At 47.3% G+C, this 214,211-nt stretch overlaps 3 protein-coding genes, 1 long non-coding RNA gene, 2 other non-coding genes and 2 pseudogenes across 13 annotated transcripts; 5 read left to right on the top strand and 3 right to left on the bottom strand.

The window, feature by feature from the left end:
* Nucleotides 1–16,198: 16,198 nt before the first annotated feature.
* Nucleotides 16,199–17,246, top strand: LOC121821249 (thioredoxin domain-containing protein 17 pseudogene; annotated as a pseudogene).
* An 8,040-nt stretch (nt 17,247–25,286) lies between these two features.
* On the bottom strand, nt 25,287–33,291 carry Ppp1r15b (protein phosphatase 1 regulatory subunit 15B). The gene is made up of 2 exons (XM_006993230.4): nt 31,126–33,291; nt 25,287–28,593 (listed from the first exon to the last, which is right to left on the bottom strand). Exons 1-2 carry the CDS (start codon nt 33,019–33,021, stop codon nt 28,312–28,314), a joined length of 2,178 nt encoding a protein of 725 aa, XP_006993292.1. The 5' UTR covers nt 33,022–33,291; the 3' UTR covers nt 25,287–28,311.
* Nucleotides 33,292–34,297: 1,006 nt separating this feature from the next.
* Nucleotides 34,298–39,539, top strand: LOC121821251 (uncharacterized). The gene is made up of 2 exons (XR_006061958.2): nt 34,298–35,347; nt 37,906–39,539. It is a non-coding gene; the product is annotated as an uncharacterized LOC121821251 (long non-coding RNA).
* A 5,395-nt stretch (nt 39,540–44,934) lies between these two features.
* LOC102925751 (ferritin light chain 1-like) lies at nt 44,935–59,312 on the top strand (annotated as a pseudogene).
* Nucleotides 57,948–125,835, bottom strand: Pik3c2b (phosphatidylinositol-4-phosphate 3-kinase catalytic subunit type 2 beta). 4 transcript variants are annotated; one of them, XM_015986747.3, is made up of 33 exons: nt 125,696–125,835; nt 103,285–104,301; nt 99,905–100,005; nt 98,766–98,920; nt 98,329–98,449; nt 95,096–95,207; nt 94,861–94,940; nt 94,219–94,282; nt 92,489–92,635; nt 91,615–91,648; nt 89,806–90,001; nt 88,590–88,712; nt 84,221–84,388; nt 83,447–83,558; nt 82,111–82,253; nt 80,705–80,893; nt 79,223–79,316; nt 78,994–79,088; nt 78,400–78,580; nt 77,540–77,647; nt 76,897–76,989; nt 75,471–75,600; nt 74,344–74,480; nt 68,729–68,898; nt 68,181–68,337; nt 67,785–67,894; nt 66,370–66,571; nt 65,838–65,962; nt 64,676–64,793; nt 63,820–63,901; nt 63,361–63,467; nt 61,143–61,271; nt 57,948–60,497 (listed from the first exon to the last, which is right to left on the bottom strand). In XM_015986747.3, the coding sequence occupies exons 2-33, from the start codon at nt 104,212–104,214 to the stop codon at nt 60,309–60,311; spliced, it is 4,902 nt and encodes a 1,633-aa protein (XP_015842233.1). In that variant the 5' UTR covers nt 104,215–104,301; nt 125,696–125,835; the 3' UTR covers nt 57,948–60,308. The 4 variants fall into 4 exon arrangements, with proteins under 4 accessions (XP_015842233.1, XP_006993293.1, XP_015842234.1 ...); XM_006993231.4 differs by lacking the exon at nt 125,696–125,835 and adding an exon at nt 125,208–125,621; XM_015986748.3 differs by lacking the exon at nt 125,696–125,835 and adding an exon at nt 123,798–123,932.
* Nucleotides 125,836–132,623: 6,788 nt separating this feature from the next.
* On the top strand, nt 132,624–132,696 carry Trnak-uuu (transfer RNA lysine (anticodon UUU)). The gene has a single exon. It is a non-coding gene; the product is annotated as a tRNA-Lys (tRNA).
* A 407-nt stretch (nt 132,697–133,103) lies between these two features.
* On the bottom strand, nt 133,104–133,176 carry Trnak-uuu (transfer RNA lysine (anticodon UUU)). Its single transcript has one exon. It is a non-coding gene; the product is annotated as a tRNA-Lys (tRNA).
* Nucleotides 133,177–142,355: 9,179 nt separating this feature from the next.
* Nucleotides 142,356–184,250, top strand: Mdm4 (MDM4 regulator of p53). Of its 5 annotated transcripts, none has more exons than XM_006993234.4 (11): nt 142,356–142,500; nt 150,022–150,129; nt 153,428–153,505; nt 154,932–155,065; nt 156,704–156,759; nt 161,244–161,311; nt 162,051–162,150; nt 165,326–165,486; nt 170,735–170,881; nt 172,428–172,508; nt 177,343–184,250. In XM_006993234.4, exons 2-11 carry the CDS (start codon nt 150,052–150,054, stop codon nt 177,910–177,912), a joined length of 1,473 nt encoding a protein of 490 aa, XP_006993296.1. In that variant the 5' UTR covers nt 142,356–142,500; nt 150,022–150,051; the 3' UTR covers nt 177,913–184,250. The 5 variants fall into 5 exon arrangements, 4 of the variants coding, with proteins under 4 accessions (XP_006993296.1, XP_006993297.1, XP_015842204.1 ...); XM_006993235.4 differs by having other exon boundaries at nt 142,368–142,500; nt 153,431–153,505; XM_015986718.3 differs by having other exon boundaries at nt 142,374–142,500; nt 150,022–150,120; nt 153,431–153,505.
* The last annotated feature ends 29,961 nt before the right edge of the window (nt 184,251–214,211 follow it).

Here is a 214,211-nt window from a genome sequence, read left to right as displayed (position 1 = left end):
GATAACAACACACACTTCGGTGGGTGGGAGTTGAGCGCAGGAACAAAGGTCGAACGCGGGAAGGGTGGCGCGGCCGGCCGGCCGAGTGCAGCCCGGGATCGAGGAGGCCCTTCCAGCTAAGGTGTCTAACCTAACTAGTCCAGCTAGTCCACACCTTTCCTGCCTGACACCGTCTCCAAGAAGCCTGCCGTGACTGCAGAGGTTTCTCAGACTCCGACCGCCTCGAGGTCCCTCCAATTCATTTTCCCCACCCTGCACCAGAAAGAAAAAGAAAAAGGAGACAATGAAAGCAAAGGGATATATATGCATGTGTGAACTGAATGCGGGTTTCCAACATTCCAAACTGGCGAATAAAATATAATGTGGGAGCCCATAGTTCTTCTGCCTCCGAGGGCAATACCAAAGGCCATCCAGCTTTCCAGCCTTCTCAAAACCTGCTCCAGGGACTCCAATTTAGTGCCCACAGTTCCAATCACATGCCAGACCCCAAGGGATTTACTAGGTAGGCGCTAGGAGAAATGTTTGCCTTTAAGGGAGAAGATGTGTGGAATGACAGGGGCCAGGGATCTGTTGAGCAGACACTGTGATCTAAGAGATTTGTCCCCATTCCACTCAGGTAAGGGATCCACTCATCCCTTCAGCGACACTTCCTCCTGGAGAGCACAGAGGACTCCACCCCAGGTTTATACGGCCACTCTCTGTACCTTATAAACAGGCTATAGTAGTATTCATCACAGTGCAGTGAAATGACTGATTTACTCATCCGCCGTGCACAGCCCAAGGGGAGGCCTCCATCTTACTTAACTTGAAAGCCACAGCACTTGTCTGGGGCTAGCGGCTTGGCTAATGCTTGAACACTGCCTGGGACCGTCGTGGTTAGGGACAGCTCTTAATTCCAGCCATAATCCTGTACTTTTGAATGGAATTTGCACAGTAAATAACACTAAGCAACAGTAAGGCGCGTCAAGTGGGGATCTTTTTGGAAAACAAACCAACCAGGGACCCTTCCAGTATCCGAGCTGCCGAACCCAGAAGAACCAGCTAACAGATGGTGAGCTTCCAAAATGCCTCTGGGGCCATCTGGGCTAATCCTCCTGTCTTAAATTTAGGAAACTGAGGCAGAGAGAGAGAAAGGGCTGGTCACGAGGTGGTGGCTAAGAAGGGCCTGCCCATTAGTGTGCCCGACCTGAGCTCTTTCCATTACATCATTCTGCCTGGAAGGGAACTCTGCCAGTGTTCAGAGGCTGGCTCTGACCGTCAGATCTATGCAAGTCCGTTTTCCAGGTAAATAAAGAAGCAGAAACCAGCAGTATACAGCTTATTTGCCTCCTTCCATCCTGTATACATCTAGCAGGAAAAGCTACATTTGGTGGTCAATTGGCCCCCGTCTAATAAGCAAATAGAATGAGTCCCTTAGTCCCTGAATTGGGGAAGGCAGGGGCCAGGGAACAAACTTCTTCCTGGGCCTTGTGAAACACCTGTAAGACTCATCCTGTTGATAAAGCACAGCCACCTGCCCAGCCAGTGATATCCAAGGATCTAAACTGCCAGGAATCCTGCCAAGATGCTTTAAGGGAAAATACCAGCAACCAGTACACTCCCTGTTCAACCTGAGCGACCAGTAGGGGCGGCTGCCTGGGCTGCATGTGGGTGGAAATGGAAATGGGGACAAAATGAGACCTATCTGAAACACGTGGAGCCCCACTGTCTCCTCTGAGGAGAGGGGCTGGCCTCCTCCTGAGATGGTTTCGTGTGTGTGTGTGTGTGTGTGTGTGTGTGTGTGTGTGTGTGTGTGTGTGCAAAGTGATCCTGTGCAGAGGCCAGAAGAGGAACTTAGGTGTTCTGTTTTAACATCACTTCTGCCTTATTCCCTTGGGACAGGATCTTTCACTGAACAGGTTCTCACTGAACCTGGGGGCTGGGCTGATGGCCCGGTAATCCAGTCTCCGCCTCCTATCACAGTGCTGGGGTACAGGTGTGAGCCCAGCCACACCAGGCTTTTTTGTGGGTGCTAGGAGTCTGGGCCCAGGTCCTTACATACAGCATAGGGGCTCCCTCACCTGCTGAGCCATTTCCCTGTCCCCAGATAGTGTCTTGTTCCGTCTCTAATCTAGCCTGCAGTTCCGAGGACACTCGGTGAGATAAGAAAAAGCCAATGGTTGCTCTTTCAGTTTTTTTTTTTTTTTTTTTTTACTTGTCTGAAATGAAGATCGGGTCTGAAAGTCTTTCTCTAACTGTAGTGTACTGTCAGTGATGTTGTTTATTTTTCAGTGCTGGGGAAGGGAACCCGGGTCCTTGAACATTCTGTACGTGTTCTGCCTCTGAGCCACACCTCAGCCTACATTCTAGTTATTTATCAATTATGGTTAATATCGAAATATCAGAAAAAGAATAGAAAGCCCAACCAAAGTATCTCTTGGTTCAACAATTGCCTGGAAGAGAGAGAGAAGGTTGATATGTTAAGAAGAAAACCATACATGCTTTGTTAATGGAGTCAGAGATTTAACTGTATGTTTCCCCAGCACATTTTATCTCTCTAGAAGGTAATAAACCCTGTCTCAAAAAACAAAATAAATAAATAAATAAATTTCTAAAGGTAATAAAATGGTTAAACCAAGCAGTGGTATTGCACATCTTTAATCCCAGCACTCGGGAGGCAGAGGTAGGTGGGTCACTGAATTCAAGGCCAGCCTGGTTTACGGGGTGAGTTCCAGGACAGCCAGGGCTACACAGAGAAACCCTGTCTTGAAAAACCAATAAATAAATAAACAAAATAAAAGGCAATAAAGTAGCTGGGCATGGCACTACACGACTTTAAGCCCTGCATTTAGGGGGCAGAGATAGATAGATCTCTGAGTTTGAGGCCAGCCTGATCTATATAGTAAATTTCAGGCCAGCCAGGGCTACATAGTGAGACCTTGCCTCAAAACAAGGCTCAGGAGTAAAGGCATTTGCTGCTAAGCATGGCAACCTGAGACCAGTCTCCAGGATCCATACAGTAGAAGAAGACCACCTCAAAAGCTGTCCTCTGGCCTCCACATGGATGCTGTGGTCGACACACATTGATAGACACACACACACTCCCCCTCCACCCCATCCCACCCCCACCCCGGAGCTGAGGACCGAACCCAGGGCCTTGTGCTTGCTAGGCAAGCGCTCTACCACTGAGCTAAATTCCCAACCCCCAACACACATACACACACACACACACACACACACACACACACACACTTAAAGTAAAGCACTCCGTGAGTTTCCTGGTGGCCCCTCTGCCATGTTCATCCCCGTGTGTTGGTCAGGCTGTCCACCCACCTCCCCTCGCGGAGGGAGGGGCTGTGCCCGGACCTGGCCGACCTGCCTCCCCATTCTCCAGCATAAAAACTAGCGCAGGAAAGGATGTGTGAGTCATACCAGAGCAATGAGACGCTGTATGTTAGGATCCCAGAATCCCCAGGAAGAAGCTGGCAGGGGCCCTCTGGGTGCTTCCGGGACTGTCAAGGGACAGCCAGCCGGAAAGCGAACCAACACAGGAGAAACCGTGCTGTAGGTGAAGGAAGCCTGGGCTTCCTGGACCCCATTCCCAGATCCCAACTGACCAGAAGACACTCTACCATGGAATTTCCAGAGGGCTGCCGTTCCCCACGCTGTCTTGTTTCAGCTGGTTTTAGTTTTTTTTTTTTTTGTCCCTAACAACTGAAAAATTCACAGACAATACAAAGGTCAAAAAAGAAAAAAAAAAAATCTGTTTCTTCTGTATGCTGAGAAAGCACGTTTTCCGTGACTTGTGGATGGATCCTTTCAAAAAGGCTACAATGTTAGCTTAAGAGTCTGAGTGAACCAGGCAGTGGTGGTGGCACTCGCCTTTAACCCCAGCACTTGGGAGGCAGAGGCAGGTGGATCTCTGTGAGTTCGAGGCCAGCCTGGTCTACAGAGCGAGTTCCAGGGCAGGCAGAGCTGTTACACAGAGAAACATTGTCTCAAAAAAACAAAAACAACAACAAAAAAAAAAAGAGTCTGACTGATGATCTGTCTAAAGTCCATGTTGTCCCCATGGAGGACACTGGAGAGCCCAGGGGAAGCACCCCAGAGCTGTGACAGTCCCATCAGAGTTGGAACCTCAGCTCTACCATCTAATCATGTGTGGCCAGACTCCCCTAGTTACAGGAAGATCGTAAGGCATTGCCCAACTCTGCATAAAAGAATGGCCACCTCAATGACTTTTCCTGAGTGCTGGCGTTTATAAGTCATGGTCACCTCAGGCAAGGTGGCCTGCTCCTCGTCTTACAGGAAGTAGGAAGCCAAGAAAAGGAAAGTTACTTCTGCTGGCCAGAGATACAGTTGTATAAATATGCAGAGCCCCAGGCAGACCGGTTGCTTAAATAAAATTGTGCTTCCTTAAGAGCTTGAAAGAGAGTTTGTGGGGCTGACTTACTTAAGAGTGCTTGCTGCTCAATCATGAGGACCAAAGTTCAGACCTCAGGACTCCTGTAATAACATTTATGCACATTTATGTTATATATATATATATATATATATATATCTCCCCGGTATCACATCCAGAAGGTGTAGGATTCTGAAGTTTCCCCACAGCCTGGCTTGTTTCACAGACATCTACTGAGTCCTTCTGCAGGTCCTATTCTCCATCATCAGGAGACTCGGGAATAAAACGGAATGTTTCTACTCTCGTCATGCTCCTGTTCGGTGAGTATTTGGTCTCAGAGGATGACGAGCCTACGGAGGAAAGAGGGAAGACAGACAGCAGGAGAGAGGGCCACTGTGGCTGTCTCCGTCGTCGTCGTCCTCGTCGTCTGTGTTTTATCTAGGCTTCTCAGGGAAGGGCATACCAAGAACGACCCTGGAGAAAGGCTGGGAGGGGGAGGGCAGGCCTGGGGAAGGGGCTCTAGGCAGAGGAGACAGTGAGCACAGAGAGCATCCTGGCCGTGGCTGATGAGCAGCAGGAGGCCAGTGTGGCTGGCGGAAGGTAAGTGAGCGGAAAGGTAGGAGATAAGGAAGAACCGAGGGGCACTAGGAGATCTGACCGGGCCACTGTTCTGCACTTGGTGTTTACACCAAATCGAAGCCAGTGTGGGCTGGCACGAGAATCATGACGGTCTTCTTAAGGCTCCTTCCAGCCGCTGTTTGGAATAGGCTAGACGCCGATTATATATAGTCAGCTGCTGCAGCAACACAAGCATTGTATGGGGACGGCTTGGTCCGGGTAGCAGGGGTACAGGTGGGAAGATATGGCAGATCTTGGGTATCTTTTGAAGGTAGACATGACAGGATTCACTGATAGGCCATAATTAGGTGTGAGCAAGAGACGAGATAGCTTAACTTGGAGGTTCTCAGCCTGAGTCACTAGGAGGAGTTACCACTGACTGAGAGGGAGGTGGGCTGTAAGGGCAGTAGGTATGTCTGGGAGAAGGAGAAGAGAACCTCAAAATTGATCATGCACAGTGATGTCTTCAAGGTATCCAAGTAGAGAGGCAGTGGATACGGGAGACTCTTGGGAACAGAGATGCACCCTGGACTTGCCATGATTTGGAAGGCTTGGCAGCCACAAGGCTGTCTGCAATCCCAAAGGGGATGACCATGTGATTGCTAGTGCCCACAGAGAAGGCAGAACCCAGTGCTGAACCAGAAGGAACCCATAAGGGAGACTGAGTACCAGTCAGTGAAGTAGGGCAGGAAAGCAGGACACAGGGGGTGTGCCTTTTGAATATTCACATCACTCAGGAGCAACAGAGAGGCAGGCAGACACAGGCCGAGAGAAAGGAAGAAAAAAAAGCACCAGTGTGTAAATCTGGGTCTGGTGATGCATGTAATGCTAGCCCTGGGGAGGCTGAGTCAGGGGGATTACTGAGAGTTCAAGGCTAGCCTGGCATACATAGGGAGACCCTCATCTCAAAAAGAAAAAAAAAAAAGGTGGAGTATGGCAGCACATGCCTAAGCACTCGGAGGCAGAGGCAGGAGGATCTCTGTGAGTGTGAGTAGTAACCTGGCCTGTATAGCAAGTTCCAGGACTATATAGAGAGCCCTTGTCTTAAATAAATAAATACATACATACATATATACATACATATAAACACACACACACACACACACACACACACACACACACACACATATATTAAATAAATAAAAGCCAGAGTCGGGGGAAGAAGGGCAAAGAAAATGTCTCGGCAGGTAAATGCACACGCAGTCGAGCCTGACGGAGCCTGGTCCCTAAGACCCACAGAGTGGAAGGAGAGAATTGACTTCCATCCATTGCTCTCTGATCTCCACACTCACGCATGCCTCGCAGCAAGCAAGTAAACACATTTCAAGCCCACGCAATACAGAGGTAAGGAAATAAATGATTAGGGTGTGGGTTTTACTTTTTTAAAGTTGTGTGCATGGCACCTACATTCTACAAGGACTGAGGTGAGGGTGGGTTCTGCCTGAGCAGGAAGCAACTTGCACCCCTGGGCTGGGGAGAGGGTGGAGAGGCCGCTCAGGTTGTTGTTAAGTGGGTCTGAGAATGAGCCGGGAAGATGATGGTGTTGGCTAATGATCCCTTGCTCACCGGAGAGTAGCGAGCCCAGAATGCTTCCTTCAGCTCCCTTCTGAAGCCTCAGCACTGGCTCCTCCTGGGAATGATGCCAGCCCAAGAGACAGGGCTGATTTTTTCCCTGCCAGTACACTGTCCTGAGGCAGAAAGCTGTCACCAGTGGCTCCAGAAGAGAAAGCAAGGGCTGACGTGGTGGGACAAGAGCGGAAAGCTGGGTGGTACTCCACGGGCCCACAGTCACCCTGCTGGTCCTCCGGGTCTCTCCTTGACTCTTGGCTTTCGGTTCTTTCCCGGCCAGTTTTAATGTCTGTCCTGATTTTTTTTTTTCCTCTGGAAAATAGCAGCTGGTGTTGATGGTGGCATTTTCCTTGAACTAACACTGCACTGTGGTTCAGTTTAGTTTAGTTTAATCAGCTCAGAAGGCACCTGGCTATGTGAAAAACAGTTTCTGCTTTTAGCCAGCCACCTTCTTCCCCTCACTGCCTCTGTCTCTAGCACCCTTTGGTCACTCCATCGAATCTGGCCAGGCCTTGGCTCTGGGCTCAGCTCCTTCCTCTCCTTTCTCCTGTCAGCGATTTCAGAACCGATCTGAAAACATTCTCCACCACTCACCTCATCCACCCTTTGACACACATCTCCTCTCTAGCCAGCCACCTGCACCGAAGGCCTAGTACCTGGGACTTTCTTACCCGTCAGCTCCCAGGACATCCTCTTTCTGATCCCAGCATGGCTCCACCCTCACTCACTCACTCTTTTCCTGCTTCTTGCCTTCCTATGGAGCCTTTAGTCTCTTGAGTTTGCTCCTAATCTGTCAACCAAAGCCTGTCTTATGCCCTGCGCCATTCCGCAACAATGCCCAGCTGGTCATTGCACGGCCTCAAAGACCAATATCCACATCCTCAGCTGTATCCACCCTTCAGTGCTCTCCTCTGGATGCATCTGCCTACTTTTCTGCTCCTGTGCCCAGAAAAATATCAGGCCAAGCGACTGTCAGAATTAAACAAATTGATGCCCATATAAATTTGCACTGGAGTCTTCCACATGCTTCCTGCTGTGTCTCCAGCCACTCTCAGCAGCTGGCCAAATTTTTCCCAGAAAAAAAAAGAGAGGCAATCAGGAAGGAGTCTGGCCAGCACTGCCTAGCCCCAGCCCCACCCCCAGCCCTGAGTCAGTCTTACCCATCCCTGCCCACCTGTCTCGTCCCTCCCAACCACAACTAAATGTTGTATGTGTTCCCATCTGACAAGAGATGTTCTCTGGCCAGCTCCTCTGAAGGAAATCCTACTCCATCATTAATTTCCACTCCTCCATATTCCCACTCCCTCTCCCGCTTCACGTACGTCCTTTCTTCAAGCCTGTAACTAAACTCAAGATTTCTACCATTAAAAAAAAGCAATACAGCAGAACCTAAGCCCAGCCCACCCTACAGCCGCCATTTCATTAGCCTTTGTCTTTTCGCTTCCATTTTCTTCAAGAGGTGATGGAAGAGGGCACTTGGGGTGTCTTGCTCTTTGTCCCCCAGCTACTCATAATCTAGGTTACTCCATGTTGCTCTTCTGTTCTCATCTGAGGGGACATCTCTGATGTAGGCGATTAACTCTGCTCTCTGGCCTCCATTTGCGCCCCAGCCATCTTGCCGCCTGCTGTACCTGGCCAGCCTGTGTGAAGTGGCTTCCGGCGCCTGGAGAGGCCACCTCCATTTATCTCCCATCCCTTAGTCTCCTCCCAAATGTAACCCAGGAGGGCGGCCTCTCTGCCGGCCTCCTGTTTGCCGTGGCTACAGCCCACGCGACTGCCTGTCTTCACTATCCTGAACCGAACTCCTTAGGAGTTCCCCAAGGTGGCTGCAAACTCAGGATCCTCCTGCCTCAGCTGCCAAAGTTCTGGGATTACAGGCGTGTGCTGCCATGCCCAGATCAACTATTCCTTTTTAATCCTTTGGGTCGCTGATTCAGGGCATCCATCTCAGGCCCTTCTCTGTGCTCTGCTGGTATGGTCTTCCTAGACACGTATGGTTGTAAATTCCATAAAGACTTTCCGCTTCACATTTCTATCTGATCCAATCTCTCCTTTGGGCTTTGCACACACATAGTCCATCTCCATGGGACACTTAATAGCATCTCAAACTTTATGTGACCAAAATAAGCACTGTATTTTCACCTTCAATTGTGTCTGTGTAAGGCACTCCCCATTGCCAGACCCCAAAACCTAGCAGCAGAGTAGCCAAGTGCCCCAGTTTACCTGGGATAGTGCTGGGTTTAGCCTTGAAAACCTGCACCAGGCAACTTCTCCATCTGAGAAGGTCAACCAATAGTTGGTCCTCTGCACAGGAGTCATGCCAGATTCCTTTCGGCTTGTTTGGGTTTCGTTTCAGGAAGGATCTCTAGCCTCAGATTATTTTAGAATTCCTTCTGTCACTGGAGATGACAATTATTGAGTGTGCAGCACACTTGGAGGTCAAGGGACAACCTGCAGGAGTCAGTTCTCTCTTTCTACCAAGTGGGTCCCAGGGATCAAACTCAGGTTGACACTTGCTAAGCCATTTTCCTAAACCCAGTCTTAAACGTCTGATCCTCCTGCCTCTAGCTCCTGGGTGCTGGGATTATTATAGGCATGCATTACCATAACCAGTTTCTGCAGTGCTGGGGATCTAGGCTAGGCAAACACTCTAAGTGAGCTACACCCACCGCATGCACCCGGTTCCTTTCTGTTCCTCGAATTCACTTCCCATCAAGTTGGCTGTCCTTCCAGTCGGCCATCCTTCCACCTCCACAGCTACCTAGTCCTGACCCTCCCAAGTCACACCTACACCATCTCAACTATCTCTTCTTGTCTCCTGCACCTTATGTAATAGCCAGAGGAGCTGTTCAGAAAGACAACGTAACACTCCATGCCCCGATCGCGGAAGCTCATCACTTGCACTTAAAATAAATGTGGCTCATTTGACTACCACTGTTTGTTCATCTTCCAGACCTTCAACCTCTCCTGCTCATCTTGTGACCCCCTCCCTCCCTCCCTCCCTCCCTCCTGGAGGCCTCACCAAGCTATGGCACCTGAAGTCATGCCCCAAGTGTCCCCCTACCACATCCTTCACCCACTGTTCTCACAGCATGCCCCACCGCCCGAACGCTCTTGTTAATTCTTTTTTATTTTTTTTTAAACTCTCTACCACTTACGATATAAGCTCTTTGAGAGCAGAAACCTTGCCAGTCTTGTTCAAATCTGTGTTTCTTGCACTTGGCCCAGAGCCGCACACACTGTAAGTGCTCAGTAAATATTTGTTGAGTAAATGAATATGCAGCATATGGAACAGAACCTGTCCCTGTACTCCTGAACGATAGTGGACAAATCAATGAGAGTCAACCAAGCTCAGTGATAGGCACTGGGTTCACCGTGGTAACTAAGATGGTCAAGTTTGTTTGTTGTTTGTTTTGGAGTTCATGATCTAGTAAGATACATAAATCAACTTTTTTTTTTTTTTTTTTTTTTTTTTTTTAAAGAAAGGGCTCCCTAAGTAGACCAGACTGGCCTTGTACTCACAGAAATCCGCCTGCCTCTGTCTCCCAAGCGCTGGGACTCAAGGTGTGTGCCACCATGACCAGTCTATCAATCAACCTTTTTAACTAAATCTGGGTTGTAGTTACAGATGTGCTGGGTGTGAAATGTCACGTTCATTTTCTTAATTAAATATGACCTGCTCGGAGTCTCTATCCCAGCAAGCAGCAGACTCTGGGTCAATTATGATCCTCTCACCAACTCCTGGAGCCATACAGAGGTCCACACAGACTCCTTTAGTCTCATATTCCACTTGCTCCTGGCTCTCACCCTGGAAAAGGTGGGGTGCTTCTCAGCCAAGCTTGGACTTGGGGGATCGATAAGAGAGGTTGGTGGGAGATTTGGGGGAACAGGGTGATGCAGGGTCTCATGGGACCTTCTCAATCTCCCATACCACTCATAGCTCAAGAGAGAGCTCCCGCTCCGGTCTGTGAATTCTACCTTTCCTCCTTCTGGCCCTTCCCCTCTTTCTTCCCCGAGACTAACCTACAAAACCTCCCTCAGGTAGCCCAGGTCACTTCTTCGAAAAATGCTCAGTTGACTATATAAACCAGAGCTCTTCCATCCGCTGCTGCTAACCTACTCCTTTGTCCAAATCCCTTCTCAATAACATCATCCATGTCCCCCCCTTGTCACCAAGCACAAGAAATCACTATCACTCCTCCTCTCTCTGGTAGGCCTCTGAATCCTGCCGACAATTGTATCTGACTCATGCTTTTGTCTGTCCGTCTCATCATCTAAGCTCATTAGCTCATTCCTACGTGCATACTAGAACATTCCATCTTTTTCTTCTAATTGCTCCTCAGTTCAGCCCTCTGTCAGATGACTGAAGCATTCCAAAAGAACTATTCTGCCCACGTCACTTCTCTGGTGACTTGTCACTTTACGTACGTGGACACAGACCCAATTTGTTAGCTCAACATTCAAAATACCGTACCACACAGAGCCCATGTAGCAAAACTTACCCTCGCCGATATTTTCATTTTTTCTGTTTGAAACGTCCTTCGTCTCTCCATTTTTAAATGCCCCATCGCCCCCAATACTCAACTGGTCAGCAGCTCTTACTTTCCAGAGACCAAATTTCATTTCATCTAACTCAAAAAGAAGAAATAAACATCAACAACAACAACAACAAGCATGAGAACCGAAGACATGGGCTCTGGACCCAAACTGGATCGAAACCCTAGTGCTCTGCCATTCTCTAGCTGTGTGACATGAGCAGGTGGAATAGGTTACCAGCCTTCACAGTCCTCATCGCTACGCTGGGAGATACATCTGTATAACACACAATAAGCATGGTATCGCAGTGTTTGATATTATATACCAAAAATAGTAGTAAAAGCTTTTCATATACTAACATAATCTTTCCAATTACTCTGGGAGATATTATTCAGATTTTATAGATGGCCTCATAAGACTAAAGTAGCTTACTCAGAGCATACAGCTGGTGGCCATGGGAAGCTGCGGCTCAAGCCTATTTTTTCCTGAATCAATATCAAGTTCTCTTTGACATTCAAAGAGCCATAGGAAGGAAACCAGAGAGAATCATCTTCCCAACTGGCTCTTGGGTTAAGTTCCAGTGAAGCCTGGAGAGAATACAGAATCCCGAAACGGTGATCTTAAGGTATCCAGCTTGGTGGTGCACCCCAGGAATTCTAACCCTTTGGAAGTGATGTGGTGGTATTGTGTTCCCAGAAATATTATGCACCCTAATAAACTTATCTGGGGTCAGAGACAGAACAGCCACAATATCAAACATAGAGGATAGGCAGTGGTAGCACACGCCTTTAATCCTAGCATTTCAGAGGCAGAAATCTAAGGATACAGCCAAGCATGGTGACTCAGGCCTTTAATCCCAGGGAGTGGTGGTAGAAAGCAGAAAGGTATATAAGGCGTGAGGACCAGAAACTAGAAGCATTTGACTGGTTAAGCATTCAGGCTTTTGAGCAGCAGTTCAGCTGAGACCCATTCTAGATGAGGACTCAGAGGCCTCCAGTCTGAGGAAACAACCAGCTGAGGATCCGGCAAGGTGAGGTAACTGTGGCTTGTTCTGGCTCTTTGATCTTCCAGTGTTCACCCCAATAACTGGCCTCAGGTTTGATTTTATTAATAAGAACTTTTAAGATTCATGCTACAAAGTGAGGCGGAAGGACCTCTCTGTTTTCCTTCCTATGGCTGCTTCACACTCCTGGGCTATTCTTCCCCATGCCTGTCCTCACCGACCAGCCCCCCCATGACGAACTGTGCCCTCAAACTCAAGTAAACCGAAATAAACTTGTCCTTCCTCAAAGGAAAAAAACTCAGTCTACAGAATATACTAGAAATAGTAGCTATGTGATAAAGAAGATTGTTTTCTGGTTTTGTTTTTTTAAGATTTAGAAACAAAAGCCAGGTGGTGGTGGTGGCACATCTTTAATCTCAGAACTTGGGAGGCAGAGGCAGGTGAATCTCTGTGAGTTCGAGACAAGCCTAGTCTACAGAGAGAGTTCCAGGACAGCTAGGACTGTTACACAGAGAAACACTGTCTCAAAAAACAAAAACAAAACAAAACAAAAAAGATTTAAAATAAAGAAGCAGGCTGGGGAGAGAGCCCCGCAGTTGAGAGCACTAGCAAAGACAGGCAATTCTTTCTTGTTTGTTCAACTGCTTGGTTTTGGTTTGCAAAGGCTGCGAATAACTTTATTAATATTCTCATGTATGAAACACATAGAGCTAGATTTTATGGAATACTGCATGCAATTTAGCCCAGTATCTGCAATTGTAACTAAAATTTTGTCTGATTATACAAGATAAAGAAAAGTCACTTTTGGAAGTAAATCCAGCATCACTGTATTGGAAGCTCATAATTTTTGTGTGTAGATATAAGACACTGAGTCACATGGCATAATATTACTTAATGGCTTACTGTGACTGACGCAACAACCAAATATGTCTTCATTTTCCTAAACATCCCTTGGGGACAATATCTGGAAGATAACTCCAGGTGGTGGCAACAAATGCCTTTAATCCCAGCACTCAGGAGGCAAAGGCAGGCAGATCTCTGAGTTTGAGGCCACCCTGGTCTACAGAGTGATTTCCAGGACAGCCAGGGCTACACAGAAAGACCCTCTCTCAAAAAACAAAACAAAACAATCTAGAAGATAAACAAATAAGAGTCCCCAAAACAAACAAACAAAAAAGTTTGAGTATGTGTATATATGAATCATTCAGTTCAACAATAATAATAGCTATTGGGATATTTCTCTTTCAACTACCATTTTTGTTGAGACATGCTCTCACACAGTCCAGCATATCCTCAAACTCACTGTGTAGTCAAGGACAACCTGGAGGTTGCCTCTGCCTCCTGATGCTGTGCTCAGGGGCCTGAACCACCACATCTGCATTCTGCAGCCCTGAACTCAGGGCTCTGTGCACTCTAGCCAAGCACTCTACCAATTTAGCTACATTCCCCCACTCCAACTATTGATATAACACGAACACAGAAAGTTGATAGGTACATGGAGCAACACCATCAACCAATTTGACCAATGAGAACCCATCACCTAGCAACAATGGAATGTATACTATTGTCAAGTATATTTGGGATATACTGTTGTGCAATATTTTGATCGCACTTTTGCTGTGGAACAATCCTTTTCTACACTATCAATATGTATTACTTAGCCAGAAACTGGAAACAACCTAGATGCCCATCAACAGAAGAATGGATTAAGAAAATGTACATATACACAATGGAGTACTACTCAGCGGGGGGAAAAACAATGACAGCATGAAATTTGCAGGCAAATGGATGGAACTAGAAAATACCATCCTGAGTAAGGTAACCCAGACCCAGAAAGACAAACATGGTATGTACACACTCATAAGTGGATACTAGGTATAAAGCAAAGAACAATCAGACTGCCACCCACAGAACCAGGGAGGCTACATAGCAGGGGGGACCCTAGGATGACTGTGGCTTATAATAAGTTTTGGTTTTTCTCAATCACTGGGCAAGCCTCAGTGAAACATTTCACTATTAGGATAAGAATTCGTACTGTATCAAGCTGATAATAGAAAAACAAATAAATAAATAATGAAAAGAAGAAGAAGAACCTCCATGTGGAGTTTGCTTTTACTGTGGCAAAGTTAGCCACTGGGTGAGAAACTTCCCTTGCCTTGACTGCTGACAGTGCACTGTCCAAACTGGACAAGCAGGACACACAAAAAAAGCAACTACTGAACTTTGCCAAGACAAGGTAGAATAGTCCTTCAAAATTCCTGCTTCACAGATAAGTCAGTCTGTCAGATATTATAGGCCTTTAGGTTGAAGATGGATGTCCTAATGTTGCAGAAGAACCTTGGGTGACTGTCCAGGCAGCCAAATGTCTCTGTCATTTCTATAGTTTTGGAAGTTGTTTGCTCTGCACTTCCTGTTTACCAAGGTAATACTAGATCCTTCTTTGGTCTCTGATGGGGTTGAAGACTAGACAGTTACAGTTACAGTTTTCCTTGTTACAGAATTCAGAAAAGAAACTCACAAAAGAAGTGTAAAGTGAATAAGGGTGAGAGACATAAAAGCTTAAATCCTTTAGCTAAGAAAATGTTTTGATAAAAACATTTGATAAAAAAGATAGTTTTGCAGCTTAGATGCAAGATTGTAAAACATCGGTAGTGAACTTCTGCCCTCCGGGGTTCTCCCATTGTACTGTAAGCCTGTATTTAAGACCTCCTCCCTCCTTCAATAAACGGCATTCAGCATTAAATTACAATATATCTATATAAAATATTCAAAGCCATATTATTATATTTTTATACAAATTATATATGTGTGTGTATATATATACTATAAAAAAACAGGAAACTGTTTTCTATGTGGGTCAGAGCAGAGTAATTGAGTTAGGAGTTATTTTAAAGACAGCATCTCTTTATCTTCTGGCATAAGGAAATGTCCAGGTTCTATTCTTTGTTTGAATCTCAGAATTGAAGTTTTTATTCTCAAGACTTATTGAGAGAGAGGAAAAAAAAACTTTAATATTTCTGTCTAATTTGCAGGGTCAGGAAGTGAAATACATGTTGAAAAATTTCATGTCTTACAGGAAAGTGGGTCAGCTAGGTCTGTAGGTCTCATTCTGAAATAAATGCATTTATTGTTGAAAAAAAAAGATAGTTTGGGGTTGGTAATACAAGTTAGGATAGAAAATGAATTAGGTACAAAACTTTGGACTCACCAAGATGGGATAGATAATGGAGTGTTTTCTCTGAATTTGCCAAATGCAAATGGACTGGACATTGTGATTATAATTCTTACCTGATGATTGTTCTTATCGTATATAGTTTTACTGTGTTGGAGTTAAAAACCTTCCCTTTTTATTTAGACAGAAAGGAGGAAATGCTGTAGGATATTTTGATCACACTCTGACATTCCCGAGACTGACAATAAAGTTTATTTGGAATTAGAGGGCAGAGGTAGCTACTAGCTGACCCAAATTAGCCACACAGGTTTTGGAGGACTGAGGACATATAGAGCGACACAGGAAGTAGTAGGAAGGGTTTAGAAAGATTCTCGGCTCTTTTGGATCAAGGAAGGAAAGAGAGAGATCTTGGGTTGCTCCTCCACCACTTCTCTGATAATTCAGGTTCTTACCCCTATATCTGACTCCTGGAATTTTATTGATAAAGAATAATTAGATAAATGCTTCAATATTCCATAGGATAAATATATGCTACAACATAAAATGGGTCTCAATAAACTTAAAATGATGAAAACAAAACAGAATGTTCACTACCCACAACAATATTGTTAGAAGTCATCGAGGAACTGGGGATATTGCTCGGTCATAGATTAGATGCCTGGTAAAAGCAATGCCCCAGGTTCAATCCCCAGCACCACTAAAAGAGAAAAGAAAAGGGAAGAAAGCTGGTTCTAAAAATGAAGTTATGCTTAGTGTAATCATGACTTTGAAGGCAGCCAAGCCTACATACTGAGTTCAAGGTCAGCGTAAGTTACATAGTGAAGCCTGGCCTGAAAAAATAAGATTAAATAAATAATTAAGCAGTTAATTTTGAATAGAGTTGGACATATATATAAAGTCAAATTATGTACATTGTGTAGGTTTGTGCCCGTAAGTGAAGGTGTTCTTGGAGGCCAGAGGTATGGAATCCCCCTGCAGCTGGAGTTGCTGTTGTGACCCACCTATGTGGTGTGCTAAGAACCAGACACAGGTCCTCTGTGCTCTTAACTGCTGAGCCATCTCTGAAACCCATAGAACGCATTTTTAAAAACTGCATCTAAACCTGGTGTGGTGACACAAGCCTGTAATCGCTGTACTTGTCCAGTGGGAGCACAAGGGTCAAGTTCAAGGTCATCTTCAACCTCATAGTAAATCTAAGACTAAGCTGGGCTACATGAAAATCTGCCTCAAAATTTTAAAAAAGTTAGGGGCTGAAGAGACGGCTCAGCATTTAAGCACACTGGCTCCTTTTCCAGAGGACCCAGGTTCAATTCTCAGTACCCACAGGGCAACTCAGAACCATCTGTAACTCCAGTCCCAGGTGACCCAATTCCCCCTCCTGGTCTCTTTGGGCACCGCACACACGGTGCACAACCATGCAGACAGACAGCCACACACATAAAATAAATAAATGTAGACTGCCCATGGCTACCTTTGAGGTGGTGAGTGTGTCCAGCTTCAAGGGGTTTGACCACGATGTGAAGGAGCACCATGCCAACACCATTCCCACCTAATTCACTGGGTCCAAGGATGCAGAATGGAGGAGCTGGTGTCCAGACTGGACGGAGCTGAGCCAGTCCTGGAGAGGGGCTGCAGCATGGGACTGAGTCTGTTCACCTACTGCCAAGTGAGAGACAGATCTTATTGGAAAGACCCAAATAACGACTCCAGACAAAGATGAAATTAACTGCAGCGCCCACACTAAATACGGACAACCTCAAAAACTTGTGGAATCTGAGTCCTTCCAGGCCAGCCTCCGGGAGATGATATTCTTTGAAGATTAAGGTTTGATGATGCAATTTGTGTCTTGATTTCCTGGTTGGCTCTGGTATAAAAGTAGCCACATGCTTCCTTTAACAATTAGTAAATGATGATGTTAAAAAATCAGGCCTGGCAGTGGTGGTGCACGCCTTTAATCCCAGCACTCGGGAGGCAGAGGCAGGCGGATCTCTGTGAGTTCGAGGCCAGCCTGGTCTACCAAGTGAGTTCCAGGAAAGGCGTAAAGCTACACAGAGAAACCCTGTCTCAGGAAAAAAAAAAAAATCAGTGTATGTCTAAACACTACGGAATTAGAAGTGAATCAATCAATGAATGAATAATAATTGTTTTTTTAAGTAATAAAACTAAAGCAGATAATAACTGCCAAACACTGGAGGTTGGAGACAGGTTGGATATGAAAGAGGAAGAGGAGAATTTGGAGTGTTGTAGTGTTTACAGAGCTACTGTTACAACTTGACTTGACATGAGGGGTGTATAGGATGCTATGATAAATCTACTTATGGGAGAATGCCACGCCCCCAAAAAAAAAGTGGCAATCAGAAGTGCAAAAGAAAGAAAATGACCTTCCTATGCAAATTTCCAGACAAAGGAGAGTGCCCGTCCTGTTTCTGAAGTCAAATAAAGCAGAACAAGGGAGGAAACGCGGGGTAATACTGCAGGAAGTTGCGTGGGTCATTGCAGGCACAGGGAAATCATATGCAAACACATCCTGGAGTGACTGGGGGACACAGAATGCAAGGACGCAGGACAGCATGCCATCAGATCTGACGCTGGCTCCTTTGGAGCCAATACTAAGGCACCAAAGGACAGCCCCAAGTCTGCTTGGCCTTAGCTGTGCATTGCCACAAAGGGGGAAAAAAAACAATCAAATGGCTCGTGAGAGTTTTTCCTCCTCGTAAGCCAGTCATGTGTACAACTTCCTTATCAGACTTACAGATTGTCCATGTGAGCACAGGGCGTCCTCCCCTGTCTCCCTTTGGAACCACGGCCCCGTAGATGGAATGCGTTCAGGAGGTAAGCTGGGAAAACTCCGGACACAAGCTCCACAGATAGACCTCACACCAGGGTCCCGGCCCCCTTACTCGTTTACTGTGTGTATCAGGAAGAAAGGGCTCGTTTGTTTGTGTCTCAATATAGTTTCGGGTCTCTGATAAGCACCAGCCTCACTTCCGGGTAGTCACCACAAGAACGTGGAGTCAGGCTTGAATGGGCGGGTGTGTCCGAGCAAGGCAGGGTTTGTACACCCGGGGAACCAGACCTTCCAAGGGAGCAACCGTCAGGTACGCGGGCCTGGTGATTCAGCGCCATCTGGTGGGTTCACGGAGCATTGCTGGGAATCCAACGCTATTAGACTCCCATGTGATACTGCAGTATTCTTCATACATTCATTGTATTAATTCCAGACAAGAAAAGCCCCCACTGATTTGCTCATATTTAAATTCATAAATTAACAGGAATCATATTAGTGACACTCAAATTAATTGATGTGGTGTCCCCAGCCACGCTGAATTTTATAATTACACTCTACAAATTAGTTAGACTTTACACAGCTTTTCCCTAAGGACCTGTAAGTTCTATTCCCACCCACAGTTGTGGCCTGTTTGTTTCCGATCAGACATTGCTGCATTGATCAAACCGCAGCAAGGGCTGTATGAGAGGTGACTTTGAGACACTGACACATTCAACACATAATTATTGACCAGAAGGTCCCAGGCACAGTTCTGGACTCCAGCTCACATGATCACTACTCTCAAGAAGATTGCCGAGGGGTAGGAGAGTAGCCAAGAAATGACTAAAAAGGTTAACAAGGTGAGGTCAGAGAAAGCTGTAATTTTAATTGGTAACGTGAGAAGGCCAGGAAGGAATGGGGGGATAAATAAGGTCATCAGGTGTCTCTTAAGGTGGTATTTGAGAGTCAAAGAGGGGGCAGTTTTCTCCTGATAAAATCGTGTGTTGATGATGCTGTTGTTTTGATTTTTTTGAGACAGGTCACTCTGAGTTCAGACTGACTTCCACCTTGCAGTAATCTCCCTGCCACTCCCTGCCACAGCCTCCCAGTGCTGATTAGAGGCACGGGCCACCAGGCCTGGCTACTGAAATTTGTTTAAAACAAAAATAAAACTGGCTAGACATGGTAGTGCACACCTTTAATTCCAGCACTTGGGAGGCAGAAGCAGGTAGCTCTCTTTGCATTTGAGACCAGGCTGATCTACATAGTGAGTTCCAAGCCACTACACAGTGAGAAAACTGTCTCAAAAACAAAAAAACAACAAGACTTGATTTTAATTAACTAATTTTTGCCAGTCAAAAAAAAAAAAAAAAAAAAAGACTGGAGAGATGGTTCATGGGTTAAGAGAAATGGGTTCTTCCAGAGGGCCTGGGTTCAACTGCCAGCTCCCACAAGGCAAGTTCACAACCATCTGTAACTCCAGTTCTGGGATATCTGGCGCCCTCTTCTGGCCTCCTCAGGCATTGCACACATGTGCACAGACACACATACAGGCAAAACACCCATAAACATAAAAATAAATACATTAAAAAATAAATCTAAAACAAAACCCCAAACCATCACAGGAGCCAGCCTGGCTGAGCATAGTAGTATACACTTTTAATCCCTGCACTCGGGAGCTAAAGGCAGGTAGATCTCTTAATTTGAGGCCAGCCTGGTCTACATAGTTCCAGGTCAATCTGGATTACATAGTGAGATTTTTGTCTTTTTTGTTTGTTTGTTTGCTTTTTGAGACAGGGTTTCTCTGTATAGCCTTGGCTGTCCTGGAACTTTGTAGACCAGCCTGCCTCTGCCTGAGTGTTGGAATTAAAGGTTAGATTTTTGTCTTTAAAAAGAAAAAAAAAGGCAGCCTAAACCAGCTTGAGGGTCTACATAGCAAGTTACAAACTTTGTCTTCAAACAATGTTTTTGTCTTTTTTTGTAAAATTGATTGTATATTTTGCCTGCACCTGTGTACCGCAAGCATGCAGTGCCTGCAGAGGCCACAAGAGGGCACAAGATCCCCTGGAACTGGAGTTACAGATAGTCATGAGCTGCTGTAAAAGGTACTGGGAATCAAACCTGAAGTCAACATTTTTTTCCTTTTTTCTTTTTCGGTTTTTGTTGTTGTTAGTTTGGTTTTGTTTTTTATACAGGGTTTCTCTGTGTAACTTTGGTGCCTGTCCTGGATCTCACTCTGTAGACCAGGCTGGCCTCGAACTCACAGAGATTTGCCTGGCTCTGCCTCCCGAGTGCTGGGATTAGAGGCGTGTGTCACCATTCCCAGACAAAGCCAGCACTCTTAACCTCTGAGTCTTTAAAACATCCCCCTGAGCTTTTAAAAACTCTTCTGGGTCTCCTTCGGTTTTTGCCTTCAGACCCGACGCAGGCTGGAGCTCCGTTTGGAAATCAGCAGCATTCCCTGGGTCTACCGTCACATTAGTCCTGAACATCTCTGCGATGTGGCCGAAGGCTCATCAGGACTCAGAGTGCCAAAACCGTGACAATATCACCAGGGCGGTGGCTCCGTGTCCTGGTTAGTTGTGTTTGTTTGTTTTGTTTTGTTTGTTTTGTTTGTCAACTTGACACAAGCTAGAGTCATCAGGAAAAGAATCTAAAGTGAGAAAATGTCCCCACCAGATGGCTTGGAGGCAGGTCTGTGGGATATTTTCATGATTGGTTACTGATGTATTTATTTATACTTTAACTGTATTTTAATTCTTAAGTCCTGGGAAGGTGGACTGGGTAGTATAAGAAACACACCGAGCAAGCCATGGAGACCAAGCCAGTAATGGGTGTTCTCAGTGGTCTGCTTCAGGGCCTGCCTCCAGGCTCTGGCCTTGCGTTCCTGCCCTGACATCCCTCAGGGATGTGAAAGGTAAGCCAAATACACCCTTTCTCCCCGAGTGGCTTTTAGTCGTGGTGTTAGAAACAAAGACAGTCAGCATTGTGATCCCAACACCTGGGAGGTAGGATGGGGAGTTCCGCGATGTCCTTAGCCACACAGGCAGTTGGAGGCCAGGCTGGACTGGCTACAGGAGACGAGTCTTTAAAAATCAAGGATAAAGGCAATCGAGGGGAAACTGTAAAGAAAAGTACTGAGAGGAAAGGAAAGCAAGTGATCAAAAGAACAAAACCTGAAAATCTGCTCCCAAGTTTCCTCCCATACAGCGCAGGTTCGAAAACCCATGGCAATGAGACCCCCGTCCCATTACCTTTTATCCTTTCTTCCCTACAGAGCAAGCAACAGCTTCCCACACACCATTTCCATCTCTTCCTGGTGATATTAAGGGGTATAGCATAGCCAGGTGTGGTGGCAGACATCTACAATGCCAGCTCGTGGGAGGTGGAGGAAAAGGATGCAGGACCTCATGGTCGTTACACGCGACCATCTCAAAATAAAAAAGCAAGGGGCTGAAGAGATAGTTCAGCATTTAGGAGCACTGTGGCTCTTGCAGAGGACCTGAGTTTGATTCCCAGCACCCATATGATCGCTCACAACCATCTGTGACCCGTTCCAGATCTGACATGTGCAAGTGGTGCACTTACACACACACACACACACACACACACACACACACACACACACACACACAGGCAAAACATTCACCCACACTGTATTAGTCAGGGTTCTCTAGAGAAGCAGAGCTGATAGAACAGAGATTAGAGAAGGAAATCAATGTTACATAGTTCATTTAACAAAGAGCACTTGCTGCTCTTTCAGAGAGCCTCGGCTCAGTTTCCAGCACCCATTATCCTATGGTGGTGAAGAACGGTCCTTAACTCCAGTTCCGGGGGATTCAAGGCTCTCTTCTGACCCCCTCGGGCACCAGGCATGCACTGTGGTACACATAGATACATGCAGGCAAAACCTCATATAAACTTTAAAACAATTTTCAAAAATGCTCTGGTAGAGGACCCAAATTTGGTTCCCAGCACCCATGTTGGGCAGCTCAGTTACAGGTGTGTTAACCTCAGCTCCTGAGACTCTGACACATTCCCCTGGAGTCTGGGGACACCTGTGTTCACATGTGCGTGTGTACCACACACACACAAAAAAAAATTATAAAAAGTTTAAGAATTAACAGTGCATGCCTTTAATCCCAGCACACGGGAGGCAGAGGCAAGCGGATCTCTAAGTTCAAGGCCAGCCTGGTCTACAGAGCGAGTTCCAGGACAGCCAGGGCTATGTAGAGAGACCCTGTCTTGAAAACAAAACAAAACAAAAACCATAAAAACACTGTCTCTGGTGAGAAGCCTGCCAGCAGAACCTGTCAGCTGGAAGCAGCATGGGCCTGATGAGTCCTCCAAGTGAACAGGGCAGGGGGTGGGGGTGGGGGGTCCCCTCTGGTTTTTGTTCTGCTGCCTTTGTGTTGCCCTTGACTGACATCATCTTACGTCTCACTGAGCAAATCCAGGAAAATTGTAGTCTAGTTTCAAAAGATCGTACAGCTCAACAAAGCTCATACACCAAGGATCCTGACGGCTGCTGTAAAATATTTCAGATGGATAATGATCACATTACAGTTGGCCCAATGACCACTAAAAGCTTTCATATGTGTAAGCGGATGGGCAGCTCTTATTTTTTTAAATGTATTAAGAGGAGTAGGGAGATGGTTCGAGCTGTTGCCTGTGTGAGGACCGGAGTCTGGGTCCCTGAGGGCGTGGCGGCTTACCTGGTTCTAGCCTCAGAAGGTGGAGACAGGCTCCCCAGAACGAGCTGGCTAAACTCAGGTACCGCATGGCTAACCTCTGGGTTTGATTAAAGCACCCTGCTTCAGTGAATGATATGATCAAGGATGATTCCCCTATCAACCTCTGACCTCTACAGGCACACAGCACTCCCACCTCCATGCACACACACATGCAGGAACATGTGTATATGCACATACATGTGCAAATGGAAAAGAAAAAAATACCTAGCAAGAATGTGTATGTATAGCTCTACATTACTTTCATAATACATTTTTGTGAGAAAAAAGGTCTGTTTCTTTTTTTTTTTTTTTTTTTTTGGTTTTTCGAGACAGGGTTTCTCGGTATAGCTTTGCAACTTTCCTGGAACTCGCTTTGGAGACCAGGCTGGCCTTGAACTCAGAGATCCGCCTGCCTCTGCCTCCCAGTGCTGGGATTAAAGGTGAGCGCCACCAGCACCCGGCTCTACTTTAAATCTTTAAAAATAATTTTATATATATTTCGTCTTCATGTATGTCTGTGCATCAGAATCAAGCCCAGTGCCTGGAGAGGCCAGAGAGGCTGCACTAGGTCTCCTGGAACTGGAGTTAACAGTCATACACATAAATCACCACAGAGGTTCTGGGAATCGAACCCAGGTCCTCTAGAGTGCTCCTAACTGCTGAGCCATCTCGCCAGCCCCTTGTTTCTACTGATAAAGTACTTAAGAGGGCTGGAGAGAGGGCTGTGAGGTGGTGTGAGTTCAGATCCACAGCACCCATCTAGAAACCAGGGATGGGATGCTGGGGTAGACATGCGGATTCACTGAGGTTTAAGGGCTCAACAGCATCACCAGCTGAGTGTGGTGACCAAGGCGACATGAGACCCATTCTCAATACACAGTGGCGTGTGGGGGCGCGTGGGGGTGGGGGGTGGTGGTCGTGGTGTAATGCCAGCACCTGAAAAGCAAAGGCAGGGGGTCCATGCATCAAAACGATATCTCAAAAAAGGAAGATGAAGGGCCAGTTCGATGGCTTGGGGTTGCCATCTAGGCCTGACCACCTGAGTTTTACCTCTAGAACTACGTAAGGTGGGAGCAGAGAAGTAACTCCAAAGAGTCCGGCAGACCACGATAGCCCCAAACCCATTTAATGATCCGAACTGGTGAGATCAGTATTAAATAGCTGCTTGAAATTATCTGCTAAAGTAGCTGGAGAGATTGCTCAACAGTTAAGGTACCTGCTGCGCCTGCAGAGCCCTGGAGTTTATTCGTTCCTGGCACCCAAGGCGGCTTATAACATCCTGTTAACTCCAGCTCTGGGGATCCACTGGGCAAACACACACACAAAGAAGCTTCCTTCACAAAAACACAAAGCTTGTTTATATTGTTGCTGTTCTTAAAGTTAAAAAAAAAAAAAAAAAAAAGGCTGAGGTTGTAGCTTAGTGGTAGGATACTTGTCTAACCTAGAAAAGGTCCTGGGGGTGCTGCAGAGATGGCTCAGCAGTTAAGAACACTGGCTGCTCTTCTAGGGGTCCTGAGTTCAATTCCTAGTACCCACATGGCAGCTCACAACCATCTAGAACTATATTCTCATGGAAGCAGATGACTTCTGGTTTGCAGATAGACATACACGCAAACAAAACATCCATATACACAAAAAAAAAAATCTTTAAAAAGAAAGGTGCTGGTTCTGGGGCTGCATAAACTGGAGTTCAATTGCTAGGACCCACATGGCAGCTCACAACTACCCCTCACTCCTGTTCCGCAGCCTTCCTACCTTCCTGGGCTACCAAGAACTTGAAAAGACCCCCAACACTGGACAAATGGAAGAAAGGAGAAGGGAAGAGGGGAAGGGGGTGTGGCAGCTGCTAGAGCTGGTCCTGATTTCACAATGAAATCTCACTTCTTAGAAGGGATTGGCAGTGGTGCGCTCTGCACTCTGCTCTCAGGAGGCTGAAGCAGGATTGGCATACTTAGCAAAAGCTGTCAAAACCACCCCCAAAAGTTCATACCTTTTTTTGGTTTTTCAAGATAGGGTTTTTCTGTGTAGCTTTGGAGCCCGCCCTCGAACTCAGAGCTCAGCCTGCCTCTGCCTCCCAGTGCTGGGACTAAACGAGTTCCCAATTGGCAGAATTCATACTCTTTAAGAGCCACTTAGCAGCCGGGCGGTGGTGGTGCACGCCTTTAATCCCAGCACTCGGGAGGCAGAGGCAGGGGGATCTCTGTGAGTTTGAGGCCAGCCTGGTCTACAGAGATAGATCCAGGACAGACACCAAAACTACACAGAGAAACCGTCTCAAAAGAACAAAAAAAAAAAAAAAATCTGACTTATCCTATCACTAAGACAGTACCTTTCAATTACATTTATGCTCCCCACGTCTTCCCCTCAACTAGCTGAGAAGCCATTTATCTGACCCAGATGTCTGTCCAGATGGCCTAAAGCACTTCTACAAAACTGATTTATTTAACTCTGAAAACCTTGTCCCATAATACCAAAACCAATGTAAAATACATAAAAATATCACAGCATTTAATAATTGCAAATATATTTATTACAATTTACAGATTAGTTAATTATATACAAATATAATCTGAGCTATAAAATCTCTACTAGTTACATTTAAAATCATTGATCTGAAGAAGCCCATTCAAATCTTGTTCCCAAACTTCACCTTCCTTAAATTATAAAAAATAAAATCTGATAGTTCTGATTTCAAGTTACAGATGAAGGGCTTCCACACTTCAGAACTCAGAAATGGGGACCCCCATCTGTACAGAGCTTCTCACACGCTACCCAGATCTTTAAAGCACCATTGCAAGACTTGAATGTTTAAAATATTCTGCTAAAACCTCCAGGCCCTGCCTTGCCTTGGAGGTTCTTTCCTTGGGAGGGAGAGGCCTTAACATCTGGGCCTGGGATGACAAGGACAGTAACCTGGATCTTCTCTTTCAGTCAATCTGTTAGCATCCTTTGGTCCTTGCCACCATGTGACCCCGTCTGTCGGCAGGGAGTGTACCAGAGGATTTCCTCATTAGATAGTGAAGGTGGAATCTGGAACAATTCTGGAACAATTTCAAACACCCAATAAATGTACAGATGTCCCATTCCTGGGTTTCAGGAACACAAAACACCTAAATGTCTGAATCAAATGCTAAGCTGCAGTCTGGTTTTAAAAGAATGCTGTCACAGTTTTCCTAAGTCAACACGCCTGCTTCCCAAAGGACACCGATCCTAACTAGCCTGTTCCCACAGCACTATTCCAGACTGAACACACTCTGGGGTTCACTAAATGCAGGTGCACAAAATGAGGGTTCTGCATTCTTAGTGTGTGTGAATGAACATCGTCACCACTGGAGGCAGACTTAGAGCACACCAAACGGAATAACCAGGGAGATCATAAGCTGAGGTAGTTATGCTGCGAGCTCTTCTGGGAAAATTCATCCCCATGACCAATTTAGTGGCCCTCTCTTTTGTCTGTGTTCCCACTACCCATGACAGGAGGCACACAGTTAAAAGGTGGTTAAACATACCTCAACCTAGCATACACACAGCAGATAAAGCTAACTGAATAAGCCAGGCATCCTAATCGATGCAGGCATCCTGATCGATTAATCGATGCAGGCATCCTAATCAAAAGCAAGCTTTGGGAAAGACACTAAGACTTTCGGGCTGTTCTAGCTATACTCTATGCTTTCCTCAAAGAACAGACCTCACACCACTGCTCCTCTATAAAATAGAACACAATAAACCTGGACACTGAAGTCTGTGTTTAACAATTCAGAACTGCCCAATCCAAGTTTACAGTGTCACCATGACAGGTTTTAAAAGTGACAGTGCCGAGGCAGGGAATGAGTAACACTGGCTTTCTGTTAGAGTACATAAAACAAAACTGCATTTCAGAGATGTCTGCATACTCCTAGGAAAACTCGAGGCTTTGAAGTTTAAAAACTGAATACCTATAATGCAATGACTACGTCCTAGTGCTTTACATTCCCACCCACTGAAAGCTGAATGAAGAGCCACATTCAACTGGAATACAACACAGAAACCTTCCAGATGGATAGCATGCAAAGAAATCAAATACGCTACATGTCAAAGTTTGGCAGACCAGCTGGGCATCACAGTGTCTGTCTTTAAAAAGCACACCAACACAGCTTTCCCAGTCAAGAGAGTACTGCACCTGGGGTGCGTGGAGGTCCTTAGAAGTGTATTAAATAGACCTGGACAGAGAAGACCATCTGGATGTGTGGCACACATGTGTGCAATCCTAGCAAGAGAACAAGAGGATCTTTCAAAGTCATTCTTAGCTAAGTAGTGAGTTCAAGGCTAGCCTAGAACACACAAGACCAATTCTTCAAAAAAAGAAAAGAAAAATTAAAAAGGGGGGGGGGGGGCAGGAGAATCCACCATATTTTCAAGTGATATAACAATGTCTTTTAAGTTGGTAACATGTACAATAGGTTTTAGCCTTAAGTCAAATCTATGAAAGTGGGAAAAAAATATATATACATATATGTGTGTACATATATACACCTATGTACATATATATTTATGTATATACACACATATATACATATATATGTAAGCAAGCAAAGCTCAGCACTCCAGAACCCAAAGCTTTTAGATAATTTAAATTAGAACTGAATAATTTAAATTAGAACTGAATATGAGGCTTAAACCTTAATAGTTTTCCAGGAAAATGTTTGTCCTTTTGCAGTAGTGGGAACTGAACCAAAGCCTTGCACACGTAGGCAAGTGCCCTTTGCTACTCAACTGTACTCCTAGCCTCCTTTTCCATTTTAAGATAAGGTACTGCTAAACTACCCACGCTGGCCCTGAATTCACTATGTGGCCCAGGCAGACCTTCAATCTTCTATCCTCCTGCCTCAGTCTCCAAAGTAACTGGAATTACAGGCCTGGTAAGAAACTTTTGTGCCAGGCATGGTGACACACGCCTTTAATCCCAGTATTCAGGATGGGAGGCAGAGGCAGGCGGATCTCTAGGAGTTCAAGGCCAGCCTGGTCTACAGCAAGTTCTAGGACAGCCAGGACTACACAGAGAAACCCTGTCTTGAAAAACCAAAACCAAAACCCCTTTCTTATTTTTGTCCTTTAAGACCTGGTCTCAGCTTGTGCCCCAACTGGCCCAGAGGCCACTATGTGGCCTGGCTGCCCCCTGCCTCCGTAAGTTTTGAAAGTGCAAAGTAATGACTCAGAGGGTCCCTTTTCACCTCAATGAAGCGAAGGATATTTAAAATCACTTCCAGCTGGGCACAGTGGCACAGGATAGAGGCAAGATGATACCACTTTCAAGGCCGGCCTGGTCTACACACAGACCTAGGCCAACCAGAATTATGTAGTAAGACCCTGTCTCAAAAACACAAAAACCACATCCAACTAAACAGGAAAAGAGAAGATTAAAGATTACAGATCCTTCATTATCGGAGTTGGTGTTTCTAAAGAGATACATTACCCAAAAACAATTCAACCACATCACCAGATACAAGTTGTTTCTTTAGAAACATGTCCAAGGACAGCTGCCAATATCTGTTTTTAAGAGAAACCTCTCAAGCAGGAGAAAGTGTGGGCCAGGGCCACAGGCTGTTCACTCATCCTAACATTGTTGAACACTAGGAAGTCTTCAGAAACATGCTCCTGGAGTCTACTGAACATTCTTTCTCTGTGCTCAAATGTCAAGCAGTAGCCAATGGCATCTTCTGTTTCTTGAATCCGTTTCTGGAACCTGCAGCCATCCCTTGCAAATTCTTCCCATGGTCCTTTGCGATCCTCATCTCCACTTATGTAATACTCGGTAACTTCTTCGAGGAAGGTTACCTAGAAAGACAAACCCAGTGTTAATTACTCTAGATCTTAGAACTAGCTGACACCAAAAAGGATCTTTGTGCCCCCGAAACACGAAGGTAATGAAACAGCTAACAATGCTGCAAAAATCAGTGTGTATTTCTTTATTCATCTACAGACTGGGTCTCTTCAAGTCCAATTCTTGTTTTGTGGTGTTGAAAAACGAACCAGATGGGAACTCTGGATTTCCCTATTATTAATCCCTGCTATCCTTTCATTCTTAAAGAAATAAGGAAATTCGGCTTTTTTAGTATTCTTTCCCCCAAATGAAAGAGTACACAGGAAGTAACCACTACAACCCGGAAAAGGTCACGACACTCCATGACCACAGCACTAGAAGCCGAGGATGGCTGGGGCACGAAGCCAGAATGTGTTACATGGGATCCTCCATCCCCCCCACCCTCCAAAAAAAAGGTGTTTTAAAGCATGTTTAATAGTTACATCAGCTAATCCCACTGAGGCCTATAGCTTTCCTTCCCTTTACATCAGGCCCAGGAATGCCCCTGAGGACAATTAGTAGGCATGTAACACCTTACTAGATATTGCAATCTAGTGGTTACCAAGTCCTTGTCACTAAGATAAATAAAATAAGCACTTTTATACTGTTTGCCAAATGACAAACTTTTTTCACAGAAGTTTACAAATGTTCTCATTTGATCCTCAGGCCAACCCAGTGAGATATGAACCAGCGCCATCACCACTGTACAGACAAGGAATCGATGTCAGTGACCAGCCAAGTCCCGGGGCACGAGGATGAGAGTCTACACTCTGCTGTTCTGCCAGTACACCAAGTATTCTACACTCCATGGTCTCCAGGCCTCATTCGAACAACTGGCACCGCTGTTCACTATTCCCATCAAGTAAAGAAGGGCAGGTAGCCAGGGGCTGTTAAATAACTGTCATACTTAGGCACAACCTCTTCTAGTATTTCAGTCAACAGTCTTTAAACTGAGACACGAGGTTGGCCTTCGCCATTCAAAGGCATGGAAATGAATCAGGAGTTTCCTTTACTCCTTTACCTTCCGCTAACTTGGGCTGGAGGTGTAACCAGCTCAGTAGTGACGTGCATGGTTAACAGGATTCAACCCCCAACCTCACAAGACAGAGCAGCAGGACTTGCAACACTTCTACACCAGATCTTAGGATTCCCGTTGGATAAGTAGGGGGGACCAGGGCCTGGGAGTGCAGTAACGAGACCGCATGCAGAGGCCGAACACTCCTGCCCTGGCTCCACTCTGCTCTTGCCTGTTCCCTCTCAAGAGCATTCTGCCTGTCCTGAAGAGAATAAAATGAGACCTGGAGATGTGGCTCAGGGGGAGACCCCTTGCTCAGGATGATCAAGGGGCTAGCCTCCTTCTGCAGCAAAATAAGTAAACAAACGAACAAACAGCTCTCTCATTATATATCATTCTGAAACATGAACTAAAATTTAATTTTTAGCATAACTTCTTATACCTCTAGATAGGCAAGACATAAGATCACCACCCTTTAGATATTTCCTGTCCCGAGAATAGTCTTGAAACTGGCCCTCTGGAGCCAGGCTCACAACACTGTCCATCTGACAGGCACTGATGCAAGTGTGAGAAACTAAAGAAACTCCCTCAACAGCAAAAGACATCTTTGTGCTTGGGGGTGGCATGTATTCTCAGTTAATAACTCCAACTGAAAAAGCAGTAAGAGAAATAAAGCAATTCAAATATCCTGAACATAAAGTAAATTGAATAATAATATAATCAAAGAGCAAACTGTCCCATGAAGTTATACAATTGCCCGGAGGCTCATAAATACTCCTGCACTTCGGAGGCTGGGGTACCAGGCTCAACACGACTTTGAGGCCAGCTTGAATTCCAGTGCTAAAACTTCTGGCCAGCTTGGGAGACAGGAGATGCAGGAAAGCCAGGAGTATTGTTTTGGTTTTTTTTGTTTTTTTGAGAGAAGATCCTACCCATGTATCCCTGGCAAGTCTGGAACTCACTATGTAGACCAAGCTAGACTCCAAAACTCACAAAATAATCCACCTGCCTCTAACTCCCAAGCGCTGGGATTACAGGCATACACCACCACAGTCACTTCCCTTCTGGGCACACAACTAGATAACCCTAACTTGCTATGTGGGTTATTATTAGTGACATATCATTATATAATATAATATAATAATTACTAGTATTCATCTGGGTTCTAATGGACAGGAATAGACATTGTTGTCATGAAAATAAAATATTAAGTATTCACAAACAAATACATGTGAACCATTTTTAAACTTCAGGATCCACCAATCTAAATGACAGCCCTGCTAACATCTATATACTGGCATCCTTTCAGATAGGAATATTTCTCTATATTGGGAAGAAGGGTCATTTGAGTATTTCTCAATCCAAGCACATGAGCTCAGAGGCCTTCTCAAAAATATGTGTAAAACTAGGCCTCGCAGGAAAAGTCATGCTGCTATAGTAACCATATCAAAATACAGCAAATCACTAGTCCTGTAAAAGGGAAGAAACAAACCTTTTTTCTTTTGATATGGGTGTATTTTTCTCCAGAAAGAGCCTCACCCAGCCCATAGTCTGGACAATTATCTTCTTGGCTTTCTAACAGTTGTACCTTACAAGAAAGTAAGTTATGACACCCAGAAAAGGCCTCCGTGGCCTGAGGAGATGCTTTTGAGTCCTGACAGCCTTGACAGTTTTTCCCTGATGTTTGAAAAGGAGCCTTAAAATTTAGAAGGTTGTAGGGGTCCTCAGAATTGCAGAAAGAGTTCCACAACCTAAGATTCTCCGCCTCATCTGCACTGGATTCCCAGTCCTCTTCCTCCCCAGAACTATGCTCGGGGGTCTCAGGAAGGTGCCCGGCCCAGGCACTTCCTCCATCCGAGTTGCCCGACAAGGACTTCCCAGAACCACAGGGCTCTGCAGGCACAGGTCTGGTAGCAGTCTCAACGGTGGCGGTAAAGTTCTGGGGGTTGTAAGGGTCTCCACTGCAGAAGGAGTTCCAAAGGTGAAGCCCGTCAGAGTCCTGTCCCTCCTCCGAGTCGGACAGAGAGCCATCACTATCAAAACCATCATCCTCGGGTTCCTCGTCCCAATCCTCACTTTCCGAGTCGGAGCTGCTTTCCAAGTCACTGGAGGCACCTCCCAAAATATAATCGATCAGTTTGTTGCTACAAACTGGTCTGGCAGACACAGGCAGGCCATCCTCTATGTCTGAGCAGCCGACTACACTAGTGTGGTCCCCTTCCCCTTCTTTTTCCACAGGCAACTCGCAAGTCGGACTGCTTCTCTGGGGGCTTTGTGAAACTTCTTGCATCAACAAGTCTATCTTTTTCTCAGTGGGCTCCGGGCTGGCTTCGGGAGTGGACACCGCGTGTGCTGGGTTATCTGTACAGTGTGGTGGGTCCATCCGGAGAAGGTTATGCTCCTCCTCCAGGCTGTGGTAGCCATTATCTTGGTCAGGGGTGGGTAACTCTGACCCCTTGTGGTTAGCCTGAAGGAATTCCAGCCGCTTCGTACGGAGGTGGTGGATTTCCGGCAGGCCTTCTGTAGAAAGAGGGGGGCACCTCTGCCACGCGGTGGCCGAGATCTCGGCACGCAGCGGCTGGGGGTGACAAGCATCTTCAAAGAGGCAACAGCTCTCTGGGGGTAGTGTTCGGAGATCCACGAGCTGGCCGGCGCCCACGCCGCCCTGCGGGCGCAGCTCTAGCTGGGACAGGCAGTCCAGAAAGGAAGGGTTCAGGAGATAGGACACCACCTTGAAACCACCACCTACGCTCTGAGCGTGGCGGGGCCCGGAGGGCGCAGAGCCAAGTTCTCGGTGGGAGACCAGGCCGGCTGGAAGACCCCGGTGCAGCAACTCCACTCCCCACAGCGGCTGCTCCAGGAGAAAAGCGTGCGCTGCGGAGTCCACAGCTCTCTCCGGGGCTTTAAATTTCACCTCCAGGTCCGAGGACGAGTACTGCCATTGGAGTCCCTCCTCTAGCCAATCAAGGGGGCTGACGACCAAGTCTTCCGCAGAGTCCAGCCGCAGTGAACTCAAAGATTTCTGCACCGCGGGAGTGGCGGGCTCCTCCCGTCCTCGCCAGGCTCTCAGGGCGCTGTAACCTGCTACGAAATCTAGCCATCGGGTGGGGATCATGCCCCCGAAGAGCTGGCTCCAAATAAACAGCTTCTGGAGCAAGCAAGGCAGCAGGGCAAAGAGCTGGGAAAGCAATCTGGTCCAGTACCTGGTGCGAGGCTCGGGCCGGGCGGAGGCCGGCGGCGCGGGGTCCCCGGAGCTCTCCCGAGAGGGAGGCGTCGGGAACTCGGAAGGGCGGACGTGCCCTCGCCGAAGGAGGAAGGGCAGCCGGAACCAGGAGCCCAGCCGGGGGGCCGGCCGCTTCCGAGGCCCGCGCGGCGTCCCCAGCTCCATCTCCTCTCCTCGGCAGGTTTCTCGGGCCACAAGCGCGGAGCTCGGCGGCGTCAGGGCGGGCGGGACCCGAGGCCTACACAGCCTCGGCCTTGCCCAGCCACCGAGTCGGTACCGCGGGCCGATCCCCGCGCCGGCAGAGGGGGCCCCGGGGGCGGCGGCTTCCGCCGCGGGCGCCGCACCGCACGGCTTGGCGGCCCACGCTGGCTGTGGCGGCCGCAGTCCCGTCCATCCCGGCGGGGAAGGAGGCGTCCGTCCTAGGCCGTGCGGCACCGCTCCACCATAGACCGGGTCCCTCCCGCGGCGGCAGCGGCGGCGGCGGCGGCGTTTCCGGAGGCCGCGGCCCGCACCCAGGCGCGAAACGCGGGAGCGGAAGGGCTGAGTGGGTGGCGAGCGGGCGGGCGCGCGAGGAAGCGAAGCCCAAAATGGCCGCAGCCGAGCACCCGGAAGCCGCCGGACCAGACTGAGGGCCCAGGGCGTCTACGTCGACCGCCCGGCGGCGCCCAACGTCATTTGCAGGGCCCCATCCCCCGGTCCCCCACCCCCCGAGGGGCGGACTTGCGTCACCCGCGTGCGTGGCCGCTGATTGGCTGCGCCCGCGGTCCCTCTCGGCCTCCTTACTCGGGGGTAGAGCGGGCTGGCACGCGGAAAGTTGCATCAGCCGGGCCCAGGCTGCGCGCAGGCGCGGTCAGTTAGCTCTGGTCTCCTAGGAGACCGCGCGCGCTCCACCCTCTGGGCTAAAGGGAAGGGCTCAGGGGGAGGTAGAAGTGGGTTCCTGCAGAACCTGGGGATTAATTCTCCTGAGCCCTGTCGGGTGGATCCGGTACATCAGGCCAAGTGTCAGTTATCTGATGCGTATATCGGCCATTCTCGTATTGCTAAGTGTCTAAGTAGACGCGAGTTAAGAGCTGGGTAGTGCCGGATAACCAGCATGTCCGGGGTTAAGACACAGAGCATCCGAAGAGAAAAGTAATAGTGAAAAACTCAAGTGAACGCTGGAATCATTCACGCATTCCTGTTCCCGCTGCTCTAGGATTTCCGAGTCCCTAGCGTTTCCTGCGGTCTAATCCGGACATCTTTCAGCGTCCAATAGACAAAACATATACCCAGCCCTCAGAAGGAAATCGTGGTGTCCTGGGCCAGCTGAAGTCTCCACGATTGTTTCTCATGCTTCTCAGCAACAGCGAATTCAATTCAATTCGTTCAGTAACAAAAACCATGCGGTATAACGCTCAATGAAGGGCACATCGGTGTCTTTTGTCCCGGGGGGGGGGGGGGGCAGGGGCTTGGCTGATAATTTTAATTGCCGTAATGGGGGAAGGGTTTTATTTTTTGAAACAGATTTTACTCTGTAGCCCAGGCTGGCCTCAAACTAACCGCAATCTTGCTGCCTCGCCTCCCAAGTGCTGATTCTCTCTCTGTGTGAGTTCTGTCTTAGTTCACTTTCTTTTTCTTTTCTTTTCTCCCTCTCCTCCCTCCCCCTCCCCCTTCCTGTCCTGGAATTGGCAGTCCAGCCCAGGTTGGCCTTGAAAACAGAGGTCCGCCTGCCTTTGCCTCCCCAGGGCGGGATCAAAGGTGTGCGCCACCACACCCGGCCTTTAGTTCACCTTCTTATTTCTTATCATTTTAATCAATAATGCAATGACAAAGTCAAGTAGCTCTCACAGAGGCAAGGGAGTAGTTAGAACTAAGACAGAAGATTGTTGGTCTGCGAAGGGAAGCCAGCAGATCCTCACGCTTTGTGGGGCCTGTTGAAGGAACAAGTTATTTCTTTCCCTTAAACCAAGAGTTTCTACTGTTTAGTCCCCAGCAATATCTTATTACTTATGTCTGGGAATATCTGGTTTCTTAATCCTAAAAACTTTAGGGAAATGTATTAGTACTATGATTCAGTTTTCATAGTAGAAAAGATATGCAAATTAATTCCTGGAAGCTTCAGTTCCTTTTGTGGAGAAGCTAAAACTGTCGTTTCTCTTTTAACCAGTGGGTGGGGGAGCTATGTTCGTAATACAGTGCCTGGCCAGATGGGGTAGGAACACAAACATTAGCTAATATTCTGCTGTTGTTCTCTTGACAATCCTCAATTGTTTCCCACTGCCTACAGAATAAAGGTTCTATTCAGCCCGAGCTCCGTCTCTTCTCCTGCATTGGGCTTCTCCTTCCTCCCCGTGTTTCATGGCCAGAGAAACCCTCACCTTTTCTTGTCCCATCCCTACTCACACTCCCAGTTTCAACTTGGAGGTCAATGTCTGAGAGCCGGGCATGGTGGCACACATCTTTAATTCCAGCAGAGGACGTCTGTGAGTTCGAGGCCAGCCTGGTCCACAAAGTAAGTTCTAGGACAGCTAGGGCTATACAAAGAAATAGAGGCCGATGTCTGCTCAAGGCCCGCACAGATCTTCCCGCTCAGAATCCACTGGTTCTTTTCATCGCTGGTATCATACCTCTTAACAGAAATTAACAGATTGCACCATCCCTTCCTGTAAATGTTCACTCCACTCCAAGCTATAACGAACTGTACCAACTTCTTCAACTTCCCAGTGACAAGAGGAACTGTTTTCTACAGAAAGTTCCCTTGAAGCCAGGCGGTGGTGGCGCACACCTTTAATCCCAGCACCCAGTACATAGCAAGTTATAGAAGACCCGTCTCTCAAAATAAGTATCTTTAAAAAGAAGAAGAGAAAAACAAATAAAAAATAAAATAATAAGACAAAATAGCTGCTGGAGGCTGGAGACAGCTCAATGCTTGAGAGCACTAGCTCTTATAGAGGCCCTGGATGACTTCCAGCATCTACAAGGTGGTTCCCAAGCGTCCCTAACTCCAGTTGCAGGGCATCCAGGCACACATGTAGTGGCATATACATGCTTGCAGGCAAAACACTCAGGTACATAAAACAAAATCTAAAAAACAACTTTTTAAAAATAAATAACAGAACACAGGACTGCAACTTGAGGCCAGAGCCCACAGCACGCATTAGGAAATGCCCCTGCACCTCTCTCTGGGACCAGAGTGAAGAAGCTGCCTTGCTGGGGGATGTCTTTCCCTACGCTGTGAATATATGTTGCTCCCATTGGCCAATAAATAAAGTTGTTTTGGCCTATGGCAAGGCAGCTTAGAGGCAGGTGGGAAATCCAAGCAGAGATACAGAGAAAAGAAGGGCGGAGTCAGGGAGATAAGAGCTGGCCGCCCGAGGAGCAACAAGATGCCAGCAGACTGGTAATGCCACGGCAAAACACAGATGAATAGAAATGGGTTAGTTAAAGATGAAAGAGCTAGCTAGCAAGAAGCCTGACATAGGCCATAGAATTGGTAATTAGTATAAGCCTCTGAGTGATTATTTTATAAGCAGCTGCGGAACCTCAGGACCGGGTAGGACACAGGGAAACTTCCAGTTACACTGTCTTTCCTGTAACCGAAACCGCTGATTTGGCTGCCACTGTGCTCTTTCAAGTACCTATTGTGCCCTATTGTGGGGTCTCTGCAAACGACTCAGCCAACAGAGTAATGATCCATGTGAGGCAAGAAGGAAATCCAGCTCAACACGACTAAATAGCCTGTGTTGTTGGCTCAAAGTTGTAGAGTCTTGACACTGGACACTTTATTTAGGCATATGTAAGTACAGCACAGTTTGGAAAAAAGTTTCCTGGTATAACACAATACCATGTGCACTAGGAGGCATAATTACAATGAAACTCTTCTCAAAATACATGCCACTTCTTTCATGAAGATGGGTTCTAGAGACAGGCTACATGTGTTATCTTAATGGTCTGGGGGAGGATCAGGTGTGGTCTCGGTCATGGTCATACAGATAGCACAAGGACCCCAGAGACTATTAGCCATCTTCATTTGGGGAAGAAAATAGGTTACACATCTCTTGCGTTGAAGTGGCAACCCTCTATGTTTAGCATTCCTGGTCTCCTTAGTGCTGTTTGTGGACACTAGGACCTTTGTGCTCCCAACAACCATATGCTGAACTAAATCACGTGACTGAAACTTCCCATCACCCCTAAAAGATTATTAAAAGCCAGACCGAGCCGGGCGGTGGTGGCGCACGCCTTTAGTCCCAGCACTCGGGAGGCAGAGCCAGGCGGATCTCTGTGAGTTCGAGGCCAGCCTGGGCTACCAAGTGAGCTCCAGGAAAGGCGCAAAGCTACACAGAGAAACCCTGTCTCGAAAAACCAAAAAAAAAAAAAAAAAAAAAAAAGCCAGACCAGAGAGACTCCTCGAGGGGATTTGCTGGGGGGTGTGCTCCAAAGGCTGCTCTCTGAAGTTTCCTCAGCCTCCTCCGCCATCCTTCTCAATATAACTTTCCCTTTTCTTTCCTCCTCCTTTTGAAGATTTACTTCTTTTTTGGTTTTTCGAGACAGGGTTTCTCTGTGTAGCTTTGCGCCTTTCCTGGATCTCGCTCTGTAGTCCAGGCTGGCCTCGAATTCACTGAGATCCGCCTGCCTCTGCCTCCCGAGTGCTGGGATTCAAGGCGTGCGCCGCCACCGCCCAACCTTCTTTTTGTTTTATGTGAACCAGGGCTTGGCCTGCCTGCCTGTGCACCTCTTTCACACCTGGTGCCTGGGGAGGCCAAAAGAGGGCTTAGGATCTGTAAAACTAGAGATACAGATGATGGTTAGCTGCGATGTGGAAGCTGGGACTTGAACCGGGGTTTCCCTGAAGAGCACCAGTGCTCTTAACCAATGAGTCATCTCTCCAGCTCTCTCTCTCTCTCTCTCTCTCTCTCTCTCTCTCTCTCTCTCTCTCTCTCTCTCTCTCTCTCTCTCTCTCTCTCAATAAAGCTACTGTCCAAGTTAAAGGAAAGCCTCTCCTTCCCTTTAAGGCCCCATGATGTTTAGACCCTCCAGTTTTATGTCCTTTCTGATGCTCTTCCCTCCCAGTGACGGCCTGGAGGCACTTCATTCTCCTGCACCTCACAGAGAGGAGCTGCGGCAACTTCCTTCCCAGACTGCTGCTCCCGAAGCTCCTTTTATTACCATAGCCTAACACATGACCAAACCTCATACTCCAGCTGTAGCTTTTTCATTTAAATAAACCACATGCTCCTGAAATCAATTGTTTTAATTTTTTTTTAAAGTGAGGCTTGAAGATGTAGCTCAGTGGTAGAGCACTGGCCTAGGGCTTGACCCCCAGCATTGCAAAAGGAAATAATTAAAAACAAACACAACTTCCTTGAGTGGGCTTCCTAGTCCTTGTGCAGGGTTTTTTGTGTATTTTTTGTTCTGTTTTTTTTTTGGGGGGGGGCCACAGAAGGGGGGAATGAAGGGAGTTTTGAGATAGGGTTTCTCTGTATAACAGCCCTGGCTGTCCTTGTTTTGTAGACAAGATTGGCCTTGAATTTACAGAGAGATCTGACTGCCTCTGCCTCCCTAGCACTGGGATTAAAGGCGTGCACCACCATGCCCAGCTCCTTGTGCAGTTTTAATTGTGATTTTTTTATTATTCTTATCTTCGAAGTTGTTATCTGAGAACATGCAACCAGGGAACATTTAAAGCTATGAGACTCTGTGGTTTTTGCCTTGCATCTCAACTGTAAGAGAACAGTGAGTCAACCTTTCAGCCAGAGGGCAGAGGGCGGCTCTGTACACAGAGATAAGAAGTCACCTTGGCAGCCTGCTAGCTGCTGAAGACAAGAAGTCCTTGGACTGGCAGGCTGACTGGCATTTTGGCAGACGACAACAAAACCCTAGTTCATTATATTTACCTTTAAAGATGTTGCCAGGCCTCAGCTCAAAAGGTACACAGCTTTTGATTGTTTTTCCACTTCTTTCTTATTCCTCACACCCCCCACTGTTCTGGCTTCACACCCTGCCTTCCCAACTCACCTGTCCCTGATTTAGCTCTTTCAGTTTTGTTGCTGTTTGTTTGTTTGTTTGTTTGTTTGTTTGTTTTGAGAGAGTCTTGCTGTGTAGCCTAGGCAAGCTTTGGACTCATCAGTCTCCCTGCCTCAGCCTCCCGAGTGCTGGGATTCCCGATGTCAGGTGCTCTTCGCCTGCTTACCCTCTCAGAGACGGCAGCCACTGTCATCATCCCTTATTTGACTCTACGGTGACCCATCACCCCCAGTCATGAAGCCACCTTCCTCTAGTCAGACACGGCGCTCAGACCTGCAATCCCAGCACTTGAAAGGCTAAACCTGGAGGATTGCCCTGAGTCTGAGGCCATCCTAGGCTACATAGAGAGTTTCAGGTTTCCCCAGAGTAAAAGAAACTCGGTCTCAACCAAGCAGAACAACAACATCCTTCCCTTCCCTCGCCTCTCTCTCGCACCAGCATCCTCCTCTGGCAAACCCCAACCTCATTACACCCAACCACCCGCTCATCCTGTGCCTGCCATCTGCAGTGCAGCCTAGCCCGGGAAGTCAGTCCAGCATGCTGACTGCTTCCATTCACACCTGGCCACTAATCTCATCGAGGCTGGGTGCCCTACCCTCATCCCCTAGTCGTTCAGTTTTCCCCAGGCCTTGAGACAATTTCACAATGCTCCCCCTTCAAGTTCCCAGCCTTCCCGTAAATTAAGCCCACTCTTAGCTTAAAATCCCACCTCATGCTGTGAGAGCCAAAGTTACATTTTAAGTTTTAGTTACTATGCCTAAGATTCATGAAACAAAAGCCGCCTCTGATCTGCAAGCCCCTTGCCCAAGGACACATGGTTCCTGAAATGCTGGAGGCTGTTGTCTATAGGAGATAACAAGCCACATGTTTTCACTCCCCCAAACAAGTTTGTTTGACCCCATGTGCACCGGATGTGATTGATCACATGTAGGGTTCACAGGCAGGAAATACGTCAGGATGTGTGCTTGCCCCTGATTGGACCTGAGGGGAAATACTTAAGTCACTGCAAACAGCACACACAACCACTTGGAGCCATTTTCTAGAAACACATCGATGGGCCTGGCTGGAGTCCATCCACCTGGACAGTATTTAATTAAACCTCGCTTCAAAGTTGGCTTTGAATTGTGCTAGTGGTCTTATTTTCTAGCAGTGGGCTTAACCATACTTCACTGAGAAAACAAAAACTCACTTCATTTTGTCCCCTGCCCAATCCACCTGTAGCCGGACTCTCGTTCAGAACCTTTAATCTCATTGCACAGCCAAGAAGCCTCCAAGACCCTAGCCCTCGGCTTCTCTTCAGGACCCTGGGCCGTGTTTTCATTTCTCTGTAACACACACACACGGTTGTCTCTCAGTAATAAATTATTTAACCTAGCGTACTTTAATGTAAACTATGTTTTAAAACCCTCCTAGATAGATTCTCCTCCAACTTTATTCATTTTATTTTAGGAGTATGAATGTTTTACCTGCTTGTATACACTGTGTACCACATGCATGGAATGCCTGAGGGGGCCAGAAGGGGGAGCCACATCCCCTGGTAATGAAGTTACAAATGGTAATGAGCTGTCAGGGAAGCTTAGGTGCTGGGATTGGAACCACGGTACCCTGGAAGAATAGTGAGTGCTCTTAACCACTGAGCCTTTTCTCCCCTTCCCTCCAAGTTTTTACCAACGCTAGATATCCCAAGAGTTGCTTATGTTCATTATCTCTATCCTCTCTCTCCTTCTCTCCTCTCCTCTCCTTCTCCTCTCTCTCCCTCTCTCTCTCTCTCTCTCTCTCTCTCTCTCTCTCTCTCTCTCTCTCTCTCTCTCTCTCTTCGAGACAGGGTTTCTCTGTGTAGTTTTGGTGCCTGTCCTGGATCTCGCTCTGTAGACCAGGCTGGCCTCGAACTCACTGAGATTCACCTGGCTCTGCCTTCCAAGTGCTGGGATTAAAGGCGTGTGTCATAGCTGCCCAGCTCTCATGCTCTCTTAAAGCTACTCCAAGATGGCCTTCACCCTGCCCCATCTACACTCAGCCTCCAATCTAGTCTCTGAACTCTTAGGGGTTGAATTATGCCCTCTATAAATAAGATGCTGAACCTCTAACACCCAATTCTTACGAGTTGATATTATTGGAAATTCCTTCTTTGCAGATGATCATGTTAAAAATGAAGTCATTAGGATGAGCCCTAATCTAATTAATAGAATACTTATAAAAAGTGGAAATTGGACAGAGACGTGTGTGTGTGTGTGTGTGTGTGTGTGTGTGTGTGTGTGCGCGTGTGCGCGTGCATGCGCACGCGCACGCAGAGAAAGTGCTGTGAGAACATGAAGTCAGAGGTTAGAGAAATGTATCTCACAGTAAATAACCGGACACTGGACGAGAAGTCTAAAACAGATTGCTCCCCACCTTCCTCAGAGGAAATAGATCCGCAGAGCCCTTGACTCTGGACCTGTAGCCGCCTCCTCTGAAGCAGATGGATGACAGTCCTGCCCCCAGGCTGGCACTCCACGGCTTCTCTTTGTTTCCCACGCCAGCTTTCACTTGGCTTTCCTAGAATTTCATTGCTGTTTCTTCTTCTTCCTCCTCCTCTTCCCCTCCCTCCCCCTTCTTCTCTTCCTCCTCCTCCTCCTCCTCCTCCTCCTCTTCCCCTTCCTCCCCCTTCTTCTCTTCCTCCTCCTCTTCCTCTTCCTCCTCCTCCTCTTCTTCCCCCTCTTCTTCCCCCTCTTTTTCCTCCTCCTCTTCTTCCCCCTTCTCTTCCCCCTCTTTTTCCTCCTCCTCTTCTTCTCCCTCCTCCTCCTCTTCTTCCTCCTCTTCCTTCTGTTACTCTTTGTCCTCCAATACTGGTTTTTCTAGATTCTGTAACCCAGGTGATTTCATCCAGTTCCAAGAATTTAAATGCCATCCAAATGCTGCAGACCTGGGCCTACTCCAGACTGACTGCCCCTTTGAGCTGCAGATGTCAGTCCTCTGTTCCACTTGGGCATCCATCAGACATGTCAAACAGTGTGTCTTCATCTGGTTCATACCTACAAACCATAAGCATACACTCTACCTGACTGAGCTAGACCCGAGCCCCAGGGGTCATCCTTGACACCTCTTTCTCCTTGGGGGGACTGAACCTGGGAGGCAAGCACTCTTCCTCTACACTCATCTCCCCTGTCCCTGTCATTCTGGTGCTGGGTATTGGACTAGGTCGTCACACACGCTAGGTAAGTGCTGTAGCCCTGAGCTGCATTCCCAGCCCAGGATGACATTTTAAAGTCGGAGCACAGCGGAAGGCACAAACCTGTAATCCCAGTGTAAGCCCAGGGAGGCTGTGACAGGGTGATAAGAAGTTCAAGGAGATTCTGGATACATAGCAAGTTAAAGGTTAACCTGAGCTACATAGTGAGACCTTGTCTTGAGCTGGGGGATGGGGACACAAAGAAAGGAAAGGAAAAAGAGAGGGAGGAGGGAATGAAGGTCAGGGGCGCTGGCTCACTTAAGGTGTCTCCTGTGAAGTCCCCTCTCCCCGTTCTCCCCCGTCCTGTCTTGTCCATGCCACACTCTGGTGTTTAGTAACCACTGGGTTTGGTGGGTATCGGTTCCTGTAACCCCTGAAGACATTAAAATCCATGAATGTTCAAGTGACTTAGATAAAATGGCATCCCGGAGCTACACGGAACTTGACTAAATACCATTGCCCTCTTCAAGCCAACTGGGGAGAAAGTTGTTCGGTTTTTCTTACCAGAAGAAATTCCTAAAAATCCAGGCCCCTCTCACCACACACATGGAGCAACATTCCCTGGATCCAGGCAAAGAGATCTCAGTTGAACCTGCAAGCCCTTGGATCGCAAGCCTCATTACAGGCAGAAATATAACACACCTGTGGAGGTTTACGTGAGCGACGTCCCCATTGGCTCAGGTAAGTCAACACTGGATCCCAGTTGGCGGTGCTGTTTGGGGAGGTAACAGAACCTTCAGGATGTCTGGCCTTACTGGAGGAAGTGCGTCACTGGGGGTGGGCTTTGAGAGTGAATAGCCTTGTCCTACTTCCTGTTCTCTCTCTGCTGTGTTTGCTGTTGAAGGTGTGATCTCTCAGTTCCCTGCTCGGGCCATCTGCTGCCATGCCTCCACCGTTGTCATGGACTCTCGTTCTGGAGATGGAAGCCCAGACAACCTCCTTCTTCCTTAAGTTGTCTGTGGCGATGGTGTTTTGTCACAGCAGCAGAAGAGTAACTCATACATCACCCCAAGTGTGTGCTGCTGCTTTGGCATTGCCGAGGACTCGGCAGCAATGCTTGCTTTTACATTTTCTTTCTGATTTTGGTTTTTTCCAGACAGGGTTTCTCTGTGTAGCCCTGGCTGTTCTGGAACTTGCTCTCACTGATATCTGCCTGCCTCAATCTCTTGAGTGCTAGGATTAAAGGCACATGCCACTAAGCCTGCCCTACATTTTTGTCTGTTTGTTTGTTTTGGTTTTTTGAGACAGGATTTCTCTGTATCTCTGGCTGTCCTGGATCTCGCTCTGTAGACCAGACTGGCCTCACACTCACAGAGGTCCACCTGGCCCTGCCTCCCAACTGCTGGGATTAAAGGCGGGCACCACCACCACCACCACCACCCACTACTGACCGGCTTCTGGCATATATATGTGTGTGTGTGTGTGTGTGTGTGTGTGTGTGTGTGTGTGTGTGTACATATATATGTATATATGTGTGTGTGTATATATATGTATATATATATGTATATATATATATTTTAAATATTTATTTATTTATTATGTATACAGCATGTATGAGTGCAGGCCAGATGATGGCACCAGATCTCATTACAAATGTTTGTGAACCACCATGTGGTTGCTGGGAATTGAACTCAGGACCTCTGGAAAAGCAGTCTGTGCTCTTAACCTCTGAGCCATCTCTCCAGCCCCTCCAGCCTATATTTTTAAGTACATACCCAACCTTCAACAATTGGGTTGGTGTTAAGTGTTAATAAATTTTTGTCTCAGAACTTTATAGATCCCGGAATTTCCCTTAAATCAATTTGTATCAAATTTGTAGAGCTAAAGAGGGATTGTCTTTCTTTTGTCTTTTTCTTTTTCTTTTTTCTATTTATTTATTTATTTATTTATTTATTTATTTATTTATTTATGTTTGGTTTTTCGAGACAGGGTTTCTCTGTGTAGCTTTGCGCCTTTCCTGGGACTCACTTGGTAGCCCAGGCTGGCCTCAAACTCACAGAGATCCGCCTGGCTCTGCCTCCTGAGTGCTGGGATTAAAGGCATGCGCCACCACTGCCCAGCCAGGATTGTCTTTCTAAGGGCTCTGTCTTAGTTAAAGTCTATATTGCCTTGAAGAGACACCATGACCACAGCAACTCTTTTTTTTTTAAAACTACTTTTATTTTATGTGCATTGGTGTTTTGCCTGCATGTATGTCTGTGTGAAGGTGTCAGATGCTCTGGAACTGGAGTCACAGACAGTTGTGTATGGTGATATATTGTGTACCCTAATAAAATTTGCCTGAAGATCAGAGAACAGAACGGGCCACTAGATTAAATTTAGATGCGAGGCAGTGGTGGAACACACCTTTAATCTTAGCACCGGAGAGGCAAAGATCTTTCTGGATCTCTGTGGATCTACATGAGATTGATTCAGTCTAGGCAGAAGTAGAGTCAGGCAGTGGTGGCACACACCTTTAATCCCAGTACTTGGGAGTCACATGCCTTTAATCTCAGCACTTGAGATCTCACACCTTTAATCCCAGTATTTGGGAAGTGCACGCGCACGCGCGGGCGCGCACGCGCACACACACACACACACACACACACACACACACACACACACACACACACACACACCATTAATCCCAGGACTAGGAAGGAAATGATGGCTGGGTGGAGAAAGGTATATAAGGTGTGAGGAGACAGGCTTTTCGGCTGAGGAGGCTTTTCAGACTGAGGAGTCCTAGAGGTAGGACATGGCAGTGGCTTGTTCCTTTGTCTCTCTGGTCTTTCGATATTTACCCAAGTATCTAGTACAATTTTTTTTTTTTTTTTATTATAAGACTTTTAGGAAATCGAACAACAGAGCAGCGCCCCGGAGATCCCATGTCTGTCTTGCTTCAACAGTGTTTGGACGGAGCAGACCCCGGGAATCCCTTTGTTAGCTTCCAGCACCTTTCACTATCTCCAGTCGCAGCCTCTGGGACCATTTCCTTGCAGCCTTCGGCTCCTAGGACCAGCCAGCACCGCCTCTTCGCGGGTTAGCTCCATACTGCGTATCAGCCATGAGCTCCTAGAATTATTCCACCAAAGTGGAGGCTGCAGTGAACGGCCTGGTCAGCTTGCACCTGCGGGCCTCCAACACCTACCTCACTTTGGGCTGCTATTTTGACCGGGATGACGTGGCCCTGGAGGGTGTAGGCCACTTCTTCTGCGAATTGGCCGAGGAAAAGCGCGAGGGCGCTCAGCGGCTGCTCAAGATGCAGGACAATTGAGGGGGCCGAGCACTGTTCCAGGATGTGCAGAAGCCATCTCAAGATGAGTGGGGTAAATCCCAGGAGGCCATGGAAGCTGCCTTGGCCCTGGAGAAGAGCCTGAACCAGGCCCTCTTGGATCTTCATGCCCTGGCTTCTGCTGGCACAGATCCTCATCTCTGTTGACTTCCTGGAAAATCCTGGATGAGGAGGTGAAGCTCATCAATAAGATGGGCAACCACCTGACGAACCTCCACAGGGTGGCTGGGCCACAGCCAGCACAGACTGGTGTGCCCCCCCCCCCCCGCCATCCCTGGGCGAGTACCTCTTCACCTCCTCATCCAGGATTTTCCAGGAAGTCACAGAGATGAGACTCACTCTCAAGCATGACTAGGAGGCGACACCTTCCAAGGCGCTCCCTCCTCTGCTCTGCACCAGCCAGCCTCAGGACCTTCACCTGAACCTCTAGGCAGCTTTGTAACCGCTCTGGAGCCCCTCCCAAGTCTTGGGACCAAGGGAAAATAAAGCATTTTGAAATAACAAAAAAAAAAAAAAAAAAAAAAATTGAACAACAGCCAGGCGGTGGTGGCACATGCCTTTGATCCCAGTGTAGCTGGAGTTTTCCTGTGTCCACCTGGCTCCTATAACCACTCAGACTCAAGTAAACACACAGAGACTTATATTACTTATAAGCTGCGCGGCCGTGGCAGGCTTCTTGCTATCTAGTTCTATCTAGTTCTTATATCTTAAATTAACCCATTTGGATTAATCTATAAGTTGCCATGTGGCTTGTGGCATACCAGTACTTTTACATGTTGCTTTCTCGGTGTCTGGCTGGTGACCCTGACTCAGCCTTCCTCTTCCCAGAATTCTCTTCTCTGCTTGTCCCGCCTATACTTCCTGCCTGGCTACTGGCCAATCAGTGTTTTATTTATCAACCAAATCAGAGCAACACATTCACATCATACAGAGCGATATCCACAGCATGCCAGCACTTAGGAGGCAGATCCAGGCAGATCTCTGTGAGTCTGAGGCCAGCCTGGTCTACAGAGTGAGATCCAGGACAGGCAGCAAAAAACTACACACAGAAACCCTGTCTGGAAAAACCAAAAAAGAAAATTGAACAACAGTTGTGAGATACCATGTGGATGCTTGGAATTGAACCAGGTCCTCTGGAAGAGCAGCCAGTGCTCCCAACTGCTGAGCCATCTCTCCAGCCCCAAACCACAGCATCTCTTATAAAGGAAAACATTTGCTGGGCAGTGGTGGTGCACGCCTTTAATCCCAGCACTCCGGAGGCAGAGCCAGTCAGATCTCTGTGAGTTCAAGGCCAGCCTGGGCCACCAAGTGAGTTCCAGGAAAGGCACAAAGCTACACAGAAAAACCCTGTCTCGACAAACCAAAATAAATAAATAAAGGAAAACATTTAATTGGGACTTGCTTACAGTTTCAGAGGTTTAGTCTGTTGTTGTCCCATGGGAAACATGGTAGCATACAGGCAGACATGGTGCTGGAGAAGGAGCTGAGAGTTCTACATCTTGATCCGCAGGCAGCAGCAGGAGACTGTGTGCCACAATGGGTGTAGCTTGAGCATGTAAGACCTCAAAGCCCACCACCACAAGGACACCCCTCCTAATGGTGCTGTTCCCTAGGGACCAAGCATTCAAACACACGAGTCTATGGGGACCATACCTATTCAAACCACCACAGGCTCAATAGCTGAGTTCCTGGAAAAGCCACTGGATGGATGATCCCTACTGACACAGGTAGAGTGTCTGCTGCCAAGCCTGATAACTTGAGTTCAGTTCCCAGGATCCACATGGAGGAAGGGGAGAACCAACTCCTGAGAGTTGTCCTTTCATGCATACAGGCAAACACACACACACACACACACACACACACACACACACACACACTGAAAATAATTTTTAAAAAATTGAAGTTGGGCATAGGGGTGTATACTTTTATAATCCCAGCACCCAGGGACAGAGGCAGGTAGATCTCTGTGAGTTCAAGGCCAGCCTGAACTACCTAGTGAGTTCCTGGCCCACTAGGGTTACATAGTAAAATCCTATCTCAGCCAAAAAGAACTGACAACCAAATGTCTTCCTTCTTAAGGCCTGGGCTCAGATATCCTTGTTCTCCTGCTCCCTGCTTCCCATTACCCAGAGCATCCACATCCAAATGCTAATGGCAGACTCTTCATGGGGACTCTTTCCCCAGAGAAACCTGTACAACCTCTGAGGAATCATAGCAGAATAAGGTCAGGAAAAGCAGATCTCACCTGAAAATGTTTTTAAGAAAGCAATGGTGTGGGTCAGTTTTCTCTCTCTCTCTCTCTCTCTCTCTCTCTCTCTCTCTCTCTCTCTCTCTCTCTCTCTCACACACACACACACACACACACACACACACACACATGCATAGGAGTGCTTGGTCTGTCCGTCTGTCTGTATGTATACCACATGTGTACCTGGTGCTCACAGAGTTAAAGGAGGGCATCAGATCTCCTGGAACAGGAGTTCCAGACAGTTGTGAACCATCTTGTGGGTGCTGGTGTGACAGGGCAAGGCAGTGCAGAGGCTCCTCCATCTTGTATTCTTGCGGAGGCCCTTCCAGTTTTAACTAGAACTTGATCTCCTTGATGGAGAATCCTGTGGAAAATTACCCGGTTGTATTCTAGAAACCCAAGACCAAGATGCTCCAGTGAACTCAGCTTCTGTTAAACTGCCCGCTTCTGCAAAGATCACTTCAGCTGCCGATCAGGATGTGGTTTGTATTTCAAAAATCCTGTATCCCTGGGCCCCCAAATGCATGAGTATAGTCCTAGTCGGCTGGAATAAAGATTTTCAATTGACTATAAACTGTGTCTGAGCGGCCATCTCTGGTACTCCCCATAACACTGGGAACCAAATCTGGGTCCTCTGCAAAGCAACAACCGCTCTTAACTACTGAACCATTCTATAGCTCCTTGGTTTAAGGAAAAAAAATTTTTTAGAGCTGAGAGACAGCTTAGGAGTTAAGAGCACTTACTGCTCTGAAATGACTAAGGTAAGGCCATCCTGTTCTGACTCCATTTTTTTGTTTGCTTAGACAGTTCTCAGACCTCTACCCCCTTCCCCCAGCAATCATGTCTGCCTTGGCAACACATTCGAGAGATTTCCATGACCTTTGCAAAGGAACACAAAGGTCCTAGGGTTCAAAGAAGCACTAGGGAAATCAGAAATGTTTTCTGAGATAACACAGGCTTGTCTCTCAACAGAAGAGATGTAGAACCTGTTTTTGCTCCAGAAGGCTGGGAATGGAGCTTAGTTGATCCTTGTTCTATCTGTAGGGCCAGGCCATAGCTAGCTCCTCCAAGCTCCCCCCAAGCAGGAACAAAAATAACTAATGGTCTGGATGACCTTTGTGCTATCTGTATGACTGAGACCACACCAGATCCTCCCCCTAGACTGTTAAGATAACACATGTAGCCGGTCTCTAGAACCCATCTCAAGGGAAGAAGGGGCATGTACCTTGAGAAGAGTTTTGATGTAAGTATGCCCCCTTGCGCACAGGGGATTGTGTTACACCAGGAAACTTTTTTCCAAGTCGTACTGTGCTTAACTATGCCAACAATATACTGCCGGGGGTCAGACTCTAGAAGTTTGAACCAACACCGGCTACTGAATCGTGTTGAACTGGATTTCCTTCTTGCCTCACATGGATCATTACTCTGTTGGTTGTGGCATTTGCAGAGACACCACCACCCCTGCCCAATCATGGTATTGACCATTGTCCAGATATATTAACCAAAACAATCATCAAGTTATGTATGGAATAACCACTGTGCTCTGCCAAGAATGAACATTTCAAGGTTACTCTGACCTTCATCTAACTTTGATGTTTCTTTATGGGTTTTGCCTATAAAAACTGTATCCTGAGTTTGGGCACCAAGAGGGTTTCCAGGGGCACAAGCCCACTTCTTGGTCTGGCCATCAATAAAAAGGACTTCGAATTTTTAATTGGTTTAATCAGTGTGGTAGCTGTCGATAACTATTCTTCAAGGATCATTACATTCTCCCAGAGGGCCAGGTTTGGTTCTCAGGATTCACAAGGCAGCTCACAAACATCCCTAGTTCCAGGGGATCCACTGCCACCTTCTGGCCTGCTCAGGTACCAGGCGTGCAGTGCACTTACACACGTGCAGGTTAAAAAAAAAAGTGCACTTACACACATGCACCAAAAATAAAAATAAGTTTAAACAATTTTTTTTTTGAGAGAGAGAGAGAATGTTTCTCTGCGTAACAGTCCTGACTGTCCTGGAACTCACTCTGTAGCCCAGGCTGGCCTCAAACTCACAGAGATCCACCTGGCTCTGCCTCCCGAGTGCTGGGATTAAAGGCGTGCGCCACCACTGCCCGGTAGCATTGCAAGTTTTAAATGGGTTTTAGAGCTCTAATGTAGATAAACTCCATACGAGACACAACGTAAACATTGAGTTTCATATACATTGTTGGAGGAGGTGAAGCAGGATGATCAGAAGTTCAGTGTCATCCTCAGCCATATGGAAAGTTCTGAAGCCAGCCTGGGCTCCTAGAGAGCCTGTCTCAAAAATAAAATAAGGCACTTTTGCATACATCTGTACACAATCGCATATATATGTTTGTGGGTTTGGGTTTTTTCTGTAATTTATTTATATTTATTTGTTTGTTTGTTTTGAGACTGGGTTTTGCCATGTAGCTTACAAACTATCGAGTCTCCTGTGTATTGGTTAGTTTTGTGTGTTAACTTGACACAAGCTAGAGTCATCGGAGAGGAAGGAGCCTCAGCTGAGGAAATGCCTTGAGATCCAGCTGTAAGGCATTTTCTCAATCAATAGGGGAGAACCCAGCCCATGGTGGGTGGGGCCATTTCTGGGCTGTTAGTCCTGGGTTCTATAAGAAAGCAGGCTGAGCAAGCCATGGGAAGCAAGCCAGTAAGCAGCTCTCCTTCATGGTCTCTGCTTCAGCTCCTGCCTCCAGCCTCCAGCCCAGCTTGAGTTCCTGTCCCGACTTCCTCCAATGATGGACTATGATGTGGAAGCGGAAGCCAAATAAACCCTTTCCTCTCCAACTTGTTTTTTGTTCCTGGTGTTTCATCACAGCAGTAGAAACCCTCACTAAGACATTCTGCCTCAGCCTCCTGAATGCTAGGATTACAAGTTTGAATCACCGTGCCTGTCTCTCCTACATATTTAAAATCATCTCTGGATTACATCTAATGACTGATACAATGAGTCTGTGTAAACAGCTGTCCCGAGGTACTGTTTAGGAAGTGAATGATTATAAGAAAAAGTTTGTCATTCTGTAGAGGGGGCTGGTTTTATATCCTATGACACAAATCATACTAAATGGTAATCTGGAGTCTCTCGGTCGTGCATTTGTGTCTGGAATATTTTCAGTTATTTCTGGTCTCATGTTTCTAGTAGAACTGTATCCTAAAAAAAAAAAATGACTCCTCTGTCCTTGCCCTGTCAGAACTGTCTCTGGTCATGGCAGTCTGTTTTCCTAACAATTGTGATAATATGCTGTGAAAGATTGAAATTTTGAATATGTACTGTATGTGGCATAAAATTGTGAGTCAGTGGAATTAAGGATTGTGAGCATTTGATTGTTATGTGAGGTCTTAGGGAAAACTTGCCAAGTTTAGGATGGAACATCACTGGAATAAGTTCAAAGAGAAACAACACATGACTCTTTTGGGTACGTGAACACCAATGTATGACTCTTAGAGTTTGGGTCCATGTTTTAAGAATTGAAACGTCTGTGTACTCAACCAATAAAGTCTCAGTTGTGAAAGAGTAAAAAAAAAGAAAGAAAGAAAGAAAAGAAAAGAAAAAGTTTGTATATGTTCAGTACAAATACTTTTTTTTTTTTTCTTCGAGACAGGGTTTCTCTGTGTAGCTTTGCGCCTTTCCTGGAACTCACTCTGTAGACCAGAGATCCACCTGCCTCTGCCTTCCAAGTGCTGGGATTAAAGGCGTGCGCCACCACTGCCTGGCCCACAAATACATTTTTTTTTTTTTTTTTTTTTTTGGTTTTTCGAGACAGGGTTTCTCTGTGTAGCTTTGCGCCTTTCCTGGAACTCACTTGGTAGCCCAGGCTGGCCTCGAACTCACAGAGATCCGCCTGCCTCTGCCTCCCAAGTGCTGGGATTAAAGGCGTGCGCCACCACCGCCCGGCCAAATACATTTTTTTTAAACAAGTATTTTCCATCTGGCTGGCTAAGTTCCAGAAGACAGAGTCTGGCAGATTCAGGGACAGCTCTGTTTGTTTCCATGGCTGCCTCCCTTGCAATACTGTGACCTCTTCAATGTCATCTACACATTGGTGCTTTGAGTAGCCACAATGTCTGATACCTCACCTGACCCTGAGAAGGTCACCAGTGTTTGCTGAAGAGATCAACCCCAGAGGAGTCCCAGCTAACAGGATTTCCTCACAGCTTAGAATACTATCCAGATTTTCACTCCTTCCTTCCTTCCTTCCTACCTTCCTTCCTCCCTCCCTCCCTTCCTCCCTCCCTCCATCCCTCCCTCCCTCCCTTCTTCCTTCCTTCCTTCTATCCTTCCTTTCTCTCTCTCTCTCTCTCTCTCTCTCTCTCTCTCTCTCTCTCTCTCTCTCTCTCTCTCTCTCTCTCTCTCTGAGACAGGGTTTCTCTGTGTAGCCCTGGTTGTCCTGGAACCAAACTGTAGACCAGGCTGGCCTCGAACTCACGGAGATCCGCCAGATTAAAGGTGTTAATCCAGTAATCCGCTGGGATTAAAGGTGTTTGCCACCACTGTCGCCTGGCTACATTTCTACATTTTCACTTTTCAAATCCACACTAATCTTTGCCCCACAAACCTCACGTTGGGTAACTTCATTGTTATTGCCTCTTTCAACTTCAAACCCAGCCCTGTGGGCTTCTTGTGTTTCTCTTCTCTCTGGTGACCTCTCTTTCCCGTCCCAGCTCTCTCATTCTCACTCCCTCAGGGGGTTCAGATTTCTACCCTACTTGGCTAAGAAACATCCTTAACTAAGGCTCACCAGATTCAAGTTCAAACTTTTAAAAGCTCCACAGGGACATGTCCACAATGGCCACAATGCTGCAAAAGCACTTAGAAACACAGAGAGTAACACTTTTTACTGTTTACTGAAGACAGTTCCCTTGAGAGCTCCACAGAATCCCCTTGTAAGAAATCGGAATACCCACTGGCATGATTTAAAGACTTCTGGGTAAAGTCCTTGAAAGGAGCCACAATACCTCCATCCTCCATCTGGGGCTTACTTCTGGGCCACAATTCTGCTCTAAGAGCTGAGAGCTGTCACATACCTCAGGAAGCTCCATCTCCGGTATTACAAATTGGAACAGTAAGCTTTCTAAATGCAAAGAATTGTCTTGATCTATTTTTGTAAACCCACAGTCAGGTGCCTGATATAGGATCCAGGGCACATTTCCAGAAGCATCCTTTAAACTGTATTCTTTGCCAGTGATGGCAAGCCACTAGGGAGCATCAATATATCAGTATGTGCTGGCTGACAGAATTAATGAGGCATATCCACTTTCCAGGGTTGACATCAAGTATATTAAGACACTCTGAAGCTATTACCCATCACACTAAAGAGACTGTTGCATGTTGCTTAGGAGAGCTAGCCCGAGACCAAGGGATAAACAAAGCTGTTGGAGTTGTGGTCAGAGCCTGGACCCTGACAACCCTAACAAACTAGACTTGACCACCCATCCTCAATAGGCCAGCTGAACAGACAAAGCAGTAGCAAAAACCAGGCAAAGGGCATTTATTCAATGTGAACATATTAGGAAGAGAAACAAAGAGGTCCAGTGACCCCATCTTTAGGGTCTTGACACAAAATTTGGGTGATTTTATTATTATTTTTAATGTGTTTGGGTATTTTGCCTGCATGTATATCTGTGCACCACAGGTGTCCGGATGCCCACAGAAGCCAGAAAGGGTGTCTGATCCCCTGGAACTGGAGTTCTAGATGGTAATTAAACTTGGGTCCTGGGGCTGGAGAGAAGGCTCAGGCGTTCAGAGCACTGGCTGCTCTTCCAGAGGTCCCGAGTTCAATTCCCAGCAACCACATGGTGGCTCACAACCATCTGTAATGAGATCTGGTTCCCTCTTCTGGCATATAGGCATACATGCAGAGCACCCATACATAAAATATAAATAAATAAAAATTTTAAAATAAAAAAAATAAACCTGGGTCCTTTGAAAGAGGAGCAAGTGCTCTTAACCACTGAGCCATCTCTCCAGCCCCTAGGTTTTGGTTTAAATAGAAAGAAAAAGTAGGGCTGGAGAGATGGCTCAGTAAATAAAAGCGTGCACTGGGGCTGGAGATGGCTCAGCGGTTAAGAACACCGACTGCTCTTCCAGAGGACCCAGGTTCAATTCCCAGCACCCACATGGCAGCTGACAACTGTCTGTCACTCCAGGATTTGACACCCTCACACAGACAAACATACAGGCAAAAACAGCAATGCACATAAAAAAAAAAGCGTGCAGCACTGTGTGTGTGTGTGTGTGTGTGTGTGTGTGTGTGTGTGAGAGAGAGAGAGAGAGAGAGAGAGAGAGAGAGAGAGAGAGAGAGAGAGAGAAAGGATCTCCTTGTGTGGCTCTGGATAGCCTGGAGCTCTCTATGTAGACTGAGCTGGGCTTGAACACATAGAGATCCACCCTTCTCTTTGTGGGGACCCAAATTATTCAAGGTCAGAGAATCTGAGCTTGCTTTACCCAGCAGGGCTGCATATTAGATGCTTTGGCCACAGGCATGTTTCCCAGGTATTTGGGAGGGTCTACATTTGGCTTTACGTTGTACTTTGATCTTGAGATGGGGAGGTCTTTTGCTTTGCCCTTTGGCATTCTATAAAAAGCCCTTTGGCATAAACCTCACCTCAAGGCGACTGGGTATTGACCCAGGGCCCTCCGGTAGTGATCCTGAGTCTGTCTTTCTTATCATCTCTGTCTACCTAATATTTCCTCATTCCCCTGCCCCCAAGAACCCTTCGGCAGGTGGGAGCTGGATTCTGACAGCCTCCCACACCTCTTCCTCCCTAGTGCTGGGATCTAAAATGTGTGCCACCATACCTGGCTGTACTGCTCTTGTAGAGAACTGGATTTAGTTCCCAGCACCCACTGGGTGGCTCACAACTGTAACTCCAGCTCCAGAGGATCTGGCAGCTTCTATGGTTACCTGCACATATCTACACACAGATATTTAGGCACACAAATAACTTTTGTTGTTGTTGTTTTTTGGTTTTTTGGTTTTTTTTTTTTATAATAATAAATATGTAGTCCAGGCTGGCCTCGAACTCAAGATCCTCCTGCCTCTGCCTCCTTCAGCAAATCCTACCAGTGCGCGCCACCACAACCGGCTGTTTTTTGTTTTTTTGAGACAGGATTTCTCTGTGTTGTTTTTAGTTTGGTGCCTGTCCTGGATCTCGCTCTGTAGCCCAGGCTGGCCTCAAACTTACAGAGATCCACCTGGCTCTGCCTCCTGAGTACTGGGATTAAAGGCATGCGCCAACACCGCTTGGCACCTAGTTCTGAATCTTTCCTTTAAAAGAATTTTAAATAAAATTATTTTAATAAAAAAAATTCTTATATAAAAAAGCCTTTAAAATAACTTTTAAAAATAAGTAGATCTTTAAAAAGAAAGGTATGTATTAGTTCCTGTCATTTTGATGATTTTCTAGTGTTTTATTAGTTCTCATCACTTAGCAACCGTCTAATGCTGTTTATTTTGTTTCCTATAGCTTTTGGAAGGGGTTTATTCTTCCTTTCAGTCTGTAGTATTCCTTTTAGCATCCTCTGTAGGACTCGCTGAATGCCCACAAATTCTTTTAGCCTGTTTTTCTCATTAAAAGCTTTTATTTTTTTCCTTCCCTTCACTCATGCCTGATAGTTTTGCTGGGTATACCTGTTTGGGTTGGCACCTGTGGACTTCAGAACTTGAAGTACATCCCCTTATTGTTTTATTTTTCTTATACATAATCTATTTTTATTTCATGTTCATTGGTGTTTTGCCTGCATGTATATCTGTGTGAGGGGGTCAGAAGCCTCTGAAAGAGCAGCCAGTGCTATTAACTACTAAGCCAGCCCCCCAGCCCCATTTAGTTTTTTGTTTGTTTGTTTGTTTGTTTGTTTGGATTTTTTGAGATAGAGTTTCTCTGCGTAACAGCCCTGGCTGTCAATCAGGCTCTCAAACTCACAGAGATCCACCTGCCTCTGCCTCCTGAGTGCTGGGACTAAAGGCATTTGCCACGCAAGCTGACATATTCTTAATTGTGCATAAGAAGAACTTCTGAAGCTGGGTGGCAGTAGTGCACACCTTTAATCCCAGCATTCAGGAGGCAGAGCCAGGCAGATCTCTGTGAGTTCCAGGCCATCCTGGTCTACAGATCGAGATCCAGGACAGGCACCAAAACTACACAGAGAAACCCTGTCTTGAAAAAAACAAAATAAAAAAAGAACTTCTGAAAAGCCTTCACCTAGTCCAGGATGGAGACCACCACAGACCCCCACTGACAAGCATGGAGACCCACAGATCCCGCAGACAAGGAGCTAAATATGAGATTACCAAGGAGAGCTGTAGCTACATCTTGGTAGCTGTGCTAAGGGTTAGCTACCTGGAGGAAGTGAAGCTGTAGGTTCCTGGTAAACTAGAAGCTGGTCATATAACTGGAAACAAAGAAGGCATGGTGTAAGTCATTACCAGCAGGATCTATCCAGAGATGAGTAACACGTCAACGTTTGGTGATTGGAAGTGTCAGCCAAGATTAATGGTGGCCAGCAGAACAAGCCATGGTCATCAGCTAGCAAATCAAAGATGGACTCGGGGAAGGAGTGGGCTGGGTATAATGTCTCAGCAGGGAAAGGTGCTTGGTGCCAAGTCAGTTGATCTGAGTTCGATTCCTAGGATCTACACAGCAGAAGGAGAGAAGCAATACCCAACAGTCGTCCTCTGACCTCTACCCAACACACTCTGGTGTGTATACATATGTACACACATGCGTGCTCACTCATGTGGTCTGCATGGATGCCTGGAAGAGATCTGGATTTCTTCCTTAGTTACTTTTCTATTGCGGTGAAGAGACATCATGACCAAGAAAACTCTTGGGAGAAAGAGTCTGAGGCTCACAGCATCAGAGGGCTAGAGTCCATGACCATCATGGTTGTGGAATATTATCTTAACTAGGCAAAGATGTGTAACATTTGTGTATGCTGTGGAGTGTCACCTTAAGGATGTGGAGATGTATTACGTTTGCTTGTGCTGCACTCATTAACTATGTAAAGATGTGTTGCATTTGTGTTAATTAAATAAAATTAACCTGAGCTCAGAGAGGCAGGGTTAGCAACTAGTTGTGTTATGCCCAGATCTCGGGGACCCCCAAAAGACCACCATGGAGACCGAATCCCATAGGTAAAAGCAAAGAGCCTTTATTTTCAAGCTCTTGAGTTTGGTCTGTCTGTCTGTCTGTCTGACACAGGGTGAGAGCAGAGAGCACTGAGCTCAGGTGGGGCAGAGTTTTTATCATAGCAGAGGTTGGGGTGAAGGGATTTCCTGGGTTCAGGACCCTGATTAGCTGACAATTGTCTAGGGGTATCTGTAGAACAAAAATAGGTGTGTGCTAGACTCAGAGACATCTGGCTACCTTATCTAACCTTCTCTAATGGTTGGAATGTTTGGGGTGTCAGGTACTTCCCCTTAGATGCAGGCCTTTCCTGGGTGGGGTCAGCTTATGGCTTTTCCTGGGTCTGGGTGTTGCCTGCCGGTAAACCTGTCACAGAAGCTTTGTCTGGGCCTCGAAGCCTGTCATGGCAGCTGTGTGGTCAAGCTGTTTTGGGCCTCCCACATTTGACAGGAAGTAGCAGGGAGGAGTTTAGTGTGGATTTTTTTAGTTGGGGCATTGTGGAAGGGCATGGCTTTCGGAGACCCCAGCAAAGAGAGAAAGTAAGCCAGTTGCTATTCTAATTCTCTGAACTCCCAGGTTTTCACCCTAGCCTTTGAATCTTGAGTTTTGTTAGAAGGATAGAGATTTAGTTAGAACTACTTTTAATGGTAGCAACAGAGCCATTGTCTGGGTACCACCAGCTGGGGACTGAGTATTTAAACACAGGAGCCTACGGGGGTCCATTCTCCTTCAGACCACCGTAGCATCTGTGCACACACAATGCCTTCCCTAGGCAAGACCCCACTATGTTTTTATCCATGGACCCTGGGTGTGGGGCTTCACATAGACAGCTGAGGTAACCACTTAGCTAAGGACAAAGGCTAGTCACCATGCAATAGCCACACCAGAGGACAGCAGGGTCATTCCCAACTCAACTTGAAGGACTATCACTACCACCAGTCACATCCCAGTGCTCATAGCAGACAGGTGGATAACAACAAAGTGAACTGACAGGAAGAATGTCTGGGGTAGTGCCTGCAAGGTGGAATGCTCACAAGACAGAACAGTGGCTGAGCCTAACCTGTGAGGCCTCCTGAAGCAGGGCTTCTGCCCTCAAACTCTGATTGCAAGCAGCTGACAATTGTAGAGCTGTCCATGTCGTGCACTAGGGCAGATAAACACGCATCTGATGCTTATCCAACACTCACACATCAACCGATCTTTAATAATGGTAGCTTTGTTTTCTCAAATGTCGTTTATTAGAAAATACAATTCCAGAGAAAGTAGAAGATAGAAGGGAGGTGGGAAGTGGGTACAGTACATAGGCCTCTTTAAGTCAGGGGCACAAAGGGTCGAAATAAAATGAGCTACAGTAGCTCATCTATGGTCCAAACATCCGGAAGGTTCCATGGCTTTCCCTCTCCAGTCTCTGGCCTTTAGCAGTCCGCTTTATCCTTGGCATTTTTAAATTATATTTGTGTGTGTGTGTGTGCACATACGATGTGTAATGTATGTGGAAGCCAAAGAACAACGTGTGGAAGTTGGTTTGCTCCGGCCCTCTTGAAGGTCTCAGTGATCAGACTCGAGCTGACAGGGCAAGTGCCCCTACCCACTCAGCCATCTCACTGGCCTGGCGTTTTTAATAAAGAAAAAAAAAAAATGAATGGCTGTGGCGGCTCATGCCTGTAATCTTAGCACCTGGGAGGTTGAAGGCAGGTAGATCAAGGTTATCCTCATCTACATAGGAGTATGAGGCCAACCTGGGCTATATGATATCCTCACCCATAAACAAAAACACAAGCAAAACAAAACCTTCCTTGCTTCCATTTGGCTTCAATGAACGGAGCTTTTTCTCTCCAGTAGTGGGGTCACAGAGAAACTGTTTATGGTGTCCTTGCTAACCCTTTTCCCTCATCAGCTAACTCCTGCTTTAAAAAGTTAATTGCCTGCCGGGCGGTGGTGGCGCACGCCTTTAATCCCAGCACTCGGGAGGCAGAGGCAGGCGGATCTCTGTGAGTTCTAGGCCAGCCTGGTCTACAGAGCCAGTTCCAGAATAGGTTCCAAAGCTACACAAAGCAACCCTGCCTCGAAAAAACCAAAAGTTAATTGCCTTTAATTCCAGCCCTACAGAGGCAGAGGTAGGCAGATCTCTATGAGTTCGAGGCCAGCCTAGTCTACATAGCGAGACCCTGTCTCAAGAAACAAAAAAGTTAAATTGAGTCCCTATCCCTCACTTTTTAAACAAGACAACTCTTTGGAGAGAAACTCGAGTGGATTTTAAATTCATCTGGTGAGGAACAGGAAGTATGCGGTGGGCTGGGGGTGCAGCGTGGTGGTAGAGCGCTTGCCTGGCACTCAAAGGACCCTGGGTTGACCCCTAGCACCACAGAAGAAAGACATGTGCTGAAAGAATCTTTTGTTTGTTTTCTAAAGAGTATGTGCTCCAGTGCAGCCTCCTCCTGGCCAGGAAGATAACCGGAAGAAACAATCGCCTTGACCGATCTTCACTCTCCAGCCTCCTTGGCTATGGCCCGGGCACCCTCTGTCTACACACTGAACGGCTTTGTGGCCCTGCAGAATGAAACTCCTTTGGAAGTGTGACAGAGGCAGGGTTTGGGAGAGGAAGTAGAAGAGGGTGTCAGGGAACGTATTCCAGAAACTGTGCAGCAGGTGGCCCAGAGCTAAGGGTTGGCAGCATTTTGTCCCATCAAACAAGATGGGACATAGAAGCACCCCAGTGTATTCACCAGGACCCACAGAGGGCTGAGAGATCAGAGCGGGGAGGGAGAGAAGAAAGCGTTAAGAGTCAAATCCGACCAGCAGGGGGAGAAGAGAGGAAAAACTTTGCCCTAAAAGAGCGTGGGTCCCTGAATATAGGTCCTTGGCGGACCCCTGACATGGAAGGCCCTTCCTTACACACATAGGTATCACGTTGCTCTCCTTTGGAGGCAGAATCGGACAGCCCGAAGAGGGCCTCAGGCCAGCAGCCAGTGAGTCCTCCCCACCCTTCCCCAGTGCGCCTGAGAGGGGGAGGGCTTCACTGAGGACCTACCAGGGGGGCCCCTCCCCAACATTTCCTATAGCTAGAAAACAAAACCCAAAAATCCTGGGGAAAAGTCCAATAAGAACTTTCATCATACAAAAAAAACCCCAAATAGTCCTCATTTGCCTTCTGAGGCACGGTATGCCCCTCTCACAAAGCTTCCTGTCCCAGTTAGGACAACATTACTATTTCATTTTTTAAAAATAAAAATAAAAATGTCTGCCCACCCTCCCCCAAGTGCTACTTCATACGGCCTGCACTCCACACCCCCCAAAGCAGGCATTGTTCCCTTGACACAAGGTAGACTTAAAACTCTGCTGCAACCCCACAGCCTCCAGGGGGGCTGTCCCCCACAAACAACCCAAGTGCAGTCTGCTGAGGAAGGGGCAGCGGAGAGCGCTGGACTCCTCCAGCCCCTCCCCGAGGTCAGATCCACCTGGACCGTGGGAAAGGCCGCCGTGGGCTCCGCCTCTTCCTAGCAAAGGAGTCAGGGCAGGGGAGAGTCCTCTCCTCCAGCTCTGGGCAGCAGCTGCAGGTCTGGGCCGTGACTGGGCTCATGAGGTCCCGTGCCCTCGAGATCCCAGTGCAAACCAGCCGGTCTTCTCCTGGGCCAGGTCCAGCTCCCGAAGGCGGATGTGCACCTCCCCAAGGAGCACGTTCTCCCAAAATCCTTGTTCACTTAGCACACTCAGCTGGAGCTCCCGCTGCTGCAGGTCTCCCTTGGGGATCCCGTCATACACCAGCTGCAAACGTGGGCATTGGGAAGAGAGAGGAGCCGTGAGACAGGGCAGGGCCAAGTCCACCGGGAATTCAGAAGAGACGACCAAGTCCCTGGGGTGGTTTCTTTAAGACAGGGTGGCATGTCACCCAGGCTGGCCTGGTGCTCACAGCAATCCTGCCTCTGCCTCCCGAAGGCTGGGATTATGTTATTGGAGCCTCTGGTCATCCTCCACACAGGGCCAGCAGGCTCCTCTCCTAGAGGTGGCCCAAGTCCCATCTTGAGAATCACAGCCCTCAGGGTTTGAAAGCTTTCACTGCAGGGGGCAGGGGGCACACTGTGTTAGGCTTTAATGAGTAGGTGGGGGCTCAAAAGACAGCTCACTGGTTGAGGGTGCTTGCTGTCAGGCTGGAGAGAGAGACGGCTCAGCGGTTAAGAGCAGTGGTTGTTGCCCCACATGGTGGCGCGCACCTTTAATCCCAGCCCTCGGGAGGTAGAGGCAGGCGGATCTCTGTGAGTTCAAGGCCAGCCTGGTCTACAGAGCGAGATCCAGGACAGGCACCAAAACTACACAGAGAAACCCTGTCTCAGAAAAACAAACAAAAACAAGCAAGAAGCGGCTTGCCAACCCCTGCGCTGCCCGCACCCCTCTCCCCCAGTTTCCACACACCATCTCATTGTAGGTAGGGTTGCAGGTTTTCCGGGCCACTTTGGTTTTCCTCTTTGTGGTCTTCTGAGGGTCAGGAAGGAGGTAAATCTTTACATAGGGGTCAGGGTCGTTCCCATCCTGGAGCGGCTGCTATAGTGGAATGAAACAGAAGATGAAGATCCCACAGTCTCTTCCACTTCCCAGTCATCCCTGAAGCCACATTCTGATCTAGATTCTCTTTCATTCGCCCGCTGGCTTTTTGTAGTGCATACTTAATCTTTTCATCTGCTTTCCAGCTCATTACACGCTGATAAAAAGATCTGCCCACGATTGCGTTAAAAATAAATACATATATGCATACATACATACATATGCTGATAAAAAGATCTACCATGATTATGTTAAAAAAATATATACATGAGCTGGGCAGTAGTGGAGCACGCCTTTAATCCCAGCACCCGGGAAGCAGAGGCAGGTGGATCTTTGTGAGTTCGAGGCCAGCCTGGTCCACAGAGGGAGAGCCAGAAGAGACTGCAAAGCTACACAGAGAAACCCTGTATTGAAAAACCAAAAAAAAAAAAAAAAAATACATATCACACACACACACACACACACACACACACACATACACGTAATGTGTGTAATTTTTCAGTTTTAGTTTTCTGAGACAGGGTCTCTCTACATAGCCCTGGCTGTCCTAGAGTTCACTATAGAGACCAGTCTGAACTCACAGAGATCCAGCTACCTGTCCCTGCCTCCTGAGTGCTGAGATCAAAGGAATGCATCACTATTTCCTGGCTTACAATAGAGTATAAGTGAACTCTCCCTGGGTATCAAGTCTCCCCAGGCATCTCCTCTCCATGCTATTTTGTCATTTGGTCCCTTTTAAGTCCTAACAGGTAGAGGGATGTATGAGTCAGAGAGAAGAGCTTGCTTGCTCAAGGTCCTTGGACTACTGATTCACTCAAGTTGACTGTTCTAGTTTTTGTTTGTTTTTAGTACCTGGGTCCAACCCACGGTCTCCAAACTCATCCTTAAGTCAAAGCTGAGAGTAGCATTTCATGACTGAAACCCTAGTACTTGGAAGGCCGAGTCAGGAGGACTGCCTTGTGGTCAAGGCCAGATGGGCTACATGGAGTTTCAGTTCCAGGCTAGTCTGGACTAGATTGAAAGCCTGTCTCACAAAAATAAATAAGTAAATTAAAAAACTTGACACTTAAGTCAGAATACAGCACATTTACCCAAAGACCTCTAAGAATTTCCATCAGGACTGAAGCCAGAGCCTTACTATACGCCCATTGGTTTCTTCACCCTTCACCCTGGGCTGTAGCCAATGGGAACTAGAACACACACACACAGGCTTTCTCCTGGAGTCTGGGCTTTTAGACCTAACTGAGGCCTCCTCTTTCCCACAGGACTCCTGGTCTGCTTTATTTCTTGTACAGTTCTCAACCCACTGACACACCATTTATTCTCCCTGTCTATTCTATAGTCTGCCCTTTCTAAGTGGACTGTAAGCACCCTGGGGCACAGCGGTGGTCTGACTTCTCCTGCATCAAGGGCTAATGTATTAGTAGGCACCAGATAACATTTGTTGAAGGAATGAGTGAGTGATAGCCCAACGTGAACATGAAACCAAGGTTTCTTTGACTCCAAAGTACACGCTTCTGCTATGACTTGGTGCTCCAGTCTTCAAAATAAGCAACATCAGATGCTGGGTATTGTAAATGTTCAACAAAAGTTCCTTTCCCATTCATGATATCCTTAGACCCTGTGCCAAAATTAATTATATACTGCCTGGAATATGCCTGAAGGAAGCCCAGCGGCTGCCCTGTCTAGACTCACCTATCTATATTTATCTATTACTGTAATCAGGTAGCAAGTCCCCTGGGCCTCTCTTTTATAAAACCATAATTACCATAACAACAGTACTACCCAGAAAGGCAAGTGCATCTCATGGATTATCTCACTTCATCCCCACAGCAACCCCTGAAGAGAGGCACCAACATCATCTTATAAAGAGGCTCACAGTGCTCAGGATACGGCCGCATAGACCACAGCAAGCAAGCAGCTGTGTCTTGAATCGCCTGGTCAACCGCAGGCCTGGCATGGGCAGCCTGTGGCGGAGGCTCAGTAAACATCTGTGGTTACCCTCATTATCCGGGAGCAGGGAACTGACTCGCCCAAAAACTACCAGCAGAGAGAGGAAGGACCCGATGAGGGCCGTGCCTGCACTTACCAAGCCCCGGATGTGCATCACCATGATGAAGAGCTTGTTGTTTTTGTAGGAAATGGACAGCTTCACCTCCCCACCCACCTTTCCAACCGGCCGGGCCCATGTCCCATCTGTAGGGAAAAAGGAAGCTGAGAAAGATCCATAGGCCAGAAGTGCCCCTGACTGGGGCCAGGCAGACATTTCTACTTTCTTCCTGAAGTCCTGCCCCAGTCTGTCTGGTTTCTGATACTCACGTGGGTCTGGAATGCAACGCAGAGTTGGGTTGGGATGAGTGGACCCAATCTGAGAGGGGCTATCACTGAATAAATACCCATCCCTAGGGAACTCAGCCACAGAGCTGTGGACAGCACAGCCCGAATGGAAAACCAGAGTCCCCCAAAAGTAAGCAACTGAACAGGAAAGAAAGTTGACAAAGAGGTGGGGATGTGTTTTGGGGGGACTGACACCAGGAAGGTACCGTACCTGAGGACTTTGGAGCTGGGCTGGTGCCTGAAGCCTTCTCATCCCGGGGAAGGGGGTGGAAGAAGGTGTATACCAGATCACACTGGAACAGACCAGAAAACAGGGCCACTCCAGTAAGATACACAGACATACAGATAGACAGACACACACACATACACACACATACATTTTTGTTTGTTTGTTTTTTAAGAAAAAAAACTAGCCAATGGTTGGGTGGGTTGGGGAACAAATTCCTGTAATCTCAGCAATCAAGAAACAAAAGGAAGAAGAGTGTTACAAGTTCAAGGCTAACCTGGTCTGCAAAGTGAGTTCTTGAGAGTGAGACCACGTATCAAAAAATATAAATGGACAAAAATAAGTAAAAAACAAAACAAAACAGGCCACTTCAGGTCGAAAGCCGTCTATTCCACTCCTGTCTTCTTTTCTTTGTTTTGATTTTTCGAGACAGGGTTTCTCTGTGTATCTCTGGCTGTCCTGGAACTCACTCTGTAGACCAGGTTGGCCTCGAATTCATAGAGATCCACCTGCCTCTTCCTCCCTGAGTGCTGGGATTAAAGGCATGCACCAGCACCTGTCTTCCCCTGTCTTCTCTATTCCCTGATCAGCACACCAGTTTGGGGAGATATGACAGGGTTAGCCTGGGGCTGAAACACAAGCCTTTCTCTGGAAGAGTGTTTCTAATAAATACAGGAAATGAAAAAACCTAGGCCTGAGGCTCGATCCACCACGGACCTGAGCTCTCCTAATCCTCAGTAGAGCCATATAGCCAGCACTGGTCATTCACTAGGCAGACAGACCCGGATGACCTCCCCACAACTCAGGCCCCTCCTTTCACATCCTACACCCACGCACTCACCTCAGCCACCTCAGGAGCTGCGTGGATCAAGTGCCAGATGTAGCCATTTAGCTCCTCCCTCCGCCGCTCAGCCACTGCCTCTCCCCGGGAGCGGCCAATCACAAAGCGGCTAGGGAAGCTGGAAGGACAGGAAGACAAGGGACACAGGGGGATGGGGAGTGAGTATGAAGATTTTAGACATTTCCTTTGCATTTTTATTTACCTGATCCTCAATTCCCAGCTGCTTCTCTTCTGGGGGACCCTTGCTTCCCTGACTCCTATCAGAATTCCCAATCTGTGCTCACGACTGTGGGTTAGTCTATTTCTATCTCTTTCTTAATCTCTCTCTCTCTCTCTCTCTCTCTCTCTCTCTCTCTCTCTCTCTCTCCCCATCTCTCTCTCTTTCTCTCTCTCTTTTCCTGGGACCCCAGACAATTGCAGCATTTTAATCATCAAGCATTTAAAGACTTCTAGGTACGGTTCTGTGGCATTGAGGACATTCACAATGCTGCATGAATGTCCCCAGAAGCCAGGTCCAGAATCCTTTCATCTTGCAGAACTAAAGCATCACACCTGTTAGATCTCAACCACCGATTCTGCATTCAGTCCCCAGGGCTCTGACTGCTCTAGGGGACTCCGATAAGTAGGGCCACATAGCTTTTTATCTTCTTGTGACTGGACTATTTCATTTAGGCTCATCTGTGATGTAGGTGTCAAAGGTCCCTTTCAAGGCTGAATGTGTGTGTGTGTGTGTGTGTGTGTGTGTGTGTGTGTGTGTCACACTTTATCTATTAGGAAAAAAACGGCATAATCCCTTGATAAGTTATAAACTTTGAGTCATGTTCAGATGCACCCAGTGCCCCTGCTTTCAGCTCAGCTGGCTTGCTTTCTGGCTGGTGCTTCCGGGTTTTGTTTTGTTTTTCCGCAAGGCTGTTGGGCTGGCTGGCAATTACAGCCAGCAGGGGGCGCACTCGTCACCAACCCCACTACCTGGCAGAGTAAAGCAGGTAGAGACCCTCACTTTCGTGGAGTCCTTCCTGAAACGGCAAGCCTGCTAGCTCCAATCTTCCTCCCTCCCCAGTATCTTTGAGCTCAAGAGGATGGAAGCGCGCGCGCGCATGCGCAGGCGCGCAGAACGGTGTGTGCATTTGGGGCGGGGGGTGGGGCGGGGGGTGGGTGCTACCTGGGCAGGAAGGAGGAAGGGAAGAGCAGGCGCAGCTTATTGTGCAGTTCCTGGAACTCCTCGAACGTCCTCTGGATGTACGTTGCCTCATGAGCGTTCTCTCTCATCACCTTCACCACGTATATCTGCAAAGGCCAAAACTCAGAGTACACCTGCCTCCTAGAGGGGACAGGGGAGCAGACGTGCACGTGTGACTGTGTGAGTGTGTGGGCGTGGTGCTGTCCAGAAGGACAAGGGTCTCAGAAGAGTCTCCAGTGGAGAAAAGAGGGGTGGGCTGCATACAGGCAGGAACCCGAAAGCAGAGACCTCTGCCTGTGTCTCCCAGGACATGTGGTTCACAGGCTTACAAACCAGCTCAGCTGCCTGAACCAATGCAGATCACTCAATGGAAGGAACTGGTCTGTCTGGAATTATTCCCAGTGCAAGAGCCTGGGTAAACTCCAGGGCCCACTGCCCAGGTGTGAAGGAAGAGTGAACCCCCAGAAGATGGGTGGACAAGAAGCAACGGAGCGTCAGAGGGGTGAACACTCACATAGCCCTTGCTGGGGTGGAAGACCTTCTCATGTCGGCAGAGAAAAACATCACTGATGCGGCCAGAGCTCTTGAGCGTGTGTGTTCGGGGCGCAAAGGAGAGGGTCAGCCGGTCATCGGAGCCCGTGAACTTCATCTGAGCCAGGTTATGGATGAAAAAGTTGAGTTTCGTGGCTACGCTGCCCAGGCTGGACTCTATCAACCTGTTTGTGCAGGATGGGAAACAAAGGATGTAACCACGGACCCAACCTCCCTCTGCCTTGACAACTACCTAAAAAGATATTCCCAAAGTCCTGAGATTTGGGGGTGAAGGGATGGGGGGTGGGGATCTCATACATAGGCAGGATCTCACTATGTAGCCCAGGCTGCCCTCAAATTCATGGCGATCCTCCTGTCTCAGCTTCCCAAGTACTAGAATTACAGGTGTGGGCTACCTTGCCCAGCCCTGAGTCCTGAAATTAACCACCAGATCAAATTACGTTCCCAATGTAATAGTCTCATGGAGCACATGATTGACACAATTGTGTCATGCAGTTTGTGTTTGCGAATCCTGAGTTCTTATTCCTCCTGCCAAAGACACTCAAAACAAGGTAGGAGGGAACTTGGGACAGCAAATGTCTAAACAGTACTATCAAGTGGAATCCCAGTGCCATACCAGGCCCTGCTCAAAAAGACTAACTTCTAAGAGATGTCTCCTGGAAGGGGACGAGTCTGACCGAAAGAGCTAGAAAATATCATAAACTGGGTGCGATTCCAGCAGAGGCAGGTGGATCTTTGAGCTCCTTCAAGGCTAGCCTGGTCTACAGAAGAAATTCTAAGACAGCCCGGGCTACACAGAAAGACCCTGTCTTGAAAAACAATAAATGAATAAATAAAACCTATTATGAAATCCAGCTTCTATACTGCCTCCTAGACAAAGTCTCTAATTGAGATCTGGTAGGAACCCAGATAAGAGCCAGGCAGAGGTGGCGCACACCTTTAATCCCAGCAGCTGGGAGGCAGAAGTTGGCAGAAGGAGGAGAAGGAGGAGGGAGAGGAGGGAGAGGAGGGAGGAGGAGGAGGAGGAGGAGGAAAGGAGGAGGTGGGGATGAGGAGGTGGGGAAGAGGAGGGGGAGGAAGAGGAGGAGGGGGAGGAGGAGGGGAGGAAGAGGAGGAGGGGGAGGAGGGGGAGGAGGGGAGGAGGAGGGGGAGGAGGGGGAGGAGGAGGAGGGGAGAGATGCTAATAGCCCTACTTACACACATTAGCCCCAGAATGTAAACAGGAACAAAATGATTACCAAGGCAAACCCGGGACAGGAGATCCAAGTCCTGGCCCTGCCAGTTGGACTAAGCCTTTCCCGCTGCCCAACCTGCCCTGCCAACTCAGCGGCCTGCGAACCACTTGGGTGGGCAGCACTGGTTCGTGCTGTGTGTTACCTTGTGAAGTAGGTGGTGGCATTGGCCTCTGTGTCCTGAGGCCTCAGGGCATCATACACATACTTGAGGTCCTCCAGGTCGGAGAGCTCAGGGATGCCACAGGACAACATCTAGAAGAAGAAAGGAGGGCCTGTCTTCTACCCTGAGGCAAGGTTTCCTGTACTGGGTTCCATGATCTCTTGGGGTTATAGACAGATGCTGTGGGCAGGGGTTAGAGGGCCACAAGGGAGGGGGTCAGGCATCACTGTTCCTAGCAGTTTGGGTCCCTGCCTTTAGGGGAGACAGGGAACACAACTGAGAGACGTGGATCTCCAGGAACCCTCTGGAAAAAATCCCGGGCAGTCTTAAAGATGGAGCCAGGTAATAAGGAAGGTCACAAAGAGATGAGCTCCTCACCAGGCCCAGAAGGTTGAGGAAGAGGTGGGTGTGCTTGCGAATGAGGTTGTAGGCTTGGCAGCAAAGGTCAACAAAATCATGGAAGCGGCTGGAAGGCTTGTCACCCCCGTTGATGACATACGCCATGTCCGAGGTGAAGACGAAGGGGGCGCGGTCCCTGAGCCAAGGGAACAGACAGGGAGAAGGTCAACATGGAGAAGGGAGGTCACCTTGTAAGCTCCACCAGGAGCATCACCAGAGTCTGCTCTCCTTCAGCCCTCATCATGGGTTCTAACCGGGGAACTAGTGACGCTTTCCCCCAGCTACCCAACTGGGGTCCCTGCTGAAGCTCAGGTGCCTGCCCCTTTGCTCAGTCCTCAGCCCCTCATCATGGGATCAGCCGATCCTCACCTTCCACAAGACTCTGCATGGACTTGAGCTCCTTATCAGTCTCCTCTTCTTCAGAGTGGCCCGCCCAGGGTCAGTGCTCTGAGGCCCAGTTGCTTTGGATCACAGCATTGTGCCCCAGCTCTGAACCACTCTTGCCTTTCACACGGAGGGCCACTTACCTCTTGATATTGCCAAACATCTGCGCGTGGCCCAGGAAGCGGCCGAAATCTATATGGAACATGTGCCCGGTGGTCTTCAGCATGATGTTGTCATTGTGTCTGTCACAGATGCCCAAGATGTACGTAGCCACACAGCAGCCAGCGCAGGAGTAGATGAAGTTCTCCACAGCCTGTGGAGAGTGGAGGCAGGAGGTGGGGCCATGGCCAGTTCTGACGTTTCTCTCTCACGTGAACTCCAGCAGCACCCAGCACCTGCCTGCTGCTCATCCTCATCCTATACCAAAGCACAGGCTTATGCACAAAGAAACACCTTCCCTCGTGCACGTATTCTGAAGTAGGACATGGAAGGTTTATATGTCTACTATATAGACCCTTCATCTGAATTTGTTTGTTTGTTTGTTTGTTTGTTTTTGGCTGGAAAGACAGTGGGCATGTGCAGTTCAGATTGGGAGACCTTAGTGAACAGAAAGGCTGATGCTTAAAACTTTTCCAGCAGCTCGTGATAACCCCGACTCAAGGGTGGATGCTGAGTATCAGAACTCAGGGCACCTGACCCTGTTGTAGAATCTTATTTTAACTAGGCAAAGATGTGTTACATTTGTTTCTGCTGCATTTGTTTAACGATGCAAGGACGTGTGTTTAATGATGTAAAGACATGTTGCATGTTGTTCACCATGCCTGCCTAAAGCACCTGATTGGTCTATTAAAGAGCTGAACAGGTGTGGGAGTCCGTTCTGGGGTTCCTCGTGGCTTTACCCAGCAGGTCCGCATAGAGGATGATCAGGACCACGGGCCTGAGTGCAGGTGTCTGAGATGGCCTGCACTTGGCTGTGCTGGGGGAGGAGGTCTTTTGCTCCACCCCTTGGCGTCTCTATAAAAACCCTGGACCAGAGACAGTCCGGGCCCGTTGGAATAGGTTCCAGGCCCTCTCGAGGCTATCCTTTATTTTCTATCTGTTTATCTCCGCAAGATGCTCCGCTATAAATCCTTCTATCTAATATTTCCTGCTGCTCGCACTCAAGAAAACTCTGGGAAGCTGTGGGGGTGGTGGGTAAACGCCCCACAAACAGGCCGGGCGGTGGTAGCACACGCCTTTAATCCCAGCACTCGGGAGGCAGAGGCAGGCGGATCTCTGTGAGTTCGAGGCCAGCCTGGGCTACCAAGTGAGTTCCAGGAAAGGCGCAAAGCTACACAGAGAAACCCTGTCTCGAAAAACCAAAAAAAAAAAAAAAAGAGCTGAACAACCAATAGCTAGGCAGGGCTGCCAGGCAGATAGAATACATAGGAGGAGAAATCTAGGCTCAAGGACAAAGAGAAGGAAAAGACATGCCCAGGGCAAGATGCCAGGCAGATGCCAGCTGGACACAGAGAAACAGTGAAAGTAAGATACACAAAAGTAAGAAAGGTAAAAAGCCCCGAGGCCAAAGGTAGATACCGAGAAATAGGCTACTTTAAGTTAAAAGAGCTAGCCAGAAATATGCCTAAGCTAGGCTGGGCATTCAAAATTAAGTCTCTGTGTTATGATTTGGGAGCTGGCTGGTGGCCCCAAAGAAAAAGCCTGGTACATGGCCCTTCTTCCTGCCCCAAATAACACTCCATTCCCTTAGCGTTTGGGACCAGCTAGATGCTTCCCTAATTAAAACCCTGCGCTTCAAAGAAGAGCTGAGACAGCGTCACACTTCCTGTACTGTTTTGCACTTGAAAATCAGACATCTCTATTTGGTAAAATGTGTTAGAGATATTTTGGGGCTCAAGGGGTGGGAGGGGCTGAGGTAGGAGCACTTGTGCTACAAGCATGAAGACCTGAGTTGGAATCCCCAGGACCGATGCAAAAAGCTAGGTATGGCAGTGCGTGCCTGCAACCCCAATGTGATGGGACACAGACAGGCTGAGCGCTCACTAGCCAACCTCCCCACAAGAGCAAGCTTCCAGTTCCTTCCTCAACAGACCCTACCTAAAGACAGTAAAGGACAGAGTGACAGAGAAAGACACTTGGTGTCTTGCTTTGGCATTAGCATGCTCACCCATGGGCGTGTGCACTTAGCCCACTCACGTTCATGCACACACACACACACACACACACACACACACACACACACACACACGAAAACAAAAACAAAAAATTGCAATAATTCGACTACACCAGGTATCTCATGCCTATCATCCTCACACTTAAATTCAAGATAATCCCCATCTACACAGCAAGCTCAAGGACATCCTGGGCTACATGAGACTCTGTCTCAAAAAAGAATTCAATAATACTGTGAATATTCTGCTATCACAAACCACACTCCACAGAGGGAGGAATAAAGATAAAGTAATTTAAAAAAAATCACATTTTTACATATTGCTGAAATGGGACTCAGATGTAGGTTTATTGAAATTTGAGAATATATACTTGACAAGCAAAGTTTTAGAAGCTAATGTTTAAGAAAATACACTCTTGGTTGCTTATTTGTTTTGTTGTTGATGTTTTAGTTTTGTGAGACAGGGTTTCTCTGTGTAGCCCTGGCTGTCCTGGAACTCTGTAGACCAGGCTAGCCTGGAACTCATAGGTTTGACTGCCTCTGCCTCCCAAGTGCTGGGATTAAAGGCGTGCAACATATCCACTTTTTTTTTTTTTTTTGGACCACTTATTTCTTTTTCAGACAGTATTATATTCTGTAGCCCTGGCTGGCCTGGAATATCTAGATCAAACTTATTATGATCCTCCTGTCTCAGCCTCCTGAGTGTCAGGACTAAAGGCACGAGACACCAAGTCTACTCTTTGGTTTGATGTTTTAAGGGGGTTGTTTTCAGCACCGTAGGGCTGTGCAAATCCAGGACTTTGCACATGCGGGAGAAGGGTCCATCCACTATGTGGCTAGTTTGAGACCAACCTAGACTATATATGACCCAGTCTCAAAAGAACATCACAAAATCATTGTATAGTTAATGCTTAGCATGGATTCACCCCATCTCACAATTAAAAAATGCTTTACATTAAAAAAAAAAAAAAAAAAGGAGGAGAGGGCCAGGTGTGGTGGCACTTGGGAGGCAGAGGTAGGTCTCTGTGAGTATTAGGCTGACTTGGTCTACATAATGAGTTCCAGGCCAGCCAGAGCTACATAGTGACTCTCAAAACAGAAGTCACAGAATTCAGCTTCTGTAATGGAAAGACCATTTCTTAGAAAGCAAAAATCTATGAATGAAAAGAAACCACTTGGTAAGGAGCATAGCCCATCCAGTCCCAGTTTTGGCTTACCGTCTCCATTAACCTGTCATAGGTATTCTTTCTATCTTAGATGAGGCCTCCGGCGGATCATAAAAAGCTGTACTGGTGCCCACCAGTAATGACTGCACTCCCCTACCTCCTCCCTGAGTTGGGCAGGTATGAACCTCAATTTATATGGGGTCCCCCTCCTAACCTGAGGGTCTCACTGGTGAAATATGGGTGCCGTTTCCTGCGTGTAGTCACGTTCTTTTCTAGGCATTACCATAAGAGACTACTAGCACCGCGCCTCATCCCTACAATCCCAGCACTCAGGAAGCTGAGGCAGGAGGATTGTGAGTTTCAGGCCTGCCTGAGCTGTGCTACAGAGTGAGGTCCTGTCTGAAAAACCAAAAGGGGAAAAAACAAAATTAAGAGAGTCAGCTTCCAGGTATGCGCCTGCTTGTAGACACTTCCACGTTTATTGTGACTTGCTAGCACACTGGCGTGGAGATTGTGACTTGCTAGCACACTGGCGTGGAGTGATTACAATCCAACACCTAGCACAGCACTTGCTATGAGGGGCCTTCGACACCTGAAAAACCACGTGAGCATAAATAGCACACGGGTCTGGAGGAGGGAGAGAAGAAGCAACAGTCCTCTCCAAGGTGGAGTCACATGATGTAGAAGGAGCAGCGTTTGAGGCTGAGGAAGAGGGAACGAGTTTCTAGGCCAAAGGGTATCATCGTCTAAAGGCGCTGAACACGAGCACGTGGTCCCTACACTGGAGCCTTAGTGATCAGGGCAGGAGACTGGGGCTGGCCAGGCTGGGTGACAAAGGCAGGGATGGAGAGGTGGGATTCATCTGGGAGGGGCCTCTGAAAAACCCGGAGCAAAGCTGTGACATGAACGGCTCTGGACTTAAGTCCCTGAAACCAGGCAGAGGGACCATGAAGAAGCCGGTGGCTCTGGTGTGGGTGACTGCAGCATCCTACATTTACTGACGGGAAGCACAAAACAAGCAGGCCTCAGGAGGGGAGTAGGAACGGGGGGGGGGGGGGGGGGAGGTGGGGGGGGCACGACTAAGCTTTGCCTCCACGGAGTCTGGTGACAGCGGAGAAGCAGCAGAGGACTCCAGCAGCCCAGGGCTAGAGAGGCTTAGGCTGCATGGAGAAGGGGGCTACAAGAAGGGCTTTGGAGTCATCCGTAGGTGAGCAGGGATAGAGGGCGTAACAGAGGGCATGTCAGTCAAGAGTGTGTTAGAGAGTACAGCGGGGCTAAGGGATGAAACCCTGGGAACCACGCGGGGCGGTGGTGGCGCACGCCTTTAATCCCAGCACTCGGGAGGCAGAGGCAGGCGGATCTCTGTGAGTTCGAGGCCAGCCTGGTCTACAGAGTGAGATGCAGGACAGGCACCAAAACTACACAGAGAAACCCTGTCTTGAAAAACCAACCAACTGGGCTGGAGAGATGGCTCAGAGGTTAAGAGCACCGACTGCTCTTCCAGAGGTCCTGAGTTCAATTCCCAGCAACCACATGATGGCTCACAACCATCTGTAATGAGATCTGTCGCCCTCTTCTGTATACATAATAAATAAATAAATAAATAAATAAATCTTTAAAAAAAGAAAAACCAAACAAACAAACAAACAAACCCTGGGGAACCACAAACTCACTAGGGCCATTTCCATTTAAGACCCGATCACACACCCATCAGACATATTCTGGTTATAATTTGGATGCCTGCACGTCTTCCTTCCGGAATAAAATGCATTGATCAACGTAAATTACTATTTATATTTCCTAGAAGCAAGCCTTTTAGAAATTAAAATTCTGGCATTTTTGTTTGTTTTTGAGACAGAGTCTCACTATGTAGTCGTGGCTGGCTTGAAACTCGGAGATATCGACCTGCCTCTGCCTCCTGAGTGCTGGGATTAAAAGTGTGTGCCCCAGTCTGGTATTTTTATTGTAAGCTGCCCCTTTCCACTCTCACCCCAAACTTCACTAATCCAAAGACTACAGTCATGAAGCTGCGGACTGGCCGTGGGTAACAGCAGACCACCAAGGCTCTGCGTTCCCTGGTAGCTCACCTTCTTCCCTCCAGTCAGGGGCCAGCCAGGCCTCTTTGTCCGCATCACTAGCCTCAATCTTGGCTTCAAGTTACAGTCTTGCATACCAGCCCCATGGCTTGGAGCAAGGGGGGGGGGCACCTGACTCATGCCCACAAAAAAGGGGGGTTGGGCTAGTTAAAATGATATCTGACCAATATCAAAAGATGCGGTTAATTTACAGCCGTCATCTGACCCATCTCTAGCTACAGAGAAGCATCGGTCCACGAAGAGCACATCCTTCAGCAAAGCTGAGCTGGCTAATCTGTGTGCGTGCGGGTCTGGTGGTGGCGGAGCCATAAGCCGCAGTCACCTACCTTTTCATACTCATCCTCCCCAGGGTTGTGTTTCTGCAGCCAGTCGGCCAGGGGACGGTCCTTGAAGGAACCAGTCACCCCATGCTCCACCTGGATCTTGCGCAGGGTCTCAGCGTTGGGTATCATCTCCACCATCCCTGAGGGAGAAGGGGTCAGACTCAGGCTGCAGAACAGAGTGAGGACGGCTATCTTCGCTGGACTAGACGCTCCCCATGAGCAAAGCCCCGGAGCATTTGGACAAAGTTCGCCAGTAGGAGGATTCCATGATGGAGGATGGTAAGAAGACCACGCCCACACCGCATAGTCTAGACTGGCTCTAGGCTTCCCCAGGTCATGAGGTTGCTTCTTTTTGTTCTTTTCAGATTTTACTATGAAACTCTTAAAATATATACAGGGCTTTTAATCAATTCTCATGTAGCCACCACCCAGCTTCAGCAATCACCAACACTTTGGCTAATTTCATTTCATCTTCCATTACCCAGTGAGCTTCCTACTTCTTGTTGTTCCAGCTGGAGGGTCCCCCTCTGTAGCCCAAGCTGGCCTCGGACTTCTGATCCTCCTGCCTCATCTGAGAGCTGGGATTATAGGTGTGTTGTTACCACACTCTGCTTTAGACACGCCACTTCATGCAATAGATACGTTTTTATTTATTTACTTAATTATTTATTTGTTGGGACAGGGTTTCTCTGTGTAACAGTCCTAGCTGTTCTGGAACTTGTTTGTAGACCAGGCTGGCCTCGAACTCACAGAGATCCGACTGCCTCTGCCTCCCAAGTGCTGGGATTACAGGTGTGTGCCACCACCGCCCAGCGCAATATTCTTTTAAATATAATGAACAAGAACATAATAACCACATACCTGTCACATCCAAAAAAACTTAACAGTGGCCTTTGAAGCCAGCCTATTTTCAAATTTTCCTACAGCCATCTCAAAACTACAATCGGCTTGCTTGATCAAGATCCAAAGTCCACAGAGGTTGCTATGCCTCCAGGTCTGTTTTGTTTTGCTTTCTTTTTCAAGTCACCCCACATCTTCTCATGGAACAGTCCTGCCCTTCTGTTCTCCATTGTTCATGCTGGGAAAGCAGGCAGTGAGGGAAGGGATGCCCTGCCCGACTCCCCACTGACCTCTCCCTCGGCCCGTGGAGAAGCATCGGAAAATGACCATGCGCATGTCCAGCCCCTCCTGCACCCAGATCTTGCTCATGATTCGAATCATCTGCAGGGTGAGCATGTCCTGGCGAAGGTCATCCCCACACTGCAGAGGGAAGAGAGGTGATTAAGATCCATTTCCGCTCCCTCCTCCAGGCTCCCAGACCCCACAGCGTTCCAAAGTGCAGCAGCAGCAGCAGCAGCGGAGAGACCGCAGTTCTCTGGTTCTCTGTCACTCACCTGTTGATCTGGCCCTCACGAGGTTGAGGTTAAGGAACAGGAGCAGTACCGCTGATCTCTGCAGTCTGCCCCCTGCTGTGCCCCCCAACCCCCATGGCTGCATCCTCATCTGAACTGAATTATGGTTCCTTTTCTGCAAGAAACCCTCCTGATCACTAGACCTGTTTGTTTGAGACAAGTTCTCTCTGGGCAGCCCAGGCTGGTTTTGACCAGCAATCTTCCTGCCCTCCGCCTGTGAGTACTGGATTACAGATACACACCACCATGTCTGGTTCGCCAGGCCTTTAAAAAAAACTTGAACATTTCTACCAGATCAGAAACTAACTACAGTACACAGCAAACTTGTGCTATAAGGCTCTCGTCCCAGAGAACCGGGAGCCCTGTGCGTGCTGAGCCCACATTCTATTCCTGAGCCCCGGGTAGGCGCATACTGCCTGCCCCTCTGCAGAGCATCCTCTGAGAGTCTCATTTGTTTCTTTCTCAGCACCACGGAGGAGCCAGTCAGAGGGAAAACAGGAGATCCATCTAGTGTAACCAGCACCTCACATAAACTCTCCAGCAGCCAGCCACATCCTCTACCAGAATCCGAGCATCGCCTTGCCCATGGCATTTTATGTGAGCAGCCCTGCCTCCCAGAAAGGGTTCCCATATTCTGAGCTATCCAGTGCCTCTGTTTCTCCTAACACTGCCCTTAGCCTTCTGGGGCCACGCAGAATTTATCAGAATCCCTTTTTACCCGATAGTCTTTCCAATAATAAAAGGCGGCATGAGAACTAGAAGTATGGCTCAGTGGTTAGAGTCATTGCCTGGGATGCTCAGAGGCCCTGAGCTCAATCCCCAGCAATGGGGAGAGAGGGAGGGTGGAGGAGGAGGTAGTGGAGGAGGAGAAGGGAGGAGAGGACAGGAGACTGGAACAGTTCAGACCTTTCCTGCCAGCCTGGAACATTCTCTTCTTCTCATAGGCATGACTAAAGTACTGGTTTTGGCGCCTTTTGTTTGTTTGATATTAGTTTCTCAAGACAGTGTTTTTGCCTTGTTATGTTTTTTGAAACAGTGTCTTAATATCTAGCCCAGTCTGGCCTGGAAGTCACTACATAGCCCAGGCTTGTCCCGGGGCTATCCCTCCTGTGCCCTCACACCCTGCTGGTCGAAGCATCCTCACCTTGAAGATGACCCGGATGTTCTCACCTAGGGGATCCACATTTTGGAAGGCAAGCTTCAGGGGGACCGCATTGGAATTGAAGTAGGAACAGTCCTGTATAGTGGAGAGGGCGGTGACTCATGTCAGGGTGGTCCACACCCAGGGCATGCTCATGACATCTGCCATATTTCCCAGGAACCCAAAGTCCACACCCCCTTCCTGGCTTCAGCTGCTAGAACCCTGGCTCTAACATCTCACTGCCCACCCTCCTCCCTTCGCTCTGTACACAACTTACAAGTTTGTGACGTCTGGTAAACCCCACATCCCACACTTCCACAAGAGGACCGGACCACATGCCTAAGAGTTGTGAGGATGGATCGAAACAACCAACCAACAGACCCGTGCTGGGCAGTGAGGCTGAGAGCTGCCATCCTCACCTCCTTCCCCAGCTCCACCCTCAGCATCGCCAGGGAGACCCAGCCTCTCACCCAGCTCTTCTGCCCTGCACACAGTTACAGTAGTCGGCTGAGTCCACACACAGTCAAGCTGGGAAGAGGCCATCTGTCTGCCCTCCACCCTCCTCTCCTAAGACAGAGTAAGGAGGCCCTCACCTCCCCCAGAGTGGTCCCCAATCTTTGAAGTTCTACATCTAGCAGAGACTCACCCTGGGCACAATGCCCTTCACCAGCAGACTGGGGCTAAGCGGCAGACGGCATGAACCATTGAGGGCAAAGAACTGCTTCACCTCCTCCAAGCCCGTGCGAAGGATGCCCTTCAGAGGGAGTGGGGGGGGGGGAGCGGGGATGAGGTGAGAGGCCCAGAGGGCTCCACTGAGGGCCAAGCATCTATCTCCCAGAGGGAGGAGCCTAGTCCTGTGCCTAAGTAACAGGGACAAGATCTGAGAATCTCTTGGGAAGAAGGACCACCGCCCGCTTGGGTCCCAGACTTGCTCAGTGCTCAGGAAGCACAACTGAGTTCCTACAAAGGCAAGGCAGCCAGGAGACGGGAAGAAGCAGGCACAGAATGAGGGCAAGTGGGATCACAAGGGCTAAGTCCTTCCGGGCTTTGCTAAGAGAAGCTGAAGATCCAGATTTACAGACAATGATCTCCCAAGTTTTAAACGGCAGAAACCGGAAGTGCCTTCACACAAACAGATAAAGGTGCCCCTTTTCTGTCACCCATCCCAGTCCTGAGCCATGGCTCCCCACAGCCAAAGGTGACCGGGCCTTAGCCCTCACCTACCAACTGAGCTTGTGCAGTGGACAGCACACGCAAGTATGCCTTGCCTTTAAGGCCAACAGCTAAGCAAGTCAAAATCCTAGTGATATTTTGCAAGCCAAGCAAAACACGTTCATGAGCTGTGGCCAGCTTGGCGACTCTCTGCTAACGGCCTGCAGGTAACAGCCACCTCCTTCTCATTTCCAGATCGGAGACAGTCCCTTTCCATCCTGCCTCTCAGGATGCCTGAGAAGTAAACTGCCAGTCACACAAGCCTCGGCTAGAAATAGGGAGAGCCTTGCTTACCTGGCGTGCGGACGGGGTGGCCTCTCGGACCTGCTGGGCCAGTTTGGCCAGGGTATTGACCAGCCAGCACTGGCGATTGAACTCCTCCCTCAGGCCCTTGCCACAGCAGCACAGCAAGGCCGCCAGCAGGTACTGGTAGCGGATGCTGAACTGAGAGTCCTTGAGACTATCCTTCAGTAACCTGCAAGGCAGGGCCAGTGGGGGGGTCAGGCCACTCAGCAGCCGCAGCACCGAGCTAGGGAGGCAAGGGTCACACTCTGCCTCCACTCACAAAGCCCACCCCACACCTCGGAGGGAAATAGACTTCGAATGTCTTCCCTGTCTTTGAGCTGAAGCCCTTCTATAGCTCATCTTGCCTTTATACTTCTGCCACTGGTGGATAGAAAAGGTGGGCATAGATGGTCTTCCCTGAGTTACACAGAGGTGAGTGAAGACCTCCGTGAGGAAGATGCTCTAGACCAAAGCCACAGGGTAGATCAGCAAACATACTGGATGGAGCCTGGTCTTTCAGTGCCTCACGCCTACCTGCCACAGGGGAACTGTGCTTGCACTAGAGACCCTGCCTACCTCCCTTCTTTCTGCACGTGAGTTTACCAGAAGAAGTAGTGGGTCACTCTCAGGTCAGAGATGGCTCGCTTCAGGAGAAAGCGTACCAAGGGGCTGTCCAGGTAGCACTCATACTTCAGGGCCTGTTCAGAAGAAAGCAAACACGAGGCTTCGTTAACCATCCGAGATCTACCCTGACGACTGGCCCTGGGACGGTGGCTTCCGAGGGCAGATGTAGAAACACGAGTCGGGGCATGGGAACTGCGAGTCCCCGCACCTGTACGAGCTGGGGCAGGTAGTCCAGCAGCTCTGCGTCCGAGAGCGAGCCGATCCACTGCACGGCCATCCGACGCACCTCCTGGTCGGGGAAGCTGTAAAAGAGTTCAGAGACGGGGGCGGGGGGCTGGAGAGATGGCTCAGTGGTTAGGAGCACTGGCTGCTCTTCCAGAGGTCCTGAGTTCAATTCCCAGCACCCACATGGTGGCTTACAACCATCTGTAATGAGATCTGGCATGCAGGCAGAACATTGTATACATAATAAATAAATAAATCTAAAAAAAAAAAAAGAGTTGAGAGACTTGATAATCCCCATTGCGGGCTGCACCTCAGAGACGTGAGCCTGGGTGTCAGAGGCATGGAGAAGGAAAAGTTCTATCCCCTTCCTCCCTCAAGATCGGCATCTTCTGGATGGCAGCCCTTAGGGATGGTCCGCCCCCCCCCCCCCTCCCGTGGACAGTCTCCCTTGGGCAGGGAAGAGCAGGAAAATAGCCTTTCTTGCTGCTTGAACACTTTAAAGGAAATAGAACAAAGTCCTCCACACCACTCCCAAAGCTCTTCCTTAACTCCCACTGTGTTAAAAATTCCTACCGTCAAGGAGCCCTCGAGTGGGTGAAGCAGGTTTTTTGGTAACATCCTACAACACAAAGCCTGCCAGGCAAGCAATAGAGAACTGTGGGGGTTTATATAAGCCAAGCGACAGCCCGGGAAATGAGTTTTGCAGGGATTAGCAAAGATGTAGCCTCAAAAAGTCTCAAAGGCAGGTACATTTTGATTGCTGAGATGGCAAGAAAAATCTAGAAAAGGGCAGCTCAGACTGGCAGCCCCGTGACCCCGAGAACTCTTTGGGAGAAAGAGGAGAGAGGACTGTTAAAATCAGAACTCAGAGAGAAAGGTTTGGGCTGTACAAGGGGAAGCATTTGTTGGAACTGTGGATGATTATGTGAGGTTTGGGCATCTTCTCATATGTAAATTTTGCCTCAAAAGAAAAAAAAATAGAACTCTGAGCTCTGCTAATCATGTGCATGCCCTTGGAGCACAGAGCCCGCGCCTTTAATCCCAGCACTCAGGAGGCAGAGACAGGTAGATCTCTCAATCTGTGAGTTCAAGGCCAGCCTGGTCTGCAAAGTGAATTCCAGGCCAGGTAGGGCTACATGAGACCCTGTCCCAAACAAAACAAAACAAAACAAAAACAAAAACCCAAAATTGTTTGTTTAACAAAAAGTTCACGCTGAAATATTTGCAATTCAATGCTGTGTGCTGGGTGAGCAGGAGAGCGCGCAGACACCTCGTGAGGCATGTATGGGAAATGACAGTGGTGGACTCAGGGGACAGCACAATCTTAAGAGACGGGGAAGACACAAGACAAAGCAAAAAGAAAACTAGAAAAGCCCTGAAGACTCATGTCCGTGCCACCTGCCCCCCAACTGGCCCATCAGTGACGGCAGGGCTGAGGCCGGGACAAGGAGGAGCTTCCACTCACGTGGCATGCAGGAGCCCCAGGGCATCCTGGTGGTTCATGTGTGTCCACTGCTTCAGGAGAGCATAGATGTCCGGCAGGCAAGCCCACTCCCAGCTGGGTGCACTGGCCAGCACCAGGGGGAGGGAGCTCACCTCCGCGTGGCAGTAATAGCGCTTTTCCCACAGGTGCTTCCGGTCAGCATCGGAGAGCCTGCGAGGAGAGCGGTGGAGTGAGCCCAGGGCAGAGAACTTACATTCCAAGGGGATGGCTGCCCATACTGCCTACCACTCGGCGGCTTCCCAACTTCACTGTGCATTATAATCACCTGAGGGGGCTTGGTGATTTCTGGCGCCTAGGTCCCACCCCAAGGCCAACTGAGTCGGAATGTCTCCAGAAACTAGGCATCGGGTATTTTAAAATGATCACAGGTGACAGCAATGTGAAGCTCAGCTTGGAAAGCAGGGTCCAGATCTCAGCTCTGATCCCATCTCAGGGACGTGTGTCAGACCGAGGCTGAAAGCATGGGCCAGTAAAACCCGACCAGGGGATGCCCTGAGGGTACGACTCCCGAGTAGGGCCACTAGAGGGCAGCGGACAACACTTGTCAGGGTTTGGACAGCGGAGAAGCCTCTTGGGACTTCTCTTAGCTTTATAGGGTCTGTAGCTAATTGGGACTTGCCTGAGATCAGGTGTCTAATGGGAGACAGGAGCTGAGGGGCTAATGAAGTGAGGGGTCAGGAGTGGGGTGGGGGCGGGGAGGTCTGCATCTCTGGTCGTCACCCCCCCCCCCGCCCCCCAGCATATCCACAGAGCTATGCAGGGCCTGGAAAAGTGGCTCGGATGAGGGAGAGCCCCAACTGCCCTCATTCTCACCCCCCTCCCTCTCCAACACGGGTGGACACAGCAGCCCCAAGGATGAGATCAGCCTGGACTCCTTTACCCCTGAGAGCTGCCAGCTTGCCAAGACACCTGATCCTTTTTGGAATGTGACGACAAGGCCAGAAAAATGCAAAGGCTGTTGGTGTGGAAGGAAGGGGTAGGTAGGAGGAGGTGGGGGCAGGGAGGTGAGGTCAGCAACCAGCTGCCCCACCAGACAAGTGTATCTCGCAAAGCGCTGATCCTCCTGGTAGGTGGGTCTGGGGCAGGTCACCTGTGTGGGGCTGGACATTCTCAGATCTCATTTCCTGATCGGCCCTACCCATTTCCCCCAGCGTCCACTAGGGAAAGGTTTGGGAGCTGCCACCACCTTGTGCCTAGGCGGTAGCAATGACATCTATCTCACCGACTGCCTCCAGTCCTCCAGCACCAGGGCAGGGACTAGATGCTGGGAGGGAAAAGGTCAGGCTGACGTGGACAGACAGTGGGAAGGGAGCCTGGGTCACACATGGAGGGGTCTGGGTCACACACGGAAAGGTCCAGGGCCTTACCAGTACAGGGACTCCTTCTGCGTGATGTCTTTGAGTTTGTGTTGGTCCTCTTCCCGGAGGCTGCCAAACTCATAGCGGGGGCTGAACTTGTCTCCGGGGGGGCTGGTGAACTTGATGTCAAAGGCCGAGGTGGGGAAGTCAATCTTGGGACAGGATCGGAGGAGAAGCAGAAGAAGCAAGGAGAAGACATAGTGTCAGTGGAGGCGGCAGCGGAAGCGGCCACTTCCCTGGGTCCCCGGCTGTTCTCTCACACTCTGGTGCCTCAGTCCTTCCCTCCCCTTCCCTGAGGCTCTTTGTAAAATAACCCAGATGTCCATGGGGATCCCCAAAGTCCCAGCTGTAACTTTTAGCAAAAACTGAAAGGAAACCACAGGAAGCCTATTGTGGTGGTGGGTTACGCCAGGAATCCTAGCACTGGGAAAAGGCTGAGGCAGGAGTACTACTGTATGTTTGGGGGCAGCCTGATCTACACAGTAAGTTCCAGGCCAGTCAGGAATCACAGAGACGCCCTGTTTCATCCAAGCCTTTCCCCTCAAACAAAAGGAACCCAGGCGAAATGGACATGGGCGGGAAAGGCTGGCTTGAGCTGCTTAAAGACAGGAAAAGCCCTACCTCAAACCCCTCAACAGAGTGCCCAGGCTGAAGCTGGGGACGCCCTAGTGTGGTCCCGGAGGCGCTGCAGCCTGAGGGGATCTGGGACCACACCTTGGGTGAAGGATCTACTAACTCTAGAACCTGTGATCATTTGCTCTGAGCCACCGAATCAGAGCGGAAAGATACAGTTCTCCGAGGAGTTCCACTCGCTCACTGAGCAAGTGCACACTGCACCCTGGCATGAATTGGGTGTTTTTCTAGGCACAGAGTCAAGACAAAAACGCCTGCCTCCCGAAGCATGCACTCCTGTATACTTCTATTTCATTTTCTGTCAGTTTTACCATTCCCTACTCCAGACCACAGCATCTCACGGGCTTGAGAAAGGGCAGTCAGAACTAGGGGTGAGGCAGCTTCTCTCCTTTCCTCCAAGGAGGACAGGTTCCCTGAGTGACTAACGGGATTGCTTTCTCTTGGGCCCCAAGAGAAAGCACCTTTTTGGATCAGGCCTAGAAGGATGAGGGCTCAAAACGGGGTGAGCTCTAGGTAGAGAAGGTCTCAGACCTCACCTTCAGAAGCTGATGTGAAATGGGGGACGGATACTTTCCACTCATGCCCTCACATGCACGGGAGCGCTCGGTCACATCTCATCATCCCATGCCGGCAGTTCCTACCCAGAGCTCACCGAGGGCCTTGGAGGCGACTTTGGTGCTGTGTGACAACTGGATGGGAGAGAGGGTCTCACCTGCAGGATGACACTGTCTGGCTGGTGGAAATTAGGTGCACTCCAGCGGGCACCGGAGTTTTCCTGTGTGGCTGGCCACAAGCCCAGAAGCTTCCGGCCACAGGTCAAGACTCTGAGGTAGAAGGAGAGGGAGATGAGTTAGCAAACCACTGTGAGTGGTGGGGTTCTCTCCCGCTCTTTTGTCTCCAAACCTTTTCTAGTTAAGTGTCTCCCCGATCTGTCTTTTTGATTCTTCCCACAGACCACGGCTCTTATTTCTGGATTTTTCCAAATAGGGTTTCTCTGTGTAGCTTTGCGCCTTTTCCTAAAACTCGCTTTGGAGACCAAGCTGGCCTCGAACTCACAGAGATCCACCTGCCTCTGCCTCTGCCTCTCGAGTGCTGGGATTAAAGGCGAGCGCCACCACTGCCCGGCTGTTATTCTAATCTCTGGGAAGGCTCCCATGGAAGAAAGCCTCTCCAAGCTCACCACTCCCTGACCAGGATGACCGCTTGGCTGGGATGTCTCCATGAGGCAGAGAGGCCTGGATAGATGACCTCTACAGTGTTACAGGAACACTGCTGTCCCATGCCCCCCCCCCACCAGCTTCCACCAATAGGCCTGGTCACTAGACCTGTGCATTGGCTTCTCTACTGAGGCTGAAGCCCTCTGGACTTCTGGAGCTCCATGTGGCCAACCCTTCCCAGGGGACACCGAATGTAAGCAACCAGGTTTTTATCTCCATGCGCTGGCTCCCTCCCAAGGCCAGAAGCTGCTCCCCTGGGGCTCACGTACTGCCTGAAGTTGAAGAGAGGGGTAGTGACCCAGCCCAGGGCTTCAGGCACCCGCCTCTGCTTATTGGCTTCAGAGGAACTCCCAGGAGGGGGAATGGGCAGCGCGTAGAGTGTGGCACACAGCAGGGTCTCCCGAGGCAGCCTGTTCACCTGCACTGGAAAGCAGAGCCTAGGAAACAAGGGAACCAAAATCAAGGGCCTTCTGGGGCTGGGGGGCTCGAGGAAGTCAGGTATCGGCCCGGAGGTTCCTAGGTAAGCCTCCCACAGAACCCGGACAGGTCCCAAAGTAAGCAGGACCTCTTCTGGGTGTTCCTACGAGGCACTCCCAGGAACCCACAGAGACGTCTCTGGAACTCCTGAGTCAAAAAGGTCCCCCAATTTCCAGGCAGCATCCAGGCCAAACTCGCTTAGCTGAAAGTCATCTCACTGTCCAGGTGACCACCCATCCTCTGTCCTGTGCCAGCTCCTTTTCTCACACTCAGATTTCCATGGAGGGTCAGTAATGCTTCCTTTGGGCCTCCTTTCCACTCAGTAGTCCCTCCCCCCACCCCCACCCCCCCCCTAGGGCCACCCAACCAAGTCACCAGGAAGAAGTACCAAGTTCTCTGCACCCAGCTTGCCCCTCCCCCCACAGCCTTCTCATCTGTCTGTGTCCCTCCCCTAGCCCCAGGGGCACACACCAACACAGGCTCAGAGCCCAAGAAGAAAGAGAAGGGGATTTTCAGAGCCCCTCAAAAGTGAGAAAGGGGAACAGGCAAAACCCAGAGGACACATCCAAGCAGCAAGTGCTCCCCAAGGCCTGCTGTTCGTTCCTCCTGGTCAGCCCTGACAGGGCCACACCCAGCCACACCCTCTGAATTCAAGCTAAGGATTTTTGGGTGTGGAGAAGTGGAGAGAGCTTGGGGGCTGGGAGGGGGGGAAGAAAGCCAGGACCCACCCGGTTACCTTTCCGGGAAGCTGTCCCTGGGCCAAAGTCCACACTGACACACCCTCCTGGCTGGCCCCAGGCCCAGCTGCTTCTATACCTAAAGGGCACAGAGGCAGGGCAGCCACTCCCAAGGTCAGAGGTCTCAGATAAGGCCAGTTGACTCCTCACAGCCCCTCACTCCTGGGGGGAAGTCCACTCAAAGGAGGCCCGCAGCAGCCACAGACTGGCACAATCCTGCTCTGCTCCAGCTGCTTCTACCCTGGGGGCCCCACAGCTATAATTAGGGCCCCTTTAGCAGCCAACGGACATGCCAGGCTGGCTTTGGCTGGAGGGGACAGAGCAGGGCTGCTGGGCCTATTTTGAGAGTGAGCTGATCTCCTGTCCCGCTACAGTGGGAAGAAGCAGCTGACCCCCACAGCCAAGGAGGGGAGCTGGTCTAGTCACACAACAGGGAAGAGCAGAGCATGGCTGACACATGGTATGGCCATAATCCCAGCCCTCGGGAGGCTGAGACAGGAGGATTGCTGGAATTTCAAGGCTGACATCTGAGTCTGTATGAGATCCTGTCTTGGGAGGAAGGAAGGAAGGAAGGAAGGAAGGAAGGAAGGAAGGAAGGAAGGAAGGAAGGAAGGAAGGAAGGAAGGAAGGAAGGAAGAGAGGGAGGGACATTTTGACTAAAACCATAATACAGAGAAGCAAACAAGCCCTCCGTTTCTCAGGTCTTTCAGGATACCTGGGATTCCAAAATGGCCTCCCTAACCCTTTGCCTGGGGTTGGTCAAGGGAACCCCTACTTCTGCTAGGGAGCTGACTTTTCTCTTTGCCTGAGAACGTCTCCTTCCTGTGAGCTCTTCTCCAATACTGTGAACCCTGGGCTGCCTCCTCCAGGGACTGTGCTGGGGCTCCTGCTTGGCCACGCAATCTCGGGCAGCGGAACTGCCAGCTGGGCCCTTGGCACGCTCACTCGGGGAAGCGGGGGCTATCACTGGGGTCCTTTCTGCTGTGTGGCATCAGTTATGACACACGGGCTGGGCGCTGTGACATAGATAGATAGCTTTTTCACACAAATCTCCCTCAGGCATTAGTCACTGTCAGCCACCTGGAACAGAGAAACAGGAACTGAGAAGGCCAGCGCTGAGGGGCTCAGACGCGGACACTGAAGGAGTGAGCATTTACCAAGCCTGAGATGCTCGGCGGCCAAGTTGTTGTTCTCTCTCTCTCTCTCTCTCTCTCTCTCTCTCTCTCTCTCTCTCTCCCTTTCTGGTCTTTCTTAGTGTCCTTAAGGACTCTTCGAGGTCTTGTCGAGCAGTCCTCCAATCGCGTCCATTCTAGGCTGTCTACGGTGGTATCATCCACCAAAGATGGCTGGCCCAAAGCTGAGCTCTGACCACAGTGTGGTGCCTTCTCCTGAATGCCGTAGCCTTCATTAAGAAGGGCTAAGAGATCTCACCTAGCACTGGGCCTTAGAGACCTGGCCCTGTGGATCGAGATAGAGATCTCACACTCAGCATGGAAGGCTGGGCTGCATCCATACCTGACTCTGACAGGCACTAGGTCCTCAGCATCCCCCTCTAGACAGCGGGAGTTAGGATGGAGAAGCTCAGTGGACTACTGAAACGCAATGGCTCTTTACTTGGGCAGTGTTGCACTGAATCCAGGGTCCCGCCGAGACAGGTTGCTCACTATGTAGTCCAGGCTGGCCTCGGATGCACAGAAGTTCTGTCTCAGCTTCCTGAATGCTCGTATCACTGAGCACCATGCTCTGCTTCTCAGAGACCACTGAATGCAGCTACCTCGTCTCTGGGGAGTTGCTCCTACCTGGGAAGTGTTTGTTAGTGGTAATTGTACGTTGATACTGCTCTAGAATGACCTAAATGTGACGAACAGGGCCTGTCTCCGCTCTGGTCCATCTCTTAAACACCCAGCCCCTTCATCTACCTATTTAAGCATCCTTAACCTCCCCAGGGACACTCTTCTGTCTCTGTAATCTGCATTCCACACTTTTAAGTTGCATTTGCCACTTTGCCAATGGGGACACAGATATGGCTGGCCTGGGGAAGTGACGCTGGGGTGGTGGTGGAGCAGCAGGGGGTACAGCATGGGCAAGGCACTGGGGACCAACACCAGCAATGCCACCCTCAAGGTCCCCTCACTGTGCTGGTATATTGTGTACCCTAATAGACTTGCCTGAGGATCAGAGGACAGAGCCAGCCACTAGATTAGACATGGAGGTCAGGCAGTGGTGGCACACACCTTTGATCCCAGCACTTGAGATGGCATGCCTTTGCATGGGAAGCACACACACCTTTAATCCCAGGAAGTGATGTCTGGGCAAAGAAAGGGATATAAGACCTGAGGAAACAGGAACTCACTCTCTTTAGGCTGAGGATTTTGTAGAGGTAAGAACTAGTGGCTGGCTGTTCTGCTTCTCTGATCTTTCAGCTTTCACCCTGATGCTGGCTCTGGTTTTTTTTTTTTTTTTTTTTTTTTTTTTTTTTTTTTTTATTAAAAGACCATCTAAGATTCAAATAACACCTCACCGCTCATTTCTTTCCTGTTTTGTATGGCTGAAGCCTTCCTTCCTGAAATCAAATCACTGTTAATAAAGGGCAATTGATGCCATCTTGTGCTGGTGGTTATTGTATTTATAACCCGCCTCCAGGTTAAAAAGGTGTCCTCATTTCTCAGTTTGAGAAGCTGAGGCAGACAGGCTAGAGAGATCACAGGATCAGAGAGAGTGCTCGAAACAGAGCCTGACTCCTCGGCTCCATGCCCATTCTTCCTCCCCGCTCTATCCATAATAGACAAGCCGTGCCTCTCTGTCCGGTTCTTTCTGTGTACTGAGATGGGATCTCTCGGTTGGCCTAGAACTTGGCTATGTAGCCCAGGTTGGCCTCGATACTATAGCAATTCTCTTGTCTCTGCCTCCCAAGTGTTGAGATTCTAGGTGTGGTTCTGTTTGTTAGTTTAGTGCTGTCTAGGGCGGACACCCAGGCCCTCATCATATGTCCTAGTCAAACACTCTGCTTGGAGCTATACCTTAGCCTTTCTGCCTATTCCAGGGAATACTGGGAGGAAGGGAGAGAACAGAAAATCCTGAAGACCAGTTAAACTCTTTAAAAGAGGCCAGAGCAAAACAATAAAGTATTTTTAAAATCAGCAAGTAACATTTATACGATCCTTTATAGCTTATAAAGAGCCTTTATGGGTACTTTCCACTGGATGTTCCTGACAACTTGAGAGGTAGGAATTATACGCCTGTCCCCATTTAAGAGTCAGGGAAACGGAGACTCGAGAAGCAGCGTGACCTATCTGGATAGGGATAATTACGGAACCAGATTTAACCCAGGCTGTGCTCTGCTCCAGGTCTGACTATTGCTTCAGGATCTCCCTGAAGTGAGCAGGTTGGTCTGAAGCCATCCTGGAGCTTAGAGAGGGCTTACTGCTGGTCCCAGATGATGAGGTGGAACAGGTACTTGGAGAAGTGAGCCCGTCGGGTCTGCAGGGGGCTGCACAGTTCCTTGCCGCCATGGCTGAGGGAACAGGAGAGGTAGAAATCTTCATAGCTACAAAGAGAAGAGGGCCAGGTCAGTATACCTTGCCCTTAAAACCAATCTTAACCACTCTATTGCCAGGCTCCATTTTCCTCGGGTAGATTTCTCTTGATCTCTGGAGAATGCAACGTGGAGTCAAGGAGGGTTAGGACAACCAAGCTGGGCTTTAAGGAAGAATGCTTAGGAACAGCAACTTGATCTGGACCCTTAGACCCCCAGAGTTTCAGGCCCATGCTGAGTACAGGAGTTTTCCTTCGTTTCGTGGGAATGGCCATGTAGCCTGGTCCTTATAATCAGTTCTAGCGCATCAAGTGAAGCACACAGGCACACACAGATGTGTGTGTGTGTGTGTACATGCATACATACATACATACATACAGATGTATTTATATGCAGGCAAGGAGTGTGGGGGAGGCAAACGACATATGCTGCCATGAATGCCAGCACATGGGGGTCCCCGTGGCTCACGACAGGTGCCCGACAGAAGAGGTCAGGGAAGGCCCCTGTTTCCCAGGCTGCCTCCTTTGTTCTACGCCAATCGCCCAGAGGAATACATTAAGTGAGAAACAAAGAAAGAAGGGGAGGGAGGGAGGAGGGTGGGCTGGGTAAGGGTGGGATGGGGCCAAATGCCTATTCCCCCAGCCCTCAGGACTCTGGGGATCCAGCAGAAGAGCCGGGGACTACCAAAAGAAGGTCCTCCTCCACCCACCCCTGCAAGGGAACCCCAGACAAAGGGTCACCCCCTCCCCACCACCCTCATCGAGCATCTGCAGGGGAGTGCAGCCATTGGCGTGGGCCACACTCTATCTGGGAACCGGCCATCTGTCGCCTGTCTCCCTCAGCTGGCTGTGGATCTGGAGGGGGCAGAGATGTCGAGGCGGCCAGCACTGGGGGACTGGCAGGTGCTTATCTATCTCCTAGGGGACTTTCTCTCTCTGCAGTGGGTATGGGCTGGGCTCCCCTCGGGCACTGGGCTCACCCTCTTAGCTCTGTGGCACCAGAACGCCACACAATGCCGCTGCCGCCACACATCCTAAGACGGAGGACAGCAGGGTCACGTGCAGAAGGGGAGAAGCTCCTCTGTCTCCCGGGGGCTCTGACTCACCTGGTAGCCCAGATGATGGGAATGCGGTGAGTGGCATAGACAGAGAAGGCCAGGGCCCCCGAGAAATGGCAGGCCTCTTGGACCAAATCATGCTTTCGGCTCCCGGGCACCGCGGTCTGGAAGTCTGCATTGAATGTGTTGCAGTACAGCTCCACCAGGTCCAAGATGGCTGCTGTCAAGGCTTCGACCACCTTCTCTGTGAAGGGGAGAGGGTCAGAAAGGCAGCTCCATTAGGACTCAACAATGGACTAGCAGTAGGGGCCAGCTTGGGACAGTGATGCCCAAATGCCAGCCAGTTTTCAAGAGCTGTGAAAAAGCTTACTCGTCGGTGGAGAAATAGGAAAGACGCAGGAATATGCCCTGAGCCTTTCATCAAGAGATGTCCAGCTTTAAGTGTGATCCTATCTTATACAGATACTTAACATTATTTAGTACTAAAATGTTATTTATTTATTTATTTATTTATTTATTTATTTATTTATTTATTTATTTATTTTGGTTTTTCGAGACAGGGTTTCTCTGTGTAGCTTTGCGCCTTTCCTGGAACTCACTCTGTAGACCAGGCTGGCCTCGAACTCACAGAGATCCGCGCCTGGCTCTGCCTCCTGAGTGCTGAAATTAAAGGCGTGCGCCACCACCGCCTGGCTAAAATGTTATTTTTAAAAAGTCTTTTTCTAGGACTAGAAAGATGGCTCAATGGTTAAGCAAGCTGACTGCTCTTCTAGAGGACTTGGGTTTGATTCCCAGCACCCACATGGCAGCTCACAACTGTAACTCCAGTTTCTGGGAGGGGTCCAACACCCTCTTCAGTCTTCTGTGGGTATCAGGCACATAGGTGGCACACACACTTACATGCAGGCAAAATACTCATATACATAAAATAAAAACACATCTCTTTTTTTAAAAGTATTTTCTTGGCAAAAAAAAAAAAAAAAAAAAAAAGTCTTAACAAGCTTGTACATCTCCAGTACCATCAGCACCATGCACACATAGATGATTTTAGGGGACAATTTTTGGACTGCAAAGTACAAAGATGGATTTACTTTTAAGAAAGCCAGTGATGGGGGTGGAGAGATGGTTAGTGGTTATGAGCACTGGCTGCTCTTCTAAAGGACCCAAGTTCAATTCCCAGCACCATGGGTGCTCACAACTGTAACTCCAGTTCCAGGATCTGACATGCTCACACAGGCATACATGCAGGCAAAACATCAATGCACATGAAAAATAAAATGAAAAAATTAAAAGAAAAAAATATAATAAAATTTGAAAAAGGAGAAGGAAAGAAAGAGAGAGAGAAAGGAAGGAAGAAAGAGAGAGAGAGAGAGAGAGAGAGAGAGAGAGAGAGAGAGAGAGAAAGCCAGTTCACGCTGGTTTTGAGGACGAGGATCTGCTCAAAGACTGTAGCAAGGAAAGAATTCTGGGGAAAAATCCTTCCTCCCATCTCCCAAGTCCCATTCTAAATTGGAAGTGTAAAGGGTTGTGGCTGCCAGGGGAAGAATCACAATCCAGCAGGGCGAGCTTTTCCATCTGGATGGAAGGATAAACTCATCCTTGCCAATGCCTCGACCCCACCTCATCACCCTCTCCTAGTAACACCATCAGGGCTGATTAGCAAAAATAATGAGAAAAAGATCTGTGGAAAGAAATGTGGGCTCCAGCTGTGTCCACACCTCACAGGGAAACACACACACACACACACACACACACACACACACACCAAGGGGCCGAGCAGGAAGAAGAAGGTGGGCTGAGCCAGCAGTTGGCAGTTTCCAGCCTCTATGGGACAAAGAAGGAGAGCGCTGCCCTTACCTCGGTTTTCCCTCACAGCCAACACGCTGGGATCCTGTCGGGGAAAGGAAGAGGCAGAGAGAGTCAGACAGAGCCCAGGCCCGTTTTTATCCTAGTTGGAAGAGCTTTTCACAGCTGTGCTCATCTGGGCCAGGCAGGGCTGAAATGTGAGGAGCACAGATTCCCCAGGGAGAGGGAGGGAGTGACGGTCTGTACCAGAGCCATGGGATGGACAGAGTAAGCAGATTTAAAAAAAAAAAAACAAAACCAAAACACATGCTCACCTTAAGGAAAGAGCCCCACCCTCAGGCCCCAAGGCTGGGGATACATGGTCTGTGGTGCTAACATGCCTTTACAGTACAACATCCCACTGTGGAATCACTGAATTCCCGGCTCTTGGGATTTCCCCCTGGCTTGGGTTTGCACCCTCAAGGATAAGCAAACTGTCAGGCATGGCCTTGGTGACTAAATAAAGCCTTCCTTGGCTCATGTGGTCATTCCCAGGAGATTGAAGCTATCCCTTCCCTATGCTTAAGAGAGGGGACATGCTTGGCATCCATTTCCCAGGAATTCTTATGTCTGAACTGCTTACACATAAACGGTGGTAGAGAAGAACCTTTTGTGTTTGTTTGTTTACTTGTTTGGTTTTTTGAGACAGGGTCCCACTCTGTAGCCCAAGCTGTCCTGGAACTCAACTGTATAGACCAGACAGACTGCAAACTCACAGAGATCCACCTGTCTCGGCCTCCCAGATGCTAGAATTAAAGGCATGGGCCACCACACACTGCTAGAAGAGCAGTTTAGTAAGTGGACACCAAGTTACTCAGCATCAGCAACCCAGCTACCTGTGAGCATCCCTGTCGCTTCCTCATGCTAACACCTGGGCCCCGTTTACCTTCTGGATTTTTGGCTGCATGCGTGAGGGGCAGGGAGGGAGCTGGTTGAGAGCACTGGTGATCTCAGGAGTCTCCACGGCAGCTAGAGCATTGCAGATGGCCTTGACAGACTGGACCACCCTGTCCGCCTTCAGTGGGAAATCCCCCTGTGGGAGGCCAGACAGTGAAGCAAGTGATTCAGCTCTGTGCCTCCCCCCAAGCCCAGCCTTAAAGGGTGTGCAAGGGGCTAATGACTCTAAGGAGGAATCCCAGGAGCCATACTTTATGTTCAGATATTCAGCCTCAGCCAACAGTCTCTGGCTTTGAGTGGGCCACAGCCACACTTCTTAGCCTGTCAGCCCCTCCCCTAAACCTTTTCTTCCCAGGCTGTTGTGACGGTCTATTTCTGCTCTACAAGCACACACACACACACACAGGTCTCCGCTGGAGGCCTAACGTGTTAAGAAATCAATTGGCAGAGGATAGCAAGGAGGTGAGAGAAACATACTAAGGCCCCACTTACTCTCTTAGACTTCTCATAACGCACCCCAGAACGCCCCGGTTAATCGCTTGCTGCCGTAGACACCCCACACCCTCCCCTCCCCTCTACACTTTGGCCCCCAGGATTTTCTCATCTGAAATCTCCTCTGTCTGACTGTGACTACTTACGTCAATTCAGATTAGGGACCAGGACGCCTGTCCTTCACAAAGCTTTCCCCATCCCAACACTCACAGTCACCCTCTTGTCTCTAACAGCAGTAGATGAACTTTCTATTTCCCTAACCGCATCAACTCCCTGAGGCGAAAACCATTCTTACGCTGTGCACCTTGGCTCTGCCCACCCCCTAAACTAACACAGAACACTGCAAAGTGGCCTAAGAACTCAGTGCTGGTGTTATTGTAGAGGCTGTTACAAAATGGATTCCAATAGTGGGTGGAGGGTGAACTAGACCTGTTACCCCAGTGGGAAGAATCCATGACTGAAAAATGGACTGAGAACATGGGGTTGTTATTTTGCTTTGTTTTTGAGACAGGCTCTCTCACTATATAGCTCTGGCCAGCATGGAGCTTACTGTGTAGACCAGGCTGACCTTGAACTCAGAGAGGTCTGCCTGCTCCTGCCTCCTAACTCCTGGGATTAAAGCCATGTGCCACCATGCCTGGCAAGGGATTTGATTTTTGAAACTCACTGCCAAAGAACTTTGCTTTAGCTTCATGATATTTGTGTAAATGGTTCCAAGGTTTGCAGCCCATGCAGGTCCAAGAGGGAAAGGATCTAGCCTTGGGACTTGCCACTTCCCTGAGGGTGTGATATCTGTGACCCAGGCTCAACAGAGCCTCCTCAGATGGTGTTCCCGGGGCATTTTTCTCACACACACACACACACACACACACACGCACACGCACACGCACACGCACACGCACACGCACACGCACACGCACACGCACACGCACACGCACACGCACGCGCACGCACGCACACACACGCCTGGGGCTGCACCCTTAGTTTGGAGGTGTCTACTCCAGAGACAGCCGTCACAGTGCAAGCCCCTCCTGGCTTTCACAGAGGGACCCAACACCTTTCCTACACACTTGCCAGCTGTTGCCCAGCCAGGAGGCGTTTCGCTTGCCCAGAACTAGGGGGATGAAAAGAAGGTGTCACTGGCGGACTGTCATCTGACTGCAGGAAGCCTGGGGAAGAAGGGAACTTCCAGTGGCTCCTCTCTTCAGTCCCAGGATGTGTACTCACATCAGCCAGCAGGAAGGCATCCACCTCATTGTGGTAAGTGTCAAACAGAAGACTCAAGGCCTGCCTGGGGGTATGGGGTGAGAAAAATCACAGGAGAGATCACACAAGATTCGCTGTCCCGGGAGGCCCACCCTTTCCCTTCCCTCTTCTCCACTCAAGGATCAAACTCCGATGTGAAGGATTTCCCACTCTTTCTGCGCCCCAAGAGGATGGAAAACGGGTCTTTCCCACTATGCTACCTCTCACCTAGAAAAGGACAGAAGAAGTACAAGAGCAGTGGTTCTCAACCTGTGGGGTCCCACATCAGACAGGCGTCCTGCACATCGGATATTTACAGTACGATTCACGACAGTAACAAAATGACAGTCAGGAAGTGGCAATGAAAATAATGTTATGGTTGGGGGTCACCACAACATGAGGAACTGTATTAAAGGGTCGCAGCATTAGGAAGGTTGAGAAACTCTGCTCTGAGAAAAGAGAGGAAGTGTGCCCTGGGGTACAATCACTCCTGACAAGGTTCTTGGGCCAAAGTCCCAGACATTGACGAGAATCCATCATGCTAGCAGGAAGCCAGGTAAGTGTATCCATGCCATCCCCTCATAGTTCCTACTTGGACTACACCAAGGTGGTGCCCACTCTCACCTGCTGATGGTCTGCTTGACTGGCCTCTCCTGGAGATGGATGAGGTAGTTCAAGGTAGAAGGGCTCCGGTCATCATTCACCTGAGGATGAGCAGCATCCTTGTCAGGCAGGAGCGACGTCCTTTTCTCAGCCTAGCGGGGACCTACCCCACCCCAATCCCAACAGGTTCTACATCCCCCTCCGCCCACTCTGCCTCCCCAGGTACGTACAGTTGTCAGCCATTTCCAACACTTACCGTGCGGGCCAGGTCGCTTCGTATGGCCTTCTGCTCCATCAGCTGGAGTCGGATGTTGATGTCAAACTTGCGGCAATATTGGATATACTCGTGGCTGCCCAAGGCATGTTTACTGGTGGGGTGGGGGACAAGACCATTAGTGCCTGGGGAACTCAGTGGGAGGAGAGATGCATACTTTAGCCTGAGGAGAGACAACCAGGAAGGAAGGGAAGACAGAAGAGAAAGGAAGGGGAACGGCCTGGCCTACGTTGGAGGCCTTATCCTTTACTCCTGCAAATGTCATGGTGAAGCCTGGAGGGACGGCATGGAGTTTGCCTGAATAAACGTCACCAGCAACACTTAACCCTTGAGCTACACAAATGAGTGGCTCATTCTCAGGACGGGAACCTCTAAAAAGAGCTGGGTTATAGGGGGATTCTTGTAAGGGGGGGGGGGCAGCTGTTTAAATCCTATTTTCTTGGCTTTGACAACCAAGGGAGTCCAGTCTTCCTTTTGTGTTACCTGCTAAGGTGCTGAGGACAAATGAAGCCATCCCACCAGAATTCCAGAACTACTATCCCGAAACGGGCTCCATTTCTCCCCTTCCTCCACGGCCCTGTAAGTCTCCACACTTTCTAAAAAGTATCCGCAGTTCTCACGGCTCAGCACCCACACAGTGGAGCCTTAGTTCAGAAGAGGCAGCTTGCCGAGTCCCTCTGCCACCCAGCCTCTTCCTCTCCCCCAAATCACACCTTAATCTGAAAGGAAACCCACAAGAAAGGGCTGAGCAAGCCCCACTGGAGGCCAGCGCCGCGGGCTGGGCCAAGCGGCAGCATCTGGGGAACAGAAGCCGGAAACGGCCTTCCTTCCTCACCAGAGGTGGGAATCTAGGCTAGAATGGAGGGGAACGGAGGGGAGCAAAAGGGAAGGAGGGGTGTAGAAACTTCTGGAAATACGGGGCCTCGGGCCAAACAAAACCAGCCTAGACTTTGAGGCTTTCCAAATCCTGAGGGGACCAGACCTGCAGTATGAGCTCTGACCTGCTCAGAGGAAAGCAAACCTGAAGGATGGTGGAGAGGCTAGACTGCTGGGCAGGCCGGCCGGCCGGCGGGAGGGTCTGTCAGGAAGGAAAAGTGAGTGCCGTGGTGGAGAGGGGGAGGTAGCAGGAAACCTCCCCTCCCCTAGGACTGTCTCAAGGTTCTTATCACAGAGCGGCCAGCATCCTGGAGCCACACTCCACTTCAGTATCAGCCCTTCCAGCTAGGCGAGGGAAACAATCCTGAGAGCTTCCTTGGGAGCTAGCAATTTTCTGAACCTTTCCACCCAGGAAAGGGAACCAGCACTGTGCCTTTATGCAGGGTGGGTGGGTGCAACCAGGGAGTCATGGCCCCAATGACTTCCTTCAGCTTGTTTGTGCACACCAGTTGGGGTAGGGGTAGGTGGTGGGTGGGCATGACCCAAGGACCTCTGCCTGGTCTCATCTCATTGGGAACATTCCACTTGACATCTCCCACTACCTCTAGACTTGGGGCTCCAGGATTGGGAGTCTGCAGGGAAAATGTGGCATCTGTATACTTTGGAGCCCCAGGAATCCTCTTCTGGGGCTGGTCCTTTGCTGCTGGTATCGACTGACTCTTCATCAGGTCCTTCTCACACTAACCCTCATTCATTCATTCTCTCTCTCTCTCTCTCTCTCTCTCTCTCTCTCTCTCTCTCTCTCTCTCTCTGTGTGTGTGTGTGTGTGTGTCCTCTCTCTGACTCTGTCTGTCTCTCTGTCTCTTTCTATCTCTGTGTCCTCTGTCTCTGTGTGTGTGTGTATGTGTCTTCTCTCTGACTTTGTCTCTGTCTGTGTCTGTGTCCTCTCTGTGTCTGTGTCCTCTATCTCTCTCTCTGTGTGTGTGTGTGTGTGTGTGTGTGTGTGTGTGTGTGTGTGTGTGTATGTGTACAGTGCACAGATGGAACCCAGAGCTTCACCCATGCTAGGCTTCACCTCTACCCCACTGAGCTACATCTCCCATCTAAAACTTCACCGCTCTTTGCAGAGGACACCGAGAAGCAGGCTTTACACCTGGTCAGTGGAAAGCCAGAATGTATTAGAAATAGTGTTTCCTGGGGTCTGATTTACCCACCCTAGCCCTGTTCCCTCCTAACAATGGCAAACTGCTCAGGGCTGGTGCTTCCAGGAGACCCTGGATCCTGGACCCCTCCCTGCCCCTGTAGGGGCAGCAAGGATACAGTGAACATGGAACACAGCTGAGGGCACCCTGGAATTATATCACGACGGGCCTGCTTCTTTCCCCTCAGTTTCTAGATGAGGATGCAGAGGCCAGAGAGTACCTACTATCCCTAATGCTGAAGAAATCGGCCAAGCAATGAATCTCTAGTTCAGAGTCTTATGCTCTAGCCATAGAAAACTATTATTCCATGTAGATCTGCTGGAGGGAAGATACATAGCTCCACTGAAGTGCCACAGTTCACGGAAACTGCTAACGAGGGAGATACAGGCCCTGTCTTTCTCTAGTCCCGAGGTCTGTTTCCTCTAAGGAGGCCACAGATGGTACAACAGCCACACAGAAGCTTGGATGGATCCTGATGTTCGCTGCCACATGCTACCCCTGGGGGTGGGAGCCCTGCCTTCCCCACCCCAGTTTTCCACAGTCCAGAGTAGTGGCGAGGGTTTCCCTTAGCCGGTCCCACATCACACTTTCCAGGGAAGCTGCCTTCTGTAGAGGGCATTGGCTGGAGGGGGCTGGAAGCCAGCCTGGGAGGAGGTTGACCAGCCGCACGGGCCAGTGGAAACAAAGGCATGTTGGCAAGGAAAAGCCAGCCAGGGCCACTGTAATTTCTCCCGTTGGTTCTATGAGGGCATTTCTGCCCAGCGGTTGGTTGCATGTGCTCTAGACCAGGAGAAGCAACCTGCCACTGGCCCTCAGCTGCCTCCACCAACAGTGCACATCTCTCAGCAACCAGAAGCCTGCACACAGATACGACCTCATCTTTGCCTAATCCCAGCTCCAAGCTTTTCCACAGCAGATTTGGCTCAGGATCCAGCCAACCCAGCTGGAAGATGGAGCTCCTGGGGAAAATGCGACGTGGCCGGGAATGTGCCCAGAAAGCAGGAGTCCTGACTGCAGCGTTAGGGAAGAGCAGCGAATGCTGAGCCCAGTTGTAGGTCTCTAAGAGCCAACCTCGTTCTCCCAGCCAGAAGGCAGGTGCCACCTCCGTCCCACATGTCCCTTACTCCACTCACTCACTTTTGGAGGAATTCCTCCAGTCCGCAGGGCTTGAGCACAAAATCACCCACGTCCACCTCCCTCAGCTCATCATGGGTGTAGCAGAGGGTCTGATAGATGAGCAAGTCCACAGTGGAGGAACCTGTAAGCAGGGAGGCGAGGACAGTGACACTGGTCAGGTGGAACAGGACCTCCCAACTTTGACCCTTTATCACCAGCTAAGCGGCCTCTGGTACCATCACCAGCAGCTAGATAAAGCAGGCGAACACACAGCTTGGGGGTGGGAAAAGTTACTGTGTACCTAGAAAGCTAGCCCCCCAGAAGAAGCGTCCCACTCGCCCCTCATTTCCGGCTACAGAGGAGGAGAGAATCAAAGCTAAAAGACTCCACAGTCCAAACCACAGTCCTCCCTCCCTGCCCCACCGCCAGGGACACTCACACAACCCCAACTAACTTACAGTTGCAGGTAAAAGTGAGTGGTTCCCGAAGACTGTCACACAACACAGTCACCTTCAGGTTGACCTCATCCCCAAGATGCTCTGGGCTCGGGGTGACGGTGCTCCAGACATATCCAGTTAGGGAATAGTCCTGGACGTCAGAGCCTGTCCGGAGGCTGTACAGGGGGGAAAGGAGAAGGACTCCTGTGTCTTCAAAAAATCCTGATGAGGGCCCCTCCCACCCTAAGGCCCACAGGCTTTCCTGCCCCTAACTCAGCTCAGCCCCCCGATCTGCGGGCCAGGCTGGGGCAGTGAGGAGGCAGCCCCGGGAATCTGTATTCCTGCCATCTCTGCTACAGTAGCAAAACAACCCCCACCGTGGGATGGCGGCAGGAACTCTGAAAGCAGTTTTCCACACTAAGTTTAACAGAATTTAGCCAATAAGTAGATAGAAATCCATTTCCGTTCTCTTCGGTACAAGAGGCTTTTTTCTTCCCTGACAGGTGTGTGTACTCCTAAGCGCAGCTGAGGGGCAGAGCCGGAAGTGAGGGGGATAATGAGGCTGATCAAGGTTTGTGAATTTTACTAAAAAGGTTCAAACCTAAATTTTTTTTTTCTCTTTGTTTGGTTTTTCAAGACAGGGTTTCTCTGTGCAGTTTTAGTGCCTGTCCTGGATCTCGCTCTGTAGACCAGGCTGGCCTCGAACTCACAGAGATCCGCCTGGCTCTGCCTCCTGAGTGCTGGGATTAAAGGTGTGTGCCACCGCCGGGCTTTTTTTTTTTTTTCCTTTGAGAAGGAGTTTCACTCTGTAGCCTTGGCCGGCCTGGAACTTGCTATGTAGACCAGGCTAGCCTGAAACTCATAGAGATCCACCTGCCTCCGCTTCCCAAGTGCCAGGACTAAAGGCTTGCGCCACTACACCTGGCAAACTTGTAAGATTTCATTAAAACCTGCAGGCACCTGCTGGAGGAAGGCTCCCACTCTGTGGGCGTTTATTTATTATAGCTCTTCCTCCTTCCTAAAGGAACGGTTAGCCTCCTCCAGAGACTCAGAATCCTCCCAAACACACACACACACACACACACACACACACACACACACACACACACACACACACACACACCTCTCCCTCCCCCCCCATCCCATCCTTCAATTCTTACATATCCAGCATGTGGCAAAACGCAGCAACTTCCTCATCTCTCTCCTCTGAGACCTCAAACAATTCGTGGCCACTGGCGATGGTGTGGGGCCGGGAGCCCGCCTTTAAGGGAAGAGCAGCTGACTCAGTCCTTTTTGCCTCATGGCATCCCGGATGGAAAGACACAGTCTGTGTATAAGGACTTTCGACTTAACATTAAAAGGAGCATAAACGATTTTAAAAAAGGAATCTAGAAATACATTGTCAGCCAACCTAGGACTCCAAAGACCAAACAGAAAAGGGGTTTGAAGCCCAGGCTGAGCGTGGGCGTGGGTACTGGGGCAGTGGACAAGAGCGGCCATACCTGCTTTGTGAGGGGGACATGTCTGACCAGTCCAGTGTGGCCAGCCAAGCAGTCTGTAACACAGTGCTGATGGCCACTGGTGGGCAAAGTATTCTGGGGAAGGCTCCCAGAGACGTACAGGTGAGCTGAGCCAGGCCAGGCAGGTGGTCAGTCCCAACGGTTCCCAGGGAGGCCTGGCCTTGGACAAAAGCCTCAACATCCAAGGCCCCAGGAACCAGGCTCAGAGGCTGAGCTCTTCAGTAGTGGGTATGATTCAGACACATGTGCCTTCTCAGTAAGAAGAGCCATGTGTCAAAGCAGGATTTGTGCTGGAGACGACCTGGCTGGGCTCCTGCAGGCTCCTGAGAGGCTTTGCTGGTTCTAAGCGGCTAGGGCCACAGGCAGCCTGCCCAGACTGGCCAGTTTCCTCTCCCAGAACATACATGTGGTTCTGGGGTCCTTAGACAAACAAGGCCCCAAGCCGTCTCCCATCCTGGGCTGCTCTCAAACACCCAGGAAACCCTCGAATGAGCCCCAGGGAGGACCGGACAAGAAAGCAGCTGTTACAGACAGTCCTCATAGGCCTGCCCAAGGCAAGTCACCCAGGAATGAGGCTTTGGCTCCATGGAGTCCCCGGCTGCATCTGGTAAAGGCAGCAGGTTCTAACAGCTGCACTGGGGAGGAAAGGGGGTGTCTGAGACTGCAGTTTGTGTGCCCCCCTCACCTCGCCTCACCCCCACAGCTGCTCCCATGCCCTCCCTGCCCCTCAGGGCAGAAGGTAGCGACCAAGCTCCTCACTGAATATTCTGACTGCTTCCTCAAGTGTCCCTCCCTCTGGTCAGCCTTGCTCCCCTGGGTGTGTGTAGAGTGGGGGTGCCAGCCCATGAAGGGGGAGGCAGCAGTGGGGGCAGTTGGCATGTGAGGCCCTGGCTTTGCCAAGCGTATGCCTGTGTCCCAGTCCAAACAATAGTACCACTGTCAGCAATTAACCTATGAGAGGGAGTCAGAGAGAGAGAGAGAGAGAGAGAGAAAAGGCAAGAGAGGCGGAGAGAGAGAGAGGGAGAAAACAGAATGGCCACTGAAGGCCATTTCATGCCCTTTCTGTACCATTCCCTGGCACTGTCAGAAAACAAAAGCCACTTACGTTTGCCCGGCTGGCAGGCCCTGGTGGCATCGTCCGATGCTGGCCGGGGGAGTCTGCCAGGCAGAGGCTGGCAGCGGGGGTACCAGGCTGGCATTTGGAGCCAGCCATTTGCAGAGATGGCTCAGTGGGCCTGGGATAAGAAGGATCCTTCCGGCTGGAAGTTCGGTGAAAGCGAGGTGGGGGTATCGGGGCAGAGCTCAAAGGGTTTCCCCTGCCAGCAGGCTGAGCCCCTGCCCCGGCCTGAGGTGGGGAGGGCCACTGCCGCATTGCCTCCCCGACCCCAGACCCGGCAAGAGCCTTCTGCTTTGCCCTTGCTTCTTCAAGGAGGCTCCGAACCAGATCGGGCTCCGTTTCGGTACTCTGATGATGCATGGGGTGGGGGAGGGAAGACAGAGGTGACCACCTACCCCAGGCTGCCTGACTCTGCGAGCAGGCCCGGCTCTGTGTAAGGAACTCAACTAAGGACATGACTCTCCCCATCCCTATAAATAGCAGGAGCAGCCCCACCTCTGAGCTGAGCCTTTAAAAAGCCTGAGCTCTGGGGCTGCCGCTCGCCCTGGCTAGGCGTTGAGGGGCTCGCTCTGAAAAGGCAGAGGGAGGACGGACCGTGCCGCTCTGCTGTGTTGGGAGTGATCCCCGAGGCTGGACACGAGGTGGGAAAGCCCCAGTGCACGAAGACAACGGGCAAGGAGGGAAGAGGATGGATGAGGGGGAAGTCCGCAGCTAGGAAGCAGCCTCCAGACTCACGGGGAGCAGGGTGTCCAGGAGTCAGGGGTATAAGCAAGGTGGCCTTCAGGTCCCACCTTTGGAGATACTCCGTGGACCAAAAACATATCAAGGCTGCTGTGGAAGCCACGTGGGATGAAATGTAGACTTTGTACTTTTTTTTTGTTTTGTTTTTTGTTTTTGTTTTTTTGTTTTTTTTTTCAAGACAGGGTTTCTCTGTGTAGCTTTGCGCCTTTCCTGGAGCTCACTTGGTAGCCCAGGCTGGCCTCGAACTCACAGAGATCCGCCTGGCTCTGCCTCCCGAGCGCTGGGATTAAAGGTGTGCGCCACCACCGCCCAGCCGACTTTGTACTTTTTAATGTATACTAATATAAGATGTATACTCATATAAGCCAAAGCATTACTATCACGCTGCCAGGCCTTTTTCTAAATATTTTCAGTGGGGAAAGATGGCTAAAAGTAAACCCGCCCCCCACAGAATGACTGTACTGGATGCCACTGAACTACACACCTTTAAGTGGCTGACGGTAAATGTTATGTCACATATATTTTATCACAATAAAGAGCAGCGAGGACGGGGAGGTGAGAGGAAGAGGGAGGAAGACTTGGGAACAAGACCAGGGTCTACTACCAGCTCTACCATTTCCTGCTGGGTGGCTTTGGAGCATCAGACAGGGTTGTCGTGGAGGTCTGGATAGGGGTCTGGAATTCTGCGGGCACTAAACAAGCAGCTAACACCACGGATGATCACCAGGGCCGTAAGTGGCCGCGCAGCGGTTGGCAGGGCAGAGCCTCAGGAGTAAGACGCCGCTCAAAGCCCCACCCCCACCACTCAACCACAGAGCCGACGGTAAGTCTGATGACTCCTAACTCAGTCCTTGCATCATGAAGGAAGCACCTATTAGCAGCCACGATTCCCAAACATGTGCCCCCAGAAGGGCTGTTTTGGTCAAGACACTGAAACTTAGCCTAGGAAAGAAGCCAGACCCTCCCTGATGTTCCTGGCCCAGCCTCCCATAATAAAGCCGAGATTGGATCCCTTCCCGACCCCCACCACAATCGCCCAAGGGTCCACAAGGCAGAAGCAGAAGAGGACTAAAGGGGCCCGTGAGTGCTTGGTAGATCTGAATTTGGAATGCTAAAGAGAACGTAGTCCACGTTCTGAACGAACACACAGGCAGGTCCTCACCGGAGCAGCAGAAATCCGGCGGTTCTTGCCAGGCGCCGCATTTTTCCGGTTGGCATATCGGGAAGTATAGGTTCGGGGTGGAACCTGAGGGGGCATCGTCTTGCTCCGGGCCACGGGCTTTCCAGAGGTGTCCTTGTTGAAGTCCAGGGGCCCTCGGCCCTCCTTCCAGCCCCTGGTAGCATCGGACAAGATCTCCGAATCGTAAGTTGACTTCAAGTTGAGCCTTGTAATTGCATCATTAATGCCGTCGTAGTCCACAGATCCCAGCATGGGTCGCTGTCCCCCATCATCAGGTAGCTCTTCCTCTTCTGGGTCCTGGGGCCCTAACAGTTTGTCAGGTGGCTGTTCCACCAAGGAAAAACTGTTGATGTCATTAGGCTGAGAGATCTTGGAGGGTGAGGGGGACCCCTTTCTGGGAGGCAGAGGAGGGGCATCCCAGATAGAGACCCGAGGAGGCAGAGGAGGCGGGGATAGTTTCTTGCTAGAACCATCCAGGTCACCTGATCCTGGAGATGAAGAGAGCCTCCCATCTGAGCCATCAAAAATATAGAGATAGTCTCCAGGCAGGGAGCCCTTGGGCCAGGGATCTGGGCCAGGCTGGGGATCTTGGGAGGTAGAGTCGGGGAGCTCTCCTGGTGGGGAGATGGAGTTGTAATTCAGGGTAGGATCAGAGCCAGAAAGACCACGCAAGAGTTTGAGGTCCGCCCTCCTGCCCGCTGGCTTGCTGTAGAAGTCCAAGGCTGGCTCGTCCCAGCTGATGAGAGAGGGCTCTGTGTTCTGCTTGGCCCTGGTCTCCTCCTTGTGATGCCGGAGCCGGGAAAGGGCGTCGTACTCCATCTGCAGGGCTTCAGCCATGGCCAGTTCTTTGCGGCTGATGCCCACCGACTCCAGGGACTTCCAGTGCTCCCCATTGCCCTGAGTCGAAGACATGATGAGGGTGTGGCCGCAGGAGACAACGACGCCTTCTACTTCCTGCCAGTGTCAAGACTGGACGGCTGGTACATGTCGTCGTGGGACCTGTAGGCAAAGGGTAAAAATGTCATTTAGTTACCAAGCAAGACTTATCAGTCATCTGATACTGAGACAATACGGAGACACAATCCGGGCCAGTGCCCATTTCCTCAAGGCCCACAGCTGCAGTAAAGAACAGAAGGACAGAGGTACTTTTTTTTTTTTTTTTTTTTTTCTGGTTTTTAGTTTTTCAAGACAGGGTTTCTCTGTGTAGCTTTGGTGCCTTTCCTGGATCTCACTCTGTAGCCCAGGCTGGCCTCAGACTCACAGAGATCCGCTTGCCTCTGCCTCCCGAGCGCTGGGATTAAAGGCGTGTGCCACCACCGTCTGGCGTTCAAAAGGGGTCCTTTTGATCAGCCAACAGTAAAAGTGGGAAGCAGGGCCTCTTCGGGGAAAGAGGACAGCGACCTAGTGGTGGAACTCAGTGGTAGAGTGTCTGTCCAGCAGGCATGAGGTCCTAGCTTCCATTCCCAGCACTGCCTAAATGGTTTTCAAAAACTAAGGGGAGTGGGGGGGGGGGTGATATGGTTTAGGAGTAAGGGCACTTGCTGCCCAGGCCTGCTGACCTGGGTTCGATCACCAAAACTCACCGTGGAGAGAGCCAAGCCCTGCAAGCTGTCTTCTGACGTCCACACACATGCTGTGGCACAGCACGCCCGCCCACACTCACATACCCCCACTACATGTGCACTTAATAAAGTTAAATGTCTTTTAATTAGAAGGGGAGGGGTTCTCGAGACAAGGTTTAGCGGCAGAACATTTACCTAGTAGGCCCAAGGCCCGAGGTTTGATCCCCGGTGACAGATGAAAAAGAATTAAACCAGGCATGGTGGCCCATGCTATAATCTAAGCATTCAGGAGGGGAAGGCAGAAACCTGGAGCTGGTAACCAGCCTGGGGGACATGGGAGATGTTTTTAAAATGAAAGTTGACCAAAAAAAGGGCTGGAGAAATGCCTCAGTGGTTAAGAGTACTGGCTGCTACTGCGGAGGACCTGGGTTCAGTCCTCAGCACTCACTTTTTTTTTTTTTTTTAAGATTTATTTATGTATTATGTATACAACGTTCTGCCTAGCAGAAGAGGGCACCAGATCTCATTACAGATGGTTGTGATCCACCATGTGGTTGCTGGGAATTGAACTCAGGACCTCCAGAAGAGCAGTCAGCGCTCTTAACTACTGAGCCATCTCTCCAGCCCCTCCTCAAGGCTCATTTGGTGGTCCATAACCATTGGTAACTCCAGCTCCAGGTAATCTGATGCCTTCTTCTGACCACAGAGGACAGACCTGTGGTGCCCATATACATGTGCAGGCAAAGCAGTCATACGCATACAATAAAAGTACATAGCCGGGCGGTGGTGGCGCACACCTTTAATCCCAGCACTCGGGAGGCAGAGGCAGGCGGATCTCTGTGAGTTTGAGGCCAGCCTGATCTATAGAGCGAGATCCAGGACAGGCACCAAAACTACACGAAGAAACCCTGTCTTGAAAAACCAAAATAAATAAATAAGAATAAAAGTTACAATTAGCAAGGAAAAGAGGCCAGCTCTCATACACTCATACACAGCTGGCGGGAATGTAAAAATGGCATACCCACCTTGGAAACTAGGCAGCTTCTGACAAAGGCAAACGTGTCTACTTACGACTCAACTGTATACACAGCTACCCAGCCTTGTACACAGACATTAAATACAGGGCTGGAGCCGGAGCTCATCAGTAGAATGCTTACCCAGCATGCACAGGCTCTCAGTTTGGTACCCAACGCTACAAATAAATAATAAACAATCCAGTACTACAAGTAAACAATAATAAACATCACATAGTAGAAACTTTTCTTTCTTTTTTTTTTTAAAGATCTATTTATTTATTATGAATATGGAAGAGGGTGCCAGATCTCATTACAGATGGTTGTGAGCCACCATGTGGGTGCTGGGAATTGAACTCAGGTCCTCTAGAAGAGCGGTCGGTGCTCTTAACCTCTGAGCCATCTCTCCCCTCCCCAAAACTTTCCTTGTAATATCTCCAAACTAGAAATGATCCAAATGTCTATCAGCAGGTAAATGGCTCTTTTGAAAATGTGAAAAGTCTGGGTAGGGACTGAGGCTCAGACAGTAGAGTACTTAGCTAGCATAGACAAAGCCCTGGGTTTGACCCCAGAAACACACAAAACCAGGTGTGTGACGCACATCTGTGATCCCAGCACTCAGGAGATGGAAGCAAGATCAGAAGCTCAGGGTCAACCTTAATGACATAAAAAGTTCAAGGCTGCCAGGTGGTGGTGGCAAATGCCTTTAGTCCCAGCACTCCAGAGGCAGAGGCAGCCTGAGTTCGAGGCCAGCCTGGTCTACAGAGTGAGTTCCAGGACAGCCGGGGATACACAGAAAAGCCCTGCCCCAAAAAAACCCCACAAAAACAAAACAGTTCAAGGCCAGCCTGAGCTACATAAGACCCTGTCTCAAAACAAAAAGTGATTCATCTACATATGTATAATTAAATGCTACTTAGCAATGAAAATGAATGAATTATTGACAAATGTAAAATCGTGGATGAGTCTCAAATGAACCCTGTTGAATAAAACCTGCCAGACAAAAGAGTATGAGTATGTATCATTGCATTTACAGCAAATTTCTGAAAATGCAAATTGAGGGACTGTGAGGAAAAACAGATGGATGCTTATCTGGGGAAGGAAAGGGAAGGATTACCATAAGCCATAAGGGAACTTTTGGGAGCAATGAATGTGCTCATTATCTCTCTCTCTTTTTTTTCTTTGCTCTCCACCACTCCCTTTCTGCAGAGATCACAACTATGGCCCATGCATGCTGGGTAAGCACTCTACCACTGAGCTATGTCTGCAGCCCATTCATTACCTGCCGGTGGTGGTGATTTCACCAGTGTGTTCATATGCCAAACTTATCATGTTGTACACTTTAAATATATGCTGCTTATGACACGTCAATGAAACCCCAGCAAAATATAAATGTACAACACAGCTCTACTCAGCAGGCTTTATAATTACTCCAAGTTCAACAACAGGTGAGACAGGGGGCCTAATATGGATCTACCAAAATATTGATCCCCAGCCCTCAGACAGGAACCCCAGGTCAGATGTCTCTAGCTGCAAGAGCCTGCCACTGACTCCAGGGCTGGTACCTTTTGCTTCTGAAGTCACAACATGAAAAGAGTTGAGAGGCACTGGTCTAATGCACATAATGACAAGGTTAGTCTGTCCTGGGGTTCTCAAGCCGTACCTCAAAAGTACAAAGGAACTGTTCACAGCTACCGATGCCCACACGCTCCGGACAGGTTCTGATTTAATTGGTCTGCAGAGGGGTAATGGTATCCAGTAAAAATAAATAAAACAGCCTCCCAGGAGATCCTCTCTGTGTCTGCGTCTGGAGGATTCGAAGCCGCCACTCTCTCAGCAGCGTCGGGGAAAAAGCTCCCCGTTTCACAAAAATATCAGACATTGTTCATTCTATAGGACAGCTTCACCCAAGCAGTAACAAACCCATGTCGCATGCTATTTATTCCTCATGACCACAAAGTTGAAAACGACAGGAGGAACACTCAGATAGATCTTGTGTGTTTGTGCATCTCCCCCACCCCCCAGTCTGTCTCTGTAACTCAAGCAGGCTAACTATAGAGCTGAAAATGACCTTGAACTCCTGATGTTCCTGCCTCTAAAGTGCCGGAATTACTGTGTATTGTGGGTGTGTGCCACCACACCCAGGTAAGTTTAGTCACGTGAGTGTGTGTGTGTGTGTGTGTGTGTGTGTGTGTGTGTGTGAGAGAGAGAGAGAGAGAGAGAGAGAGAGAGAGAGAGAGAGAGAGAGAGAGAGAGAGAGAGAGAAAGAACAAGGATGGAGAGTAGGGCTTTGTGCATGCATGCAAGTGCTCTGCTACTGAGCCACATCCCCAACCCTTGAGTGGCAAATTCCACTCAACTCAAAATAGGAGACAGACCCTCCTTCAGCTGAAGTGCCCTTCTAGGACCCTCTCGAATCTGGCAGACACAGGTCAGGACTCTGGCCAGAGCCCTGGCTGGCTGTGGGGGGATGTGATTTCTACTGTACTTAGCAGGTCCCCAAAGATGGACACGCCCAAAGTAGCTGTCTGCCCTTTCCCAGCTGTCTGTCCCACCCTTTCACTGCTCCCTAAAGGTTACCTTTGACCCACGGTGGTGTGTGTGTGTGTGTGTGTGTGTGTGTGTGTGTGTGTGTGTGTGTGTGTTCCGACATGACTCCCGGAACGGGATAAGATATCCAGGCTTCATTATCCAGAGGTGGGAAAACAGTCCCAGAAAACAGTACCCTAGCACTTTTACAGATACAAGACACTAGAAAAATGTTCAATGTAGGACTGACTGGGCCATCACACCATATTACAGAGCTATACCCCAGCCCAGCTTAAGATTTTTAATGCAGAAGGTGACTATACTTTCAGCCCTGGGCTGGGACAAGCAGAAGGTAGACATTGCCTTAGCTGGGCACCACTGTGAAGTAGAAAACCAAGGTCATGGACGATAATCCCCCAACTTCCTGCTTCTTCCCACACTCTCCTCTGCACACTTTTTATTCCATCTGGTCTCCTACTGCGTACGTACAACTGGCTTCCTCTCGTGCCCCACCCACCTGATCTTCCATAGGAAGATAATGTTCCTTGGGTTTCATGGTTCCCTCCCCTCTCCTCTTACATCAACCTCTTCCCAACTGGGTTTCACACTGTGCCACATAAGCAAGGCCTCTCCCAATTTCAAAACAAACCCTCAGCCCAAACTCTCTTGGCTTTGGGTTCTCCCAGATCAGTCTTCCATTCTCAGCTCAGCTTCAAGAAAGAGTGGGTAACACCTGAAGCTTCTTCCATGTCCTCTCGCTGTCTCCCCTAAAGCCACTCCCGAAACCCTTGACTGCCCAACTCAGAGGGATTCCCTTGCGTCCAGCTATCTGGATCTGGTCCATTTGGCTCTCTAGGCCACTCCCTTCTTCCCCTATCCTCTGCCCCCAGGTGCTGTGACACCATTTCTATTTATTGTTTACTTATTATTGTGTGAGTCTGTGTGTGCGCACATGTGAGCACACACGCACATATGCATGGGTGAAGACCCGAGGACAACTTCCAGGAGTTGGTTTTCTCTTTCCACCTTTGTGTGGGTTCTAGGAATCAAGCTCAGGTCAGCAGACTGGCAGGGCAAGCCTTTCCCGGCTGAGCCACCTCACTACTTCCTTATTCTCCATCTTGGTCTTCCGCTCCCTTTATGTACTCCTCAGCCGTGGGTGTTACCTCAAACCTCCATTCTCAGCCTGTGGCTCACTTCTCTTTCCTCTGCCTACAGTCTCCTCTGCTCCCCTTTGCAACCACACCACCTCACGCTGATAATTCCAGAAGTGTATTCCTCCTTCATTTGATGTGATCACCTGTACCTCAAAACCCAAACCGCCTCCTTTCTTCCCTGAACCCTGCTCCCATTCCTAGCTCCCCACTTCATGGCACTACCCAATCCCAAGCCACAAGCTCTCCGGTCATCCCGAAAGCCTTTCCTCTTTTCATCTAAAGTCCCATCACCGAGGCCCTCGGGACTCGCTTCTCTACATCCCAAAGCTAATCCTTCCTTCTATCTTAATTGCCACTGTCCTAGTTAAACTAAGGCCCCTTCTTCCTTCTCCTGGGCTAGCACAACAGACTCCTAATGGTCTGGTCCTGCCCTCTAAGATCACTCCTTCTTCAAGGCTTTCCTCCAGGAGCCTGGGGGCTCTTTCTGAAGTGTGAATCTGAGTCTCACTCCCTGCTTAGATCCCCTCCATGGCTCTCGATTGGTCTTAGTTACAAGGCCTTTATTGCCCATCTGTCCTGTCTCTAACTATGCATCCTTGTGCATTTAACACCTTTTGGTGCAGGCACATGCTTCTGGACATGGCTTTCCCAATCCAGTTCCCCTGTGTGATTCTAACTTACCCTTCTGTGACTTTGCTCGGAGATTACGTTCTTCCAGAGCTCTCTCCAAACCCCCAAACTGGACACCACGTCCTTATACAAACCTCAAACATGGCCTTAAAATATTGCATCCAGGGGCTGGAGAGATGGTTCAGTGGTTAAAAGCACTGGCTGCTCTTCCAGAGGACCTGGGTTCAATTCCTAGCACCTACCCACAAGGCAGCTCACAATTATCTATAATTCCAGTTCCAAAAGGATCCAACACTCTCTTCTGGCCTCCGTGGGCGCCAGGCACACGGTGCACAGACATACATGCAGGCAAAACACTGATATATGTAAAAAAATTTAAAACTAAAGTATCCTATTCAGAATTACACTTAACTAGAAAAACTAGTTTTAAAACTTGTAGGCTGGGCGGTAATGGAGCACACCTTTAATCCAGCACTCAAGAGGTAGGCGGGTCTCTGTGAGTTTGAGGCCAGCCTGTTCTACAGAATGAGTTCCAGGACAGCCAGGGCTATACACAGAGAATCTCTTTTTCAAAAAATCAAAAAACAAAAAAATTTGGACCAGGCACAGTGTTTACACATCTGTGATCCCAGGATTCAAGAGGTGGAGGCAGAATGATCAGGGGTTCAAAACCAGCCTCAGTTACATAATGAGTTTAAAGCCAGCCTGAACTACATGAGACCTCAAAACAAACTAAAAAACAAGTCAAGATTTTAAAAATTACATGCTACTCCCTCCCTCGAACCTCCTCAAGTTCAAATTAACATCCTTCTGAAGAGAATGACTGTGAACTAGATTGGAAGGACAGAACTTTCTAGCAGTGGGAATTTTGTAGACGGGGAGCTAGGTAACCAGAACACAAATGGTGTCCTTTCATGGGGTCCTTCCAATACAAAATGGGGCTGGGTTAGGCGTGGCATCAGTAAGGCAGGGAGGTTCACAGATGGACAAAAAATTTATACAAAGTGCCTTCTACTTCTGAGATTATTATTATTATTATTATTATTATCATTATTATTTTGGCTTTTCAAGACAGGGTTTCTCTGTGTAGTTTTGGTGCCTGTCCTGGATCTCACTGCGAAGACCAGGCTTGCCTCAAGTTCGGCCTGGCTCTGCCTCCCAAGTGCTGGGATTAAAGGCGTGCGCCACCACCGCCGCCGCCACCAACACCACCACCACCCAGCTACTTCTGAGATTCTTAAGAGTCAGACATGCCCACTGGGCGGCAGTGGTGCATGCCTTTAATCCCAGGCAGAGCCAGGTCGATCTCTGTGAGTTGGAGGCCAGCCTGGTCTACAGAGTCTCGAAAAACCAAAAGAGAGAGTCAGACATGCCTTCTGGTTCCCTAAAGTGAGATTTTTCTAAGAATTCCAAAGTCACAGGAAAAACCGAGGGGTAGCCCAAGCAAACCCCACTCCTCAGGCCCTTCACGTTCTGGAATTCAGAGAGAAGAAAGATGAGTTACCATCTCTAACCACCCCTGGCTGTGGGCAAGAATGCCACTAGGCTGTCAGCACGGAAGGCAGGGATCCCTGCGACCTCCATGGTGAAGTGAACCTCAGGGAGCACAGGTGAGGGAGGTCCAAGGGCACAGAACGCAGCGATCAGTCAGGGGCCGGTGTGAACCGGCTTCCTCTAAGAACTCCGAGTTACATTTTCCAGGCGTGCGGACCAACTATTCAACTAACGAGGGTCTCAAGTTCCCTGCTCTCCCCTTCCCTAGCGGAATTTCTTCTCTACTAGCCTTTGTTGGCCAGATGCATTGGAAATTGCTCTGGTCCATTGGTTTTAAAGAGTACTAGGAATTCTTTAAAAAAGCAAACAGGAGGCTGGAGAGATGGTTCAGTGGTTAAGAGCCCTGACTGCTCTTCCAGAGGACCTGGGTTCAATTCCCAAGCACCCACATGGCAGTTAACGATTTTCTGTAACCTCAGCATCAGGATGTCCTCATACAGACATATCTATAGGCAAACCACCAATGTACATAAATAAATTATTTAAAAAAGCAAACAGGAGCTTGGGCTGTATAGCTGAGTGTGTGGTAGAGAATTTGCCTAGCCTAGAAGAGGCCTTGTGCTTGATTCCCCAGCACTGGAAAGGAAGAGGGAAGGAACAAATGGCCATTTAGGTCTCAGGAAAGAGGAGAATCGTGGACAGCCAGTTTCCTCTCCCCACCCACACATACCAATTTGTGTTCTTTTTCTGCTCAAGCATTTGAAAGTAATGCTATCAGTACTTCAGCTTGGATCTCCCAAGTACCAAGGCAATTTATGTAAACAAAATGCTCCTAGCACACCCACAAAATGTCACACTCACGGGACAATGTAGCCTCCTCCATAGTCCAATCGTCCATATTCGAATGCCAGTAATTGTCATCTGGAAACCGTTTCAAACACATAAACTCCTGGCCCCTCCCCTAAAGGTCCCGATTCAGTAGGGCGAGTCCCTGGGCTTTCCTGTACCTCACTAGTCTCTCAGGTGATATGAGGTGTAGCGAGGTGGACACCACAGCTGAGGGGTTCTCTAGAAGACAAGAACTGGGCAAAAAGACATCTCCCCCCAAACCTAGGGCAGTCAGATGGTGCGGGAAGAAAACACGCTCACGGTCAAGTAGACTGGTGCCAGGGTCCAAGCAGAACCAGGCAGGACACTCAGTCTCTACAGAGGCCCACAAAGGACGAGAGGCAGGCAGGGAGGCAACGCGGCCAAGCCAGAACCACACAATGGTTCAGAGTCAGAGCGGCAGGAGAAAGGGCCTCCCTGGTGTGCGCCTGTGCCAGAGAGGGAGGCCCGAGGCAGAGAAGCTTCCCTGCAGCCAGAGAAGCTGCCAGCTATCTCACTGTAGCTTCTCTGCTCAAGATCTGAGGAACCCAAGGGGCCTGGGTTATCCCCCGCCCCCAAACTCCTCCAAGCCACAGGACGAACCCCAAGTGGTACTCAAAATGGACAAATACAAGAAATCTTCGGGCAACTAGAATGTAATTCCAGGGAGCTTTCAGTCCAGCAAAGACGATAAGCAGATACAAATAATTCAACCCCTATGATGCTGGGCCCTCACTGGAACTCCTCTCGTTTATCCTGTTGTTTGGGTCTGCAAGACCTGTAGCACCACATCGATGGTGTAGCAGACACCAGAGGCCTCGAACCAGACCAATGACTCTTTGCAATGAGCACTTGCAAGTAAAGATATACGGAGAAAAGGGTTTCCTGCATGATTTACTGTGTCTCACTACAGGGTCCATGACGAGATTGGTTTCTCTTTCCTTCTTTCTTTTTTTCCTCTTAAAGTTTATTTTATTTTATTTTGTAGGGGGAGGTTGCAAGGGCAGAGGGTGGATACGAAGGGGAAATGAATAGGATGGAGGTACATGATGTGAAAGACACAAAGAATAAGTAAAAAGGAATGTTAAAAACAAAACAAAACAAAAATTGAATTCCTCCTTGGGGCACGGAGCAGGGAGACACTGCACATCCCGGGCTACCTGACAGGGCAAGAATAGTGGAGCACTCTCAAACAAGATGGTAAAAATATGGAGGGCCTTGGGCCTGTGCAGCCTTGAGCACCCCAACTTTTCATGGTTTTTACTCAGGGATGAGGATTCATTCCAGGACTGCTTTAGGAAGCACCTCCCTCAGGACACACAGGGTCCAGGGATTGGAGGCCATTCCCATTATTTGTTATTGTTTCTTTGCTTGGCTGACTCTTTCCTCCGCCTCCTCCTCTTCCTCTTCTCCTTCTCCATCTTCTTTTCTTTCCTTTTTTTTTTTTTTTTTTTTTAATGTAGCCTGACTGGCTATATACACTTGCTGGCTTCAACCTCACAAAGATCCACCAGTCTCTGCCGTCCAAGTGATGGGATTAAAGATGTGCGCCACCATGCCCTGTTTGTTTTTGTTTGTTTTTTTTTTTTGTTTTTTTTTTTCTCGTTTGTTTTGTTTTGGAGATAGGGTCCCATGAAGCTCAGGCTGGCCTTTAACTTACTATGTAGCCAAGGCTGGTCTCGAACTCTTGATCCACCTTGCCTCTACCTCCTGAATGTTGAGATTTCAGGTATGGCCCACCACATGTGGCTTGCCATAAGAATTTAACCTCTTTTGCTTCCAGATGTCTCTCTCCAAGGAAGGCGGCTGGCTCTATCCACTACCCACACATAATCTCAGGGGCTTTCCTTAGGAGCCCACACCCCACTCCTCACGCCACACACCTGCCGCCCTGCTCTTCCTGTTCCTCCCTAACTCCAGCAAGAACAGGGACCATCACTATGTCCCTGGGTCTCCCGCCCGGAATCCAACGCTCCCCCCAGAAGGTAGATCAGAAAGGTCCAATTCCTGCTTCTGTATTTAAGGCCTGTCCTGGCTAGTTTTTGACACAAACTTCAGTCATCTGAGAAGAGGAACTCTCAATTGAGAAACTTTGTTCATAAAATCAGGCTGTAGACAAGCCTGTAGGGCATTTTCTTAATTAGTGATTCATATAAGAGAGCCTAACCCATTCTGGATGGTACCATGCCCGGGCTGGTAGTACTGGGTACTACAGGAAAGCAAGCCAGTCAGCAGCACCCCTCCATGGCCTCTGCATCAGCTCCTGCCTCCAGGTTCCTGCCTGGTTTGAGTTCCTGTCCTGACTTCTCTCAGTGATGGAGTGTGACCAGGAAGTGTAAGCAGGATAAACCCTTTGGTCACAATGTTCTATCACAGCAACGGTGACCCTAACAGAGACAAGCACACGCTGCCTTACACACATCGAAGTCATTCTCTTAGCTGGCTTATACTCTCCTGGGCAGTGTCCACTTAACCCTGCGATGAGGGTGCGCACCATTTCCCTCGCTAGCGTCCTTTTAGCCAGATCAAAGCGGCCTCATGTGCGTCCCTGTTTCCATGGCTCCTGCTTTCTGCTCCCTCTCTTCCCTCACCAAGGTTCCCCAAGCCAGTTAGTATCCTTCAGTCCAGCCTCAGATGCCCTCTAAAGAGTGTGGGATTCTTCCCATTCCTCTGCCTCCAGAGAAGAGCGGTGGGACCGGGGGAGGATGAGAGGGGAGTTCCAGGAGGACTACCTCTTACCAAACATGGCCTCCAGCAGAGGGAACTCTTGGGCCCCAGTCCAAGCACCTCCCACACCGCCCCATCCCTAATCCCTCACACTACCACCACGCCTCCACATACTGACAGGGAGAGCCCTGGTCTCATCGCCAGCGAGCTCTAGGGACTGTGCTCTGGAGGTGGACAGAGAAAGACTGGGTACTGGGGGACCAGGACACAGGAGCTCTTTGTTTTGCCTCACCGTCTGCCATCTTCCTCCCCAGCTTAGCTTCCGCACACTGTCCGCTTCACGCAAACTGAGGCCCCCCGGCACAGCCCAGACAGTCACCTGTCTATGTCACTTGCAGCCCGTGTTCAGTTTCCCCAGCTCATACGCTCTGGAAGCCAGTTCTCTGGGATTCTTTAATGGGTGGAAAACCTTCCCAGAAAAAAAGCCAGCACACAGAGGCCACCCACAGGTTACAGCTGCTCCTTCCTCTCTAGTCAGGGCAGAGGCCAGGAGAGACCACCTGTTTGGACTGGAGGCTTCCCCAGTGGAAAGGACAGGGAGGCAGAGTGCTAGCCCCCTCACTGTGCTGGGGGGGCTTCTGAGCCCTCCCCCCCCCCACTGGCTATGCTAACCCAATGCCTGGAGGACCTTCTTTAGAAGGTGAACATCCTTGCTGCATCCAACACTAGGGGAAACCTAGTGTTACATTCACTGAACTGTAACAATTCCTTGACTGGTTTTCTGGGAACAACTTTCTTAGAAAATCTCCCTTCTTGGCAGAGGCAGGAGGATTTCTGTGAGTTCGAGGCCAGCTGGTCTACAAAGTGAGTTCCAGGACAGCCAGGGCTGTGGGGCTCTCACTGTACTGCTCGCAGGGTTGGGAAAGAGCTATAGACTTATGAGGAGGAAGGGACTCTGCTCCCAGTCCTGTGCTCTTCTTCCACAAGCGCACACTCTGTATACTCCGTGCCAGAGCTCTGGGACCAGAAGCCCCATGAGGCGAGACTCAGGATGACCAGGCACATAGCGGAGAGAGAGCCAGCAGGCATCCCCCGCTGGTAGTCCTATCTGTAGGAAGGGCAGAGGTGACTGCCTGTAAGCCTGATGGTGGGAACCAGCGGGCAGTGACAGGCTGTGTGGGCAGTGGGCTGACAGCAGCTGTCTGCCACTTGCGTGGCCCTGAAAAGAACTTTTAAACAGAAAAGGGCTGTAGGCCAAGCCACCATTCATGAGGATCAGAAGAGGAGCTGACCAGCCCAGCTGCCATGCCGGAAGCTAGCTCCTTTCAGTCCACTGGGTAGCTAGCTCTCTCTCACGGGTCTCCAGGCCCTGCTCACTGTCTTCCCACTCCTACTGCACCATTCCCAAACCAGCGGTGTAGCCGAGTGGTCATACCGTCGAGTCTCTTCAGTCCGTGCCCACTTTCCTCGAAACATGACAATCCCTGACAGACTGTAGTCATTCCCAGGCAACCAAAGCTGTAGGGCTCACGTACACTGAGCATGTTCCCGAAACCTCCCTTACCCCACATCTTTCCCGTCCTATATGTACTCTTTGTATCTCCTCCTACTCCATGCTTATCCCACATCCTCCCCTGTTCACACTGTATACTCACTGCCTCACAATCCCCGCACCCCCACACCTTTCAATCACTCTGCCTCTCCCCACTCCTTGTATCTTCCTAAACCCTACACCTCCACTTCCTGCATCCACATCTGCACACCCTCCACCTCCCTCGCTCCCTCATCAGCTTCCGAAGGAGGGATGGCTAGACTCTGAGGTCATATCCCGAGTGTCACTGGCAAGAAGTCGTCGAAGAAAAGTAGGTTAGCCCTGAAGAAAAAGACAGTCACCTGCAATTTAGGGACAGCCCTGGCCCTTCCCATGCAGTGGCTAGCTTCTCTGCACCCGGAGAGCCTGTCCCCAGAGGTCTCCAGGGCCTCTTGTAAGTGCCAGGAATGGCTAGTTACTTCCTGATTCAGGAAGGCTTGAGGAAACCACAGTATCAACACAGACAAGGAGAAGAACACAGACACGAGAAAAGAAAGTGAACCCGTTTGCATCTTTCACTCAGAAAAAAAGTCCCCATTAAAATAGACTACCACCAGGCATTAGATACTAATTTACACTGGGGTGTTAGAGGCCAAGGTGTGAGTCCCTCCCCACGGCAATTTGCATTTAAAAAGCAGAGGGAAGGCAATGCCCAGCCCACCAGGCCCTAGAAACCTTGGAGGGAGAAGGCTGATCACCCATCAGAGACTCCTAAGTCAGTCAAGGACCCAAACTAGAGTGCTGCCCGAGAACTCAACTGTATCCAGTCTAATAGAGAATTGCATTTGGGGTGTAGAGCCCTAGGAGAATCTAAGAGATAATATATTCTGGAGATCCTTAGTGTCCCAGACCTCCGAGCCACAGGAAGGGAATGCTAACAGGAAGTACTAGGATTGGGGGGTAGGCAAGGTTGTGAAGGTACCAGACCTCAAGGGGTTACTGCCAGGCTTCCCCAGACCCACCTGGCTAACCTTGGACTTGTGGGCAGTGATAGTTTGTAACCAACCTTTCATCTGTAGTTACAGAGGGGTAGGGCCTACCCAAGCCCTGTTTCCCATCCACACCTGAACCAGGCCTCAAAGCCTAGCTACTAATGTTCTCTCTCTCTCTCTCTCTCTCTCTCTCTCTCTCTCTCTCTCTCTCTCTCTCTCTCTCTCTCACACACACACACACACACACACACACACACACTACTTACTTTCTCCTTCTCTTTCCCTTCCCACCTACCACTCAAAATCCTTAGACACTCCCCACTTCCAATCTTGTTCTCAGCCTCCTTACGCTCTGTACGTACGTATACCATAAACGCTTGCTCAGTGCGAGCCTTGATGACCACTAAACAGGATCCACACCTTTGCCTGGCGTTCAAGAGACTGCTGAGTCTCTGCAGTAAGGTCATAAAGGGTTTCAAAGAAGAAAGTGATGGGCGGTGTGGGAGGGAGGTGTCAGGCAGTTTGGAGCTTCTTCATATGTACGTGGCTTAACACCTTCTTGCCATCTACTCACCCCCAATTTGCATAAGAAGGTTCCAAGGGAGAAAGAGGTTAAATCTACACTCAGTAAAAGGGTCACTCAGCAGAAGGGGGCCCACCTGGCTCAGCAGAGCTTATGCACAAGCTCCTTCTTCATGGGACCCTCACCCAGGGTCTCCCAAGAGAAGCAGCAGCAGCAGCAGCAGCAGCAGCAGGCCTTTCTCAGCGGGGATCAGCTGATAAGGCTTGCCGTTTAGGTGAGTGTACCCAGGCAGGGTGTGACCGAAGGCCAGGCACACTGGAGCAAGGAAATCCATGAGCCAGGGAAATATCTCACAACACATAAATGCCAGTGCGCTTTGTCAGCAGTGGAAGGAAGGGGGAATGTGGCCTTTTATCCCTCTGGTATTTTGTGCTGGGTATTGTCTTATTGATCTGTACACCGGTCGGTCCTTAAATGTGGATACTATTATGCTTGTTTTACGGGTGAGGAAACTATAAAACAGGAAAAGGATTAAGCACTCTGCCCAAGGTCACACAACCAGGAAATAATAGGATCAAGAGTTTAAATTGAAACTCGTGTGAACCCAAAATTCATCATCCTCCCCGCTTCTCCAACCAACAGGGGAAACAGGCCCACATGGAAACCCAGGCTCACCGCATTGGACCAAAGGCTCACACTAATGCTGGCAGTCCTTCTGGAACATGCCCCCATGCTCCCCCTGTACACCACCAGAATACCTTCACTTGATCAGGCCACTCAAAAAAGGCCCCAACCAGGCACGTTGACACACACCTGTAAATCTCAGCCCTGGAGAGGGAGAGGCAGGAGTATGAGGCCAGCCTGGACTGTGTAAGATCCTCTCTCAAAACCAAAACAAACCACCACCACCACCAAGACCAGGTACCCTCTGTTCAACATTCAGATCCTCCCCACAAAGCAAATAAACCAGACCAGGACTGGGCAGGGCAGGCCTGGAACCCCAGCACTCAGGAGCTTGAGGCAAGGGGGTCAGGAGTTCTGGGCCAGCCTCAGTCACATAGTGCGATCAAGGCGTCTGACTATATGAGACCCTGTCACAAAAAACCGAAAAAATGAACAGACTAGAAAACAGGGGCTAGAGACGGCCCAGCGGTCAAGAGCACTTGGTGCCCTTGCCGTTCAGTTTCCAGCATCCATGGCTGACAACTGCCCGTCACTCTAGCTCGGGGGCTCCAGTGCCTTCCTCCGGCCTCCACTGGCAGCTGCACACATGCGCACATATACACGGATGCAGAAATAGACAACTCTTTTTTAATTAAGAAAACATTTGTTTCTTCCTTTATTTATCAGGCACTCAGGAAGTTTCCTTTAGAGTCCCAGATCAGTTCCCTCTATGGCCCACCTCCAAACCATGACAGCTACTAAGCATTTTCCAAGACTTTAGATTGTCCTACATGCTGCCTGCCACTCACATGGCCTCTCCTCTGGCATCCGCTCTCCCTCTGCAAGTACCATCCCTTGCTACGCTCTAGAGCTTGAGCTAAGCTTCCCTGGTGGAAGCTGCTTTGTCTCTTTGGAACATCTCCTTACACACTTATACATGGTACTGTACTAGTGATTAGAATTTAAAAATAACTTTTATTCCTGTAGGTATTTACTGTTAAAAAGCATTGTCATAGGTATTAGTCCACTAAACTGTTTTTGTTTGCGGGGAAACACACTACAGCCTAGGCTAGCCTGGAAATCACTATGTATCTCAAACTGTCCTTGAATGGGAAGCAATCCTCCGGGTTCAGCCTCCCAAGCACTATGATTAAAGACATAATGTTTACTCAGATAATACTATCCTTCTGGGTCTTTGATGGAGTTGAAGACTGGTTATAGTCACGGTTTTCTTTAGTTATGATTGAAAGTAAGTTAGATGTAAAATTTTGGATTCACTAAGATAGGGTAGAAAATACATTATTTTCTCTGAATATGCTAACTACACATGGACAGAATATTGTGAATGTAATCCTTACTTGATAATCGTTATTGTATATAGTCTTACTATGTTTAAGTTAAAACCCTTTCATTTTTAAAATGAAAAAGGGGGAAAATGTAGTAGAATATTATTTTAAGGTGTGTTACTTTTGTTTATGTTGCATTTGTTTAGCTCTGTGAAGCTGTGTTACTGTGCCTGTCTAAAACACCTGATGGTCTAATAAAGAGCTGAACGGCCAATAGCAAGGCAGGAGAAAGGATAGGTGGGGCTGGCAAGCAGAGAGAATAGATAGAAGGAGAAATCTGGGAAGAGGGATTGAAGAGAAGGAGGAGGACATCAGGGACCAGCCAGCCACCCAGCTACACAGCAAGCCACGGAGAAAGAGTAAGATTTACAGAAGTTAGAGAAAAGGAAAAGCCCAGAAGTAAAAGGCAGATGGGATAATTTAAAATAAGGAAAGCTGGCTAGAAACTAAGCCAAGCTAAGGCCCGGCATTCATAATTAAGAATAAGCCTGTGTGTGTGATTTAGTTGGGAGCTGGGTGGCAGGCCCCCCAAAAAGAGTAAAAAACCCCCAACAAAAACATAAGCCAGGGCTGGAGAGCTGGTCAGTGGGTGATAGTGCTTCTGCTCTTGACCCAGGTTCAATTCCCAGCACCACATGGTGACACACAACCATCTATAACTCTAGTTCCAGGAGATCTGATGCCTTCATCTGACCTCCACAGGCACATAGTTAACTTACATATATGCATTCATACACATAAGAGCAAACAAAAATTAAATAAAGACACGGGCCAGCATACCCAACTTAGGCATGTTTCCTAATATTGCTAACTAATCTTGCTAGGTCTGGTCTTTTCCTGTAAAGGGGAACAGTTTCATTACCAGCCACCTCCCCCATTTCCTCTGAGGGTGTTAACAGGGAGAGGATGTTGAGACGATGGTGAGAACCACAGACGGGAAGACATTAGGTGTCATTGTTAATCATGTGCTCCCACTTTTCTGTGGACTTGAACTTTTGCCCAAGGCCATCCTTTTTCCCCCCTTCTTTGTGGGGTCCAAAGAACAGCTAAGAAAAATCCTTAGGCCAGTGTAGTGGCACATGCCTTTAATCCCTGCACTAGGGAGGCAGGGGCAGGCAGATCAAGGCCAGGCTAGGTTACATAGTGAGTTTGAGGTCAGCTTGGGCTATAGAGTAAATCCCCGTCTCAAATAAACAAAAACAAAAACAAAAAAGTGGTCTGTGGGGTCAGCAATGCTTAGTGCCTGTAAGAGGTTGGGAAGGCACAGGAGAGGGAGAGGAGCACTGTTTCGAAGAAGGTATAGCGAGGAGAGGGAGGGATGCAGGTACAGTGAGAGGATACATTTCCAAAGAGGCAAGTGATCTTTGACTTCTCTTTGAAATGGGATGCTGCGTGAGGCTTCCTCTAGGGAGTTCTCAGGAAGAAGGAAGAGCAGCTACGTTCCGAGTCTGCTTAACCAGGGCGAGTAAATTCCACTCCCTGTGTTCTGAGGGGAATTTCCCCACAAGGCAGCCAGTGACGGGGTTGGCTAAAGAACTAGCTGGAAGAGCAGAAGAGCAGGTTCTGTCCTGAGCCCTGGAGCCAGCATCAAGTTCCAGGGTGGCTAGCAAAACTGTGTGACCTTGAAGCCACTTCTCAAGGAGGTTATCCTCAAGGTCTTCTCAGTTCTAACACTTTTTTTTTTTTTTTTTTTGCATGGTCAGAAGAAATAAGAAATCATGCATCACATTTATTTTAGAAAACCAGACACAGGGGCTGGGGAGATGGCTCAATGGGGTGGGGGTGGGGGACGAGGGCTTGCTGCACTATCCCGGGAGCTGAGCTGAGACCTCGGGTAATGCACTGGTGGTGCTGGGCAGTGGGGAGCAGAGACAGGAGGATCTCCAGGAGGAGCCAGCTAGCTCGGGGGTTTACTCATGGGCAAAGAAACCCAGGCTTAAACAAGGTGAAAGGCAGGACTGATACCTGAAGGTTGTCTTCTGACCTCCACATGCATGCTATGGCATAGGTACAACCACACAGACACACAGACACACACACACACACAGACACACACACACAGAGAGAGAGAGAGAGAGAGAGAGAGAGAGAGAGAGAGAGAAGTACCAAACAAATCCAATTTGAATATACTAAAACAAGAAAGCCGTCATAATTTTCCCAGAGCCTCCAAAGCCCAGAACTCTATCAGAGTCGCCCAGAAGATGACAAAATAATTCGGTCTGGTTATCCTGACAGCGGAAGCAGTGAGGTGGGAGCCCAAGGAATTCTCACACTCATGTTTCCACTTCCTAACAACAGGGAACTAAAGGGGCGCTCAGCAGAGCCGGGGCTGGGTGTGGGAAGCATCTTCCTGGGCCCCTGTCCTTGACCAGCTTTTTACCTGAGGTGGCTCCAAGTCTGGTGCCATCTTTTGGGCATTTTGGGGGAATTTATAACAAATGCATCCTGTATTCCTGCTGCCCGCCTGTTCTCTGTCTCTCGGAGTGACACTGAGCTCTGAGCACAGGATACGGGAGTCTTCCTATCCCACCTCAGTCATGTACTGGCTGGCTGACACCAGTCACCAGTCAGTGTTAGCTATTATGGGTTTGTTTTTTCGCCAGGTCAGCATTGCCCTGTCTGCAGGCAGTAGGCAGCCTTTGGAAAGTCTTTCTCCCAATCCCCTACAAATACGAAACAGTCTTTCTCTCCCAGTCCCCATCTGTCAGCTCTATTTAAAGAGGAACACACAAGGAATAGTATTTATATTATCGCGCCATGCTTCCCTTCCTCAAAAAGGAAAGGTTCTGGAATGTTCCCTACTCCATATTCCTCTCAACCTACTCCATCTACACCCCTGACTGTTCTTCCTCTCTTAGGATAGATGCTATAACCTTTGAAGTCTTCTGACGGCTTTTGCACGCATAATTTCCTATGGGTAAGCAACACATTTAAAACAATCCTATGAGCCACAGATACTTTTCCTACCATTTCACAAATATGAAAACGAAATCAAAGTCACAAGTTGTGTCCATGTCCACATGTCTAGAAAGTAAGTCTCACCAGGACTCCCTCAAAGCCAGCTCTTCTCTACCATTTCTCATTGTGTGGACCAAGTGTACATCCTGGAAGTATGAGGAACTTGAAGTTTGTGATGAGTCACAACACCCCTAAACAAACAGACACTCCTCCACTTTTCTCTCCTATGGCCCCAGCAGTCACACACCACCTGTAAAATGCAGGAACAGGGCTCCACAAGAGACCTAAAGGCCCACAAAGGTGTGGAGTTTTTGTAAGAGCACAGTTAGGTCGTGGGGGGGGGGGGGTTAGCAGACATTCCAGACCACCAGGCAAATCCAAAGGGACACCCCAGAAAAATACCCAGGGCCCCAAATAAACTAGTTGACCAACGCTTATCCAGTGTTCCAGTGGAAAGGAAAACCGATAGGCTGCTAGGCCTGGGAGCTCGATCAGGTTCAGACGTACACACCCATGCACTCAGCAGTCAGCTCTGAACTACAGAAGCCAAACCTTGAGCTTACCCACAAGCCAAAGGAGAAGCAGCCACAGCCTGGGTCCAGGGCTCTCGCTCAAAGCCACTGTCTCCTCAGACGCTGGCCGTCAGACAGGGCTATAAAATGGGCCTCAACTGAATTTTTCCGTGGACGTGGTCCGGGAATGGGACTGCCAGGCTCCAGAGGAGCTGCAGTGCCTCGGCTCACTGACAGTCAGTCCTCTAGGAGCTACAGCTAGGACTGGAGAGAGGGAGAATATTTGTGGGTCAGGGTGGCTGGCCACTCCTGGACCATTTCTCTCCTGAATATCTATCTTTCCAAGGCCTAAGGGAAGCAAATAGAGTAAGTTTTCATTCAGGACTGTTTCGGGGCTGGATTTCAGTGCAAATTGCTTACATCTGCTTGGCCATTCCAGAACAAGCAGGTAGTTTAGAGAAAGGAGGGGCAGTATTAACTCACTTCTGGTAGCCCAGGTAGCCTGCTAAAGAATCTCAGGCCTGCTGGGGCTCATCAGTCCAGACTGCAGAACTCCCTGACCGAGCTGAATAAAAATACCAGAGCTGCCAGAGATAATAGGACTTCCACCCTAAGCATGCCGGGTGGGCTGGGACAGGGCAACCACAAAGATCCCAAAAGGGAGGTGAGATGTACCGCCAGGTTGCCCCGAAGGAGCAAGAGCAATGGCAGATTCCACACGCACTTCAACCTCAGCCAACAAGGGTGTATGCACTTAACCTCATATATTTGGTAACCTCTTTCCACATCCCAGAAGCCTGCCAAGCCCCTGGACTCCCCACCCCACCCCAGCTTGGCAGCCTTGCCGGGGCTTCCAGCTTCTATCACCCCACAACACCAAAGCTGCTGCCGCATGGAGCTGAAAAAATGAGGCACACGTACGGCCCCGAAGAGGAGCTCCTCTCCAGAGGGGCTGGGGACTCGGGCCTGAGGGTCCCAGTCTCTCCTGCAAGCTTTCAGTCTTTTTGCTGCTGCAGTATCCTTATAAGGCCAATCCTACCCTCCTCCTGGCCGAAAAATGTATACAGTCCCAAGGGTGGACTCTGACTTCTCACCCGCTGCACAGGAAGCACCACTCCCACCCACCCACCCCCACTCCAGGACAGGTTTTGCTCTTAAACAAACTAATAAACAAATCGACTCCAAAGCGGTCCCCTGGCTCAGCTCGCCCTGCAGCTGCACCCGGGAAGTGTGTTCCGGGGGAGGCGGCGGGTGACTGCCCGCGAGGCCGCGAGTCGCTGGCGCGCCATGGGGTGGGGGCGAGCAACCTGCCGGGGCGCCGGGGACCCGGCTGGGCTCTCGGCGCTTCCATTGTTGCCCCTGGCGCTGGTGCTTCGGGACGAGAGCCCTGCCCTGGCCGCCCCGGCTAGCAGGGCGCTCTGCAACCCCGGGGCGGTGCTCACCGCCGAGTGCTCGTCCTACCTGCGCTGGCCGCGGGTTCCGCCGCGACACCCTGACTGTCGTAGCTGGGCGACTTGGGCTCCCACGCCCCAGCTCGCTCGGGAGGCTCCAGGAGGCGCCGGCCCCCCGCGTGATGTTCAGTGCTCGCCCGCCCCAAGCCGGCTCTGGGGTCCCCGCTGCCGGGGATGCACAAGGCAATCGACGGGTGTGGGGGCCGGTCCGGGGCCCGGTGCTGTCTGCCGGGAGCGTGCACGAGCTCGCAGTCAGGCGGCCCCGGGTGAGACAATAGCGCGAGCGGCGGGTGAGCGGGGAGAAGCCATCTCCCGGACAGCCGGCGCACTGCACGGCGTGCGAGGCTTGCCGGCGCCTGCCAGGACCGCGCGGCCCAGGCCGCCGGCAGCAGCCGCAGCGCCGAATAGCCTCGTCGCCGGAGCCGGGAGGGCGGGGCGGCGGGAACCCGGGCCCCCTCCCTGCCTCCCTCCCTCCCTCTCTTCCTCCCGCCTCCGCACCGTGCTCGGAGTCGGACCCCGGACCCCCGGGCCAGCAGTCCCACTCCCCGCTAGCAGATGGTCGTTGCTTTCCGGGCTGGAACCCTTTGCTCTGAGGTCAGGTGAAAGCAAGCCAGATCACCCTATTGGAAGGGACCCGGGGTGGGCGTTCAGTTACTGGTTTGAGGAATTTCTCTTCATAATTATGCATGCTAGGGATGCCCGAAAGAACTACCACCTTGATGGAGGAGGTGCAGGAGGGGAGGCTGTGTTGGCACTTTTCTCTCCCGTTTGCCCAAGGGCGGTCTTGCAACCTGAGGGGGGGAGGAGAAGCAGAGGAGCCTCCAAACCAATTAAGATAGGAAGAAAACTTTGAAACTGTTATTTTCTCTGAGCACCTCCCTTAAAGCACCTGTGTCAAGCATTTTACTGAAGGCTCCACCCAGTCAGTACTGGCCAGCTCCACGTTTGCATCTGGCTTGCAAAATAACTCGGGATCTCCAAGTACCCTTTCCTCAACCATAGATCTTGATCTCAGCTACCTTCTTTTCTTGCTTTATTTTACCCCCCAGTCACATTGTGAAGATATGGTTCTCAGCCTTCCTTCTCTTGAATCCCCTTCAAGGGTTGGGGAATCTCAGGTCTGATGCCCATGCCTTCCAGCCAAAGCTCCCATGGAATCAGCTGCCAAGCTGCCTTGCCTCAAGGAAATACTTAAGACTTCTAACCTGCTGAGCTGTACGGTCAGGCTTTTTGGGGGAGTTGGGGGAGGGCGGTTGTTTTTGAGACAAGGTGTGATCTGGCCCAACTAGCTTCAAACTTGCTCTGAGGGTGGCCTTGAACTCCGGATCCTCCTGCTCAGCACTTCTCAAGTGCTGAGATCATTGCCATGGCACATCACACTCGGCTCGCTCTTGGTGTGGTTGGCAGTAGTGGGGACTGGACATAGGAGGATGTCATGCCCTGGTCCTAGCTCTGTATGCTCTAAAATCCACTTAACTGGGTGGGGTGTGGGGGGTGATTTGTTATGGTAGCAATAGTAAATACTATGTTTAGTAATACATATTTATTTTAATAATTTAATTCATTAAATGTTATAGAGTGAAAACAGTGGTCCCCAGGAGAAGCATCTCTACAGGGCCTCCAGGCACACGTTTTCAATTTTTTTTTTTCTTTTCATTTGAGACAAGGTCCCTCAACAGTCCAGATTGAAACTAGCTGGCCAGAGAACTCGGGGGAATTCCCTTGTCTTCTCCCATCTTGCCATCTCTGGGATTACGAGAGAACCACAATGGTGGGTTCTTTTTATTGTAGATACTGGAGATCTGAATTCAGGTCCTCATGCTTTCAAGGTAAGCACTTTACCACCTGAGCTATGTCCTGGGTCCTCTTGTCCTCTACTCTCCTCTATCCCTCCCCCTCTTTTAGGGGGAGGGCAACTTGCTTGTTTTTGTTGAAAGAGTGGGTCTCACTATAGTCAGATCTGGCCTCAAACTCTCAATCCTCCAGCCACTGCCTCCTGAGTGCAGGGACTCCAGGCCTGCATCACCACACTTGGGTCCATTGGAGACGTCTTGAAATGTCTTTCTTTTTTTCTTCTTTTTTTCCCCCTCCTTGAGACAGGGTTTCTCTGTGTAACCGTCCCAGCTGTCCTGGAACTCACTTTGTAGACCAGGCTGGACTTGAACTCTGCCTCCCCAGTGCTAGAGTTAAAGGTGTGTGCCACTCTGCCCAGCATGAAACATCTTTCATTATTTTCTGTGTTTGGGTGTTTTGGCTACATGTATGTTTGTGTACTGCATGCATTCTCGGTGCCTCTAAAGGCCAGAGGATGAGGATGGATCTCCTAGAACTGGAGTTTCAGATGGCTGTAAGTCAAACCCAGGGCCTCTGGAAGAGCAGCCCATGTTCTGAACTGTGGAGCCATCTATCTGAGAGCCCCTTAGTCTTGTAAATGGCTTCAGGTCCTAATAATAAACAGTGGCTTTAGAAGGCTAGAGTGGGCCAAACACGCCTTTAATCCCAGCACTTGGGAGGCAGAGGCAGGTGGATCTCTGTTAATGTGAGGCCAGCCTGGTCTACAAAGCAAGTTCCAGGACAGCCACAGTTGTTACACAAAGAAACCCTGTCTTGAAAAACAAAAAATACAAAACAGAATAAAACAAAATTTAGAAGGCCAGATGTTAATATTAGAAACACAGGAGAGGCCAGAGGCCCACATCTGTAATCTCAGCCTCAGGAGACAGAGGTCAGCAGGTCAACACAGGGAACTCCAGGCCAGCTTTCTCATCGCATCACTATTGGTGACACCACATCCCCACCTTAAGGGCCCATCAATAAATGCGTATGTAAGGAAAATGTGACCCTTGTCTACTGCGGAATACCATCCAGCCTTAAGAACGAAGGAAACTGTCATTTGCATCTGCACTGATGAACGGGGAGGATACCACACTCCGGAGATTAAGTCAGATGCAGAGAGACAAACACTGTATGAATTCACTTATGTGGAATTCCAAAAGTCAGACTGTCAGAAGTGGAGAGCAGACTGGTCATGGCCTGGGGCCGAGGGTGCCGGTGTAGGGAATGAGGGGTTATTACTCAGAGGAAAGAAAATTTCAGTTACACATTTGGGGGAATCTAATGTACTGCAGGGTGACTATAGTGAATAGTGCTACAATGCACTCACATGCACCACCGTTAGAAGGATTAGTGGGAACTGGGCACACCTGTAATGCTGGCCCTCCGGAGGCTGAGATAGGAGAACTGTGAGTGTGAGGCCATCCTGGGCTACACAGCGAGACCCTATCTCAAAAACAAAACAAAAGAGCAGCAGCCTGAAAATTATTAGTAGGTGAAATTAAGCTCATGACACCTCTAACAGACCCCGCTGGGCCTGACATCACATGTGCGTAATCTCAGCAGTCCAGAGGGGGAGGACGGAGGGTGACGAGCCCAAGGCCAGACTGGGATAGATGAGACCCTGTCTCAAAAATAACACTAACAAACAAGGGAGAGAGAGCTGGCCCAGCCTAGAGCACTTGCTGCTCCTAGAGGACCTGGACCCACATCGGGCAGCACACAACTATCTGTAGCTCCAGTTCCAGGGCTTCAAAACCTCCTCTGGCCTCCTCAGGCATGTTCTCCACTTGGTGCAGAGACGAACAGGTACACATACACATATATTAAAAAATAAACTTAGAAAGGAACGGGAAGCTCCGTGCACGGAAACTCCATGCACAGAATCTGCGAGTTTAGCCTGCCCTCTAGCGGAAACGCGAAATCCGACTGTCAATGTGTGGAACAGCTTCAGGCAGCACCCAGGAAGGTGTGTGTGTGCCAGGCAAGGGCGGAGAGGGCACCTGGGATGGGGTTGTCACACAACATATGTGAAGCAGAGCCATTTCCTGCTGCCTCCGCTGGGCCCTCCAGTTTTGACGAGCCAGACTTCTAATAAAATAAAAGCGTTCTCCTTAGGCTGCTCCAAGCCTGGCCACCTCTCTCTCTACCTCCCTTCTGCCAGTAGTGGGTACAGCGTGTGCTCTTCAAGTTCCTTTCAGATTTGCCGTGTCCCTCCCCGCCACCCTGCTCAGTTTTGGCAATAGGAGATCTTCAATAAGCCGTTTACTGACTGGCCAACCCCATTTAGTCAGTTAAACTTGAAACTTCTGCCTTTATTCTCCAACAGTGAGGAGGCCTTTGGGTAGGAGAAACCATGCAAGTCTCTTTATGCCTGTTCCTCTCAGGCGGCCTGGACAGACACCATGTCCCTTCCTTCAAAATATGCCACACAAGGTGTAGTGTTCCACTGCTTTAATCCTAGCCCTCTGGGGGCAGAAGCAGGCAGATTTCTGTGAGTTTGAGGCCGGTCGGGTCTATATAGCAAGTTCCAGGCCACCGAGGGCTACAAAAATTCAGAGGTGTGATTCATCCCCACACCTCATGCATAGAGACAGAGCAAAGCAAGGAATGTTTTTCTTGCTTGATATACATCTGACTTTGTAGTATGAATCTTAAAGGGTCTTATTAATTAAAAACAAACCTGAGGCCAGTTATTGGGGTGAACACTGGAAGATCAGAGACTCAGAACAAGCCACAGCTAACCTCACCTGGCCAACTTCTCAGCTGATATTGTTTCCTCAGACTGGAAGTCTCTGTGTCCTCATATCCAAATGGCTCTCAGCGGAACTGTGCTGCTAGAAGCCTGAAAGCTTAACCAGCCAAAATGCTTCTTGTTTTTGGTCTTCACGCCTTATATATCTTTCCTTTTTACCATCACTCCCCGGGATTAAACGCTCTGGGATTAAAGGCATGTGTCGGGCTGGAGAGATGGCTCAGCTGTTAAAGGCTAGGCTCACAACCAAAAATAAGGCATGTGTCACCATGCCTGGCTCTTTCCAATGTGGCCTTGAACTCACAGAGATCCCAGATGGATTTCTCCCTCTGGAATGCTAGGATTAAAGGTGTGAGTGCTACTATTTTCTAGCCTCTGTATCTAGTGGCTGTCTGTTCTCTGACCCCAGATAAATTTATTAGGGTACACAATATTTTGGAGAACACAATACCACCACATGACTTGCTTAAGAAATATATCCAAATAATTAATGAATGAATGCCTGTTTGGCTCGTTACGATTTCTTCCATATGACTAGCAACTGCTTCAACTCCACTCTGATAATGTGGTTTTCTTATCAAAGGGCCAGGGTTAGAGTTTTCAGCAAGTCCTACTCCATTGCACCTCAGCTCGTGTATCTATTGCTGTGCACATTTCTTCAAAGATGTATTTCCTTCCATGTATGGTGTATGTGTGTTTGCCCGTGTGTCCGTATCCACCAGGTGCATGCAGGAGCCCCGAGGAGAACTGAGGAGGTTGTGGGATCCCCTAGAATTGGAGTTGCAGGCAGTTGCAAGCTGCCACGTGGGGTCCTATGCAAGAACTGACCTGCTCGTGACCACTGAGACGTCTTCTCAGCCCTTACTGTGTTTAGTTCTTTATGCTGATCGTGTCTGCTTCTAGGCTCATCTTTCCTAGGCTGCTGCTGGCTCCATGTCTGTCCTGTGTACTTCCTACTTCATAGGTAGTGCAGCGCCTGAACACAACAGTTTATCAGTACACCTTGGTTGAGTTCAATCATTTCTTGTGCATTCATTTTTTTCTTAATTACAAGTTTTTGTGTGTTTTTGTGGCAGAGGCGGGGGGGGGGGGGGGGGAGTGCATGCATACCAGTGTGTGGGAGTCTGTTCTCCCTCATGTTATCAGGTTCAGCGACAAGTACCTTTTACCCGCTCCTGGATTTAGAGGGTGTGCTGGCTAGTTATACATCAACTTGACGAAAACTAGAGTCAACTGGGAAAAGAAAATGTCAGCTGAGAAAATGCTTTCAGTAGATTAGCCTGTGGGCTAGCCTGTGGAGCATTTTCTAGATTGGTGATTGGGTGAGAAGGCGTAGCTCACTGTGGGCAGTGCCACCCCTGGCCTAGTGGTCCTGGGTGCTATAAGAAAGCAGACTGAGACCGGTAAGAAGGAGGAGGAGGAAGGGGGGAGGGGAAGGGGAGAGGGAGGAGGAAGGAAGAAGAAGAAGAAGAAGAAGAAGAAGAAGAAGAAGAAGAAGAAGAAGAAGAAGAAGAAGAAGAAGAAGAAGAAAAAAAACAGACAAACAAGCAGGGTGAGCAAGTCAAAGTCAATAAGGAACGGTCTCTGCATCAGCTCCTGCCCTGAGTTCCTGGCTTGACTCCCCCAGTCATGGACTGTGATATGGAAGCTGGAACAAATCTTTCCAAGTTGTGTGTGGACACGGCTTTTAACATAGCAATGAAAACCTAACTACGGCAGAAGGGGGTCTTAGAGGTCACCTGACTAACCCCTCGTGTATGTACAGACCCAGGCCTATTTAGGATCCCACAGTTGGCTGGTCACTATTCTTAAAGAACCACACAGTCCTAGGAGAGGAAATTTTCTCCAACCGAGGCTGAGCTATCTTGCTGTTGTTTGTGTCTGGAGCTTCAAGTACTGAGAAACAAAGGTGAACTCCCTATCAGTGTTGGACATTTCACAATCCTGTGCTCTACAACCCATGGATCAGATCTGGAAACTAATTACATTTTTAAGATTTATTTTATCTTTAATTATGTGCATATGTTAATGTCTCTGTAAGTGTGTGCCATGTGGGTGCCTGTGGGGTTCAGAAGGGCAAGTTGCTCACTCTGTAGACCAGGCTGGCCTCCAACTCAGAGATCCTCCTGCCCTGCCTCCAGAATCCTGGGTTTAAGGTGTGCTCCACCATATCCAGTTGATCTATTGACTTTTACTCTCAATACTACAGTTCGGTTCCCTTAGGTGTACAAATCTTGCTTTGGAAGAATTCCTTTTGGGAGTCTGAAAGAAGAAGAAAAGAAAAACTCAATCAAAGTGTAAAAAGTTTAAACTTTCTTTCTTATGATCTAGATTCAGAGCTGCTTTTTCATCCCCATTTAATTCTATTTTCCTGAAATAGTAGACCCTCTGGTCAGCAAATCCGGCCTGTGTGTTAAGGGAGTGTTTGATTGAACAGCTCCATCATTGGGAGAATCAAAGTATTATTTTTCATCTTTGGAAGAAATGGAATGTGGTTCAGAGAAATGAAATTAAGAGTGATAGAAGAGGAAAAGTGTAATAAAAAGATCATTAAATGCTGACATGTCAATGTGCACTTTGTCTATTTTTCTGTAATTGATTAGCATTTTTTAGAGAGTTTAGTAGATACTGGCAATTTATCAAACATCAAATATGAAAAGACTTTGGAAAACACATATATTAGGTGAATGGAAAAAAGGTGAGAAAGTAAATACTGATTCAATACATTTAAAACATACTTGATAGCTAACTAAAACCTAAGTCTAGCTTGCCGGCAGAGAAAAAGCAATGGGTTACCATTATATCAAGTAAATAGAGGAGAAAGGGAAGCCACAGGGCGCCCGGATAGCTCAGTCGGTAGAGCATCAGACTTTTAATCTGAGGGTCCAGGGTTCAAGTCCCTGTTCGGGCGGCTGGAAATTTTGAGTCAAGTCATGTTTAAATTTAAATAGTTTCAGAACATCTTAAAAGCTGTTAATTCTTAAGAAAAAGGGTGACTTTCAAGATACAGTTAGGTGTATTTTTCATAGAATTAAGGGAAGGAAAAGCACTGGCAAAACTTCATCTTCCACGCGTATGGAGGGCTGGGTACTGAGTGGGTGGGATGTTAAGTCCTCACCAGAAAGAATAACAGAAGACATAGATTAATTAGCTTGGGCTATTAAATTTGTACAATTTTAAGCGACCACTTCTCCTTCAACTGTGGTTAACAAAGTCCATAGGACAATGAGTATTCTTTCAAGAAACGCGTTATCTTTCCTAGGAAGAGGCTACTTCTCTTTCAACTGTATTTAGCAAAAATACAACGAAAAAGCTGAGCGCCCGAACAGGGACTTGAACCCTGGACCCTCAGATTAAAAGTCTGATGCTCTACCGACTGAGCTATCCGGGCTCTTGAGAGGCAGCCTTCCTACAGTGCTTTACATAAGAGTAAGGAACCTTGTGCAATTGTTCCTGTCTTCTCGCGAGAGTAAAAGCAGTCCAGCTTCTACTTCCAGTTGTGTCTCTGACATCACTGAGGTTCGTGTATTCCCGGGTTAGGGAGACTTTGATCTGTAAACTAATTACATTCGAAGCTCTGTCTGTAGTTGTAGTTTGTACTCTGAAGCTCTGTGTGGCCGTTGACACCAGCGGCGACAAAAAAAGCCTTGCAACAGGGTTGGAAAAAGGGAGTTTTCAGAGCGACTTCAAACATGCTGCTGTGCAGGGATGGGCTGAGCTGTGGAGTATAACACGGGGGGAGAGGAGGGGTGCTGAGTTTATCCTGTGACTCCCTGACCGCGTCCGGACGATTTTCCACCCTACACCACAGAAGGCACCAGCTGCGAGCCCTGGGGCAGAAGCCCGCCTGAGCCAGAGGGGGAGAGCTCGCCACCGCCGCGGAGAGATGCTGATCGTCTTCCTTAGCAACTGAGCACAGCTCTCTGCTGGGGAGCTGGCTCCAGAACGGGAGGGAGGATCAGGGGCTTTTGGCGGCCGGTTTTGCTTTCCCTTAATCGCTTTCGTCATTGTCCTCTGAGTGATGGCTTTGGTCTAGCAGCGCCACTCCCAAGAAATGTACCTTTATAGCGATGGGGGCTGCAGGCTAAGGCCTGCATCATGCTCCTTTTCCGGAGAACACTAGTTCACAGCAACTGGCCGCCACACCCACCCCTAAAACAGAAAAATTATAGAGGTGTGTAAAAGATCTGACTACAGAAGAGATAGTATTTGATTGGAAACGATATAAATGGCTATGTAAATTATGATTCAATTTTAATATAGATTTTTTTTTTTTAACAGAATCTCGGTTAACCCAAGGCCTGGAACTCCCTTGAGGCCAGTTTGGGCTTAGTGGTTAAGAATCCATACTGCTCTTCCAGTGGCCAAGAGTTCAGTTCCCTTCCCCCATACCCGTGACTCACAGTTGCCTGTAACTCTAGCTCCAGGCAGATCTAATGCCTCTCACCTCCCTAAGTACCTGCACTCATATGCACATACGTCCAGACATATACACACATACATAATTAAAAATAATGCAAAATTCTTAATTACCTCTGGGCTGGAGAGATAGCCCTGGTAGTTAAGGATACTGGTTGCTCCTCCAAGGACCTTGGTTCAATTCCCAGCACCTACATAGTAGCGTATAACTGTAACTCCATTCCAAGGGTATCTAATGCACTCTTTTGTCCTCTGCGGGCACCAGGCACGTTCTATACAGACACACATTCACCCACAACACATAAAAGTAAATTAAAAATACTTCTTTTACAAAGGCTTCAATGGTTATGTCAAATAGGAATATTAAGAGCTGTAGATTCGCATGTAGTTTATACATTCAGTAATGGAGCCATAACAATTATTTTCCACGTTGAAAAGCTAAAATTAAATTGCTTTGCAGCAACATGCACAAAATCAGTTCTAGGGGCTGGAGAGATGGCTCAGTGGTTAAGAGTACTGACTGCTCTTCCAGAGGACCAGAATTCAATTCCCACCACCTATATGGGAGCTCACAGCTGTGTGTAATTCCAGGATCCAACACCCTCACACAGATACATGCAGGAAAAACACCAATGCACATAAAAAAAAAATCAATTCTAAACAGGTTTGTTGTGGAATATTATTTTAAGATGTATTGCATTTGTTTATGCTGTGAAATCTTTGAGAGTTTTAGAAGAAAACATATCAGCACATGTTTCTTACTAAAGACAGAGAAAAGTCTCTTAAATAACACGTAAATAACTGAAAACATAAGGGAAATAGTATTAAATTTTACAAAATTTAATATATGTTCATTTTAAAAAAAAAACCCTTTAAATTGATCATAGTGTAACACATCTGTAATCCCATCCCCTGGGAGGTAGTGAGTTTGAGGCCAGTTTAAGCTACTTGAGTTCCTGTCACAAAAATAAATAAATAAATAAAACCGAAAACCAAACCAACCCAACAAAATACTTCTGTTTATTAAAAGGCAAAATGTAAAAAGTAAAAACAAGCTATGGGGGTGTAATCATAGTACACATAACCAAGGGTAGGAGCCCCATTATATGAGGCATTCCTATAAATTAGTAAGAAAAGACAAAAAAATGGGCAAAGGTTAGGAGTGGGAAATTCTTAGATGTCAACCATGGATCAGTAAATGTGGAAAAGCTCATGCCACTTGCTAGCTGGACTGTGAGAATCCGTCTTGGGACTGCAACTGCTCTCCTGCAGGCTCCTGCTAGTGCCAAGGCTGCAGAGAGGCTGCACCTGCTGCCCGTGGGCTGCGTGAAGTGGGCCCAGGGGCTGCACCTGCAGAGAGGCCCCCAACGCATGCCGCTGCTCTGCATGATGTGGAGACAGCCTCAAAACCAAGCGTAAACACGTGGTGTCCACAAACTTGGGCTTTGTTTTAACCGTGACCCATTTTCAACACTGCTTTCCCCATTGCAACTGATAAGTTACTGACTTAAAAAAAAAAAAAAGAAAAGGAAAAGAACATCCAGCTTTACTAAACAAGTCACTGTGAGTAATCGTTCACATATGTCAGGTTTTTGTATAATCTGCAAAGGCTAATGACGGGCCAAGACATGGAGCAACAGAACCCTTATGTCCTTGTATAATTAACCCTATAATTACTTTGCAGAGCACCCTGGCATTATCTATGGAGCTACACAGTATTGTCTGTGGCCTAATAATTTCCCCTAGAGCGTATAAGGAGACAAGCACTGCAAGGTCAATACAGCACAGTTTGTAATGAGCAATAGGAAAGTTTTTAACTTATTCATTGTGATGTTGGGAATTCTATCAACGGAGCAGTACATGCTAGTTGAGTCTCTACCACTGAGCTATAATTTCAACCCTTAAATGTTTGTGAAGAGAGGGAAGAAAATTAAAAATGGAACGCAGCTGGGTCTGGGAGCCCACGCCTGTAGTCTGAGCTAGTAGGGAGGCTGAGACAGGAACTTCCAGATTCACAACCAGCCTGAATAACACTGGGGAATTATCTCAAAATATTCACAATATTAATGTTAGGTGCTGCATCGTGCCGCCTGCACATTCCTGCTGATGTCCTCACCTCTGTCATCTTATGATGTCACTGTACTTGGAGACAATGCCTTTAACAGAGTGATTACTGGAAAATGAGGGCATAGAAGTGGGCCCTGATCTGACTAAAGGAGATCAAAAGCCAGGCAAGAGCCAGAGAGACAGGCAAAGGTGCTTGCTGCAGAAGCATTACCAACTCAGTTTGATCCCCAGATCCCATAGGAACCGACTGCCCATGGGCTCTTCTCTGACCCCCACAAGTTTGCTATAATTAAAAAAGTAAGCCAGGCAGTGGTGGCCACCTGGTCTACAAATCGAGTTCCAGGACAACAGCCAGGAATGTTGCACCGAGAAAACCTGTCTCGGGGGTGGGGGGGTGGGGGGGTGGGGAGCCTGGCATGGTGGCACAGGCCTTTAATCCCAGCACTTAGGAGGTAGAGGTAGGTGGATCTCTACATCTGAGGCCAGCCTGGTCTACAAACTGAATTCCAGGACAGCCAGGGCTGATACATGGAGAATCGTTGTCTCGAGAAAAAAATACAATAAAATAAAAGCACAGACAACACACAGACTAAAGGGTGACCCGATGTGCACTCAGCCAAAGGCAGCCAACTGCAAGCTAAGGAGAGAAAAATCAGAAAGAACCAAGTCTCTGACTTCCTCATCGTGTGGTTTAAGGCTCCAGAACTGAGAGGAAATGACCGTGAGCTGTGTAACCCCCCAGTAGTAGTTTGTTATGGCTACCCTGGAAAGCTAACACGGGTGCTCCACAGTTAATTCTGCTCATTGCCAAACAATAATATTACTGTACACCAGTAATTAACCCTAATGATGTGATTTACCACCAATGAACTTGAGGATGATGCGAAATAAGAGTGTAAGTTACAGGGCTGGCGAGATGGCTCAGTGGTGAAGGGCACTCACTGCTCCTGCAGAGAGAGGACAAGAGTTCCATTCCCAGCACCCACATCAGGCAGCTCACAACTGCCTGCAACTCCAAATCCAAGATCTGATGCCTTCTCTGGCCTCTGTGAGCACCTGAACACATGTGGCACACACATGTACACACACACACACACACACACACATAACAAGAAGAATATAAGTCTCAGTAGAACATTTAGAGCTTGATGCAACTATTAAAAAAAAATCAAATGTGTAAAATATGGGCCAGGCATGGTGGAGTAGGCCTTTAATCCTAGCACCTCAGAGCAGGGACAGACGATCTTTGTGAGTTCGAGGCCAGCCTGATCTAAATAGTGCATAGTAAAATCCTGTCTCAGAACACAAAACAAGGGGCTGGAGAGGTGGTTCAGCAGTTAGACAGTTGTGGTCTGTAACGTGGGATTCCTGGCATCCACATGGCAGCTCACAACGGTCTATAATTCCAGCCCCAGGGCATCAAATACCATGTTGTAGCCTTCACAGGCACCAGTCATGCATGCAGGCAAGACACTTATACACAAAAATAAATAAAAGTTAGGGGAAAACAGCCTTAAAAATAATAACCCAACTAAACAAAAATGCATAAAACATTTTAAAGGAATGTATACATGCATAAGTCCTTAAGATTGGTCCAGCAACGTGGCTGGGAGGTGGTGGCGCCCGCTTTTAATCCCAGCACTCGGGAGGCAGGTGGATCTCTGTGAGTTCGAGGCCAGCCTGGTCTACAGAGTGAGTTCCAGGACAGCCAGGGCTACACAGAGAAACCCTATCTCCGGGGGGAAAAAAAAAGATTGGTCCAGCAAGATGGTTCAGTGTGTAAATGCAGTTGCTGCTAAAGCCAGAGGACCTGAGTTTGAACCCTGGAACCCACATCATAGAAAGAGAAAATCGACCCTGATCTCCACACTCATACCTTCCCCTCATACACAAAATAGATAAAAAATTTAAAAATCCTGAACATCTAAAGAAATGCATGGAGCAAGTAAATGCCAGACTCAGGAAAATGATACTCTCTAAGTATGAAGCTGGGAGATGTCAGAGAAGAAATTTCTTTGTGTAGTTAATTACTGTTACGTAGGAAGAATGGTAAGGAAAAATTAGATTCATCTTCATATCTTTTTATATGGATGAGGGAGTTATCACTGTAGCTTTGTTTCAAAAAGGTTATGACCCAGGAGTTGTCTTCTAATTCTTTTAAAATCAAAAAGGGTCATAGAAAAGCCAGTTCATCCATTTTATTTTATAATTTGAGACACTAAAGATACATAACTTGGTAATGTTCTGGTTTCAGGAAACAGCTAGACCAGAAATCAGACTTCCTGTTTGTTTATGTCTAGAGTCTTCTTTGAGAAGGAAGTGGCAGATACTATGAACTTTTAAGCCCGTTTATATTTTGTTAAGTTTATTTGATTGGTAGAAATGGGAAATGGCATATTTATGGTTTATATCTTTGTTTTGTTTTGAGACAGGGTCTCTCTTGCTGTGTAGACCAGGCTGGCCTGGAACTCAGAGAGATCCTGTTTCTGCCTCTGGAATGCTGAGATTAAATGCATGTACCTCCTTGCCTAGCCATAGTTGACTTTTTATTGTAGTAAATCATTCAGTGAAGGCTTATGAAAAGCATAGAAAAGATGGAGATACATTGTTAGGTGTTAAGTACTGTTTAGGCAAGTTCATTGGTGGTTTGAGAACCAGGCTGGGGGCCAACCAAGATGGCTCAGTGGATAAGGGCACTTGCAAACAAGTCTAATGACTTGAGTTTATCCCTGGACCTACATGGGAGGAGGGGACAGATTTCCCATGTTGTCTTCTGATCTCAACATGTACAACATATCAGCAATCATGACGGGTAAGGCTCCATTTATTATTTATTTATTTATTTATTTATTTATTTATTTATTTATTTATTTAGACAGGGCCTTGAGTGATCTTCCTGCTTAGTCCTCCACCTCTTGGTAAGGCTTTAATTTTCTAAGCCATGCTCTGTTTGACACATTTATTAAGATTTTATTTTAAAAAGTTATTTATGGCTTGGCATAGTGGCACACACCTTTAATCCACTCAGCAGGCAGAGGCAGGTGGACCTCTGTGAGTCTGAGCCCAGGTCTACATAATGAGTTCTAGGACAGCCAGAACTACAAAGTAGGACCCTGTCTTGAAAAAAACAAAGTTATTTGTGGAGGCCCAAATTACTCAGGGTCAGAGAATCTGAGCTTGCTTTACCCAGCAGGGCTGCATAAGGGGATGATTTGATTACGGGCGTGGTTACCAGGTGTTTGGAAGGGTCTACACTTGGCTGTACGGTGTGCTTTGATCTAGCAAGGGAGAAGTCTTTTGCTCTGCCCATTGGCATTGTTATTAAAAAGCCCTTTTGAATAAACTTCTGGGCCTTTGGGTATTGATCCAGGCCCTCCCAAAGCTATCCTGTGTTTCTGTCTTTCCTCTCGTTGGCTTAGACCTATCATTCTGATATTTTCTTATCCCTATCTTCTCAAGAGTACCCAGGGTAAAGTGGGAGCAGGTACCCCACAATTATTTATGTATCTGGGTGTTTTGCCTGTATGTATGTCTGTGCATCACTTGTGTACAGTGCCCTCAGAGGCTAGAAGAGAGTGCTGGATTACCTGAAATTGGAGTTACAGATAGGTGTGAACCACCACATGAGTGCTGGGAATCAAACCTGGGTCCTCCTGAAGAGAGGCCACTGCTCTTAACCACGGAGCCATCTCTCCAGCCCCCTTATTAAGGCTTTAGATGAAGACAAATTGTGCTAATAAATATTTTGAAAAATAAAAAGAGAAAGGGCTGACTTTTTGGCTTGCACATGCACCAAGGTAACAACAGCTCATCCATAATTGGACTGACTACATTTTCTTTACCTGACAATCAGACTCTTTTACCAGACCAGTTTCCAGGTCTTTTCTTTCTTTCTTTCTTTCTTTCTTTCTTTCTTTCTTTCTTTCTTTCTTTCTTTCTTTCTTTCTTTCTTTCTTCTTCTCCTTTTTTGATATTTTGAGACAGGATCTTTTTTTTTTTTTTATAATTTATTTAAGTTTATCTTATGTGCATTGGTGTGAAGGTGTCAGATCCCCTGGATTTGGAGTTAGACAGTTGTGAGCTGCCATGTGGGTGCTGGGAATTGAACTCAGGTCCTCTGAATGAGTAGCCAGTGCTTTTAACCTCTGAGTCATCTCTCTAGCCCTCTTTCTTTCTTTCTTTCTTTCTTTCTTTTTTTTTTTTTTTAACATTTGAAACTCAGGCTTGAGCAATTGTCTTTATCTGCTGAGCCAGCTGGCTGACCCCCAGGTCTTTTTTGGAAGCCTCTAGGTCAGCTGTTTGCAACCTGTGGGTCAAGACCTCTGGGGGGAGGGGGAGGGACTCCAATGACCATTTCACAAGAGTCACATATCAGATATCTTGCATATTAGATATTTGTGATTCATAACAGCAGCATAATTACATTTATGGAGTAGCAATGAAATAATTTTATGGTTGGGAGTCACCACGATGTGAGGAACTGTATTAAAGGATCGCAGCATTACAAAGTTGAGAATCACTAGACTAGATTGTTCATTTTAAAGAATCAGAATTGCATAAGTCCAAGATTCCAGCAGACAGTAGGGAGGAGTCTAAGTTAGCCAGATACTATTTAAAAGATAGAAAACAAATTGCTGTTGGGAAATTGATTGATTTGAGAGTGGGTCTCATGGTTATCACCCTTGTGGACCTAGAACTTGCTACGTCAGTCATGGTGGGTAATACTTGTATTCCAGAGGACTGACTCTCCTTCTAGACCAGCTTGCACTATATAATGAATTACAGCCCAGCCTGAACTACAGAATGTGATCCTGTCTCCAACAGAAGAGAACCAAACCAAATCAACCAAACAGATAGGAGCTGCACAAAGAGAGGGGAAATACTTGAACAGGGTTTACCTACAAGTGCCCTTCCCCCTCCTTTGAGGAAACGTTGTTGACTTCAAGCTTATTGCCAGTGACTGTACAAAGAGAATCACTTCTCAGTGTCTTCGGAAAACTTTGAATCTCCCAGTGCGGGAAAAGTTCTAAGTAGGAAGGCACAATGGCTCACACCTTTATTCCCAGGTCAGCCTGGTCTACATAGCCAGTTCCAGAACAGCCAGAGCTACATAGTAAGACCCTGCTCAAGCAAAACAAAAAGAAATGGGATAATATTTACATTGGAAATAATGAATTTGTACTCTGGATTGCGGCAGAGGCTGGAGGATCTCTGTGAATTCGATGTCAATCTGGTCATATAGAGTTCCAGGACAGCCAGGGATACATAGAGACCACGTCTCAAAACAAAACAAAGCAAACAAAAACAAAAAACGGGGTGACATTTACATTGCAAGTCATGAGTTCGTACTGTCCTCCAAAATACCCAGCTTTTAACAGAAATTACAAGACAAAATATTTCAGCTTAGAAAATTCTCTCTCTCGGGATTGTACTGAAATAAATGAGGTGGTCTGGGGGAGGCGAAACCGTTTGGCCCCGACAGAAGTTGAAAGCAGTTTGCTTGAGACAGTTTGTCGACCCTTGAGGGTGGTGGGGAAGCATGCCCTGATTCTGTGACCCACGTTAAGCTCCGCCTCACCGTTCTTGGCCCCTCTCTTTTAGCATGTATCACTTATTTTGCAGTTATTCATGAATAAACCAGTTGTATGTTCCCCAGTGAGTAACACCCGGGATGCTGTTTCCCAGGCGGCCACCACCACCGCCTGGCTAGCTTCCTTCTGTTTTGATCGCCGGGGATATCGCTGTGCATATCGCAGGATCCCAGGAGTTCTCGCTAGTCTTTCAAAACCTCTTTATGCAGGGCATGGTGTGGTTTGCCTTAAATCCCAGCACTCGGGAGGCGGACGAAGTGGACCTCTGTGAGTGCGAGGCTACACAGTGAGTTCCAGAACAGCCAGGGTCGCACACAGAGTTCCTGACTCAAAGCTAAAATAAAGCACTTCACTCTCTCTAGCGGCCATGCTCCATGGCCGGAGGAGACTCTCTTCCCGGATGAAGCGTGTACTCGATGGTAGGTCCTTCAGCCTTCCTAGCTCTCGAGTCCTCCAGGGGCCCCCTCTATGGTTGATGACCGCCTCCCCGGAAGCTCTCGCGGACGCTGACTCGGAGAGGCCGGAAGTGGCGCCGCCGTTGCTCGCAGTTTCAAAATGCGGTGGAGGCCGTAGCAGCCCCTCCTGCTGCCCCCCCCCCCCCCGCTCGGAGGGGAAGCGACGCGTGGAGCGACCGTAAGGTGTGGCGGGGGGTCCGGCCCCCGGGGTGCGGGGCCGGGGGGCAGCGGACGGGAGGCGCCGAGGCCGTGTGGCTGGCCGAGAGGGCGGGGAGGCACCGGGCCCGGGAGGGCGGCCGGGGCCGGGGAGGGCGGCCGGGGCCGGGGAGGCACCCACGGGAGAGACTGGGGCGGGAGGGTGGCGCTCCGGCCCCGCGGAGGAGGAAAATGGAGCGCGGCGGAAGGGCTTGGACAGCCCCAGAGTAAAAGTGAGGTGACGGTGCTGGTGTTCCAGCGGGCACCTCCGACGTGCGCACAATTGAGGGACTTTGGAGGAAAGGGGTCGGAGAAAGGGAGGCCGCGAGAGTTGACATTGACGGGACTCAAGAGTTAAGTCATTTTTAGGCTTGCAGAGTGTCCCAGTGTTTGAAAGATGTTCGTTTGCGGTCCACATACGGACCTCGGGTATTTTTTTTTAAATTTATTATTCTCCACGGATATGAATTTTATTATTTTGTTTTTTGTTTATGAGACAAGATCTCACTGTGTAAACAGCCCCGACTAGTCTGGAACTTGTTGTGCAGACAGGCTTGCCTCGAACTCGCAAAGAGCCTCCTGGCTGGCCCTGCCGCCCAGCCTGCTCCTCCACCTCGCCTGGCCCACGAATATGAACCTTAATTAGCACACCTCCCAATGATTCTTGTACGTCCCCAAATTTCGAAACCATTCTCTTAAGCCACACCTGGATAAAAGGCCCGCCGTGGTCCTTTTTTAGAAAGGCCTGTGTGGGTTAGGAAGCTCCACCAAGCATGGGGTGTGTCTGTCAAAGATACTTTGTGGGAGCCTGTTTTCAGGTTCCTCGTGGCTTGACCGGGCAGGTCCGCATAGAGGATGATTAGGACCACGGGCCTGAGTGCAGGTGTCTGAGATGGTCTGCACTTGGCCGTGCGGGGGTGTCTTTTGCTCCATCCCTTGGCGTTTCTATAAATACCCTAGGGCAGAGACAGTCAGGGCTCGTTGGAAAAAGTTCCAGGCCCTCTCGAGGCTATCCTGCATTTTCTATCTGTTTATCTCCACACTCTTAAATCCTATCTAATGTTTTCCTGCTGCTCTCACTCAAGAAAACTCTGGGGAACAGTGGGGTTGGTGGGTAAACGCCCCGTAATACTTGAAACCTTTACTAATACTAGATGTCAGTTGCTGAATATCAGTTCAGGTTTAATCTACCCCTTCATCCATTCCTGCTAGGAAAAAGTATTTTAGCTTTAAAGTATTATATACAACACACTTTCACTGTACTGGTCAAGACCACAACAAACTCCTGTTTGAAAAAAGTGTGAATGTGTAAAGTTGACAGGCCAGCCAGCATCCCTAACCCCTCAAGTTTCCTAGTGTTATAACCCCCAGGGTCTTACAGCTTTCTTGACTTACTCTATACATATTCTCAGTTTTAAACTGTGGAGGGATCATTTTGCAGGTATGCACCTTAAATTTTTCAGATAACAATAAGATAGACTTTCGGGGGGTGGGGTGGGGAGGGAAGAACAAGGGAGTCCGTGACTGATATATAAAATTAAATTATAAAATAAAAAAGTCAATAGAAAATAAAAAAATAAAAAAAGATAGACTTTCTTTTAAAGTGTTTTGCATTGTAGTCCTTTAAAAAGGTTACAGAAGCCATTTCTTTAGCTGGGTCCTCTTTGGTGTACTTTTAGGTTATTTCCTGGCAAACTGTTGCAGTGTATTTTTTTTTCTGCACACTCATCTTAAATGTGTAGCAAACTTGATAAGATGTGCACCAACATCTGATTTATTTTTTTGGGACAGGGTCTCACTGTGTAGACCAGGTTATCCTCTGCCTCCCAAGTGCTGGGATTAAAGGAATGTGCCACTGTACTTGGGCATGTTCTCTTTTGAAAATGAGTGTTCATTCTTGTTTGTCCAGTTTAGTTGAACAAGGGGCAGGAGAGATGGCTCAGTGGTTAAGAGCCTTGGTGTTCTTGGAGAGGACCCAGGCTACTAAGGATTGCCTGTAATTACAGCTCCAGGGGAATCTAATGCCTCGGGCCTTTGTGGACATCTGCACTCAATGTACATACCCCCTACCCCCCACACAAGGACATGTCATTAAAAACAACTGAACATGTTACCTCAAGAATCTTATAGCTTAGAGAATCGATAATTACAAATATATATATATAATTTTTTTTTTTTAAGGAGTTTTACATTTTAGTGTTAAAATAACGGTTGTCTTTGCTGGGTGTGTGGTGCATACCTTTAGTCTCGGCAGAGGCAGGCAGGTCTCTGAAAACAAGGCTAGGTTGATCAACAAAATGAGCTCCAGCCAAGTCAAGGCTACATAGTGAGACTGTCTTTGAAAAAAAAAGAAAGAAATTACAGTTGTTTTCAAAGGCAGGCATTTCAAGATGAGGTATAGGAGTCCCTTGGACTAAATGTAGGGTAGAACCACTTACCATTGAGAACACTAGACTTTCTACTCCAGTTTCAAGCTAGTAGGGGCAAATGAAAAAAGAAGTGTAATTTTTTTTCTCGGGATCATCAGGGGTCAACATTGGTGAGGATTTAACTAAGGGCCTTGTGTTATTAAGCATATGTTCTCACAACTCAAATAAATGTCCTAATTCTGGTATCATTGCTTTCCTTTTTTTTTTTTTTTTTTTAAGATTTATTTATTATGTACACAGAAGAGGCCGCCAGATCTCATTACAGATGATTGTGAGCCGCCATGTGAGTGCTGGGAATTGAACTCAGGACCTCTGGAAGAGCAGTCAGTGCTCTTAACCTCTGAGCCAGCTCTCCAGCCCCGCTTTCCCTTTTTTGGAGTCAGCAAAGCCTTCTTCAAGGAAGCAACTTTTGACCTAATTTGAAGACTAGACTGACTAAGACACCCCCCCCCCCCAATTAATTATGTGCATTGGTGTTTTGGCTGCATGTTTTCCTGCATGAGGGTGCCAGATCCCCTGGAACTGGCGGTACAGACAGTTGTGAGCTGTCATGTGGGTGCTGGGAATCGAACCCAGGTCCTCTGGAAGAGAAATAAGTGCTCTTAACCACTGAGCCATCTCCAGCCTTTGAGCCATTTATTTATTCTATTAAGGGAGAGATAGTGTGGTTGTGAGTGTGTGTAGTGAGGAGAGTCTGAGGAGTCCATCAAGAGTTCTTTCCTTCACTGTTTTGTCAGGCAGTTTACCCACCGAGCAGTCTCTCCATCCAGAGTAAGTCCTTTTTAGAGCAGAGATGGAGAGAGGAGAAAGCACAGGTGTTAAGGCAGTGGCTTTCAGATCAGAGTTGAGGCTTCACTAGCTATAGTGGGAGAACTCAGGATTTGGGGCAGGCTGTCTTCCTGTCTGTGTCAGTTGCTTCTTTTGGAAATGAGGACAGTATTCTACTTCACGACACCCTGTAAGGATCAAATGAGTTGTGTCTAATGTGCCTTGAAGAGTGTCTGACCCAAAGGTGTTGGCTACTGTATAAACAGAAACAGGTTCTATAGCACAAAACTTAACTTTGTTATGCACTACCTTATTTCTATTTTTGGAAGGGTTTAGATCAGTTGTGGGTACAGTTTGCATTTTGAAAACTCAGTACTGAAAACACTGATAAGGAATGGTAATTTTATGAAAACTCAGTACCTGAATATATTATGGATATTAAATGGTGTAAACTGAGACTTGGAGACTACCACAGTGAAATGGGAGGTTGTAAAGTAAAAAAAAAACTGACATTCTCAATACCCAGTGAGGGGGATATTTGTGGAAACGAGAGTGCCTACTATAGGGCTGAAGTCTGTTCCTTCTAGGTTTGGTTTTGTTTCCCCCCACTATTTTAGCCTTGATTGGCAGTGAGTCTGGTTATATCACTGTTCTTAAATGAAAGGATAAGAAATTCTTTAAAAGTTATAGATAAGGATTTTTGAAATGACCACAGACAGGCCTTTCTACTAGAGTTAACAGTTGTTACTTTTCTTTTGTTAAGTTTTTATTTTTTTTTCATTGTGTGTATATGTCTGTCTGTCAATATGTGCATGGCATGAGTGTAGTGCTTTTGGAGGCCAGAAGAGGGTATCGGGTCCCTTGGAGTTGTAGTTATAGAAGGTTGTGAGCCTCTTTACATGGGTGCTGGGAAGTGAGCTTGGGTCTTCTGCAAGAGCAGGATGTTCATTGAGCCATTTCTCAAGCCCCTAGTTAAAAGTTTTTGTTTTGTTTTGAGATGGTGGCATACACCTTTAATCCTAGCACTTTGAAGGTAGAAGCAGGTGGATCTCTGAGTTCAAGGCTAGCCTGGTCTGCAGAGCTAGTTCTAGGACAGCCAGGGCTACATAGAAACCCTCTCTCAAAAATAGTGTTTAAAGACGTTAGGATACATGAAATATAATAAAATACTATATACCTCTGTAAAACAACAACCATGTTTTACATAATAAAATTGAGTAAGGCAAAGAGAGGAAAAAAGCCAAGTGAAGAACCCCATGTTTTGAGATGGGCCCTCATAGGGTAGCTCAGGCTGTCCTTCAGCTGTTGTTCCTAACTATGCCTGATTTTAACAGTAGCTTAGTACTGTCTATTATACAATTAAAAAATCCTGATTATTTATTTATTTTGTTTTTTGAAATAGGGTCTCTTATGTAGCCCTCCCTTGCTATTCTGAAACTCATGTAGACCAGGCTGGCCTTGAATTTACAGAAATCGACCTGCATCTGTCTTGTGCTGGAATTAAAGACACATGCCACCACACCCTGCCATTTCCTGATTTATTATTTAAAAACATACTTTGCACATTGTTTGCTTGAAATAGGACTCATATAAAATGGTTGTGTTTCATTAGGTTTATGTTGTAAAAGTTGCCATAATCCTCATGTTAGGTTTCAAACTGGACAGACAGCTGAGGTGCCTACATACTAAAGTGGATGATGGCTGCCAAGTTCTCCCTGCATCCCTTAGTCCCTACTGTTACAGGATACATTGGCTGGCATACCCGACTCCCTGCCCTAAACCTCTCCAGCCCAAGAGCTGGGCTGCCCTTCCCCACCTGTCCCTTCCTAGATAATCCAGCCATTTGAATTACTTGGTCTTTTTGTCTACTCTCTTGGCCTAGGCTGCCCCTCCTGGTCAGCAGCTGCTCTCTGCTCTCCCCTCCCCATCTCCTTACGTGCGTGGCTCAGGGTTGTGTTCACTCTGGAATCTCCTAGATGTCCCTGCCTCTGGCTCTGCTCTCCCTTTTATCTAAGGTAAACGTCCTTCTCCACCACACCTCCAAGCAGTGTGTGTCCTTTTTTTTTTTCCTGTCCTTCCTTCCTTTCTTTCCTCCTTTGTTTTTGTTTAGTTTTTTTTTTTTTTTTTTTTTTTCTTGGAGACAGGGTTTCTCTTTGTAGTTTTGGTGCCGTCCTGGCTCTCACTCTGTAGGCCAGGCTGGCCTCGAACTCACAGAGATCCACCTGGCTCTGCTTCCTGAGTACTAGGACTAAAGGTGTACACCACCACTGCCTGGCCCTTTTTTCTTAGCCTCATTCTAACCAGTGATGAGACTCTGACACATTTGGAGTAGGGGAAAGAGATCTGCCTCCTTCAAAGTTCCTGTCTTCACCCACATTTTAATCAGTCTTTTACTTAAATGCCTTTTTTTTAGTAGTTACTTTTTTTTATTGCTGTGAAGAGACGCCATGACCAAGGCAACTTAAAAAAGAAAGCATTTAATTGGTGGCTTGTTTACAGTTTCAGAAGGTGAGTTCATGATTATCATCGTGGGGAGCCAGGCAGCAGGCAGGCGAGCATGGCCCTGGAGCAGTATACTCTTGATGATCCACAAGCTTGAGGCAGGGAGTGAGACTGGGCCTGACAAAAGCCCACCCCAGTGGCACACCTCCTCCAAGAAGGCCATACTTCTTAATCCTTCCCCCAAACAGTTCCACCAGTTAGGGGCCAGACATTCAAATATGAGGCCCATTCGCCTTAAACCACCACAGTAGGGATTAATGACTATTAAGGGGATGGTGTTTATCCTTATTTTGAAGGTTTAAGGTGAACCAGTCTTGTGTCAGACTCACAGTGCTTCAAATGAACAGTGTGTACAAAGGCCTTGAAGCAAGAAGCAAGTGGTCTGAGAAACAAGGAGAACAGTGCAGGCAAGATAAGACTAGAGACAGGCTAAGAAGCTACACCACGTGTTAGTAGCAAGGTCCTGAGCAGAATTAGTGTTGCTGTAGCTCCCTGCCTCCTTTTTGTTAGAGTGGGAGGGATTAAACCAAAGTCCTATGTATGCTAGACAGGCATTCTCTTGTGATATATAGTTCCAAGAAATCACACTTGGGAAGTAGAAGTGGTTGTGCAGATAGAGTGCAGCTAGGGAGATAATTTCAAGTGATTGAGAGGTAAAAATCTTGAAGTCTCTGGAGGCAGAAGTAGGCAGATCTCTGAGTTCAAGGCCAGCCAGGGAATAGAAACCCTGTCTTGAAAAACTGATTAGGTAGAAGCCCCACCCCTCTCTCTCCCCAGACCCTGCCCCATCCCAGAAAGCTGGCCATTGGTGGCTCCTCCCCCCAGGTGCCTGGGACCATGCCTACCAGTTACTTAAGACTTGGCCCTCTCGTGTTCTGTCTCCTGCCTTCCTGAGAGCCACCCAGGAGTGCTCTGCTTTGCATTGCCCTGTTTCTCAAATCTGGATTTATTTGTTCAGTTTGATTTGGCTTATTTTCTGTGGCAGAGGAATCCAGCAACCAGGGACTCAAAACTTACCAAAAACCAAAAAGAAAAAGAAAAAAGCTCCTGTAAGTGATACTGAAAAAGTATTTTTAAAAACTTTTTGGTTTTTTTTTGGGAGGGTCTTTGTACCTCAGGCTGGTCTTGAACTCCCAAGTGCTGAGATTACCGGTGTGCGCTACCACGATTACCAGGTAAAAGTTGACGCTTTCCTGTGTGGTTTCTTGTCCAGGCATGTTGGAAGGCCAGGGTCTTGGTGATTTCCAGCTGTGTGTGTCCTTTCCCTCTTATCTTAAGCGCTCTGCTCTGGAGTAACTGGTACCACCTGACAGCCGGTGGGAAGCAGTGATTGTAAATTGGACTTTCAGCTAGAACAGTTGACTCATTAGCATCAGCATTGAAGGTGGAACATGTCCAAACCTGTCTCTAGTTCAGGATTCACCTGAGGGAGGCAAGGATGGCTTAGTCTCCAGCTTTTGTGCTGGATCTGAAATAGAGATTGAGAATCTGAATGTGAGTGAGTGTTTGCATTTGTTGCAGAGATACATGTGTATATGTCAGATTTTGTTGTTGTTTTTTAAACTGTTGCTAGAAGTTTTGTCTTCTTTTTTTATACTCTGTTTTGGAGATAGTCCCTATATATAGACCCTGGCTGTCCTTGGACTTGTTGTGTAGACCAGGCTGATCTTGAACTCAGCAAGATCCACCTGCCTCTGCCTCCTGGGTGCTGGTATTAAAGGTGGGTGCCACCATGCCCAGATTATTTATTAATAAATGCTAAATGCAGATTTTTCTACTCTACATTTATATATAATTTTTTCCCTTTTAGTTTGCTGACTGCAGAATCTTCACTGCCAAAATGACTTCACATCCCACCTCTGCCCAGTGCTCAACATCTGCCAGTGCTTGCAGAATCTCCTCAGAAAGAGTGAGTCAGGTAATCGCTGTTGGGCATCTCATTATCTCATTGCTCTTTAGAATGGTAAGAAGTTGAATTGGGGCCTGTAGCTGAATTCATCTATTAGAATTTGCTTAAAGCAGAAGTGGTGATGCTGTAAAACACCCCCCCACCCCCATAGGATTACACAGCCCTGGTTATTCTGGAACTCACTGTAGATCAGGCTGGCCTTGAACTCACAGGGATCCGCCTGCTTTTGCCTCCCAAGTACTGGGATTAAAGGCATGTGCCACCACTGCCCAGTGATCTTTGAGTTCTCAAGAACTCTGTCTTGAAAAAACAACAAAAAAAAAAGATTACCTATTTGAAAGTTACAAACAGCTTGAAATGGCCAGGGTTGGGGATCAGAGTTTTCATTCCCTATGCCCCTCTACTTATTTAATTCTTAAAGTTTGTTACACTAGGCATGTGTTTTAGAAGTGGGTAGTGGGAACTTGTGACCAGGTAATCTAAGTTCTTTTTTGTCTTGGCTGGTTGACCTTAGGTTTTTTTTTTGTTTGTTTGTGCAGTTTGCTTTTGAGGTCTGAGAAAGACAGACATAGACAGGTTGAACCTGTACAGCCCTAGCTGACCTGGACCATCCTTTGTAGACCAGCCTGCTTTGAACTCGCTTGATCCTCCAGCCTTTCTCCCAAGTGCTGAGATTCTAGGCATTTGCCACCAGGTCAGGCTAGTTTGTTTTATTTAAAAGACTGCCTTAAATTGTGAATATAGCAGATATATTCTTTTTTTTTTTTCTTTCTTTCTTTTCAAGACAGGGTTTCTCTGTGCAACAGCTCTGGCTCTCCTGGAACTCTTTGTAGACCAGGCTAGCCTCGAACTCACAGAGATCACCTGCCTTTGCCTCCCAAGTGCTGGGACCTTCCAGAGGTCCTGACTTCAATTTCCAGCAACCACATGGTGGCTCACAACCATCTGTAATGAGATTTAGTGCCCTCTTCGGGCGTACAGGCATGAAAATGGCAGAACACTGTATACATATAAAAAAAATATATTATTTTATTGGTCTTTTACCTGTATGTATGTCTGTGTGAGGGTGTTGGATCCTGGAGTTACAGATAGTTGTGAGCTGCCATGTTGGTGCCGGGAATTGAACCCTGGTTCTATAGAAGAGTGGTCAGTGCTCTTAACTGCTGAGCTGTCTCTCCAGCCAATAAATAAATCTTTAAAAAAAAAAAAATTGTGAAACTTTAGAATGAAAGAGGTCTTATCCTTGAGATGGCTATAAAAGGAAAAGATACAAACTTGATAATAAACAATCTTAAAAAAAATTGGGCTGAGGGGAGTGGTGCAGGTCTTTAACCCAGCAGGAGGCAGAGGCAGGTGGACCTCTGCGTTTGGGCCAGCCCGAGCTACATAATAACAGACCCTATTTTAAATGAAACAAAAATAACACAATAACAAAGTTGTATAACATGGGCGTGCTACAGGGGCCAGCTTGGAGGGGAGTAGTGGGTTATAGTCTGGGCCTAAGTGTTGGAGATGATGATATTAGATATCGTTCATTGGTATAGAAGAGAGAATAATGTAGCATGAAGCAAACTGGAGTTAGAAAAGCCCTACCTCATCTGTCTTGTTGATAGAGAGAGAGTGGGGAAGGGAGATGCATAACAATGAAGAAGTATTGAAGCTAACTCAAAAGTAGGTTTCCCAGTTCTATAACACAGTAGTGTGTTATTAACTTACTAATACTGCCAAAATCTCAGACTCTTTCCTCTAGAAAATGACATCTTTTTTTCCTAGTGCTTATTTTATCCAAACAAATTTTTATCTGAGACTCATCAGCCTGTTTTGTCTTTCATCTCAGAGATAGAGGTAATTGTTTTGTTTTTTGAGATAGGGTTTCTCTGTGTAGCCCTGGCTGTCCTGGAACTGGCTCTGTAGACCAGGCTGGCCTCAAACTCAAGAGATCCGCCTGCCTTCTACCTCCTGAGTGCTGGGATTAAAGGTGTGCACCACCCACCACCCACCTGAGATAGGATTAATTTAAGATGGTCCCATTCCTTAAAATTTTTTTTTTCCTATCCTTCCTATGCTAGGGATTGAATTTAATTCTCATGTATGCTAGCCAAGTGCTCTACCACTGAACTGTCTTCCCAGTCGTGTGTGTGTGTGTGTGTGTGTGTGTGTGTGTGTGTGTGTGTGTGTGTGTGTTAAAGAATAAAACTTTCCCTATATGGAAGGATCTTTATTACTCAAAAATGTAGATAGTTGGCTGTAGAACTTTCTTACCTGGAAGTGGCTTAATTACTCTTGTATTCAGGTTTATGCCCAGGATGTGTTCTGAGAAGTATTATCATTCCACAGTCATAGTTGCCTCTGTTCATGTCTGCCACCCACTGCAAGCTAGCTCATGGTTGAAACTACTACTTTTCCTTACTCGGCACTCTGTCTTCTGGCCAGTACAGGTTGTTTTATAGATACCTAGGAGTGGAATTGGTATTACTTCATAATCCTGTTTATTCAATTTTTTTTTATTTTTTTAAAGATTAATTTATTATTATGTATGCAGTATTCTGTCTGCATATATATCTGCAGGCCAGAAGAGGGTGCCAGATCTCATTATAGATGGTTGTGAGCCACCATGTGGTTCCTGGGATTGAACTCGGGACCTCTGGAAGAGCAGTCCGTGCTCTTAACCATTGAGCCATCTCTCCAGCCTCCTATTCATTTATTTTTAAATAAAAATTTTTTGTTTTAGTGTTTTGCCTGCATGTATGTCTGTGCTTCACAGGTGTGTCTGGTGCTAACCAATGCCAGAAGAGAGTGTCAGATAATCCTGGAACTGGAGTTACTGTTGTGAGGTGCTTGAGTGCTGGGCATTGAACTCAGGTCCCCTGTAAGAACAGCCAGTCCTCTTAACTGCTGAGCCATCTTTCCAAGACTGCCAACTTTTTTTTTCCCACAGCAGTTACACCCTTTTATTTCCATCAGAAATACACAAAGATTCTACTTTTCCTGTTTTCTTGCCAACAGCAATTTTCTTTTAAAATGTATCATTATTGTCATCCTTGTAGGTATGGATAGATTCCCTGTTGTAAGTGACTTATCAGAAAGGCAGCAAGTGTCTCCTGGAGTTTTTGTTTGTTTTTTTAGTCTTTAAAGGATGGTCTCCCCTTCCTTGATTTTCAGAAACCAATGTAATTGAAATATAAATAGCAGCTTTATGCTGGGTTTGTGTGGGAGGATCCAGAGATCAAGGTCATCCTCTACTACATACTAAGTTCCAGGCCTGTCAACTCTATCAACATTCTGTCTTAATGTTTGATATTTACAGCAGGTACGGCCAAAACTGCCACTTCTGAAGATTTTGCAGGCAGCGGGTGCTCAGGGTGAAGTATTCACCATGAAAGAGGTAAGTCACCAAAGACAGTCCCAATTTTAAGAACAGTTTTGTAGAGGCCATCATATGCGCAGTTCTCAAATCTAGGCTAAGAAAGGAAGTTGTACTACTGAACGAGAGCTTTTGCTGGTGTAAAGACTGCCACATTAATTTCCTATTTCCCTTAGAGTTCCTTTTGTAGTGTATATATTTGTGGTCAACCACAAATTCATTGACCTGGGAGTTATAATATAGCAAAGTGTGTGGGTTAAAAAAAGGTCACAGATTTGCTGCCAGGCAGGAATTTGATGCAGTAACTCTGTCATTGTACATTTGTCAGATACTGTCTGAGCACCAAATCATTTTGAACATTTAGGAATTTAAATAACTTGCTTAGTATCTGGAAGCTTTTGTTTTTCTTTTAAAACTATCAAAGTACATTGAATTCTTTAAGCAGCAATTAGTATTAAAATGTTAATGTACTCAAACAGTTTGCAGTTAGTATGGTATGTAGATCCTTCACTTTCCTTAAGCAGAAAACAAAATTATGGAGCTCTCTTAGTTTTCCCTTAGAAGTGCCACATCTATCAGTACTACTGCTGAAATTAAAGATGTCTTTGACTTGCTTATGAGGTTCAACAAGAACTTAGAGTAAAAAGTTTGGTGTTTTTTTTTAACCTACCTTTAAAAAACAATTCAGGGTCAGTTGGGAGGGTAGAAGGGAAATAAACAATGAAGCATTAAAAGATATTTCAGTAGCTGTATCTCCTCTTCTCCCCCATCCCTTCCCCTTTTATCCTCTCTTTCTGTTTGTCATAAAATGTATCCAGTGATTCAACCTAGATAAAAAGGTTCTATGACATGCTTCATCTACATTTAAAAGGACACTTTTCAAGTTGACAGTCAGAAGTTTTTGAAGTCTGAAAAGAAAAAGAATACACTTTTATTTGTTAAAGGCCTAGATTCTGGTTGTTGTGTCCCCGTCCCCGTCCCCCCCAGACAAACTTTCTCTGTGTAACAGTCCTGGCTGTCCTGGAACTTGCTCTGTAGACCAGGCTGGCCTCAAACTCTCAGAGATACACCTGCCTCTGCCTCCCCAGTGCTGGGATTAAAGGTATGTGCCCCCACCCAGCTCTGGTTTTTATATTAGGACTAATGGTCCTAGTTACATTTGACATTTGGACATTTGCCAATGGAATACTGAATTGCTATGGTTTTTCACTGTCAGATCAGTCTGTTTTGGTGCAAAAATCTCTGGCTCTGTTGATGGTTGAGTGCGGGAACCTAGTAGTAGGAAGCATCTATCTAGTTTGAGGATTGCTTATCTACCATCAGCATCCAAACACTGGCAATCTTGTATGTCTTTCTCTTCTAGCAAAATAGCTTAGTCACTCATGGGTAATTTTGATTTCGGTAGTAGTCAGGCTTATCATTTCATGGTGTTTTTATTTCCATGTAGGTAATGCACTATCTAGGCCAGTATATAATGGTGAAGCAGCTCTATGATCAACAGGAGCAACATATGGTGTATTGTGGTGGAGATCTTTTGGGAGATCTGCTGGGATGTCAGAGCTTTTCTGTGAAAGATCCAAGGTAAAAAGGATGAGGGTTTATATATCTTTGAGTGTTTATACCTGATCACTTGAGCTATATAATTTGTTTTTTTTAAGTATGTATTTTAGGGGCTGCATATGTTATCTAGCCAGTGAGATACATGCAGAGTACAATAGTGAGCAGTGTGGACAGTTTGACACACAGACCATGATCGTCTTCATACGTGGTAAAATAATATGACAATAGGCCATAGAAGAGAAGTACATGAAATGGGAAATGGCTGGGACTCAGAGTGTCAGAGGTTCCTCAAAGCAACAAAATTTGAGCTGAGCTGGAGCAATTTTTATGAGGGACTAATTGGAAGGAGAGCCTCTGAATATCTTATAGATAGGTTGAATAGGAAGGAGTCATTACTAGGTTAGAACTTTGTGAGGTGTTACAAAGGAGGACGTGTGAGCTGATAAGAAAATACAGAACTACAGGGCAGTTTGAGGTTCATGGTGAGCCTAGTAAGAATCGAGTAGAGTAAATTTGACCTGTGTGGTAGTCTCTGCTTACATGGGATGAATAGGGCTATTGGCTTATCCTTTCAAGCTAGTTGGTAACTGAGAAGCTAGGGTTCTTTTTGGTTGTTTATTTATTTATTTTAACTTTTTAAGAGAAGCTAGGGTTCTGAAAAACAACTTTTTTTTTGGTTTTTTGAGACAGGGTTTCTCTGTGTAGCTTTGCGCCTTTCCTGGAACTCACTTTGGAGACCAGGCTGGCCTCGAACTCACAGAGATCCGCCTGGCTCTGCCTCCCGAGTGCTGGGATTAAAGGCGTGCGCCACCACCGCCCGGCCCAACTTTTTTTTTTAATTTAAAGTTTTATTTCATGCGTATGAGTGTTTTGCTTGCTTGTATATGTCTGTGCCTCATGTATGTGTTTGCTGAAGGAACCCAAAGAGGGCATAAAATCCCCTGGAATTGAAGCTCCAGCTGGTTGTGAGCCACCACGTGGTGCTGGCAGTTGAACTGTGTCTCTGAGAGCAGTCAGTGCTTTTCAGCTGAGCCATCTGTCTGCCCCACCCACGCTCTCCAGTAATCCTCCTATAGTGATTGCTTTCTTCTGATCTTAGTTTTCACTCTCCCATTTCTCAATCAAAAACAGAAAACTTGACATCTAGAAGGAAAGAATAATTTTCAAAGGCAAGCTCCCTAATAGCAGGGGCTTCTTTTTGTTTTTTTGAATAGGTTCTCACATTAGCCTAAGGTAGGCTCAAAATCAGTGTTTTGCTAAGAATAGCCTTGAACTTGATCTTCCAGCCTGGACCTCCCAAATGCTGGGGTTTCAGGCAAGCACTACTGTACCTGGCTCCTTCCTAATATTTAAATTATTTTAAAAAATTATGGGAAAAAGATTGTGTGTCTCTAGGAGAAAGAAGGAAGGTAACATACCACAGATATATTTAATTAATATATAAGAAAACCCCGGGGGCTGGAGAGATGGCTCAGAGGTTAAGAGTACCAACTACTCTTCCAGAGGTCCTGAGTTCAATTCCCAGCACCCACATGGTGGCTCACAACCATCTGTAATGAGATCTGGTGCCCTCTTCTGTATACATAATAAATAAATCTTTTAAAAAAAAAAAAAAAGAAAGAAAACCCCACAAATATTTATATATTATTTCTTTTACAGCCCTCTCTATGATATGTTGAGAAAGAATCTTGTCACATCAGCCTCTGTTAACACAGGTATGTTATATGTTTCTTCAGTCTGTATTGAAGCTTTGAGTTTAAGGGAGCAAATGGTGGGAACAAGGGTCAAGATGAAAATGGGGTGCTGTCTGTGACATGACTGGGAGGGATATATGTATGACTGTCACACAGAATGGTTTACTGTTAAGTAAGTTCTCACTCTGGTAATCAATCATACTGAAGCTAGGAGGAGGAGAGATGTAAATTGTTTTCCTAGATGTAAATTTTTTTTCCTTTAATTGGCACGGGGGATTGAGCCTAGGGCCTGTATTTATGTGCTGTACCACTGACCTATATTTCTAGAGTTCTGTTTATTGTTTTGAGATAGTTTCTCCTTAAGTTGCCCAGGCTGGCCTTGGTGTCTCACTCTGTAGCCCAGGCAGTCCTTGATTTTGTGGATTCCCCTGACTCTGTCTTCCCAGCAGCTGTATTTCTTGGTGTGTGGAAACAGGCCCAGCTTAAATTTAGTAATTATAAATATTGCGTTATATTTGCTTCATCTTTATATACTTTAAAAAAAAAACAAAGTTACTGTACTCCTAAGTAATAATAAAATGAATAAATGTTCCCTAATCCTATTGAATAAGCTAGTTTGTAGTTTTTCCTGTCATCTTAAAAATACCATTTATTTTTGGTTTGTTCAGGTGAGGATCTATAGTCCATACATTGCATTGGGATTATTGCAAAATACAAATTTACCTGCCTTCTTTGCGTGGGTGTGTGTGAGAGAGATTTGGTTTGATGTTAAATTGATACCTTTTTTTGAATGTCACATAATAATTGTATATATTTGTGGAGTACCATGTACTTTGTTACATATAGAATGTTCAGTGATCAATTTGGGATAACTTAACATATCTACCATCTCAAGTTTATCCTTTTTTGTGTTTTGGAGGCATTCAGAGATCTCCATTTCTAGCTATTGAAATATTCAGTAAACTACTGTGTCCACCGTATTGTGGAATAGGCTACTACTTTTGGTTTTCATCATATTGGTTGAAGATTTGGGTAATTTGTCCTGTAGGACTGCCTTGTTCTAGAATTGACAGATTGTATCCTTGTGGTTCTATTTCTCTACTCTTGCTGTTGTAGAGTAATGCTTGAATAGATTCATTTAAATTAAATTTCTTTGCTGACAGATCTTCATTGATGGTGCTTTGGATTTCTCTTTTCTCCTCTGTGTGTCTCACATTAGTTACTAGCCTGTCGCTCTTTCATATCGATTCTGTGGGCTCTTGGTAGTATTGCTCTGATCCATCTAGTATAAAGGTTCTCCCAAGAAACTTTCACCTTAATGATTTTAGTCATTTGTTTGTGCACCACACATTTCTTTACTTATGAGGCAGAGGCACACGTTGTAGTTCAGGTTGGCCTGGAACTTGCTGTGTATCTGAGGCTAGTCTCAAACTTGGGAATACATGCCTATCCCAACCTCCTGAATATTGGGATCCCAGTCATGAGCCACTACACTTGGCTCAGTAAACTGTTATCTGCAAGCCAGGTTGACTCTTCCCAGACCTTTTAAATACTGCCTTTGAATTTATTAGTTACGAGGAGAAAACTGGCTATTTTGGAGTCTGGTTTCCAAAGTAGCTGGGTAGAGATGCTGCTAAAATGTGTCTGACACTCTCCCTCACTCTGGACAATGAAACTGTCTCCTCTTCCTGTTTGCCTCATTAGATTTGAGAGACACCGTCCAAGTTACACTATCTTGCTAGATTTTGCTTGCGTTCACGGAAGTAAATAGACTGCAAAGAATCTTCTTAAATCTCTTTGTGTCAGTGAAAGACATTGAGAGGGGAGCTTCAAAGAGAGGTCATTTATGAACTAAAACTTCCTTTGGAAAGTCACTGATGGCTTGAAATACATGAAGGTTTTATTTATAATTTTGATTTGTATAGTCAAATTTGTTTTCTGACCCATCCACTGAATATTTAGAGTGAACATATACTTACTTCTCTCCCCTCCCACCCCTTATTTTCTTTCTTGTACCTTTTCTGCATATATCTTTCTCTATTGTGTATTATAAAGATAAAGGATATTTCTTTAACAATTCAGTTCATCTTTACAGCCACCCTTTGAAGAGGTCCTAGAGGTAAAGAAACAGAAGGTTTATCGTTATTTTTAAATCCAATCAGTGATTTGCCCAGTACCAGACTCACAGTCACTGGCCATTGGCTAGTCCTTGCACTCTATTATACCACACACTGATATGTCCTTAATTCTTCTGAACTAACAGAATTTGCTCCACCCTCCCAAGTTTTTGGACACACATTTTTCCTCTGAATATTGTTATTAAACTTTTTTTATTTAACTTGTCATTCTGAAGAAATTTTGTACTTAAAAGCTAAAGAATCCTTATAGAGTGGTGAACACCTGTAATCCCATTACTTGGGAGGCAGAGATGGAGGATCTAAAGTTGCAGTCTAGTGTGGGCTAAATAGCTACCGAGTCTCGGGGAAAAAGAACAAGTATTAAGTATTTAGCATGCTCTTGACCCACATTCCCTCACTGGCAGTATGTAACATAATCATAGCATAATGATGACCTAGGAAATTGTTGCAACTTTTTCAAGGATTTTTTTATGTGTGTATGTAGGGTTTCATAGGGAATTTTGCAAGGACTTTGGATTGTCTGCTCTGACTTGATTTTATAGTTAGTGCTTATGGTTGGATGTCTCTGTTGACCTGAAAATAAATTGGATTGCATGTGTTTTATTTAAAAGGACAAATGAAAAAAAAGTGCTTTTCTTATAACTTGTACCTTTGCAAGTGGGTTAGACCTTTATCTATTTTGATTGTTGAAGAAAATGGTCATTATTTAGAATGAAGGTGGTTCTTTCTAAATAATTTCTCCAACTTTCCCCAGGTATACTAATAAAATGAAGTAAATATAACAAGCTTTGTAGTTTTAAATTTCTTTCTACATTGTAGCTGTCTAGATAATTTCTTCTTTTGCTTTTAACTAGTTTAGCTAAAGTATAAGGCTTTAGTAATACAAGTGACCACAGGTTGCTTTTTTTTTTTAAATAAAAAGAGAACAGCTTCACCTGCATTGTGTTAGTTTGATCTTTGAAGATGACTTTGGCAAGAAAACTCTATCTCTGAAGTTGTCCTCACTTAGCTATAAAAATGCTTCTAGAAATGTTACAATTTTGAAAAATGTTTGTTTTGTGTAAAGCGACTGAATTGTGAGAGTAGTTAGTCTGGATCTGGATTCTCAGCAGATGTTGCTGCTGTTTTCTGTGAATTCGTCTTTCTGACTGCTAGTGGCTGGTGAACCCAGTCCTCAGCAGGCACACTTGAATGTGTCTCAGTTACACAGAGCTTATAGTAATGGTGTAGGTCAGGTTAGCACCTCAGTAGCTTGTTCTTTTCTGTAGTCATGTTTTTAGGTTTTGTTTTACTTGAGACTTATGTAGGTCCTTGGGATACATTTCTTCAGCTGATGCAATATAGGGATGTCTGTCTGGGCTGTGAGATGACTCAGTGGGTTAAGGACTTGCTGTGCAAGCCTGATGACCTGCACCCACTGTGGAAGGAGATAACTGAGTCCTAAAGTTGTCTTCTGACCGTCACAATGCAAGTGTGACATGCATGCCCATTATACACAATAATAGCAGATCGGAAAAATCTATAAGCAATTTCTCTCAACTATGTTCTCCCCCCTCTCTTTTCTCTCTACTTCTGTTGATTGTTTGGAGAGAAACATTCACTTCTTTCTTCTTCCAAAATGTTTGTAGTCACTGAGAAGAATAAGACTTAGTGACCAGTCTGTATTCAAGGGATTGGAGTTAAGATCATGAAATCAAGCCGGGCGGTGGTGGCGCACGCCTTTAATCCCAGCACTCGGGAGGCAGAGGCAGGCGAATCTCTGTGAGTTCGAGGCCAGCCTGGTCTCCAAAGCGAGTTCCAGGAAAGGCGCAAAGCTACACAGAGAAACCCTGTCTCGAAAAAAACCAAAAAAAAAAAAAAAAAAAAAAAAGATCATGAAATCATCGTTGGCATTTAAGCATGCAGGTTTAGGGTTTGCTTGAAGATGGAATTGTTCTCTGAAACAAGTCTGGCATTTCTGGTTTTAGATCTTGTATTACAACACTTAAACATACAAACTGAACAAGTAACCTTTGTTGTTGTTTATAATGTAGGCAGTTTGTTGATAGAGGAAGAGACAAACACTCTATTGTTTTCTGCTTGCGGTCACTTTTTGTGTAAAAATCTGAACACGTGCCATGGAAGAGCATATTCAGCTACTTTTGCTTTCCCCCAGATTGTTCTGGTGTCATCTTTTACCATGGCCTGTCTTGGTTTTTGTCATTTTTAGCAGTTTTGGTTTTTTCCCCCCGTCTTGGGAATGAGAGTCTTTTCCAGGCAGAAGTCCATCTAGAGAGAAGAAGCCTCCTCAGGGCTGTGTGCTGAGGTTTTGTGGAAAGAATGGTTATTACCAGGGAAGGTTTTCCTTTTGTTTCACTTGCTATCCAGATGCTGCTCAGACTCTCGCTCTCGCACAGGATCACAGTATGGATATTCCAAGTCAAGACCAACTGAAGGTAAACTCACCGCACGGTGACTTCTTTTCTTGTACAGAGTGGCCCCTTCTCTGTACCTGTGGACCTGGGGCTCCCAAGGCCTTTTCGTGACTGTGGTAAGAATTTAGTAAGAAAAGTCCTTGGGAGTTCACAGTCCAGGGACAGAGTGAACCTTCTCTGTTCTGCCCTTACCAGAGTTCCAGTCTCTGAATGTGTCTTTGGGATGTAGCACTTCTGATTTTCACTTCTTCCAGTTGCTCTCTCTCTCTGTCTCTCACTCTCTGTCTGTGTGTGTGTTTGCGCATGCATGTGTTTAAGATGGTACATATTGGAGTTTTTGAAGAATTGCTGTACTAGACTCTAGCAGGCTCGTTGCAGTTCAGTTTATGTCATGACATTTCCTAAAGTTTCCTCAAACCTGGGGAAACATAAGATCATCTTGGAATATGGTGAGGATGTCACACGTTTTCTGAATTATGCCTAATATGAAGTAGGCTATGCAGAGAACCTGTTTTTCAGTAGTGTATTTGTCCTTTGTACAGAGGTTATTCCCCTTCCCCAAGTTTGGGATTCTGCCAGTTCTTCTCGTGGTGTTGAGAGGTGTTGTGTTGCTTTACTTGACAACTCTTGTCAGCTGCAGAGCTCTCTTTCTTGTGCGTAACCCATTGTGTTGCACACTAACTGGTGAGCCAGAATGGAACTGCTACATCCCCTGGTCTTAGTCATTGCTGCTGTCCTGATCGGCACCTTCCCCTTTCAGCACAGTGCATCAGGATGCTCCAGTTCCAGAAAAAGGAATGAAGAAGATGATACGTATACACTGCCTACCTCACAATGTAAACGCAGAGATTCTAGAGGAGGTAAGCTTCGGGTTAAGACTTTTTCTCCCTCCTTCTTCCTCCTTCATTTGTTCTTCTAGAAATGGCATCTGCTGTGGTCCTGCTGCAGCCTGGGTTCAGGTTCTGAGATGGGGAAGGGGTGTTGGCATGAAGAAATGTGCTTCCCGACCACCAGATGAGTTTCACACAAGTGGCTGGCCGGGAATAGCTCCAGCTGTCTTTATTATACATCAGAAACAAGCATCAAGCATGTTTTTCCATACTAACAAGTTTTCCGTCCTCTAATGTTAACCTCCAGCAAAAACAAATGTCAGATATGTTTTCTCTCAAGTTTTACATCAGAACATCTTTAAACAAAAAGCAATGCTTATCATTTTGCTAGCTTCGCCAAATACCGAGCCAGGTAAATCCTGTCTAAAAATACTAAAAGGTGATTGACATAGGCACACATTTTTAAGAACAACAATCCCGTTCAAAACATATTTACAGAAATAGGGGTGATCTGCCTTCGATCCTGTCAGCACTGAATCAGAACAGCTCCCAGGGTCTGAAGTGACAGCTGATGTCCCCAGACAAGAAACCTGAGGAGCATCCCAAAGAATTTTAGGGGAAGATATTAGAGAAAAAATGGGGTTTCCAGGAATGATCACAGCTGTCCCATGCATGGTTGATAAAATGACACTAAACCCGCCAAGAGAATGATTAGTATTGTGAGAGAGGAGAGCATGCAGGCTGCATGGTTCCAGCATTGTTCTGCACTGTCCCAAACTCCACTGGTCCTTGCCACGTGAGACTGTCCCCATGGGCTTTTGCCTCATCTGGAGACCCATTGGAAAAGCACTCATGTACTGGTCCGAAACTAGCTCCCTGCAGGCTCCCTGCAGGCATCTGTCTAGATAGTAGGTATTCTTGGGCAGCTTCTGGACAGTGGGTGGTACGGGACTCTTGCATGAGCTGGCAAGCTTGAGGGGATGTTGCGTGTTTGAATTTGCTCTTGTCACGTTCTCTGTGAAAGGACTCACTGTGCTCAGCCTTGTGAGTTTTGGTCGCCCTCTGTAGACTTCACATTTTGACTTGGCTTTTGTCTTTTGAGGTGCACCTAATTTTTAAAGATTTAAAGTTGGCAAGAATGGCAGAATCTATGTAGCATCACAATCTATGTTCAGCCCAGAGGCCAACATTAGACAGCAAGTGGAGTAGTTGTGCTGCCGTAGTTGAGCCTTTCATCCTGCTAGACACATGGTTGGGAATGAGTTAACTGAGATTTTGGAAGTTTCTCCTAAACTGTTTTCTGAAAATTTGGATTTTTTTAAATGTACAAAATCATAAATTTCCCCAAAGGTATTTAGTTTATGGCATAATGCTTTCTAGTATCTGGTTCCTGATTCATAATCGGGTCAAAGGCAGATTAGACTTTTGATTATATCTCAAAAAGTTATGTTACGGGGCTGGAGAGGTGGCTCAGCGGTTAAGAGCACTGGCTGTTCTTCCAGAGGACCCAGGTTCAATTCCCAGCACCCACATGGTAGCTCACAACTGTCTTTAATTCCAGTTCCAGGGGATCCCACACCCTCACACGGACATACATGCAGGCAAAACACCAATGCACATGTGTTTAAAAAAAGGTTATGTTCTAAAGTATTATATGTTTAAATTTGAATTAGTTTATCATGCTGGCTTGATTTCTCACTGTATTTGAATATAAATTGATTTTTTGTTGTTGTTGTTTTTGTTTTTTGAGACAGGGTTTCTCTAGCTTTGGAGCCTGTCCTGGACTAGCTCTGTAGACCAGGCTGGCCTTGAACTCACAGAGATCCGCTTGCCTCTGCCTCCCGAGTGGTGGGATTACAGGTGCGCATACCACCGCCTGTCATAAATTGATTTTTTAATCTTATGTGTTTACATTGAAGCTATTTTAGTCTTTTAAATGTGTGCTTTCATTTAACTGCAGATCCTTATTTTCTGCTCAAAAACAGCTTTTTAAAATAATAGCTCAAGTCACTATATGTAATTTGTGGTAGAAATTTAGGAATGAATAGTTTCAGAATTTCCAGGAAGATCTATAGGTAGAAAACATTTTTACCTGTGGAAAGAATTATTCATATTCCTTTCATAGTAAATTGTAGAGCTTGAATATTTGAGGATAACTAGTGATTCTGTCTTGGGAATTAGTTTCTGATCATTACAGTAATGAATGGATGAAAATGTAATTTAAGTTTCTCTGGCCACAAATAGGCCTGTGATAATAAAGGGATGTCATTAGTTGTGCTCTGGCAGGGACCAGTTATTTCGGAAATCTTTGAATCACATGAGCCTGGGCACGTTTATGCTTCTGTGATTGCCATCTCCAGGTCCAATACATTGGAAAGAGAGAGAAGACAGTGAGAAAGTAGGGGAAGGGTCAAGTACTAAAGAGCTAGCAAAGATGACAGATGGCAACAAAAGTGAACTTAGAACTGTCTAAGTCTTTAAAACTGTGGGGCCTTGTCATCTGTGGTCCTTCTAGGAGCCCTTGATCCAGAAAGACAAATACATGTTTATTTGGGCAGTTTGGAGTTCTCTGTTGATAGTTATTACCTAATAAAATATACACATTACTGATAAATATCTCAAATATGTGGCCCCAGGAAGACTTGAACCTTGTGACTCCCCATTAGGATCTGTACCCCCCAGCTTTGATCTTGGGTTTGGCTACTGCATTATTAACATTTGTAATACACTGACTGAGCCATTTTCAAAACATGTATTACAGTAAGTCATCATCATTATTATTATGTGTTTTTATTTGTTTTTGAGACCAGATATCACGATGTAGCCCTGGCTAACCTGGAACTTGCTATATGATGGGATTAGAGGCAGGTGTGTGCCAACATGCTCGGCTCTAAAGTCATTATCATTGTTTATTACAGTGTTAGAAATGTTTAAAATTTCAGAAAATGGCAATTTTTGAAATCCTTTTAGAACAGTACATTCAGATACTTCTAGAGTTTCTTGTCCTGAAGTGATCTTCTCATCATATTACTGCTTGCTAATGGAACCTAAATGGGAGATGTGAGCCATGCGAGTATGGTATTTGTTTCCTTCTTACTGAGAAGAGGAGTTTCTTTTTACTTATTTTTACAAAGATTGTTCAGTGTTCTGAGAAAATCTTGGTGGTTCTTTGTCACCTACAGTTACTTTCATTTGATTTCTGTAGATGAAGACTTAATAGAACATTTAACTCAAGATGAGACATCTAGGCTGGACCTTGACTTTGAGGAGTGGGATGTCGCTGGCCTGCCATGGTGGTTCTTAGGGAACTTGAGAAACAACTCTATACCTAGAAGTAATGGCTCAACTGACTTACAGACCAATCAGGTAAGAGTCCAGTCTGAGGGAAGCTGCTGTGTGGGTCTTGCTTACTGTGACTGTATTGCATTCTTACTGCTTTGTTTTATCTGTATGAATAGGATGCCCAGATCTCTACAGACTTTTCCAAATCCCACAGTGAACGCTGTACATAAGTGGTGGACACTCTAATAAAATCTGATCTTGAACATGAAATCGATATAGTTTAGTCAAGCTACAGGAGATACTGACTTCTTCTCTGTCCTATACATTCAGGTTGTCAGGACTTTGTCCAAAACACGTCAGAAGCTAGCCTGTTTTGTTTTTACGGCTTTAACTGTCATAACCCAATTAAGCCATTACTGTTCTTCATGTAGGTCGTGGGGCAGTGTCACACCACAGCTCTTTTCTTGGTTTTAATATTTTTGATTTTTGAAAACGTGTGTGTGTGTGTGTGTGTGTGTGTGTGTGTGTGTGTGTGTGTGTGTGTGTGTGTGTACTGTGTGTGTGTACTGGGAGGAGGGTGGATTAGATCTCCTGGAACTAGAGTTTCAACAGTTGTCAACTTCATGTGGGTATTGGGAACTGAACCTGGTACTCCAGGCCTGAATCCTCCCTGTGGAGTGGTCCTCATATGTAATCAGGAAGTGGTTGGTGGACTGGCTGGTTTTGTGGGTCAGCTTGACACAAGCTAGAGTCATGAGAGAGGAAGTCGCCTCAGTTGAGGAAATGCCTCCATGAGATCCAGCTGTAAGGCATTTTTTCAATCATTTATCAGTGTGCGAGGGCCCAGCTTCCTTGTGTGTGGGGCCATTCCTGGCTGGTAGTCCTGGGTTCTATAAGAAAGCAGGCTGAGCAAGCCAGGTGAAGCAAGCCAGTAAGCAGTACCCCTCCATGGCCTCTGCATCAGCTCCTGCCTCTAGGATCCTGCCCTGTTTGAGTTCTTATCTGCTTCAGCGAGAAACAGCAATGTGGAAGCATAAGCCAATTAAACCCTTTCCTCTCTAGCTTTTTTTTCATGGTGTGTTGTTGTAGCAATAGAGATAGTTGGTTACTCCCGTAGCAGACCATTATTGCACCAGTGGGTACATCTTATCTGATAAGTTGGTATTATAGGGTTCTTCTCATCTAGGAAAGTATATTGATGAATTTCTCCCCAAGAGTACATTTTTTGTTTTTGGTTTTTATGAGACAGGGTCTCTACATAGCCCTGACTGTGTGCCCTGGAACTTAACAATGTAGACCAGTCTGATCTCACAAGAGCTCTGCCGGTCTTTGCCTCCTGAGCTCTTAGCAAGAGTACATTTTTTAATGAATAACTTGCATTATTGCCATGTTTATAATTCTTCTGTGGGATCAGAAAACAAGTAGAATAAAATCTAGACTCCTTACTGTGGGGGTCCAGCTCCCACCCTTTGAAGGGTTCTTAGGTGAAGGAGAGAGGAATTAAGAAATAGTAGGTAGAAAGAGAGACCTAGAAAGACAAACACAGTATAGCTTTGGGAGGGCCTGGATCAATACTCCACAGCATTGTCCTTTATTGAAAAGGGCTTTTTATAATATACCAAGGGGAAAGGCAAAGGACCTCCCTTTGCAAGATCAAAGCACACCGTACAGCCTAGTGTAGCTAGCTTCCAAACACCCGGTAACCACACCCTTGGTCAAATCATCCCATTATGCAGCCCTGCTGGGTAAAGCAAGCTCAGATTATCTGACCCTGAGTAAATTCTCACTAGAGCCTCTGTGGACTCCCACATCTTACCATAGCTGTAGCTTATCTTCATCAGTCTTCATTGTTCACTGCCTGCCTTCTAGACACACAAGACTGTGTAATCCTTGAAATTCAGCGTTCCTGCCTCCCTCAGGCAAACTTAAATTTGTTTTCTGCTTTGTGAAATGTTTCTCTCCCAAATCTTTTTATTTCCTTCTCATGATTTAGAACTTGACTTGAAGGTGGTTTCTTTTTGGAGGTCATTATCACTGGTTCCAAGGTTACTATGTTGCATAATTCCAGAGGGATCCATTTCTTATTTTGTAGATGTGCACTTCTGAGCAATAACCCTATAAAACCCACCCTCAAAAGTCCCTCCTCTACAGCCACCCTATTCCTTTACCTTTTTTTCTTAAGTCTTCCTTAAGTTTTAAAAGTTAGTATATAAAGTAATGGGTTTCATTATGGCATTTCTATATATCATTTTATTGAGTAAAAAATGCTTTTACTAATAACAAAAGTGAGTAAACAAATAAGCTGGACATTCATAACGTGAATCACCTTTTTTTGTTTGTTTGTTTTTGTATTTTGAGACAGGGTTTCTCTGTAACTTTGGCACCTTTCCTGGAACTCACTCTGTAGCCCAGGCTGGCCTTGAATTCACAGAGACCTGCCTGCCTCTGCCTCCTGAGGGTTGGGATTAAAGGGGTGCGCCACCATCACCCGGCCGTGAATCAACTTTTAAGACAGTGATGGCATAAGTAATTAGCAATTTTATTTATATTGTTTTAACAAAATAAAATATAAGATAAAAATTGTCATATTGAAGTTGGACAGGGCAAACCAACAGAAAGAAAAGTGTAGTGTGAATCTTTTTTGTTTTGTTTTTTTGTTTGTTTTTTTGAGACAAGGTTTCTCTGTGTTTTGATGCTTGTCCTGGATCTCACGCTGTAGACCAGGCTGGCCTGGCTGGCCTCGAACTCACAGAGATCCATCTGCCTGTCTCTGCCTCACAGTGCTGGGATTAAGGACGTGCGCCGCCACCGCCCAGCTAAAGTTTTTTTTCTTTCTATTTTTATTTTATCCGCATTGGTGTTTTGCCTGCTTGTATATCTTCATGAGGGTCTCAGGTCCCCTGGAACTGAAGTTACACATAGTTTTGAGCTGCCACGTGGACACTGGGAATTGAACCCAAGTCCTCTGAAAGAGCAGTCAGTACTCTTGACCACTGAGCCATCTCTCCAGCCCCTGTAGTGCGAATTCTAAGTGGTCTTAATAATAAAAACCAGGAGTCAGATATCAGGGTAAATGCTGAAAGATCAGAGAAGTAAAGGAGCAGCCAGCCACAGTCACCTCTTACCTCTCCGAATCCTCCTACCGAGAAAAAGCTGAGCTCCTGTGTCCGCCCACCTTACATTCCTCTTTCTGCCCAGCCATATCACTTCCTGTCTCCTGTCTATACAGACCTCCAGACCTCTATGATTAACTAATGACTAATTCCACCATCTGATCTTAAGGCAAGTTTTATTTGTTAAAGCACAAACAAAATACTACCACAGCAAAACTCCCAAGAGAAGACACAAGAATTAGAGACGACCCACTTGTTCACACACATAGGAGTCCCATAAAAATACTAAACCGAAAGCTATAATATGTACACAGAGGACCTGGTGCAACCTGTGTAAGCCCTGTGCTTGCTCCTTCCATCCTTGGGAGTTGATATGAGCTTTGCTCAATTGATTTAGAGGGTTCATATATCTGTTTCATTTTGTTTTTTTGAGACAGGGTCTCACTATGCAGCTTTGGTTGTCCTGGAACTCATTCTGTAGACCATGCTAGCCTCTAACTCAGAGATCCGCCTGCCTCTGACCCCCAAACGCTGGGATTAAAGGTGTGCACTGCCACTATGCCTGGTTCATATTTTATTCTTAATGGTTCTCCATCCCCACTCCCTCCCTGTGTCCTCCACCTGGTGGCCCGTTCTCCCCTTTAGTAGTGTCTCTTTTGCTTTCATGTCACATGTAGTCCATGACTTTCTTCCAATCCTTAATATCTCTTTTTGTCCTTGATAGTTTCATGAGGCCTCCCTCCCCCAATTAACATCTAGAACTTGCATATGGCAGGCAACATTCATTGTATGTCTTTCTGAGCCTGGGTTATTTTATTTAACAAAATGCTATCTGGGTCATCCGTTTTCCTGAAAGTGTCATTTTTCCTTATGTCTAAGTAAGATTCTATTGTCTCTAGGTACCATAGCTTTATCCATTCATCTGTTTGTTCCGCTTCTTAGCCAGTGTGAGAAGTACAGCAATAAACATGGATGTGCAAGTTATCTGTGATAGGCTTAGAGTCCTCTGCGTGTATACTGGAGTGGAAAAATTGTATGTGAAACTTTGACACGGGTTTCCATAGTGACTCCATTCGTTTTGTTGTTACTGGGGTGTGTGTGTGTGTGTGTGTATGACTGCGTTAGTTTATTGTCCCACTAGCATTCCTTTTCATCATTTCTTGTTTGTTGTCTTGCTTTGATCTTAGTTGATATTCTCAATTGTACTTGCCACTTTATAGAAACACTGTTAAGTTTTATGTTTGTAATTATTGTTTACTCTCATTGAAATGTAAGACCAGGCCTTTTGCATTGTTCACTTACTGAGTACCTAGAATAGTATCTAGTACATAATATGCATTTAGTGAGTGTTCTTTAAAAAAGGTCATAGAACAGTAGCAGAACACAAAGTTCTAGAAAATGTCATATGGATAATGGGCTGGAAAGATGGTTCAGAGGTTAAGATGTTCTTGAAGAGGATGTGGGTTCAGTTCTCAGCATCCACATGGTTGATCACATCTTGTTACAGCTCTAGTTCCAGAGGATCCCTTTTTCTGGCCTCTGCATTGCATGCAGCAAAACACCTATGGACATAAAATAAGGGAAAAAAAAAATCCTTAACAGATGTCTGTAGGTGAATGTAAAAGTTAAGTTTGCATATGTTGGGTGTTTAAAGCTTCAGAAAGTAGTTGTGTGTGGTGGTGCATGTGTACAGTCTGAGCACTGAAGAGGTTGGGGGCAGGAGAACATTGAGTTTGAGGCCAGTCTGAGCTATAGCATGAATTCTAGGCTCACCAGGACTACATAATGAAATTGTTTTTCAAAAAGAAACACAAATTTCAAGAGTATCATGTTCAGAGAGTGGGACTGCCATCAATATTTTTTCTGGAAAGCAGTTACTGATCATTAAATTAGGAAGGAATATGTCAGAAAGCATAGAACTTTCCTAAATTCTTGTGTGGAGATGACTGTTGAATGCATTGTGTTTAGTAGAGCTACTGGTAAGTTCTTTTACGCTATTTTTGTACCATTTTTTGTAGATTGTACCTCATTTAGTGTTAAAAATTCCTGGTCAGGTACCTGTATATCTACCCATTTTGTAGCCTTAGAAGGTGACCTGCTGAATGAAGACATGTCTGTGAGGAAAGTCATGGTGTTCTCTGGATGGCATGTGAAGAAGATTAAGTTGGTTCAGCATCTCTCATAAGTCACTGATTACAAAACTTGTTTTTCTCTATTAGGATGTAGGTACTGCCATTGTTTCAGACACTACGGACGATTTGTGGTTTTTAAATGAGTCAGTGTCAGAGCAACTAGGTGTTGGAATAAAAGTTGAAGCTGCTAATTCTGAGCAAGCAAGTGAAGTGGGGAAAGCAAGTGACAAAAAGGTATGTGTGAACATTTTCCCTCCGAATGGAACTGCGTTCTTAGAACTGTCTGTTTAGGTGTTGAATATTTCTCTGTTCTAGTTTTCAGATTTAGATTAAGTTAGACAAGGCTGCCTTGGAACTGAGCCAGGATTCGTGGAGAAGCTCTTGTTGCTTTAGGGACATGCTGCCCCTTTCCTCCTCTGCATCTTAGAGTATTTCTTCTAGAAACTTATGCAAAGCTGTAAATGGCCTCAGCAGTTTCTGTTACAGAGAAATGTCCTTATGTTTTAAGAACCTTGGTAGTTTTGTTACCACTTTATAACTAAACTGGAAAAAGCTATTGTTTAAAACATATTTACAGTGAGTTTGATTTTCATCCCCATCTGGGGATGGGGGCTAGAGAGATAGCTCAGTGCTTCAGAGCCCTTCCTGCTGCTCTCCAGAGGACATGATGAGTTCACTTCTAGCACCCATGTCTGGTGACTCACTGCTTCTCACTCCAGCTCCAGGGGACCTAATGCTCCCTTCTGGCCTCCTTGGGCACTGTATTCACATGCATAAACCTGTATGCACACACATAATTAAAAATAAAGTCATAAAATAAAAGGAGTCAGAGCTGAGGGTAGTGGTATATGCCTTTAATCCCAGCACTGGGAGGCAGAGGCAGGTGAATCTCTTTGAGTTTGAGGCCAGCCTGGTCTACAGAGCTTGTTCCAGGCTGGCCAGTGCTACACAGAGAAACCCTGTCTTGAAAAACTTGAAGGAAGTGGACTGTCAGTGCTGTGGTATGAACACACACTGTTACAGCAGCAGCTCAGCGCTCAGCAGAGTTGGGCAGCAGAGCTAGTGCTTAGCACATAGACAGGTCTCAGTAATACCTGCTGATGACGTGTGTGAAAATAGACCAGACCCGTTACTTTGTACACTAAGTGAACAAAAAATGAAAGGAAAAAAAATACTGAGTAAATGTAGCAGTAGATAAATGCAACAACAAAAACAAATGCCTGGTTAAATCGGGCCATCTTATTCATAAAGTTTTTCATAGGAACTTGGGGTTTTTGCTATAAATATGTTAGACTCTCTAAACCAGTTATAGACAACATTGGAAGGACAGTTTGGAAATTTTTATATAAAGTAGAACAGGTCTTAAAATACTTGAACATTTGAGACAAAATTATAGTTTTGCCTTGTAGACCTGGCTGTTCCAGAACTTGCACAGATCCACCTACCTCTGCTTCCTGAGTGCTGGAATTAAAGGTATACACCACCACCCCAGCCAGTAGGTGCTGTGTTACATTGCTGGCATTTGTTTTCTTTGAAGTTGTAAATTTGGACACCTCTTTTTGAAAATAGAAGATATTTGGTAACCCTCTGGCTGCTTTTCCATCATTAATGTTACTAAATTGTCAACCATATGTCAACAGGATCAAGGTTTCGGTCTTACATTTATGTTATATCCTTTTTAAGTGGTAGTGATATGGGACAGAGTGAGTTTTGTATTGAAGCTGTTCATCACTTTTGCTTTGTGGTTAGCATTTCTAATGTGGTCTGTTTACCTTCACAGATGATTGGAGTGGGAAAAGATGATGATCTTGAGGACCCTAAGTCCTTGAGTGAGGATACTGATGTGGAACTAACCTCTGAGGTAAAAACTGTTTGGCTGTGGCCAATTTTTAGCTGAATCGTAGTTCCCATGCATTGAAGACTGTCACTTTTTACTTTTTCTGTCTACTTTTACTACTTGTAAAATGTGTTGGGTTCTTTACATTTCAGCTTCTTAAGTTTTTTTTTTTTTGTTGTTGTTTTTTGAGATAGGGTTTCTCTGTGTAGCTTTGCGCCTTTCCTGGATCTTGCTCTGTAGACCAGGCTGGCCTTGAACTGACAGAGATCTGCCTGCCTCTGCCTCCTGAGTGCTGGGATTAAAGCATGTGCTACCACCACCAGGCTATAAAACAACGATTTGATCTAATATTTCCCTACCTTGGGAAAGTCAAATACCTCTGTTCCCACTATCAAAACTCTAGACAACTGGGTGGTGGTGTTGTACACCTGTAATTCCCAGCACTCAGGAGGCAGAGGCTGGTGGATCTCTGAGTTTGAGGTCAGCCTGATCTACAGAGGGAGTTCCAGGACAGTCAGGGATACACAGAGAAACCCTGTATTAAAAAACAAAAACAAAAAAAACAAAAAACAAAAAACAAAAAAAACAGAACAAAACAGGAGGTGGCATGGGGAGATGGTTCTGTGGGTAAATCACTTGCTGTGAAAGCATGAGGACTTTATTCAGAACCCTTGAAAGGCAGGCTTAGTAGTGCGTGCCTGTAATCCAAGTAGTCTGTAATCCAAGTGCTCTTGTGGCAACAAGGAGGAGAGGAGAATTCCTGGAAGCTTACATGCCAACTAGCCTGGCATATGCAGTAGCTAATGACAGGGACCTTGTCTCAAGGTGGAAGGGGAACAACAACCTGAAGTTACCCCTGATCTCCACAAATACGCCATGGCACAAACCCACACGGAGCCCCCCAGCTCCCGACACACACCCAGAGTAGTCCTCCATTGCTTTCCCTCATTTGAACACCTTTCTCATCCTAAGGACAGTTCTATACGTTTTGTAAAGTCTTTGAGTTAGAAAAGCAATTTTATCAACATCTGTTAAAAAGATGTAAATGAATGAGTTAGAAAAGCAATTTTATCAGTATCTGTTAAAAAGATGTAAATGAATCTGCTGCTGGGGGTGCAGTGTACTCAGGAGGCAGAAGCAGGAGGATCTCTGAGATCTAGGCCAGCCTGGTCTGCAGAGTGAGATCCAGGACAGCCAAGGCTACACAGATAAACTGTCTTGACAAACAAACAAAAATATGCAAATGAAAACTAGCTTAATTTCCACACAGTTAATATTAATGGAGGGTTACTAAAGAGTTGATTATTAAGCTTATAGGTAATAGGACAAGTTTGTTGCCAAGTGACAAGTTAAATCAGCTTAAATTTATACTTTGAGTTTTTTTTTTTTTTTAAATCAAGTTTCCGCTTTAGCTTACTGTGGAAACTTGCTAGGAGTTGAATAAAAAGGGCATTTCATATTTTGCTGCTTGGAGATAGAACTTTAGTTTGTCCCTGGTGTTGATTCTCACCCTTTGTCCCTACTGCTGTTGACTATTATGGTAATTCTTTGCAAAATCATCTCTCTTTGCAAAGATAAGTGATAAAGTGGAACATAATTGGTCTAGTAAGTGTTCTTGACCATAATACAAATAGCTGAGATAAATGTTCTCATCTTAATCAGACTTCTGTGGCACTTGGGCACAGAAAAGCTATTAAGCAAATAGATGATATTTCATCAAATCAAAGATGCCATTGGACTCAATAAGCCCTGCTATTTTATGTACTATAAAAAAGCAATGGCAATTAAACTCTAGCATACTATTGATTATGAATTCCAAATTATTATGACGGTCTTTTGAGTATTTATATAGCATTTCAGGCAAGATTGAAGGGTCCTAAACTGGTGAGTGTTGTAGTTTAACAAATGTTCTATGCCTCTTGCCTCTCATTCTAGGCAGTTGAGTTGTGACCTCTGCATTTGCAGTGCTTGGCCTTTGTGTTGTGTATCAGTTACTTTTCCATTGCTCTGAAAAAAAAAACACCATGACCCGGGCAACTTACAAAGACAGTATTTAATCACTCCTAAAGTTCCAAAAGGTTAGATTGCAGAACGAAGATAAGGCGGTATGAACAGTTGATTGCTCACATCATAAATTGCAAAGTAGAGAGCTGAGGAGGCTTGGAGACTTTGGAAACCTCAGGTTGCCTCCCAGTTACACCTCTTCCAATAAGGCCATGTCTTAGTGTTCTATTGCTGTGAAGAGACACCATGACCATGGCAATTCTGATTTAGAAAAAAGCATCCAGCCCCCCCCCCCCCCCCCCCCAGCTGAGGACTGAACCCAGGGCCTTGCACTTGCTAGGCAAGCGCTCTACCACTGAGCTAAATTCCCAACCCCAGAAAAAAGCATTTAATTGAGGCTTGCTTACCATTTCAGAGGTTTAGTCCATTCTGGTCACAGCAAGGAGCATGGCAGCATGCTCTGACATGGTGCTAGAGAAGGAATTGAGAGTTCTTCATCTGGATAATGCAGGCAGCAGCAGGAGAGAGAGAGCCACTGGTCATGACATGGGCTCTTGACGCCTCAAAGCCCACCTCCAGTGACACACTTCCTCCAACAAGGCCACACCGCCTAACTCTTTCAAATAGCGCCACTCCCTGGTGACCAAGCCTTCCGATCTATGAGCCTATGAGGGCCGTTCTTACTCAGATCACCACAGGCCACAGCTCCTAATTCTTCCCAATAGTTCACCAACTGGGAACTAAATATTAAAATGCCAGAGACTTATGAGGGGGTATCCATTAGACTACCACATCCTGAAAGAAGTCTAGTCTGCCTGTGTCAGATCATTGATTCTGTCAGAACCAGGCAATCATTCACATACTCCTGGCTCATTCCAGATAGCTGCCTTTGAATTAAGCAAGGCATTTAAAATTCATTGAGCTGTAGGTCTTCTAATAGAGAAAAGTAGAAGGAAAATTGCTTGGCATTCAAGGATAAGGACATCATTTTTCCAAGGTGTGATTTAGGCATGCCATTAGCTACTTATGACCCTGGAACAGTGAGAGGTTGAGGAAAATCATTTTCAAGTCTCCTTTTTTTTGGTTTTCTCATTGGTAAGGGTTTTTTTTTTTTTTTTTTTTTAGATTTATTTACTCGGTTTATTAATTTTTATTTTATATATGTATGTGTTTTGTCTTTCTGTATATATGTATACCACATGAGTGCTTAGTACCTCTGGAAGTCAGAAGAGGGCATTGGTTCCCTTGGAACTGGAGTTACAGATAGTTGCTAACCACCATGTGGGTACTGGGACTTAAGCCCTGTCCTCTTGAAGAACAAGTGTATTTTGTTTTGTTTTTCAAGACAGGGTTTCTCTGTGTAACAGCTTTGGCTGTCCTAGAACTAGTTCTGTAGACCAGGCTGGCCTTGAACTCACAGAGATCAGCCTGCCTCTGCCTCCCAAGTGCTGGGATAAAAGGCATGTATTACCACGCTTGACTGAACAAATGTTCTTAACTGCTGAGACATTTCTTCAGCCCCAGTTTTTATTTTTACTTTTAAAATTTTGCATGTGTTTATTTTGCTCACATGTGTTTCAGTACCCTCATAAGGCCAGAAGAAGGCTTTTTATCCTGATCCCTTCAAGTTGAAGTTACAGTTTTGAGTTGCCCTACTAGGTGCTGGGAACTGAACTCAGGTCTTTTGCAATAATAGCAAGTGCTCCTAACTGGTGAGCCATCTCTCCAGCTCTTTTGATGTTTGTTTGTTTTGTTAGTTTTTTGAGACTGGGTTTCTCTCTACAGCCCCGGGTGTCCTAGAACTCATAGATCTTCCTATCTCTGCCTTTCAAGTGCTGGGATTAAAGGTGTGCACCACTACACCTGACTTTTTTAAGATTTATTTTTATTTTCTGTGTATGTCTGTGTACCACTTGTGTGTCTGTTGTTCTTGGAGGCCAAAAGAGGGTGTTGGATCCCATGGAACTAACATTACAGGGAATTGTGAGCTGCCGTGTAGGTACCAGGAGCCAAAACTGACTCCTGGAAAAACAACCAGTGTTCTTAATCACTGAGCCATCTTTCCAGCCCTTTGTAAGTTTTATTTTTTATTTTTTATTTTTTTTTTGGTTTTTCGAGACAGGGTTTCTCTGTGTAGCTTTGCGCCTTTCCTGGGACTCACTTGGTAGTCCAGGCTGGCCTCGAACTCACAGAGATCCACCTGGCTCTGCCTCCCGAGTGCTGGGATTAAAGGCGTGCGCCACCACCGCCCGGCTGTAAGTTTTATTTTTTAGCCACTGGTCAGACAAGGAATAAATTGTGAATGGAAAAGTGACCTGAAAGAAGGCAAGTAAAAGAAATATAAATGTCATCCAACCTGGCTAGTCCAAAATAATGAACTTTTTAAAAAGATAACTATACCAAATTTAGATCTGAAAAGAGTTGTGGCATTATCAGTGTAAAACTTGCAAAGATTTGCTGGGCAGTGGTGACACACGCCTTAATCCCAACACTCTGAAGGTAGAGGCAGGAGGATCTCTGTGAGTTTGAGGCCAGCCTGATCTACAGTGTGAGATCCAGGACAGGCACCAAAATGACATAGAGAAACCCTGTCTCGAAAAAACCGAATAACAAACAAACAAACAAAAAACCACCAAACCTTGGAAAGATCCTCTTTCCTGTGAGTATAGAATTTGTTCAGGTCTCAGGTTGGATCACTGATATGGGATGTCTAAAGAAATACTTAGTGAAATGAGAATTGGATTTTGGCCTATCTTCCTGTTTTTTTTGGTGTTACTGGGAGGGGGTCAGTGAACCCATTTTCTTAGCATCTTTTTTATCACTGTTTTGATTGGCTTCACTTAACCTCTTGTAGGATGAGTGGCAGTGTACGGAGTGCAAGAAGTTTAATTCTCCAAGCAAGAGGTACTGTTTTCGTTGCTGGGCCTTGCGGAAGGATTGGTATTCAGATTGTTCTAAATTAACTCATTCTCTCTCCACATCTAATATTACTGCCATACCTGAAAAGAAAGAGAATGAAGGAATTGATGTCCCCGATTGTCGGAGAACCATTTCAGCTCCAGTTGTTAGGCCTAAAGATGTATATTTAAAGGAAGAAAATACCAAGTTTGCCCCTTGTAACTCAGTGGAATTTTTGGATTTGGCTCATAGTTCTGAAAGCCAAGAGACCATCTCAAGCACGAGAGAGCAAGCAGATATCCTTTCCGAGCAGAAAACGGATACCGAGACTCTGGAAGATTGTCAAAATATCTTGAAGCCGTGCAGCTTATGTGAAAAAAGGCCTCGGGATGGGAACATTATTCATGGGCGGACAGGCCATCTGACAACTTGTTTCCCCTGTGCCAGAAGACTAAAGAAGGCTGGGGCTCTATGTCCTGCTTGTAAGAAAGAGATTCAGTTGGTTATTAAAGTGTTTATAGCATAGCTGAATCATTTGCAGAGAAATACTAGGACCAGGTCATTGCTTAAAAATCAGTATTCTTAGAGGTAGGAGCAAAAGATCGCCAATTTTGATGCCAGTCTGAGCCATATAGTGAGACCTTGTTTTTCAAAGCATCAGTATTGAGCATTTTTTATGTGTGACCCATTGTATGTGTTTGTTTATATTAACAATATAAATATAAACATAGCATATATGGAATTTCAGAAGGTCAGTTTGAGGGTTTCATTAACATGACAAGATAGGTACATCACTGTGTTCTCCTAAATCTCAAATCTGAGAGGGAATAATATCAATAGAAACATAACAATGCATTTTTTTATTCACTTGGCAAATTATTGCAAGAGCATAACATTAGTTGACTTGTTTCTCTACCCTGCTGTTATGTAATGTTCTTGGGGCATCAAAATCTAAGGTAATTATTAGAAAAATACTAGGGCCAACACTGAAGAAACAAATTGATTAGTTACTCATTGTGTAGCCAAGGACGACCTTCAGCTCCTGATTCCCCCTTCGTTTCTATCTACGTGCTATGCTTACAGGCTGTCCTACTATGCCCAGCTGAAATCTCTCAGTTTTAGATCAAATGAATAACAGGAGTGTACATCTCTGCACAGCCTTCTCAAAGAGAAGGTACAGATTTTGTAGTCAGCACTTTGTGTTTGTCTCCTGGAAGCTGGCCAGATATTTTTGTACTCAGTCTCTAGAGTTGTTCACACTCTGAGGCAATGGCCTATGGTAGGGTTTGAACAAGTGGAGAGAAGAGACAGTGTAGCATCTGTGAAAAGGAGGGAAACAAATTGATCTTTAATTCTGCTTAGTCATTTTAGACCACATCAATTTAGTATAATACCAGTATACAAACTGAAGTTCTTCAGACTGAAGCCCTTATACTTATCTGTGTCTACTGAGTCTGTCTGTGTCTTGGTGTTTCCCCAGCAATATAAGTAAATCATTTTAAAGACCAAGTCTCTAGAACTATTGAACTCTGCTGTCTCAGCCTTGCCTATGGCTCCTGCTCTTAGAAATGGGAAGATACATGGTATCTAATCCCATGATGGCCCTGCTGGACCAGGCCCATTGGGGCTTCTGTAATTACTACTAAAGGGAGATATGTTAGCATGTGTACATTCTTGCATTGACCTTAAGTTCCTGTCTGCCCCCCTGCTCTACTAGTAGACCTGACCCCACCAAATGCCCATTGGGTTAGTTGTTGTAGTTACTCTTCAGCTGCTGTGACAAAAACCATGACCAAAGCAAAATATAAAAAAGCATTTAATTGGGCTTGCCTTTTGAGAGGGTTAGAGTCCATGATGGCAGAACAGCTGAGCTCACATCTTGGTCTGCAAGTAGGCAGAGAAAGAACCCTGGGAAACCCCACAATTTGCCCCACAGTGCCATACTTCCTCCAACAAGGCTACACCTTGTAATTCTTCCCAAACAGTTCCACTAACTGGGGGCCAAGTATTCAATGGCCTATGGTGGCCATTCTCATGTAAACTGCCACATTCCACTCCCTAGCCTCCATAGGCTTTGGCCATCTTATGATGCAAAATGCATTTAGCCCAACTTCAAAAATCCTCATAGTCTTTTAGTTTTGACATAATTTAAAAGTCAAGTCAGAGTCTTGTGAAACCACAATCAAAAGCAAATTATATTCGTATAATACACAATGGCCCAGAATGTACATCACTATTCTGAAGAGTTGTATTCCTGGAATAGTGAGGAATTATGGACCAAAGCAAGACTGAAACCCAGCAGAGCAAATTCCAAATCCTGTACCTTCGTGTCTGGTGTCAAAGAGCGTAGAGAAAGCCACCACCCTTCTTGCTTTGCTGACTGCAACATACTTTCTCTGCTTCCCTTTCTTGTGTGCAGATAATCTCCTTGGCAGATAATCATGGCTCTGATACCTCTACATTGACGGGCTCCTCCCTGGGTGGCCTCAGTGGTCTGAACTGTGGAGGAAGGTTCCACAGCCCCTACTCATGTACCCAGGAGTCTAAAGCAGAGGACACTGCCAGGTTCTGCTGCCTGTAAGAAGGAGCCTGGCCGCCTTGACTCACACTTGCAGCAATTGTACTTGGTTGTTGCATTTTAGGAGCTGGAACTTCCTTGGGCCTTTTCCCTTCACAGTTTGGAAGCTTAACTTAATTCGGCTATTTGGAAGTCTCTGTCAAAGAAATTAGTCTATTACTTTTCACTTTAAGCTTAGACAGATTCTTAGGACAAGGGCAGAAGAAGGCAGCCACATTCTTTGCCAAAACATCCCAAGAATAGTCTGTCCCAGTTGCTAATAATGGCTATCCGCTGAAGCCTCTTGATCTCAGCTTCCACAGACCACATAGCTTTTACACTACTGTCTTCCAGGCTTTAACCATTTTCTTAGTCCAAAGTCCCAGTCTTCCACATTCCTCCAAAAAGCCACGCGGTCAGGTCTTTCACAGCAGTGGCCCACTTCCTGGTACCAACTGGTGTCTTGGCTACTCTTCAGTCGCTGTGATAGAACACTCCAAGGCAAAGTATAGAAGAAAGCATTTATTGGGTTTATGGTTTCAGAGGGTTAGTTCATGATGGCAGCAGCATCTGAGAGCTTCACAGCTTCATCTGCAAGTAGGAGGCAGAGGAGAACCCTGAGAATGGCACAGACTTTTGAAACCTCAAAGCCTTCGCCTGTGGCACACCTCTCCCAACAAGGCCTTCCCAAATAGTTCCTCCAACTGGGGACTGAAAACCAAACAGCCTGTGGAGGCCATTCTCATTCAGACCACCAGTTGGCAAAGGAGCGCTTTCCTAGCCGGATCCTGACATTCTTCCCAGTTGATAATTTCACTAGGTGGAGCAAACTTAGTAGGATTTTCCTTTCCTTGGTGGCCAAGTCCTTGCTAGTCCAGAGCTTCTGCCAGTATTAACAATCCTGTAACTCCTGTTTGCCTTGATGTGCAGGCTCTTTGAGAGACTGATAATAACAGACATCTTTATCCACATCTCCATGGTGGTGACAGGAACAGGAGCGTAAAGGTGATCACAGATGTCATCAGTCACAACCCCTGCTTCAGAACAGGCTATGATGTATCCAACCCTGGACTCCAGTCATTTCCTAGGCAGGACTTTGATCTCCTCCTGAGTGGAATTGGGTCTTTAAGATTTTCAATTCTAAGCACTGTATTCAAAATAGAATGTGTTAAAGGAAGTCATTTTACTCCATTCTGATGCTCCTCTTTTGGGGCAGGGTCTTGCTGTTTAGCTATGACTGGCCCGGGCCTCACCCTATATCTCAGGCTGGCCCCAACCTTGCAGTGATCTTCCTGCTTTTGCCTCTCGAGTGCTGGGGTTATAGGCATGTGCTGGCTAAATTTCTTACTTGGGTTGTCATTTAAATTAGTATTTGTGATCATGCTATTTTTGACAGGAAGTGCAGAGCAGAGATGATAGGTTGTTAGAACAGTCTCCTCACTGTGACTATATTCCTTACCCAGGACTTCGTGGTTGTTGGTATGCTTCTGTATTTACTACTTTGTCAGACTAGAAGTTGAGACCACGCTTTCACACAGGCGGTACTGCCTCCCTGGCCCCTCTAGGATGCCCTAGATTTCCCAGTGAGGGCTGCTACTGGTGGATCAGAGCAGCCAGCCCAGCCTCCTAACTGCCACAGAATTGTGTAATAGCACATTTTACTGCCAAGCATTTATGATTGTGTGAGATATATATATATATATTCATTATTTATGTATATTTAGATGTGATACTTTGTATGGTTTGGAAGAATTTATTCTGAAAGCCAGAATTGCTTGTAACATTTGTATGTCAGTTCAATGTAATGGTTCCCTTGAAAAGTCACGATTGTGAAATTGGTGAATGTTCCCAGTCCCCTAATGTTACCCGTTTGGTTCTCGTTAGACAGGAAGACACTTTTCGGCATAGCTGTCTGGCAGTGTTTTTGTTTGTTTGGTTCTATTCCTATGATGTTCTGTGAACTTACCTAACGTGGCTTTAGATACTGTGACTGTTGTTTTTCCTTTTAGCCTAAATTGTTGCGGAAGCCTAAAGACTATTTTCTGATGCCTCCAACTATTCATGTATATGTATAATATCTAGATTGATGCTACCCTTTGCTAAAAAATCTTTAGATAAAGAATTAGCTGTTTAGAATCTGCACTAAAAAGATAAACCCGGAAGCTGTCCTCTGTGCCAAAAGTCAAGTGTACAATGTTTACAGAAGGGTGGAGTTTTGCACTGCCATAGGGAATGGTGAGGTTCTATCACCAGATTCCTTAGATTTATGAGTAGATAGCTGCAGTGAAGCTTATGAGAGGAGGAACTAGTGAGCCCTCTTAGGCTGAACTGGAACTGAGTATCTGAGACCCATGGTTAAAGTGACTCCCTAGCCCTAGCTTGGGAGTAGTTTCCTGTCTGTTTGGAGATGTTCTTCCTGTCGACAGCACTTGGTTGTCTGCAGTTATGTGCTTCCTTTAGGGGAGCTGCCAGCTCTCCCTCCTGTGGGAGAATGTCTTCTAGGCATTTTGAGATCTTTTGATGTAATAAATGTGCAATCCCAAGTCATGCCATTATTGGTAAAGAAACTTACTATAAATTATTTCTATCTTCCCTCAGTAGCTTTTTTTTTTTTTTTTTGAAGAGACGGGGTCTCGTTGTGTAGCCCTTGGTTGACTTAGAACTTGCTTTGTAGACCAGGCTGTCCTTAAACTCACAGAGAAGTGCCTGTCTCTGCCTTCTGAGTGCTCAGCCTAAAGGCGTGCGGCCCCCCCCCCCATCCTCAGTAGGCTTTTGAATGACCCGTGTTACAGAGACCTTTCTCACATCCACGGGGCTGCTTTCCCTGCTTGTCTGTGTTTGCATAGGCCCTCCAGTCCCTTTTAGGAGTGCACCACGGCCAGGAGAACTCCCCATTTCTTCAAGTGAAGTCAGATAAGCTCAAAGGGCAAGCCGTGCTGCCAGGACAGTCCCTTCAGTGGTTTTAGAGTTGGGCAATGTGTTCCTGAGGATCAGCCTTGTGTTGTGACCTTGAGGGCCAAGCTGAGCATTTCATTTGTTACCCGAAGGCGTTTGGTATTTTTAAACAGCAAGTACTTGGATGTGTGTAGTCATATCCCCCTCCCCCTTTATTGTTGCTCTTATGCTCTCCTAGTTTGAAGGTAGCTGGGTTTGGACACTGCCTTTATGCCAGAGACCCCCGGTCACTCTGGGTGGTGAGACCTGCATTGTACTTATATACAGTCCTTCTTCAGCCAGTCCCGAGCAATGCTGTCTTTGCAGAGGGCCATGAGCTCAGTCAGGAGGGAAGGCTGGGAGGTCAGAGCCGTCCGTCATTGGCTTCCTTGGTGTGAATGATGGGTTGGTGACTAGGTCACGGTTATTTGCCTGAGCACTGAGGAATTGAGGTCAGTCTTCCCTCGTCATGCCCATTTGTTTCCTCCATAGTCTTCAGTCCCTTTCTGTAAGAACACCACCCACCCCATTAAGACAACAATAGAAAATGCAATGTTCTTGGTCTTCTCAGCACTTGGCATAGTAGAAGTTTCAATCAGTGTCTGAACAAGACTGTCTGTAGCTTGTTGTGAATTGGTACCTCTTGGGTGAAGAAAGATTATACCCCAGCAGTTTCTAGCCTAGTCTGGAAGTTGTGAGCTGCCATTTTTCTCAACCTCTAAAACCAACATACACACCCACCCCTTTCTACCTCAGTTTGTTGTGAAGACTCCTGGGGAGCAATTCTTACAAACTTACTGCCTTGAAGAAGATGGGATAAGCTAGTAGTCTTGGTGGACTGACTGTACTCTGAGGTCTGTATCGAGACTCCCTGTGTTCTGGAAATGTGTGCAGTTCTCTTTGCCTGCTTAGCAGGGCCTGTGTTGCTTGCTGTACGTCCTTTGCCCACATGCCTGTCCTTTCCTTGACACCAGGCCCTTGATTAGGAAGCATTGTCTCCAGATGCTTTGAGAAGTGCCTGTAGATTTTGATAGCACGCTCTATCCTCATAGAACTCCCTCGCCGTGCGTGGGCTTGCTGTATGGCAATTCTTTCTGCATGCACTTGAGTAGGTGGTGTGAGATGCTCTGCTGGCGTGCAGAAACAAGTAGTTCCTGGCACCCCAGTCGGGTAGTGGCCAGTATAGTAGCAAATGGGGGGTGATACATTGAGAAGAATGGCAGCTTACTAATGAGAGGGAAGTGTGTCCGTGTGTCCTTGTGTAACTTTACAGTACCACCGAGTTAATAGCCCTGTACCGGGGTGTTCGCACTGTGTAATGCTTCAGAGGCCTTTTGATCCTGTGTTTGTGTGATTAAACAGTTTTCATTTCACTGTGTGTCGTCATTATTGGAAATAATGTAATTTTGTTTGTGTACAGCTAACCCATTTTCTGTTATCTTTGGCATGATTTGGGGGAACCGATTAGTCAGTAGCGCTTCCCCCCAAGTTGCCTATTAGAGTAATTGTATTCATTTCTGCTTCCCACTTATGAAACTCAAAATTTGCAGAATATTAAATATGGAGCTTACTATGTCTTAACATATTTGTCCCTAGCATCTGCTGAGTGTCCAGCAGCAGTTCTTGGAGATTTGGAGATTAGAGTTCTTGGAAGACTAATGAAATTTATGGAAGCTCTTTATACATAATGTGTTTGTTTATATAATTTATTTATTGAGACAAGGTTTCGTTATATAGCCCCGGCTGGTCTGGAACTTGCTATGTATCTGGCCTCCAACTCACAGAGATCTGCTTCCCTCCGCCTCTGAAGTGCTGGGATGAAAGGTATGTGCCACCCTGTCTGATGTATATATTTTATATTGAATCTCAGGACGGTCTTAAAGCTATTGGTCCATGATCCTCATATTCTGCTCTTTGGCGGGATAGCTTGATATTGCATATACTATTTAAGAGACTGGGGGCTGGAGAGATGGCTCAGAGGTTAAGAGCACTGATTGCTCTTCCAGAGGTCCTGAGTTCAATTCCCAGCACCCACATGGTGGCTCACAACCATCTGTAATGAGATCTGGCACTCTCTCCTGTATACATAATAAATAAATTTAAAAAAAAAAAAAAAAGAGACTGTTTACCTGAATACCTAAATACCACTAAATTTGGTTCTGAGCCTTTGGTGAGGTTGGGCTGCCGTGTAATTGATACAGATTGTGTATGGCACTACTTTGGGCACTGTTCATATACTGCCACATAGTATTGTCTCAGTGTGTGCAGCCTCCACTTGTGAGACCCTGGGGATGAGGCAGTGTGCTGCTAGAAATGTCAGGGATGACCACGCCTTTAGGATGGCAACAGCCAGAGGAGCCATAGAGACAGCTCTGACCAGTTGTCTCTGCAGCTGTCTCACACTTGTGATCTCCTTAAGGTGGGCTTTTTATGTTACTGGTTTGGGGTGGAAGGTCTGCTTATGTAGCCCAGACTAGCCTTGAACTTGTGATCCTCCTGCCTCAACTTCAAGTCCTGGGGTTGCAGGTATGCACTGCCGTTTATGTTACTTTGTGATACAATCCAGCGGCTGTGTCTAACATTTTGTTTACTGAGCTTTTACACCTGCCCTGTTTGAGCTGATGGTGCTGAAGATGGAAGATTTGTGCCCTTGATGCAGGAGAGAAGGTAAGCTGAGCCTAGTGCTGGGCTTGCAAGACTTGTTAGATTTGAAGTCAGTGTTTCCTCCCCACCCGTCCTCCTGGATTTGCAAAACACAACCTATACATGAATAAAAAGAGGGAAATTTAATGGTACCACTACATAGAGCATGAGAGTATAGGGGTAATCTTACCGTGCATGCTCTCAACCATGAATTCATGGTTAATTCATCCTTTTCAAAATATATGTATCCAGTAAATACTAAATGTACTGTGAACATAATAATGACTAAGGAAGCTGCCTTCAAGTTAGCTGGTGTTTAAGGGCAAACTAGGATGTGAGGTAAATTCCATGTGGACCTAGGAGGCAGCAGTGAAAGATTGGGAGGTGGAAAACGTGTTGGGAGCCTGCAGGAGGTGGAGCAAGGGCACTGGAGTGCTGCGGGGCAGAGGTGATGGGCCACTGGAGTCCAAAGTTTTCTCCGGTCCCACTCGGCTCCGTGGTCCCATAGCTGCTTATAAAATAATCATTCACATGCTTAATATTTACAAACTGTATGGCCTATGGCAGGCCTCTTGCTGGCTAGCTCTTGTATCTTAAATTAACCCATTTCTATTAATCTGTGTTTTGCCACATGTTCCATGACTTTATTAGTCTGCTGGCATGTTGCTCCTTGGATGGCAGGCTGGCATCGCTCCAGACCCCGCCTTTCTCTTTCCTATCTCTGTCCTTGGATTTCCTTCTTGCCTCTAAGCTGTCTTGCCATAGGCTAAAGCAGCTTATTTATTAACCAATGGGAACAACATATATTCACAGTGTACAGAAAGACCATCCTTCAGCAGGCCATGCTAGGAAGTTTGAATCTTCTATATCCTAAAGACCGTCTGTGAAAGGGTCTTAAACAGACATGTTTGCACTTACAAGTACATTGCTCAGTAGACAAGTGCTGTAGAGCAGAAGCAGGGACCATGGGCTGTGAAAGTCTGGAGCAGGAAATGGTGTCACTCCCAAGACGTGGCAGTGGAAAGAAGAACATGGAACAACCACTTGGTGTCTGTCGTCCATGAGGTGCTGAAAGTGTAAAGACATTAGATGTGTGTCCAAGGCACTGAGCTGCAGTCAGTGAGGGGACGAGACAAACAGCAAAAGAGTGGTTGGCTTTGGGGAAGGCTGTGGGAAACACAGCAAGCTGGGGAATGGGTGGAGTGAGCAAAGGGAGAGTCTGCTGCTGCTGGGGCGGTGGGTGCCACTGAGCAGAGTGAACGGGAGGAAAGCCGGGGTGGTGGCACATGCTCTAATCGTAGCTCCTGGGAACAGAAGCAGGCAGATCTCTGTATTTGAGGCCAGCTTGAAACATAGTTCCAGGCCAGTGAGGGTTACATAGTGAAACCCTATCTCAAGAATAAATAAATAAACATAAATGAGGGTGAATAAAAAACCTAGGTCCACACCTGGTACATACCTTTGATATCAGCACTTGGGAAACAGACCGGAGGACTGCAAATTGAAGGCCATTGTGGGCTACATGGGGAGACCAGCAGTAACTATGAACAAAAGAAGAGGTTTTGGTGGTATTGAGAGGAAAAAATAGGCGCTAAAGAGATGGCTCAGGGGCTCACAGTACATACTTCCCTTCCAGAGGCCCTGCGTTTGGGTCTCAGCACTCAGGTAAGGTGACTTACAACTTCCTGTAACTCCAGCTCCAGGGATCCAATGTCTCTGGCCTCCATGAGCACTTGCACGTAATTCAAGATAGTCTTAAAAAATAAAAAGGAGTAGATGAGTTCCAGGAGTGTTGGTTTTGCTCATATGAGAACATCAGAATGGAATGGAGCTCATGAGGGAGACCAGCTCCCACTTTTTCCCCCCAGGATACTCTTGAGAGAGAAGTGAGAAATACTTAGATAGAAATATAGTATAGAGGAGAGAGACAAACACAGGATAGCCTTGGAGGGCCTGGATCAAAGCCCACCAGCCCCTTCTGTCTGTTCTAAAGGGCTTTTAAAGGAATGCCAAGGGCTGGAGCAAAAGACCTTGCCCCAGCACAGCCAAGTGCAGACCATCCCAAACACCTGGTGACCATGCACGTGGGTCAAGCCATCCCCTAATGCAGCCCTGCTGTGTAAAACAAGCTCGGATCTCGCTAGGAAACCTTTGTGCTCCTACAGCTTAGGAGAGACCTGGACTGTGAATGTTGCATGCCTGTGAGTGTCTTGTGTGTGGTGGTGTGCAGTGGGTGTGAACATGCCCTAGTCCTGGTTAGGGAAGCTGGTAGAAATTGTATGGTTACTACTAGGAAAGTCTTACTGAAGCTGCTATATTAGTTTGTTGGTTGTTAGGGGTCAATAGGCCCTTAAGTCTTCTCCAGAAAAGATGTATGAGCTTATATTTCAACAAACTTGGTATTTTATTTCAAGAAACTTGGTACCCCCTCCATCCGTCTGTGAGTCCTGGGCAGGGGTCAGAATCACCTGGAGGGCTGCACCTACAGATTGTTGGGCCCACCCAGAGGCCCCAGGTGCTATAGGTGTCCTCTGCTAGTGACCACCCTGAACTGTCGCTGAAGTCCATGGAAGGCTGAGGGGGGAGACTCAAAAGCATCGTGGGGGACAAAGTGGATTTTTGTTTTGCTTTATGGGACTTGATTTTAGTTAGGTAGATACTCTGTATTTCTGCCACAGAGAACATGTCAGAGGAGCAAGTGCTTGTTTTAGGTTCAGGGCCCAGCGTGTAAAAAGATGTCTTGTAGGATAACGTGACCTTAGCGTGTCTTGACCATCTTAACTTTGCAAGACAAGAAATGATAACAAGCATTACGTGACCCATGGAGCATATCTGACCTCTTCTCAGCCTGGGGCTTTGCCCTTTGAAAAACCCACTAGTGGGCATTAAACAATGCATTTGAGTTGTAGTGGAGGCTTTAAACTTCTACTGCCCTAATGGGATCTTGAAGCTCTGGCAAGTACCCTGCTCAAAACTGGATGAAGCTGCCACTTCCATAGGAGACATATGGAAGATATATGTGTTCAGGGTGTGTGTGTGTGTGTGTGTGTGTGTGCGTGTGTGCGTGAATACACCTGAGGTGTTGTGTAATATTACATTGGTAAATTGTCATATACTGGTTAAGCTTAGGTGGACTCTGGTAGTAAGGAGGCCCACCTTTGTCTCCTGGCCGAGCTGGCCTCTAACTTGTAACGAGGATGGAAAACAGGAAGCACCTAAGAGTCAGTATTATGTTGAGCTGGAGAGATGGCTCAGCTGTCAGCCCTTGATGCTCTTCGGAGGACCTGAGTTCTATTCCCAGGAGTCATGTCCAGTAGCTCACAACTGCCTGTAACTTTGGCTCCAGGGGATCCAACATCTATGGCTTCCTCAGGCACCTGCAATCACATGCACATATGATATACCATCCCTGTACATAGAGTTAACTCTTAAACAGTGCCTGTGTCCTTGGGAATGGCTAAAAAGGAAATTATTTCCAGTCAAGGTCACTGTTTTTAATCTGACAGTATAAAGCTGCCTCCAGTAGGGAGGAAAAGTCAAATGCCCATCTGCTTTGCCTGTAACTCCAGCTCCCACTAGGAACTGCAGCATGGTTCCCTCATGTACCCCATGGGTTCTGCTGGCTGTTTGGAAGACCCTGATGTGCTGATGTTACCTTTTTTTTTTTTTTTTTTTTTTTTTTGGTGTGTGTGTTTGTGTTGTGAGACAGGGTCTCACTATATAGCTTTGACTGTCCAGGAACTGGATGTGTAGACCAGCCTGGTCTTGAACTCATGGAGCTCCACCTGCCTCTGCCTCTGGAGTGCTGGAATCAAAGGTGTGCACCTGCCTCTGATGTTATCTTCTGTTTGCTCTCTTACTTGGATTCCTCCAGTAAGGATGGATGTTGCTGGTGCTGGATTTGATGATCCTTTGCTATCTATCTGCAGCTTCTCTTTGCTATTGGCTGCTTGTAATATAAATATAGATTGTGTGTGTGTATTGCCTCTGTGTATGTCTACATCTCATGCTCATGCATGCACTGCTCATAGGGGCCAAAAGAAGAGCTGGATCTCCTGGAACTGGATTTATGGAAAGTTGTGAATTGCAGTGTCAGTGCTGAAGATCGAATCCAGGTCCTCTAGAAGAGCAGCCAACTTAACCACTGCATGTATGTCTGTGTGAGGGTGCCAGATCCTCTGGAACTGGAGTTACAGACTGTTGTGGGCTGCCATGTGGGTTCTGGGAACTGAACCTGGGTCCTCTGGAAGAGCAGCTGGTGCTCTTAACCATTGAGCCATCTCAGTGCCCCTCTGTTTTTAGTTTTTGTGAGACTGGATCTCTCTACATAGCTCTGACTGTCCAGGAACTCACTATGTAGATCAGGCTGGCCTTAAACTTGGAGATCTGCCTGCCTCTGCCTCCTGAGTGCCTGGATTAAAGGTGTGTGCCAGCGTGCCTGGCAGTACTTGCTGTGTGTATAATTAATCAGAATCCAAAGCATGGGTATTGTTCATCGTTTTCTGAATTGTACAAATAGTTTGACATACTATCACTATTCCTGAAAGCTTTAACACAAATTTTGACTTGCTAGTTAGCTGTTTACTAGGTGACCTGCGGCAAACCATTGAATGTTTCTGAACCTCAGCTCCGCGTTTGATAAACAGGTTGGACAAAGGTACAGCAGGTGAGTGGCTTCACCCAGTGGGCATAGCCTTCATCTTCCACTAGAGGGCACTAGTAACCTGAAAGTCTGAGGAAGTTCATCTTCCTCCTTCATATTCATAAGGATAACCCCTTAGGTCCAAGTCTTTAAAGACCCATAGTCATGGCATTTGAAGGATCATTGGTAAGATTCTTCTAAAGCCCACCAGTAAAGCCCTGAGTAAAAGAACACGATACTCTAAAATTTCTATTTTGTCTACATTTACTCTTCCATCTCCGTCTCAAGCCTGTCTGTAGCCTGGCTACCAATTATTCTCAGTAATAACCTATTGTAGTTCCTTTGTTCCCAGTTTATTCAAACGCATTGCTCTGCTCTTCCCCTGCTTTGTCTCCCATCCCCCACAGTGGCAGCCTTGCTCCCAGCAGGCAATAGGGATAGGGATCTATTTCTGAACTCTGTGGAGCTGTAGAAGTCCTCCCTTGATCCCGCTCTGTGGTGAGAGTCTAGTGGTCCACAAATGTCCATCACAGAAAGCTATGTCCCGGGCGGTGGTGGCGCATGCCTTTAATCCCAGCACTTGGGAGGCAGAGGCAGCTGGATCTCTGTGAGTTCGAGGCCAGCCTGGTCTCCAAAGTGAGTTCCAGGAAAAGCTACACAGAGAAACCCTGTCTTGAAGAGAAAAAAAGAAAAAAAAAAAAGAAAGCTATGTCCCAAGGAGAAAACTCTCCCACGAGTTGGGAGACACCTAAAAGACGAGGCCACCAACCACCACAGTCTCCCCCAGATATTACTGACTTCAGCAGACTATAAACGCGCATGCACGCACAGCTTCTTAAAATCTGTCTTAAGTCTAGAATGATGGGGAAGGAAATACAGCTCCAGGTTAGCTCCCAGCATCCTACTTGAAACCACTGTCCTAGATAAGTGCCCTGAGGAAGCCTGGGGGGAATGCCATGCGCATTGTAGGACCTGAGAACCAGCGAATACTTAGATGGGTGGGAAGAATCTCCAGAGATTAGCACCAGCCCCTTATGTTTAGAGAGCAGAAGTGGCATGACCAGGTCAAAGGCCTCATTAGTAGCAGAGTTTCTCTCTTTAGAAAGATGTGTGTGTGTGTGTGTGTGTGTGTGTGTGTGTGTGTGTGTGTGTGTGTGTTTAGCCTACATGTATGTCTGTGTTCCACATGCATGTAGTGACCATGGAGGCCAGAAGAGGGCAGTGGTTCCCTTAAAACGAGGTACAGGGGTGTGTGTGTGTGTGTGTGTGTGTGTGTGTGTGTGTGTGTGTGTGTGTGTGCGCGCGTGCTAAAATCTGAATTTGGAACCCTGAAAGAGCAAGAAGTGCTCTTAACTGCTGGGCGATGTCTGTAGCCCTCATGCCAATCATTTTAGCAGCACTAAGATTCAGGGCTGAGGGCAGACACTAATTCTCCCTTACTGTTTCGTTGTTACTAAGGCTTGTGTAGTTAGCAGTTGGGGGTGAGGTGCAGAGGTAGAGCACTCACTTAGCACTGTGCAAGGCCTTGGATTCCATCCCCCAGCATTGGAACAATACAGTATTTGTTTTGCTCTATTTCCGTCATAACACTTCTGCAAGAAATGCAGTGTTAGCGAAATGAAATGTTGTTTCCACTTTATATGGGAATGGTGCACTTAAATAAATGGCATGGGATAAGCTGAGGGATATACTCACTGGGTAGAGTGTTTGCCTAGCTTTAACGGAGCCATGGTTCCACTCCTCACAATCAGATATGCCAGTGGCGCTTACCTATGATCTTAGCCCTCAGAAGGCAGCCAGGAGAATCAGCTCAAGTTATCCATGGCTATCCTGGAGTTTGAGTCAGTATGGGCTACATGAAATTCTGTTTCAAAAAAAGAAAAAGTTAACCACCATTCTATTTAAGTCATTTTCCCATGAGTGCTAGTGGCATTTTGAATGGCATAAGAGTGCATGCACATGTGTGCGTGTGCGTGTGTGTGTGTGTGTGTGTGTGTGTGTGTGTGTGTGTGTGTGTGTACGAGAGAAAGAGACAGACTATCCATTCCAGATTGGAGCATCTTTGGGCCCTCATGACAGCAGCACATTTTTTTGAACACCTTAAAGATAGACTAGTCATGGCCTTCCTCTGCTGAGGGCTGCTGATTTAGGTGTGGGCATAAAGAAGAATAATATATAGAATCACTTTCCTGGCTTGGGTGTTTTTATATTAATAAAGGCCACAATATGGACACAGGAGCAAGACAAGAGGAAGAAGACTCCTGGGATGGAGCATGGCTCCAGAAGGGATTGAACTCTAGGACTATCCCAGCCATGGTCACTGGTAAAACCTGGAACATGGGTAGGACTGACCTCACAGATACCTACCTGTGGAGTTCAGTGGGAACTCATAGACAAGGAAATCAGCTGGGCTGGGGTAAGCCAGAGAGCCATACCCACATTAAGAGTGCCTAGTAGCCAACTCCAACCAGGTGTTTCCAGGTGGTAATGGAGGGCCATTGTTACCTGCCTTTCTCGTGTTACAGGAGAATCTACAAAGACAGATTTTCTAGAAAACTTCTATTTTATAAATAGTAGTAGTAACCAAGGTGGTGGTGGTGGTGGTGGCGGCGGCGGCGGCGGCGGCGGCGGCGGCGCATGCCTTTAATCCCAGCATTCAGGAGGCAGAGGCAGGTGGATCTCTGTGAGTTCAAGGGCAGCCTGCTCTACAGAGTGAGTTCCAGGACAGCCAGGGCTGTTACACACACACACACACACACACACACACACACACACACACACACACACACACGAAAAAAAAAAAACCCAAAACAAAAAACAAAAAAAAACCCTGTCTCGAAAAACTAAAAAAAAAAAAAAAAAGGTAGTATTAAAATAATAATAGGTTTTAAAGCAGTAGACAAAAATGATTGTCAGTGAACGTGAATAGCCTGCAACCTGTGGGTCAAGTCATCCCTGAGGGCCACACCCATCTGAAATGCTGAACTGCTGTTCTAGCAGGTAGAAGGAAAGCGAGGTTTTTGGTGTCTTGCACACCACCCAACCCTGCAAGGCAGGGTTCAATGCGTGCCAGAAGGAACTGGCCACAGTCTAAGCTGGCCGCTAGGCAGAGGAGTGAGGAGTGTATTCCTGGGACAGGGACTCCACTGAGGTGGGGATTCCTGTCCTGTGTCCACCCCTTCCAGGCCCAAGTCTGGATTTCTGGTGCCATGGTCCTTAAGGGCAGAATCAGGAACACAAGAGTTCTAGTGCAGTGGTTCTGAACCTTCCTGATGCTGCGACCCTTTAATACAGTTCCTCATGTTGTACTGACCCCAACCATAACATTATTTTTGTTGCTACTTCCTAACTGTAATTTTGGTACTGTTATGGATCATATTGTAAATAACTGATATGCAGGATATCTGATATTGGGATTACCCCCACCCCCAGGTAGAGAAACACTGCTCTAGAGCTTGTTTATGGTTGTAGTGCAAACAGCCCTGGCAACTGGTCCTTTGCCAAATCCTGTCATTCTACCTGGTGTGTAGGAACCGGAAAAGAAGTCACCCAAGTCTGTGCTCCCCAGGGGCCTTTGCCTTGATTCATAACACCGGCAGCTTTTACTCTCTCAGCCAGTGAGTCCCAGCATCAAACTGCCAGAGCTAAATAACTGATTTTCCAACCCAGCTATTCAGCTGCTCCACGGTGCCCTTTCCTGAAGCTGTGTCTTTCCTCCTGCTTACAGAAAAGGCCAACACTGTCGCCCAGGTACTCTGCCCTGGTCTCAACCCACCTTCCCTTTTAGGGCACAGTGGGTCTCTTCACCAGTTTAGCTGGAACCTGGAACTCCAGTGTGCGTGTTCTCCAGCACTTTCCTACAGGGGCTGCCAGGGGCTTGCTTTCTGGTCCAGCAGCATTGTGCCTTTACCCTGAGTGCTTCCGATTTAGCAGTGGGATATCTAAAGTGGGGGAGAGCGGGCATCGTCAACCAAACTCCTGATGAATTGTAAATGTGGGCTGCAAATCCTCCTCGTCTCTAACATGCTAAGAAATTGCTGCTCGGGTTTATCAGCCCTAGCAGGTCTTTTCTGAGGCCTGTAAGCACTCTCCTTCTCCAGCTGCTTGTTACAGGTAGGGGTCCAGGAGGGAGATGGTCCTGGTTGTCTTTCTTGCCTGCATGCTAGCAGGCTAGGTTTGATGGTACTGCAGAAATTTCTGTTACATGGGGCTGGAGAGATGGCTTGGCTGTTTTTCCTGAAGGCTGGGGTTCAATTCCCAGCACCTACATGGTGGCTCACAACTGTCTCTAACTTCAGTCCCAGGAGATCTGATGTCCTTTTTTGGCTTTTGAGGGTACTGCACACAGTGGGAGTAGACATACAGGCAGGCAAAACACCCATACACATCTAAAAAAAAAAAGAATTTCTGTTAGAGGACCATATAGCCTTTAAGGCATGGTGGCAGAGGCCTTTAATCCCAGCATTTGAGTGGCAGAGGCAGGAGGATCTCTGTGAGTTCACGGCCAGTGTGGTCTACATTGTGAGCCCTAGGACAGCCAGGGCTACACAGAGAGGCCCTGTCTCAAAAAAAATCAAAACTCCAAATAAAAACAACAAAGGCTGTTGACCATTGGGACCGACCCAACAAAATGTCTTACGACTGGTAATTAGTAAACAATGTATTAATGTTCTAAAGATGGAAGCCTGTGCTCAAGATGCTGGTAGGCTCTGTGTCTGGTGAGTCTGTTCATCAGGGTAGAGCCCCATGGTGTCATTGCCTCTTAAAGGCCTTCAGACTCTCATGTTGAGGATTATAGTGAGTGTGTGGGCATTGAGACCATATACAAGCCTTGGAGCACAGCCCCAGGAGAGGCACTTCCTGAGTTCCCTTCACCTCCACTCTGGCATCCCAGGAGTCAGTCAGCAGGTCCATCTTTTTTTCCTCTTTCTTTCTTTCTTTCTTTCTTTCTTTCTTTCTTTCTTTCTTTCTTTCTTTCTTTCTTTCTTTCTTTCTTTCTTTCTTTCTTTCTTTCTCTCTCTCTCTCTCTCTCTCTCTCTCTCTCTCTCTCTCTCTCTCTCTCTCTCCCTCCCTCCCTCCCTTCCTTCCTTTCTTTCTCTCTCCCTCTCTCCCTCCCCTCCCCCCCTCCCTCTCCTTCCCCCTCCCTCCCTCTCTCTCTCTCTCTCTCTCTCTCTGGAACAGAGTCTCACTCTGCAGCCTTGGCCAGGGCAGAACTCACTATGTAGATTGCTGACATCAAGCTCACAGAGATCCGCCTGCCTCTGCCTTGCAAGTGCTGGAATCAAAGGCCTGTGACACTATACCCAGCCTGGTCTTCCTTTCTTGACTGTGGCCACCTCCGCATCACCAGCAGCAGCAGCAGCAGCAGGAAATCTGTTCAGCTGTCCCTTGATCCCATTTACAGGGATGATATTTGAAATTCTGCATCCTATGTTGTCGGGACAGTTGATCATAGATAGCTCTTACTGGAAGACTCAGGGAAATCCAGAATTTCACTCCTGAGGACATACCATGTCCTCACTTTGAACACCTGGAAAGAGTAAAAAAGATGGCTATATATATTTTTTTAGATTTATTGGTTTTAATTTTTTTTATATGTAGCATGAATTTTAAATGGTCTTATTAATAAAAACAAACCTGGAGCCAGGTATTGGGGTGAATGCTGAAAGGTCAGAGAAACAGAACCTCACCTCACCAATTCCTCAGCTGATCTCATTTCCTTAAACTGGAAGCCTCTGTGTCCTCATCTGAATGGATCTTAGCTGAACTGCTGCTAAAAGCCTCAAAGTTTTTTTGGTTTTTTGAGACAGGGTTTCTCTGTGTAGTTTTTGATGCCTGTCCTGGATCTCTGTAGGCCAGGCTGGCCTCGAACTCACAAGTGCTGGGATTAAAGGTGTGTGCCACCACCACCCAGCAAGCCTAAAAGTTTAACCAGCTGTTCCTCACACCTTATATGCTTTTCTGCTTCCTGCCATCACTTCCTGGGATTAAAGGTGTGTGTCACCCTGCCTGGCTTTGAACTCACAGAGATCTGGATGGATCTCTGCCTTCAGAATGCTAGGATTAAAGGTGTGTGTGCCACCATTTTCTGGCCTCTATGTCTATCTAGCGGCTGTTCTGTTTTCTGACCCTAGATGAGTTTATTAAGATGTACAATATATTGGAGAACACAATATCACTACATATGTGTGTTTTGCTTTGCCTGTATGCATGCTTATCATGTGCATGCCTGGTGCCACAGAGCTCAGAGAGGGCATAAGATCCCCCGGAACTGGAGTTTCAGATAGCTGTGAGCCACTGTGGGTGCTGAGAACTTAATCTGGGGCCTCTGTGAGAACAACAAGTGGTCTCTCCGGTCCCTGGCTTTGTTTTGTTTTGTTTTTAGTGTGGAGCTTTAGAATCAAATTGAGGTCCACATGCTTGTATGACAAGCACTTCAATGACTGACTTATTTCCTCAGCTTTCATGAAGGATAGTTTAAAGCCTCATAAAGGATATCATCTCCAATACAGTAAAATTCTCTGAATATCATTTATCTTGCAGGAAACTATTACATTCTTATTTATTTATTTATTTTTGTTTTTCGAGACAGGGTTTCTCTGTGTAGCTTTGCGCCTTTCCCAGATCTCGCTCTCTAGACCAGGCTGGCCTCGAACTCACAGAGATCCGCCTGCCTCTGCCTCCCGAGTGCCAGGAGGTGGTGGCGCATGCCTTTAATCCCAACATTCTTATTTTTTAACGATTTTTATTTTTATTTTATGTATATGTGTGAGAGTCTGTGTGTGTGTGTGTGTGTGCGCGCGCGTGTGTGTGTGTGTGTGTGTGTGTGTGTGTGTGTGTGTGTGTATATACACCAAATGAGTGCCTGTGGAGGCCAGAAGAGGGCACTGGATCCCCTGGATCTGGAGTTACCAGTGGTTGTAGGCTGCCTGATGTGGGTGCTGGGACTCAGCCCCTGACTCTGTGAGAACAGCAATGGTTATTAACTGCTGAGACATCTCTCTAGCCTCCACATTCTTTTTTTCTTTTTTCTCATTTTCATCCCAGATGTGACTGCCCCGGGCCTCAGAAGGGATTGGCTGTAGGAGCCACTGGGCTAGCTGGTTCCCCTCCCCCATTCTGTGCTTGTAACTGCAGTGTTAGGTAACTGACGGAAGACCTTGAAATGGCCATTTTTAGTTTCCCTTTGGGTTATCTTTGCCTTCTGTTGTCTTTGAGTCTTCTTATGTCTGTAAAATGGAGAAAGCTGTTAAAATACATGATTGTGTTAGAGACATGCAAGGTATATCTAGTGGGGATGCAATTGATTGTTGCTCCATAGATATTGACCCATTTCCATCTACTAAGCGTATTGCTTCCAGCATTCCTGAAGTTTTTATAGTTTCTGCTCTCTAATCAGTTCCTTCATTAATTGATGAATTAAGTCAAACCATTAGCATAGGCTAATTTTCGATTTTTAGGAGAGATTTGGATTTACTTTTAAAGAAGCTTTCCCTTTAATGATATTGGCTTTTGAAGGTTGTTGTAAGGGTGAAATACATCTGTGACTAGGAGAAAGACTGGACAGGATTTCTGGCTGCCCGTAGTGGGGCAATTCATGTTTTCTCTTGTTGTCCATGCTTCGGGGCCCCCTGTGTCTTTACAAGCCAAATAAACAATAAGAAAAAAATTTGAGATGGGATCTCTCTATGTAGGCCATGTTGGCCTTGAATTTCAGTGATCCTCCTGCCTCTGCCTTCCAAGTGCTGGGATTGGAGGCATTTGCTATCATGCCTGGGAGCAAGAAATCTTTTAATAAACCATCTGCATTAGGGTGTTAGAACTTTTCACAGGGTTTTTCACGGTCTGAGAGAGCGCATTGGTAAGTGTAATGGAGAAGATGCAGAGGTACAGTGTACAGGTGTTTCGGGTGCCTTCCCAGTATTTAATTACAGAGGGAAGTTTCCTACCCTCTCCCACTCTCAATGTTGGGATCACAGCTTATACACAAAGGAGGTTCAGACTTTGCATCGGCATCTTGAACATTTCAACCGAATCCTTTCCTCGGCTGTATGGGAGGGGGATGTGGTGTGGAGACAGGACAACCCGATGACTTACAGATAGAAAAGTGCTCTCTGGGCTTTCTTAACAATCCCAGGGTCTGAATCCCAGGCTCATGTTCTTCTGTGACTGGAGCCATGCTGTAGTTCTAGTCAAGATGTCTTGGACCCTCCTGCTTCCACATTCTTGCAGTCCCAGCACTTAGGCTGAGGCAGGAGGATCTCAAGTTTGAATCCAGCATGGACTACATATTGAGACCCCGTCTCAGGAGGGAAAAAAGGCTGGGCTGGTGAGCTGGCTCAGAGGGTAAAGGTGCTTGCTGTCAAGTCTGATGACAGGAGTTCGATCCCCAGAACTTACATGGTGGCAGGAGAGAACCGAGTCCTGCAGTTGACCTCTGATCTCTAAGTGGGTTGTGGCACCCACATGGCCCCTAATAATAAATAAATAAATAAATAATTAATTAAATGAAAGATGCATTTCCGTTGCTATCATCATCATTGCTTAAGTCTATCTCCAAGAGTTACAAAGACGTTGGGCAAAGACATTGCTTCCTGTTAATTTAATTTTTTTGAGACAGCATCTCACTTTGTAGTCTTGGCTGGCCTAGAGCTCGCTCTGTAGACCAGGTTGGCCTCGACCTTACGGAGATGCTCCTGCCTCTGCCTCCCAAGTGCTGGGACTAAAGGTGTGTGCTTCCATGCCCTGGCGGTTGCTTGCTGTTAAAATGGCAACTGGAAAGCTTGGCATATTTGCCATGAAAATAATGTCAGTTATAGCCGGGCGGTGGTGGTGCAAACCTTTAATTCCAGCACTCGGGAGGTAGAGGCAGAGGATCTCTGTGAGTTCAAGGTCAGCCTGGGCTATACAGAGTGAGTTCCAGGAAAGGCTCCAAGGCTACACAGAGAAACTCTGTCTCAAAAAACCAAAATAATAATGTCAGTTACCTTGACCTGAACCTGGTTAAGGCAAAGTCCAGGGTAGCTCAAGGAGGTAGGGGGGAGGGTCTCCAGCACAGTCCTCAGGGCTTAGTGGAGAGATTGCCCGAGATGCTGGGAGAAGATCTTACAAGTCAGTGAGCGAGGGAGCAGCAAGGAGTCTGTCCTCTCTTCTTGGATTCTCGGAAGGGCAGAGAAATGTGAAAAGCCACATCCAATAGGTGGCTTCCTAACGGTTAACTGACCAGCCAGATCTTCACGCAAGGTCTGGGCTAACTGTGGCAAGGCTGATGGATGCTGGGACAGGCCAGAGGGCAGGATCAAGGATGGGCGAGGCCAGGACGATATCTCTGTTTGTAGGAAACCAGGAGTCCTAGGCACGTGCAAGCCAGATGAGTGTTTTCATGATGGATGGGAGTCCCATGGGAAGCAGCCTTCCCTCCTGCCTTTCTCAAAGGGCGTACCCAGTGGCTCCAGGCCCTTGCCGTCCACTGATTGCTTTATGATGAATGCACATCTTGTCCTTCCTTGCTCCATGCCCCACGTTCCCATGGCAGACCCTTCTTAAGTAATTCACTTAGAAATTATTGTCCCTGGACTCTCAGCATACAGTATGCAGGCAGTGACCAGTGAGATGGGCCCGTGATTTCCCTGTAGAGTTTGAATCAAGGACAAGCAGGTGAATCTCAGCATAATGGAGACGCTTAAGAGCTGTTGTGAGCAAAGCAAGGGCAGCTAAGGCTGAGCAAGAACCGCCCATCTTCCCGCCCTGCACACTCTTGGGCTTGGCTGGACGATAACGAATTTCATGTGGTGGCTATTCATTGACACTGTCCATGGAATTCCAGCCTAACTTCCTGTAGAAGCAGCAGCCTACCCCTCATTTATCTGAAACCACACAATTGGGAGTCAGGAAGCCTTATCTCAAGTCACCCACCCCAGACAGTGGATACCAAGGAGAGAAAACAAACACTCTGAAATGAATTTCCTCCTTTGTTTCCTTCCATTTCCAATTCCCTTTCCCCCTCTATCCTCCCTCCCTTCCTTTTCCTCCCTCCCTCCCCCCTCCCTCCTTCCTTTTCTTCCTTCCCCTCCTCCTTTTTGAGACAGGGTCTCACTATGTAGCCCTGGCCTGGAACTCTCTGTGTAGGCCGTGATGGCCTCACATTCACAGAAATCCCCCAGCCTCTGTCCCCTGAGTGCTGGGACTAAAGATGTGCGCTGCCAGAGCCTGCACATCTTCGTGTCCTTTAGTTGGGTCTGGTCCCAACACAAAAGCCGAGTATGGACTAGAGCTGACGCTGGTTTAGCTACATAGACTTTATAATTTATCGAAGCAAGGGAAGCAGAATTGCATGCTCTTAAGGCAGGCATTCAAGAAAGCTTCACTAGGCACAGCAGGTAATGGGAGCTCTCCAGGGAGAGCATCACACGAACGCACTTTGTTCCACTCACTCTCTTGCACTGTCAAACTTTGCCCTGCACCCGCTCCATCTGCCCTTGCCTCCCTGCCTTCTGCCACAGGGCAACTGAAAGTGGGTGTGCTTGATTTAAGGAAGCCGTGCAAGGTTGAAAAAAAAAACTTGAAGGGGGGCACCCTGCCTATACAATAGGGCCAGGGATACTGAGGCAGGCAAGCACAGCAACCGGGCACTGCACCTGGCTTGGACTGTGCCCACACCTCTCTTCCAATAATGCACTTAGCAACCTAGGATGCTCGGGTGCATCCAGCTGCATGGGTGGGTGCCTGAGGTGTGGCCTTGTTGGAGGAGGTGTGTCACTCACTGGGGTGGGCTTTGAGGTTTCAAAAGTCCACGCCAGCACCCCCCCTCTCTGCCTGCTGCCTGTGGATCAGATGTAAGCTCTCAGCTACTGCTCCAGCACCATGTCTGCCTGCCTGCTGCCATGTTTCCTCCTACAAACCCTATGGAACTGTAAGCAAGTTGCCCATTAAATGCTTTCCTTTATAAGTTGCCTGCCTTGGGACTAGCGTCTCTTCACAGTAATAGAGCAGACACAAAGACAGCGTGCATTCACAGCCATGCAACTGTGTCCGCTGAGTGGACTGGAAGGAAGGGAGAAAGGAACGAAGGAAGGAGGAAAGGAAAACAAAACAAGAAAGCTTACTTGCCACCTCTAACAATATTTTTAGATTAGTTTGTATGCATGAGTGTTTGGCCATGTATGTGTGTCTGGTGCCCAAGAAGGTCAGAAGAGGGTGTCGGATGCCCTGACACTGGAGTTACAGATTGTTGTGAATCATGTCAGGGCTGGGAACTGAACCTGGGTCCTCTGTGAGAGCAGTGAGTGCTCATCTGCTGAGCCACGTTCTCAGTCCTCTATTTACCATCTTGTATCTATCCATAATTTTGTGTACATGTGATCAAAATCAGATGCATCATCAGAAGAGAGATACACAGCCAGAAATGACGTACGTATTTCAGTCCTGTGGAGAACCACCTAAATTACATACCTTGGCAACGGGCCCCTCCTTCTCCTAAGACCTCAGAAGGAAAGTCCTAGGCAGTAACCTGGGGCCCTGAGCCCTCTCCCTCAGGTACCCGATGCTCTTTGGCCGTGTACCTGTTCTATACCATTGTTTTGCTTCTGAATAAAGTTTCCCTGCAACTTTGCAATTGGTGTTCACATTTCTTCCATTGATGCTGAGAGCCTGGAAACACCAGGTCTAGATGCTGGCCACTGGTAACATTTTAAGTTCTTGAGTACGAAGTTACGATAAGTTGAGGAATGTGAATTTCTTCAGTGGCCCACTCAGGGGCACAGAAAGAAATCAATTTTCTGCTGTCAGGGAGCGTTTGACTTAAACCACTCTTTGGAGGAAGCAGCTGCTGTGAGGATGGGCAGCCATACTTGGGCCAGGTTCTCCCTGCAATGCCATAGCTCAGCATCCCCTCTGTGAAGCCAGATAGACATCCTTTTTCTTGGGCGTAGACAGGGGATAAGAGTGTCCCCATGGGCAGGTTCCCAACCTTCTTGATTCTCTCTCCACTCTGTCTCAGCACTCTTGAACTATTTAATCCCTGCCCCATTCTGTGGTCCTTCCTTTTCTCAGATGTGGCCTTGGGAGGATGCTATTGGAGCAGCCCAGGGCATGGCCCAGCAGTGCTTTGGATGGGAGCTTGCTGGCTGGTCCAGCAGCTGAGGTTGGAGCAGTGAGCCTGGCCCATGCTCACGTGGTCTTTCAGTCAGACCTTTAGGGAAAAGAGTTCACTAAACACAGCTCTGTGAGTGAGTGAGTGCTGTGACTCAGGTTGACAGATGTGGTATGGAGAAGCTAAATGACTTCCCGGGGGTCACACAACTAGCAAGCAGTGGCACAGGGACTTGATTCCGGGCAGCTTACCTCCAATGTCCACGTACTTACAAAAACCCACTTTGCCCTCCCACGAAAACACTCTCTTAGACTCCCTTTGGTTGTGAGAGACAAACCCCATCCCGAGGACATGCCAGGCAAGGCGGCAGCAAAGGTGAGGTGTGCAGCCCGAGAGGGAAACCGTGTGATCTGGGAGGTTCTAAGTTCCTGAGAGTGAAAAATGGGTAACCACAGGAGGGACCCTCAGTTGGCTCATGTGCACAGAGGCAAGGGACTTCTGCCGCAGTGGCTTGACACAGTGCACCAATTACCACAGGCTGGGGATGAAGGGGGCACCGGGAGCGGGGCCTGGCCTGGCATTGCGCCCTTTGCTCATTTTTCATACCTTCCTCCTCTCAGCCATTTTCTTTCCTCATCTTTCTGTGGGTCTCCAAAATGTTTTCTTCCCACCAGCTTATCCCGAGAGTGAAGAGTGCTGTGTGGAGGCAGCTTTGATTTCCAGTCTTCGGGGCAGATTAAGTCCACCAGTCCGCCTCGATGCCTCGCAAGCAGATGCAGGTCCCATTCTTTTAATCAAAGATTCAGCAGGAGAGGGGTTGTGTGCCAGGCACTGAAGGTGACAGGGGGCCGCGGGAGTGCTTTGGAAGCCTTCTTCCTTTGGGGGTTTGCTCTTTGATGCAGTGTGTATGTGTGTGTGTGTGTGTGTGTGTGTGTGTGTGTGTGTGTGTGTGTGTGTGTCCGTCCATGTCCCTATACCCTTGCTACTCCTGACGTTCGTCTGTGCTAGTTTTGATATTTGAGTTCTCCCTGAATCCATCCAGTGGACTGACTGGAATCAAAAGTTCCCTCTTTTCCATCCTGTGAACTCGACTACCATTCTGGATACCAACTATTGGCAAGCAGAGGAGGCTAGCCTGGCAACCATGTCTGCAGGAGACTGAATGCCTCTTCCTGAGCCTGGGCCAGTCTCTGAGAGGTTCTAGGCTTTGGCACCTGCCTCAGGCAGGCTGGCCTGACTGCTCTCCAGTTCCCACAGAAAGAAGGGCCACAGTGCATACAGAACCGAGAGACTCCAGGAGGCAGAGGCCCAAGGCCTTCTCCCTGGGCCTCTCATTGAAGAGTTTCTGGCTGTTTTACATTGGCCTCTCTGGGCTCCTGCTGTTGGAGGGATGGGAGGAGAGAGGACACGGGATGTTATTGTATGTAGTGGTTGCTCTTGTCAACTTGATTGTCCTGAGAAGCTCTTAGGACATAAAGCATGCCTTAGGGTGGGGCTGTTGGCATTCCCAGAGGGATTGTGTATGTGTGTGTGTGTGTGTGTGTGTGTGTGTGTGTGTGTGTGTGTGTGTGTGTGTGCACGCACCTATGTGAGCACGAAGTCAGAAGAATGTATCCAGTGCTCTCTTCTGTCACCCTCAGCTTTATTTCTTCGAGTCAGGGTCTCTCCCTGAACCTGGGGCTCACATTTTCTTGGCTAAGCTAGATCCCAGCAAATATCATCTGTTCTCTTGTCTCAGTCTCCTTTGGAGTTGGGGTCACAAGTGTGCATGCAATGCCCAGCTTGCTACATGGATGCTGGGATCTGAACCCTGGACCTCGGGATGTCACAGCAAGCATCTTAGCCACCAAGCCAGCCTTCCAGCCCACAGTTTTAGACATTATGACCATCTTCCAGAACTGTCTTCCCCAAACCTGACAAATACCTGAATTAGCTAGGAAGGCCTTTGGTACAACTCTGGAAACTGAGTGCTTACAGACTAGTAGATGGCAAACGTCTCCATGTGGTAGAGGATGGTATGGGTTTGGTCTGGGGTGTCCCGCTAGCTTGCTGATGACCTTGGCCAAATCACTTCTCTTCTCTGGATTTGGTTTCTTCCACTGGGGTAACTAGACTTGCCTCTGTGTCTTATTGGACTAGAGGCTAAAATATGACAATTTCCCCAACAGATTCATAAGTTCATTTAATTCTTCACTCAGGTACATAGAAAATATTCTGAAATGTACCTGTATAATATGGGAGGTCTTGGATTCACCAACCCATGTGAGACTCTGGAATCCAGAATGAGGGCCCATGAAATGTCTGAGTAAATAAACTCACTCAGCCCAGGCCAAACCCAGCCTAGCTGCACAGTCCTGGGGTTATGTGTATGGGTATTTTGTTTGCATATAGTCTGGGCAACATTTTTGTGCCTTGTGTCTGTGAATCTCCTGGGACTGCTGTGGGGCACCATGTGAGCGCTGGGAATTGAACTTGGGAGGCCTGGGTGAACAGCCAGTGTCTTAACCTCTGAACCATCGCTCTAGCCCCCACAGAACTGGAATTTTAGGGACCCTAGAGGTAAACAGTTACATTATTGAGAAATCTTCTTTAGATTTATTTTATTTTTTACGTGTATGAGCATTTTGTCTGTGTGAATGTATGTGCACCCCGTGCATGCCTGGTGCCCTCAGAGGTCAGAAGACGGGGTTGGATCCCCTGAACTGGAAGTCACAGGTGGCTGTAAGCCACCACACAGGTTCTGGGAATGGAACCCAGGTTCTCTGGAGAGTGGCTTAGTCATCTTCTGAGGGCTTTAGAAATCATGCCCAGTTCTCTCTCCTGGAAATGTTGCCATCTCGATGACTACTGTTGTCCATTTTCTGTGCTCTGGGAAGCTGAGTATAAAGTGGCTGGGATAAAGTGAATACGCAAGGTCACAAGGCGGGTTGTAGAACCAGGACTCAGTCAAAGAGTGTCTGGGGATCCTGGTCCTACAGCTTCAGCTACGCATAATCTCTGCAGATGGTGAGGCCTAGGCGAGGGGCAACACAGATTACTATGGCCTTGTGATGCCTTGGTAGCAGAGCGGGAGTGTCTGAGACAGAGCCAGAGCGGAAAGGGAATTAGAGGCAGAGAATAGAACAAAGTGGATGGGGCTTGGAGAGCTGGGTCCCAGACAAGGCAGAGCTCCAGGGTCCTTCCCATCAGGAGGATCCCTAGCCACACCACCACAACTCACAGCCAGCCCCTTCTGGCACACATTTGTGTTAATAAGTTTGTGTTATTGTAATTTCTTTTTTCTTTTCTTTTTCTTTTTTTTTTTTTTAGTTTTTTAAGACAGGGTTTCTCCGTGTAGCCCTGGCCGTCCTGGAACTCACTCTGTAGACCAGGCTGTCTTTGAACTCAGAGATCCACCTGCCTCTGCCTCCTGAGTGCTGGGATTAAAGGCGTGTGCCGCCGCACCAGGTTTTGTAGTTTCTAAGTGATAAAGTTACATTGCAGCTTCTCTCCCTTTTCCCTTGTGAGGTCCTCAAGGGCAAGACTCCATTACAAGGCCCCATATAGCCTAGTGGAGATTAGTGGGTGATAAATGAGAAACCCTGGAGTAAACTATTAATAACGATCATTCCCAAGACTGTAAAAAATGATTCATGGACATTCTGTTATTTACTCATTCATTAAAATCCTTGAGCTGGACGATAGTGGTGCACACCTTTAATCCCAGCACTCGGGAGTCAGAAGCAGATCTCTGAGGCCAGCCTGGTCTACAGGGGGAGTTCCAGGACAGCCAGGGCTACACAGAGAAACCCTGTCTTGAAAAACAAAACAAACAAAAACAAACAAACAAAACTTCATGCACATTTGCTGAATCATCAATAACATGCCTGGCTGGGAGTGTGACCTCTTGGTACAATGGGAGCCTAGCTTGTGCAAGCCCTGGGTTTGGTTCCCAGCACCATACTAGAAAAAAAATGTCAAGACACCCTGTCTGTGCCCAAGGAATTTGTGGTGGGTTAGGGCGAAGCAAAAGCAGAAAATACAAAGAAGAGCATATGCAAATTGAGAGGAGGGTCATGGGAGGTCCCAGGAGGGATGAGTCAGGGCTGGGCTTTGTGAACGAGGGGGACCAGGCTACCATGGGCATCTGGGAGCCACGGAGGGATGGGATGCGTTTGGTCTTTTGCTGTTCCTGTTGAGTGGAGCGATGAGTGAAACAGCACTTTTGATTTGAACATGGAACACTTTGCATTTTACATCTGTTATCTCAAGTTAGCCTAACTGCAGCAGGAGCAGCAATGAGCAGGAGCTGGCTATTTCTAAAAAAAAAAAAAAAAAAAAAAAAAAAATCCGTTTTTGTGTTTTACCTGCACTAGTTTCATGCAGTACCCACAGAGGCCAGAAGAGGGCAGTGGGTCCTTTAGAACCGATCTATTGGAGCTGGCCACGGCAGGGCTGGGAATCCAATGCAAGTCTTCTGGAAGAGCAAAGAGCGAGTGCTCTTCACCTCGGAGCCCTCTCTCAGCCCGCTGGCTGTTCCCAAGAGGTCTGTGTACCTGTGTTACCCTGACACCAGCCTTCTGAGCAGGGGAGGCCCAGAGAGAACTTGAGGAGGAGGGAGATCGCTGACTTCCTCACTTCCCTGAGTGGCAGAAGTGAAGACATGTTTGGTGTGTGTGTGTATGTGTGTGTGTGTGTGTGTGTGTGTGTGTGTGTGTGTGTGTGTGTGTGTGTGTGTGTGTGAAGGATATATGGCTGACCCTGTGACAGGCAGATTACCCAGACTCTGCACTGCATGTTTGGCAATGTATTCTTCTAGAAGTCTCCAACCCCAGATAGTCCTGAACCGAGCAAAGAAGCAGACAGCGAGGCCAGCTCGGGCTGTCCTAAAACTTCCTCCACACAAGCTTGCATGTCACAGAGGGGACCTGAATGTCCCCATCAACAGCAGTGACTTTTCGAGTGGAGCTTTTGGGCCAGCTATTGAAGGAGTCAAAACCAGTGCCTTCCAGGGAAAGCGGCCCAGGTTACCCGGCCACAGGCATCGACTAGCCTCGAGGCCTATTCCAGTTTGTGCGGCCGGTTACCAAGTCAGTCAGTTGTGCTCTGGCTTTGGCCCTTTGATAGCCAGCCTGACTTCGTGGTCGTCACTAAGGCAGCGGCCTCCCTGTTGTCACCGCAGGGAAGAGTCAGACCCAGGAGACTTTACAAATCCTGGTTCCCATTCTGTCTCCCATGTTCCCAGGATTGGGTCTGTAGTGTTGACACAGTTCTTACCCTGCTTCCTACATTCTGGATTCCCTAACGTACTGGTCTTGGGGGGTGAGGTGGGTGGGGAGAGTTTCCTTGTTGGCCAGAGGTGCAGTTTTGTCAGCCTGCAATAAAGTTTTTTTTTGTTTTGTTTTGTTTTTTGTCTAAAACACTTTTTTCAATGGTTGTCGCTTCTCCTCTCTTCCTGTTGGCCATTGAGACTGCATCTGTGACAATGACCGTCTCTTTGCCCCAGCCCTGGGTCGGGCCAGCTTCCACACTGCAGAGAATCTAACGGTTGGCCCTGCCACCAGATGCCCGACCTGAGGCCTCGCTGTTCCCTGCAAGGACCTTTCCATCTGTGTGTCCTGACCCTGAAATCTCACTGGGTGGTGCCTGCTTTTTCCACCCCATGGAAGTGGCCTGTCTGCCAGTCCACCATGCTCACAGAATGCTCTCCTGACCACAGGAGTAGAATAGACAGCCGATGGACTCTGGCATCCGAACATGGATCTTCCCTGAACTGGCCGCTGCCCTCCCTCTGTTGACACACTTGACTAGAGCGCGCCTGATCACGACAGCTACTGAACTCTCAACACACACCGTCACCTGTCCGTCACCTGTGAAACCACCTCTTTCTGTGACAGGGAATTTGCAAGTGGCTGAAAACTCCTCAGTACTCCTCTTCACTGCCCAAAGCGCTCGGGCACAGGCACCCCATCCACTCCTGTTTACAATGTCTGGCACGTGTTTATTTTTGGATAAAGCACCACGGCTAGGTAGACTGTCCTCAATTCTAGTGCCATTTATTTTAGTATTAAAACTCTAGTTAGAAAAGTAACGTATGAGGTTGTAGGGGTGGCTCAGCAGTGAAGAGCACTGGTTGCTCTTCTGGAGGACCTGGGTTCAGTTCCCAGTACCCACATGGCAGCCCATATCCTCTCCTGGAGTTCTTGGTCACCAGGCATGCAAGTGGTACACAGACATACATGCAGGTAAGACACCCACAGGCATGAAATAGAAAATTTAGGAAAGCAATGCATATTTACTGTAGGAAAATTGGAAACATATTTTAAATATATGAAAACAAAAACTAGTCCATTCCTTTGAAATAGCCATAGAAAATGTTTGATGAATTTCACCATGTATGAATGCCTCATGTATGAATTCACCATGTATGAATGCCTCATGTATGAATTCACCATATATGAATGCCTCATGTATGAATTCACCGTGTATGAATGAACATGACTCAGGTGACAGAGCTGGATGAGTGGATATTTGTGTTGCTTCTGTGTTTTTGTTTTTAGGTTTATTTTATGTGCTCTAGCTGCACATACACCTTTATGCCAGAAGAGGGCATCAGATCCCACTAGAGATGGTCATGAGCCACCATGTGGTTGCTGGAAACTGAACTCAGGTCCTCTGGAAGAACAACCAGTGCTGTTAACCTCTGAGCCATCTCTCCAGCCTGGTTTGTTTATTTATTTATTTATTTATTTATTTATTTATTTATTTATTTATTTATTTATTTATTTATTTATTTATTTATGTTAGTTTGGTTGATTATTTATTTATTTAATTTTATGTGTATGAATGTTTTGCCTGCATGGATGTATGTGCACCATGTGACTGCCTGTGCCCACAGAGGTCAGAAGAGAATATTGGATCCCCTTGGAACTGGAGTTACAGATGGTTGTATACTACCATGTGGTTACTGGGAATTGAACCCAGGTCCTCTGCAAGAACAAAAAACGCTCTAACCTGTTGAGGCATCCCTCCAGTCTCTTGGTTCCTTCTATTGACAATCTAAATGGAGCTGCCCTGAACATCCTTCTGCATCAATCCTTGTATGAGTCTCAGACTTAAGCTTTTCTACCAAAGATTATTTCTACCAGATAATTCACAGGTTTAGGAGTGGAATGCTAAGGGTCCTAGGTAGACTAAAGGTTCTTCAGAGCGGTGGCACTAATCTGCAGGGCTCTGCTGTGGGAGGTACGAGAATTCTCCCCACCAGAACACTATCATTCAAGACGAAATAATATTCACAATGGGGAAGTAAAGCATAAGAGGGCTCCTGTCTTGCTTGTCGTGGGTGCTGGGGCCATGCACATCCTGGCAAGTGCCTCACCATTGGCTGTTACCTCGGTCCCACTAGACTTCTAGCCAGGCCTGTGGGTGACAACTACCACGCCACCCAGCCTTTGGTTTAGGGCTCTCTGTGGGGCAGCATAGCTTACCCAGGCAAGTCCACTCTAGAGAGAGAACTTGAGAGTCTGGCATTTGCAAGTCCATAAAGATGTTTTATGTAGGGAATTGCTGCCAGTCTTCCTTCATGGCGCTGGCTGGAGTGTGCAGACATGGATGTAGCGCAGGCGAACACTACTACTGTGCACTTAGGGACTCAGCCTCCGCCTCCAGGAAGGGGGCAGTTGGTGCTGGATCAGGACTGCCCTGAGGCCCAGCCCCTGGGTGGCAGGTTATTGCCCGAGAGGACCCTGCCCCGAGGGCTGTAGCATCCCCACCAGTTGTTTTGACACAGTGCTTTTTAAGGACTGCCCACCTCCTGCCAAGCCATAAATATCCCAGAGGCTAAACATGATCTATTCACCTCTGTGCCCAGAACTTGGGAGTGTGGTTGTTTTAAGGATTTACTTATTTTTATTTTATGTGTATAGGTGTTTTCCTTGCATGAATGTCTGTGCATCACATATGTATCACGTGCCTGGTGCCCAGGGAGGCAGAAGAGGGCATTGGATCCTCTGAAACTGGAGTTACAGATGGTTGTGGTTGCTGGGAATTGAACCCAGGACCTCCAGGAGAGCAGCCAGTGCTCTTAACCTCTGCACCTTCTTTCCAACCCCACACATTGTGCAGCAGAGCAATAAGTGAGTCTCACCTTGTGCCAGGGTATGTGTGAATAACCCACAAAGCCGATGCTTGTATTGTGGTCATTTCACAGATTCTCAGCTTGGAGCCCAGGAAGATTCCATGTTTATGATCACCCAGCACCAGTGCCCCTACTCATCAAAGGGCTCCTGGGTTTCTTGAGGAAGCTTCCCTAAATCACTCTGGCTTGAGAAGGTCAGCTCAGGAGCAGCTTGTTCCTGATCTGTTGAGCAATGGTTAGACTTGGGAGGTCAGAGTTTCTCTGAAGAAGTAGTGGCCACCAATACCTTTATTGCAATAAGATGTGTGAAGGTCCACAATACATTTGCTTCCCCTAAGACAAGATCTCACTATGTAGCCCAGGCTGGCCCCAAATTGTGATCCTTCTGAGTGCTGGGATTACAGGCACATGCCACCATGCCTTGCTTGCAATATAGTGTTTAGGGTTGTTTTTTGGCTGTTTGTCTTATTTTGTTTGAGGCAGGGTCTTACTGTCTAGGCCTGGTGTTGAGTTCACTATGTAGACCAAAGTGGCCAAACACTCATGGGTAATCCTCCTCTAATCCTAGCACTAGGGAGGCAGAGGCAAGCGTATCCCTGGGAATTTGAAGCCAGCCTGGTCTACTGTTGTAGAATATTTGTTTAAACTGTGTGAAGAAGATATGTCTCTGTGATTGGTTAAACAAAGAGCTGAGTGGCCAATAGCTAGGCAGGAGAAAATAGGTGAGACTTTCGGGGAGAGAGAGGAACTCTGGGAAGAAGAGCGATGGGAGACGCCACCCAGACATGGAGAGAGTCAGACACACAGAATGGAGGGGAGGTAAAGAATCATGTGGTAGAATATAAATGAATACCAATTTAAGTTATAAGTGATAGTTGAGAACAAGCCTAAGCTAAGGCCAAGCTTTCATAATTAATAATAAGTCTCTGAGTCGTTATTTGTGAGCTGGTGACCCAAAGCAAAGTCAGACTACAGTCTACATAGTGAGTTTTGGGCAAGTTGGGGCCGCACAGACAGGCCCTGTCTTGAAACAAAAACAAAAGCAAAAACCAAATACTTTTCTTTCTTTTTTTTTTAAGGGAAAAATAGATTTATTTATTATGTGTGCAGTGTTCTGCCTGCATGTTGTATGTCTGCACATCAGAAAAGAGCACCAGATCTCATCACAGATGGTTGTGAGCCACCATGTGGTTGCTGGGAATTGAACTCAGCACCTCTGAGAGAGCAGCCAGTGCTCTTAACCACTGAGCCATCTCTCCAGCCCCCAAACACTTTTCTAATTAATATCATTTTAGATACTGTGCCCTAGAGGCAGCCATCATCTCCACCTCAATGAAGGGATTAAACTCTAAGAGAAAGAACCCTTCCAAGGCCCCACAGCCTGGTGCTGGGACCTCATCCACTCTCTGCAGCAGCTCATGAGAGTGTTGGGTTGTTGCCAGTTTACAGATATAGTACATGAGACTCATTTGCCCACAAACTAGTAAGTTGGAGAGCTGAGGTTCAAACCCAGACTGGGGGCTCTTCAGTACCAACTTGCTTCTCAAGAATGGTTCATCTTTGCTGAATGAGTAGCAGGGAGAGATAGGGGAGGAAGAGACGGGGTGAGGAAGAAGAGAAGGGAGAGAGAGAGATGATAGAGACAGACAGACAGACAGACAGACAGACAGAGAGATAGATAGCAAGCACATTATGGGAAATGATAGGAGGAGCAGATGGTAAAAGCAGAGTGGATGCAATCAGTGCTTGCCCTGAAGGATACCTGAGTGGTTGTTGATTGACTGACTGATACATACTGGAGCTGAAACATCTATCCTGTCTCAGCTCCTGCTTTTATTCTGGTAAAAATAATTGGTGGGGCAGAGTCTGAGTCTTTTTCCTGGGTGTGTTGGAAGGATACCACTGGGCACTTTAGTACTGAGCTGCCTGGAGAGCAGGCAGCCAGAACTGCAGATAGTTACTTTGAGATGTCTAGGACATCAATTAAAAATATTCAATCAACCATCCCTGGAGGCTCCAGCTTTGTTACAGTAATATTTTAGGGGAGGACACTGGGGTGTTCAGAGGCACTGAGACCTGAGTACTCCCCTGTAGCTAGAGTTTTTCTCTCCGGGTGCCGCCAAGCCCCGGCAGTCCTGTAGCCCACTTATAAAATAAACATACAGACGCTTGTATTATTTAAACTGCTCGGCCATTAGCTGAGGCCTCCCATTGTCTAGCTCTTACTCTTATACTCAGCCCATTTCTGTTAATCTATATGTCGCCACATGTTTCGTGGCTTTACCTGCTGCCTCTACATGATGCTCCCTGGATGGCAGGCTGGTATCTCCTCCTCTCCACCTTCCTGTTCTCCCAATTCTCCTCTCTGCTAGTCCTGCCTATACTTCCTGCCTGGCTACTGGCCAATCAGTGTTTTATTTATCAATCAATCATCCACAGCACTCCCCTCCTACCCCCCCCCCTCCCCAGGCCTAGACCACTTCAGTGGTACCCATTGTTACATACTCTTGGAGAATTCCCACAGCCTTATCAGACACCCTGTGCCAGAAAACCTTACTATATATTCTGATGTACAAAGGTCACTTTCCCGGGTTGTGAAAATGTAATTGAGGGTTTGTTCTTCTCCCTGGGGAATGCCCGATGTCCTGCCTTTGATCAACAAGGATGGTTCTCTGAGCTGGCATGCTCATTTGGTGAGTCAGAGCATCCCTGCCCTTCAAGGGAGCAGCTACTCCATGCAGGAAACAGGGATGTGGAGATGATGGCTTTGACAGAGACAAGGGGCAGGTTCACACAGAAGCTGAGGTGAAGCCAGAGACCCTGGAAAAGACTGCATCCACCTTAGAGGCGTCCATGCTAGAGAAAGCCAGACACAAGATGGCGTCCAGGACTCCGAGGAAGTGGGTGGGCTTCCCTGGGCCAGATTTGAATCCTCTTCCTGGACGCATGAGGCAGGCATGGTATGACATGCACAGGCAGCTGTGAAGATGCGAGGAATCCCGAGGCCGACGGGAATGGGCTCTCTTGCTTGGGAGGCTGGAGGGAGTCGACAATGGCCAGCACAGGCTGAGGATGTCCCTTTCACACAAAAAGAGGTAATAGGACAGGGCATGGAAGGTCTGCATCTTTGACTAACAGAGAGGTCGGGTGAGCAAGGATCGACTTGGGTGGCCCGCAGCCAGCAGTAAGCCAGAATTTGGTGGCCTTTGACCTCACTGTGTTAGAGATTTCTTAGGGAGTGCCCTATATGAAACCCGCTCTTAATTACCTTAAAGGAGAGAAACCATGCATGCAATTAAGCTCATTGATATAAGTTCTAGAACCATCTGTGTGAATCCACAGGGGCAGAAATGAGAGCATGGTAGACCCAGTGGGGGTTTTCTGAGGCAATGGGAATATTTATTCCATATCCTGATTTATGTGCTGGTTATCTGGGGCATACACTTGCCTAAGCACATTAAACTGCTCACCTAAAACTTGTGCATTTTACTGAACATAAATCATATATCAAATAAATAAGCAAAATCATCTCATCACGCTATGTTTAGAGGAGAAAATTTTCTTCTTCTCTCCTGTAGAGAGGTGGATGGCTGTCTGCTCCACCCCCGCACCCAGGTAGGAAGCAGTGGGTGAACTTGAAAGTCTGTGGCTTTTGACTCAATCTTCGATTCTAATCTTGTTCCGCCATTGCTATTGTGATCTTAGATGATTAGATTTCCAGTGTTCTAACTCCTAAAAAATGGGCCGGGCGGTGGTGGCACATGCCTTTAATCCCAGCACTCGGGAGGCAGAGGCAGGCAGATCTCTGTGAGTTCGAGGCCAGCCTGGTTTACAGAGCG

This window comes from Peromyscus maniculatus, chromosome 11, assembly GCF_049852395.1.
Source record: "Peromyscus maniculatus bairdii isolate BWxNUB_F1_BW_parent chromosome 11, HU_Pman_BW_mat_3.1, whole genome shotgun sequence".
Lineage (NCBI taxonomy): Eukaryota > Metazoa > Chordata > Mammalia > Rodentia > Cricetidae > Peromyscus > Peromyscus maniculatus.
The sequence above is the reverse complement of the archived record's forward strand: the minus strand, read 5'-3'. Positions and strand labels throughout refer to the sequence as shown.

Excerpts from the sequence above, each read along its gene's own strand:
- Pik3c2b (XM_015986747.3), bottom strand. The coding sequence starts at position 104,214 with ATGTCTTCGACTCAGGGCAATGGGGAGCACTGGAAGTCCCTGGAGTCG. Across the intron at positions 68,899-74,343 it reads GGGAGGATGAGTATGAAAAG|GCTGTGGAGAACTTCATCTA; the intron begins GTAGGTGACTGC and ends CACTCTCCACAG. Across the intron at positions 64,794-65,837 it reads CCTTCCTCCTTCCTGCCCAG|CTTCCCTAGCCGCTTTGTGA; the intron begins GTAGCACCCACC and ends CTGTCCTTCCAG.
- Ppp1r15b (XM_006993230.4), bottom strand. The coding sequence starts at position 33,021 with ATGGAGCTGGGGACGCCGCGCGGGCCTCGGAAGCGGCCGGCCCCCCGG. Across the intron at positions 28,594-31,125 it reads CCCATATCAAAAGAAAAAAG|GTAACCTTCCTCGAAGAAGT; the intron begins GTTTGTTTCTTC and ends TTGTCTTTCTAG.
- Mdm4 (XM_006993234.4), top strand. The coding sequence starts at position 150,052 with ATGACTTCACATCCCACCTCTGCCCAGTGCTCAACATCTGCCAGTGCT. Across the intron at positions 150,130-153,427 it reads CCTCAGAAAGAGTGAGTCAG|CAGGTACGGCCAAAACTGCC; the intron begins GTAATCGCTGTT and ends TGATATTTACAG. Across the intron at positions 153,506-154,931 it reads AAGTATTCACCATGAAAGAG|GTAATGCACTATCTAGGCCA; the intron begins GTAAGTCACCAA and ends ATTTCCATGTAG.